At 38.7% G+C, this 288,358-nt stretch overlaps 3 protein-coding genes across 5 annotated transcripts; 1 reads left to right on the forward strand and 2 right to left on the reverse strand.

The window, feature by feature from the left end:
• Positions 1-43,938: 43,938 nt before the first annotated feature.
• Positions 43,939-47,323, reverse strand: LOC311181615 (large ribosomal subunit protein uL23-like; the record flags this gene model as incomplete). The annotated part of the gene is made up of 3 exons (XM_084250061.1): positions 43,939-44,313; positions 46,386-46,460; positions 47,255-47,323. The coding sequence occupies 3 exons, from the start codon at positions 47,321-47,323 to the stop codon at positions 43,939-43,941; spliced, it is 519 nt and encodes a 172-aa protein (XP_084106187.1).
• A 41,638-nt stretch (positions 47,324-88,961) lies between these two features.
• RALGPS2 (Ral GEF with PH domain and SH3 binding motif 2) lies at positions 88,962-197,048 on the reverse strand (the record flags this gene model as incomplete). 3 transcript variants are annotated; one of them, XM_084249107.1, is made up of 19 exons in its annotated part: positions 88,962-88,991; positions 91,271-91,362; positions 93,310-93,415; positions 102,790-102,882; positions 106,329-106,434; positions 108,005-108,082; positions 110,553-110,607; positions 114,396-114,547; positions 115,322-115,457; positions 116,757-116,824; positions 120,830-120,920; positions 122,043-122,180; positions 155,600-155,726; positions 164,890-164,982; positions 170,470-170,559; positions 175,583-175,666; positions 190,303-190,353; positions 191,847-191,951; positions 196,992-197,048. In XM_084249107.1, 19 exons carry the CDS (start codon positions 197,046-197,048, stop codon positions 88,962-88,964), a joined length of 1,752 nt encoding a protein of 583 aa, XP_084105233.1. The 3 variants fall into 3 exon arrangements, with proteins under 3 accessions (XP_084105233.1, XP_084105235.1, XP_084105234.1); XM_084249109.1 differs by lacking the exon at positions 191,847-191,951; XM_084249108.1 differs by lacking the exon at positions 108,005-108,082.
• On the forward strand, positions 131,539-145,738 carry ANGPTL1 (angiopoietin like 1; the record flags this gene model as incomplete). The annotated part of the gene is made up of 4 exons (XM_084248753.1): positions 131,539-132,382; positions 142,971-143,164; positions 144,405-144,675; positions 145,551-145,738. The coding sequence occupies exons 1-4, from the start codon at positions 131,560-131,562 to the stop codon at positions 145,736-145,738; spliced, it is 1,476 nt and encodes a 491-aa protein (XP_084104879.1). The 5' UTR covers positions 131,539-131,559.
• Positions 197,049-288,358: the final 91,310 nt, after the last annotated feature.

Below are 288,358 nucleotides of genomic sequence, written 5' to 3' on the forward strand. Positions count from 1 at the left end.
CTACTGTGGAAGGTATCTGCACCTGTGGCCAGGTGAGCATTGGACTTTGGGTGATGGGGGAGGGGTGCAGTATTTGGTAAAAAAAAAAAAACTGCATCCTCTGGACAGCAGGACTTACTCACCCGGCTGGCTCCTGTAACTGCAGCTCTGCCTTGAGCCATAGTTCCCCCTCTTCCTCTACCCTGTTAATTACAATATACATTTTGTTATCTCTTGCTGCACCAATGGCACTTTTGTTTGCATTTCTGACTGTGAGTGGCCAGACTCAACTAGTGAGAGAGGTTGTAACCTGGGGATAGGTCCGTCCTTCCTTCCTTCCTTCCTTCCTGCCTCCCTCCCTCTTTCCTTCCCTCCCTCCCATGAATGTCTACCAAATGGGAGACACTGAACTATACCCAGACCATCAAAGACAAAGACAGCCTGATCCCCATCCTTGAGAAGTTTACAGTCTGGCATTAAGAAGTAGAATTGGTCTGAGAGCCCCCATTGGTCTGAGCACTTTATCAAGACTTCCGTGATGCTTCTTTTATAACCCTTGTGATATATTGTGACTCCAGGTATCTATCTAATCTCTGCCTTTGCCTCTCTCCTGTCTCTGAACAGCAAGGCGTGTAAACACAGTCTGACTTGACTGGATCTTCATCTCCACTTGCAGAGTGCCTCCTGCGGAGAATCTATTTTGCACTGCTGTGCTGAAGTGCACCAGAGGTGAAACCAGAGCAAGAATGTGGCCATCCCCTTCAGCCAAGGGGCAGTGCACCTACCTCTTGTTAGAGGAATCCTGGTTAGTAGCCCTAGTGCAGCGCCCTCCTGTGGTTTCTCCTTGGCCCCCAGAATTCATTAACAACTCCCCTGCTTGGCATTTTCCCAGTCTACCTTCCCAAGCCACTTTCTGCTAATTCTTTACCCTCTCCCTTAAGGGGCTCACTTGTTCTCTGAAGCTAGCCCCTCATCCCACCCCCACTGCTGTGACTATGCCAATTCTCCCTCCGGAGTCCCATCTCACCCCACCCCGACCTCCACTGGTAAAAGTGTTATATATCTGTCAAATGCCTTCACGAAGCCTTCCTAACCTTGCCACCTGTGCGTGTTATAAGGGCTTCTGATACCCATTGCTTTGTCCCTCTCTTGTGGTATGGCTTGTAGAAATGTGTCTTTGGTGACATGTCTGGCCTCTTCCCCTGGATTGTAAACCCTGGAGTGGTAACACCTTCAACGGCCCATGGCAGACACACAACGCTTGAAAGAGAAGGTTTAGGAGAACAGGTCCTACAGAGGTGGGAAGTCAGCTCTGGAGGCCTCTTTCTAGGCCCCTTCATCTTGGTAAGCATTTTCTTTAGACTTTCAGAATTTCCAAGTCTGCCAATTTATCGAGCCCCAGGACTCAAATAACAGTCCAGCAATCCGGAGGTATAAGGGGAGTATTGTCTCAACGTGCCTACATATGTGAATACAAAACACACAAACACACACACAAACATACATTCCTTCTTTTTAGCCCACTTAATGCACACACTGTGATGGAGCCTGCTGAAACCAATTAACTTAATGCTACACCGAGAAAGTGGAAGGGAGCTACAGGAAAGCTCATGCTGTTCCAAGAAATCAGGAGCCTGGGGAGAGGGTGAGTGAAGGAGCGAATGTCCCTGCCAGGAGCTGGTGCGCTGCCTCTCAGCTTCCCAGACAGGTTTGTTCTCAGGCTGGGGCTCTCTGTGGACCACTGTGGCTGCATTTCTTTCTCAATTGAGCAAAGCCCTTTCTTTCATTCTTCTACCAGCTCTTTAGAGCTATTGCTTGCCCAACCCTTGCATAAGCACTAGCACTGCCCACTTAACCCTTCATGGGACCACTGTTGATGCAGTCTGAGTGAACCAGTCAAGTCTGAGTCACAGCGTTGTAAGGCAAACACCTTCTCTGCTAAGAATTAAGGATGCATATTTTGAAAGTAATGGCAATCTTTCGGTTATTCCTTCTCACTGTAGTACTTTTTTTTTTTAAGATGTATTTATACAAACAAGAACTGGGGTATTGACCAGAGGCATGGGAGGGTGAGAGGATTCACCAGAGACAGAGCGGGGAGCAGAACAGGCAGACGGACCAAAATACACTGCTGAGGGGAGCAGAGGGCGAGACAGGAGAGTTCTGCCGTACCATGTGGGTATCTCCCTGGCCAGCCAGGAATCGAACCCACACTACAGAGGCTGTGGACAGCTTCACAATGCTGCCCTCAACCCGTTGCACCACCTGGGAGGCCCCCCACTGTAGTACTTTTTTAAGAGCAGCTTTCAAGAGTTGGAAATAACCTAAGTGCCCATCAACATATGAATGGACACAGAAGATGTGTAGATATACACAATGGAATACTACTCACCTATATAAAAAATGAAATCTGTCATTTTCAACAACATGGATGGACTAGGGAGTATTACGTTAAGAGAAATAAGTCAGAGGGAGCAAGGTAAATACCATATGCTGGGCCTCCCAGTGGCGCAGTGTTTGAGTGCTGGGTTGCGAAGCTGCCTGTAGCCTCTGCAGCATCAGTTGATTCCTTGGCTGCCGGGCGAGGGTCCCACATGGAGCGCGCAGATCTCCCCTGCCGCGCCCGCTGCTCCCCTCAGCAGTGTACTTCGTAAGTCTGCCTGTTCTGTTCCCTGCTCTGGCTCTGGTGAATTCTCTCACTCTCCCACGCTTCAGACTGTACCCAGTGCTTGTATAAATAAATAAAATAAATCTTTAAAAAAATACCATATGCTTTTACTCGTATGATACAAAAGGAAACCAAACAAAGGAACTAAATAAAAATATACATGGCAAGACCAAATGAGTGGTTACTAAAGGGAAGGGGTTGGTGGGTTAAGTTGGGTGAAAGGGGTCAATTATGTGGTGAAGGATGGAATTGAACTTTTATTGGTGACTTAAATGTTCTATTTACCGCTGTTGATTTATAATGCCTGCACACCTGAAACTTATGTTATAATGCAATGTTTCATCAATAAACCATTAAAAAATTAAAAGGCAGCTTTATTGAGATATAACTTACACACCATAAAGTTCATCTGTTTAAAGTGTGTAAATCAGTGGTCTTTAGTCTATTTACAGAGTTGAGTTGCTATCCCTATAATCTGATTTTGGAACATTTTCATCATCCCCCAAACTAATATGGGTGATTTTTTCCTTTCATTCTGAAAATATATTTATCTGTTTATTTTTTTTTTTTCCTGTTCATTAAAAGCAAAAGGAAAAATACATTAGGGAGAAGTGAAACTCCTAGAGATACTCAGCATGCAAAGGAATTATAGCTCTCAAAGCTGTGTTTCACTTAACTGCCATGTCTAGCTGCAGTCATTTAATTAACTGTTCCAAAATGCATGCTTTGTTGTTGTGTATGCTCTTGAGTAAATGTGCAGGGCCACATCCTCAAAAAATTTTCTAGTTTGTTGTGTCTTTCTCTCATGCCAAAGGGCTCTTCAGTGGGTTTGGCAGAGACAATATTGCAAATTCCAGATTGTTAATTCCCACAAGGCAGTCATTTTGTAATATGCTTTGGATGGTACCACATGCACATGGGCATTTAATACACTTTTTCTTTTTACTATGATGGAAGCACTTTGATTTTTATTTACTCAGTTTAATGCATGAAGTAATTGCATTAATTACTGCATGAGGTAACTGCGGCCACATGGGAGTTCCAGGTTCCTCAAACTTCTCTCCAGAAGTTTCCTGCTCAGAGTGCCAGGAAGCTCCCATCACCCACAGGTAATGTGTTAAGGAGGTAAGCCGAAGGATCTTTGAACCTCTCTCCTGACTAACCCAGAGGGGTCCTAAAGTGGCAGTCCTTAACCTGACTGCAAAGTAACTTTTAAAAATATCCTATGCCTGCCCCCAGCCTCAAAGATTCAAATATAATTGTCTTAGGGGTGAGGACCTAGCAAGGGAATTTTAAAAAAAAATCAAAAAACGACTCAACAATCTAATTTGCAACCCAGGCTGAGAAACACTGTTCTATTAGTCAGTAAGCCAGAATTGTATTAGAAATTGCCTTCTTTTTAAGGCAAAACCAGTTGGATATTGGCAATTTCATAGCAATCGACTTAATATATAGGCAACTGATTTTTTCTTTTTGAGGGAGAGGAAAACTTAGTCTTTGAGAAAATCTTCTACAGGAAATCAGTCCTTTCTCTCCAAACCCTGGAGAAAAATTGATAGGGAGGCAAAAGACCTGGGCAGTGAGGATATTCCCCATTAGTGGACTGGACTCCCTGCCTCTGACCTCCCAGTGAAGCTTAAACATTCACAAGCCCGTGACTGCCAGCCATGAGGGAAGTAACCATCTGGCAAGCCAAGGATGAGACAATCAGAGTGTCAAGGGACTATGACAGAGCCTAGTCCCTTTTTCAAAGGCATTTACATTAAGAATATTGTGTATATATATTACATATATGTTAAATATATAAACTACAGGGCAGACCAAATAAACCACATGTATAAGTGAAATCTAGTGCTCACGGCTGTAGTCTGTGACCTTGTTCTTAAAAGGTAGACGTGCATGAAACAGGGAGGCGGCTCAGAATATAGGAAGATAAGATACTCAATACAGTGGGACTTAGAACCCAGGGAGAAAAACCCAATGCCTGGTGTACCTTGGGGAGTCCTGTGGGTGAAATGGGGAGACAGGGCAGTCCCTCAGAGGAGGGAGTATAGGGTACCCTGAAGGGAGTAAGGATTTTCAGAGAGGTTACCAAATTCCTGGCAGAAATGGTAATGCCAGAATAGTATTTCCCCCATAGCAAGGTATATCAAAATAGGGGAGGAGATAATTAAAACAGTAAGACAATGGCCAAGTCACCTTCGAATCTGTCTTTGGGTTTCTAATTCTCATTGAATATGACCACCACTCACCAGAAAAGCCAGTCTAGACTCATCTTCCTCACCCTTTCCTCCTGTTAATACCATGTCCTTCCATCTCCAGCTCATTCCCTCAGGCTACCACCGCTGCTCACATACACATTCCCTTTTCTCGCCCCTGAATTATACCAATGGTCTCTTTTCTGGCCTCTCTGCCTTCCCACCTTAACGTCATGCATTCTAGAAAATCGATGTAGACAACTACATCTGGAAAGATTCTTCTAAAAGAAATCCTGAACCGTATTAGTGATCTGCTTCTCACCCTTCAGTGACCCGGGGAGTAAGGCCAAGATTCTCGGGAGAGCATGTGAAACCTTTAGAATGTGCCCCACCTGCCCCCACAGCCTCCTCTGCTTCTCTTTCCACACACTTTTTATTCTGGAAGTACTGAACTGTTTGGAATCTTCCTGCATACCCATGCTAGCTCATGCCTATATGCTTTGGTTCAAGTTGAAGTTGTTCTTTCTGAAATTCCCTTCCCACCTTCTTCCAGCCTTAACCTTTAAAATGTCATTTTTACTAAAAGGCACAGTACCCCACTTCCCACACCTCTCTCTATCTTACACTGATTTAACATCTTCTTTTTAAAAAATATGCATTTACTATAAATTTTCCTCTAAGCACTACTTTAACTAGTTGCATCCTAGTTAACATGTTTTGGTATCCTGTGTTTTGTTTTCATTTCATTTCCTAATTTCCATTAGTACAGATTTATAATCATTACTTTTCCTCATCCTTATAGCTAAATCATTTGTTTCTCATGCCAACTGAAAGCTCTTTAAGAGGATGGATTATGTCTTATTTATATTTGTACACAGAATATTCTATGTGGTATATTTGTATGCACAGAATCTGCTCCACAGTAGTTTCTCAATAAATATTTGTTGAGTGAGAAGAAAATGGATTGAACACTGCAGAGGCCAGCAGAGGCCAAAAGACTTTACCAGATCACTGACTAAGGATGCATAGGTGGCTGAACTAAATTTACATCATCTTTGTGACAACTCTATGCTTAGTACACCTTCATCTTTAGCGAAGTTAGTCAGTTGTGGGTAAATGAGTGATTCTCGGCCAAATCCATTTCTTCGTAAGTTCTAGGGCAGTGTTGGCGATATCAAAAACATTCTTTTACTCTGGTAAAAAAAATAAAAACAAAAAAAGGGTGGGAATTTTACGGGGACAATAACGAAGATGAAAATGCAAGCATTGTACAAAAATGAAAAATGATATAAAATATATAAAATAAAAATTAAAAAACCCTAGATTTATATCTAGTTGATGTAAATGTGATGTTTAGTGGGATGGGTAGTGGAGGATGGGTTAGGTCTAGTAGGGAGAGAGAGATAGAGAGAGGGAGGATATGGATGATTGTCAGGAGGCCAGAGAGTAGGCATGAGAACTGAGCTCTGATAAAGTGCTTACAGAAGGAAGCAAACCAACCTCAAAAACACCAAAAGGAAAACTTTTAATAATAACAGTTGGACCAAATTATCTGATATCAGCAACAAAAGCATTTCCATGACCTCCTTTCAAGGGCCTCAGAGTCATGGAGTCTCGTGCAAGGATGTACTGACTTTGAACTTGATCCAGTCTCCCCATGTTACTGATGTGGAAATAAACTCAGAGTTGGGTAACTTGCCCATAGTAACACAGCTGGTTAGAGAAGAATCAGAACTGGATCCTGGATGCCAACCCTCAGTCCTCTCTCCTCGATGTGGCTCTCTGACAGCCCAGAACTATCTTCTCATCTCAACCCCCTGTCAGAAAGAGGCCTGTCTCTGCACCTGGCTCGTGATTAACTTCCGGTAGCATTCACAGCTCTTATTATTATATGGGGTAGATGCTGTTGGCTTCCCACCTGACAGTCATTTCTTCATCCTTCCCTCCTTCAGCCTCTGGTAGGGGTCAGATATTTTTTACATCATTTTTCATTTTTGCACAATGTATGCATTTTCATCTTGGTTATAGTCCCCACACAATTCCCACCCCCTTTATTTTGACCATAATTCTTCCTACCCGCCCCCCATCCATAGTGTGTCTCTGGTTTATAGTTGCTTGATTTTGATTTTTACTTTATTATAATTAGTCTTTTCCCCTGTTCCTTATTTAGGTTTTCTAAATTCCTACTATGAGTGAGACCATACAATTTTTTTTTTTTCAGCCTCTCAAAATGCTAGAACATGGACCTCTGAGTGATTCAAGTTGATGGGCCTGGAGGAGAAATCGCCTGAAGGGCTTCTGGGAGACCTTTTCCTTCTTATTAAAAGGTGAAAGACGAGGGGGAAATGCCCACATTCCTGCTTTCAGAAAACTCTGTCAAGAGGTTCAATGTGTAGTTTGGCAGCACATTACAACCATGAAGGAAAAGTGTAAGGATGAGGCCAACCCTCTGAAAAAGGCAGAAAGGAAAACTAGAACTATTAGACACTTTTCTTTTTTTGCATTTTTGAACTTCTGAAGTGTAATACTGTTGTGACAGGAACTTTGTTGCCACCTCGCAGCAGGAACGTGATGAGAAACACAACAGTTGTGGAGCAGGTTTGCAAGGCAAGACTCTGCTACTTGAGCAGAAGTTCTTGTGCCATTTAGTGAAATCATACAGGCTAGTAAAAAGTGATGCTGTGACAATGGTATGAGGAATAAAGTCTGGAGGGTAGGATGGAATGGAGGATAATGTTTTATGAAGAACAGAGAAGGGGGCATTGTGACCATAACTCAAGAGACATTTGTGTATGTACTGATGTTATCACAGGCAGAGTTATCCTGAGACCACCATGGAGATCGTCACATAACAGGCCAACCTCAGCCTAGGTGTCCCTGGGCCTGCCTCGTGATATGGGCTATTCTCCTTGGGTAGTCAAGGAATGCTCTGTTGTGATTTGCAGACAGCAAATAAGTCACAGTTGCCCATGAGTGCTCATAGGAACCCACATAATACCTATATAGAAATTTATTAAGCACATAGACCTTTCATAAATTGAATAACCCATGTTACTAGCCTCTTCTAATCACTACTTATCCCTAGTGGCAGACACTATCCTGGCACCTAACATCGTAGACAACTTTTGCCTGATTTTATACCTTTACATAGATGGAATCTGATTGGACCCTGAAGGTCAGGGTTCTGAATACATAGAACTCTTCTATGTCTGCGTCTTTCATTTCCTTTATGTCTGTGGGATTCATTCATGTTGGGAGTAGAGGTAGGCAATTCATTTTCATGGTTGCATAGAATTCCATTGGGAGAATATGTTGTGATTTATTCACTTACTCTTGGTGGACATGTGAATAGTTTTCAGATTTGGAGTGACACCACTAGTGCTGCCGTGGGCATTCTTCTGCCATGAAGACTGGGTTGCCTGGTAGTACACTGCTGAGTCACTGGGTTATGTTCAGCACTGGTAGGTAGTGCTCATTTTCCAAAGGAGTTGGAATTTCCACTCACTCCAGCAGGCTACTACAGCAGTAGAGCTACCTGGATGCTTTCTGAATCTTTGAATTAACGAAACCTGGAAATGTCTACTTCCAAAGTGTGTGTGAGGAAGGGCAAATCAGAGGATCTGTTACATGCAGACCAAAGTACTCCAACTAAGGCACTCTACAAGCATAGATCAAGTTGCTCTGCTCTGAAAGACACCTTTCCTTTAAAGGTCAACACTCCTGGGCCTCCCTGGTGGCACAAGGGGTTGAGCGTCAGCACTGTGAAGCAATCTGCAGCTACTGCAGTCTGAGTTCGATCCCCGGCCAGGGAGATGACCCACATGGCGAAGCAGACCTCTCCTGTCTTTTCTGCTGCTCCCCTCAGCAGTGTATTTCAATCTGCCTTTTCTGCTCCCCACTCTTGTCTCTGGTGCATCCTCTCACCCCCTGCACCTCTGGCCTGTACCTCAGTTCTTATATGCATAAATAAATATATCTTTAGGGCCTTCCCTGGTGGCGCAGTGGTTGAGTGCTGGGCTGCGAAGCTGCCCACAGCCTCTGCAGCGCCGGTTCACTCCCCGGCCACTGGTGAGGGTCCCACATAGCGAGCAGACCTCTCCTGCCGCGCCCATTGCTCCCCTCAGCAGTGTATTTCGTCAGTCTGTCTGTTCTGTTCCCTGCTCTGGCTCTGGTGAATTCTCTCACCCTCCCGCGCTTCTGACTGTACCCAGTGCTTGTATAAATAAATAAATAAATCTTAAAAAATATATATTTATCTTTTAAAAAAATGAAGGTCAACACTTCTGACCTGCTAGGCCACAGTATGCCCATCAAAATGTCCAGGAACATTTTCCTGCATAGATCAGGCCCTCTCTCGTTTCCAGTGACTGCTGTGTAGCTGTCCTGGTCCATTGGACATCATATAACCTAGGAAGGCAACTTTCAGCATCTCCGGTTGTATAATTCACCAAATAAGGCCACTATTACACAGAAGTAAATATAGCATGTTCCATGAAAGGTAAGTTCTGGAGAAACATGCAAGGGAAATGAAAATAATTTTGGCCTCTGTCTTTACCCTCCTCATTACACAAATACAGACTGGCAATTCACAAATCAACGCAAGGTTTTCATCATGCAAAAGTTTGGAGTAAGGAGGAAAAAAAGTCATAAGTAAAATACTTTATACAGTGCCTTTCCTTGTCCTTTTTAAAATCAAAAGAGGTTCAAGCAACAACATTCTCCTGAGTTGAAACCAGCAGGGGCTGGGGCAGCTCAGGACAGTGCTCCTTTTATGCTCTGGCAGTGAAGACTGGGCTTATTCATAGAACTTTCTGGGCTGTTAGACCACACCCTTTCTGGGCTGCTGTGGGTGAACCATGGCTTAGTCTGGGCCTTGGTGGGGTTGCTGACCTCCAAGGAGAATCTGGGGTCCACTTCTGAAGCCGCCTTCCTGTGTGCAAGCATGCTGACTGGCAGCTTTAATGTCAAGTATGAGCCATTGCTCTTGAAGCTTTCATCCCATATTTCCTAAGCTGCTGCCACGAGCAGGGCTGGGAAGGATACAGGGCATCAGCTTGCTGGAGACACAGACACATACTCAGAATCACAAGACAGTGATTTCTCTTTTTTCTTTTTCTTTTCTCTTTTTCTTCTCAAGGTTTAATATTAAAAACAATTTTTTTGCCCTAACATTGTATTTTAAGATTATAGAAGCTTCAGGTGTACATCACTGTAAATCAGCATGTGTACACACTACATGAAGTTCACCACAAGTCCAATTCTATCCTTCACTGTACACAAGACAGTCTTTTCATGCCACTTGCTCGTATGGCAAACACCTACCTGCCAGCTATTTTTCCCAGTGCTACAATTTCCATAGAGTTGGAGTGTAGGGGAGGCTGGGTAGGTGGCCAGGGAACTAGATGGGACTTTTTTTTCTTAGATTGTACACTGCACACTAATAAATACAGTAAAGTTTTCCAAAGATGCCTTTATTCATGTACTCACATGGAGAAAAATGTCAGTTTTCCATATCACGTATTTCACATTTAAAATGTGTTTCTGGTTTTCTTACCAGAGGTAGGGGAGGCAATGATGGAGAGGGTGGGAGGCTGCTAAAGCCAGTTCTTCTCAAGTCACCCGCCACCCCCAGCTGTCTCTAGCCAGCCCTCTTTAGGCAGAAATGGTGGCATCCAATGTTGGGGAGCAGGGAGTCATTTTCGTGTGACCAAAAGATGCAAGACAGGCTAATGAGTGCTGCTCCTTAGTCTGCTTTCTGGAACATTCTTTCACTGTGTAGTGAACACCTACTGAAGCCAGCTGCAGTATGGGGTCCTGAGGGTCTGAGAATCCTCATTCTCTTAACTCACAGGGTGGGGAGTCTCTAGGATTAGTGTTGCCTGATAAAATACAGATACCCAGTTAAATGTGAGTTTCAGATGAAAAAAAATACACTTTTTAAATACAAGAAGGACTGTGTGATATTTTGATTTGCTGAGTCTGGCAGCCCTCCCTGGGAGAGGCCATATAGAAAGCCAAGTGCTCAGGAAGTTGAGGGAAAAGGACTTCCTGCTTTAGTGCTTAAGTGACCTTTCCCTCAAGGACACCACAACCTTGCCAGCACTCTCTAGCCTGCAGCTGCATTACTCTGAAATGGCAGTGTGCACATGTGTGCTTAGCATTAGTCTCACCCAGGAGGCAGGAAACTGCTCCAGGGCAGGGTCCTTATCCATCTGACTTACTGTCCTGATCTGTAGGGACTATTGTTGAATCCATGAGTGTCTCTGTGGAGACGGGAAAGGACATTGCAGTCAGAGGAGGCTTCACAGAGGAGGTGGCATGGAGAAAGATCTTAAAGAAAATTAGAATAGGTGGACATAAGGGTGGAAAGTGTACTCCAGGCAGAGGGACCAGTGTGAGCAGAAATGGGGACCAGAAGAGCAGATGGCTAAGTTTTGTTTTGTTTTGTTTTTTAAGATTTATTTATTTATTTATACAAGCACTGGGTACAGTCAGAAGTGTGGGAGGGTGAGAGAATTCACCAGAGCCAGAGCGGGGAGCAGAACAGAAGCACTGAAGTACACTGCTGAGGGGGGCAGTGGGCGTGGCAGGAGAGGTCTGCGCGCCATGTGGGACCCTCGCCGGTGGTCGGATTTCGAACCAGCACTGCAGAGGCTGCGGGCAGCTTTGCAGTCCAGCACTCAACCGCTGTGCCACCAGGAGAGGCCCCAGATGGCTAAGTTTTATAGGTGTGTAGGGATGTATTTGGCAAAGAGGTGGGGAGTGGGAAGAATAGCAAGGGGTTAACTTCCAGAGGTTCTCCTGCACCTTCCCCACTGAGGGAGAGCCAGAGAAGGTCTTAAGGGGAAGAAGAATTAGAGGACTATGAGGTCAGCACAGAGAGGGTAGCCTGGGGGGCTATCTCAGCCTGGTGCAGACCCACGTATGAGAGGATGAGAACTGAACATCAGTGTAGATGGTATGGCTGGAGAAAGGGGAACATTTATGGGTAGTTAAAAGGAAAATCAACAGGACTTGAGGCACAAAGTGCTAGATTTCTGCCTCAATTGAGGGATAGGTAGTGATACTGCAGCAGGGTCCTGAAGACTCCAGGGGTACAGGGGCAAGGACTTGGGTAGGGAGGAAGGACTTTTAAGCAGAGCAAGCAGTGTGGGTACTTGCATGGAGGAAAAACAGACGTGACCTTGTAGGGAGTAGTGGGCATTCTGCATGTCCAGGGCTAACTGATCATGAAGACCCCATCCTGCAGTTCTCACTATGCAGATAAATACAGCTCATTCCCTGGCTCCATTGCCTGGGAGAAGTCCTGGGTTATGGGTAAGTTGGAGTTAGTGGACATTAAGTTTTCCTCTGGGCCCCCAAAGGGACTCTGCATTGCTATGACCTCAGACTCCTGGGGAGAGTCATGGGGGTGGCTCAGTTTAATGGCAGTAATAGTGTTTCATTGAACAGTGGTTGTTCCAAAACCACATCAACAGTAGGATAAGAAATTATGCTCATGAATATCAGGACCTGTCCTAGTCCTTGAAGACAATCTGCCCTTCCTACTTGAGCTCAAGGAGTGAAGTTCAGGTTCATGAGGAAAGAGTAGATTTTTTTCCTACTTGATTAACAAAATATTGCACACAGTAACATTCCTTTTTTTTTGTATATAGTATATGCATTTTTACACACACACACAGATTGTTGTAACCACCATCCCAAGCAGCATACAGAACAATACCCAAAAGCTTCTCTTCTGCTGTTCCTTTTTATTCAGACTTTTCTGAACAGATTCAGATCTATCCTTGGTTCCTATATTTTTGTCTTTTCCAGAATATCATACAAATGGACTCATATAGTATTCATGTAGCATGTAACCTTATGAGACTAGCATAATATGTTTGAGATGTATCCATGTTGTTGCAAATATCAGTAGCCCATTCCTTTTCCTTGCCAAGTAGCGTTCCATTGTCTAGGTGGAACAGTTTATTCATTCATCATTGAAAGACATTGGGGCAAATGCAAGTTTCCAGTTCTGGGCAGTTGCTAAAGAAAGCTGATGTAAACATTCATGTACAAGTTCGGTGTGAAATACTTTTCATTTCTCTAGGAAGTATACCTAAAACTGCTAGTTGGGTTATGTGGTAAGTGGCAGTTTAACTTTTTAAGAAATAGTGTTTTCCAGAATGACTGCACCTGTTTACATTTGAGAAGGAGGAGTTTTATTGATGTTTCTGTCATTCATCCTTTCCTTCCTTCTTCCCCAACTCCTTTGTTGGAGAAACAACACCCTTCTATCACCCTAGATTAGCTTGGCTTGTTTTAAAGAACAGCATGTGAGCAGGATGGCACAGTATGGAATATCGTGTCTGCCACCTCTTCACTCAACCTGATGAGAGGTGCATCCAGGCTTTGCTGTGCATCTTGGTCTTTTTTGCATTGCTGAGTCAAGCTGCACTGTGTGAATATGTCTCAAGATATTTATTCACTCTCCTGTGCTGGACATTTGGGTTGGATCTAGATTGGCTACAAGGAATAAAATTTTGCTCCAAATATTGTTGTCTGGATGTTTCTATTTGTCTTTGGTGGACACTAGCATTCATTTCACTTGGGTCTATCTCCAGGAGAAGAATTACTGGAAGTGGTCAGGACTGGTAGATACAGCTGGTTTTATATTGGTGGACCAAGTCACAGTCATGGCAGCAGGGCGTATGGTCGCCCTGTGTCCTGCCCTTAGCATTGTCAGGCCTTCTCCGGTTAACCACCCTGGTGGCAGATGAGTGTATCTCCCAGTGGTTTTCAATTCTCATTTCCCTGATGACTCATGATATGAAACATCTTTTCATGCTTGTTGATCATTTGGATATGCTCTTACATGAGGTGCTGTTTCATCTACTTTTATTTTTTGCTTTTTTATGTGTGTGTGTGTGTAGAAAAACTGGGGTACAGACCAGCAGTAAGGGGAGGTGAGATGATTCACCAGAGACAGAGTGGGGAGCAGAATAGGCGGATCTACTGAAATAAACTGCTGTAGGGAGCAGCAGGTAAGACAGGCGAGGTCTGCTGCGCCATATGTGGGTTAGCTCCCTGGCCGGGGATTGAACTCAGGCCGTAGTGGTAGCACTGAGGCTTAATCCCTAAGCCACCAGGAAGGTCTCTCATCTACTTTTAAATTTGGTTATCTCTGTTGACCTTTCTTTGCAGGAGAATGGAGGCCATAGGAAGTATTGAATCGTAGGCAGTGATCACGGGGAAAATTGACACTGTTTAAGGGGGTAAAAGGTTCTTTTTTGGGGTGTTAGTAGGAGTGAGGCTATGGGGCGCTGTCCTCTCAAACCTTGTGTGGGCAGACCGGTTCTGTGTTGTTGGGATCCACCTCAGAGAACCCAAGCACTCCTCTCCCACTCCCTGCCTTTCTCACAAGTCCCTTTAGTAGTTACTGGGAGACCCAAATCTTAGGAAGGACCAGCTTTCCTCCTGCATCCCAGTTCTGACTGTTCCTCACAGCCAGCTGGCCCTATGTTGAGTGGGGACCTTCTGGCAGGCAGAGGGAAAGGCAGGGATGTGGTTGTTCCTTTAAGGCAGTGAGCCACCCCAACAGAGTTGTGACATCTAGATCCGCCAGCAGCATGTCTGAGGGGGTGATGGGACAGCCCCTGAGCCTGTGATCATATCTGATTGTGTAAGACATCACTTGCCTTTCAGGGACTGTATTCTAACCTTTAACAATTTTTTTTTTGAAGTGAAGTATAAAGTTTAAAACCCATAAGCTTATGGATAGTAAATGACCACAAAGTGAGCACACCTATGTAACAAGCACCCGAGTCAAGAAATAGGACATTCCCAGCATCCCAGGAGTCCCCACATGCCCACTCCTCATCCCTACCTCCTATCTTTCTCGGAAGTTACTGCTATCTTGACTTTTAACCATGGAGATGAGATTTGTGCACATTTGAACTTTATTTAAAGGGATAGGCACGCGGCATGGTGTAGTTGTGTTTTTCTTCTGACTTTTCCACCAACATTATGTTCTCAAGTCACCCATGTGTGGTAGACCCTGCATTGAGTAGAGCCTGCCTTGAGTGAAGGCATCACAGGGCTGTTATCCGTGCTAGTGTTGCTGGGCATGTGGGTTATTTAGTTATAATACAGTGCCTCTCTGAACCTTTTTATGCATGTCTTTTGATGACCATATGCACACACTTCACTCAATATATACCTAGGCATGGAGTTGCTGGCTCACAAGGTGTGCCTGTGCTGACCTTCGGTGAATACTGCCAAAGAGTGTTCAAAATGGCTGCAGTAATTTACACTCTCAGCAGTGCATGAGGGTTCCTGTTGCTTTGCTTGCTACTGTCAATTTTCTGATATTAGCCATTCTGGTGGGAATCGTGGCTTTTAAACATTTCAATGGTGACGATTATTGAGGGGGGGAGACCAGGACTCCAACCCAGTTCTACCTCTGTACCTGAAGGTGGGAGTGGGGCTCAGAAGAAGGTAGCTGGAGCTCTTTCAAAAGCCACCCTCCCAGCACCCATCTACTTGGACCTCTTCTTTCTGCCTTGCAGAGGCTGTGAGATGTTTGAGCTCACTTATGTTAAGCATTACCTAGCAATTCAACTGATCCATGAACTACAACCTTGCAATTGCAATTTAATTTATGAATTAAGCACAAGGATAAGTAATATGGCTAACGAGGGTGGATGGAGGACTTGGCAAACTCTCTTGAACCTTTTAAAGTAAGGTTGACTTTTCCCAAAGATGATACATAATTCATATTTAAATGGACTCTACACAGTAACTTGGACATCATAGATGCTAGTGCTAGTTTCCATTAATAAAAATAGTGCCATAGATTATTCTAGAAGGGATAGAAGAGTTGTTTCAAATGACTGTAGCACTGGCCGTGCATGTGTCCCTTAAGTAGAGCTGTCCACGGACATGCCCATCAGACAGTGCCTTCCTCTTTTCCCAGTTCAGGAACAAGAGTTAGTAAGGCTGTGCAGGCCATGGGTTCTGGGTGCAAGATTCAAGGAGCAAGTGTACCTTTGTGTGTGTGTGTACCTGTGCTTCTATAAACACACAGATATAATACACACATACATGCACATCCATATCCACATACAATACAACCACATACGTGGTTTAGGATGGAGGGGAACCAGGTCACCTCTATCGCTCACTCCTCCACAAAGCTTTTCTTTCACCACTTCAGCTTTGTACATTATCCTTGATGAGACAATTTCCCTTTTCTATTTCTGGGAAGTGTGGCAGATTGGTAAAATGTATAAATGCTGCCTCCAGGCTGCTCAGGATCAAATCCTAGCTCTTTCAAATCACTGCCACCTGAACCTGTAATAACAAGTTATTAGCCTCTTGACTAGCCTCTCTTTCTATATCTGTGAAGTGATCTGACGCTAGTGACTATTCCCAGGATTGCTGAGAGGACTAAGACAGTTGTGCATGTGAAGAAGTCCCCCAGTTCTGGGCACATAGGATGCCCATTGTCCATGGTAGCCATTGTCATGGTGGAGATTGTGATAGTGCTTTGCAGGGATCAGTTGTTGGATAGTGAGGAGGTAGATGCTGGAATAAGCATTGCTCTTCTGGAGATGCATATCTTAGTGCATACTGTCTCAGAAAGTTCTGGGCATGTTCATTTGTTTAACAATAGTATAGCATTCTCCCCTTTGGAATATAAGCTGTGTGAGGTCAAGACTTCTATCCTTTTTTTTTTTTTTAAATAATAAATTTTATTTTTATATTCCCCATACAATTGCAGCCCCCCCATTCTGACCCCAATCCCTCCCCTCCCGCCCCCGCCCCCCTAAAAGTGTCTCTGGTTCATAGTTTTTTGTTGATTTTGATTTTCACTTTCTTATAGTTATTCATTTTCCTGGTCCCTTATTTAAGTTTTCTAGATTCCTGCTATGAGTGAGACCATCCGGTATTTTTCTTTTTCTTTTTGGCTTATTTCGCTGAGCATGATCCCTTCCAGTGCCATCCATGTTGCTGCAAATTGCATGTGTTTATCTTTTTTAAATGCTGAGTAATATTCCATGGTATATATGTACCACATCTTCTTGATCCAGTCATCTATTTTTGGGCATTTGGGTTGTTTCCAAAGCTTAGCTATTGTAAACAGTGCTGCTATAAACATAGGGGTGCAGGTGTTCTTTGGAATTGATGTTTCTGTAAGACTTCTATCTTTTTTACTGCTACATTCACAATGCCTCAAACAGTGCTTGACACATATTAGGGGCTCAATAAAGGTTTATTAAGTGAATGAACATTGTTTAAAGGTCTCTAGTGAGACATCACTAAAAAAAAATCTGAAGTCAGAAGACCTGGATGTACAGTGGAAGGAGCATGACTGGAGCTAGATGAGCCAGCAGTGGATAAATCCAGAGAAGAATGGGAGGGAAAAAGGACTTGTGAGCTCTGGAGGGAGTGGGAAGAGAGAACAGAACTGGCGAAGCTGAACTTGTGTCCACACCTGATAGGTTGTAGACAGGTGGGTCTCCGAGATGAAGTTTATCATCTTAATCCATTCCTTTTCTACCCTAGGGCCTCCTGCTTCTGCTAAAACCCCATTTTTTGCTAACGTCAGCCCTATGCGCCTAAAATCAGGCTCAAACTCATTTAGAGGCAGACTGTAGATGAGATTAAACTTCTTAATGATAGGTGCGGAGGGTCATTTCTCTAAGACTTGGATCTGGCAGGCAGAAGGAAAAATACAAAATCCCATTAGCGGTGAGGACTTGGAGGCTACCAGATGTGAACTGAGGCTGACGTCGTGCCGAAATCAATCAAGCAAGAATTTCCCTTATTACTAAAACTTCAATTTCTGTAAAATTTGACAGAACAAGGGAGTTATTAAATGCTATATAAACACAGTAACCCAGATAATAACAACAATATGGAACATGAACAAGCTCAATTAATCACTCTAGCTCGGGGACAGAGCAAAAGTCACCACTCTTCTAAGTGTATTCATTTCATTCATTGATTTTTCAAACTTTATATCCTATATAAAGTTTATCCTCAAAATGTTATAGTCACCTAAAGCATCAGCAACAAAGTAAAAAAATAAATAAATAGGAACTATTTTATACTAAAAAAAAAAAGTTTCTGCAAAAGAAACAGCCCACAAAGTAAAACAACATCACACAGAAAATGTATTTGCAGTCATTTATCTGATAAGGGGTTAATGTTCAAAAATATATAAATAACTAATACAACTCAAAGTTGAAAAATGGATGAAAGACCTGAATAGACAATTTTTCCAAAGGAGATATTTAAAAGACCAACAGGCGCATAAAAAGATGCTCAACATCACTAGTCATTAGGAGAATGCAAATTAAAATCAAAATGAGATGGAACTCATGAGAATGACCGTAATCAAAAAGACCAGAGATAAGAAATGTTGGCAGAGAGAAGTATAAAAGGGAAATGCTGTGCGCTATTGGTGGGAATGTAATTGATGCAGCCACAGTGGGAGACAAATTGGAGGATCCTCAAAAAATTAAAAATAGAACTACCATTAATTCTATTTTTCGGAATATATCCAAAGGAAATGAAGCACTAACTCAAAAATACATTTTCACCCCCCATGTTGAAAGTTGTGTTATTTGTAAAAGCCAAGATATGAAATGAGGAAGTTGTGACTTAGACACACACACACACAGAGACAGAAAATGGAATATTATTCAGCCACAAAAAGAGGAAATCCTACTATTTGTGTCAACATGGAGAGGTCCTAGAGACATTATGCTAAGTGAAATAAGTCAGAGAAAGTCAAATGTTATATAATCTTGTATGTGGAATCTAAAAAAAAAAAAGAAAAACACCAAACTCCTAACAAAGAGATTAGATTTCTGTTAACAAAGTGGTTACCAGAAGTGGAAGGTGAAGTGGGAAGGGGAATTAAAGGAAGGTGGTCAAAAGTTACAAACTTTCAGTTATAAGACAAAGAACTGCTGGGGTGTAGTGTACAATATGATGATGATAACTGACACTTCTATATGATATGTAAGAAAGTTGAGAGTGTAATTTCTAAGAGTTCTAATCACAAAATTTTCTCTTTTCTTTCTTTTTATTGTATCTACACGAGAAGAAGGATATTAGCTGAACCTATAGGAATCATGTCACAACATATGTAAATCAAGCTGTCATGCTGTGGACCTTCAACTTACACAGTGATGTATCATAATTATTTCTCAATAAAACGGAAAAAAAATATAATTTAGTGGCAGCTGACCAACTTCTATACATGAGCTCATACGTGAAGTAAATTTTGCCACTCTGTCAAAAATGTGTCATTAAAAAAACTCTATTGCTTTTCATATTATCAGTATTAGGAATCTTGAGCTGGCCATGATGCATCCTAGTTCCCCCAAGTTCTGTGTCTCCTCGCTTTTAAACCCACGTGCCTTTTGTGAATCTGCTTTAGGTTCAGCCTCTGATCCTGCCTCTTAGGATAATGAGTCCTGGAAGTTTACTCTGTTTGGGAGGCACTGAATGAATCCCTCCTTTACTTTATCCAAGTTTATCTCACACCCACATTAAGGGGCTCCTTTAGTCAACAATCTCCATGTGGGAACTCATTAATTTTCCTTCAAAGCTTGCTCTCCCCACTGCACTTCTCATGCCTTTGAATGGTACCTCCTCACCCCATTGTTCAAGCCAATGGGGTGCTGCCCCCCTCCTGCTCTCCACTGCTCACAGCATCTCTGGGGACGTGGAGTGCCAGTGGTTCATCAGCTGCAATTGTGTTCAGGAATCTACAAAATCAACTCTTTAACTTCTGACCCTAACTTACTCTTTTAGCCCACCTGGGATGAGTCCAGATAGCTCTCCATTCCAGCCACTGCCCCATTATCTCCTTTCTTTTTAGGCTCCCTGCACAAGACAACCCCCTCTCTTCTCCAATAGACATTCCACCTCTTTCCTTTGGCCAACAAACACAAATTTCCATTCATATAAACTCATGCAAGCGGTTATTTTGGAGAAGTAGGACTTAGCAGCTGGGAAAAGAGACGGGGAAGAGGGAAGAGGAAGAGGGAAAAGTTTCACTGATATTCAGACGCTGAACTAGTATTTGGTGATCGGATGAATGAATCCGTACTATGCACTTTCCAGTGAATTTCATTCCCCTTCTCCCTTCTATGGAAGTGGTCAGGAGTCTGAATTTGTATTCTTCTTCATCACTTAAATTGATTCTGCCAAGTGCCGTTAAATAATTTTTGTGAGACAGTGACCTTCATAGAGGACGCTAGGAGTCAACATGATCCAGCTCTACTTAAGACAGAACAATCTGCATTGTTTGCTTCTTTTCTGTCAACTGATACAAGCTTGCAGTATTCTCACCCAATCATCCAAGAAAACTAAGTTGAGAATGGACTCCATGCCAACTAGTGTGCTACAGTCCAGTGTACAAGTGCAAACAAGATGTGGCACAATCTCAGTTCTTTTTTTTTTTAAACTGAGATAACATTGTTTTGCAGCATGGTGTATTATTTACAGGTAGAGGACCACCCCTGTCAGGTGTTGTGGCCACATCACAACCACCAGGACACCCATAGTCCTCACCATAGTCCACCAGCCCTTAAAAAAATGTGCAATTCACAAAGCAGTGGAATAAGGCTAGAAACTTCCAAACATACAAAGACTGAGAAGCTAGTACCATAAACTGCCACATGTCCATTGCCCAGCTTAATAGTCAGCCATTCTTATTTCGTCCACCTCCTGCCCCCACTTTCCTTTCATCAGTATTTAAAAATAAATCCCAGGTATAATTTCAGATTTCTCTTTGCAGCTCCAATAGATGAAACATGTTCTAGCCAGTTTTAAACAGGGCAGGGAAGCTTCCAGGAGGCTGTGGTATCAAAACAGAGGCCTAAAGAAACAGTAGGATTAGTGGCAGGGTAAAAGAGTGGGGGAAGGAGGGAAGAGGAAGAGAGAATCGTTTCAGAGCAAAGGAAAACTGTACGCAGAGGTCAAAGGGGAGAGGGATATGTGTTGAGCACCTTGTCACACACCTGTGGTCCATGGACCAGCAGAACTGGCATCCCCTGCCATGAGATAGCGCCTGGCACCTGACCTCAGGGTAGTGAACCAGAACCTGGATCTTGTCAGAATCCCCCAGTGATCTGCTTGCACAATCATGTCTAAGCTGAGGGGGCTGCCTGAGGTTGGGGCAGCAGAAGGAAGTAGTCCGAGTAAGGGGTAAGGTTAGGAAGTCCCACTTGGCTGAGAGAAATGCTCCTGCTTTACCGCGACACCAGAGCGCTGCCAGCAGATGTGAGCAGGGGGCGATGCCTTCAGATTTGCCTGCTAGAGGCAGCTCTGCTGCACTGGGGAGAGTGGATTGAGGTGGGGTGGGGGGGTGGGGGAGGGAAGATAGGAGCCTGGAAAACTGGTTAAGCTTTATTCCTTTACAAGCTGCAGGGTGCAGAGGGCTGGGAAGGTTTGGCCTCTGGAAGACAAAGGCCTGGCCTGTGTTGTATTTTCACTGTATCATTCAACCCTGACTTTGCCTGGAGACACAGTTATGTGACTTTCCTGAGTGTTTCTTTCCTGAGCACGGCCCTTTTGTTATATGGGATCTTTTATCCACGAAGAATGAATGTCTAGAAATAGAAGCTGATTTTGATATAGTCATGGTTTAAAGTGGAATTCAAAATGCTGTCACCACCTCAGTATGCACCCTCACTCCCCCAGCCCTCAGGCCCTTTGCCCTCCAAATAATTGCACGGACACAAAGAGATCAGAATTGGGGCTATGGACTCAGCTTCTAGAGAATTCAATTCGGCATTCCATCTACCTGGAAACTTTGCTGAGAGCTAGTTTCACCTGTCAGCCTGCCATGCACAGTCCTACCTGCCTGCCTGAGTTCAGACCTGTCCCTCACCTGGATTGCAGCTGACTTTACTCTATTTATTCCTCCTTGTTAACATGCCCTGATGATGCTTTCAACATTGTGCTCTGGGGGCCGAGGATGAGCGAGAAATAGACCCTCTCCTCCCCTCATTTTACCAAAGCCCTTCCTGTTCTTTGAGCTAGCTCATGTCACCCCTCCATGGCACCTATTGTTCCATGTCACACACTCGGAACTCAGATGATGGCTGCTGAAACTGTAAGGGAGTTGAGAGTGACTGATGGGGATATGTCGCCACAGGAGAACAGTCAGCAGGCCCTAACATGGCCAGGTCCCTTGCCAGGGGTCCTCTGCTGAGTAAAGACAGAGGGGCAAGTCAGGGATGACCTGAAGGAGTCATTTGGCTGATGTCGAAGGAACAAGGTGCCATAGGGTGCCCTAGATCCACCTTCCATTCTCTCCTACACCTCCATGTATGGCCACAAGGGGTCAGTGTCCTTTCATGCTTGGGTAGGCACTGCTGGGCTGGGAGGCCAGGAACCAGCAGCTCAGCCTGCAGACTTTCAGCAGAGTTCCAGCTAGTTGTGAAAAAGCCTCCTGGAATCTGGGAGCAACGTGGCCCATGAGACCGGAGGGGCTGGTGCGTGGTTGGAGTGAGGAAGAGCTGATTATTCCCACTGAGAGCTGCCTGGGGTTGCTGCCCAGGTGCCCTGCACACCTTGCACTCTCCTGTGTAAACAGAGACTGCTCATTTGTGCCGATGTAGAGTGAGCAGGGAGAGCTGCTGGAATAGGGAAGAAATGTGAATTGTGCAGGTGTAGGAAGAGGTGGTATCATGCCCCCAGGAGCATCTGGGGCTTCCAGACAGCAGCAGACCATCTCTGTGGGTCCCGCTTTAAATAACTACAGGAGACTCAGTCTCAGGTAGTGCTGGTGGGAGGGGCCTCAGGCCAGGGGGCTCTCTGGATGCCAGGAAGGAGGCACATACTGACTCTGACAGGCAGAGGTTTGCTAGGGGAGAGCCCTTAAAAGGCTAACTCAGGCAATGCTGGTCTTCTTGGCTCCTATGCGCTTCTGCTGCCCAGAAAGATGAGGGGTTTCTCAGCCTCAATTTGCTGGTGGCTCTAGGCCTAAGGGGTGAAGGCTGGGAGGGGGGCTTCAGAGGAGGAGTGGGCTTGGGGCCCAAGGGCACTAGGAGGACCAGAATGAGGGCTGGCTTCAGTTCAGTCCTGGCCCCCAAACCTGGGTCCAGTCCCAGATCTAGGCTTTGAGGGGCCTGAAATATATACAATGTGGAAATCTCTTTAAGACAAATAATATAAAAATACAAACACAAAACTGGGCATAGAAGTAAACATGTGGAGTGAGAAAATAGATCACACCAAACTACAAATTATTTAAAACTGACAAACAGGTGCCTCCCTGGTGGCGCAAGGGGTTAAGACGCAGCACTATGAAGCTATCGGCAGCCACTGCAGCACGAGTTCGATCCCCAGTCAGGGAGCTGACCCCCTGGCGCAGCAGACCTCTCCTGACTCGCCTGCTGCTCCTGTCAGCAGTGTATTTCAGTCAATCCACCTGTTCTGTTCCCCACTCTGTCTCTGGTGAATCCTCTCACTCTCCCCCCACACCTCTGGCCTGTACCCCAGTTCTTGTATGAATAAATAAATCTTTAAAAAAATAAAACTGACAAACACCCCACTTATGACAAAATGTAGGAAAATAACATTTTTATTAACTACCTGACAGAGCTCTAGAAAAATTTCCTGGGTGTTTTGGCTGCATACTCTTTAATGACCACTTCATATGCCAACACTTTTGTAAAATCATTTTATGTAGGAAGAATAGAAAGATTAATTCAGTCTTTCCTCTAGTGGTTGATCAAAATTTTGTGTAATATGGCCACAGTTTTATGTTTACAAACTCAGAAATTCGATACATTCTGTTAATGAAAAAAATGTATGTTATGCTTATAATTGCATATGCTGCATTATCAAGTGTATTCCTGACAAGAGAGAGCCTCTTGGCAGAAGAGAACTTTGGCAAGACATCAGTGAAAGCAGAACTCTGCCTTTTACATTTAAGATGAGCAAGAGAATTTTCCACAAATTAGTTTCTGACTATATTTTGAACCTTGTTTCTCTTATATGTCTCACCACTGCCAGTGCCACAGGTCATACTTATTTTGCAGTATAACCTTTGGGCATGAAGGACTTCAGGAAAGAAATGGACCAGGGATCTTGGGAAGAGAGAAGAGTACAGTAGTCAGAAGGGATATTCCTAAGAGCTATTCCTACACCCAGAAAAGGGTGGTAGGAAATTTTTAACTATGCTAAGAAGTGACTGCATAGTTTTTTTTTAAATTTATTTTTATTTATTTATGCATGCAAGAACTGGAGTGCAGGCCAAAGGTACAGGAGGTGAGAGGATTCACGAGAGACAGAGTGGGGAGCAGAACAGGTAGATCTACTGAATACACTGCTGAGGGGAGCAGCGGGCAAGACAGGAGAGGTCTGCTGTGCCATGTGGTAGCTCCCTGGCCAGGGATTGAACTCATGCTGCAGTGGCCAGTGATAGTTTGATAGTGGTGAGACAACCTCTCGCCACCAGGGAGACCCCACAATTGACAGCCTATTGCACATAGAAAAGTCCTCTCAACTCACTTTCTCCTTAACCATATACTAAAATTAGCCAAGCCATTCCAAACCACTCCCCAGCATGAAAGGAAGGGATGTTAGGTGAGAAAAGATTGTATGTAGACTTACTTATAGTTAGTACATCCCACTTTTCCAAATTTTCTAAATTTTCAGCAGTTGGTAGGGCATTCTAGCAACTTGGAAAGGGTCCTTGCAAGTGAGGGGTTATGGCACTGTAGCTTCATTAGCTTCATGTAAAGGTCACACATGCCTGGACCCATTTCTCCTGCTCCTTCCTCCCTCCTCTCTCTTCCCTCCTCCCTCCTCGAGAATTGGCTTGTCTTCACCGCTTTTCATGGCCCAACTTGTGTTGCTTCTGGTAGGGGAAATTCTCCCCCTTCTCTATGGAAGGCAGAGTAGTTCTTTGTCCCCAGCCTCCTTAGGATCTTGCCATTCCTTCAAGCAAAAATATAACCCTTCTAAACTTTCCACCTACTTGATAGCTTGCGGTGCTAAAATGGGGGAACAAAACAGATTCTTCTAGCACTCTTTACTTTCTTTTTACTGGGGTATCCCAGAGAGACAGAGGCATACCTTGTGCATCTTTCAATGTGCCCAGAAAGCAGAATGAATGACCACATTTCAAATATTTGGGTTCTCCTGGAGTTGGGGTTGAAGTTCTGGGTTGACAAGCTTCAGAAGTCAGGCAAAGCCCAACTGCAACCTAGTGTTTTTAAGCAGAAATTTCTCCCAGGCAGTTTTTTTGAATTAATGTGTCTTTCCAAAGCTTGAATCCTGAGAAAAATCAATGGGGAAAATAGGGAAGAAGTGTAATTTTCCTCTGAGGATCAAAGCTCAGCAATCGACATAGACGTGACTGGTTTGAAGGATTCCACTGATGATGTCAAGTGAAATCAAGAGTACAAAGTGCTGACAACTCTGAGTTGAAAGTTAAGGTTGACATTTTTGGAAACAGACAATAACACATAGGAGAGACATGGCCACCATATGATCAACCTTGTTTATAGGTGTTACAGTATTACGTATATTTGTGGGCCTGTCTAGGGCTGACTTACTTTTGCAAATAAAATATTAATAGGTTTATATATTTAGTATACTTTTTTCAAGTCCCATGAGTGGTGTTCTAAGAAATAACAAGTTTTGAAAGCAAAAGTAAGTCCCTCAGTTGGCAATTTCAACACATGGTTCTGTGTAGTGCTGTTGGTTTTGCTAGAAACTCTGAACTTTACGTCATTCAAATACTGCCCAACAGCCTTTGCTGGTGTTTTCCAGTGTTTGAATATTCTCTACAGGCAACAGTTCTTTGTAAATTCCACTGAACTTAATATTTTTTATTCATTAAACACAGATTTTAAGATATACACAATAACGAGTACAGAATATGAAAGATGTTGGAAGTGTTTCTTAAAAATAACTTAGGACTGGGGGAATGTCTGAGACTTTCCAAAATGTTTGAATTCTTTCTTGTTCCTAAATCTTGAAGATAAATATCCATCAAGAATTTGGGAAAAACTACTCCAGCTGCAGTGAAGATCCAATTTTGAGTTAGGGGATTGGGCATGATGGGGCTCATGCCCCAAAGTGCCAAGACATGACACTTTAAAATTGACTCTTTTGAATTAAAGTTACTTGAGAGACAGCTGGTGCAAAAGGACTCAGTGACCCTCCTCTATCCCTGTGAAAGCATGAAACAAATCTCCAATGTGAAAAGAGCCCTTCCTTTACCAGGAGGTAGAAAGACCTCCTTATGACCAGGGACACGGTACTTAGGACCAAGCAGGCTGTGTGAAACTTCTACTTCTCAATTAGAGAAGTACCCAAGCCCAAGTTTCTTTGTCTTATCAATTCTTCAAGAATTTATTTTTTCCCTGATAAGAAAATATTGAAATTCTGCTTTGGTTACTTTTCTGAGTCTCTTATCTCGTGGCCCCTTTTTCTGCCTGATGTCAATTTAATTCTGAGATCAGCCAATTTTTCCCTCCCCTACAAGTGAATAAATTTTATGGGGGTAAGATACTGGTTAGGGTAGTTGCCAGGCTAATATCTTTGTCTCTGATAGAAACTTCACCCCCCAGGGGTAACATTCTTTGTGGTCGAGTCAGCGGGCTGCAGGGAATTAAGGAGCATTGGTTGAGCACTCATTACTGATGGTCACACAGCTGGTTTCCTTAACCAGGACCCCTCAGGTTTTCTGCTGCCCCACCTCTGCAGACAAGAGAACTCACAGTCTCTTGGAAAAGAGTTCTGCCCAGGTTAATGTTGTGGGACGCAATAGAGAGCCTCTAACCTCTCCAGTGGAAAGAGCTCTGGGTCTGATTCCAAAACCCAGATTTGAGTCCCACATCTATCAGTTATGAGCCTGATCACACTGGCCTCTAACTGGTCTGTCACATGAGTATTTCACCAGGCTGTGAGGTCTGGGCAGGCACTGAAAAAATTAATCATTAAAAAAAAGAAAAAGATCAGCTAATAAATGAGCAGCTGGAAAGGCTCTTGGGAAGAGGCCTCTAGTCCTCACAAAAGAAAAATGAGAGATCTGGGTTAGGCAAGATGGATTGAAATCTGTTTCTTTCTCCACCCTCCCCAAATGTCATTTAGGAAATTATATTAAGAAATACAAAAATGTAAACTCCCAAGGGCAAAGATAAGAGATGTAAACAAGCATTAAGAAGATGAGGGTGGAGCCTGCTTGTCAGGGACTAGGAGGTTGTGCAGGCCCCGGTTTCCTTAGAAGGTAGGGGAGGAGATGGGACAGTGGCCACCCACTTCTGCTTCCCTTCCCTCACTCTTGTAGGAGACAGGAAGTCCATTATTTGGAGAAAGGGATCCAAATCCCAGGTCACAACAGATGGGAGAAGGGTGTACCCTGAAGTCAAGGCAGTGGTCCCAGCCTGCATCCTGAGTCCCTAGGAGCCTCTTCCACATGGCCTAGCTGCTACCTTCAGCTGGGAGACTGGAAGATTCTTCTTTCTGGAAAAATTGGCCAGCCCAAGTGAAAAGACCTAAAGCTACCAAAATGTGGGTCCTCCCAAGAAAATGAGTGAGGCTCAGCCTGGTCACCCTGGAGGCCCCATGCTTGGAGAGGCCTGTCCCCAGGTTCGGAGAGGCCCCCCACTCAACTAGCCACAAACAACCTAGGGTCACATGAGTGGGAGGAAATCACTAGTATGCAAGTCCAAACTTTGCCTTATATTCAGATTTTAGGGAAAATGCTTAGAAAACACATTATTTAGAACAACCTCTGCTTTCCATAAGAGAGCAAGTAGAGTCATTCTGATTAGCTAGGAGTTTGCAATGAGTTTTGAAAAATCATGCTTTTTATGAATAAAGGCTGGCACTAAGTTCGATTTGTTATTATTACTTACATAGCTATAGATTTCTGATTAATGTGATTAGCTAACTAAGATACAAACCTGGTAGCTAATTTAAGATATAGGGGTTAAAAACATTTTAACCCATTTTATTAAAACAAGTTTTATTAAAAACAAGTTTTAATGGGGGCCTCCCTGCTGGCGCAGTGGTTGAGCGCTGGGTTGCGAAGCTGCCTGCAGCCTCTGCAGCGCCGGTTTGATCCCCGGCTGCTCCCCGGCCACCTGAGGGAGGGTCCCACATGGCGCACAGACCTCTCCTGCCGCCCGCTGCTCCCCTCAGCAGTGTACCTTGGTCCTTCTGCCTGCTCTGCTCCCCGCTCTGGCTCTGGTGAATCCTCTCACCCTCCCGCGCTTCTGACTGTACCCAGTGCTTGTATAAATAAATAAATAAATCTTTAAAAAAAAAAAAAAAAAAAAAAAACAAGTTTTAATGAGAAAGAAGTTTCTTTGTATTCCTTGGGTGTCAGGAGTTTTTAAGAACAGAAAATATAGTGTATAGAAAAATGTAATTTGATTTGGGATTTTAAATTTTATACCAGGAAAGCATTTTATTTATTTATTTTAGCAAAGCATTTTATTGAAGGGAAAAAATCCCTGAATTTTTTTTCCTGAATAAGGCAGCTTATGTATAGTTTAAATTATATTTTGTTTCTAAAGGGAGGCTTATTTATACATTTTTTGACTTATGTCTTTTTATCTATTTCAGCTAATTCCCAATGTTAAAGATGCAGATCAAAGGGTCTCCCTGGTGGCCTGGGAATTAAGTCTCAGCACTAAAACCAAGAAAACTCACCACAGCGAGCTAACCCATATGGCACAGCAGACCCCCCTGTATTGACCGCTGCTCCCCTCAGCAGTGTATTTCAGTCAATCTGCCTCTTCTGCTCCTCACTCTGTCTCTGGTGAATCCTCTCACCCTCTGCACCTCTGGCCTGCACCCAGGTTCTTCTACGCAAAAATAATTTTTTTTTTAAAAAAGAAGATGAAGCTCAAGGTGAGTCAACAAAGATAGAGGGAAAAAAAAGACATTCAGGGACAAAGATAACGAAGGATGCAAAATAAAACTTAAAAATTATAGTGATCTTCAGAAAGATCATAATCTATCAAAAATAGTATATCTATTACATATAGTATATATAATTATATATGTAATATATAAAATTATAATATATTTAATATATAATTACATATGTAATTATGTGTATATAGTATATATAATGTGTATCTAATACACATACCCAGAGAACAAGAAATTTCTCTTGGAAACTTAAAATATATTTAAATATATTTTAATTGTATAAATATATGATAGTCAAAATAAATTCAGTAGGAGGGACAGGATATAAACTCTTTGAAATCCTTTCAGGAATAGAGCAAAAAAAAAAAAAAAACTGGTGAGATGGAAAGTAAGATCAAATATCACACTAAAGAAGTTTTCAGAAGGAGACAACTGAGAAAATTGAAAAGACATTATCAATAGATGGATACAAGAAGCATTTTCTGCACTGAGCCCATAAATCTAGCTTGCAAGGAGCTACAAAGCACCAGCAAGATGACTGAATGTAAATCCACACCAAGGTACTTCATCTTGAACTGTCAGAACATCAATTATAAAGAAAGGATCTTCTCAGCTTGTGGAGTAGAGGAATGACAGTCACATCCAATCATCAGTTATGAGAAGGAATGTGCTTTCTCCCAGCAGCACTGGGAACTAGAAGACAAGGAAGGAATACCTTAAAAACAGTGAGAGAGGGGCCTCCCTGGTGGCACAAGGGGTTAAGACACAACCTATGGGGCCTCCCCTGGTGGCGCAGCGGTTGAGCACTGGGCTGCCAAGCTGCCCGCAGCCTCTGCAACGCTGGTTTGATCCCCCACCGCCAGGTGAGGGTCCCACATGGCACGCAGACCTCTGCTGCCACCCGCTGCTCCCCTCAGCAGTGTACTTAGTCAGTCTGCCTGTTCTACTCTTCACTCTGGCTCTGGTGAATTCTCTCACCCTCCCGCGCTTCTGACTGTACCCAGTGCTTGTATAAATAAATAAATAAGTCTTAAAAAAATAGTCATCTCTTGTGTTGGTAGGAATGCAGTAAAATGTGATTAAAAAAAAAAAGGACACAACCTATGAAGCTATCCTCAGCCAGTGCAGCGCGAGTTCAATCCCTGGCCAGGGAGGTGACCCACATGATGCAGCAGACTTCTCCTGATTCGCCCACTGCTCCCCTCAACAGTATATTTGTCAGTCTGCCTGTTCTGGTCCCCACCCTGTCTCTGGTGAATCCTCTCACCATCCCCCACACCTCTGGTCTGTACCCCAGTTCTTGTATGCGTAAATAAATAAATCTTTAAAAAAGGAAACAAACCAAAAAAAAAAAAAAAAAAACAACAGTGAGAGAAATGCCTTCCCATCTCCAATTCTGTCCAGACAAGCTCTTAATCTTGGGAGAACAGACCTGTAGGACTTTAAATTAATGACTGATCTCCCACACCTCCTTTTCTCAGAAAATTACTGGAGCAGGAGCGCCACCAAAATGAGGGAGTGAACAGAGAAAGAGAAAAATAGGGACAAGTCTCTAGAGATGGTTCTGAGTGCTCTCAGGCCCAGGTAAGGGCAGAGAGGCTGGAAACTAAGAGTGACCCATTACCTGGGCATCAGAGTACACAGAGGGGTGCTTTGAGAACAGTCAATGGTAGGTATGTGGAAAATAAACAAAAGCAAAATACAGGCATTTTTTTTTTAAGATTTATTTTTTATTTATACAATAGCTGGGGTACAGGCCAGAGGTGTGGGAGGGTGAGAGGATTCACCAGAGACAGAGTGGGGAGCAGAACAGACGGACCGAAGACACTGCTGAGGGGAGCAGCGGGCGAGACAGGAGAGGTCTGGTGCGCCATGTGGGAATCTCCCTGGCCGGCCGGGAATCCAATCGGTGCTGCAGAGGCTGTGGACAGCTTCACAGCGCCGCGCTCAACCCGCTGCACCATCAGGGAGGCCCAATAAAGGCAGCTCTTAATGTGGGGGTCAGACAGAGGTGAGGAAGGTGCACAGGAAAGGAAATACAGTCTGGAACCATGGACTCAGGTGGGAACAACATTCACCAGCTAATAATACAAATACTGAATATTTGTATTATTTGTGTTGTTTAAATCTCGCTGTACAATTCACTCACTAATAAGTGTGTGCATGTGTGTAGGAGAGATGTGTATAAGAGAGATATGGCCTCATTTTTCATGGTAAAAGTTAATATAAAAAGTTAATATAAGTTATACCTTTTTTACCATTTTTCATGGTAAAAGTTAATATAAAAAGTTAATATAAGTTATATTTCATTAATAGAATATAATGAAAACCAAATGAAGAAATAGTCTTTTAAACATGGAGGTGATTAAAAATAAAATTCAGGTGCTAAAGGAAATGAGTAATGACCCCTGTGCTTGGGGCTAGAGGGGGAGGGGAACAGCAGAGGCCCCTTGTCTTGTTAGAAGCCTTGAAGTGCTGTCTATCTTTGAAAGCAATGTATCCCATGTTATTATGCTAAAAACAAAAATCAGTAGCATTTCTCCCCAAACTCTGTCTCCTTCAATTTGCTACTGCACCCCCACCAGGGCCTTTCACCCAGAAACTAGTTCCCTGTGCATCCAAGGAAGGCTCCAACAAGACAGATTCTAGATGAGACTAAACTAATGAAAGGTGGGAGGGTCATTTCTCTAAGGTGCCCTGAAGCCCACTAGTGTCCCCACACAGAAGAGGTTCCCTGTTCTTCACAAGAGGCTGAGACACAGCCGAGGGCGCTCCTGCCAAAGGCGAACTGGCCTCATTCCCCCACCTTCCTCTCTCGCTGCTGGGCTCCTGCCAAGACCCAGCTCTTTAGTAAATCAAAGCAGTGAACCCTAAATCTCCTGCCCCACCCCCACACCAGTTCAGCCAAAAGGACTTTGCTAGAGAACTTATTAAACTGGAGGTACCTACACACACACACACACACACACACACATCCTCCAACCACAAGCATCTTCCATCTCGATGGCCCTCTGGAGAAAGCAGACTGGATGGGCGGCCCAGGAATCTTGCAGAAGGGAAACACATTACAGATGTGGGTTTCAGAGGAAGAGGACACTTGGAGACCTGTACTTGTCAGGAGTTGGGGGGTATTCATGTGTTGCCTGGAAACCAGAGACCAAATAGGAAACAGGAAGCCCCAGGAGAGAGAGGCTGAAATATTTCAGCATCGTTTCCAGAGGTGAAGGCTGCCTGCCAAGGCCTGGGGGCCGCTCCACTCCCTATTACTCCTCAGCCTCGGAGTCTCAGAAGTGCCTCAACTCCATCCCCCAATCTCACTCCACATCCCTCAGAGGTAGAAGGTGGCTTCTTTGAGGGCTTGAAGGGCACAGGACTGTGAAGCATTTCCTGGCACTGATTTCTGATGCAGTTGACAGTTTAATAGAAATGTTGCTTTGCACCTCTAAGTTTCCTGCAGCTGCACAGGCCACTGACTTACCATTGGTGTGATCCTGGGTGAGGTTGAGTCCACCCAGAATTCGTAGCTGGAGCCAAGTGTGGCCAGGCTCGGAGAGTTCCTGGGACACAAGGGAGCCCAGAGCCAAACATGAATGGCCCCCAATTGAGCACACCAGTGGTGTTTTATTCTGCTGCAGACATAGGCTTGGCCAGAGGGACCCCCCTCAATATGCCTTGCTGGAGCCCTGCCCTTTCTGTCACTGCCAGCTCATGTGAATCCCCTCTCCACTCTCCACCAAAAGACCTCTTTGGGGGTGGTCGTGCTGTGTTCACCCCCTTCCACATGCCCTAGCTCTTTGCCTGCAGTTCTAATTCAGCTTTAGCATCTATATGACTGTTTGAGGAGTCATCTATATGACTGTCTGGTGTGGATTTCAGGGTCGGTCAGACCTTGCTTGCCATCACCAGTCAGGTTTGGGGTAACCTAAACGCTTTTAGCCCCAGCTAATTCATCTATATAAATCACGGTCAAACCTTTCAGTGATACTGTAGGAATCGGGGGGAGAGGCATGAAATATCTCAGTCTCGAATAGACATTTCTCCAAAGAAGACATACAAATGGTCAATAAGCCCATGAAAAGATGCTCAATATCATTCATCAATAGGGAGGTGAAAATGAAAGGCAAGATGAAGTCCCACTCCACATGCCCGAGAATGGCTATAGTAGTCAAAAAGAAAAATGAAAACTAACAAGTGTTGATGGGACTGCAGAGAAATTGGAACTGTCCTACATTGCAGGTGAGACTATAAAATACTGCAGCTGCTGGGGAACAGTCTGGTGGTTCATCAAAAAGTCACACCTGGAATAACCATCTGACCCAGCAATTCCACTCTCAGATAAATACCCCAAAGAATCAAAAACAGATACTAAAATAAAACCTTGTGTGTGAATGTTCATGACAGCATTATTCACAACAGTCCCAGGTGGAAACAACCCAGATATCCATCAACAAATGAAGAAAAAATGTGGCCAGTGCTTAATATTCAGCCATATTCGGCCACAAGAAGGAATTTCATCATGATACCACATGATGAAAATATGCCACTTGCAACAAAATGTCCTATGTTATAGGGGCTTCATACACCTGATTCCATTTATATGGAATACCCAGATTAGGTCACTCCACAGAAACAGAAAGCAGATTAGTGCTTTCCAGGGGTTCTGGGGGAAGTGAAACTGCTTAATGAGCACAAGGTTTCCTTTTGAGGTGATGAAAATATTTTGGAGCTAGATAGAGGTGATGGTTGCACAACTTCATGAGTGGACCAGATGCCACAGCAGTGTACGCTTTAAAATGGTTGATTTTATGTTACATGATTTTATGTTACATGAGTTTTTTGATTGAAAAGTAATCACCATTGTGGGCCTGTTTAATGACAGACAAAGATCTTTAGTGCTAAGATTTGCTGCACTACTGGAGCTGCCACTGGCCTGTTCCTCTATCTTCAAAGCCAGTAACGTTGGGCATTGAGATTCTCATGCTCCCAAAGCTCTGGTTATTCCTTTCTGCCTCCTGATTTCTCTTCCAAGGACCCTGTGATTCCCTTGGGCCCACCAGGCTAGTCTTGGATAATCTCCCTATTTTTTTTAATACCTTTCTTTTTTATTATTTATTTTTATAGCATTGTTCATTTTATTTTTTTTTTTTTTGCTCATGATGTGCTTTTGATTTATTGAACTGATTCTGTATCCAGATGTAAAACAGATTTTTTCTTTTTTATTTTTTTTTATTTTTATTTTTTTAAATAAATTTTATTGTTATATTCCCCATACAATTGCAGCCCCCCCATTCTGACCCCTATCCCTCCCCTCCCGCCCCCCTAAAAGTGTCTCTGGTTCATAGTTTTTTGTTGATTTTGATTTTCACTATCTTATAGTTATTCATTTTCCTGGTCCCTTATTTAAGTTTTCTAGATTCCTGCTATGAGTGAGACCATCCGGTATTTTTCTTTTTCTTTTTGGCTTATTTCGCTGAGCATTATCCCTTCCAGCGCCATCCATGTTGCTGCAAATTGCATGTGTTTATCTTTTTTGAATGCTGAGTAATATTCCATGGTATATATGTACCACATCTTCTTGATCCAGTCATCTATTTTTGGGCATTTGGGTTGTTTCCAAAGCTTAGCTATTGTAAACAGTGCTGCTATAAACATAGGGGTGCAGGTGTTCTTTGGAATTGATGTTTCTGTGTCCTTTGGGTAAATACCTAGGAGTGGAATTGCTGGGTCATATGGAAGCTCTATGTTTAGTAGGTCCAGAAATCTCCACACAGCTTTCCACAGTGGTTGGACCAGTTTGCACTCCCACCAACAGTGCAGAAGAGTTCCTTTTTCTCCACACCCTCGCCAACATTTGTTGTTGCTAGTTTTTTTAATATGTGCCATTCTCACTGGTGTAAGATGGTATCTCATGGTAGTTTTGATTTGCATTTCCCTGATGACAAGTGATGTTGAACATTTTTTCATATGCCTGTTGGCCATTTGCATTTCCTCTTCAGAGAAGTTTCTTTTAAGCTCTTCTGCCCATTTTTTGACTGGATTATTTTCTTTGTTGTTGTTGAGTCTCATCAGCTCTTTGCAGATTTTTGTGATCAGTCCTTTATCATTAGTGTTGGGTGCAAAAATGTTCTCCCAGTTGGTGGGGTTTCTCTTTGTTTTTGTTATTGTCTCTTTTGCTGTGCAAAAGCTCTTTAATTTGATGTAGTCCCAGCTGTTGATCTTTGCCTTCACTATCACTGCTTTGGGTGATGTGTCTGTAAAGATGTCTTTGATGTGCAAATCACGTAGTGTTTCGCCTATATTTCCTTCTATATATTTTATGGTTTCAGGTCTTATGTCTAGTTCTTTAATCCATTTTGAGTTGATTTTTGTGTATGGTGTGAGGTGGTGGTCAAGCTTCATTCTTTTGCATGTAGCGACCCAGTTTTCCCAGCACCATTTATTGAACAAACTTTCTTTGCTCCAATGCATATTCTTTGCTCCTTTGTCAAAGATTAGTTGACCATAAATCTGTGGGTTTACTTCTGGATTTTCTATTCGATTCCATTGGTCTGTATGTCTGTTCTTGTTCCAATACCATGCAGTTTTGATGATTATGGCTTTGTAGTATAGTTTGAAGTCTGGGAGTCTGATGCCTCCATTCCCTTCTTTTTTTTTCAGGAGAGCTTTGGCTATTCGGGGTTTTTTGTGATTCCATATGAATTTCATCAATAATTGTTCTATTTCTTTGAAGAATGACATTGAAATTTTGATTGGAATAGCATTGAATCTGTATATTGCTTTTGGAAGGATGGCCATTTTAATAATGTTTATTCTTCCAATCCATGAGCAGGGGATGTCTCTCCATTTCTTTGTGTCTTCTTCTATTTCTTTTAACAGTGTTTTATAGTTTTCTTTGTATAGGTCCTTTACCTCTTTTGTTAGATTTATTCCCAAATATTTGATTTTTTTTGTTTCAATAACAAAAGGGATGGTCTTTTTGATTTCTTCTTCTTCAGATTTATTGTTTGTGTATAGGAAGGCTACTGACTTTTGCGTGTTGATTTTGTATCCTGCCACTTTACTGAACTGATTGATGAGTTGAATTAGCTTTTCTGTGGAGTTTTTGGGGTTCTCTATATATAATATCATATCGTCTGCAAATAGTGATAGTTTGACTTCTTCTTTTCCTATTTGGATTCCTTGGATGTCTTTCTCTTGTCTTATTGCCCTGGCTAGGACTTCCAGTATTATATTGAAAAGGAGTGGTGAGAGTGGACATCCTTGTCTTGTTCCAGATCTTAATGGAATTGCTTTCAGCTTTTCACCATTGAGAATGATACTGGCTGTTGGCTTGTCATAGATGGCCTTTATGATGTTGAGGTATGTTCCTTGTATCCCAAGAATTTCAAGGGCTTTTATCATGAATGGGTGTTGCACTTTGTCGAAAGCTTTCTCAGCATCTATTGATATTATCATATGGTTTTTATATTTCTTTTTGTTGATGTGTTGGATAACGTTGATTGATTTTCGGATGTTAAACCATCCTTGTGCCCCTGGAATGAATCCAACTTGGTCGTGGTGAATTATCTTATGGATACATTGTTGGATTCTGATAGCTAAAATTTTATTGAGGATTTTTGCATCAGTGTTCATTAGGGAGATTGGCCTGTAGTTTTCCTTTTTTGTGTTGTCCTTGTTCGGTTTTGGTATTAGTGTAATGTTGGCTTCATAAAACGTGTTTGGTATTGTCCCTTCCTTCTCAATTTTTTGGAAGAGTTTGTGAAGGATAGGCACTAATTCGTCTCTGAATGTTTGGTAGAATTCATTTGTAAATCCATCAGGTCCTGGGCTTTTGTTTTTGGGGAGGTTTTTTATTACCATTTCAATTTCGCTAATTGTAATTGGTCTGTTTAGGTGTTCTATTTCTTCTTTATCTAGCTTTGGGTGATTGTAGAGTTGTAGGAATTTGTCCATCTCCTCTAGATTGTTGAACTTGTTTCCATATAACTGTTCATAGTAGTTACTGATTATTCTTTTGATTTCTGCTGTGTCCGTTGTGATTTCTCCTCTTTCATTGATGATCCTGTTTATTTGTGCTTTCTCCCTTTTTTCCTTTGTGAGCCTGGCTAGGGGTTTGTCTATTTTATTGATTTTTTCAAAGAACCAGCTCTTGGTTTCATTGATCTTTTGGATTGTTTTTTTAGTTTCAATTTCATTTATTTCTGCTTTGGTTTTTATTATTTCTTTTCTTCTACTGGTTTTGGGGTTTTTTTGTTGTTCTTTTTCTAGATCTTTGAGCTTCGAGATTAGGTTGTTTCTTTGCGTTCTTTCTTGTTTCTTGATGTGAGCTTCTATTGCTATATATTTTCCTCTTATTACTGCTTTTGCTGCATCCCATACATTTAGGATATTGGTGTCCTCCTTGTCGTTCAATTCAAAAAATTTTTTAATTTCTTCTTTGATCTCCTCATTAGTCCAATGGTCTTCCAGTAGTGTGTTTTTTAATCTCCATGAGGTAGGAAAGTTCCTTGCCTTCTTTTTATGGTTTATTTCTAGTTTGATGCCTTCATGGTCAGAAAAGATGGTTGATATGATTTCAATCTTGGTGTATCTGTTGATGTTTGTCTTGTGCCCCAGTATGTGATCGATCCTGGAGAATGATCCGTGTGCGCTTGAGAAAAATGTGTACTCCGTTTTTTTGGGGTTTAGTGTTCTATAGATGTCTGTTAAGCCCAATTGCTCTAGGTCCTTATTTAGAGCTTTAGTTTCTTTACTTATTTTTTGTCTTGTTGATCTATCCATTGTTGATAGTGGTGTGTTGAAGTCTCCCACTACGTATGTGTTTTCTCTGATGTCTGTTTTCAGAGAGGACAACAGTTGTCTGATATATTTTGGTGCTCCTTCGTTTGGTGAGTATATGTTAATGAGTGTTATTTCTTCTTGAAGTATTGTCCCCTTGATCATAATGTAGTGGCCCTTGGGGTCTCTTTTTATCTTTTTGAGTTTGAAATCTGTTTTATCTGATATAAGTATAGCTGTTCCTGCTTTCTTTTTTGGTCCATTTGCTTGTAGGATTGTTTTCCATCCTTTAACTTTGAGCCTATTTTTATCTTTTGTAGCTAAATGTGTTTCCTGGAGACAGCAAAAGGTTGGGTTTTGTTTCTTAATCCAGGCTGCAACTCTGTGTCTTTTTATTGAAGAGTTTAGTCCATTTACATTCAGAGTTATTATTGATATGTTAACATCTGTATTTGCCATTGTGTTTGTCTTTCCTTTGATTTTATTTATTTATTCTTTTAATAACTTTTTTTTTTGGCCTTCTTTCATTGTTATTCGTCCCTCTGAGGTTCTGGCTTTAGGACTCCTTGTAGTATTTTTTGGAGTGGGGGTTTAGTTGCAATGAAATTCCGGAGTTTCTGTTTGTCTGGGAAGGTCCATATTCTTTCTTCAAAGAGGAAGGAGAGCTTTGCGGGATAGAGTATTCTTGGTTGGCATCTGTTTTCTTGGAGTCTGTTGACTATGTCCCTCCACTCTCTCCTTGCCCGTAGTGTTTCTTCGGAGAAGTCTGATGTCAGCCTGATTGGTTTTCCTTTGAATGTTATCTGTTTCTTCCCTCTTGCCAGCTTCATTATTTTTTCCTTGTCCTGGATTCTTGGGAGCTTTACTATTATGTGTCTTGCTGTATTTTTCCTTTCGTCGTGGAAGTTTGGTGTTCTTCTTGCTTCTTGTATATCAATTTTCAGCTCCTTCTTCACATTTGGGAAGTTCTCTTCAATTATCTCTTTGAATATTTTCTCTGTTCCTACATCTCTCTCCTCTCCTTCTGGTATTCCTATAACTCTTATATTTCCTTTCCTCATGGAGTCAGATAGTTCCCGAAGTCTTTCTTCGTTCTTTTTCCTTCGTACTTCTCTTTCCTTTTCTGTTTTGGTTCTTTTTATTTCTATGTCTTCAAGATTACTTATTCGTTCTTCCATTTCATCTATTCTGCTTTCATTGCTTTTCCCAGAATTCTTTAGTTCTTCCATTAATTCTTTGATCTCCTGCATTTCTTTTACTTCCCTCTTTAGGGACTCAATTTCTTTCTTCTGACCATTGTTTTCCCTCTCTAGGGACTCAATTGCATTCTTCTGATCGTTGATTATTTTTCCCTTATCATTGTTTTCCTTTATGACTTCTGTTAGTTTTTTAATCACGGCAATTTTAAATTCTCTTTCTGGAAGGCTCAGAAATTCTTCCAAGTTATTGTCTTTGCAATCTGGGGGCTGGCTTTCTTTTTGTGTTGTGCTTTTTCTCTGGAGAGTTGCTAGGTTGCGTGTGGTTCTTCTCTTCCCTACTGTCTGTTTTCTAATTTGCCGTATGCGTTGGGACACTGTGTAGTTGGGACTGGCCGGCATCTTGGGTGGGCTTCTCTGTTCCCCTCTGGTTCTTCCAGGAGTCATCTGTCAGTTTCAAGCAGTCTTTACTGGAGAAAGGTCCCTGTTCTAAAATGCCGATGTAGGGACACACTCCCCTGTGCGCCTGGTCTGCCCCGGCGGTGGGTTCCTGCTCCCCTCTGGGCTTGGACTGCAGGCCAGAGGGGGTCTGGCGTGGGCGAACTTCCCCCGCTCACCTCTGGCTCCTGAGGAAGCCTTCTGCAGGTAGTCTTTACTGAAGAAATGTCCCTGTTCTAAAATGGTGATGTGGGACACACTCCCTGCGTGTCTGGTCTCAGGCACACTCTTCTGCGCACCTGGTCTGCCCCGGCTGTGGGTGCTCGCTCTCCCTGTGGGCTCAGACTACTTGTTCGGAGGGGGCCCGGTGTGGGCAAACTCCCCAGCTGGCCACTAGCTCCTTCAGGAGCCTCTGCTGGCTTCAAGTCGCTAGGTGGTGCCAGAGATCTCTCCTAGAGCCCTTGGGGAGCTGATTTTCCACCCCGTGGGACAGGGAGCAGAGCGGGGATGGTAGGGTACACCTCAACGGCTTTGGGGTGCTGTGTCTGCCTTGTGCCCCACCGTCGTGGGGAACCCACGCCCCTAATTTCGTGCCCCGGGTCTCTGTTCCAAAGCCCTCAGTTCCAGGACGCGGGCTGTAGCCCAGATCAGTGGGGCGGGAATGGCGCCTTTTGAATCCTGCTCCCCTGCCTGGGCGCCTTGTTCCTGCTCACTCAGGATGGGCCTCCGCCGTCTCCCCCTAATTTCGTGCCCGGGTCTCAGTTCCAAAGCCCTCAGTTCCAGGATGCGGGCTGTAGCCCAGATCAGTGGCGCGGGAATGGCGCCTTTTGAGTCCAGCTCCCTTGCCTGGGCGCCTTGTTCCTGCTCACTCAGGGAGGGCCTCCGCAGTCTTCCCCTAATTTCGTGCCCCGGGTCTCAGTTCCAAAGCCCTCAGTTCCAGGACGCAGGCTGTAGCCCAGATCAGTGGCGCGGGAATGGCGCCTTTTGAATCCAGCTCCCTTGCCTGGGCGCCTTGTTCCTGCTCACTCAGGGAGGGCCTCCGCAGTCTCCCCCTAATTTCGTGCCCCGGGTCTCAGTTCCAAAGCCCTCAGTTCCAGGACGCGGGCTGTAGCCCAGATCAGTGGCGCGGGAATGGCGCCTTTTGAATCCCGCTCCCCTGCCTGGGCGCCTTGTTCCTGCTCACTCAGGGAGGGCCTCCGCCGTCTCCCCCTAATTTTGTGCCCCGGGTCTCAGTTCCAAAGCCCTCAGTTCCAGGACGCAGGCTGTAGCCCAGATCAGTGGCGCGGGAATGGCGCCTTTTGAATCCAGCTCCCTTGCCTGGGCGCCTTGTTCCTGCTCACTCAGGGAGGGCCTCCGCCGTCTCCCCGCAAGCCTAGGTCGCAGGCGTGGGGACCTGGGCAGCTGCGATCCGGTCCGGATCCGCGCCGCTTTCCGCACGCAACCTTACCGGGCGGCCAGGGCTGTGTGCTGGTGCTGGTCTCCTCCTGGGGGGCGTGGCTCTCTTTAATGGCGCCTGGAGCTCACCTCCGTGGTGGATCCTGCAGGGTTCGCCTCTCCCGTTCACGGGGTGTGGTGGCTGCAATAGTTCCTTTCCACTCACAGTCCCACTTGCTGCGTCCGTTTTTCTTGTTGGCCGTTTTGGTTTGTTGTTTCCCTCCTTTCTGCCGGTCGGAGAGTGCCGACTTTGTGGGCGGGGGAGGGGAGCAGGGTTCTGCGCTTCCCTCCCTTCTCGTCCTCTTTTATGGCAACTTTCTTCTTAGGGCAGTTTGCTGGAGTCGTCCGTTTATCTTCCGTGTCCCAGTTCTCACTGGGACCTGCCGCTTTTCCTCCCTATTAACTTTTTTTTAATGGGAGATCTTACTCGCAGCGTCTCCTCGCCGCCATGTTGCTCCGCCCCCCCCGCATTGTTCATTTTAAAACAATATTTGCTTCCCCCACCCCCTCAGGTGTAGTCCCCATAGAGTTTCCTTCACCAGTGCACCCCTGCACCATCACCTCAGTCCCCTGTGCTCCTCCAATTTCCCTATTTTAAGGACAGCTGATACGCAACCTCAGTTCTAGCTATAACCTACCTTACATTCCTTAATGGCATGAAACATAACATATTCACAGATTCTTGGGACTGGGATATGGATATCTTTGGATGGGGGTTACCCTGTCGATCACATTTTTTTAAAAAAACTTTTGTTTGGAAAGGTAAAAAAAAACATTAAAGCTAGCAAGTTGACCATAGAACTGAAGCAAACAGCAAATGAGGGGGAGCGAGGGGGGCAAAACAGAGGAGGGACGAACATAAGGAAATATGGTGATGATTCATGGGTGATAGGGTGGCAAGAGAAATATGGGAACTACAGCGATGTAAGAAAAATAAATTTAATTTAAGAAAAAAAAATTTTGTTGGGAAGATTGAAAGAAAGAAAAATGTTGTTGGGAAGATTGAAAGGCAAGTGGGGTAGACCCACTGTCTAGTGAAGGTGGCAGGCGTTAGTGGGTGTCAGTGCCCACTCTGATGCTATCTGCTCCTTAAAGGGGAAAATAAACAATTTCAAGAGGAAATTGCAACCTGCCACAGGAAAGGTGTAGTGTGGCAGCTGAGAATCTGGGTTCACGAAGTTAAATGAACAAGAGAGGTCACATTTCTCTATTTCCTTCAAAATTGACTTTAACCTAGGACCTCCCCGGTGGTGCAGCGGTTGAGCGCTGGGTTGCGAAGCTGCCCGCAGCCTCTGCAGCGCCGGTTTGATCCCCGGCTGCTCCCCGGCCACCAGAGGAGGGTCCCACATGGCGCGCAGACCTCTCCTGCCGCCTGCTGCTCCCCTCAGCAGTGTACTTCATCAGTCTGCCTGTTCTGCTCCCCGCTCTGGCTCTGGTGAATTCTCTCACCCTCCCGCTCTTCTGACTGTACCCAGTGCTTGTATAAATAAATAAATAAATCTTTGAAAAAAAAAATTGACTTTAACCTAACTACAAGTTCCTAGTCTTGGCAGGAAACCCAATTTATGTTATTACAAAGTTCCTCCTTCCCACAGAATCAGGGGCAGTCCTCTGGACAGCCAGTCATCAGTATCATCACCACGCTAGTACATAGCACTGAGCTAAGTACTTATAGGTACAAACACATTTAATCCTCACAATTGGAGTTCTTGTCTTGAGACAAGTAGCACTAACACCCCCATTTTACAATGAAGATATTGAGGCCCAGAGAGGTTCAGTAAACTGCTCAAGGTCACACAGCTTCAGGCCTTGATGGTTGTGACTGAGGTCCTCCTTGTCAGAACTCAGAGGGGTCACTTGAAGGTTTTTTCTGTTTCAATGCCACATATGGGGTATGGACATTGTTGCTGAGACAGGGCACCCTGGTGCTTGTGTCCTAGACTCTCTTGGGACACCACACAGCCACCAGCCCAGGCCTTACCGCTACCTCAGTGCAGCCCTGTCCCCTATCCTATTCTCTCCCTGTTGTTTTTTAATCTCAATGAATTCTGTCTCTTACTCTTTTTAGTTACCATTTCAAATATTTACCATAATCTCTTCAACCAATGGCAGGAACACACAGCCAAGAGGATACTTTTATCTTTATCCTCATTGTACAAAACTCTCCCATGTAGGTAACACATAAGAACCCAGCTACTTTTGCCCATCTTGGTACCAGAATATTTAAGGGAGAACAACACCCCTATTACACTCTCAAGAAATTATCCTGTCATGCAAGGAAGTGTGTGCCTGACAGATACATACATTGCATGGAGAGAACCTGCAAAGACTATCCCCAAACTCTGCTTGATCCTCTGAGGAGACTTTTAGGAGGTAAGAGAACAGGCAGATTTTGAACCAATTTTTTAAAAATGGAAAAAGAGGCAGATTCCAAAACCGACAGACCTGAACCTTGGCAAAATTTTCTGAAAAGGTTATTAAACAAACAATTTGTACGCTTTTAGCAGAGGAAATAGCCTCATTTCCTTCACTAATAGGGTCACCAGACTGGAGGATCCGCAGAACATTATACTGTGGATTGAAACATGGAGCTTAATGAGGACTCTCATTACATCCTCAAGCTCAAGGTGGAGAAATGGCAGCCACATGACATGGTAACCCAGTTAGGTGGTGTTATAGACGGAATGTTTGTGTCCTCCCAAAATTACGTTGAAGCCCTAAACCCTTTGACAGTGATTAGGTTTAGGTGAAGTCATGAGGGGGGCTGTCATGATGGATTAGGAAGGGGAAGACACACCAGAACTTCCTCTCTCTCTACCATGAGGGGACAGTGGGAAGGCAAGCCAGGAAGACAGTTCTCACAAGAACCCAATCCTGTTGGCACCCTGATTTGGGACTTCTAGTCTCTTGAACCATGAGAATTTAAAATTTCTGTTGTCATAACCACCTGGTCTATGACATATATATATATATATATATAGTTTCAGATATACAGTATCTCACTTCAATAAGTGTATGGTCTGTGGTATTTTGTAATAGCAGCCTGAGTTACTACAGATGGATTTGTAACTGGTTCAACAGAAAGTTCTGGAAAAGAGTTTATAAGCAAAATTCCTACCAGGGAGCTGGAAGGGGTCAGGCTTGACCTATTGATATATACAGGGTATCTCTGGCCTGGCCCTAGCCAGTTCAAAATTTATTCCCAGTTTTATTGAGATATACACACACTGTAGAAGTTTAAGGCAACCAGCGTAATGACCTGGCTTATGTATATTATGACCATTCAACATTTTTTTATAGTGAAAAAATTTATATTTAGAATTCGTGAGCTGTACTCAGTTTAGATGATCCCAGTTTTGTTGGCAACACCCAAAGCATCATCATAGTCACAAGCCAATGGAACATACGCCTTCTTCTCGCCACCAGGTCTGATCAGGGTGTTGACCTTGGCCACATCAATGTCATAGAACATCTTCACAGCCTGTGTCATCTGGTGCTTGCTGGCCTTGACATCCACCATGAACACAGGTGTGTTGTCTTCTCTTTTCCTCATGGCTGACTTGGTGGGCAGGGGCAAGTTGGTGATGGCACAGTGGTCGTTTGTTTCTTCTTCAATACCTGTTTGGGTTGCCTTCAGAGCCAGTGTTTTGGGACAGAGGAAGGTGGGTGATGTGTGGATCTTTTTTGTTTTGTTCTTTTTGGTATCTATGGGTGCCTTTCAGCACCCAGACATAGATATGTGGATTTTATTTTATTTATTTTTTTTGGTGTCTATGGGTGACTTTCTTGGTCTTCAAGGCTGCTGCTGAGGCTCCGACTTTGGGAGGGGCAGGACCTTTCTTCTTTGCTTTTGTTGCCATCTTTCTAAAAAGGGTGCACTCAACATTCAATTACTTGTTTGCAGGATGATGCAGAAGGCAACTGATGCAAATAAAGCTTGCCTGGAGCCAGTGGTGCGAGGCTGCTTCCAGGTCAGGTAACTGAATCCCAGCACAGTGCCTGGCTCCTGCGTGGTCCACATGCAGACCCATCATAACGACTTAGTGTCATGCCTTGTGACTTTTGCCTTTGAACTCATTACTTCTGCCTAGAATGACCAGTTCCTTTGTCTATTTGAGAAACACCTACTCATTCTTTCATCTTTCATTCACATGTCATCCTTACTGGTCTGCATTCTGGTTGAACTGGAGAGTTGTTGAGTTTTGTATTTCTCACAATTGCTTTTACATGTGTTTACAAATGGTCTCTCCTGCCATCCGCTAGGCTCCCGAGGGGCAGAGACTGCCTTGGTCATATTTATAGCAGCACCTAGCACAGTGCCTGGCACACCATAGGTGCTTAATGTACACTTTTAGAAGGGATAGAGAGAAGGAGGAATAACAAATCAGGTTCACTATTGACTATCTCTTGCCATATGAGATGTTTTAACAATCTAGTGCTGCTACCTGGTGATGGGCATACCTGCAATCATTATTTCCTCATGCACATGCAGTCTCTGGCTCTGAAACAAGGCAGGAATGTGTGTGCAGAAACAGGGAAGGGGCAGACAATTTGCTAACTCGTGGAGTCGGTAATGGGTCACCTGCTTGACTCCAGGTCTGCTTAACATCTCAGGATGTTTTAAGTGGTTTGGCTGCTGGTAAAATTCTCCAAAATGTGCTTTTTTAGAGAAAAACACCCAATCATCCAACAACAAAACAAATCAACCTCCACCCCTGCCCTTTAATTTTTAAATCCATGTGTATTCTTTGGGAAAATTCAATCCATATGTTTCTCAACCTTTTATATGTTGAAATGTTTCCTAGGGAGTATTTTACTTCCCAGAACCTCAGAATCTTCCCCCACATTCCTCTCCCCACCTCTGCATCCCCCATACCCTGCGCCCCAGCCACCCAACACTCTAGAAACAGGAATTCACATTCCAGCAAGAGCAAACTTGGGGGGAACGCTAAGGCTATATCCTGAGAAGTCTGAATGGCTCTAAGTCACTGAGATGCCTTGGGGGGAGGGGGGTGTCCCTTCAGGCCTCCAAGTCTGTCACCTCTGAGCTTCATGCCACGTCAGACAGACTGGACACCCTCATGTGTGTGCATGTGTGCACCACTCTTGAGCGCTGCTTTTGGAGCAGTGGACACGGCTTGTGTGAGTTAATGTCTCTTTATGCACTTGGTACCGCCCTCTAGGCAGCACAAAGGCTTTTATGAAACCATATGGGATTCATATTTTGTTGGGAGCCTGGGGCATGGCAATGTGGGTCTCAAGCCAGCACTGCCTGCTCCTGAGGGGGGCTGTCCGAGGAGGCCACTTAGGGACAGGCGAGTGGAGAGGGGGCACGTGCAGAGCCACAGGCAGAAGAGCAGGCTGCACGGGGACCTCTAGCCAGGGGCTCTGTGGTGGAAGTGATAATAATTATTAGTGCCTGACATTTGTGTTGCCGCTTTGCTTGGAGCCCAAACACTTGGATTTGGAGTCTTTGTCCTAGCTGTGTAACCTTGGTCAAATCACCTAACCTCTCTGAGCCTCAATTTATTCATTTGTGAAACGGGGCAATAACACCCCCTGCTCACGGGCCAGCAGTGAGTCTGATGAGATGCCAGCGGACACTCATGGACCATGGCTGTGAAGCGGTAACAGCTGTTGGCTGTTGGGAAGTTGCTGGCTCATCTCACTTGATGCTCGGGTCTTAGGCTCAAGAGCCTTCCCCTGCCCAAGGGTGACAAACCAATGTTCGTCTTTCCATATTTTTCTTCTATAAAGGAAAGTGGGTGTTGTCGTCCTCTGGCTTACCCTACTGACTTTGCTGCTCTCCGTTGCCAGCAGTAGCTCAGGATTCAGGATGCCTGGGGTCTCCTGGGACTTGTCCTAAGGGAAGAAAAGGAAAGGGGTGCCTTTGAGTGCTTCTGGGGAGTCTTGGCAGCAAGGTCAATAGACAGGGAAGGAGTCACCTCCCCGAGTGCTGTAAGACCTAAGACAGGCCCACTGGGTTCACCATCCACAGTGGTCCCGAGTCCCTTCCTGCTCTGGAGAGCACTCAGCAGCAGAAACCTTTATGGGGAGTGGGAGACAGGCACAGCAGTTGTGGGGGGCCCACACTGAGGTTACACCGTGGCCACCCAGGATATGGTGGTTTGAAGCAGGAGTCCCACCATGCCAGTGGAGGTGGAGCAAGCACTGCTCCTTCTGTGACCTTCATATCATTTGACCTTGTTATTTTAAGGCTCCCATGAGCCTTGATACTGAGGCTCTTGTGCAATGAAAGTGTGAGTCACCAGGATGGGCCAGCTCCTCAGCATGGTGACGAGGCATGACGAGGCCTGCCAGACCTCCTGCACTATCCTCATCCTGCCCTTTACAGCCTGACCTCTGCCCCTCTGTCCTCATGTTCTCCACCTACTTTTCTCCCCACCCTACCCGCCCCCACCCAGTGCCCTTGTCTCCTGACCACCACTACACCAATGAATCTTTCTCCTCAAGGCCAGCTGAATGTTGTTGGATAGCATGTATAAAAAAATGAACATATAGAGGAGAGGGTACAAGACTCATACAGGATTCCCCAAAACTCAAACTGACACCCAAAACCAAGAATCCAGCACCAATTGCATTCTGTTCTTCTCTTTCTTGGGTTTCTGTGGGAGGGATGATGGCTACACACACACCCTCACAAAGCCTGTGTCCACAGCACACTCATCTTGGCAGGGGTGCACAGGGCAGAAGTTGCCCGGCATGCATCTGTGGCTAGGGCCTGTCTACCCATCTTGGAAGCCTCAGTTTCACAAGCTGCACTGAGCAGCGCTGGCCACACCAGGTTATGGTTCCCCGCGCTTCTGAGGTGCCTCTTTTTTGAGCAGAACGAACATCTGACAAAGCTGAGGGCCGTGCAAGCCTCCTGTGGAGATGTCTGCGGGTGCCAGGGGCTTTGTTGCACATTAGGAACACTTGGGCAGCTTTGATGACTAAAGCCCTGACCGCACCCTGCAGCAGCTGTGTTGGAATGCTGGGGAGGGGAGGCACCCCAGCATCAGTAGTCCTTAAAATGCTCCAGGTGGCTCCAACGTGCGACCAAGTTTGAAAAAGTTGATCCCAGAAAAAAGATAAAACTTGCAAGTTCACCACAGATCTGAGGCATCCGGTGGGGGGTGGGGGTGGGAGAGAGGTCAGAACAGGGAGGGAAGAGCACAGGGGACTGTGGTGATGGTTCATGGGTGCCGTAGTGGTGGGAGAACTGTGGGGACTACACCTGAGGGGAGAAATCAAATACTGTCCAAAAATTAACAATGATGTAAGAAAATAAATATAAATGTTAAAAAAAGAAATAAGTGATCCAGGGAACTTTCAAGATGTTCCCATACCCCAGCCTTAACCCAGGCTGAGGAAATGACACTCTCTGGGGGTGTCTGGGCAGCTTTTCACTGTTTGATTTTGAGCTTTGTCTTGGTTTGATTTCCAGGTGACCCCAACGTGCATCAGGAGTGAGAATCTCTGCTGGAGCCCAAAGTTCTCCACCCATGAGGAATGTGCAGCCCAGAGAAGCCATGGTGCCTGCCTGAGGACACATACCACATGCCGGGACCAGGCCGCAAATCCAGCTCCAGGGTCCTGAATCTTAGGCCAACACTCCCATACCACACAGGGCAGATGGAGCACATGGAGATTCCCCTAGTCTCTCACTTCACAGTTTGGGTGTAGGGTTGGCACATTTTTTGGTAAAGATTTATTTATTTATGCATACAAGAACTGGGGTATAGGCCAGAGTTGTGGGGGGTGAGAGGATTCACCAGAGACAGAGTGGGGAACAGAACAGGCAGATTGACTGAAATACACTGCTGAGGGAGCAGCGGGTGAGTCAGGAGAGGTCTGCTGTGCCATGTGGGTAGCTCCCTGGCCGGCAATTGAACTTGTGCTGCAGAGGCTGTGGACAGCTTCATAGGTTGTGTCTTAACCCGTTGCGCCACCAGGGAGGCCTTGTTGGCACATTTGGTGAAGAGAGGTTGCAAGGTCACCCTTGACTTTGACCAGAGAAATTACACAGGCTAACCACTCTCCTCCCCTGAACTTCACCAAACCCAAGGGCAAAGTTCTTCAGGGAGACATCACCCAAGTCCTTGGAAATTGACTTTGAGTGTTTATGCTACTGATCTGGGTACTGATGGTGATGATAAGACATGAACTCATGCGGAATAAAAATCCAGAAGACCATCCACAGAGGGATTTTCTGGATTGCCTCCTTACTGTACTGGCCTTCTTGAACTTGCTTGGGATTCTGTGCTTTTTCCTGAGTGACAGACTCTGTCTTCCCATCATGTGGGTCAATGAGAGCATCATGGAGACATTGACCTGTGTTCTCTGAAGTGTTTACTGAGTCCCTGCCATGTGCAGGCACTGTGCTTTTATAAAATCTTTGTCCTCTCCTTACTTGGAAGAACTCAGGGATCATGAATGCCCAGTTTACAGATGACAAAACTAAGGCTTGGTTAACAGCTGGCCTCAGATCACCTGGGAAGTAAGCGATGGAGCTGCGATCTAGCTTCAGTCATCTGTCATCAGTCTGTAGGCATTTGGGTTGGTCCCATGACTTGGCAATTGTGGATAATGCTGCTGTGAACATTGGAGTATATAGATCTTTTCATCCCAGTGTTTTTTAAATATCTTTGGGTAAATACCTAGCAGTGGTATTGCTGTATCATGCGGCATTTCCATTTTTAAAAAAAGAATTTTATATTTCCATTTATTTTTAAAAGAATCCCCATTCTGAAAGGGAATAGGGGAGGAGGAAGGATAAGGGAGGGGAGAGGAAAAGGAAGGGGTTAGAACATCACACTGGGCTAAAAATACATGACTGGATCAAGAAGATTTGGTACATATACACAATGGAATATTACTCAGCCTTCAAAAAAGATAAACATGCAATTTGCAGCAACATGGATGGAGCTGAAAGGGATCATGCTCAGCGAAATAAGCCAGAAAGAAAAAGAAAAATACCAGATGGTCTCACTCATAGTAGGAATCTAGAAAACCTAAATAAGGGACCAGGAAAAAGAATAACTATAAGAAAGAAAAAATCAAAACCAACAAACAACTATGAGCCAGAGACACACTATGGAGGGGTGAGGGGGAGAGGAAGGATTGTGGTCAAAATAAGGGGGTTGCAATTGTATGGGGAATATAAAAATAAAAAAAAAAGAACATCACACTGGGCTTAGGTGGAGGGTGAGTGAAGCAGGTGCACCTATGGAGGTGTGAAAAGGTACTCCTAAAATTTTATAGTTACGTAAATGGATGACAAATTAATTTAAAAAATTAAAAACCAATAAAATTTAAAACTAAATAAACTCAGGCTAGAAAGCCCATGCTTGTTTATTCACCCCAGTACACCCATCCCAGCATGGGTAACTTGGACTATTCATCTGTCAAAATCCTTGTCTTTTAAGACCTCAACACTTGCTTCCTATCTCCTCCATGGTGTCATTTCTAATTTGCCCCTTGACACCTGGGTACCAGCCATGGGAGGAGCCCAGAAACTGTCACGGTTCTGTTGAAGCCAGGACCCCAAATCTCTAGCTCCGTGGGACACACCAGCTGTGGGGGCAGCAGAGACCTTGGTTCTCTGCCTTGCCCATCACCTCCCCTTCTGGAGCCTCCTCTTCAATCCAAGAGAGCTGCTTTCTGAGAGATTCTATCAGATCCAAACACATACTGGGGGAAGGCAAGCACAAGTTCTGGTCAGGTAGGCATGAATTGACTTTAAATGAGACAGTGGATGGGCACTTTAAATTTAATATGACATTTTTATTATTAACATAACTTTACAATATTCCAGGAATTCAAAAACATTCCAAAACATAATCCTACCTACTCCTCTTACACAATTTTCATTTGTGCCTCTTTCCAATTTTCAGCCAGAGAAATACATGTTTTCTACTTAGTTCTAATCACAGTGTTTATAAACACTGCGTGCTACTCAGTTTGCTTGGAACTAATTTATAAACATGTTTCCATACCCTTCATACTGATGCGGTCTAAGGTCTAGAGGCTTCCGTCATAACTTTCATACCATGGTTAAATCATTTCCCCAATAGTTGAAAGGTGGAATTCATTTTATAAATAATGAACATCTTTGTTCTGAGTTATTGCTTCAGGTATGTTTTGGAGATGTAGAGCGGCCAGGACAGTTGTGTGTGGTGATGGGATTGGAAGGGGTAGGTGGGGCAGGAAAAGGAAAAGTGGTAGAAGAAGAACTTGGGCCTTGGTTCTGTCTGTGTTGGCCCAGACCACTGAGCAGCTTCCCAGCCCCCACCTGCCAGCAGGGGAGGCCTGGGTGTCAACTGGACCCTGCACTATCTCTAGCTCTGAAAGCCTTGGCCCTTATCCCAGCCTATGTTTGCAAAACTCGACCCTGAGGGAAAGACCTTACCTCAGAATTCTAAGGTTGATGGATGCAGAAGGGTCATATATCTACGTGTGCCTGGAGAGAAGAGGACACAAACCTGTTCCAATTTTCTGTGAGGGTCTGGATGCAGGTAAATGTACTTGACACCACAATGCTGGTACTTTCTGGGCTCCTCCTAGGGTGCCTAGTCCATAGGTGCCATGTGCCACATGCTGATGCTCCATGTTGATGATCTCATTATGTTCTCATTCACAATGAGGTGAATGTTCACAAAGAGGAGGGCCCAGGACTCAGGAAGGATGTGGCCGCTCTCTAGGTGCCAACCAAAAGTGTCTAATCCATGCATGTCAGATTCACATCACCCCCAAATCCTAGTGATAAAGGAAGTCTCAGTAACTTCATGTAAAAGTGATCACTTCCCAAAAACTTCAGGAAGCAAGTGGAACTATGGAGCCAACTGTAGTCTATACCCAACCCAGGCTGGAAGGGCAGCTGGCTGGCAGGGGGGTGGTCTGGTGATAATGAGATGATGAGAAAAAGCAAAGAGGAAGGCCAAGGGTTAAATCTACTTGGGTTCTCATCTAAACACGGAGGAGGAATTTCTTCCCAATCCCAATGTAATTGTCATTTTAATGTCCATGTTGTGCTTCCATCTCTGCAAGAAGCTTTTGGAAGGCAGGGTGTGGGTCACACTCTATTTTAGTCTCAGGATTTGATGGGTTCCCACACCTGCTGACTGGAAGCAGTGGAGGCTGAGTTCAGTTTCAAAGGTTGCGTGAGATCCAAACTGGTACCGAGAAATGGGAAGTGCACCCCAGGTGAGAAGATGGTAGGAGCTCAGGCTGGGTGCTGGGAGTGCTCAGGGTGTGTGGGGGGAGGTGGAACTTACTAGGTTGGTTTGTGTTGGGAAGAGGTGAGAAATCAGGCTAGTAATAGAGCCCCTGGACTACCTGTTAACTTGGAGAGTGACCCTTTTCCAGGTCTGACTTTCTCTGGCTCATAGTGAGAACAGTGATGGGGGGTGAGGGAAATGGATTACATTTGGCACTTTCTTGTAATCAAGAAAGGGGAAAAATACACCCAACAGTAGATTAGGTAAACAACCAAAATCCATTGGCTTGTCCAGACCCTGAGTGGAAACAGGCTGCGTAAGCCTGTCTCCATTCAAACAACACTCCCGGATGAACACAGTTCAGCCTATCGTCCGGGGGAAAGGCAGCAGGGGTTTCTCTGAGTGTGGATCCCAGCCACTGCCTTGCCAATGCTGAAACCTGGGGACAGTGACACTTAGATCACATTCTCCCCACAGCACCACCAGGATAGCTGCTTAGGTGGAGGGAGAGGGTCCTTTCTCTGCAAAGGACCTGTATTCCTCAAAACTGTGGTCCCTGCAGGGGCTACAGAATCTACCAGGAAAATTTGGGGAGGTAGAAGCCATCCTCTAGAATGGCCAGGGCTTGCTACAGAAGCCTCTGTCACCTTGGTTCCTTGTCTCCGCCACCCTACCTTGTGCTGTAAGGTTGGCAATGGGGAGAGGGATCAAATCCCTCTTTGCATCCCAGACTTTTGGGTTATTTGCTAATTTTGGTTGGCACTTTGGTGTTAAGTAAAAACATCAGGGATTCCTGGCAAGGACTCAGACAAAATGAGAATTAGAAAAATAGACGAGTCTCCAAGTCTCCACAAGGAGTGTAAGTAAACAACCCAAGCTGTTGACAGCCCTGGAGGACACCCCATGGTCATAGAGAGCCCCAGATCACCTGTCTTTAGCCCAAGAGGCTATCTCTGCCTGTGGCTCCTGTGAGAAACTGGTCCGTACATTTATCCGACTGTTGGAACTACAAACTTCCCTCAGGCTTCTCATAGGTCTACATTTCCACTCTGTTCTCACTCAGCAACTGGTACTACCATCCACTTAAAAGCCTGGAATGGACTCATGGGAAACACCCTTGTCTTTTATCCAGATGCCAAATGATCTTCAAATCCCATTGCTTCCTTGCTTCAAGGCTCACTCTTGTTCTGAATGGTTGCAACGAACTTGTCAAGGATCTTCCTATCTCTTCTGTCTATTTGAAAAACCATCCTTAGCCTGGGGAACCCATTCAAAATGCATGGTGGATCATGCGCCCACCTCCATTCCTTTGGAAAGCACAATGGAGAAAAAAGCTCCAAGTCACTGCGTCCTACTCAGGGTGAAGTGGTGGCACATTTTCTGTGAGGGAGGAAATAAATCTCCGCCTAACTCCTTTCTCCTTGCAGAAACAGGTCGGGTGAATGGGTGAGAGCTGAGTTGATGGCTTATTGTTTCATTCACACGGAGAAAGATGTAGCAGTCACTGAGGGTTCAGACGGGGTGGGGGTGGGGGGAAAGTTGATGGAAGCTACACAGCACATTGCTATTCAGTTGGAGAGGGCTGTATAAATGCGTTATTTTAAAAATAAATACTTTTCTGTCTCTGTTACCATATGGCACCTTCCTCCATGCTCACACACAGCCCACGACCCTAGACTGTGGTCTAAATATCACTCTCCACTAACAGGAATGAGGATTTCATGCAGGACCGCTGATTCTATGTCTTGAGGCAGGAAAAAAATCAGGATGGGTCTGGAACATCTTGTTGTTGCCAGAAAGCAAGAATGCTTTCAAGAACGTCAAGGTCAGCCAAAGCAAAGGAGCCAAACCAAAGGGCTACTGGGCCAAGCCGTGACAATCTGGGCATTAATTAAAACAGGTTGAGCTGGAAAAAAGACTGTGGATTCATGACAATCCTCAAAAAACTTTCTAGTCTCCTGAGAAGTGGTTGGAGATCAAAAGGAGAGTGAATATAGTGGGCTGTGTTAATATCGACTTTAGTAAGCAGGGCGATTCCTACAAACAGGTCCTTTGTTTCTTCTATTCATTCTGTAACTATTTACACAGGACACATGTTGCTGATTTCTATCTGTGAATGCAGGAAAGAATAAATATAGGGTACTCTGAGTCAGTCACCTTAGGGAAAGACAGGCACTGCTCCAGGGCAGGGCTTCCCAGCACTGGGATCACCTGTGACAACCACGTAAAAGGGGAGAGGGTTCCTCTGCTCCTAGTGGTTCTAGAGAGGAGTAGAAATTGTACGGATTTGGTGCCTCCTGCCTTAGGGGCTGAAACTTCATGATGGCCCCTACTGGTTATAATACCACACTGGCAAGGAGCTGCAATTTTTAAATAATGTTAACCGAGCAGCTCAATAAATCAGGATGAGACATCAGTGGGCTCCTCAACGCTGGCCAAGTGAGGTGTGAATTCATCTCATCGAGGGGAAAATTCAACACTGCAAAGCCCACAACCTTCCTGAAAGGGACCGACTTAAAAAACTCTTATTGAAGGAACAAAGTTTAATGATGAGAAGGAAGCTTCCTCCATCTGGTTTCCTCTCCTTGGACTTTGCAACCCAGTTTCCCATCCTGACCCAGAATCAATAATTCACCCACTCACACTTTGCAACCCCAGTGGTTTGAGGTGGCTCATTTTCTGCTTTTGGTCTGGTAAGATTGTTAAAAACCCTAGCAAGGTAAAAATAGTAGTTGGTTAAGTCACTGAAATCCTAGGAAGGTGTCAAAGTTGGCACCACACCCAAGAAGGTGTGGAATTTAGGGTAAGAAACAAAGTGAAATCCACAGTCTTAGCACTTTTATAACAGGTTTTGATGTAAGGGTATTAAACAGCTTTGCCATCATGGTATTTTGTGTCCTTAGTATATTTAGAATTTTAAGAGGATCTGCTGTATTAAATTTGTGAATTTAATTAAGTGCCTGGAGGTGTTTAAGTTTGCAATCAATGTTAAATGTTTATGAAAATCCAATTTGCTAAATTCATGAATTGTTAAAAATAGACTAGTTTTAGAACAGTTTTAGGTTCACAACAAAATTGAGTGGAAAGTAAAGAGTTCCCACATACCCTCTGTCCCCACAAACATGCATAGCCTCCCTCTTTACCCCATCATCAACATCCTGAACCAGAGTGGCACATTTGCTACAATCAGTGAACCCAAAGCTGACACATCATTATCACCAGAAGTTCACAGCTGACATTAGGGTTTACTCTTATGGTGCACATGGTGTGCGTTTTAACAAATGTAGAATGACAGGTAGCCACCATTACAGTATCACACAGAGTATTTTTACTGCCCTAAAAATCCTCTGTGGTCCATCTATGCATCCTTCCTTCCCTACCTGGCCCCTGGCAACCACTGAGTGACCATTGATTAATATGCATTTATGTTTTCTCCAAGTCTTTTCATGGCAGGATAGAACATTTGTTTTTAGCGCTGAGTCCTATTCCATTGGCTGGATGTACCACAGTATATTTATCTATTTACCTGCTGAAGGACACCCTGGTTCCTTCCAAATTTTGACAATCAAGAATAAAGTTGCTTCAAAACCAAACCAATAACTAACCCTAGAAGTTTGATTATAGATGTGAGGCTACCAGAATGGAGAGGGGCTCTATGTCTGTGGTAGAGGACTACGGGTGCCTGGGTGGTGGGTATGGTGTGGTGACATCTAAAGGTGTGTAACCCTAGATCTTTGAATTACATACAGTGTTGTAAACCAAGGTTACCTCAACAACACAAAGGAAAAATAATAAAGTTGCTATAAATACCTGTCTGCAGTTCTTTGTGGAAATAAGTTTTCAGTTCATTTGGGTAAAGGAAGCACAGTTGCTGAATCCGAGGATAAGAGTATGTTTAGTTTTGTAAGAAACTGTTCAAACGGCCTTCCAAAGTGCTGTGTCATGTTGCATTCCCACCAGCAATGAATGGGAGTTTCTGCTGCCCGCATCATCACCACCATTAGGCGCTGTCAGTGTTCTGGGTGTGGGCTATTCTGATAGATGTGTGTTAGTGTCTCATTGTTACTTACAATGGATTTTCGATATATTAGCTATGTTATTAGTGTGTGATTATTTAAAGAAATGTTGATAGTTTAAGGAATGATGATTGTTATACATTCCTAAGATTAATAAAAGGACATTAAACCAGGTATAAATAGTCATCAGTATTCCCTCCAGACCCAGAGGCCCTCATACTCGAAATAATCATCAGTGGCTCTGAATATGCCCACATGGTGCCTGCCTGGGTGTGGGCTGACTAGAAAGGGTCAAACCACTTTCTGTGACAGAAGGATTTAGAGGGCGTGTCCAGGCTGGAGAGGAGGGGACAAAGAGATATAGCAGGGGATCGGAGCCCAGCATGGTAGAAATGGCTAAGGAAAAAATGATGAAATGAAGCAATATATCGTTTCATGCAGTTAGCCTTGCTGTGATGTGAGCTTTCTCCATTTCCACAATGGAGTTGTGAGTAGCTACACGATGTGTTGGCTACACTGTGTGAGTGCATGCAAGTGGTTTTTGTGGAACGCCAAGAAAAATGACTGGTCTCCATGTTTGTGTGCATGACATAGAGCCCAGCTATGGGGGAGTGGGGGAGGGGAGAGAGTGAGAGCCTCAGGGCCGCAGCCTGAAGCCACTTCATTAATGTGACACCCTCCCCAGTGCTACTTAGGAATGGGGTATGTGTGTTTGTGTGTGTTTGGTGATGTGTGATACATATTATGTTGGAGCTGGCCTTTATCAGCTCTCAAGCTGATTGTTAAATTTCCAGGAATTTCTGTAAATTGGTTATTAAACCACTGGCACCAGGAATTGGCACAAGCCTTACAAATCAGCTGCTCCCAGACCTTGGCCAGAGCTACCAGTTCACCACTGCTTATGAGGCCACTTCTGTTCTGACTCCCGGTCTCTCTCCAGGCTCAATTCCTCTCCTTTCCTGCTTGTCACAAACCAGGAATGCCAATGGATTCACAAGTCCTGTCCGGTGGCCTCCTGCAACTGCTGCCTTCCTTCCCCTGACTCCTAGCTATTTCCAAGATTCAGCTCATTGTCACCTCTGGGGCAGACTTGACTCCAGGACAGATAACGTGAATCCATGAGGAAAAAGTATCTCTACCTATGAGGTTCTCCCATGGGCTTCCCTCCCATCCTTGGTGCTGCAGCCCCTGGCCCTTAAGATGGGCCTGTGGGTTCACTCATTTCTGTGTCAGGAGAGCCTGGCAGGGGCAGGCTGGTCTCCCAGGGGCAGCTTAGTGCTTTAAGCAGCTATGGGGGAACTGAGTGGAAGGTGGTGCTGACTTTGATGTTAGAGGGAAGCTCCAGGATTTCCCGCATGAGGTGAGGTGAGGACAAGCAGGAACAGGGCCTGCTGACCACAGGGAGTGAGGGAGACCTTTCCTTGGAGCCGAGACTGTCATTTGTGTGACAGCAGCTCTGGCCTTCGGTCTGGCTGGTCAGGGAGGGAGGAAGAAGTCCCCCAGAGTGAACTGATCCCAGGTCTCTGGGATGGCTCCAGTGTGTCAACTCACAAGGTCAAGGCTCTGTCGCCTGCTGTCTGGGCTGCTTCTCCCAGGCAGAACCACTTTCTGACCCTTTGGACTTGTCAGCAGGATTGAAAATAGTGACTTGCATGAAAAGTTTAAACTGTAGGGAAAATCTGGGCTGCAGAGAAGAGCCACTCTTGGGCTTTATAAGAGTCTCTATTCCCCCAATGACACTCTCTCAGGAAAATCTGGGCTGCAGAGAAGAGCCACTCTTGGGCTTTATAAGAGTCTCTATTCCCCCAATGACACTCTCTCAGGGTGTTCAATACTCACCCTACCTTCAGCTCCATCAGTTCTCATTGTAGGTAAGGGGAACAGAAGGTGAACATAACAGGGAAGATGCCTGCTGAGCCGGCCTCAGAGTCTGCTTGAGATAGATTGCCCCTGATGGCTCTGCCTGCCCTTGGTTCAGAGCACACACTCGAGACTAAGGACACAGCCCAAGAGGGAAGAGCCAGCGGGAGAGCCAGGTGGGTGGGCAGAGAATGTTCCCGACACTAATTCTTACGCTGTCAAAGCGGACCCCATGCCAAGTACTATTTACCTTAGATTTATAAGTGTTGGGTCTCCCTGGTGGTGCAAGGGGTTAAGCGCAGCACTATGAAGCTATCCACAGCCACTGCAGCCAATGCTGCCCCTCACCTCATGATGGAATTAAGATACAAAACAGTCAAGGGTTCGATCCCCAGCCAGGGAACAACCCACATGGTGCAGCAGACCTCTCCTGTCTCACCTGCTGCTCCCCTCAGCAGTGTATTTCAGTAGATCTGCCTGTTCTGCTCCCCACTCTGTCTCCCCCCCCCAACACCTCTGGCCTGTACCCCAGTGCTTACATGCATGCATAAATAAATCTTTTAAAAAAAGAATTCTGAGCATTCAAAAAATGTTTGGACAATTATTTTAAAATGAATAAGCCAGTCTTCTTGATGGTCCCTGTGGCCAACAGGAGACTATTTCGAATGAGGTGGAAGGCTGGGAACCAAGAGAGGTGAGTCAGAAGCTCTGATCTCAACTCCAACCTGTGTGGGGTTTCCTGTACCAACACGTAAAGCTCCCATACCCCCTGGTGGTCCTACAATTCCACTTGATTCTGATACATACTATGGACCTAGAGAGAGTCAGGTTAAGGGCTCAGTCCCACAAGACGACCCCACCCCAACTTCAGACCCCAGTTCCAGGGACTATCTAGACTAGAGACTCCAAAGACTCCCTCCTCCTGGGGTTGGATTCAATGTAGAGTAGCTCACAGATCTCAGGAACATTTTGACTTATTAGATGAACTTTTAATTGAATTGAATAATTATTAAAATTTTATTTTTTATTGTAAGAGGGAACAACTCAGGAACAGGCAGATTGAAGGGATTTATAGGGTGGCTATGGGGGAAGGGCAGGAGCTCCCACACCCACTCTGGCACCTCTGGTGTTCACCAACTCGGAGTCCTCCGAACTCCATCCTTCTGGGTTTTTATGGGGCTTTAATACATAGGCATGATTAATTATATCTTACAGTCCATCTCCGGCTCCACCCAGTCAGAGGGTGGAACTGAAATTTCAAACCCTCTCATCACAGTCAGCACCTTTTCAGAGTTGCTCATGAGCATAACAAAGCATAAAGGGCATCTTTCCTCACTCTCCCCGACCTTGCCCCCCTTAGGAAATTCTAAGGGCTTTAGGAGCTCCGTGTCAAAACTGGGGTCAAAGACCAAACATATGGTTATTCTAAATCACAATATCACAGTGAGCCACCCCACCTGGGTGAAGCCCCCAGGTCCCCTCCCCACCCTGGGTCCTCGGCCTGGATGTGCAGTTGAGCTGACCGCTCTAGTTTTAGTTTGTCCTCAGAGGGGCCAAGATTTCTTTTCCTGGAAAGCTGAGAGTGTTTTTTTCGGAACCTCTGGTGCCCAAGCAAGTCTGCCTTCACCCGTATCACCGCTGCTCTCCCGGGAACCCTTCCAGGGTAGTTGACTTAGCAGCTCCCAGAAACCTTTTTGCTCAAAAGAATCCATCTCTGAGCCAGGTGTGCCTGCCAGGAGAGACCTGGGAGTGGGAAATTCCTCAGCAGGTTCGCACTGAGAGCTAAAAGTAAGAACGTGGGTTTACAGGGTCATGTCTAGCACTTGAGGTTTTGGCCTGAGAATCTCAAGCATCACATATTTCTTTGTCTTCTCCCCTCTACTTACTACTAGAGTATTTGTTAAAATAGGTCTCAGTCCTGTCCCCCAAACAATGGGGTTTCCCTCTGACTCATGGATAGGGTGTCACCCTTCAGTGCTTATTACTCTTCTTGCCATAGGTCACAACCCTAAGAACAGCCACTGGACATTCCTGTGGCCAGCTCTTGCACAATACAGCGTGGAGGCCCACTTCACAGAATCGACTCCACAGTCTAGAGATGGAGGGAAGTACTAATGTTATCACCATTTTCTAGGGGAGAAAAATGAGGTTCAGAAAGTTCCAGAGCTTGCCACACAACTCAGAAGTGGTAGAGCCAGCTTTTGAACTTAGACTTTTCAGAATTAGGGTGCACTATTGCCTTTCAGTGATTTGTAAATTCAATCCCCTCATAATAAACATTGCAACTGAAAATCATTCACTAGCTTAACTCTTCCATCTCCTCCATCCCTAACCAAGTCCTGCTTTCCAAATATGACCCTTGTAGGGTAAGTGAAAAAGATATCAGGCTTTTCTGCCCTCCTGCCATTAGGATAGATGATGGACCCTGTGGTCCTGAATACATGCCTGACGGCGGGCACCTGGAGTGGGGTGTGGGCATGCGTAAGTGGGTATACCTGGGCTAAGACTGGGCTTATAAGGGCGGCATCATGGGGATGCCAGAAGAACCATGAGAGCAGAAGGAGAACCACAAAAAGAGAGAAGCAGAGAGAACACGAGAGAACGCTGGAGAGCCCAAAAAGTGAAGACTTGGTGAGCGCCGGGAGGCCTGCCAGCCTCCTGGCCCCCAGCACCCCTACCTGCCATGTACCCGGTAAACCCCAATAAAAGCTTGTAAAAGCCACCAAGGGCTCCAGGACTCTCTCTCCTCCTTTACCCCGTCTGCTCAGTCCATTGAAATCCTGCTCCGTGTCCATTCCTGCCCTTACAACCCTCACTTCAAAGCTCAGTTTAGAGAATGCCACTTCTTTCAAGAAGATTTTGCTGAACTCCCATCTGGAAATCATCTTTCCAAACACCCATAACACCTTATTTGTCACCATTTGAAAAAACTATCATTTTGTTATTGCGATAACATTGGCTCACAACACTGTCAGAGGGCCTCTCTGGGTCAGACAGGTGCAGATGGCTCTGGATGTCCAGATATAGGTCCCCCTTACTGTTCTACATCAGCGAAATGTCTCCCAAATTTGGTTTGATTGGCAGAGCCCTGAGGCACGACATTAGTCATTGTCTTGTGTACAGTCTCGGGATGTGGTCTGCTGGCCTGAGTTGGAGGCAGGTGACTCTGCACTTTCTCCCACTGATTGCATTCTGGAAAGACTCCCTGGCAGTCCTTACCTCCCAGGCCTGGTTAAAGTGGAAGGGATTAGTGAATCTGAACTTCCTCTGGAGAAATGAAATTCACACATTCAGAATCTGCTTTCTCTCTAGAAGTTGCTGATTGTAGAAGACAGCCTCCCTCGAGCAGCTCATCATACACTCAGCAGGGCTGCAACCTCCATATCTGCTGGCTTCCCTCACCTTCCCCTTTGAAAGTAAAACTGGGAAATGTGTAGCCCAATCCCCTTAATTTTACAAAAAAGAAAACAAACAAACAAAATAACAACCTAAAACACTCAAAAACTCCTGTAGACTGGAAATTAGGAATAAATGGAGCTAAACTCTATCTTTTGTTCTCTCTTCCCTCTACCTCATGATTAAGCATTAACTGGCTCCACCTGCATTCCTGGGACCTTGGAAAATTGTGTTACATCCAGAGCAAAATTCTCTGTGTCCCTCTGCGATTGATCGTGGCATCAAAAACAAACATCTGCTGATCTCTGAGGAAACCTCCTATTGGGAAGTCACACACCTTCACTCCTGCCCACTAGGCTTCCCCATCACCTCCTGGAACCTGGAGATGTGAAATCCTGACTTCCCTCACTTTCCTTCTTCCCTTATATAATCCTAGTCCTCCTGCCACTGGGGAGCTGGTTATTTGGGGTGCCTATCCTGAGGACTCCCTTGATGGCTATCTTGAATAAACTCTTTCATGTAAAGTCAATTCTCATGATTCAGAGTTTGGCTTCCTGGCTGGAAGCAGAAGACCTGGTTTGGCTATTTACAAGAGGAGGAGGCAAAGTTTCAAGCTGCTGACAATCTCCATTTTTTTGTGGGTGACTGCCATGAGGAGACTCTCATTCAGATCCTGGAGACAAAGTGGAGGATAAAAATTCCTCTTAATTCTTTTACTCAGACATAGTCAACTAACATATTGGTGAATGAATGTTCTTCCAAACATATTCTCGATGCATATGCGATTAAAAAAAAAAAACCTGATTAGGAACGAAGTCTAATATTGCTATTAGAACTTTTTATGCCCAGCTACATCTTAGATCAATGCAATCAGAATCACTGGGGGTTGAAGGCCATCTGTGTTGTTCAAAGCTTCCAGTTGATTCTAATGTGCAGCCAGGTTTGAGAACCAGAGCCCTGAAGTTAAGATAGTACAAGACCGTCAAGCACACAGGCTGCCTCCCGTTGATCCCATGCTGTTTCCTTCCTTCCTTCCTTCCTTCCTTCCTTCCTTCCTTCCTTCCTTCCTTCCTTCCTTCCTTCCTTCCTTCCTTCCTTCCTTCCTTCCTTCTTTCCTTCCTAGATTTATTTGTTTTTACACAAGAGCTGGGGTACAGGCCAGAGGAGCAAGAGGGTGAGAGGATCCACCAGAGACAGAGCAGGGAACAGAACAGGCAGACTGACGAAATACACTGCTGAGGGGAGCAGCGGGTGCAACAGGAGAGGTCTGCTCACCATGTGGGATTCTCGTCAACTGGCGGGGATCGAACTGGCACTTCAGAGGCTCCGGACAGCTTCACAGCGTGGCACCAAACCCGCTGTGCCACCGGGGAGGTCCCCATGCTGTTTCTAAGGGTCCCAGAATGAACTCCAAGTTTGTGTAATAAGAATCAATGACCAAAAGGCATTTAAGACTTAGACATAATGGAATGAGACCAAATCATGATAGAGAGAACTGAAGAAAAGACAAAAAGAAAAAGAAAAAAAAAGCATTTCTAGATATTTTGCTCAGACCAAATGGAAGCTTCGCCCTGGGTGATGGAGCCTGGGATCCATCTCAGTGGTTCCAGCAATAAATTACCTCCAGACCTGGTCACTGGTGCTGCCGGTGCTGTTAGTTTGGTCATGGAGCAAGGTTAAGTTAAGGTTGGGCCCTAGCAAGAAAAGGATTTTAAACTCTTGAAATAGGCAGCACCTTCTTAAAGAAAGGAAAGAAGGTGAGGAGGGAAGAGAGTGCCTCCAGTTCATATTAGAACGTTGAGTCCAAGAACTGTAAACATACAGAGGCTGCCAAATCCCACTCTAAATATATCCCAGTGATCTCATGTTTTCATATGTGGAATAAAAGGAGGCACTTTTATTCATCTTGGATGACAGCATCCTGAGATTTTATGGGAACATCATAGAAGTATTAGCTTAACCAAGAGATGCCATATTTCAACTTTTCAAAGTCACCAGAACAGGCACATTAAATACACCGCATGATAATAGTCTATCTTTTTGCAAGTTGGACCCTCAAATGAATTCCTAAATATCAGCAGCAACTCCCCCTCCACCCCTCTACCCTATGGGGAAAAGTCTCCAATCAAAGAGCCTCTTTGAAGAGCCAAGAGAGGATTTGGAGAAAGCAGCACATATTTTGAGGTGATTAACATTCCGGTTTTGGCCTCTTCATCCGAATGGGCTTCATCTGTTACTCGTTTTCTCTTTGGCCAAGGAGACCACATCTAAATGTCCCGGAGGAGATGTCTGGAAATTTTTCTGAAAGCCCTTTTAGGTGAAGCCCAGTGAGAGGGCACATGAAGCTTCATTCCTTTTCCTTTTAAGGTGGAGGTGGGGAGAGAACAGAGAGAGAGAGAGAGAAGTGAGGGGGAGGGAAGTAAGAGCGAGTGAGAGAGCTCTAGCTCCTCGCTCTTCCCTTGAATTCTGGAGAGCCAGTGAGTGTTTCTCAGTCCAGAGCTGAACAGAGTAGATCCTCAAACCAGACACCCTTTCAGTGACCCCTGGGAGACAGGGCCATCCAGCACCCCCATCCCCACTGCACCTGGCTCCCAGAGTTTGCCTTCACCCACTCGGAGTCTGTGCTCCTGGCCTGTCTGCATAAATCAAGCAGCAGGGTAGCTTGGAAACATGACGAATACCTTGGCTGGATCCTACTTGAAAAGACAGGGGGAGGAAAGGGAATCTAAGGCTCTGGCTGGAAGTGCAGCCAGAATTTAGTGTTCCTGGAGCCAGCCCCAGCTGCTCAGACAGGAGCTGCCAGGGGAGACTTCCCTGGGGGCAGTCCTAGCCCTCCACACTGGAGGAGAGAGTTTTGGTGTCTGTCAAGAGCATTATTCAGAGATTCTTGGATGCTTCTGAGCCCTCACTGTGAGCAGAGATAAGGGGCTTGGGGGGAGCTTTGTCTCCATTTAGATGGTTCTTGTAACAGCCCCAGATCTGAATGCCGTTGTTTTCATAGGGAGTTTCCCCAGAGGTGGAGTACAATGTTCTTGTGTGTGTGCACATGCACACTCAGTGCTTTTGTGTACAAGTGTGTGTGTGCATGTTGTGGCTGGTGAGGCAAGAAGGCTCACCAACCTCTTCTGAGGTCACAGTTCAAGGGTGTCTTCCAGCCCTCATGTTTGAGGGCCTGCTCCATGCTGGAGTTGCTCCCTGTTTCCTAGTTTAACTGATTTAAGGAGCTCCCTGTGTTTAAGTCCCTTCAGTTCTTTTTCAATGACCCGGGCCCCTGCTGCAATGACCAGCAGAGCCTGCTCTACCATTCCCAACTGGGATGGCCCAGTAGGCCAAAAAGCTTGGGGAGGGGGCGGTGTCCTGGTGTCCCTGCCCTGCCTTTTCAGTCTTTCAGCATGTGCCTGAAGCGGGGCCCTCTGCAGGCAGCTCCTGAGTGTCCAAGCTCTTCTCTCAGAGGCCACAGAATCATGCCTGCACAGGACACTATTCAGGCTTCAGGGAGTTTGAGTCTGAGATTTTTTTTTGTTGTTGTTATTGTTCTTGAGCAGTGAAGAGCCTGCATGCTCTGCCACAGAGCAGGTAGCCCAGGGACCTGCACACAGTGTCAGGGCGCAGAAGAGCTGCTTTTGAGAAGAGCTGCGGTAGGAATGGGGCCTCCGCTGAGACAGGCTCTGAAGCACGTGGATCAGAGAACTGCCTCCTAAAACTATCACCATGTGAAAAAATTAGCTCTTCTCTCTGAATTGCCGTAAGACTTCAAAGGGTTTTTTACTGACATTTTTTTAAAGGGAAGCAGCATGGTGAGCCCCTCACTATAGGATGACAGATTGTTGTCAGGGTCCTCCCCTGTATCCCCAAAGTCCCTCTGACTGCAGGGTGTCCCCTCTGGGCAGCTGGTAGAGTAATTAGCTTTCCTCAGGGCAAGGGAAGATCACACAGGCAGGTGTCTGTCCAGGGGTTTCCTGTCACTGAAGCCACGCGAATGCAAATCCATTTTTCATTAGGAGAAATAAAACTCACAAATGACATCAACTAAAAAATGTTCTTTGAGAGCAAGTTATTTCCATTTAGAGTTAAGCACATGACAGCTGCTGACTTTTAATGGAAAGTAAAATTTGCTGGGCTGAATAATATCAAACCAGTGGAGAATTTGTGTTTTTAATTTTCCTTTTTGGAGAAAGGCAGCCCTTTGGAGTCCAGGAGGGCAGAGGAGGAATGGCAGGTCTGGTCTCATCTCTAATTGTGGCCTTAAAAGACCCTAGACAATCCTTGGCAAAATCACCTTCCAATACCTGGATATATTGATTTCTCTTACCTTTCACTCAAGGCTCGTTTAATAATAAACTGGTTAGAAAACAAACCTGTCAGTCCCACTGTTCTGAGGTCTGGGCTCCACACACAACAGCTGCACATGTGCTGAAGCTGCTCTGGCCTTTCCCCATTTAATAGAAGATATTTGGTAGGAAAGAACCTAGTGGGTATTTGCTGGGGATGGATTGTTAGTGACCCCTCCCCCTTCAAATTCATAGTTTGAAACCTGAACTCCCGATGTGATGAGGGCTGGAGGAGCAGCCACTGGGAGATAATGAAATTTAGATTGGGTCATGAGGATGGTGCCTGTAGGGCAGGAATGACACAGTGCAGGTTTTCTGATCCAGCAGACCGGGCAAAGGAGGAGTCAGAATCCTCAGTGGCTTTGCAGGTTTTTATTGGGGTTTACCCGGTACACAGCAGGCAGGGGTGCTGGGGGGCCGGGAGGTTGGCAGGCCTCTCAGCTCCCAGCAAGTCTTCACTCTATCTGGGCTCTCCGGCCTTCTCTGCGTCTCTCTCAGCTTCTGCTGCTTCTCTCGGCTTCTCTTTCAGCTTCTACTGGCGTCCCTGTGACGCATCCCTTAAAAGCCCAGTCTCAGCCCAGGTGAATCCCATTTACCTCTGCCCACACCCTACTCCAGGTGCCCGCCATCAGGCATGCATTCAGGACCGCAGGGTTCCATCACCTATCCTGATGGCGGGAGGGCAGAAAAGCCTCACATTTTTCTTTACCCTACAGTGCCCTTATGCTGGAATTAGTGCCCTTCTAAGAAGAGGAAGAGACCAGAGCTCCAAATTGCTACCATATGAAAATACAGCAAGAAGTCCATCATCTGTAAGTCAGAAAGAATGCCCTCACCAGGACAGAATCTGCTGGTATTTTGATCTTGGACTTCCCAACCTCTAGAACTGTAAGAAGTAACTGTTGTCTAAGTCAGTCAGTCTCTGGTATTGTGTTATGGCTAAGCAGATTAGACAATGTTCAGGGAAGCTGGGAGGGACTGTCACCATGAGCTCCAGAATGAGCTATCTGAACACCTGAACTGCTTCAGAGGAGTGATGAGACCAGCCTCCCTGTGCAGTCGAATCAATATAAATTCAATTCCTCTTTCCCTCTAGAATCTCCTAGCATTTTCACACTTCATAACACATTTGTTGTCTGTGTAGGTAATAAAGAACACCTCTAAAGGGGGGCATGGTCAGAAGGTGTCAGGTGTTGAAGGACAAACTAATTGCTAATTGAATCCTCTCAGCATAATGGAGATCAACCATTTGCAGATGCAGCCCGCCCTAGGGGAGATTTGGCAACTGCAATGCTGAGGATTTCATGGGTTGTTACATCAAGATTAGGTAACTCATTTTATTGGAAGACTGAGTTACACAAAGCAGTGACTTAGTAATTTGTGAGTTGACTTATCAGAAGAAAATTAAAATGAATAGGTGTGAAAGATCCTGAACAGAGTTTGGAAATGAGCTCCCATGTCGGTTACTATTTCTATTCGTTACCACTGTTCTCACCCTATTTTTGTCTTCCAAGCTTTTTCTCACTTTTGTGGCTTAACAGCATTTTATGATTCCATTTTCTCTCCTTAGCATATCAGTTGTAACTCTGTAATTTTATTTTAGTGTTTGCCCTAGTGTTTGCAATAAACATTGACAACTCATATGCCCACTTTCAAATAACTTTCACTACGATGCCACTTCACAGTAAGTGTACCTTATAATAACAAAATAATCCTAATTCCTTCCTCCTGCCCCTTTGATGCAGGGCGATAGCAAGGCTATATCCATCCAAGAACAGTGCCCAGCAGAGGGCACGTCACTGTGGCTTCTTCACCCACGCACAATTGCAAGACCACTCTTGCTCAGGGAACAGCAACAATGGCGTTCATTTAACAAACGGGAAGCAAGGAGTTCTCACAGACATAAGTCGCTGGCGATCTTGCCTCAGACAGTGCCCACAGTGTCCAAAATTCCTAAACAAAAGCCATTCACCCAAGATGACGTTGCCCCATCATTGAGAACGTGGAGCTCATGGCAGCCCATAAGCAGTGGGTCAGGGTCCCACTCACCACAGCTGGAGGCGTTCACAGGCAGGTCCCGAGAGGTGACCCTGCAACAGCCTGTGGCAACCGTGTGAAGGTCAGGATGGTCAGCACCAGAAGCTGGACCAGACAGCAATGAAGGCAGCTGCACCGGGAGATCCTGCCAATCCACCACTCTCAGAGGTGATCCAGACTCAGAGTGCCTGTCACCCGTCAACAGGGCTGGACAGCGCTGGTCGTGAACAAGAGTCCAAGTCCAAGAGAGTCCAGTGAGTCCCAAGTGAGTCCAAGCGAGTCCCGTCCGGACAACGAGTGAGGGACGCAGTGCAGGAGTGCCAGAGACCGGGCCGTTCAGGCTGGGCAAGTCTGAGAGTGCAGGAGCACAAGCTCCTACCCCAGCTGGCTTCTGCCCTGCCTTAGTTCTTTCCAGGTCCCCCCACCTACCAGTCTGATGGGATCAGTTTCAATGCTATGGCTGATTGGACCATTTACGGGTAAGCTCATAGCTCACACCTTGTGGATCCATTTCATGATCCAGGCACCAGAATCAGGGGACTTTCCCCTGCCCGCAGCTGGAGGGATCCATCGTGTTGGACTGGCCCTGTTTGGCCCCAGGGGCTGCAAGCCTGGTGGGGTGGGTGTGGTGGCGGCGCTAGAGGAACCAATGCTGCCCCTCACCACTCTGGCCCCTGCCAGGAGTGGTGATGGGCAGTAAAATACCCACCACCGGCTGCTGCTTGCACTGTCGACAAGTAGTGTTCTGGGGCCAAGCACAGGATCCCTGATTAGGGGGTGAGGGGGTGTGTCTCCGGCTCACATTGTATTACTGCTGCCATTCATTTCACTTCTATATAAGGGTACATGGCGACTGGGGGGGGGTGAAGAGAGAGAGAGAGAGAGAGAGAAAGATACACATTGTTTCTGTTATAATTATTTTTTTTTTAAAAAGATTTATTTATTTATTTATACAAGCACTGGGTACAGTCAGAAGCGCCGGAGGGTGAGAGAATTCATCAGAGCCAGAGCGGGGAGCAGAGCAGGCAGAAGGACCGAAGTACACTGCTGAGGGGAGCAGCGGGCGGCAGGAGAGGTCTGTGCGCCATGTGGGACCCTCCTCCGGTGGCAGGGGAGCAGCCGGGGATCGAACCGGCGCTGCAGAGGCTGCGGGCAGCTTCACAACCCAGCGCCCAACCGCTGCGCTACCGGGGAGGCCCCTGTTTCTGTTATAATTTTGTTATCTCTTAGATCAATTAAGAATAAGAAAAATAAGTTTTTAACCTTCATTTATTCCTTCTTTGATGCTCCTAAATTTCATTATGCAGATGTGACTTTCTAAGGTGTTTTTTCCTCTTCTTTCTAAATTTTTTTTTTAAGATTTATTTATTTATACAAGAACCGGGATACAGGCCAGATGTGAGGGAGGCTGAGAGGATTCACCAGAGACACAGCGGGGAACAGAGCAGGCAGACTGATGAAATGCACTGCTGAGGGGAGCAGTGGGAGCGACAGGAGAGGTCTGCCGTGCCACGTGGGATTCTCGCCAGCCGGCTGGGTTCGAACCCCAGCTGCAGAGGCTGTGGACAGCTTCACAGTGTGGAGCTCAGCCACCTGCGCCACTAGGGAGGCCAAAAACTTCTTTTAACTTTTATTGCAATGCAAGTCCCCTGGCAAAAAATTTCCTCATTTTTTGTTGTCTGAGAAAGTCTATTTCCCCTTCATTTTTGAAGGGTAATTTTGTAAAGAATCCTAAGTTGATGGAGTTTTTTTTGTCTCAAAAACATTTAATATTTCACTCCACTCTTTAGCTTGCATGGTTTCTGTAGAGGAGCTAGATGTAATCTTTTCTTTATTCCTTTTTAAGTAAGGCATTTTCCCCCAATCTCATTTTAGTATTTTTGTTTCCTAGAATTTGAAAATGATATGCTTAGGTGTAGTACTTTGGTTCGTATCTGCTTGGTTTTCCCTGAGCTTCCTGGATCTGTGGCATGGTGCTACCATTAGTTTGGTGAAACTGTTGTTATTTAAAATATTTCTTCTTTTTATACCCTCTTTCCTCTTATTCTGATATTCCCATGCAAAACTATACACCTTACAGTTGTCCCATAGACCTTCAATATTCTCCCCCTCTCCCCTAATCTTTGTCCTCTTGGCTTTTCAAAAGTTTTGGAGATTTCTACTGAGATACTAAAGCACAGCGATTTTTCCCTCAGCTGCGTCCTATTTACTAGTAAGTCCATCAAAAGCATTTTTTATTTCTGTGTTTTCATCTGTCACTTCTTTTTGATCCTTTCTTAGGATTTCCATCCTTTGCTCTCATTTCCCAGCTGTTTTTGCATGCTATTTTATCCGTTAGAGACTTCAGCATATTAATCACTGTTGTTTTAAATTCCTGGCCTCATAATTCCAATATCCCTGCCATGTTGATGTTTGCTCTGTCTCTTCAAATTGTGTCCGTTGAAATCTGGTGTGCCTCGTGATTTTTTTTCTTGATAGCTGGACATGAAGAACAGGGCAAAAGGAATTTCCCTAAATAGTCCTTTAGTAACACGGTGGTGAGGTGCACAGGAGGGGAGCATTCTATAGACTTATGACTCAGTCTCAGTCTTCTCGTGAGTCTCTGGACTGTGTTATCAGTATTTTCTACCTTCCTTCACTGGGAAAGGATAGCTAGAGTGCGGTGGAATTGGGTATTCCCCTTCTCCCAGGTCAGTTAGAATCTGTTAATACTGGGCCTCCCTGGTGGCACAAGGGGTTAAGACTATGAAGCTGTCCGCAGCCACTGCAGAGTTCAGTCCCCAGAAGACCAGGATGCTGACCCACATGGCACAGCAGACCTCTCCTGTCTCGCCTGCTGCTCCCCTCAGCAGTGTTTTTCAGCTGCTCCCCACTTTGTCTCTGGCGAATCCTCTCACATCTCTGGCCTGCACCCCAGCTCTTGTATAAATAAATAAATCTTAAAAAAAAAAATAAACTGTTAATACCCCAGCTGGTTAGGCTCTGGTTAACTAGTTTCTCCTGAGAACTAGTTTCTCCTCGTTAAGAACAGAGTGCTCTGGCACATTTAGGTTCTTTTCCCTTTCTTCTGCAGTAAACATGAGGGAATTTTTCTCCAGTATTTACTGTGAGAACCTGACTGAGCTTCTGGAGCTCTTAAGAGTATGGTAGGGCCCTTCTGTTCTGCGACCATCACAGGCTGGGTAGGTTCATCATCGGTTCAGGCAGCTTGAAAGAGCCCTTGGCGTCACCCCCACAGGTGAGGGGAAACAAGCCAGCAGGGAGACAGCAACTTGGGCCCCCCGAGAATCCCTATGTGGGCTTTCCTCTTCCTCTCATAGCCATTCCCCAGCTGTCCCCATCGCTCTCCACTGTACTCTGCTGCACGGGCCTCTGTGGCCCTTACATGCTCAGTCTCTGGCTTGGGTGTGCCCATCCCGCATGTCCATACCACACTCCAGGTGCTGCCATCAGGCACGCGTGTAAGACCACAGGTGCCGAACATTGATGCTAATGGTGGGAGAGTGGACAAACCTGATAACTTCCAGCTGCCCTACAGGTACACAGGACAAAGGCACACCCTGGAGAGTACCTGGAAAGGTATGTCCCCATTCTAATTTCAATGGATAGTCTTATTTTTACTTCAGTCTATTGTGAGTTTGGTTGGCAGGAGTCTATCCCTTTGGGGCCTGATCAGCCTTGTGTGGACTGATTAGATGAGGTTTCTGAAATCAACGTTACGGGACAGATCTAGAGCAGGCCTACACTAAGACTTGTGTCTTTCGAGGTAGCCAGCCGTTCCTGGCACATCACAACCCTACAATTTCATGCCTATTGTGCTATTGCGGTTTCCAGTTGCTGATAAGTTACTCCATATACATTTTGTCTCTCTTATATAACTCCTTCCTTCCTACTTCAGATTTTCTATAGCAGGGACAGCATCCCTCTTGCTTTAATCATTAAAAGTGTAATGTCTTAGCATAGGGACACTCAATAAATCGACTGTTTAAAATCAAAGCTATTTGAAAAGTTGAGAAATGAAAATATAATAATTTAACTTCTTTGGAATCCAACAGTAAAAAGCATAATTACAGCAGAAACAAACAAGTCCTGTTGTTTGATCTCCAGGGTCTGAAGAGATCCTCCAGCCCATCCTTTCTTCAGTGACAAGCAAGAAATCCCATTTACCACATCTTTTCACACTCTGTCCTATGATCTTTGACTTCATTCAACCTGTCATCTACTTGTCATAAAATAAGATGTATTTTAGGGCTGATTAGAGCTTGCAGTGTTTACGTTATGGAACTACAAACCTCTTAAGCATCCTATAACAAAAATATCACTTTATTTGGAAGTCATATTAACAGCAGTAGCGGGCTCTCTGTGAGGGCTGAACAATGATGGGGAGAAGAGCTCATGCAGGGAAGAAGGGGCTCCAGTCAGATGCACAAGGGGCAGGATTTCAGCTGCAACACTAGTTAGAGTCATGGGAATCTGGAAGATCCTTCAACCAAGACTCCATCTTCTAGTTTATAGCAACATGGACAACAATTCCTACCTTCCAGGACCGCGATGAAGATGGTATAATACAACCACTGTCAAAAGCACACAGCTGTCTGGTACCTACAGTGATGGAAAAAAATGTTAGTTCTTCTTGCTCATCTTCTCTACCCAGGTCATCTCAGGATAGAAGTGTGACGTCTGTTGAAGGGCCCTTCCAGTATTTCAGGACTTTATATATATATATATATATATTTTTTTTTTACACAAGTTTTCATTTTTGCACAATGTATGTGTTTTCATCTTGGTTATAGTCCCCATACAATTCCCACTCCCCTTGTTTTGATCCTACTCCTTTCTCCCCACTGCCTGTAGTGTGTCTCTGGTTTATAGCTGCTTGTTGACTTTGATTTTCACTTTATTATAATTAGCCTTGATTTCTGAATTCCTATCCAGAGGTTCTGTTAAAGCCTGGCTTTAGAATGTAAACACAAAAGGAGAAATTTGTACGAACAATAGTATAAAGTAAGGAGCTAGGAACTCACACTTCACTGTCAGAATGGAACACTATCTTGTTAGAAAGTTGTTTGTGGGCTTCCCTGGTAGTGCAGTGAGTTAAGATGCAGTGGTATGAAGCTATCTGCAGCCACTGCAACATGAGTTTGATCCCCGGTCAGGGAGAAACCCACATGGCACAGTTGACCTCTCCTGTCTGCCCACTGCTCCCCTCAGCAGTGTATTTTAGTCAACCTGTCTGTTTTGCTCCCCACTCTGTCTCTGGTAGATCCTCTCACCCCCTGCACCTCTGGCCTGCACCCCCATTCTTGTATGAATAAGTAAAAATAAATCTTAAAAAAAAAAAGTTGTTTGTATCCAACTTATGGAAGCCCTGGAGAAGGAGCAAACTTTACACTGGCTTGACTGCACCTTCGGCTGTTCCCAGAGCTGAATGTTCCCAGAGAAAGAGCAAAACAGGCACTTTCTACAGTGCATGCAGTCTTCACGAGGCACGCTCTTCTGTCTCTAGGGCAGCATTAGTTCCAGCTCACCCAGGGAGCAGGACTATCATCCGCTGGTTCACATCTGCTGAGCTTTCCGGGGTTGGCCTCATGTTTTGCATTTTCTGTGTCTTATCTCCTACAACCTCATGATAAGCTTAGGTAGATGGAACTGTTTCATGCTGATTTTGGAGAAGAACGTAGGCTTGGAACATTATGTATGGTTGACAGGAGATAATAAATGTGAAATGGACAGTAAAATGTGGAGGTCTCGCTTTTTCTCCAGAAGGGACATCAAGATCTCAGCCAGGGCAAAGGTAGCAGAAAACAGATCAGTTAATGTTCATCACCAGATATTCTGTTCAGCTGCATATAGGGCACATGGGCACATGGGACGAAGGCGCATTCAAAATGCATCTCAGCCTCTTCCTCCCCGTGCTCCCGTTTCGGGACAGACCCCCATTCTCTCTCGGAGTGTGACTACTTTCTGCCTGTCCTCCCTGCTTCTACTCTCCAACTCAACCTGGAAGTTAAAGTTCTGAGCAAGGGACTGACTTCCTGGTGGTGCAAGGGGTTAAGACAGCACTATGAAGCTACCCGCAGCCACTGCAGCATGAGTTCGATTCCCAGCCAGGGAGGTGACCCACATGGCGCAGCAGACCTCTCCTGTCTCACCCGCTGCTGCCCTCAGCAGTGCATTTCAGTCAACCTGCCTGTTCTGTTTGTGACTCTCTCTGGTGAATCCTCTCCCCCACCCCCACACCTCTGGCCTGTACCCCAGTTCTTGTATGCATAAATAAATCTTTAAAAAAAAAAAAAAAGTCCTGAGCAGTTTGGCTCCAACCTACGTTTCCAACTGTATGTCCTGCCTCTTGTCAATTGCACATCTTCCAGTTCTTGCCTTCAATTCTCCTCTGGCCCCACGTCCTGTCACACATAAGTCTCACCTGTTTTACCAACCTCTGCTCATCGCCCCACACCCTGTTCCAACTTGTAAGCCACAGTTACTGCTTCTCTTTCTGAATATGCCAAACTTTCCAGGTGACATTTAAGCAAATATTTTACATTTGCAGTGGGTCATTAAACTTCAGGATGCAAGGCCCAGTCACTGAAAAAAGATTTACATTGCATGTAGACAGCACACACATTTCTTCAGCTAGAAATTGTCATTAGCAAGGATACTTGAAATAGGAAGCTGTGGGGTGGTTCTTTAAGTCACATGATAAATCACAACTTTGTTGAGGTTTTATGCTGCTAGCCCTAGGCACCGACATTGGTAGTTACAGCTGTAAGAGCCAGGGTCCATCAGCATGAGAGCCAGACCCAGAGAAGTTGAATCCTGGCTCCACCCTTTGGGTGACTTGGCAAAATCTTTAACCTCTCTGACTTTTCCTGTCGTAATTTTAGAAGAATTACCCCAACCACATAGGCGTTACAAGGAAAAATGGAGACACTGATTAAAATAGTATCAGTAATTGTGTTATCAAATTGCTATATTTTTGTGGACTCTACTGGGAACGTAGAATGGTGTTTGGAGAGATGTAGTGAGGAGACACAGGGCAGGACTAGAGGGAGAAGGGTTTGGGCTCCAGGGACTGGGTCACAGGGAGGCAGTGCTGGGAGGAGACAGTGCATCCTTGTATGACCTCAACTGTGGAGGCACACCCTCCTCAACAGGTGTTCAGTCACCATTCGGGCTTCTTGGTGCTTTCCAGGCCTGTGTTCCCACCTTTCAAGTGAGAGTCCTGGGGCAGAGCCTGCCTCCCGGACCCCAAATCTGGCAGAGAGCAGGAGCTCAGCACACACTGGTTTTGATTGGAATCCCCAAGAACATTCTTTCCAAGAAGAGAAGAAGACCTCTTCCTAGATCAATTTGCTAACCACCAAATGAATAATTAAGATGTTGGAAGGAAGTCCCGGGCAAAGCTTCAAACCATTGCTTTTCTTAAACTCCACACGGAGCAGCAGTGGCTGACAGCAGAGACATAGCTCGGGGCAGATGGAAGAACAACAAGTACGAAAGCGAACTGGATTTGAGCGAGGCTTCTCGCTTTGTTTGGCAGCTGTTTACTGGATGCCATAGTAGCACGCCTTGCCCTGGTGTGGTGAGAGAGATGTCTTGTTAGCCAGTAATGGAGAATGGAAATATCTGAGAGTAAAAAGTCTAATTATTTAAGACACATAAAACAAAAACAAAGGGAAACAATCTGACTTTATAAACAGTGGGCGAGCTCGGCGTCTCTGGAAAAGCTGGCGCTGCTAACAGAAGAGACAGCAGGGCCCCAAGGGGGCAGGGGTCTTGCTGCGGACAATGAAGCACCCACAAGACCCAGTGAGGCGTGTCGGCCTGCTGGTTGACTCGAGACCCAGCAGGGGCCTGTGCTCACTTTACTCAAGCAAAGGAAAGTTCTCTTTTGAGCAGAGCTGCCTGTGGTGGGGGTTACGGGTGGAACTTGGCCAGGGCTCCATGGCCTCGCCGGCGCTACTCCGTCTCCTGACTGGGGGTCCGTGAGGCGGTGTTTCCTTTAATAAAACACACACAAGGCATAGGTGTTTCTCTCCCTTGTTTTGAGACTGTTAATCAATACCACCTGTTTTACTTTTCAAATTAATGAATTGGGGGCACAAGCAAAATCTTGAGAGATTCCTATTAGTTTATGCACCTACATCATCTCTCCAGTGCACACAGAAGACTTTAAGGTGGCTTGTTATTTTCCTTCTTCTTCCTCATTTTTTCTTTTATCCCCTTTTCCCTACTTCCATCCCTCTCTCCTTTCTGCTTCCTTTTTTTTCTAATTTTTTCCCCACTTTATGGGCCTCCCCAGTGGCGCAGCAGGTTGAGTGCAGCGCTGTGAAGCTGTCTGCAGCCTCTGCAGCGTGGGTTCGATTCTTAGCCGGCCAGGGAGATGCCCACGTGGTGCGGGCAGACCTTTCCTGTCTCGCCCGCTGCTCCCCTCAGCAGTGTTTTCGGTCTGTCTGCCTGTTCTGCTCCCTGTTCTGTCTCTAATGAATCCTCTCACCTTCCCACGCCTCTGGCCTGTATCCCAGTTCTTGTGTAAAAATAAGTAAATCTTTTTTTTTAAAAAAGGGGGGGTTCACATGAGCCATCCAGAAGTAAGGCTCCTCTAGTGTTGGGTTAATTCTGTAGCACAAGGAAATCATTAAGGACCTTGGTTCTTTCCATCCTTCCCTTCTACTCTTTAAGGACAGCTGTGCTTTCAGGCCAGCCTCCCTCTCAGTCACAAATGGGGGCCTCAGTTTCAAGCATCACTTTCCAATACCTGCACAGGTAACGAGTGAAGATTAATCAAAAGACTATAGGAAATGGTGGGGGCAGTAGTGACCTGCTGAGACAGCACTGTTTGAGGTATTCAAATAGAAAACAAATTTTTTCCTATTGTTTGAAAATATTTTCCTGTGAGAGGTAGGGAAATTATGGATTTATTACAGTTGTTTCACGAGTAAATGTAAGCAGCAGAAATACATTCTCGATTCAAATTGAAGTCCACACTGAACTGCAGGGCACATGCGTGACCTGCCTGAAGTCAACCAGAAGCGAGGCTGCCCAGCCCAGCCTCCCCTCCCCTTTGCTGCCTAGCATGAGGTTAGCCTCTGCAAGACCCTTGGGGTGATGCTTTCTTTCTGGGCACTCCCAACATTAGAACATGTGATCACACTCCTGATGGACCCACATCACATTCACAGGGATGAAGATGCACACTTGATGTAAAAGGTGCGCTGAGGATGGATCCTCCAAGGGCTTTCTTTTTAATCCAATTTCCAGTGGTTCTTCTCAAAGTGTGACCTTAAACCAGCAGCACTGGCATCACCTGGGAGCTTACTAGAATTGTGAATTTTTGTGTTTTCAACTTGGCCCTCTCTTTTGGCCTCCATAATGTCCAGTTCTTAAATATTTCTAACCAGGATTCATTAATTTTTGCAAGATTTCTCAAGGTGTTTTTTTTTTCCTCCTCCACCATCCCTTAAACACTTTAGCCCTTTCTTATTGCCTCCACCATCCTACCTGCCACCCCCAACAATATTTAATATTTTGCTTTGTCAGTACATGGGATTTGTTTCCTAGTGTTACTCATATATGTGAACTAGTCCCATATTAGTCTTTCTCATTTGCTTCACTTTGTACGATCCTTTTGAGTTCCTTCCATTTTGCTATAAATGGTTAACATTTCATCCTTCCTTAGAACGTGAATAGAATTTCATTATGTGTATAAATCCCCTTTTCTTGATCTAATCCTCTATCAGTGGGTACTTAGGCTGCTTCAAAACCCTAGCTATTATAAATAATGCTGCAATAAACACTGTGGAGAAGAGTACATTACGTTTTTGTTGATGATTCCATGTTCTTTGGCCAAAAGTGGGATTTGCTGGATCATATGGTATTTCCATTTTTAGTTGAAGTCAAGGCTGCACTGATTTACATTCCCACCAATGTATAGGCAGGTTCTTCTTTCTCCACATCCTCTCCAGCACTTGTTGGAAGTCTTTCTCATGTATGGCATTCTCACAAATGTGAGATGACATCTCATTGTGGTTGTGATTTGCATCCCTTATTAAAAATATTTTTTCATATATTGGCTTCCTATAAATTCTCTTTACAATATTGTTCAGCTTGGCGATCCATTTTTTAAATTTTTGTTGTTGAGTTGGATAAGTTTTTTGTATACCTTGGATATTAACTTTGTGGGTGGTGTTATGTGCGAATGTCATCTCCCATTTAGTAGGATGTCCTTTGAACCTGTTAAATTCTTTCTGTGGAAACTCTTTTTAATTTGAGGCAGCCCCAGTTGCATGTTTTTGTTTTGATTTCTCTTGCTGTAGGAGCTCCCCCCACCCAAAGCTCTATAATTGATGATCAAAACGAGTCACCAATGCTTTCTTCTATGTATTTTATTACTGCCAGTCTTCCATCTATCAGGTCTTTAATCCATTTTGAATTTATTTTTGTGTGTAGAATTAGAGAGTATTCCATCTTTTTTCTTTTACATGAGTCCATTGAGTTTTCCCAGGCCCTTTGTAGAGGGAGTCTCCTTTTTCCAGAGTATGATCATGGTTCCTTTGCCATGAGTCAGATATTGGTATATGCATCCATTTATTACCAGGCTTTCAGTTCTGTTTCATTGACTTGGGTGTCTTTTTATTCCCATACCATATTATTTTAGTGTTGCTTTATAATATGGTTTAAAATCAGGTATCATGATGCCTCCACTATTTTTTTGTTTCCTTCTCAGAATCGCTTTAGTTATTTGGGGCTTTTTATGGGTCTATAGATATTTTAGTTCCCCCCCCCCCTTGAACAACTCAGGAATTTTAATGAATAACACATTAATCTATCTATACATCACTTTGGTAAAATATTTAACTATTAATTCTACTCATCCATGAATGTGGAATATCTTTCCATCTCTCCATGCTCTTCATCTTTCCATAGTGCCATAGTCTTCATTGTATAAATCCTTCACTTCCATAGCTAGTTCCTTGGCATTTAATTACTTTGGATGTGATTATAAAGATTGTTGTTTCACTTTTTCTTCTTACTCATTATTTGTACATAAAAATCCAACATATTTTTGTATGCTATTTTTACAACCCACCCCTTCACTGTATTCATTTTGTTCTAGTAGCTTTTTGGAGAAGTCTTTCCAGTTTTCTCTATATAATAGCATGCCATTTGGAAGTAATGATAGTTTCAGCTCTTTTCCAATCTGAATTTAATTCTTGTTGCTGTCTAATTGCTCTAGTTTAAATCTAGTACTAGATTAAACAAGGAAGTGGAGTCAGTGGGCAACTTTGCCTTTGGCCTGATTTTTAAGGGAAAGTTTTCAGTTTTTCACTGTCAAGTATAATATTGGCTATAGGTTTGTGATGTGACTGTTATTACATTGAAGTAAGTTCTTTCTATCCCATCTTGTTATTTTTTTAATCCTAAATTCTTTGCTCTCTCTTGTAAAATGCTTTTTCTGCATTTATTGATATTATATGGTTTTATTTTTTTTAAAATATATTAAACATTTATTATTGCAAACCCTTAAATATTTAACTTCTTTATATTTATATTTCAGTCCTATGTGGGAAAAAGATAAGATACAGCTATCAGCAAGTTATTATAAAGTTTCATTCCTTATTACCAAAATCAAAATATCTTTATTTCAAGTATAATTATGCCTCACAGATAAATTTTCAACAACTATATGGATTATCATTTTTCCTCAGATTTTAATAATTTGTCAGCTGTTCACATACGGTATAATTGGGAGGTATATTTTCACAATTTCATATATACACATACCTCGCTCATCCTTGACCAAAACAACTCTCCCCTATTCCTATACCCTTGCTTCCCCATTCCCTCTGACTACCTTTTCCTTATTCACACTGATAACCAGATATTTTCACCTGAATTATCTCTGCTTCCTAGATCTCCCACCTTATTTCTACGTGTATACTTCTGTGCCAGAATTCAGTGCCACTGAAAAAAATAATAACAGCTGCTGTTTTATTACCAGTGACTCAATGGAAAATTAGCTAAAAAATTTTTCTATCATCTATAGGAAAATTGCCATATTTTTCATAATATACACACCTCAAGTTAAAGAGCAGCCTTTCCTTGCTATGATTCCAGTGCCACCACTGTCAAACCTCCTGCAGTCTTTATGTCCTCCATTTTATTTATTTATTTATTTTTTTAGAGACAAGAAAAGGAGATTTATTGAAAATGCAGCTTTAGGTTTTCTTTTTTTTTTTTAGTTATTAGCTTTATTTTTTTTAATTTAAATTTTATCTTTATATTCCCCATACAATTACAACCCCCTTATTTTGACCCCAAGCCCTCCTTTCCCCGCCTCCCCATCCCCCATAGAGTGTCTCTGGTTCATAGTTGTTGATTTTGATATTTTCTTTCTTATAGTTATTCTTTTTCCTGGTCCCTTATTTAAGTTTTCTAGATTCCTGATTATATGGTTTTAAATTCTTTTGTTGATGTATTACATTGATTGTTTATGTTAAACCCTTGCCATCCCTGGATTAAACCCTGGTTGTTTGCTTGGTTGCATATGACCCTTGGTGATGTATTGTTGAATTCAATTTACTAGCATTTTGGGGAGATTTTTTTACTTGGCTTCCATAATTGCGATTGGTGTATTCACATTTTCTGCTTCTCTTTGGTTCAGTTTTGGAAGACTGTATTGTTTGAAAAATGTATCTATTTCTTCAAGATTATCGACTCTAATTTCCCCAGTTATTTCTAATTCTATTACAGTTTTCTTCCTGTTTGCCTAGCTAAAGGTTTATCAATTTTTTAAATTTTCTCAATGCACCGACTCTTAGCTCAAGAAAGGTAGTGTTAGGCCCTACCCTAGACCTGCTGAATCAGAAACTCTGGGGGTGGAAACCAGTAATCAAAGTTTTCACATGCCCTTCAGAGGAAGCGGTTGCCATTCTGTGGTCAGAAACCTCTGTCCTAAACTTAAGTATACGCAATTGTTGATTTAGAGGCCAACAATCTAAACATTGGTTTTCAACCTTGGGCACACATTTACATCACCTGTGAAATGTTTAAAAAAAAAAAAATCAACACCTGGATCCGTCTTCTACGCTTCCCTCCACCTCCCCTGTATAATTGGTCTAGTGTGCAGTCTGGGTGTTTGGATTTTCCAAAGTTCCCCTGGAGCATCCTCAATTGTAGCCAAGCTTGGGAACCACTGATTTAAGTAAATATGGAGACAATTATATTGTAACTGAAGGATTGAGTAAAAATCCAAAAATTAGAGACACACTGACAAAGAATCAAAAAAGGCTAGTGTCAGTGATTAAACTGTAAAAATAGAAGTATAAGGGAAGAGACCATTTAGGGTAAACACTCTCACAATTTATATTGGACTGGAAAGGGCATTATCTCCTTTGGGAACAAACATATATTGATGGTTTCTAAATCGCTGTGGGTTAGCGTTCTTTGAAAAGTATTGCTTCAAAACACAGTTCACTAAGTTACAAAACACTTGTAATCTGATGTACATTTTATTGTCCTTTTCTGTGATTCGGGTAAGAGGGAGTAAGCAAAATAAGCCTGAGTTGTAAGAGAGAGCCTGAAGTAAGGGACACATAAAGCTTTTACTCAAGTGCAATAAGCTATCTTGATTTGGACTGAGAAATATAAAACCAAGTTAGGCAAGAACCAAATTCTCAATTTAAATTGCACTAGGCCATTCTCTGGACTTTCTTTTAAAGGTAGACTACCCCAAAGATTCGGAGAGGTATAGTAACACTCAAAAATGTACTTATCTTTCAAAGGAGACTTTCTAACCCACTATTTGTGTGGTTGTTAAAACATAATTTAGGTTATGAAGTCCTATCCTGCACCTTCGGTAGAGGTTCACTGCTTGTACCTACCTATTGTTAATTGCTCATATGTAAGAAACTCATGATAAATCACCCGGGCTTTCTTCGACACCTAACAGAATAGGGTCCTGTTTTTACTATGAAACTTCTGAATAGTTTCTGGTAAGAAAAACAGTTTAATCGAGATGCTAATAGTTGTGGAACTAAACTATATGGAAATAGTAAATTCAGGAACTGTTACTTCTAGTTGAGCTTGGGCTGTGGGTAAATCAGCTCAAATTAAATTCAAATTTTATTGGCACCAGGCACTATCCCCAGATTCTGATATGGCCAACCAGGGGTGGTGTTCAGAAGTCATAGATTTAAACAAGCACCCCAAGCGATTCTGACCCAGGTGGATGATACTGGTTTCAAAAATAAATGGGTTTCTTTTACGTGTGGTTTTGCTTCATATTTTTCTCTACTTGCATTTGTCTATGACTCTACCAGGCTTATTTCTTTATTTGGCTTATAGGAAAATGTTTCTCAGTTCACTATGACTTAATAGCTAACTACAAAGACCTCTTTCTTATTCTATTTAAAATTTCCCCTTAATTTCTCATTCCCTTCCCAACCCTGACTCCAAGTGTAGAAATGGTAGGCTACAGAGTGTCAACAATGACACTAACTCCCTAATACTGATGGCACTTCCTACATGCGAGTCCTGCTCTACAGGTGTGAGATACAGAAGCTGAGTTTAGTTTTCACAGAGCTGAGTTAGGTTCTGTACACATTTTATACATGGAAATTGAGAAACAAGGTTAAATCACTTGCTCAAGGTCATGTAATTGGTATGTGACAGGACTGGATCTGAACCTAATTTCTATAAACTGTCTATTCATGTCCTTCAGCATATTTTTCTATTGAATATATTTTCCTAGTGATTTCCAAAAATTTCTGGTATATTCTTAATATCCCTTTGTTTTATAAATTCCAAATGTATTTTCTCAATTTGCCTACCCTATTTGTAGCTATTTGTAGCTAATCTGCTCCCAATCAAATCACACTGGACAAATCACTAGAACCAGATAAGGGAACAGAAAGATACATATAACCAATAGTATCTTACCCACAAGTAGTAACCAAGGAGGAAATGCAACAGAAAAAAGGTCACACTCATAGTAGAAATAAAAACTAGTTAACCCAGGAATAAACTGATACGAGATGTCTGAGACCAGTAGAAAGAGGAGCATTGTAATTAATGAAGGACATTAAAAACCCTAAATAAATGGAGAGGCATTGCATAGAAAAGAGACGTAAACTTTTAAAATCTGTTAATTCTCAAGCTAATCGACACACACACTTGTCTTAGACACACTCATCCTAGAATTCAGAGGGAAGACAAAAGCCTCAAGAACAGCAAAAGTAAATTTGAAGAACAATGTAATTACCTCAACAGAGATCAAGATTAGATAGCTATGTAGTAATGAAGACCACATGGTACTGGCTCCGGGACAAACAGTTGAGACAGAAAAGGATCCCAGACACTTATCATGCACACATGGAAAACTGATGTAAGCCAGAGGTGTCACTGTGTGAGTTGAAGACAAGTTGAGCCCATCAGAGAATTCATTTTTTTTTTTTTTTTTACTTCAGTGCAAGGACACTGAAGACGTGACAAAATTGTTGAAAAATGAATTACAGATTGCCAAAACACTGGGCATTCAGTCCTTTAGGGGGGTTCCAAAGGAACCCTACAGGCAACAAACTCATTTGGAATTCTTAGGGCATAACTCACACCTTTACCAGACTTACAGGAGCATGGACACAGCTACTTCTGTATTTCTTCCAATTTAGGGCTCCATAGGCTGGCAGCTGGGTTGTGTTTTCAGAAATGTAAACTGTGAAAATGTCATGTCTTAGTATCTATGAAATGCACGACTAGCAAAGGCGGCCTCTTTGGGGACTGCTTATATGAGATCACATACTTGGAGTGCGGAGATGGAGTTGGAAATACACCCTTGCCTGTCCTTTCCCCAAGATCTCATCATTTGTCCACAGGCCAGGGCGTATCCTTCCTTGATCTGGGATAGAGAAGAGCAGCTGAGAAGCCTCCCTGGGCCAACAAAGACCCGTGTCGACTATTTTAGAAAGAGGAAAAAATAAAGTTAGAGAGTTCGTTTTTTAAAAGTTAATGAGAAAATGCATGTTAAAAGTTAACAATAAAAACATAAATAAGCTAACAAATTATCCTCACACAACCTATATTTTAAGTAATTTATTTCAATAGAAATATTTCAGAAAACTTAAATTCATTTTAAGTTAGCTTATGCAAACACACTGAAGATCTCACACTCACATTTGTATATTAAACAGAAATAAAAAGTGAGAGAGGGACCAAGCTGCACATCACTCAAGGAGGTCATAGTGCAACCGAGTGCTTCATCATCAGAGTACCGCAAGTTAGCTGGGATAAAGCAGAATAAAAAATGGCTTGTGTTTTCCGGTTTATTTCCATCATTGTGATGTTTATCCCCACAGATGCTCCTCTTTCAGATTCCATTATGAACCAGTTTGCCACTCCTAAGCCCCACCCCCAACCCCACCACTTTGGTCGACTGTAAAACAATGAATTTTGTCAATAATCAAGGTGTACAAACTCTTGAGTCTGGTGACTCAACTCCTCTGTCATGCCTAGTCAGTAACTGCTAGATTGTATTTGTGAGGGGTCTGACAGGTGATATCTTTAAGGGGAACTTAGTATTTGTTGCCTGGTATCTGAAGCACGAAGCACAGCTGATATTTATTAAAATTTCTGCTTGTGGCTCAAAAAAAAAAAAAAAAAAAAAAGCCCAAAGCATTCCTTTAATCCCATTATCACTTTGCAGTCCAAATGACTAGATCCAAAATTCGAGTTCAGCTAATGACCTTCAAGGACCAGTTTACCCTTCATTTGGCTTTAAAGACTACTCGCCTACTCTGGAACATATTAACCCTTAAAAAAATGGGAAAATATCATTTTCACTCAGTAAACAAAGAAGCTCCAGATCTTACAATAATCTCAGGGAGCAGAATATTTCAAGCTGTGCTTTTGCTGAGAAAGCTAGTTTAGTCTCTTCCCTTTAATTTATATATTGGTGTTTTCACTTTCCTGCCATAATATTTCCAAGGAAACAATAACTGGTATTTGTAAGTGACTGCTTGTTTGTTCTGAGTCTTATTTAAGTATAATAAACCAAACTAAATCTCATTTCTGGCCAAAGGGACTGTCTTTATAAGATTTCAGTAGCTTAAATAAACCAAAACCCAAACAAAACTTTCCCACTGCATCAAAGTCTTTTAGGGATTTTCTACGAGGCTTTATAATTAAATCCTGTGCTTAAAACAACGAAATAAAAATGACTCAGTTGGGTTCTTGATGATCATTCCTAAGAGCGCTCATCTGAAAGTTTTGGGTGGGCTTATTTTTAATCTCCAACCCTGGAAGGGGTGGTACAGGAGGGAGCTTGTCTAAAAAGACTCAAAACCAGTGAGGACTGCACCATTGCCTGTAACTTTCTTAGACTCACTGCAAGAAAGAGTAAGGTGGTGGAGAGGCATAGCACACACTCCTGAAATGAGAGGAGTAAAGAGGGCAAATGATTATTGTCCTACTTGATGCCCTAAAATTGGTCTTCAAATTGATAAGGCACTGACCAAATTTTCCCCACACTACAACTTGAAATCCTGGTACAGTGAAATTGCTTCATAAACTTAAAAGTTTGCGTGCATACATCAATTTCATTAGAATCCTCTAAATAGTAGAAAAAGAGTCACTTTAGACACAAGCCATTTTTAGGGGAGCAAAATCAAAACCACTTAAATCATCCTGAAAAAGCTAACTTTACATAGAAAAGAATTATTAATGTAATTAAATAACAATGTATCTCAAAGTTTAGAAAAAACAATACCACTGTGGCTGTAAAATCATAAATTTACTATGTTTGAAAAGAATGCAAATGAACAGAGAAAACAGAAGCAAACCCTAAAAGACCACTGAAGTCAGATAATCCTCATCACTTGCATTACATTATATCATCTATTCACACGACAGCAGTTCTACTGTTCCAATGGGACAAGTTAAATTCATCTTCATTTTCAAAAAGGCATCCAATTATTACAAAAGCTTTTGAAGCAGAGGATTTCTTTTTCTAAAGATTAAGCAATACTGTTAAGCAATACTGGGACTTTTTTTTTTCTCTGAAGAAGGTGTTACAATGGTTTAAAAACTAGTTGTAAAGGAATGTACCTCAAAAAAAGGAAAAAAAAAAAAACAAAACAGGAAGGAAATTGAATAGTGGACATGTTCTATTAAAAAGTTGATGGATTAAATCTGTTAATTTTCAATTAATATGATGCCCTTTGTCTGGTTTTCAGTAATAAAGGCCTAAAGACCTCCGATCATGTCATTTGGTCAGGTAAATTCTAACATCCCAAGAGACCCATAGGCTACTCTTAGAGGGCACAGTTTTAATGGATGTCTAGAGTGTACACCAGAGACTTAAACACCTTTTCCTTCCATAACAATAGCTTCTTGGGCTCCTTTATACAGCTTTTGGAAGAGGAATTAATTTACAAAAACCTTGTAGCTCTAGATTTACAGAAAAACCCAATACCAAGATAGCCCGCACAGAAGGTAGTGCAATAGTCATTATGGCATTTTCCACACAGGAAAACAATTTGTCATGGAAGCAAATGCCTAGGGAGAAAACAAACCTCTCAAACTCAAATTGTTTGGATTCCTTTTTGGATTGTTTACACAAATAACATTTACACAGGGAAGAAAATGAATAATAAGATGTGTTTGATCAGTTCTCTTTCAATTCTTACATTTTTGGAGTCTACAATAAAATAATACCTCAAAAAAGTAAGCAGAGCCTAAACACAAAGGGGGCATGAAACCAAAGACAGTGCTCAGGAAGGTTACTACATGGTCATTTTGTAGTTATGTGTAAAAAAGTGAAATTAAAAAAAAGCTCCCACATTCAAAGAATAAGTTAAATGAGATTTGCCTTGAATTGTATTTTGGCTAGTATTGTATACTATGAAGCTGAGCCTATAACAAGCCAATCATGCTTATCGTGAAGTAGTTTAAATTTAAATAATGGAGTTCTTGGGTAGGAAAGAAACAAATTATTGAATATTGATGAAAATTTCAAGCTTTTGAATTTATAAGGGCAGGTCTAATAAGAGGGAAATATCTTTGCATTAATAAGTTCTCTAGATATTTATGTTTTGGTGACATATTTTCTTTGCCTGAATTCTTAGATATCATTTGATCAATAATTGATCAAAAACTCACCTATTGATATTTTAAGTAACATCTCTAACTAGTTTCCATTTGCTTCAAGTGCTAAAATAACTTAAGCAACGATGACTAATCTTTTGAATGAACAAATCTGAAGACAGAAAACAGTGGTGACTTCTGCTCAGTTATGTTAAGCGTTTCAGTCAGCCAGAGGTCACAATTCTATACAGAGACAAGTCACCAAATCTGAACACTATTCTTAATCCGTGCAAGCATCCATTAGTATTTGGAGCTGAAAATATCAAATACATCTTCTAGCTTAGCTTTCTCTTTGGCAAAACTGTGTGATATCAAGCTCTGACTGGCAGTTGCATATCCCACAGATACGGTTAACCTACAATATAGCTTATTCATGACAAAGTAATAACAAAAATCCACAGGGTTCTCATCCACAATATATTTTTTAAAAACCACACTGTTAAAAATGCTTGTTTCTGAAGAGAAATGAACAAATTAAGAAATTTTAAAAAATGTAAAACAAAAGTAATATGTGCAAGGTCTACATAGTAATACTGCTGGTTATGCAGATAGGATTGTACCCAACATGGGTTAAGTTTGGGAGGTCATTCATTGAAAGATCATTCAGCACAGGCAACATTTTGCCCTTTCTAACTCTTGTTACTTTCCACAAAACCAGAAATAACATTTCTGACTTGCCATATGAGAAAAGTATATGAACTCTTGACGTCCTTTTCAAATAGAAAACTACAAAACTTAACACTCAGAGGAAGCTCTTCTGCTTTTCTTTAGATAGATTTTTAGCTAATTATTGTGTGGACAATATTTTCTATTTAAGGGTAAAATGCTTATAAGGAAAAATATAAATTTATAAAAGAATACAAATGTCAGATATTTTGTGTGAGGTCCAAAGTAACAGAAGTCTATGAGAAGACATAAGTCAAAAAGCATTTCTTACCATGGGCCACTGCTAAGGTTCTAACATCCAATAGTCTTTGTTCAAGTGCCATTTTTTGATAAAATTCTAAGGCAACTGATCTTCAAACTTTTTCTTTCTTTCTGTAATTCAACATTTATTTTCGAAATTAAATGCACCATCGCATAGGAAGGCTCTCTCATAACTGACAAAATATGCTTTCACGGTAGAGGGCTCTATTAAGTTGACAGAAAAATGTTAAAAAGGAATGCTGTCTAAGGGAAGTTTTGATACTTAAAATTCCCAGAATCTCAAGCTTTCGCCCTTTCTCTCTTTTAAAATGACTTTGTACGCTTTATATATGCACACATACATACATATATGGAATCTCTCAAAACAAATGTGCTCCTGAATCTCATATTGAACAAAAATAAGGAAAACAAAGAATTAAAACACTGGCATTGTGCACATTTAAACACTGTAAAAGAAAAATATCCTGATAAAATGCGAATATTATCACCCTGATGATAAAAATCACCTGTGACCAGTAGAAGGATAATACAAGTAACTTGGGAAAAATGTAATTAATTATTCTAAAAGTTTTTGCAGACAAATTTAAGTGGGGACAGTTTTCGACTAAGCAGATGGGTGGCCTAACAATGAGTTCATATAGAAGGCTAACTTTAAACCTAGTTAAACACAACCATGTTTTCTGGAGCCCATTTGAAAAAAAAAATAATCTGGCATATGAACACTCTAAACCTTCTGCAGGAAATGAAGATCCCCATACAGTATTAAATTTCAGAATTTTAGTGTTTCAAAAAATCCCCCCTCATTCAAAACAAAACAAAGTCCTCCCAAATCCCAAACAAACCTCAACAACTCACATTATTAACTTTTCTAATTCTTACATTCTCGTGAGAATCGGGCGAGGCTGCAGACTGATGGAGGCTACACACTTCTTTCAGGTTGGCTGTGGGGAGAATCTTACTAAGCATCTTTATACCTCAGTTCAAAAGCAGCTCCCAATGTAACCCAAAAGAAGTATGTTTTTCCTTTTCAAAGTGTATCTAAAAATAGGCAATTCCCCCTCCAAAATTAGTACAAAGTTAAAAGAAATGCAAATTAGCTATGATCTATTCCAAGCACAGCACCGCCAGAAGATTCACACACACTATTTGGTGTTTCATGTTGGTTTTCCGTTCATTCTTTTAAGGCAGTGGTTTCCACAGGTCAGTTCAGAGATAAGAAAGCATGGTCCATGGCAGTTTGTTTTGCAACTCCAAATGGTTCTCTGGGAATATATCACTTCATTCCCTGAAGTGAGTGCTTTTTTGGTTCAGAACTCCAGAGGCAAAGTCGGAACTTCTGGGCTCTCCCTGGCACAGGACTGGTTTATAGCTGGCGCTCTTTTGTCAGGTCCTCGCTCTCACTTAGGAGAAATAGTTCACTTTTCTTCTTTCTTAGGTTTTTTACTCAAAAGTCATCAAGTTTGTAGGTACCTAAAAAATATAAGCATTACAAGCTGTTAGTATATAGACGTTGTTTCTCATAGTAGTATTTACTTGAATTGAGGTAACACTGATTTACAACACTATATGATTCAGAGACACAGGATCACCACCCTTCAGAAGTATGTTACCATAGCGCACCCACTACAAGGGATCCATAGCCCTTGCCTACAGTCCACTGGGCCCCCCTCTATACCCTCTTGTAGCCTGGATTCTAAAGTCAGACTTCTAATTATAAGTCAGTCCGAATTTTTGTTTTCTCTATATCCTCTAAGAACCAACCAGAGTTTGTCTTTTAGTTATATCCCCTCTAGTTCCATCTATGCTGAACAGTATTCCACAGTGTATATGTACCATACCGTCTTTATCCACTCATCTGTACTCAGGCCCTTAGGTTGTTTCTAGAACTTGCCTACTGCAAAGAATACTGCAATGAACACAGGAGTGCATATAATCCTTCAAATTAGTGTTTTTGTATTCTTTGTGTAGATACCTCCGAGTGGAATTGCTGGTTTATGACATCTATTTTTAGCATTTTGATAAACCTCCATACTGTTTTTCAAAGCGGTATTTCTTAACTTTCCTCATTATACTAAGTTCAAATATTAAAATCTTTCTGATGTAAATATCTTTTTTAAAAAGGAATTTAATAGAAGGCACTGTAATCATTTATGAATAATGACTATAATACACTGGAACTTTTTGAGAGAAAAATCACAGATGAATTAATACCCTCCAGTAAATTGAAACTAAAGTAGGAGAAGGGGTAGAGGCAGTACCTTGCTTGCCTAAAATAGGGGGGCAACAGATGTTCACTGAGAGAACAAATGATGAGAAAAGAATTAAGTATGGTTTTAATATAGTGAGATTCCAGACAAACATGCTTGTCATTTTATTTTCTCACTGTATGCATTACTATGAATTCCTACATGCAAATTTTAAAATCTGGCACAGATAATTTTGTAATAAACACTACTAAGAATTTCTTTGTAAAATGATCATGAAAATAAATATGAAAGGATAAAATTACTAGATAAATTCTTATTGACACTTTGTTACTAAAAAAATCCGTAGGTTATATAATAGCTTGCCACTTACAAATTGATCAAATTTAAATTGATTTCTTACAAGTCTGAGGTTCAACAATAAGTCTTTGAAATATAATTTGTTTTTTAAAATTAGTTGATGAGTCCTCTAGTCAAGGACTAAAAAGGGTTTCATCAGGCTAAAAGAGAACACTCAGCCTTTACTACCAGTCTTCCAAATTTGTGTTCCTAGAGATACCATATGTAGTGATCTTTTCCTATGCTTTAAAACAGTTTAACAGTCTCTACACTTTAGCAAGTTTTTTTCAAAAACTGAGGATACTGAAGGAAAAAAAAAACAAGGAAAAAAAGAATCTCTTACATGGATCAGCTTCTGAATGAAAAATTATTTGCCAATGTAATCATAATAACTAAATTATAAACCATATATAACATAAATGTTCAGGTGCTTAAATTAAAGTATAAATTCTCAGGTCTGGCTATAAAAACCATCATGAAGTAAAGTAAAAGTTATTATTTCCTTCTCAGTGTGGTTTAAGGTGTAATATGTGAGTCAATTAGTCTTCTAAAAAACTTTCAAATTTCAGTTTCTATTTATAAATCTGCCACTACTCTGATTCTTGCAAGTATAGAAAAAACAAACAAAAATCCACTTATATACATCGAGTGGACTTGGTGTACAGGAAAGTCAACTAATACAATAAAAGAAACAGAACTTACATGCTAAGAATATATACATTGTCTGAATTAGTCTTGAAATCTGAGCTTTAAGAAAAATGACAATTAAATATTCAGGTGCATTTATAGAAAATGTATAGGATATAGTTGAGTCCTGAAAGGTGTAGTCTTGGCAAGAGAAGGTCTGTTTCTTTCATTCCGTACCAGATACTAATTTGACATCGGCAAGAAAATAATTTTTGCTCTATGGCATTTCACATTCTTTATGATAGTTGCTAAAAATGGTATCAAAATATAGCTATTAATCTTTTACACATATCTGAAATAAAAAGTATGAGAAAAGAAAGCCCATCCTAACAATATTTAAAAAGATAGACTTAAAGGATGAAGATAGTTTGTCTCCACCAGTTTTCACTTGTTTGACTATGTAGATCATGTAGGATCTCCCAGTTAATTCAGAAAGTTGGTTCACTTAATACTCTTTAGAATTCTTTAAAATATATACAAAAATGATGGACTATTCTGAGAATTAAGAGAAATGCTCACCTGTTGTTTGTTACTTTGGCAGGCTGCACTCAAATGCTTAAACCACAGCATTGCATTCATCCGATTGCCAGCTTGAAACTTGTATGAATTTCCTAAATTTTTAAAAAATAAAGGTAAGAGAAACAAAAACTTAAGGACTAAGACAACAGTAACTCTGCCAGATATTAAAGAGCAAAATAAAACATGACTAGAGTTCTTAGTTTCAGAAATCTAGTCCTACAGGAAGAATTCTCTATGCTATTTTCATATGTAATTATTTATTCAGAAAGCTAGCTCTTCGCCGTTTAGGGATTAATAACATAAACTAATTTTACTTGTTTCCTTAAATGTACTTTAAAGTATATGAAATAATTGTTTACTGCTTTCATATTTCTTTATGTGGATGAGAGTGATGAATACTGGTTCTTAATACTACTTTAGATGACCTTAATATTAGATGTTAACATTGTTTTCAAATGCCAAAATGCTTTAACATGTTTCATACTTAAACATTAACTATTTAATGTAATTAAAGATTAATCAGATACTCTCAATATCAGCTATGCTTTTAGTCTTTAGTTACAAGATGTTTGTAAAATTATTATAGCTCTCCGTCCTCCTGAGGAATTTCTTGGAAAAATCTAAGGAGGTACCTCTACTCTTTCAGAAAATTAGAAATTCATTTGTGGTGTTATTTAGTAGACTTGTGCTTGTTCAGGGAGCTTACTTGGGGCCTTTGCTGCTGTCAGTGGGGCTTCTACTGGGTGTGGTTCAAAGTGTAATTTTATTTGAAATCAGAAAATTGAGTAAGGAGTACCTATGCTATAAATCAATTTAATCTCAAAATAAGACACTTAGCTATTACTTTTTTTCTGTGTCCAACATATTTGCTTGTTTAAAGTTTTATTTACAATACATAATATCCTAAAAGCAGAGTATCTGTTAATACAAAATATATCTGAATAAACCAAGGTGAAAATATAATGAAAATCAATAAAATGTAATAATATATCATTTTAGCTGTGAGTTGTTGGAACAGGAGATTCTGGGCAGATATAAAATTTCCTTTCTGGGTGCCTTAGAGTTGTTAGCAACAGCTGGCAGCTGTTTTGAAGGGAGAGCAGCAATCACATAAAACTGTTCTGAAGGACTGTCTGAAGTGTCCACTACTGGACAAGCAGGGTTAGGAGGTATGATCTGAATTCTACACAGCCTACCCTTCGACTTCTCTCATCTACTGTAAAACCCCTATGGTCAAGAGTCAATAATATTGTTCTTAAATTTCTCTATATACTACAAGTAAGATATTAAAATGAAAATGATACTTATCCGTAAAGTGATGTGAGTCAAATCACCAAATAATCTAACTGAAACTTCCTGGTGGTGCAGGCAGTTGAGCGCAGTGCTGTGAAGCTGTCTGCAGCCCCTGCAGCATGGGTTCAATCCCGGCTGGCCGAGGAGATACCCCTGTGGTGCGGCAGACCTCTCCTGTCTCACTCGCTGCTCCCCTCAGCAGTGTATTTCAGTCAGTCTGCCTGTTCTGTTCCCCGCTCTGTCTCTGGCGAATCCCTCACCCTCCCGCACATCTGACCTGTACCCTGGTTCTTGTATGCATAAATAAATAAATCTTTAAAAAAAACCAAACAACTAAAACTAATGGAATAAAAGCAATTTAAAAGAAAACCTCTGTCATGGTGAGAAGTTAAGAATAACTATTTTAGGGTATAAATGGAGGGTAATGCAGTTATGGCAAATTTCTATGATTTTAAAAGTAAGAGTGGCCTATAGATTTTCAAATTCCTTCCTTCCTCTCATTCCTGCTTAGCTCTCTAGGGATTACTTGGGCTTTTAATTTCACGCTTATGCCCATCTAGCAAGGAAATAAGCTCTAAAAATATCAATACCATTACTATACATTATGAGACAGAAGTATTTCCCAAGAGCTAGAAAGTATATATACATTCCCTCTATGGAGAATTCCTGTTAAACTAGGTTTTGGCTTACTGAAAGTTATGCATACAAAGTATCTTGAACCCTAATAACTATAATTAATGGTTCACCTTTTTCAGAGTCAGTCAGCAAGAAGAGATCTGGATGCTCTGGGTCATCGGCCATCATCACCATCCACCCAACCACAGACACGTTCTTATTTGATGTTGATTTGAACTGAAAAAAAAAAAAAGATAGTTGATGAAAATACAAAACTTACAGTGCAAATGCTCCTGACCAGCAAGTGAATCTTTTCTTACTCTCCAGAAGTCAATGTTGGGGTGTACATGCCTAGCCCTTTCTCTATGTATTTATATGAGAAGCCTCTTTCACTGTTAGTTTTTATATACTACTGGGAGTATATTTATACTCCGATTTGTGGTTTTCACCTTAAGAATTTCCTACGTATTCTGGGTGTTTGCAGAATTTGCCATTTTAAAGAACATTCTTCTATAAGACATAGTCACACACTTGTCCAAGTATATCCATGGGAGAGATTCTCAGATAAGGAATCACTGGTATAAAAATAAACATGGACAAAGACTATTTGTCACTAAAACAATAAATAATAATTTAAATTCCTGCTAAATGGACAACATGGCAGAACAGAGAGGTTCACATCACCCTCTCCCCTAAGCACAACTATAAACAAAAATTAAAAGATTAAGAAATTCCACAACAGAGTTCCAGGATTTTTCCACAGAGGCTGTCCACTGAGATTGGTGGCTTGTTGGAGGGAAGAAGAGGGAGGAGGCGAGGAGAGCACAGCCAGGAAAGCAGATACCCAGCCCCTCAGAGCAATCTGGCAACAGCCACCTGTGACCTCATAGAGCACAGTCATTTTCACCAGAGGGACTTTTCAAAAAGGGAATGCAGGCACATGAGACAGGACTGGCCTAGGTCATGGAGAGTTACACAGCCAGTATGGACAAGGAGAGCTCCCCCTGCAGACAGGCCTTTACTTCCTCCTCCTGGGTGAACTGAAATAACTGAAGCACTGAATGCAGCTTGCTATGGAGAGAGAAGAGGAGGGAGATCTGATTTACCAGCCTGGAGTCACCCTCACTCCTCAATAAGACTGAAACTAAGTATAAGTCTCAGCCCCTATCTTCTGCTAAGGTAAAGAAAGAAGAGAAACAAATAAAACTAGACCTGCAGCGGCCCAACCACAAACAAATAAGGCAACACACAAGCTTAGGAAGGAACACCTGACATAAAGGTGGAAAAGTCCAGAGACATGTATGAAGAATACAGAAATTCAGGATCCAAGAGACAAAGAGCTTAAAACAACAATATAAAAAATACTAAATGAGGTACTGGAAGGTCAAACACATGTAGGTACAAGGTAGTAGAATGAAGATGCAGGAACGAAAAGAATTCTTCACCAAAGAGACTGAAGATATTAAAAGAACACAAAAAAGAGATTCTAAATGAAACGGACTCGGTAAAAGACAGAATAAATTGGTAGAAGACAGAATTTTGGAAATTAAAAACTCAAATGTACAAACCACCCAAATAGGAAACATGAAGAAACTCTCTGAGAATTATCAGATTGAATTAGAAGAGGAAATACAGGATAATGCTTAGTCCAGATGATGAAGCGAGAGAAGAAAGCTGAGACCCCATTCAAACAAATAATAATAGCTAAGAATTTCCTGAACCTAAGGAATGAAATATACATGGATGTACAAGAAGCAGAAATAACATCTGAATACAAAATAAACTACCCCAAGATACATCACTGTTAAATCATCAAAAAAAATCAAAGATAAAAAATAATACAGGAGGCCAGGAAAAAAAAAACAAAAAACTAAGGTAATTTATAAAAGCATTCAAATTAGGCTTTCATTGTATTTTGCTCTAGTCACCCTCTAGAGGCAAGAAGAGAGTAGAATGAATTGTTCACAATTCTAAAAGTTAAGAACTGTCAAACAAGAATACTCTATTTTGTAAAATTATCGTTCAAATGGTAAGGTAAAATAAAGGCTTTCCTTGCAAATCAAAACCACAATGACATGCCATCTTAACACCAGTGAGAATGGCACATATCCAAAAAAATAGCAACAACAAATGTTGCCGAGGATGTGGAAAAAAAGGAACTCTCCTATATTGCTACTGCTGGTGGGAATGTAAACTGGTCCAACTACTATGGAAAGCTCTGTAGAGATTCCTCAAACTGCTAAAAATGGAGCCTCCATATGATCAAGCAATTCTACTCTTAGGTATCTACCCAAAGGACACAAAAACATTAATTCAAAAGAACGCCTGCACCCCTATGTTTACTGTAGCACTATTTACAATAAGTAAGCTATGGAAACAACCCAAATGCCCAAAAATAGATGACTGGTATATATACACAATGGAATATTACTCAAGAATCAAAAAGATAAACTCATGCCATTTGCAGCAAAATGGATGAAGTTGGAAGGGATCATGCTCAGTGAAATATGCCAGAAAGAAAAAGAAAAATACCTGATTATTTCACTTATAGGATGAATGTAGAGGATCCAAATAAGTGATAAGGGAAAAAAAGTTATTGTAATAAAGTGAAAATCAAAATCAACAAGCAACTATAAATGAGAGACATTTTGCAGAGAGGGGAGCAGGGAGTAGGATCAAACAGGTGGGAAGAGCACAGGGGACTGTGGTGATGGTGCATGGGTGAACTGGTGGTGAGAATTTCACGGGGACTATAACCGAGATGAGAAAGCATACATTATTTAAAAAAATGAAGAACGATGTAAAAAAATATATAAAATAAAGTAAATAAAAAAAATAAAGGCTTCCCCAAATAAACAGAAAGTAATGGAATATACCACCAAGAGACAAGCCCTATAAAAAATGTTCAAAGGAGTTCTACAAGAAAAGAAAAAATGAAAAACAAAACACAAAATGACAACAGAACTACAAAATCAGAAGCAAGAAAAAGAATATCATGAGCCAACAACAACACTAAAGGGGAGAATCTGTACAGTTAAATGTCAGAGTCAATTTCAGCTATAAAGAACTTTTTTTAGACAAAGTAAGTTTGTTATAACCCCTAACCCAAGGGTTAACCACTAACTAAAAAATCTGTATTAGAGGTGCATAGAAGAAGAAATAAAGTGAGAGAATCATTAGGGAAAGTCATCCAAATGTAGGAACAGAGAGAAACATATGGAAAAAGAAACAACAGAAAGACAATTAAAAAAAAAAAGAATGACAGTAAATGGCCACCATATATGAATAATCACTAAATGTAAATAGCCTGAACATACCAATTAAAAGAAACAGAATGACAAATTGGGTTAAAGAAGTTCCAGCATCTCTGTTTACAATCAACACACTTAAAACTGAAAACAAGTAAAAAGTTAGAGCAAGGTACTTCAAGCCAATAACTCAGAAAGAAAAGCAGGAACTGATACTCTCAGATCTGATAAGCTAGACTTCAGCCAAAAAAGTTAATCAGAGTCAAGGATAGACACTACATAATGATCAAGGCAACAATTCATCAATAAGATGTAACTGACATTAATATTTATACACCTAACACATTAATATATTATGCAGTTAGTAATTATATAAAGCAACTATTAAAAGACCTAAAATAACATATTCACAAAAATACAATCACTGTCCGAGTGTCAACATATCATTGACATGAAGGGATAGATCATCCACACAGAAAACCAACAAGGAAATAAAGCCTTAAATGAAGTGATGGACAAGATGGGTTAATAGACATTTACAGAGCTTTCCATTCCAAAAGAAATTAATATACATTCCTATCAAGTGCACACAGGCCATGCCCAAGAATAAATCATATAAGCTGGGATACAAAATATGTTTCAGAAAATAAATGAAAATAGTAATTATATTAAGCATCTTCTAGGATTGCAATGATATACAGCTAGAAATTAACCACAAGAAGAAACCCGGAATAAACCAAAACACGTAGAGACTAAATAAAATGCTTTTTAACAACTCCTGGGTCAATGTAGAAATCAAAAAGTATCTAGAGCCTAACAAAAATGGAGAGATAAGCTTCCAGATTTTATGGGACGCTCTAAAAGCAGCACTATGAAGGAAGTTTATATGAATACAGGCCCACATTTAAAAAAAAAAGAAAAAGAGAAAAATCTCAATCTAACTCTAAGCTGAAGGAACTAGAAAAAGAATGAACAAATATGAAAATCAGTAGAAGAAAGGAAAAAATAAAAATCAGAACAACAACAACAAAAATGAAATAGAAAACAAAAAGACAGTCCAGTAGATCCTGAAACTAAGATCTGGTTCTTTTAAAAACATTAATGAAATTGGTAAATCCTTAGCTAGACTCATTAAGAGAGACAACCCAAATAAATAGAATCAAAAATGAAATAGGTGAAATCACAACAGATGCTGCAGAAAAACAAAGGATCCTAAGAACCTATGAACATCTCTATGCAAGTAAAATGGACAACCTAGAAGAAATGAACACATTTTTAGATACATACAACCTTTTAAGACTGAACCAGGATGAACCAGACATCAACAGTCTAATCTCAGAAAATAAAAGGGAATTAAAAAGGTCTCCTAAGAACAAAAGACCAGAGGGCCTCCCTGGTGGCGCAGGTGGTTGAGTGCAGCGCTGTGAAGTGGTCAGCAGCCTCTGTAGTGCTGGTTCGATCCCCGCTGGCCTCGGAGCAACCCACATGATGAGCAGACCTCTCCTGTCTCCGCCGGACGCTGCTCCCCCCAGCAGTGTATTTTGTTAGTCTGCCCATTTTGTTCCCTGCTGTGTTTCTGGTGAATCCTTTCACTCTCCAGCACACGCATCTGCCTATACCCGGCTCTTGTATAAATAAAATAAATCTTGGGCCTCCCCAGGTGGTGCAGCGGTTTAGCGCTGGGCTGTGAAGCTGCCCGCAGCCTCTGCAGCGCTGGTTTGATCCCCGGCCACCAGTGAGGGTCCCACATAGCGCGGCAGACCTCTTCTGCTGGGCCTGCTGCTTCCCTCAGCAGTGTGTTTCATTGGTCTGACAGTTCGGTTCCTGACTCTGGTGAATTCTCTCACACTCCCGCACTTCTGACTGTACCCAATGCTTGTATAAATAAATAAATAAATCTTTAAAAAAAAAACAATAAAATAAATCTTAAAAAAACCCGAAAGACCAGAACCTTCAAAGAGGAACTAATACCAATCCTATGCATACTCTTTAAAAAATATGAAGAGGGAACAAAGTTCCCTAACACATAATGAGGCCAATAATTACCCTGCTCCCAAAACCAAACAAGAACACAAGAATGAAAACTATAGGTTGATATCCCTGATGAGCAAGATGCAAAAATCCTCAACAAAATCCTGGCAAACTGAATACAGTAAAATATTAAGAGAATCATCCACCATGATCAAATAGGTTAAAGTCCAGGGATGCCAGCCTGATTCAATTTATGTAAATCAATGTCATTCACCAGATAAACAAAAAGCAAAAAAAAATCCCATGATCATTTCAATAGACACCAAAAAAAAAAAAAAAAAAAAAGCACTCAACAAGGTTCAACATCCATTTATGATAAAAACTCTCGATAAAATAGGAATAAATGGAACTTACCTAAACATAATAAAATTCACATGAGTGCTAACATTGCAATCAATGGTGAAAAGCTAAAAGCATTTCTGCTACGATCAGAATAAGGATGTTCACTGTCACCTCACTGATCAATACAGTATTAGAAGTCATAGAGCAATTAGGGGAGAAAAAGATATAAAAGGAATCCATACTGAAAAAGAGCAAAAGTATTGGTATTCACAGATGACATGATAATACAGAGAGAACCAAAAGACTACCAAAACTGCTAGAAATAATCAGTGAATACAGTGAAGTGGCAGGATACAGAATCAATTGCATTTTTATATACAATGAATTAGAAGAGAAATTAAAAAAACAATCCCATTTCTTTCATACCTGAAAGAATGAAATATCAGGGAGTAAACTTAATGAAGGAAGTGAAGGACATATACACTGAAAACTTTAGGACTTTGTTAAAGGAAAAGAAGACATGAAGAACTGGAAAGTTATCCCATACTCATGGACTAGAAAAATCACCAGCATTAAAATGGCCATATCACCAAAAGCAATTCATAGATTCAATACAACACCTATCAAAATTTCAATGACATTTTTCAAGGAAGTACAATTATAAAATTTGGATGTAACCACAAAAGTCTCTGAACAGCCCAGCAATCCCAAATGAAAAGTGGAGATATCCCACTCTTTGACTTCAAACTATACCAACAGAGGTAATCAAAACAGTACGAAATTGGAACAAAAACAGAACCAGACCAATGAAATATGATAGAAAGTCCAGAAATAAAACCACACAAATACAGAGTTAAAGGTCAAAGGAGTCATGACCGTACAATGGAGAAAGGAAAGCTAATTAATAGTGCTGGGAAACATGGAGAGTCACATACAAAAAATGAAACTACATCCATATTTAAGTACATGCACAAAAATTAATTCAAAATGGATTCTAGATTTTGATATAAGAAATGAAACCATAAAATACTTAAAATATAGGACATACACAACAGGACATCTACTTCAAAGACATATTTGAAGATGCAATTCCAATGGCAGGAAAATAAAAGCAAAAATAAACAATCTCATTAGATTAAATGAGAAAGATTCTTGTACTTCAAAAGAAAGCATCATAAAAACAAAAAGGTAATCTAGAGACTGGGAGAAGATATTTACATACCACATATCTGACAAGGGGCTAATTTCCAAAATAAACAAGCACTTACACAACCAACCCAAAAAAGACAACCCAATCAAAATATGGGCAAAAGTCCTAAATAGACATTTTTCTAAAGATGACATTCAGATGGCATACAAGCACATGAAAAATTGTTCAACATCACTATTTGTACAGGCAAATGCAAACCAAACCATAAAATAGCACTGTATTCCTGTAAAAATGGCCTATATCAGAAAGAATGGAAACAACAAATGTTGGTAAGGACATGGAGAGAAAGGAACTCTCATTTACTGTTGGTGGAAATGCAATTTGGTGCAACCTCTACGAAAATGGTACGGAGATTTCCCAGAAAAATAAAAATGGAAATCTCATATAATCCAGCAATACCTCTGCTAGATATTTGCACAAAGAATATGAAGGAACTAACACAAAAAGACGTATGTATGACTATGTTCACAGCAGCACTGTCCACAACTGCCATGTCACGGACCTAAATTAAGCACTTAGCAGATGATTGGATAAAGAAATCGTGGAATACATACTCAATGAAACACTAATCAGCTATTAAAAAATATAAAATAGTGCCTTTTGGGACAAAATGGATGGACTCTGAGGTGATTATACTAAGTGAAATAAGTTAGAAATGAAAAGACAGACAAAAGATGGTTTCACTTCTATGGGATACAAATAACCAAAAAACATACTGGCAAAACACAGCAAAAACAATTCTTAGACTTCGTGAAAAATATACCAGCCACCAGAGGGAAGAGGGGAGAGGGAGAAAAGAGGAGAGGAAAGGGATAGGGATTAGCATGGGAGGTTTGGGAGAGGGTGGGTTAAGTATGTGCATAGTAAGTTACTGACTGTAACGACTGACAAAAAAATATTTCTGCTAATTGTGGATGACAGTCTGTTTTTTAATACCAAGGTTAATGTTATATTTTCACCTTTGATATCCTCCTTCTGCATTTATATACATATATGAGCAGGTATATTTTCATTACTGAGATAATTTTCTCCTCGAACTTTTAATTTGGAAAAAATTCAAACTACACAGAAGTTTAAAGAATGCTAACATGATAAGTCACTATATCCTCAATCTATACTGCATTGCTTGATTACCCTGAATATTTAAACCTAAGCTGCAGAGAGCATAACATGGAATACTAAATATTTCAAATGTGTATATATTCCTATATATCTATAATGTATCACAGCTAAGAAATGTAACAGCTATAATCATAATAAAGTCCGTGTTAAAATTTCTTCAATGTTCCCAATTATGATCTCTATAGCTGTTTAAAGAAACTAACTTCCAAGATTCAACCAAGGTATTCATTTAGTTGTCAAGGTTCTTTAATCTGTTTTTAATCTAAAACAGTTTTTCTGTCCCCCTTTCTCATTCCAGCAGCCAAACTTTAGTCTTAAGAATATAAGCCATTGTAGAATGTCCCACAATCTGGATTTGATTGTTTCCTCATGATTAGATTCAAGTAAAACTTTTGGTAAGAACACTCACATAGGTGGCGCTATGTTTATATAACAGATTTAATCAATTATTTGTTGTTTACACAGTATTTTCTTTAATTTCATATGTATTTTAACTTTCTCTGAAAATGATTTTTTTCCTCCATTGCTTTTCACTTCTATGCCTTATCTCTTCTATTGTAAAAGTGATACTAAACATAATCATGGATTTATTGCTATTCCCTGTATCCTTGTTCTTAAAATTCTTTCTTTAGTCTTAATAATTTTACCTAGAAAAGGAAGAATACAGTCTATTTCCTTGGAACTCAATTTGATTTCCTCACAACCCACTGTGCTCTAATTTCTAAACATTTCATAAATGTTATTTGTCAAAAAAAATCATAGCATCAAAACTCTAAATTATCATAACATATTCTCTAAGAATAAACAGCAAGGCCAAAACGCAAAAAGATTTTTAACACAAGTGTTAAATGACAACTTCAGTTATCCCATCAATTTTATCTAATTTGTCTATTTAGGAAAAAAATTTTTAGTTTGAATAGCTATGTCTTTGTAATAGCCTACTAAGTGGAATCCAAAGTGGCTATGTGAGAAGAACTTCGCTGAATTATGCAAAATCATTTGGCTAATTTATTGAGTAGAAAAAGAACTTTTTCTTACTGGCTCAATCTTTCTTAGTATGGTAAACCACTTAATTTCCCCCAAAGTAGATGATTTATAAATAAAATTCCTCTCAAAGGAATTTTATTAAAGCAACATGGAAAATTATTCTTTTTAAAGACTGTGTCACTGGCATATAATAACAAAACAGCATGTAAAAAAAAAACAACAACAACAAAAAACCCCAAAACTTTACAGGAAGATTTGGAAAAAAAATTGCATTGAGAGACTTAAGTTATATGAAACATAAGAAAGTGGAGCACAGTAACTATTGTTTTTCTTCACTGCTTGGAAAAATCACTCAAATCCGATTGATGTAGAAAAGACTCTAGAGTCTGTTCACATTTCTTTCTCATATTACAGATTAAGAATGGAGACTCCAATGCAAAAGTTTTTTACTATTTTCTAAACAAGAAACTCAGTTTTGGGAAGGCTTTGATGCTAAGACAGAATTCAAAAAAGACACTTCCATATAGAAGTTATTCTAAGATCTTCTGTGGAATGGTCTTACTAGCTAAATTAATCCATTACCATACTCATATACAAAAAGTAGTGTAGAACTTCTGGATTAGAATATGGGGGAAAAAAATCAAACACTTAGTTCCCATTAAGACTACTGTTCTCTTTACAACCATAAAGAGGCTGTGAAACTGTTAACAATTCAGAGGAAGAATACTTACATGTTTTCTTTCTGTAGCCTTTAGAGATTTGGCAGCATAATAAAAAAGTTGTGTCCCACATAAAGCTGCCCAATATTTTGTCCAAGATGCTACCTGGAAAGAACACATGAATATATGAGAGTGTTATCACTTCTGAAATCTTTACCTCAAATATTCCTATCACTTCCATTTAATACAGTATAATACTTTCTTTTAGATAATTCATGATCTCATCAAGAATCCTACCACTTTTTAATATTATCTAGTATTGCCATGCCCTTCCCAATCTGCATCCTCTCTCTCCCTGCTTCATATTTAGCTTATACTATCTGGTCTAGCACATGTACATTCCTTTTCAAATACTTTAATATCTCACTGTTTTCTCTTTCTTGATAAAAACCTAACTCTAGTTAAATCTAACCATCCAATTACTTGGTACAACATCAGAGCTGCTGAATATTGCTGGAGAAATCACCCAACTATATCAACTGATAAGGATTATGACCATCATAATCTTTGTTTTCACTCAGTGAAGTCTTTATACACTCTCTGGAGTGAACTACTTCACACTTGCTCTTTAAAATCTTAATATTCTACCCCCTAACAATATCATTGCATACATCCTAGAGGAAAATGGACGGAAATCTTTTGAGGATGGCCACATCTTCTCAGACCACTTCATTTAATTATCTGTGTACAGATTCACATACTCAGTCTTTCTTCCTGCTCTAACACAACAGTTAACTCTACTTCTATCAAAGAAGAAACTACCCTGCTTTTATGCCCTAGATAAGTACTATTTCTCACTTTCTCCAGGAATGCGCTTTTGCAACCTATTCCTCTCTCCAGTGCATCTCAATTTCTTTCTCTATCACCATGATACAGATGTGGGTTAACAACACTATCATCTTTAAAAGTCCCCCTTTAACACATCAGACACCACCAATTTCTCTGCTCCTTTTCACAGGTTACTCTTCCAAGATTGTCTATAATTCCTGATTCCACTTTTGCCCATTTTCTTCTCAACTTACTTCTTTGTGGCTGCTGATGTTATGGTCACTTATCACTAACATTTTATTCAAAGCCCCTGTTCCTATTGTAGTCAGAATTCTTAGCATCTAATATGGCTGGCTACTCGTTTCTTCTTGAAATACTTCAACTGCTAGGTTCCCATGATAATAGTTTATTTTCCTTTCCACACATTTTATAACAGACGTTTATATGCTACAAAGTTCTAGCCCCAATCCTGTTTTCTCAGCCACACTTTCTTCAAGTAATAACTGTCTATCAATGACTCCCAAATCTCCACCTCTGACCACCACCTCTGTGCCAAACTTCTAAACGACTTTTCAAAGAGCCAAACTGACATCTCTATTGAAGTCTCTTAAGAATATTAAACTGAAGTTGGCCAAGACTTATCTGCCTCCTCAAAAAATTTCCCTACTTCAATAAATGCCCCCAACAGTCACCTGGCTCAGGCCAAAACCTAGAAGTTGTCTTCGCTCCACTCTTCCTCTTATTCACCACATCTGCTACATCATCAAGCAACCCCTCCCTTTCGCTCTAACTTCACCTCCTTCACTGGCAGGGCTTCAACTATTCAGGTCTTCTGATCTCCAGAACTCCAGCTCTTTACAAGGCCAACCGACCTTCCTTGTTCAAATGCCTCACTTCACCCTGTGATCCTCCACCTTATTTGAAGGGCTTATTTTCTATTTTTCCTTGGAACACTGTTGCCTGTCGCAGACACTGTGTCTCATCTTGTTCGTTGCCGTATCCCTAGCATCTGGCACACAAAGGTGTGGTAATGTCTCAGTGACATGCCATCTGTAGTTCACCAGCAGCCTAGTAATGGTTTTTTGATTTTGTGTGCCTAAGGTTTACTGTCATGTAGTCAACAAAATCACATTACTTACATGCAAACCATTTTATATTGAAGAAGCTCTCATAACTTCAAAAGTTCTAAGTGTGGATATATGTAAATGTATACCGAAATATTATTCCAAATTAGATAAAAATTATATTATTATTTGAGAAAAGAAAAAAATCTGTGAAGCTATTGTGCTGCTATTATGGAAGAACAAATGTGTGTGTGTGTTTAAATAAAATTATGGTTTGAAGTACACTCAATATTTGGGTTCTATTTTATATAGAGAAACAAAACTGCATTACAGATTTAAATAAGCAATTTAGGATTCACAAACCAAAACTGACTGAATTCCATTTTGAGGGAGTTATATTGGTGAAAGACTTCTTAGCAGTACACCCATTCAGGGTTCTCTAAGAAATGGTTTTGCATAAGAAGTATGGGGGGCGGGGGGCTCCCCTGGTGGTGCGGGCGGTTGAGCGCAGCACTGTGAAGCTGTCTACAGCCTCTGCAACGCCGGTTTGATCCCAGCCGGCGGGTGAGGGTCCCACATGGCGCGGCAGACCTCTCCTGTCTCGCCCACTGCTCCCCTCAGCAGTGTATTTCGGTCGGTCTGCCTGTTCTGTTCCCCGCTCTGTCTCTGGTGAATCCTCTCACCCTCCCGCGACTCTGGCTTATACACGGGTTCTTGTGTGAATAAATAAATAAATCTTAAAAAAAAAAGAAGTACACTGGGGGCAAAGATCAGTACAGGTTTACCTTGGTTTAAACACCTTTTTTTTTTTAATTACACCTACAAAGATATTTATTATGTAGTTAAAATCATACTTGAGCATCTAGACAAGATACAGTCAGGGAAAATTATCATAAAATCTAAAAGTATCATCATATTTAGAACCTTTGTTGACTTTATCTTTTTAATAGTAAAAACCTCATGTTACTAGTCTCTTCCAAGCTGAGTAACCATCTTTGTGTGTCCTACACACGTCTTCTTGATGTAACTTTCTAATTTAAAATGCACTGTACTTTAGGGGGAAAAATAACACTCTAATTTTAAAATTCATCAACAATAGAATGGTCTTACTACACATTTACTTGAATAATGAGCCAATGATACAAAATGGGCAGCGGTTTTGTAATCAAGATATTCTTCTGAGTATAAAATTAGATAAAATATCTTCTAAGTTGCTCTCTCACAACATATTAGCTTCTCATTATTTTCCCATTTGTCCATATAACTTGTAAGAACTGAGTATTAAAACTGTGCAATGAAATTTATCAAGAAAATACTAAGAATTTGGTTAAAGATGGCAAGTTTAGCCCACCCTTATCTTCTTCCCCTTCAAGACTTCATAAAAATCAAGATCCTAAATGATCTGAGAACAAACACACCAAAGCAGAACAGTGTTTACCAGGGAAATGCTCCCAGATGAAAACAGCAGGTTCACAATTCCCTATTGCCCATTACATAGATGAAGTCAAGTTTAAACACTTTTAATGTATGACTTCACTAAATCTATATAGCAGGTATAACAACACTTTAAGAAACATAATTAAGCAAATGTGCATTTTAAATTATTTCAACTTTACTACAGATCTATTTCAATTGTCTAAAAAATATCTTTAATATTTTTTTAGGAGCCTATGAATTTGCATCTTTTTAGAGGTATGTTAAAATATAACAAAATCTTACTGTAGGTTTTTTGCCTTCTTTTAACAAAGTTTTTCTCCTGAGAACACCTTGAATAGTAACAGCTCCTGGATATAAATGTACTGCCAAGTCTTCTGATTCTGCAGAACTGTAATAGTAAAATGAAGAAAATATAAGCGCTTAGTCTATAGTAGTTATCAAGCAGGTATTTACATAAAACAAAATATAATTATTCTTAATTTTAAAATTTATTACTTTATTCAGAATGAGAAGACAATGACAATTAAAAAGGTTTATTGGTCTGATATTTATAAGTTGTCACAAAAGTTAATCAGGAAGTTATTAAAATCAGTAGATGGTTAAAAAACACATTTTAATACATATTTGAGCAAGTATAATTTAGAAAGAATACAGTAATTCACTTTAGCAAATATTAAATTAGGAATTTAAGACTTCTTAACATGTAACACTGTATCACTGCTGTAATCTTTTTTCCCCATTAGAAACTGTAAGTCCTGGTAGGATAGATGAGGATTCTACTTGTTAAAAGTATTTAAACATAAAAAAAACTAAAGCTAAAAATAATTAGTAGAAGTTCAGAAAAGGAAAACAAAAACCTGTACTTAATTCTAAAATAGGTGAAAGAATTAAAGCAACAACATTTAAAAAACTGGCTTGTGCCAGAAATTTAAATGACATTTAAATACTGTCAAAGTGTGTTTGATTATAGCCAAACAGTTCTCCAAGAAAGAAATAATTCTAAAATGCAAGATTTCATTTTCATTTATCTTAAGAAAAACATCACACACAAAAAACATATTTAAATATTTTTCTCCAGTGATTTAAGATTCTGTATTTAAAACAAGAATGACTTCCACAAAACTCAAAACATTCACATTGATAAAACTGTCATCCTCTGGTGATTTGACATGAGCTGTAGAATTCCTTCAAAAGCAAAGAAGTGGTGTTTGCCAGTTTATCCCTTTATGATTATTTAGGTGTCTTCAAAGTGACTTAAAAACCTAAAAAACCACTAGAAATTTCATGATAGAGACATTTATATTCAGGGAGGTATACATGAGAAGGTCAGACACCATCCAATTGACATAAAGTTTCCTTCTAAAGGTTCTGTTTTGTTGTATTATGAATTGGCTGATTACCTGTTACTACTGACCTCCAGCCTCTAATCAATCTACTATGTGAATTTTCTTCTGCAGCCAGTAAGTGCAGAAAGAGATCCAGTTCAACTAGATGAACAACTGAATGAACATTAGTTGAAATACACAAGTATTATTTAATGAAATAACTTTTCTAAATTCAGGACCTGCAACTGATCTGAAAAATCATATAAAAAGACAAATCAAATGTAGACTTATTAATAAAGTAAAATGCTTTGATTGCAGTCTTTGAATAAGAAACAGATTTTTTGGTACCGCTCACAGCATTAGAAAGAGCGATGTAGTTAAAAAAGCTACCAACTTGAAATTACTTTTAAATGTGACATGAAGATGCAGACTTTAACAATTAGCTCTGTGGATCAGAAACAATAGTTCAAATTTATCTCTAGATTAAATCTTGGAAAGTTTTCCTGGGCATTTTGTGTAGTTTTAAATTGATTAGTTGAGAAAGAACAGAAGTAATGTGAGACCACACCCATGTAAGCCAATCACCAACACCAGAGGGGAGTTCTGTGACCCCTGAATACAGGGGGATTGTACCTGCTGGCCTTCATGTGGCTTCGATAGCCATTTCGTGCCACTCTTGTCACCGGGCCGAGAGAATGGTATAATCTGTTCCTGTTGAATTCCATTATAAATTGTATATATTACATATACTTTTAATCACCAAATCATAATCAATACCTAGAACAGTATAATAATGTCTGTGTAATCTTACAAAAGGTGAGATTGTGATTGTTCCTCTCTCTTTTTCAAAGCATGCAGCATAGACATAAATTATTTTTCCTTCAACTATTGAGTCTAGAAATACTTACAGGTACTTAGTACATACCACATATTTATATATACACATTCACTTTCACCAATCTGCTAAAATAACTAAGGAGCTATTTATAACCAAATAACATCAAAAGCTGAAAAATACTTCAAAAATTCTTTTGTTATAATTCTAGTTCTTAGATTCCAGTTTGAATATAATACCTGGATTTATATAAATAATTTTCTCTATATGTCCCTATGAAGACACCTAAAAGAAATATGGCATGTAAATTTAATGTGGCCTAACCATTTTATTTTCCTCTCTATCCTTTATATTAAAGCAAGTAAAACTGTGTTTGCTTCAGCAGCACATATACTAAAGCAAGTAAAATTAATAGATGAACTGAGTAATAAATGTAGTATTTCCACAACTACCAAAGTGAATAAATGATAAAATCAATAAATGATAAAGCCGATACATGATAAAAATGATATGAATTAATATTTGCCCAAAGTGGCATATAATACTTAACAAGGGAAATACACACAACCACATACATAGATAGGCAGACAGACAGACAGACAGATACACACACACACACACACACGCGCACGTGCAGAGATACTGCTAACTTCTTTGCCTGGGAAAAGTCAAAAGTAGCATGGTTGATAAATGGTATTTAAAAGAAAAAGCATTATTTTAGCAACTTAGGGAACAACATAGTTGGTGTCTGGAAAAAGAACAGAAAATGGTATTGTTTAACATTCAGGGTAACTATTTTCAAGTTCACTATCCACAAGTAGTGTTTTAAATCCTAATTTCTTTGTTACTCTTTATATCTGAATCTAGCTGAGCATCACTGATTTGCTCTCAAAATTTTCCCTGATTTTAACTTGGCACAAGTACAGTAGATTCTTTTAGCTGCAAATGTCTGCAAAGCAAAACATTTGTCATAAAAGAAATATCGTTTTGAGATAAGAAGGCAACACAATTAAATACTGTCTTCAACCTGCTGGAATGAGAACAGATTATTTTACACAACCATTCTGGTTACTCACTTATAACACATGCAAACTGTGAACAATTTCGGTCATTAAAATTTTTTATCTAAAGATAATAATACACTCTATAATCAACATCTGATGCTACTACGTTCTTTCTAGAGGGAAAGAACTAAACACAATTTGTACAAATTCAGACAGACAGCCAGAGGCAACTCTTGAGTTTTTCTTGTTTCAGGCAAACCCAAATAAAGAAATTGAAAGTGAAAGTTGTAAGAAAAATAATATGTAAAAACAAGAATTCCCTAAAACAAAGAGAACAAAACTTGATACCACTGACAATCACAGTAGGAAGAATAAAAGATACTTTGAAATACTGGGTTTACAAGTGAAAAATCTTAATCACATAATGACTAGAAATCTTTATGAAATTTCATCAAGAATAAGGTTCTAATTTTTCAATGAAACTAGCTAATTCAAATATGATTTCAAATGTATACTTCTAATTGTTTTCTAATTAAAAAGGTATTCATAGGGAGTTATGTAACTAACTATCTTCAACTCCATCAGTTTTAATATGACATTTAAAATTCATTCCAAATGAAACTTAGGCTGCTTAGTTTAAATACAAAGGGCAGGAAAATACTTTGGTCCAAAGTCTTGTATGTATGAAAATGGAAGAATAAAAATAGTTTTAAAAAATGTCCTAGTGGACATTTAGTAAATCACCATTATTTGCACTACTTGACTACATTTTTATGGAGATATTATATTGGAAAATCAAAATAGCACATTTGCTGTAAACAAATAACGGTTTTTACAGTTTAAAGCAACAAGGAAAGGGGAAAGAAGGAACCCGAACTTATAGTATTTTAGTATAGATCTGTGTATTCTGTGCAAGCTTTGAGTTAATGAAAATTTAAATTCAAATTTCATGATGCTTTATAGTTTAATTTGAAATTTACAAAGTCATTCTGGCCTTGACAAAGCAGCAGAAAATGAGGTTGATTTTACTAAATGCCTTAAAATTACTGAAATGAACCAGAATTTAAGACAATAATTTTACTTTTGAATACATAAGTTGACTATGACTTATTCTTTTTAAATTACAATTTTAAATATACTAAAATTCAAATGCATGTGTCAAGCCACCAAATAAGCAAATATTTGTTAATTAGGTAAAACTAAATTCCGGAATCAAACAATCAACTTCTAATTTCTGCCACCAGCAGGAAGCTTAAAGTCCCTTAGAGATAAGTAATATTATCTCTTAAAATTCATATATTTTAAGATGAACAAAGCAATTAAAACAAACAATTTTTCTTACCTTTCAAAAGCAGGCCATGAGGTCTCTTCACTTAGTTCAGAACCATCACTGCTACCTAAAACCAAAAGTGATTCTATTTTTAAACATCAGAATTAAAGTTCAGATTTTATATTTCAAAAATAAATGCTATTCTCAAAAAATTACAACCATGTCATTTGTGGGTAAACATTCACATATTAATTCTTCACTCTAATATTACTGCTGTTAGATTTATTCTGCAACATTTTGGGATATAATTGATAAAATTATCTAAATTAATAAAATAGCAAAACACATTTTTGCATGTCTACTTATAACTCAAACTGATTATCAATATCAAATTGATAATTTTTATACCATCAGAGCATGGTATAAAAAGGTGTTTCATAATTTAAGGCCAATATAATTGTGAAATTCTTAGAGGATCATGATATACTTCTTTCCCTTTTGTATTCTTTTAAAAATCCATTACTAACTTATGAATAAAAAGGTTAATGGAATTTAATTTTTGTCTGTAGAGACAAGGTAGAAAAGAATGAAATCGCTACGTTTAAAAAATGTTACTATAGTAATGTAAAGTATTTCTTTGGCCAGAATATCAGTTAAAATAGAAAGTTTTAAATTAGTTGACCAAAAAATTGAGGGGAATGAGGGGAACGGAGAGGTCAAAACAGCTTAGACTGACTTAAAAGTTATAGCGGTAATTCTAGCTCTCAACAAAATTGAGATGATTAATGTGTTCCTTATGTATCGAGCTGAGTTATCTATCAGACTTTCAAAACCAGGGTTCATGAAAGATGCATACTTTTAATGCTAAACAGCACCCATTATACTTGACGGATTAAAACCTCTTGTATGGACTTAGAATGGCTCTACTTAGGTCCCATCCTTCGAAAAACTGAATACCAATCACAGAAGTAATTTTATGTGGCTATGTTGCTGAGAAAATGGTGGTAATCTATTGTTGGTATTGGGACTTATAGGTTATCTTTTAAATTGTAGCATTATGTGGTAAAGACTAGAAATTTAAACATGATTAATATGAATTATTTATAGATAAGATTTTCCAGCAGCTTGGGGTTCGAATAGATATGCCTTCCTTTGCCAGGTTATCTGGGACATATATATTGTATTAGAAAATGTTAGAGGCCAATGTCCTACACAATGATTAGTTTCTCTAGGCCTCCACAGTACAGTAGGCTGATATTGTATATAAAAGTTATAGTAAAGGGAAAAAACCTTTTGTGATTTAAAAAAATTATATACATTTTACTATTTTAAATTAAAAAAATCTTTTAAATATATATATTTGAACATTATGATTTAACTGGTCTAATTACTTTAATATTTTTCAAAAAGAACATTTATAATTAATACTCCAATTTGGATTAAATGAGTCTCTACTCATCTGTTTTCTGAAATGTTTTCCAAACAGGAAAACACTCATTGTGCTCAACGATGAACACTTTAGTTGTTATCATTTTGCAGCAGATGATATTTATATGTGGCTTGGAGGTGATCTTAGATATAGTGCACATATGATTAATGGCATTTACTATGCCATGAACTGGAAGTATCTGTAAGCTATGACCCAGGAATCTCTGCTGAATCCTGAACTTTAGTTTCCATTTCTTGGGCCCATGGAGGATAGCAGACAGACCCAAAAAATTACTTTGGTGAGTGTTAATAAACTTTTCAATTTTAGCTAGAAATAGTTCTTCATCAATAAAAGTACAACTCCTTAAGAGATGAGCCAACAATATTGGTGGTTGTCCATTTTACTTTTTCTTTTTACCACTTTCAGTCACCTGTCTTTGGATCAACCAACTTCTAACAGTGCCACAATCTGACCAGCAGATCCTTGGAGTCACTTTAGCTGTTCCCAAGCTTCCAGAACACCTATTAGCAAGAAGTGTCAATGATAGAGCTGAGGTCCAGCAACACTTTTGTGATTTTGGTGGTGGATGTGGTTTAGTAACAACACTTGAAGGGGGAGATCCTAAACCTCTAAAACACAAACAAACAAAAGATGTGTACATATTAACACCTACCATTTATAGTTATAGACTTACTCTCTTTTCAGAATATTAAAGTTTTAAAAAATCAAACCCTGGAAGGTAATGTCTCTAGATAATGTTCTTAATCTACAAAGATGAAACAATCCTTACTATTTACCTACTTAATGGCCCTACATAATTGAAAAATAAACACAAAGGCAGAAAATTAAAATACTCTTAAAGATCTCCAAATTGAGATACTAAGTGAAAAAACTAGGTAACTATCTGTGGGAATCAGACGAACAATTATAGAAACTAGAAGTTGCAAATAAACTAGACAATACAATCATCATTATAAAGCTTACAATGGGATAAAGTCAAATACTATATATTTGACAACTATAATTTTTAACAAATATTTTTTCTTTAGGTGGCATTATTTTGTGCATTATTTTCAGATTGCGGTTGATATTTGCATATTAGGCAACTCAACACTAATAATCATTTTATGTGGCCCACTCTTCTATTTTGTAAATCATTTAATCATTTTCTGTTATAAAAATGGGACCATCAGAGTGAAAAACTGCTGAATGATGCTGGAAAGCTCTTGAAGCAATTTCCTTTTCAGGGTTTAGAACTCAAGGGTTAAGGAAGTCAATATGCTCAATAAAATGAATTTCTGCAATTTGAAAGGATTGTTCATCCCTAATGACAAACTAATAGTAATAGATTTAGCCTGCGAAAAACCTGGGACTTAGTCAAAAAGACGACATTTTCCTTCCATATTTTTTTTGAAAAAAAAAAAAAAAAAAAAGCACCGCACAGATTTTCTGTTTCTCAAAGAAATAATACACATCTCGAAAATTCAGAAAATGCAAGTTTAAAAAATAAAAACAAATTCCTCTCTTAATCTTGCATTCTTTTCCAGTATGGCCTTGATTTTCTGCTTCTCTTCATAGTAGCTATCTCTATTTCCTCACCTCTCATTCTCTAACCCACTCCCTTCAGGGATTTGCCTACATTACTCTAGGAAGCAATTCTTGTCAAGGTCTCAAATGACTTTTATCTCACTAAATCCACTGACCAATTCCCCAATCTCAGGCTACTTCTCTTTTTTGAATTTCATATTGGCACATTCAACACTTTCCTCCTCCTGAGACACAGGGCTTTCTGATACCAAAACCTCCCCTCGCTCCTTGACTGGTCCCTCTGCTTGGTAGTTTCCTTTGATAGCCCATCCTTTAAAATGAAATAGAAGCCTAAATGTTAGAATGTCTTATTTATTTTACACACTCTCCCTAGGGGACCTCAACCAGTGCCACGGCTTGAAATATTATAAATAATTTAACTTCTATCTTTATATCAATAGACCTGACCTTACCCCACTGAGCTCGATATTCAAACATTCATTTACCTATCTGACAACTCTGTGTGAACCAAACATATCCAAAACAGAACTCTCAGTTTCTAAGCTAGTCTTCCTTCATAAATACCTTGCAACCCAACAAATGATTGCTCTTCCAGTCTTCTCCACCTCAATAATAGCACAACCACCTAACTTAAGTGTCCTTTTCCTCATCCCCACATTCAAACTGCATGCAGTAATTAATTAAATCAGTCCACATTCTTTTTCCACCATTCTCTGAATGCCTCCCCTTTTGGAATTAAAAAAAAAGGAAGTAATTTTTAAACCATCATGAATTATTAACTTCAGTAGCTACTAGTGAGATGCTCTATATCTAACTGCTACCTTGCTTTTGTCAAATTTTCTTTATTTGTAGTAGGGTTAATAACTTTTTCCACTGGAGTTATAGTAAAAGTTTCATTTTTATGTAAGTTGTAACCCTCACAGAGAAGTATTTCTCACCTATTGATATTCCACTAGAAAGAGTAGAACTTTCAGCATGACCTCGCGATGGCGCATGGGGCTCCATGACGCTATCATCTAACAGATGTCTTGGCCCTGCATTTGGGAATGTTGCACTCTTAAACTCTGCTGTATTCATTTTATGAATGAAACTGAAAATAAAGAGAAATATTTTTACATTTTTTATTACTGTTATTAATTCAGGATATAAAAGATAGTCTTATATAAAGATTCAGGTCATAAAACATTTATCTGCTATACTGAACAATTTCTGAACTCTCATACTAATAATGAACGCACAGGTTTTATCATAATGACCTAAAACAGGTTTAGGGAAAATTTTTTTGGAGACCAGACCATATCTATCTATAAAATGGAGAATACATAAATATATCTTTAGTCTCAGTTGCACTAAGTTTTTTCATGTTAACTTTTGGAAACTAGTTATTAAATTTTCACACAAATCAGGTGAACCATAGGTTCCATTTTGAGAAAACAATCTTGTAAAGTTAATGAAGTTAAACAACAACTAGTTTCCTTTCCTTTGCATTTAGAATAAAAATAAAATTTTATAGGCCTTAACTTATGGTGATTAAGACAAGCACTGACTGTCTTGACACTAAAGATAAAAGTTAAAAGGAAATGGTATTATTGTTTTCCTGATTTTATTTATAATAACACTGTAATGTTCACTTTATCTCCCCCAAATGTGGAGGCACTGTTGGGAAACTCATTTCCAAATTAAGATACAGGAAGAAATAAATGCTTTTAGGCAAACCTTTATACTGAATTAGAAAAAGCCTATTGTCATACAAATCAAACTATGCAAAGACAGTATTTTCTACTTAGCTAATCAAACAAATAGAAAACAAGTCCATTTAGAAAAAAAACTTAAAAATCTGAAAGACAAAATTAAAAATGCTGACTTATAACCCAAGCTGTGGCACTTCCTATGTCCATGTGGAATAAGGTTTCGAGGGGATGGCGGTGTTTGTGGTAGCAAGGTTCCTTCAGCTGCCACACTTTTTCTTGCACTTTGTGGAGATGCTCCAACTTCAGGACCTAAGAGTTACGTGGAGGCAGAGGGAGAGAGAGTAGAGGGAAGGGAAGAAGAGGAGAGACAGATATTGATTCCAGTAGACCAAGAATTGTTTCATTTTTCATCCTGATATAAAATGTTGTTTGTATTTTAAGATATTAGTTTAGTTCTATTTCATTCACTGAACAGGACAAATATTTATTTTCTAAGACTTAAAACACAAAACCCCAAAACATGAAATTCATTGATTTCTATCTACCATACTTGTACTAAAGAGGCAGTATAACTATTTTCCTCATTTACAGAGGTCAAAATAGAATTAGAAGAGATAAACTCAGCATCTCATATAACAGATCAAGCCTGGATTAATCACCCAGGTCTTCGGAACCCTAGTTTGGTGCTCTTTTAATTTTTCACATTGATCCCTTAACTCTTAGTTTTAGCTTCCTCTTAGATAAGGAACTTTAGGAGAGATCAAGCATTTGAGTTAGAATTTAGCTCTATATTGACATTGTTCAAAATTATGGAAATAAGAAAAAACTCAAAGTGAATTTGTAAGCTATCACTTTAAGAATAAAGGAGAAGCAAATTTAAGAAATTCAGCCTGAAATGTTTTTCTCTGCTTGGAATATTCTTCCCTCTGGGTATTGACAAGGCTTATTTCTTAACTTCCTTCATACCTTATTAGATGGGCCTTTAAATATTTTTACAATATATAGTAACATGAAGTTTAGTGCCAAGGTCTGCATTTGAAATTTTTTAAAAGACATTTATCAATGATTTCTTAAACAATAAATAATTCTCTTAAATGTCATACTTTTGATAGTGTGTCAGATACTTAATTCTCATTAAGTGCAACACATAAATTAAGGAGCTATTTTTAATACTCTTAGTACTTGGTGCAGAGTGAAACTAAAAAAAAATCAAATCATTAACAATGACTTCTATTAAATATAAAAATCAGTAGACTTTGCCCCTCATAACACAGAATTTTCTAATGTTACCAATCCTCATTGTCTAGGATGGTGTATTCTTAATTAAAAAGAACAGCTATTCATAAATACCTCATATTTTCTATTTGTTGTTCTATTTTCATTCACTAGTTGGCTATTTGAACATTACTGACACTGTAGTAAGTAAAACTGTTTAATTAAAAAAAAATACCAAACAGAAAAACAATGATAGATGTTAATACCAAAAATAAATTTTTGAATGAAGTATAAAATGTGCTTAAGTATTTATTTACTTCACTTTGGAGTACATGCTTTCTTTGTCTGTTATCTGATTTATCATTTGGTAATGAGCGAAGACTATGCACTAACCTACTAAATCTTCCCTGGAAGCAGCAGAACGTGGTGTGCTTGTACCTGGTTCTATCTTTAAGGAAAGTCTGAATTTTAAAAAGAAACAAAACACAAAGTAATTAATATTTGACAAAATAATATTAAACATTTAAAAATATTATTTATATTGATAAATATGTAACATTTAAAAAAATATTAAAAGTGTATTTTCTCACACAAAACTTAATTTTTATAATTTCAGTATATTTTTTTAAGAGCAATTTTTAAGTTAAGACTATTTCTTTCATACAAAGCCGATCTTAAAGTTTATTGCTGGGAATATTAGGGAGAGGGAAAAACATTAAAAGTCATTTAAAAATAGAAACCCTCCCCTACCCCCCAAGATGACGCTAACATATCTAAACAATTCAATACCTTTAAAGATACTTGGTGAGTGACTAACAGGTGATCTAACTCAAGGTTATAGTGATAACCTGACACAAATTCAGGAAATTTCACATGTTAATAAAAATATTATGCAAATTTTTTCTAGAATCTTAAATAGGTGTGCTAATGGCTTCTGTAGCACTGAAAATTTTAAAAAAATCTTACCTAAAACTAGCCATTTAAAAATTCAACCAACTTAACTCATCAAAATAAAGATCTGTATAAATAAAAAGGGTGTTTGCAAAATTCCTGGTAAATCTCAGGAATGTGGTAATATGATAAATTATATATACAAATATATACATATTTGTGCATATATACCTATTTGTGCATACAAAGTATTATAAATTATACCATAAATCATATACATTTTTCATAAATTATGTCATAAATTATCACATACAATGATATTATAAATCATACATCATATATGATAAATTTATCTTAATATATCCAGTTTTGAGAAGTTCCACAGCAAAAAATTAGGATTCCTATCAGTGGAAACTATTTTAGGAAATAGGAAACTTTGGTACAGTCCAGAAAGCCTATCATCATGAAGCCTTTGTCTGAAAATCATGACAATTTATAGAATGCTACCATACACCATACTAAATGGAATTTTATATAAAACTGAACAATACAAGTAACATTCCTAGTGATAGATCTATTGTAGGTTCTTAGCTTATTATTTCTTTGATAACCTAAGAGGAATTATATATGATTATATTCTGATTATTTGATAGCATAAAATGCATATGTTAAACTGATAGATGATTAATCAGAACTCTGCTCTTTTTCCTCTGACAGAGCAGTTTGTTTATTTTAGTTACAAACTATATTGAGTTAATTCATTTGATAAATAGGCTTTGTGCTGGCATCTAGGGTCAGCACTGCAATATTAACAAACTGAGGCAGATTTGATGTTCCTGGCCTTCTGAAGCTCACAATCCAGTAGGTGAAAGACAAAGGAATAAACAAAATAAACACTATTTCCTAAAACAGAATCCAAATAGAAGGGAATAGAAAGGAAACTATGGGTGAATCACTCTGCTATCAGTAGCAGCTGGTAACTGACAGCAGTGTGAAAAGCAGAAGCATATTAAAAAGTAAAGCAGTAAAGGGTAGTCAGAGCGTCAAGCTCCACATCATCAAAGCACCATATAGTAAGTGAGGCTGACTCAGTGAGAAAAGATATTATATTCAGTATGAAAATGAAATAACTTATGAAAGGGCTTCCCTGGTGGAGAAAGGTTTTCATCCTGATTAAAAATTTGTAATATTGATATCAACTGCCTATATAGATGATGTCTTTGAATAAATTAGTGTAATTTTTATATAAATCTGTCCATCTTTCCTCATAAAAACTACTTTCTACCTGATAATCTTATGGTTCTTATCTTAAAATACGCTGATTTTCACCACATTTAATTAGCTGGCTCAGGTAACACAACCGCATCTTTAGAAAAACTATCTTCTCCAGAGCCTCATATGAAGCCCCAACATCAGATTACTTGTACTTCCCCAAGGGAATATAAGTGTTTCTCACACTATTTCTTTGATCATTATCCCAAAGAATCTTTTCCTTATCCTTCATGTGGAGTTAATTCCCACATAGCCCCAAAGTTTTAGCCTCAGATGACACTGACTCCTGAAGCCGATCATATTTCTTTTGCAACATGATCGTAATTCAAAATTCTTTATTCCTTAGGAAGTATGGTGGATGGTAAGCAGATAGAAATAGATAGCTATTTGTTGGATTAAAGAACTAGACATAAGACCTGAAACCATAAAATATATAGAAGGAAATATAGGCGAAACACTACGTGATCTGCACATCAAAGACATCTTTACAGACACATCACCCAAAGCAGTGATAGTGAAGGCAAAGATAAACAGCTGGGACTACATCAAATTAAAGAGCTTCTGCACAGCAAAAGAGACAATAACAAAAACAAAGAGAAACCCCACCAACTGGGAGAACATTTAGGCACCCAACACTAATGATAAAGGACTGATCACAAAAATCTGCAAAGAGCTGATGAGACTCAACAACAACAAAGAAAAGAATCCAGTCAAAAAATGGGCAGAAGAGCTAAAAAGAAACTTCTCTGAAGAGGAAATGCAAATGGCCAACAGGCATATGAAAAAATGTTCCACATCACTTGCCATCAGGGAAATGCAAATCAAAACTACCATGAGATACCATCTCACACCAGTGAGAATGGCACATATTAAAAAAACTAGCAACAACAAATGCTGGCGAGGGTGTGGAGAAAAAGGAACTCTTCTGCACTGTTGGTGGGAGTGCAAACTGGTCCAACCACTGTGGAAAGCTGTGTGGAGATTTCTGGACCTACTAAACATAGAGCTTCCATATGATCCAGCAATTCCACTCCTAGGTATTTACCCAAAGGACACAGAAACATCAATTCCAAAGAACACCTGCACCCCTATGTTTATAGCAGCACTGTTTACAATAGCTAAGCTTTGGAAACAACCCAAATGCCCAAAAATAGATGACTGGATCAAGAAGATGTGGTACATATACACCATGGAATATTACTCAGCATTCAAAAAAGATAAACACATGCAATTTGCAGCAACATGGATGGCGCTGGAAGGGATCATGCTCAGCGAAATAAGCCAAAAAGAAAAAGAAAAATACCGGATGGTCTCACTCATAGCAGGAATCTAGAAAACTTAAATAAGGGACCAGGAAAATGAATAACTATAAGAAAGTGAAAATCAAAATCAACAAAAAACTATGAACCAGAGACACTTTTAGGGGGGCGGGGGCGGGAGGGGAGGGATTGGGGTCAGAATGGGGGGGCTGCAATTGTATGGGGAATATAACAATAAAATTTATTATAAAAAAAAAAGAAATAGATAGCTATTTGGAAAGTCATTTTTAAATCCTTAATAAAGAACTTTCTATGACAAAAAAATGTATAAGTATGGTGCTACATTGGACAAACACAAGTATGTTTTTGCCAAAGACATGAGGTTGAATATTTCCTCAATCCACAAAAACAGTTGAAAACAAGCCCAAAGATGTATAAAAAATTACCATAAAAGGAATAATTATTCTATTTTTAGACTTTCATAAATTTTTCACTGTATTAAAAAATAAATTTCCATAAAGATCCAATGCTTGACTATAGAAGGAAAGGAAGAAGTTTAGAACTATCAAATATCAGGTCTTTAACAGGTTGAGAAAGATGAAATATATATATTTTTTAAATTTTGTGTAGAAGAACTGAGGTATAGGCAGAGGTGTAGAGGGTTGAGAGGATTCACCAGAGACAGACTGGGGAGCAGAATAGACAGATTTACTTAAATACAATGCCATTGGGAGCAACAAGTAAGACAGGAGAGGTCTGCTGCACCATGTGTCTGCTGCTCTCTGGCCTCTCTGGCTGGGGGTAGCTCTGAGACTTAACCCCCAGGCCATCAGGGAGGTCCAGATGAAATACTTTGTAATAAAACAACAGGTTCCATCATAACAAGTGACTATAAAGAAATACCTTAATACCTTTATCATTGTAAATGTACAGCTGGATTAGGCACTTGTATAATAAAATGGCGGCTTTAGATATTTAAATACAAGATAAAAGGATGGAGGACAGGACAAAGTTATACAAACCACTTTTGAAGATCCAACCTACTTGTAATTATCATCTTCAACAAACTTTTGTAGTTCTTCTATATACTGAACAGAGTTCAGATATTTTTGGACATGAGGCAACATGGGTATATCTAGGCAAAATATGATAATTAATTAATTATATAATAATAAATACCTGGAATTTTAAAAGTTAAATTGACAAAATATATTTGGAGGTAAACTAAGGCCACATGGCACCAAAATTTAAACTAATTCTAGAAGGAAATCTGTTTAATGCAAAACCAAAAAAAAAAAAAAAAAAACTTAGAAAATTACAATTGCAGGCTGTGTGCAAAGATTTAGAAGTAAATAAAGTTTATTAATAAGGTCCTACATAGCTGAGAAATTTCTTTTAAAAAAAAACAAAAGCCTGAGACTTCATTGTGATTCATATTGAAACCTCATTTAATTGCAAGATGTAAGGGCAGTTTTGTTTCTTTTTCTAAACTTCTTTTTAAAAGAAGCCTGGCTCCATTTGTTAACATGGTTTTTCTTCCCCTATTTAGAAATCTCTTTTAATATTAATTTAACATTACAATTTGGTGTTAAGTTAAAAAAAAGGGAAAAATAAATGAATACATGAAGCCTATGTATGTAAAATTGGCTTTAGGACAAATTTATTTAAAATTTATTAAATAATGTAAATTCACCTTTTTAATACCATAAACATGATATAGCAAGTCTATTTTTATTCCCCCATCAAAATGAAAGCATTCAAACATTTAAAAACATTAAAACAAGCTGTGTTCTAATCATATGAACTTGCTAAAGCTCTTTCTGCATACGCTTCCATAAAATAAATATTGGACAAAAACTGGTTATTTTCTCTATAACAGACTCAAAAAAGTTAGCCAACTGTTGCTATAATCAAGGACCTCAACTCCTTTCCTAACCAAAAAATTTAAGATTTATTTACTAGATCAGAGTGATCAAGTGAGATGAAGATACTAGAAAACAATGTTGCAAATTATGTTAGTATAGTTACTACAAAATAGCAGAAGAGCAAAAGATAAAACTTAAAAATTTAAATTTTAAATACTCTAATTCCTTAAAGGCAGGCCCTGAAAAAAGATGTTAAATACTAGACAGGAAATAAAGCTACTATTATTTTCCTTTATGCTAGGATGGATATAAGACACTGATGTTTCCTGTATGTGCAAGTGTCCACGAACATCAACAGAACCATAGCATGGTAATAGCTGTGCAGTACTCACCATATTCACAGGATTGCTGTAAATCAGAAATTATTCGAAGGATATTATTCATTAAATTTGATCTTTGCTCATTTTCTAGAATGCTGCCAGTTGATGGATATGCTGAATCGATGTATGTTAAATCTGACAAATAGATACCTGAAACAAAGGGAGATAAATGAGTGTTTTCCTGCTTATAGCCTGAAGAGTATGACAAAAGGGGAAGGGGCAATGAATTTATAGCTTAAGTCCAATATTTCACTATATGCTGTATTTAGAATATACTGTTATTACTTTGCAATCTTGTTAAAACATGAAGCTTAGATGTCATTGAGGTGGGATCAGACATGTAAATATTTTTTTTTTCGGTAAATGTCTTTTTGTGATACCATTTTAAAGCATAGCTTGAGACTGGAGTTAGAAACTCCAGCACTCCTGAGCCCTAATAGAAAAAGCCAAGTTCCTGAACTGGCTTTGCCTCCAACTATTGATAATTGTGTATAATGCAGGAAATTCTTTAAATTCCGAAATGCAGTTTTGATAATTACTATCACCTGAGTCGTAATGGCTTTGAAAATTGTCTCTGGTAGAAACACCCTGATTTAAAGATTAAAAACCAACTTTCTGAAATAGTTCATGTGGCTACAAATTGAACTTAACCCACCTCCCTCATTTCTCTGTACCAACAAAAAGAATATATCCCCACACCCACTGCCAAAATAATTTAGTTGGAGTTCTACTGGGTATGCAAGGTCCTTTATCTTACAGTATTTCCTGAATTTACCATGTGCATGTAAAGCATATACAACAACTATAGTTGGGAAGAAAAATACACTTTCCTACTTTAGCTCATTACATCATTGTCCATGAAGTCTCAGTGAAAATGATGTACTCGCTGCTTTCCAGATAAGTCCTGTTTTTTCTCATGCTATTTCTTCCCTCCTGAATGTTGTAGACTCATTCTGCTTACCTGAATACATTTTATATCTAGTTTAATGTCAAGTTTTCAGTGATTCCAAGAAATTATGAAATTGTCTAGTCTAACCCCTTTTTATAGATGAAAAATCTGAGGTCCACAGATGTTAATGGACACATCTTCATGCTGTGTTACCTGTTAGTGAGACCTGAACCTCAGGTTTTACATGTGCCTCAGTTTTTTTATTACACTGTTATTAACTCAGACAAACAGTTCATTTGTTAATTTTTATGACTTTATATTATCTTGATTTGTTTACATTTTCTCATATTTTATCTGTTCAATAATACACATTCATTTAAAGCAGTTGCTCTATCTTGTACCCTAAGAAAATGAAAATCCTGTGTAGTTTTGACAATAGGTGTTTAATACCATGTAAAAGCTGGCATGGTGATCCTTTTAGTTATCTTAGTATTATTCCTTTTCCATTCAGTAAGCCTTTATATTATTCCTTCAGCCTTTATAGATTCTTATCATAAGTACTTATTTTCTTCAGAAATTCTCGACTTCTTTTTTTAAATGATTCCAACTCCAAATGAAACTATAGCCTTAGCTTCATTCCTTTTCCTTTAATCGCAGAGAAAGAAGAATCCCCTTCTTTCCAAACCTAATCTGAGTGTAATTGCTATTGCTTCCTTCAAAATACCCAGAGTTGTGTCCAGCTTCACTCATCCTCCATTGGTTTCTCTCCCAAAGGCAATGCACACACTTAAATTTACCCTACTGAAGAGAGCAGATAGTATGACAGAAAGTAGGAGCCCAAAAAGTTTTATACAGAAGCAGCAATTATCAGCGGTATAATTAGTAATTATATAATCCACTGAACAATAATGTGACATGCTTTGGAGTTAGATTTAAATTCTACTTATTCCTTATTACTGATGAGCTAAACCTAATTACTCAAGATGTCTATTTGTGTCTCCTCAGTATTTTAGTTAATCAATCAATAATTCTTAATTTATTAAAATAATAGCATAGTTGGTAATCAACAGTTACTAATTTCTTTTTTGGCACCCTAATTTCACAATTAGTGAAGTATTAGTAGTATTTAAAGTAACTGATCTCAGCTTTCAGAACCAGTGCGGAATAGGTACTTTCTTTCTCTCCCCTATTCTGTCCAGGGTTATGTTAGCTTTTAAATTACAACATATCATGGAATAGAATTGAAAGCTCGGAAATAAACCTGCACTTATATGGACAGTTAATCTATGATAAAGAAACCAAAAATATACAATGAAGAAAGGAAAGTCTCTTCAAAAAATGATGTTGGGAAAGCCGGACAGCTACATGCCAAGAAACAAAAATACAAACAAAAACAAAAAATACGAAGATTAACTCAAAATAGATTAAAGATCTAGATGTAAGGAAACGAGATTAAACATTGAGATGTAAGACCTGAAACCATAAAATACACAGAAGAAAACACAGGAAAATCACTCCATGACACAGGGCTCAGTATTGACTTTGGGGACTGGACTGAGATAGCAAGGGAAACAAAAGTAAAATAAACAAATGGGACTACATCAAACGAAAAAGCTTCTGCATAGTGAAAGAAACTATCATTATAATGAAAAGATGTCCGACCAAATGGGAGAAAATATTTGCATATCAAATATCTGACAAGGGGCTAATATCCAAAATCTATAAAGAACTCATACCAACTAAACAAAAACAAATAACCCAAAATAATTCTGTCAAAAAATGGGCAGAAGAGCTAAAAAGAAACTTCTCTGAAGAGGAAATGCAAATGGTCAACAGGCATATGAAAAAATGTTCAACATCACTTGTAATCAGGGAAATGCAAATCAAAACTACCATGAGATACCATCTCACACCAGTGAGAATGGCACATATTAAAAAAACTAGCAACAACAAATGTTGGCGAGGGTGTGGAGAAAAAGGAACTCTCCTGCACTGTTGGTGGGAGTGCAAACTGGTCCAACCACTATGGAGAGCTGTGTGGAGATTTCTGGACCTACTAAACATAGAGCTTCCATATGATCCAGCAATTCCACTCTTAGGTATTTACCCAAAGGACACAGAAACATCAACTCCAAAGAGCACCTGCACCCCTATGTTTATAGCAGCACTATTTACAATAGCTAAGCTTTGGAAACAACCCAAATGTCCAAAAATAGATGACTGGATCAAGAAGATGTGGTACATATACACCATGGAATATTACTCAGCATTCAAAAAAGATAAACACATGCAATTTGCAGCAATATGGATGGCGCTGGAAGGGATCATGCTCAGCGAAGTAAGCCAGAAAGAAAAAGAAAAATACTGGATGGTCTCACTCATAGCAGGAATCTAGAAAACTTAAATAAGGGACCAGGAAAATGAATAACTGTAAGAAAGTAAAAATCACAATCAACAAACAACTATGAACCAGAGACACTCTATGAGGGATGGAGGGCGGGGAGGGGAGGGATTGGGGTCAAAATAAGGGGGTTGCAATTGTATAGGGAATATAAAAATAAAATAAAAAAAAATGGTCAGAAAAGATAAATAGGCACTTCTCCAAAGAAGACATATAGATGGACAACAGGCTTATGAAAAAATGTTTAACATCACTTATCATCAGGGAAATGCAAAATCATCAAAACCATAATGAGATACTATCTCATACCTGTGAGAATGACCTATATCAAAAAGTTAGAAACAACAAATGTTGGTGAAGGCGTAGAGAAAAATGAAACTTGCACAATTTTGGTGGCCTATAAACTAGTTCAGTTCCTATGGAAAAGAATATGGAGGTTCCTCAAAATATTAAAAACATCTACCATGTGATCCAGCATTTCCACTCCTTGGTATTTATTCAAAGAATGCAAGCACACAAAGGTGTGTACTTCTAGGTTACTGCAACACTATTCACAGGTTATGGAAACAACCTCAATGCCCAATAACAGGTGAGTGGGTTAAGAAGATGTGGTATATATAGAGTAGAATACTCTCAGCTATTAAAAAAAAAGAGAGAGAGATTAACTCTTGCCATTTGCAACAACATGGATGGAACTGGAGATTATGCTAAAGGAAATAAATCAGAAGGAGAAAGGCTCATACCTGAGATCTCACTCACATGTGGACTACAAAGAAATAAAACAAAGTAATAGACAAAACTAAACCCAAACAAACCCTAGAAGTCTGAATGGAGAAGTGAGCCTACTAGAGGGGGAAGGTGGGAGGTGAGAAGCAAAATGTGAGGGAATCCAATTTCTACAGTGGACCATTATGGGGTATACCTTGGTGGCTGGGATGGTGTGACAACATACATCTGCAGCAGGGTGAAATTATTCCCCTAAACACTGTAAATCAATGTTACCTAAATTTAAAAAAAGTTCCAAAAAAGTCAGTGTCTGTACTATTATTAATAATAGTTCACTTTATACATTCTAATCAATATGTATACCTCAATAAATTAAAAACTATAGTCTCATAAAAAAATTACAGACATCAACTAACAAGAATGACCTTATTCAAACAAGAATGGGTCATGTTATAGGAGGTGTTCTGTAACACCAGTGAAGTTTAAAAAGTATTAAACCCCTGGAAGAATTTTATACACAGATTTCCACTTATTTTTGATAATTATATATAAGCACAGTTTTAAGAAACTACACAGTAAGATAAAGCATATCACAGCACCAAAACCTTCTGAAAGGGAAACTTAGTAAAATGTTTAAAAATTCTAAGAGTATTATACTGTTTAAGTGGTTGCTTCTTGACAAAGAGCAGCTCTTGCTCTATCTAACAAAAATCAAACTCATCAGCCTGCAACTCCTTCTAAGTGCAAGTAAGTAGTAATCTTTCAGTCTTTAACTTAAAAGCTCTGGCCAGCAGAGTCAATGTTTGTTTTATAATTGCTTGCTGAACTATGATAGTTTGTTTCCAGATGGTGCCCTTCCTTCAACCTGCACACAGTCTCTCCTTGTTCCCAGCTAGTCAGCCTCCTGCTGCTCCCACCACCCCCGCCCCTATTTCATGCCACTGAGAGGAAATCCTAAGGAGGAGATTTCCCCCCACTCCAGTCTCCAGCAGTTTTTTTGGTGACGTAATATGTGGGCTGAACTTGAGTCTACTGAGAGAGGGAATCACTATTTAGGGCCCTGTGTATACAATCTGGTCAGCTGCAGCTGGTTACCCAGCGTCTCCATGTGGCAGACAGAGCAAAGCCACAATGCTTTCTCTGCTGGATTAAAGACAACCCACAGAGCAGACCGTCCACTCTGCTACTTAAAATTACATAGGTGGCTTGTCAAATTCAATTGATTAGTACCCTAAGAAGAAAAAGAACTTCCTTAACACAGCTTGGATTCTACCATCCAAAACAAAAATGCAATTGCCATTCAAGTCACAGATGAACAAATGTCTACACTGATTTTTGAAAGCAAGAATAAGAGCAACAAGTTTCTGGGTTTCCTTTATCAACAGATTAAAAAAAGGTATTTTAATATTTCTTTTATCTTTATTTACAACTTCTATGTATGTTGAAATGCATAATTATTTTACATCTGTAGCAATTTCAAAATCTCTTGTTAAACAATTTTAGAATATACTATAACTTATTTCATCTGAAAGAGGTTTTGTTTTATATCTTTTTATGAAGGCTGTTCATTACATACTTTCAATTTTAGCATTATATGAAGTCCAATTTAATGATATTTAGTGCATATGTTTACAGATTGATCTATAGTACCGGGTTTCAGAATACAATGCTTTAGTGAAACTATTAACATGTAATAGATTAAATGTATAAGATTTATAGTGCAGTGGTTAAAAACAGAAACTAAAGAAAATGGCAAACGTGCTTAATTTCTCTTCTTGTAGCTATAGTGTAAGATTTACATATATTGTTATATACCTTATATCATAGCTACAAAGCAGGGCTAAGAAGATAAAAAAATAACTAAAAGGCTTTGCAACAATACCTCAATTATAGTAGTAAACATACTTAAGATAAATCTGTGGTATTTTTTCTTGCAATTCAACTTTTAAATATTCAGGTTTACATGTAAATCTGAAAAACTTACTGGGTGATAGAAATTAAAACTGCTACAGCTGGAATTACTTGGAAAAGCAAAGTTACTGATACATTAAAAAAAGAACTAAAAACCTTACAGATTAGTACTGTAGAGGAAAAGTAAAATGCGATAGAAGTATTATATGAGTAGACAGTTTTAACAATAGAAAATAAGAACCTAGAGGAGATAATTAAAAACATGATTAGAAGATCAAAAATTTATAATAATTTAGGCAGAAATAATTGGAGTAATTATACACAAGAGGTTTCTTTATTCTATCTGAAGGCTTTGTTTTATTATGATTGAAGTGTTAAAAATAAAATTATTTGTTACCAAAAATAAGCTTTAACATCAAAGACATTTAAGTTTGTTAAGATTTAGGGATCCTCTGTCCTTTTAAAAACTAAAGACATCAATGGCAAAAGTCTTCAATATGCAAGTAATAGTAATGCAAAATTCTTAGTCCTGGCCTCTCTGTTAAACACAAATTTTAAAAGAAATTTTAATAAAATTTCTAAGCAACACTGGATTTGATCTATTGTCATCTCTCTGTGGTGTTTGCTGTGATAAGTTCAGATCCTCATTAAGCCTCAGTTTTCACTAAAGTAGCAAGCATTCAATCTGAAACCTAAATCATACAGACTATTTATTCCTTTCTTAAATATCTCCAGGAGATGAGATTATTCTCAAGTCTCTTACCAGAAGGAATTCACAATCTAGAAGTTCTGTACCTAAGGTAATCATCAATGCTTCATAAATTTAGGTTCATTGCCTCTATGTGTTTACTACCTAAAAGGAAGTAAATCCTGACCTTTATTTCTTCTCTCTCCTAGCTGGCAATGTAGCAACTCTGAAGAGAAATAATACCAATAAAATTAACCCAAAGTATGGAAGACTTTTTTTCCTTCTAAAACCAACCAATCAAAGACACAGATTCAAACTTAAGTATGCTGTAACTAATTTATAACATTCTCTTGAGACCTAGGAAAGTCTTAACATATACAGAAAGATTTTATGAGGTAACACAGATTTATGGATCTTTCACTTTTAAAACTGAACATATGTGGGAAAATATTAAATAAGAGAATGTTTTCAGAAAATGTAACAGTAAATGTATTTTTAAAACCAGTTCTTTACTCATGACGTATCCAGTCTACTACTTAAGAAATGTGGCTCCTTATTCTCCTTTAGGTGATAGTGACGTCAACTTTTGTAAGAAGAAAATAGTATTTATTTAAAAAAAAAACCACACAATTATCTCCTTTAAATACTAACCTAGATTCTCTTATGGCAGAGAGTGATTTAATCTTATCATTTAATTATACAGGAGCTCAGAAAGAGCCAAGGCAGAACACACCAAAAGAAAACTATTGCTAATTTAGATTAGTATTTTGACATTTTTGTTTTTCCATGACAACACTGATGCAAAGCCAGGATAACAGCCTTGGATTGTATGCTCTTTGTTGTTTTAGAAATATCTGTGTTTGGTAGGGATACATGCTATTCAATCAGAATATTGTTCATAAAATTTTATTTGTTCTGAAATTTCATGACACTTTATTTTCCTTGTTTTGGCAGCTTATTTCATAGTAAATATTTAAATAAAATAATCTTAAGGTATAAAAGTCTCTATTTTACTATTCAAGTGAAATTAGTAGAACTTAGAACTAGTTAACTATTTAGGAGAAGTGCTGTACATTTACTAGGTGGTTGATAGCTATTTTACTGCCTTCAGTTTTTAAAATAAACCATATCTAAATGTCATACATTAAAAAATATCAAAAGGAGATATTATTAGAAAGTAGTAATGATAGTCCACAGAACACTGACATAATCTTTGTTTTGGGGAGGAGGGTTCAGAGTCACAACTTTGACAAATAACTATCAACTGACAGAATACATATGCAGGGAAAGGAAATACAGCAGAAATGTTTGGAGTGTAAAAATGATGGAAATGGATCCTAACAAAAATGATCCACATATACTTTTACATAATTAAGTAAATGGTTCAATGCAAAGAGGCATGAACGAGGAAAATCCTATGAAAGACAAAGTCAAGACTGCTCTGTAGTTCTGACATCTTTAGGATAAAAATCACAGGTTGAGGAAAGTTACAAGTAGATTTGAATTCCATTTGAATGTTTTAACTTTTCTAGGACTTTATTCCTTTGCAAAATGGTATAGCTAGCACTACATACCCAGAAGTGGATGCCAGTTTCTTCCTCTGAACATGGTGCTAGCAATAATCTGCCCTCAGAGGGCTGTGTGAGAAATAAAAGTGGTTTAATGCACATAAGACACTTAAAACAGTGCCTGGCACTTAACAGTAAGTATGACCTATTATTATTGTACTGCTATTATTAACAGTAGGCATAATTATCTTGGGGCCTGGCTTCTCCAATCAAAAACAAGTACTTGGGTAGAAAATAGGACAATAAAGTTCTGAGTTAGTGTGTCCTGCTATCATTCAAGAACAACATCTCAGAGAGGAATCAAGTTTAGAAGAGTGGGAAGGTGGGTTTGCTGATGAACTTGATGGAGTGGTACTCTGTCTTACCCATTTACTAACACTTTTTTCGGGGCTAACAAAAGAGAAAGGAAGATGCTTTGCCTCTTGGAACTATTGTTTCTGTGGTTGTCTTTATAGAAATTTCACAATAAAGCACAACTATTTCTCATCTGTCACAGCAAAAATCAAACATTTTCAGCACACATTTTAGACTATGTGTCAGTCATTGCTGTAAACACTGCAGAGCCAGGAAAAATGAACTTCAAACCTGGCTCTATTATTACCTACATGTATGGCCTTGGTCCTCAACATGCTCATAGGTTCAAAGAGGTTTTCAATGAGATGGTCTCTAAGACACTTTCCAACCCTTAACAGTCTCATTAAGCTACAGAGTTTCTTTCCTTGGTAATGGTTATAGAAAGTTATTAACATTTTACTAAAATACAGTTCAGTAGAAAACCTGGTAGAAGAATGAACTGCTGAATCACATGTGAATTTAGACCTTACATAGGGTCATGGGTTACCAAACAAAATTACCCAAGATAATTTGTCCCAATCCCTAGGACATACCACAAGACGAAAAAAACATATGCTAAAACTTTCTGGTTTTACATTTGTCTACCACTGGGTACCATTTTCAGAGTCAAACTACTAAGCAAGCTTTTTAAAAGTAAGAAAAGTCTTAGCAGGGTCTCAAAAAAACCCCAAACCAATAAACTGTCTGCCTTTGCATGTAGTGAGAAGTCACCAAAACTGGCTTAATGAACTTGATAGCAAAAAACATTACTACCAGGTGGTAATTGGGCAAACTATTCTCTAAAATTTAATTTTAAAGAAAGCTGAGAGACTATAACATTGAATTTAAGAAATTCACAATGTTAATTCTGATCCAATTTATTAATCCAGTATATTCAGCTTTTCCCTTAGATACTATTCTTTGTTACTGACTTTAAGAGTGATTTGCATTCTTTTTACTTTTTCCCTTCATTGGTTCATGTTTTAAAAGACATCATTCATCCTCATTTCAAAATGAAGGTTTTTATCTGGACCCTAACTGTGCTGTTCTTCCTACTCATGGACACTGGATGTTGCAAAGGCGGCCAGATCAAAATAAAAAAAATAGCCCAGAGAAGATACCCTCGTGGCACAGATGGTAAAGAGGAAGCAAAGAAATGTTCTTATACATTCTTGGTACCTGAACAAAAAATAACAGGGCCAATTTGTGTCAACACTAAAGGGCAGGATGCTGGTGCCATTAAAGACATGATCACCAGGATGGATCTTGAAAACCTGAAGGATGTGCTCTCCAGGCAAAAGAGGGAGATAGATGTCCTGCAACTGGTGGTGGATGTAGATGGGAACATTGTAAATGAGGTGAAGCTGCTGAGAAAAGAAAGCCGTAACATGAATTCTCGTGTTACTCAACTCTATATGCAACTATTACATGAGATTATCCGTAAGAGGGATAATTCACTTGAACTTTCCCAGTTGGAAAATAAAATCCTTAATGTCACCACAGAAATGTTGAAGATGGCAACAAAATATAGAGAACTAGAGGTGAAATATGCTTCGTTGACAGATCTTGTCAATAACCAGTCTGTGATGATCACTGTGTTAGAAGAACAGTGCTTGAGGATATTCTCCCGGCAAGACCCCCATGTGTCTCCTCCTCTCGTTCAGGTAGTGCCACAACATATTCCTAGCAGTAATCAGTATACACCTGGTCTGCTGGGAGGTAATGAGATACAGAGGGATCCAAGTTATCCCAGAGATTTAATGCCACCGCCTGATCTGGCAACTTCTTCCACCAAAAGCCCTTTCAAGATACCACCAGTAACTTTCATCAATGAAGGTGAGTTACCTATTCTGCTAAAAAAAGGGAAGTATAGGGGGAACTATATTTTATGGTTTATGAAACAATGCTCATAATAAATGCTTTAGTCTCCATTTCGGTGATGTAATTATACATGAACATTTCTATTTTTTGTTTTTTTTAATTAATCATGTACTAAACTTCAATATATCTCCCAGTTTTAAGTCTCAAAATTTGTAAAAATAGTGTATTCTGTGAAAAAAGTCTTCCACACAAATGCTTACAAACTAAGTTACTAGCACAGAGACAGGAATGAGTTCACACTCTACTCCTGACCTCGAGAGTACTGTTCTATAACCCACAGGCCTCCAGCTAGGTCTTCACTTCTACCCAACAATTCTTTTATATACCTTGCTACCATCATTTCCAAAAGGGATTTAAAAAATCTGCTTTCACTCTGCATAAGCCCGTTACATACCTCCATCTTACTTTCACTCTCAGCATATGTATCATCCACTGCTATTTTGTCATTAAGTCTACACTCAGGTCCTAGGTTCCTCCATCTCGAAAACATTTGTACAAAACCATTATCATTTTGTCCTCAGTCTCAGCCTTATCTTCAAGGCTAAACAAACTTTTTGTACCTTATAACCGCAGAAGCATAAATACATTTGCACTACAATTAAAAAGCAAAACAACAAAAACTCACATTGATACTAATATCCCTATGTTGGTTTCTTAATTGTAGTCCTTCCTCCCTCTATTCATTCCATATCAGTCACTGATTGAGAATACAAAGATGACATCTTTATTTCAATTTAGTAATAAGCTCACTGCTAACTTTATGAGTATTTTTACATTTATTTACATCTGTATCCATTTTCTTGTAAGTCATTCTCCTCCTGAAAGCTTTACAAGTTAGTTTCTTTAAGAGTGATGAGGAAAACTCAAATGTCCCCCTCCCTCCCCAAAAAATAGTAAATAAAGCGTAATTCATTCACCGAGTGAAAAGAAAGGCAGGCTATAAAACTGCACTTGACTATGAACAGAACACAAAGACAGATTAGAAAGAAACACATCATGAAGTGCTCGCATCTCTCAGGGGCACCCAGGACACTACTGGCAATCCACACTTCTGCCCTCCTGGGATTCCATATTTTAATTTGAAATATAAAGACTCTTCAACTTCTCTAGGTCCTTCACTCCTTTTCCTATGGTCTAAAAAAGCTTTCTTCAAAATATTCTATTCTGAAGTCTCACATACCTTCAAGGTACAGATGATTCCTGTGGGGAACTCTCCCTCTTGATTTTGACCAAAGCTAGGTGTATGCATCTGGATATTCTACACTTTACATGCTGCTGCTTCCTCTATTGAAATCAAGGCATCACTCAAGTAGTATTTTAAATATCATCCCAGATTTGCACAAATATACCTAAATGGCTCTTTCCCCAAATTGCTGACAATTCCTTGAACAAGTTTTATATATATATATATATATATATATATATATATATATATATATATATATAAAACATCACATCAAAGTTGATTATGTCGGACTCCTTGGTAGACCGAATGCTCCTGGAAGAAAATGGCTTTTCATTTTTCTCTCTCAAACATCTAGCCAGTACCAAGTTTGGCATGTTGCACTAAGAATACTATAGGTATTATAATACATACTTGAAAAATGAATGAATGAATTAGTAACTAGCCTAAAATAATCTTTTCACCAAACTAGCATTCTCCTTTTAGAAACAAGTAAACCACTATTATAAAAGCAATACATATTTACTAAAGAAAACCCAGGAAATACCAGTGAACTTTGTAAAAAGCTTTACCAAACATTGAAATACTCAGAAATATAGGTAACACTTTGGTGATAACCCTCAAAACTCCCCCTCCTCCTTCCATAAACATGGTAATGAATACTCTTGTACATTTACAAAATACAACTTTGCTCTTCTTTTCTTTTTTCTATGAATATATCCTTAGCATAAATTTCTGCAAGTAAAATTGATGGGTCAACTGATTTTGATTTCTCTGTATTTTGACTTATATTGCCACCGTTTCTGAATTCATTCAGCTCAGCTTCACTTCCTTCTACCATACACACACACACACACACACACACACACACACACACAGTCAACTGAGTTCTATTCATATCCCTCATTTCTATTCAGAGCCCTAATACTCAGGTCCAATCATAGCAGTAGTTAAGAGGACAGAGACTTCCTGGGTTACTAGCTTGGGGTGAGGGGTCTCAGTTTGTTCATCTGCACAATAGGGATAATAATAGTACTTACTTTATAAACACTTGAGCGTTTAGAGCAGTGCCTGGCTCTCAAATGTTAATTCTTACTAAGAATTGCTAAATATTTTGCCAGTTGGCTTTCCAAACTTCATTGTCTTTCTCTATCAAGCTATGTTTTACATTGCCAACAGATCCATTCTAAATCTACCACTTCTATCACATCACAATTCTGCTCAGCATTTCCCCATTTTAAACATAAAAAGTGCAATTTGCTGAGCTTGCATAAGAATATTCTCCTCAAAACAACTAAGCTTACTGTTTAGCTTTCCTTCTAATTGTTTCCTTCACAAGAACCATCTGCTTCAATGAAATGAATCCACTCATTGTCTCCTGAATATTTTGTGCTTTCTGCCTATTAAAATTATAAGCCTCAAACTGGAAGATGTATTTAAATAAAATTAAAAAAAGATAAAATAAAAATTAACTCCCCCTTAAATCCTTATTGACTTCCATAGGCTTGAAGTGACTGCTCCACTCCATGAATGTCTTTACTTGCTGTAACATACATACGTTATTTTTTATATTCCCTCCTGAAATTATCAGATATCTTTTATGTCTACACATAGTACTTACAGACACATTTAAATAAAATGCCTTGCTAGTAGATATTGTGTCTCATTTGCACATGCTAAGTATTGGTTCACTTGATATATATATTTTTTTAAAGATTTATTTTATTTATACAAGAGCCAGGGTACAGGCCAGAGGCACGGGAGGGTGAGAGGATTCACCAGAGACAGAGCGGTACAGAGTGGTGAACAGAACAGGCAGACTGATGAAATACACTGCTGAGGGGAGCAGCAGGCGAGACAGGAGAGGTCTGCTTGCCATGTGGGTTGCTCTGAGGTTGGCGGGGATCGAACTGGCACTGTAGAGGCTGCGGACAGCTTCACAGCACAGTGTTCAACTGCCTGCACCACCAGGGAGGCCCTGGTTCACTTGATATTTTTGTAGTTTCTTAAAGTTGTTATTCCAAACACCTTAATGAAAATATTTAATAAATTAGATTGCTATGACTCTTTCATTTTATACTATACTAACTCTAAGGAGCAATAGGTTAATGTACCGCTAAATTAGGTAAGATTGATTATTGTTATCATTAATATCTGCACACCTTTTGATTTCCAAAGGTAAGATGAATGTATACAAATGACCTACTGGGTCTAGAAAAAAATTTTTTTATGTCCTTTTAAAAGATGTATATTTTGTGTAAGCTTTGTATCTGTTTAAACTACCTGTTCATCTTATGTCTATTTTTCTATTTTTTTATATAGGAGCTCTCTTTTTTAAAATCAAAGTAACATTGGTTTACAACGTTGTTTTTTTTAGAGGTATAGGGGCACATCCTTCAGGTAGATGTTAGTATAGCACACCCACCACCAAAGCACCCAGATCCACCATCACAGTCCACTGGTTTCTCCGCTCCTTTCTGGTAGCCTCAGTTCTACATTCAGATTTTTAAGTTTTGTTATTAGTTTATAAGCTTTAAATCAGTATATATAATTTATAAATATAATGGAAGTGGAATTTTTCTTTAACTTATGATGTGCACAATTAAGCAAGTTTAGAATGACTGTCATGGAGTTATTTTCTGTGGACGCTGAATCTTAAGTGGATGGTATCACTAATTCTAGAAGAAATGATTATTCACATATTAATTCACTGGCACACTAAAAAATACTTACTGAAAATACAAAATGAGCTATGTTAGCTCCAGGTTTTACTATGCATTGAGATGCAGGGCAAGAAAAATTTATTAGTACCATTAAACACTTTTGCTTTAATGAAACAACACTGTATATACATAACCCTAATAAACCAATCCTTAATATAAAAACTAAGGAAAGGTGGAAAGGTATAATTGTTCTGCTATTATTCATTTGTTGCTATAAGTAAACATTAACTTTTTACTTGTTCTATAAATGTTGGTCTCTGAAATTCAAGGGCATAATTAGCTACACCATAAGAATGCCATGGATATGCTAATAAGGGAAAGTATGCAAAGGTAAGGAAAACTTGTTTCTATTACTGCTGTTATTGACCGTGGGAAAGCCTTTTTGCCTGTCTCTGTTTTCTCATTGTACAATGGGAGTTCTGGATGGTCTGTGGGTTCCAATATCCCTTTCAGTTTTAATATTCTGTGAACCGTATCAAATATAAATTATAAGAAAACACAGACTTGCTATTTTCTTTATAATATGCTAAAATATTTGTTCACATTATTTTTATGTCAGACTAGAAAATGTCTAAGCTGCTTGGGTAACTGTACAAAGAGGCAAAGATGGTTATTATTGTTCTTACAATGCTTGTGGTACCAAGAAGTTCATATGACTGTATTCTACATATAAGTACATGGTTATCCTATCTAAGGTTTCTAAATATAGAATGTGTATATATTAAAAAGATGTTCAAGCCAGTCACAAAAGGTCAAAAATTTTATGATTACACTTACATGAAGTACCTAGAGCAGTCAAATTCACTGAGACTGAAAGTATGGCTGTCAGTGGCTGAAGTGAGGGGAGAAAGAGGATATAGTATTTAATTGGTACAGTATCAGTTTTGCAAGACAGAGTTCTAGGGAATGGATGCACAATAATGTCAATGTTCTAATGCCATCAAACTGTACACTTAGTTACAGTGGTAAATTTTATATTATGTGTACCTTACCATCATTTTTCAAAGGTGTTGTAATGGGCAATTATATATATTTATATTTTAAAATGGCAATAAAAAAATGAACCTCAAAAGAACATGGCAAAGAACGGAGTAATTTTGTTAGTTTTTGTTAGTTTAAAATAAGTATGTCCAGAAAAATTACCTTCCCTCTACTTTGAAAAATACAATATCTGAGAATGTAACTTCCTACTCCAGAAATGCTGCTGAATATATTTATCTTATATCTAACTCGCCACCCAAATAAAGTTTACCTCTCAAAAGATTTAATTGCTCACCAATTACTTAAAAGCTCTAGTTTGGTTATCTTCCTTGTATAGTTTCTTCTATTACTAAGACTACCGGGTTGGAACAAAGAAAAAATGAGAAATTCAACAAGAAAAAGGGAAGAGTACCTTTTTAACTTAAATAATAAAAAAGTTTTATTTCTAGAAAAAGGACAGGTTTGTTAAAGATGGTTTCCAGAAGAGCTGCTACTCAAAACATGGGATTCTTTTTTTCTCTTTTAACGCACTATTCTGTTCAAATCATGGGTTCTAGATGAAAACTACATCTTGGGATATAAAGTGGCATGATTGGTCAATATTTCTGTCTATGAACCAAATCTATTAAGTCAAGTTTGCTAGCTCTACAAAAACTTTAGACATCAAAACTGAACGAGAGATGGGCCCTTCAAATTCAATATAAGAGAATTCCAGTTTCCAGCCTATTGAAGAACTAGACGAATCCAATTTCTGCTATGAAAGAAGACTATTTCAAAACTACTCAATACAATAAAAGGGTCAATAAAATTCCTATTTTAAAAGAAAGGTACTTTCCAGTCTATACCTATGAACCATATGAACAAATTCCTGAATCATATGCCAATTCATTTATCTCTTGTAATATACAAACCAGCAAGTTAAATCTGACTTCTCAAAAATAAAGTTGGTAATTTTCAACTATTCATTTAAAAAAAATTCATTTAAAAATTCATTAAGGCGTTTTTAATGGTACACAGAAAGTAGTTAAATATTTAATGTATGAACAATTTGTAATCTAATTCTAGAACAGATAGTAAGAGATGCAAGTAATAATGAGAAAATATTTCTACCAAGATCAACAACATTTAATAGGCTAAGACAAGTTAAAGGTTTGTTTATTTATAAAGTAAATACTAAATTCTGATAGTTACTACCTTTGTTGAGGAGGAAAAAGTAATTGAAACACTTCTCATATTACCCTCATATTCTGGAAAAGAATTTCAACTAAATTTTTATCAACTAAGTCTTTATCAGCTGAGTCCAACAGGCATTCAAACTACAAACATGGGCCCACCAAAAGAAAAACTGGGTTGAAAATTAAAGTCTAAGATAATTTTAAATTCACATAAATTGAAGTCTTATCAAATCAAAGTTGAATTTGAACTCCCAATTTGCTAACATCCAAGAGCCTATTAATGATAAGGAACAAATGGCATTTTACAAATATTCCGTCAACATTCAATAACCTTGATGTTTTGAAATATTTTACAGCAATTCAAATAACCTAGTGAAAGTCAAACTTGTAATATATACTTAAATATAAAATGTAAACTATCAAAGCCATACTCACATAAGTGTGGAGCAAACATTTACCAAGGTGACATACATAGAATAAACAATACAAAGATGATATACATAAACACATTTCTGAAATGAGAGAAATGTATATAAACAACAAAACCACTTCATGGTACTTTAATACATTAGTTAATACACCAAGACTAACAGGTTTAAAACAAGATCAATGTTCCTCAGATATCTTTGATTATTCTGAAAATGACAACATAGAAAAAAATATATGGCTAACTTTGGAAATAGCCATAATGACTGCATTTTTCAAGTGAAGAAATCAGTTTCAGCTCTACCACCCTAGTCATTTAAATTTCAGACACTCTAAATGTGTAATTGTAACACCAAGCTCTCTTCTACTGCATGCCATGGTACTCACTACTCTTACATGGTCTGGGTCATACTCCCCCCTCAACTCAATCTTCAAAACTCAGCTCAGATATAGGTAGACTTTGATTGGTTCACTGTAAATCCTGGTTAACTACTTTTTACTCACTGTTTTCAATGTGCCCAGTTTAACTTCATCCAAGTACATCACGCTGAAGTGGAGTTATCTTTTATTTGCCACTTCCCCTACTTCCTTCTTTCCTCTAAAGTTGTTTCTCTATCCCTTGAGCCTAACATAGTTTCTGGTTGATGGATATATTCAGAAAAGACAGTTCTTGAAAAATAAGGTAGAACTAAGGAAATTCTGTTAACCTCTGTGGCTACTGGGAATCACTTAGTTCAACGAATATTTGAGCGCATAAGTGGGTTTAAATTGTGGATATGAAACCAAAGGTTATAATCCTTGCCTACAGAGAGGCTCTCAGTAAGTAAATGAATATTATACTATGAATTTCACAAAATAATCTAAGAGTGAACCCGGATATCATGCTTCACTTTTCCTTGCACCTCTTTCCCCACATGAAATTTAAATTCTATAAATTTCATCCTCTATGAAATAAAGCCTTTCCACCCTTTTCTGACTTGACTATAATGCAATTTTCTGTAATATGAAGCCCATTTGTGACTTATAAAAAAGGGAGAATATAAGTAAAACAAAAAGGTCATATTGGTTCATATGGAATTTTTTTTCTAAGCATATTTATGTTTTGTGCAACAAGTAATTGCAATTAAAGTATGCTGCCAGGTAATATCAGTTGTTATTTTTAGGGAATGATTTTGCACAATTTGAGGATTTTCTGGACTATATTATTTTTCTACCATAGAAATGGCTACATTTACTCAACTTTGATTAGCCATATTAAATTTATTAATAAGTATATATTTATAAAATAAGTTACTTAAAATTATTAGGTTATGATTTATTTATGATTCAAGATCAGAAACAAAGGAGAAAAGGAAACGTTAAGTTACCAAAGACCATTTGTTAAATATTGTGTCAAAGGCTCTGAATACTTTTATACTTTAAATCCAGTAACTGAGAAAGTTGATCATATAGTTCACAGTGAATTTAAATGAAATGTGCTCTAGCTTATTGCCAGTCCTATAAGTTCAAAACATTATTTTTATTGTAGTTGTCCTGAGTTCAAGAACCTACTTATGAGTTTGGACAGATTAACCAATAGCCTTGTGACTATAAAATAAATTGGTAACAAAATTTTAGCACATAAAATCCAGCAATATGTAAAAATTATAGTACCTCATGACCAATTTGAGGTTAGCCCAGGAATGCATTAGTTTAACATAAAAAATACAGTCAATAGCATTCACCATATGAACAAATAAAAGAAGAAAAACCTTATCATCTCAGTAGTTTTAGCTTATGACAAAACTCAAAATCCACTTATGATAAAATTCTGTTAATTAGAAAACAAAGGAACAAGGATTTTAAAGTCATTATTACAGCTTAAAGAAAAATGTGTTCACAGAGAATGTAAGAGGAAATCTTGGAAGAAAAATTAAAACTATAAAAAGGAATCAAATTAAGTCTCTAAGAACTAAAAAATCCAATACCTAAAGTGACTATAATCCAAGAAAAAGAGCATTAAGTCTTTCTAGTTTCTTAAATTTCAGTCTCAAATTTTTAACAAGCAGTATATACGGTGCTTATGGTTATTATATCAATAGTACAATTAAAAAATCTGAAACAGATATCAAACAGAAATCTGAACTAGAAAAATTGATAATCTCTTGATTTTTACTTGTGATTTTCAATTTCAATTTGAGAAGGCAAGTTAATTTACTAAACAAAAATTATTAACAGCCTACATGATACTTAAAAGACACTGATACATGAAGTCAGAAAAAAACTAAAAATTGTTTGATCTTCATGTAGCAATCTAGAAAGAGGACTTCATAATCTTTAAGAGCTTTTTCTAGTGATACAGTTGTGTAACTATTTCATCAGATTAATTCTACTCTAAAAAGGCCAAAAAGGGACCTTAAATATACTTGGCACAGTAAAGATAACACACTTCTTAAAATTTCAAGAATACTATGATCATCATGGTACAGATTTTTCATATGAGCTTTATGTCACTAAACTCTATTATCACATACTTTCTAAAAATTTTATGGGTCAGAAATGAGAAATTTCAGATCCTTAGGGTAATATTTCTGAATCACTTAAAATTTATTCATGCTTATTGAAAACAAAGGGTCAAACACTAGAGAAGTGTCAAAGAATGTTCAGTAAAACTATAAATTATCTTTAGATCCAAAAGTGTGGAGAGAATTCATAAAACTATGAAATAACATGGGGCGTAAATGCAACATAGTAGTTGATGGCATGGACTCTGGGATTAGAAACAAATGGGTTTAAATGTAGGGATTATTACCTTCTGCAGTGCATGATCTTAGACTAGTTAACTTTCGTCTATAACATCTGTAAATGATCACAGGGTCTTTGTGTAAAGTAAGAAGATATTATTAGTCATATACACTGACACAACTCTTCAGAAAGGCATTTTGCCAACATTCCTAAACTATATTCTTAATGAGTCCTGTTAATAAAAGATTCTATAAGTTTGTTAAACTATTTCAGTGCTTCTCAATCTTTAGTATATGAAATAGACTGAGTTTTGAAAAAGGAAACTTAGTATTTAGCAATTCTAAAACTTATTTGACCATGATACCTATCTTTCACTAAGCATCTCAGAGATTAGTGTGTTCTACTGGAATCAAATTGCATAAACTGTAAATAGGCTGCAGAAAGAGCTGTAGAAGTGTTCATAACCCTTGATCCTACAGACCAATCCCTTGGCATTCTTGTAAGTAAATAGGAAAAAAAAACCAAAGTCAATAAAAATGAAGACACTTTGTGCAGCATTTACAACAAAAATCAGATGTAGCCTCAATGCCCAGTGATGGAGGAAGATACCATTCAAAGATACATCAATATCAAAGACTGCTAGAATTGAGACTAGTCTCATGCAAATATTTGCTAAAATGAAAAGACAGATTCCAATGTTCAATATAAAAATGTATGTATATGGGCAAAGGCTTACAAGAACAGTGAAAATGAAACAATTTAATGTTCAAGAGAATAGGACTGGGGTAACTTTTACTTTCTCTTTTATAGCATTGCATATACAATAAATAAAAAGTGGTAGTGGGGAGGACAAGTGACACATGCACATAAAGTATGAAAATGTATCCTAGGGGCCTCCCTGGTGTCGCAGGTGGTTGAGCGCTGCGCTGTGAAGCTGTCTGCAGCCTCTGCAGTGCTGGTTTGCTTGCCCGCTGGCCTTGGAGCAACCCACATGGCGAGCAGACCTCTCCTGTCTCGCCTGCTTCCCTCAGCAGTGTATTTCTTCAGTCTGCCTGTTCTGTTCCCCACTCTGTCTCTGGTGAATCCTCTCACCCTCCCATGCATCTGGCCTGTAACCCCGTTCTTGTATAAATAAAATAAATCTTAAAAAAAAAAAAAGAAAATGTATCCTAAATTTCTACAGGCATATAAACAAATGACAATAAAATCTGAGGAAAAAAATAGCATCAGTAAGAAAGACAAAAAAGGTAAAGATTCTCAGTTAAAAACTATTTTAGAATGGTTATTTTTCATATTAAGTTTCCTGATGATAAATGATCTCTTAATTACAGGACCATTCAAAGACTGTCAGCATGCAAAAGATGCTGGACATTCAGTCAGTGGAATTTATATGATTAAACCTGAAAACAGCAATGGACCAATGCAATTATGGTGTGAGAACAGTTTGGATCCTGGGGGTTGGACTGTTATTCAGAAGAGAACAGACGGCTCTGTCAACTTCTTCAGAAACTGGGAAAATTATAAGGTAAATCAGTGATTCAGATGTTCAGTAGTTGGTACAAAGACACTCTTGAAAGAGTAGCCATTCTATGCAATAAGTAATATGGCAGTTTAAAAAAAAACTATCCATATGTTTTTCATTATCTACATTTTATCAAAAAGATTCTCATTTTTGGCTTTAAAGTCAAAATTTAAGGTACCTTAAAATGTCCCCTTTCGGTCAGGATAATTTATACATATATTTGATATTTTACAAAAATTAGCTCATTTCATTTTCTAAGATGGTAAATTTTTTTATGGTCACATTTGTACCCACAATCAAGTGTATTTAAACAACATTAAAAAAAATGACCCATTTGGGGGGCTAATTACCTCTGATAATTATGCTACCAGGTCTTAAGTTGATGACACTAGAAACTGGTTCTGTTGGGAAATAGTGTACATCTAGATTTTCACACAGGACCAGAATCATTGAATACCAGTTTTGAAAAGGGAAACAACTAGTCTTTGTTTATACTTCTAAATTTTATCATGCTAATTTTATAAATGGTATAAATTTTCAATTTTACAATGCTAGGTGGCGAGATTTTATTTTCTAAATGATTACTCATTCAAAATTTATGCGGTAACATGGGATTATTCCCTTAGTTGACACTGTACTGGACAGTGAAAGTGAGACATTAATATATATTTATATCTATATAGATGTATGCCAGAAGTTTGGTAAATTTTTAAGTAACTAAGGAAATAAAAATCCTGCAACACAACCTCCTAGAAAAGGTGGGAGAGGGACCAAAGGATTATGGTAAAGGATTATGGGTATAATAACTTTGAAGATTACTATTTCATTTTATTTACTAATTTTGCTTAGAACTAAAGAATATTTGTTCTAGAACAGATATTATGATGTTAATTAAATGATCACAATACCAGATAGTCTTTTTGCTTGATTATGTTGGGGACAGTATCTAGACACTATAAGGGGAAAAAAATCTGGCTCTTTGTGTATGTATGAGGGAGATCAGGAACCCTTTCCAAGGAACTGAGTAGTTCACTGATTAGAGTTTGAAGCTAGCTATACAAATAAATACTGATAAATTAAGAAAAAGCTAATAAAGTGACTAAGTGGGGTTTTTAAAGATCAGGTGACTTATGGAAATTGAAGTTCACATTACCACTTTATGCTATATGATGTGTAAAACTTATCTATAAAAGAGTTTATCATCTCTACCCTTATTTATACACTCAATGTTCTTTGTTAACAGAAAGGGTTTGGAAACATTGATGGCGAATACTGGCTCGGTCTGGAAAATATCTATAGGCTTAGCAATCAAGACAACTATAAGTTGTTGATTGAGTTAGAAGATTGGAGTGATAAAAAAGTCTACGCAGAATATAGCAGCTTTCGTCTGGAACCTGAAAGTGAATTTTATAGACTGCGCTTGGGAACTTACCAGGGAAATGCAGGGGATTCTATGATGTGGCATAATGGTAAACAGTTCACCACATTGGACAGAGATAAAGATATGTATGCAGGTGAGTAAAAAAAAAAACTGATGGCTATCCTTTGCAGAATCCACACATTCCACATATTAAGTAGAATGCTGTTATTAAAGTATATGCCACTAAAAACCTTGCCAGAAAGGTCATTATGGATTCAGTCAAAAGAATATAACCTCCTGAAAGGAACAGCTTTTAGGACCTTCTCTATAAGTCAAACTCATGTGTGAAGGTTCTGTTGTTCCAACTGTGGTTGGGGGTAAGAAACACCACAAAAATTAATTCATTTGGAAACAAAACTCTCAACTGCCTAAATTCTGTAACTAACACGCCCTGCATAACCACTGCCTACCAGGCACTGTTGTAGGTGCCCATGGCACAGCAGTGAACAAAGTTACTATCCTTACTCTATAGGAGACAAAAATATCTGTCAGGAAGAGACAAGAATACTAAGAAAACTAAAACTGAGTAAGGAAATAGAAATGATGGGGAGTAGTGGGTGAAAGTAATATTTTATTTTACACTATCCTTTGCTACTTTGGGAATTCTATTCCCAACTGAATTTAACTTGGTTTTGCAACTCTGTACCTTTTCTTTCCAATCTCTTTCATTCCGTATCACACACAAAAATTGCTTGTATTTTATTTACCTTGCTCTTTAGAAAAGCAAATCACTTTTTAAAAGGAATGTTAAGCAGATAAAGGGCAAGATAAAAAAAAAAGGCAATTCAAGTGATCTTTCAAGTAATTGAAATCTAAACAACAACAAATGAAGAAATAAAACTAGTAAGATAAGGGTGACTGAAATCAGAAAAACTCAAAATGTTGCAAAGGTTGACTATGTTTTTGATGGTTTATATAGTACCACACTTAGAATAAGCATTTATTTTGATATCTATTTTTTCCTCAAAGGAAACTGTGCCCACTTTCACAAAGGAGGCTGGTGGTACAATGCCTGTGCGCATTCCAACCTAAATGGAGTGTGGTACAGAGGAGGCCATTACAGAAGCAAGTACCAGGATGGAATTTTTTGGGCTGAATACAGAGGCGGGTCATATTCTTTGAAAGCAGTTCAGATGATGATCAAGCCTATTGACTGAAAAGGGACAGTCTCCAATTTAAATGACACAGAACTCTTCATTTTTCAGTTTCTAAATATGTAAATGTCACATGTATATTACTTTACACAATTTATTTCTACAGATAGTCTTTACAATGAATTTTACCAAAACTACAAAAGGGGATTTATGAATGCCATTTCATGTTTCCTTAATATACTACAGATGATTATTTGTATCCATAATCTTAGTTAGTGTACAAATCGTACTGAAGAAATTCAGCAGTTTGTTTCTAAAATGTAAATACTTGACACAATGTAAAACAAATCTTAGCTTTATTTTAAATCAGAATTGAATATTTGTTCAAGATCCTTAAAAACTTATTTAAAAAACTTTGAGACCACTCTAACTCCCAATGGAAAAATAATTTTAAGATTTTAGCCAAGTAAGCATTCTATTTATAAAAACATTGACAAGAAATTAGAGAAAACTCTAGTTTTGCCAATAGAAAATATATCTTGCATTGAATAAAAGTTATTTCAAATTGAATGTGTGCATTTTACATGAATGATTAAATTTGAGTTCTTCAAATGAATTTCTCAATATTATCTTCATATAATTTGCTGAACACTAAAATCTGTATTAATATAAGTTATGTCAACAAAATGCTGATATTACAAAAATGCAGACTATTTAGTGAGCCAATGGTTTTACAAATTTGAATCATAATTCTAGGCTCATTTATTAATACTTACCCTCCTAATGTATTGATCCTTACTACTTGGGGAAAAAAATACCTGCCTTTCAAGTCAGAAAGCTTGCAGCTTTACAAGCATTACTGTATACTTATGAGTTGGGACTAAAACAACTTGACATTCCACTGGATGTTTCTTTTTTTCTTTTTAAGATTTATTAATTTATGCATACAAGAGCTGGGGTACAGGGCAGAGATGCGGGGTGGTGAGAGGATTCACCAGAGACAGAGTGGGGAACAGAAAAGGCAGACTGACTGAAATAGCTGAAGGGAGCAGTGGGCGAGACAGGAGAGGTGTGCTTCGCCATATGGGTTGCTCCCTGGCGGGCCGGGGATTGAACTCGTGCTGCAGAGGCTGTGGATTGTTTCATAGTGCAGTACTTAACCTCTTGTGCCACCAGGGAGGCCCTGGTTGTTTTCTTAATACTGAGATTCAAATGCTTCAGGGCAGAATCCACAGGGGTTTGGGTAGTCCAAATTGCTAATTCCATTTTAGCAAGCAGCAAAAGTGTATGTGTCCTTTATTCATTTTTTGCAACTAACAACTGTATTACTAACCTTCTGGAACAATTCCTCTCCAGAAACATGTTTTCTGCTTAGGCCTGACCTAATTCATTTGTGAAACTAAAATTTTAGAGAAATCTCATGAGATGTTTGCTTGTACAAAAAGAAAATTCAAGCAGAACTAAAAAGGTGTGAGGCAAATGATCTGTAAGAATTGCTCAATTTGAAGAGAATTGTTTAAACCTCAAGTCCAGCAAGATGACCAATATTTTCCCTCTATCACATTTCAAAATACAATTTTGTATGAAAGAAAGTAAGAGAGTATCAAAATCTTACTGTGCTATTGTTTTTTGTTTTATGTATGATCATCTCAAAATGGTTTAGAAGTCCTTCCCCATCACCCTAGAACCAAAAGACTTCAATTGTAAGATTTCTGGGATGAATTAGGCTTGTCATTGTTATATCACATTCTAACTGAATACAACTTTAAGGCATTCCACTTAAAGACAGAACTAAAGCATTTTACTTAGACATCTAAAACCTATAGAAGACAAGTATGATAGAATTTTCACAGAAGAATAATAATATTAAAACCAGAATAATATGGGGCCTCCCTGGTGGCACAAGGGGTTGAGACGCAACCTATGAAGCTGTCCGCAGCCACTGTGGCACTAGTTCGATCCCTGGTTGGCCAGGGAGACATGACACAGCAGACCTCTCCTGTCTCGCCTGCTGCTCCCCTCAGCAGTGTACTTCAGTCAATTTGCCTGTTCTGTTCCCCACTCTGTCTCTGGTGAATCCTCTCACCCCCCAGACCTGTACCCCAGTTCTTGTATGCATAGATAAATAAATCTTAAAAAAAAAAAACAACAAACCCAGAATATTATGAAAGTAAACAAATACACTAGCAAAGGCTAAATGCTAAACGACCTTGGCCATCACCATTCTGCTTTCCTTTAAGGAGTTGATATTCTAGCTCTGGGATCCTGGGAAGCCTAATAGTAGCAAGCAACTGTGTTCCCAGTGAGCAGGGAGAAGGTAACAGATGGCGTTAAATGATGGCTGAGGGTAACTTTTTTTTTTTAAGATTTATTTATGCATATAAGAACTGGGATGTAGGCAAGAGGTGTGGGCGATGGGTGGGAGGAAAGGATTCACCAGAGACAGAGTGGGGAGCAGAACAGGCAGTTCGACTGAAATACACTGCTGAGGGGAGCAGTGGGCGAGACAGGAGAGGTCTTCTGCGCCATGTGGGTCAGCTCCCTGGCCAGGGATCCAACTCATGCTGGAGTGGCTGGGATAGCTTAATAGCACTGAGACTTAACCCCTTGCACCACCAGGGAGGCCACTGAGGGTAACTTCTAAAATCAGAGGCGAGCTCGCTGGGGTTTGTGGCCCAACCATCAGCTTAGATAATTTATATACTCCTGCCTCGGTTTTCTTATCTATAAAATGAGGATAACAGCACCTCATTCATGTGGCTAATGTGAAAATAAAAAAAAGGGAGTGCATACAGTAAAACATAAAGAATAATGCTTGACATCAGGAAGGATTTGGTAGACTTTAGCTACCTGATTACTACTATTCATCTATGTATTTTCTGCATTACCTATTATTGTGCCTTGCATAGAGTAGGTGATCAATACATGTGTTAAAAGAAATAATATCCACATCTTCAGGCATAAACTCATATTGATTCATCATCTTCATTGGCAAATCTAATAGAGCTACTTGGGCTATTATGGCAGGTATTTATGAGATAGGACCATAAGAAAAGAAAAAGAAAAATTAAGGCAAGGACAGCATTCATGAGCATTTCATAAAGAACTTGTGTGTGATTAGATATGTCACTTCTGTGTCAGATAAGGCCAAAAGTTAGGTACTTTGCAGGTTACCTAGGCATAAGGACAAGGTTGTTTTACCTTCATTGAGACCGAGTTATAATCTAGGAACTGGTTTACAGAAGTATTATGTTGCTATTTTTTTTTAATGAAATCAAGCTTCTTAAAAATATTATTAGTATAGGGCCTCCCCGGTGGCGCTGCGGTTGAGCGCTGGGTTGCAAAGCTGCCCGCAGCCTCTGCATGGCCGGTTCGATCCCCGGATGCTCCCTGGCCACCTGAGGAGGGTCCCACATGGTGTACAGACCTCTCCTGCCGCCCGCTGCTCCCCTCAGCAGTGTACTTCGGTCCTTCTGCCTGTTCTGTTCCCCGCTCTGGCTCTGGTGAATTCTCTCACTCTCCCGCACTTCTGACTGTACCCAGTGCTTGTATAAATAAATAAATAAATAAATAAATCTAAAAAAAAAAAGTATTAAAAAAATATTCTTAGTATAGCAAGTATAGAAGCTTTCTATTCTGTACTCAATGGGAAGCCAACAATACTAGGAAACTTGGCATGCACTTTAAAAATTCTGAGATTTTATGGCCTGTACCCTGGTTCTTGAATAAATAAATAAATTCATGAATGCATGAAAAAAAAATTCTGACATTTTAGGTGATGCCAACAGTAGACAACACCTTGAAATTAAGTATCTCCAAGTAAATATAGTTATCTTCAGGGTCCAAGCCAGGTAGAGTAGAAAGATCAGATTTTCAGTCAAATGTTCACTTACTTGATGAGTCATGATATGAGAGCGGTAATTCTTCTAGTATTCTACTTTTAGAACTCCTACTGGTAGTAATATAACAAGCTTGTAAAAACATGCAATTATGAAATTGTTTTAAATTACTTGCAAGTCTGCACTAATACAATGTGATTTTTATATATTTATATTGATCTGGTAACTTAAAGATTATTACACCCTAGCAAGTTGTTAGGGTGTTACTTCTATGAAAGATAACCAGTTAAGATAGGAATGATTTTACTTAAAATGCCAATGACCATCCCCTCAAGAAGTCATCTAATGTAAGTTCAGTTTTTAGTTTTATTAGCTATTATGTTGTATTTCCATAGATAATTATAGGAAAGTTTGAAAAATAAACCGAGAATTTTAATCTAAATAGTCCTAAAATGTGATATATTAACATAATATTAATTATATACATTATAATAATTATATAATAACTACATACCAATCACATATTCTAAATTAATATGTGATCCTTTCCTTGAACTATAAATGAAAGTTACGATGCATATCTTCATAACCTAGCAAGGTTATCTTCATAACCTTATCTCAATTTCTTTATTTGTAAAACATGAATATATAATTCTACCACTTACCTGATAAAATATTAATAGTTAGATAACTTATGTAAAGCATACAGGGTAGGGAATATAGAATTAAATGCTAAATACACAATGATCATTAAAATTTTTAGTATTATCTTCCTGTTAAGTTTTGCTTAAAAATTACAAAACAAATTACTGAAATATGAGCAATTGGGAACACCACTGGCAAAACTGTTAGACCTGGGGGAATCTGGTCTGTATAGCTGCCAAACATTATTGTTATTAACTTTTAAGATACAGGTTCTTAAAGAAAAACTAGGAACATGGGAAAGAAATGAATGCACATGTTCAGTTCTTTTATACCATAAGTCTTTATGTAGTCTAAAATAAACTTCAGAAATAAACCATTAAAGAATGTTTGAGAATTTTAAATATATAAAAAGAATGAAGGTTAAAAAAAGATATAAATGAGGTAATGGAAAATGGGAATGTAACTTTGGCTACAGAAAAAGCCAGGGCTAACTGCCATTTGGTTAGAGCACATTCTCAGTATCCAAAAGAAAATGAGTGAACATGCTATGTTGTTGTTTTAAAAATCATATAATCAAATCAGAAGAATAAGGTAAAGCAATGCATCATGTTGTATACTTTCTACAAAGCAAACTAAAGTAAGAAAAATGGACTAAAACTCATAAATATTAAAAGACAATCACATTTTTTGACCATTAGGAATTTTTGAGATCAGTGCCCGAGCTTTTTTAATATACTTAATCAACTAAAATTCTGCCAAAGGAGAAGGAAAGTGTCTCATTAATTCTCGCGGAGCTGCAGAAAACCTTAGACCTTGTTTAAATTACAGGACTAGAATGTGAATAGAGTTATTAATTTTTGAATATCTTTGTACATAGGTTCTAGAAATTTCTAAAACTAATGTAAAACTAAATAAAGAAACACATACTACTGAGTGATCAGAATTCAACACTTTAATGTAGGTAAAACTGCTGAAAAATAAGAAAGGATCAACTAGATCTGAAGATCCTTCTAAATTTAAGCATGCATTACTCATTTCATTAGCTGTAATGAGGATAACACTAATGAGGTTTGGCAATGACAGGTACCTATTCCAAGACACAGGAGAGGAGAGAGATTATTCACAAGATAATGATACCAACCTGAATATGTGGTATTAAAGAAAGAGATGCTAAGTTTCAGGAAGGGAGGAACAAGTTCATCTCATTCCCTGCTACATTTTAGCACCAAGCACAGTAAGAAACAAACTGGCTAGCAAGTTGATGTAATAAAAAGAAAATTGGGGGTGAGTAGGGAGTTGGTATATACAAAAGTGCCACACAAATACATTCATTGCATGTAAACAAAAATTTTTTAAAAAGTTAATGGAACAATGGGAACAGCCAGAAAAGGGATCATTTAATTAAATCAACCAGTAAATATTACTAAATGCCTAATTTTTGTTCTGGATATTACCAATAAAACCTTAAGCAAATATGAGCTTACATGCTGCTGAAGGAGCGGGGGAAGGGGAAGATTAATGAAAACATCATGAACATGAAACAAGGATTTTCAGAGAATGGCGAATGGGGGTATATAGGGACAGCTTTCTCTTCACAAAAAGAAAAAAAAAATTAAGTGGGGTTAGTGGGAACTCTCCAAGAGTAAGGAATGGTATCTGAATACATCAAAAACAGTTTACTTATGTCCTACAAAAATTCAGAAGAGTTTACAAAAACTCTGTAACATTGTGCTTCTACTTAACAGAAAGCAGTATACAGAACTGCAACAATTTACTTATTTCATAGTTTCAAAAATATGCTCTTTCCCAGAAAACACCTTAAGCCTAAGCAGGTAGTTACCGCATCTTCCAGAGCTAGAAATGCACATGAAAGAATACTTATGTTTCATACAACTAAACTATTTTTGCACAATGTTCTATTTTTCTCTCCCCAGCAAAGCAAAACTTTCTATACCAAATTCTTCAATAACCCCCTTAAGATTGTTCTTAAAAGACAAGAATAAATGAGTGCTGTTAATGATTTTCAGACTTAAGGCAATAATTCTTATATAAATTTTATTTTCCTTGAGACTTGCCAAACTATTCCTTCCTCTCCAGAAAAACCGTATCCTTATTCTAAAAATGTTTTACTAAATTGCCCATGCTGACTAATTTTTACCTTGAAAGCAAACCAACAGGAGATAATTTTTCAAGGGCTGATGAGTGGAAAGTCAAGAAAAATTTTCCGTTTTTTTATAATTTAACCCACATTGAGTTATATTTGTTTCGCATAAATGAAGAGTTTTTTTGTCACCATAAACCCTTACCCTCTTTAAAGCTTCACAAAGAATAGTTGGTTTTGATTATAATTTTTAGGGACAAAAATATTAGATTGGAACACATCTCTCTTTAAAAGACAGAGGATTAGCATTTACCTTTTCTCTATGCACAACAGAGATTTTTTTGTTGATAAAATCTTTAAGAACCTTTACAGACATAATGATAAAGTGTAGCGTTATACAAATTCTGTATACTTGAAGAGGGATAACTAGAAGCCACCAATATGCATAATGTGTATATCTTTCAAATATCTTCAGGTTAAGTTCAGTCCTATCAAACAGCATATTGTAAATGTTGACATTTTTAGCCACTGCACTAGGCTTAATTTCATGAGTGGGAAAGAAATGTGATATTAAACAAATTAAATTTAAAAACCATGACCCTATATCATATGAAACTGAAACAATATATGAAAAATCATAATTAATAAGATATGAACTATTGTTAAAACTGTTAACTATTAAAACTGTTGTTAACTATTTTAGCAACATTTCAGGACTGAAAGAGTGAAAAAAATGAACCAGTTGTCAATGATGTCAGTAAATGAAGCAGTCAAAAGGTTGTATAAGTCAAAAATGCTTCACATTTGTTTTGATAGATGGAATACATTTAATTTCAAGGTTTGCTATAAAACAAAACTGTCAATGCCTTAAAAGGATGATTTTCATGCTGGAAAATAACTGAGTCATAATTACCTAACAAATGTTTTATTTCCTTTTCTAGTTCTACCAAATGTTTATGCTAAATGGTCCTCAGTCATTTCCCAACCTCAGTTGTTTCTTAACAAACTATGTAAGGATGGATAATTAGAGAAAGACTTCCTTATATAAAATTATATAGATGTTAAAGTGTGTTCTCTATTTTAACTTTTTAAGTTCTGTGCCATTTTTCCCCTTTCTGTTTTGAACTCTTGAATATATAATCTTTAGAAACAAGTATCGAATTTTACTAGATAATATGAGTAGAAGAAAAAGGAGAGATCGAGTGAAAACCCCAAACCCAAGTTTCTAGCGTGTTGGGGAGTATAGCGAATTTCACTGATGTGATCAAGGTAGGCTGAGATAGGTCAGGTTTGGAGGGAGGGAGAAGATGAATTTACTTTGAGACATGTTGAATTAGTCACCTATTGATATCTCAATCGGTATGAGTACCTAAAATTTACTAGGTCCAGGAATTAAGCAGACAGCTAGTCTGTCTACATTTGTGAATTTTTATTAGAGGATATGTAGGGGAAAAAAAATGAATGAGACCATTCACGAGACATGAGGCCAAAATCCAAATGAGTGTAGATAAAGTTGTGGACTGAGAGAGACCTTTAGAAGAATACACTTAAGAGAACGGCAGAGAAAGAAGACAACTGTCGGAAATACAGAGAAAGAAAATAATCATACAATCACTAAATTTTAGAATGAGAGTTCAGCAGGCGTAAATGGAAAGATGGTAGATCAAGACTTGAGATTGTAGATCTGCTAGTAACTAGATCTCAGGACTATGAGCTAGGTCTTCCATGCTTCTGGATCTTGATTTTCTCAACTATTCACTTAAGTAAGTGAATTAAAAAGAGATCATGTGGTCCCAGTCAGCCTTAAGAAGAACATGATTCTTGGTTGTGTGCTATTTCTAGATAAAGAAAATAAGGTTTAAAGAACTCAATAACTTGAAAATCCAGTAGAGAGTCATTTTGGAATTTAACATTGTTGATTCTCAATATTGTATTATTCATACTATAAAATGTTTATGTTCATGGAATAAAGATATTGGTTATTAAAGAAATAAAATCTTCTATTCCTCCTCTCCCCCCAAAATATTCTCAAGAAGGGGCATAGCCAAGGCTGTGGTAAAAGGAGGAGCTGATGCAGAATGTCTCTCCCAATATCCAATTCAGAACCTCTCTGAAGAAGTATACTTATTTAAGCCCAGAACTCTAGTCAAAGAAACAGGACACAAATGTTCTGGCATGCAGTGACCATCATCTATACTGCGCTTAGGGTTACCTGTGCCCTCAACACAGGGTGCACGATATTCCCTATTCCTACTGGGATCTTAGGAATTCCTGCAATGTTCTAAGTTCAACTATTTGTGGACAAATATGGGTGACACTATAGCAGATGAATGGTGGTATATCATGTATCAACTGCTTTCATTCCCACTTTTTCATCTTCTAGTCACTGGTATCAGGAAGACTTCAAAGATGACACTGCAGCATCTTCTAAGTAAATAATAGGCTTTTCTGTTACTCTCAAAAAAAGCTATTACGAAATCCGGTATGAATAGTTACATGAAAGTCAGAGTGGAGATAGGGGAGAAAAAAAGGTATTAGAAATAAACAAATGTTAAAGATTTGATTACTCTATAAGGATCAAACCATTTTACTATGTGCTAGGTTTATATAACATGGAATATTTCTGTATTTAAATTGAAATACACATTTTAAAGGGGACAGTTTGAGAAGTATTTTCATTCAAGTGCCTAAACAAAGCATTAGTCATATTTTGTTGAAAATAACATGTCATTGTTTAAATACTTCTTGGAATTTGTAAACTCTGTAAAATTTACAGTAAAGAGAGAAATTCCTACTTAAATAATACTTAAAATACAGAATTGTTTTTCTCTACACTGAATTTCCACAGCTTAATAACTCATTTCATTTGGAAAACAGTAACACCAACATTCTTTGAGACTACTTTCATAACTAAAATATCTACCAATTATATAAAATAAGAACTCATGATGTTGAGATTTTAATACATCTTTTGATAAATTTCTTTAGTTAATATTTAAGTATTTTCATAGTATAAAACTTCATTACAAACTAACATTTCACTCTTTAAATGCACTACTAAGACAGCCAAAATGTATTATTTTACCGTATTGTTATCTCCAAGAAAAAAAAGAGTCTATGAAAAACTTTAAGGGCAAAGGGCTAATTTAATATGAAAATACATTCAGCTAATAAGGTAACATTCCTTCAGTCATTTTTTTTTTTTTTTCAACTTAACAATCTTGGAGTTAATTTCTATCAAGGATACATATACTTTGAAAATATCTTGAATTTTTTATAAATTACCGATTAAGGCAGAGCAACAACTAGGTATAATGAACACAGAGTGACATAACTCACCTAAATAGGGAATGCAAGGTGTCATCTTTAAGCTACTTATATAGTCTCTGAGTCTTTTGTAGTTATCTTCTTTACTCATTACATATTCTAATTTTTCAAAGGTAGTTTTGTCTTTTCGACTTAATAACTAAAAAACAAACAGAAAAGCCTAAGTTATTTCCAACTCCCATTTTATTATAGCAAAGACTTGAATAGTTACTGTAAATTTTAATTTCAATATTACACATTTTTTATATTTTGGTAGTTTACAAAAAATTCAGACATATCTGTTAAGATAATAACCCAAATCAATTATTTATAAATATCCTTTCTATATACATGAAAAATTTTAACTTAATAAGTCATAAATTATGCTGCATTTTTCATCTTTGCTAATTTAAATGGTTAAACAATTGTGATCATTTTCCTAATTTACAAATTATGTATTAATATTCAGCCTAAATGCCCAAGTATACTAAATACTGTTTCCTGCCTCAACAATAAAGACTACTTTCCATAATCATTAAGCAATAAATATTGAATTTTGTGATTTAAGAATTTTTTTCAACAAATTTAACCATGGTAAGGGCTACCAATGACTATAAAACTATGATTCCCTACATTTTTCACAAGACACTTTACTTAGATCCCTTTGATCAGTGCTATCTGTACAGCTGAATAATCCTGCACTGATTTAAGAGGCTTGAGGAGTTAATGTGTAGCGGGTACTCTAAAAATTAACTGGAAGGTTCAGAAAATATTTTCTGAAGCACGTCAAAAACTCTGGGGAAAAATTTTTTTTTTCTTTAAACACATTACTATTGGGCCTCCCCTGGTGGCGCAGCAGTTGAGCGCTGGGCTGCGAGGTTGCCTGCAGCCTCTGCAGCGCTGATTCGTTCCCCGGCCACCGGCGAGGGTCCCACAAAAAAAAAAAAAAAAAAAATTACTAATTCATGATGTTATAATAAATTTTCACTTTGCCATACAATATCAGTGTTATTTACAATAACATGCAAAACACTTTTGCCTATAAAATTCACATCTAATTCGCCTATGAAATTAACACAAAAGTCTGAGGATTAATTTAAAGGGACTGAGATTCAAGGTGATCACAGGGAAATCAAGAAACAGAACATACTAACACTATTAGTCATCTGCTCACAAAGTTGCAGGTCTGTTTTTCAGGGTTTCTTGTCCTGGAGATAAAGAATTTTCCTTGACAACTAATTCACTACATTTTTCTAGTATTGAAAGAGGAATAGTTGGGATTGATGTTGGAACCTATAGGTTCAATGATTTGGATCGTCTTCAGAAAAATCTCTATTAAGTAAATTTCTGACCATTATTCCTTCCTCTTTAAAACACAAAATTCTAATAAGTCTTTGGCTTTAGTGTTTTAGACAAGATAGTCCATGGTCTATGACAGTGGTTTCAAAATCTTTTCCCCTGGTATATTTTCAACACATTTTATTAGCACTTTCAAGATTAGGTGTAGGTCTCTGCAGCTACCTGCACATCCAATCAGCTCTGTCTCCCCACATAACAAAATACTTGGATGTATAAAATACAGTGATGTGACACAGCAGGGGTAACAGGAAACCTATTTTTCCCCCTAAGGCAACCATTCAAAACTTTGGTGAGTTATCAGGAAAAACAAATTACTTGTAACTTATTACTGATTTTGCCAAATCTAGAACATAAAACTGGTGAACGACATGGTCTAATATATATGTAAATAATACATTTTGGAATTTCATAATTAATAACTAGATTAAAAGGATTCGATCTGGGATGGGGGTAGCAGAGACTAATTCCAGAAAACTAATCAGAGGAAGAATATAGATAAAAGAATTAGATGTTCAGACAGGATTTTCCTAGTGATAGGTCAGAAATTTATCCAAAGCCCACATGACAAATATATAACTAAACAGTCTATATTTCCTTTTCTTCCTTTGCAAATCTATTTCTTAAGTTCCTACAATATTATTTCTACGTCACTTCACTATTCTAACCCCACATGTTCTGGTTCCACAGTTCTTCTGATCAAGAGATGACAATTTGGGGCCTCCCCGGTGGCGCAGCGGTTGAGCGCTGGGTTGCGAGGCTGCCTGCAGCCTCTGCAGCACCAGTTCGATCCCCGGCCACCGGCAAGGGTCCCACCAAAAAAAAAAAAAAAAAAAAAAAGATGACAATTTGGTGGACAAACCTCGTCACAATTTCACTTGTGCATGAATGTGAGAACCCCACATTCCTGGGCCAGATCTCTACAACACCTTACCAGGATAATGTGTTTTGGGAAAATCTGGATGACACCTCATTCATTTTAGTCACCACAAGAAAAACAAGATTCCCAGATTACGCTCATCACCTTGAATTATATCCTCACAACAATAGGTGTAAGTGGTACATTAGTATAAATAACTTATTTATCTTGGACATGAGGTGCAGATTAAGTTTGTTCATCAAACAAACATCATTAGTTTCTGATGTATTTTGTTAAATTAATGTATAAATTATATAATGAATACCACTAAGCACACCCTTCCTACCTAAGAACTATATGCCATTACTTCCATGCTTCTTCCATATCCAATTCTGCTGGATGTCTTTAAGAAGTAATCAGTAACCATTATCCTGGATTTGTGTTTATCGTTCTCTTATTTATTTTTTGACTAAAGAATAGCATACTGCTTATAGCTCTTGGCACAGGCTTTACTCACTCAAATTCTGGCATTAAAGTTTTACCCACTGTGTCACATGTAGCTCTAGTTCACACCTCTTCATTTTTCCATGTGCACTCTCTGAAGTTCTATCAGGATGCCCACTTTTCTGTTTTTCTTATTTTTTTCTTTTTGTCTTATAAGAGTTCTTTATATATCTGAATATAAGTTCTTTACCAATTGCAACTGGAGTACCTATCTTTTCCTACTTTCAGGCTTCTTTTCAATTTTCTTTCAGATGTCTTTTGATGAACGGAAATTCTTACTTTAATATGCAAAACTTATCCATCTCTTCTTTCACTGTTTTGAGTTTTTCATGTCTTCAACAAAATTCTTCACTATTCCAAGCCAGAAAAGTCTATTAATGTTATGCCAGAAAGATATTCAACTACTTTTTTCTTCTAAAAAGGTTTCAAAAGGCTTCCCCCCCCACCCCGCCCAGGTTTATATCCTTAAATTCATCTGATAATGCCTTTGTGAATGGTGTAAGACCTAATTTATTTTTTTTCCGAACGTGATAACCAACTTTTCAGTTCCAATGAATAAATTTCTTCAATGATTTATACTGCCACCATAATATATCTGAATCACATATAAAAGTAAGGTCCTATTTTGGGGTTTTTTATTCTGTTCCATTATTTGAGATATATAAAATTACACTACTTCTACATGTCTTAAATAATACAATATATCTTAGTAACTGTTGGAGTACATGCTCAAGTCCCCACCGCCATGTTCTTCAGGAATGTCTTAGCTCTTCTTGAATCTCTGCATTTCCTGACAATAAATGCTATAAACAATTAGTTTGGTTCCCCACACTGGGATTTTGAATTAAAAGAAACTAAGACTTTGAATTAAAAGAAAAACTGAATTCCTCAGACATTTGGGAAGAACCGGCATGTTTAAATTTTCCTATCCACAAACAAGGGGTAATGCTCCATTTACTTTGTTCACCTTCAATGACTTCTGTAAAGTTTTATTATTTTCTGAACATAGGTGATATTTTCAAATACAACTGATTTTGTATATTTATCTGTATTTCCAATCACCTTAAATAAACCCTACTGTTTTTAACTGGTAAAATATACATAGTATTTACCATCTTAACCATTTTTAAGTATACAATTCTTAAGCACATTCCCATTATTGGGAAAACATCACCACTATTCTTCACCACAACTCCTTCCATCTTCCCAAAGTGAAATGCCATATCCATTAAGGAATTATTTCCTATTCCTCCCTTCTCCTGGGTCCTGGCAACCACCTACATTTGTCTTTGTAAGTAAAACTACTTTCAGTACCTCATATAAATGGGCTCATATATTATTTCTCCCTTTGTGTCTGGCTTGTTTCATTAGCATAATGTCTTCAAAATCCATCCATGGTGTAGCATCTGTCAGAATCCATTCTTTTATAAGGTTGAAAAATATTTCCATTGTTTGTTTATACCACATTTTGCTCATCCATTTACCTGTTGATGGACTTTTGGATTGTTTACAACTTTGGCTACCGTGAATCACAAAGCGATGAATATTATACAAAAGATGAGTCTCTGCTTTCAATTCTTTCAACAATGGAACTGTTGGATTTAATGGTAATGCTATATTTAATTTTCTGAGGATGAATTTTATTGTTTTCAATAATTTTTTGACTGCACTGGTTAAGATCTCTATGATAAAGCAGTGAAAAATAGGCATCGGGCCTCTCTGGTGGTGCAAGGGGTTAAGCACCGCACCATGAAGCAATTCGCAGCCTCTGCAGCATGAGGAGTTCCATCCCCGACTGGCCAGGGAGCAACCCACATGGCGCAGCAGACCTCTCCTGTCTTGCCCGCTGCTCCCCTCAGCAGTGTATTTCAGTCAGTCTGCCTGTTCTGATCCCCACTCTGTCTCTGGTGAATCCTCTTACCCTCCTTGTATCTCTGACCTGTACCCTGGCTCTTGTATGCATAAATAAATAAATTTTAAAAGAAAGAAAGAAAATAGGTATCCTTTTTCCTTGATGCTTAAAGAGAATGCTCCCAATATTTCTTCCATTTACAAAGTTGTAAATTTTGTGCACATTACCTTCATCAGTTAAAAGAAAAAACTCTCAATTCTGCACTCATTAAAAACCTTTAAACCAAATGGGCAAAAAGTCCATTTGACTTTTACTATCTCTAACTTGATCCAATACCCTACTTCTCCCAATTCTTTTCCTTTGGGACTCATGTTTCATCTTCTCCAAGTCTTCACCTTTTCTCTAAGCATTCTCCTTTTCTTATAAATCTTGTAACATCACCAATTTAGGTACAATTGTTGTACAATTGTTGCTCTGCACAACTACTTCTAGCTTACTATCTATCTCACCATCCTCCCTAAAATCCCCAGCTTCTATAAAGTTCAAGTCCTAGATCAATTCTGTCCACTCAAATTTGGTGCAATGATGGAAATGTCCTGTCTGTGCTGTTCAATATGACAGCCACTGCCACTGCCACATGTAATCACTGAGTGCTCATATGTGGTTAGTATGGCTAAGGAAATAAATTTTAAGTTTGATTTAAATGATTTAAATTTAACAGCCAATGTGGCCAGTGGCTACCATATTGGACAAGAGAACACTAGACTGTAATTCTTACGTTACTGTTATTTATATAGCTGTAAGTCACCATTTTGTTCTATCTTGATTGGAGTAATCAGAAAAAGTATCAAATGAATACTACTCTTAGATCTTGGTGATTGCAACCTTCACACAGACTCCACTTCCAATACCGTGACTTTTCTGTTTCTTGTCTTTTTTGATGATCGTATTTTCTACCTGCTCTCTGCATGAGGATTTCCAATACAGTGACCACACTACCTTATCACAGTTCATTGTTTCTCTCCTTTTAATTGGGTTAGAGTCTTCATCTGCTAGTAAAATAACTTTTACATTTACCTCTTGTGTAATCCTTAACCACTTTTGTGGTACAAGCAAACCTAAAAAAGTCCAATTCTGGTTGACTTTCCTCCTGTGTTCTTTCTTCAAATCTTTGTTCTTTTCCAACACTTCTCCCCTGTACTCTTAACTTATGATCTTGCTTCTTATGTCTTCAGAAACAAAACAATCAGAAGAACTACAAAATCCCAAATCTACCAACTTTCTTGCTGTTATTACCAAATGTATCCCCTCCTCTCCTGTTAAAAATGGGTAAACTATTCCTGTTCCCCTAGAGTACTGGGGCTAATTCCTTTGTACCCAATCACTGGAGTCACCCCTTGTTCTTACCACTTTTCTCATTCTAGATGATTGTCACCACCACACAAATATATTGCCACTGACATCATTTCCAAAACCAAAACAAAACACTACAAATCTTTGGTCTCACACTCCCCTCCAGCGACTGCCACATTTCTCTGTAGAACTTCATCTCAGCCATACACAACAAAATTCCTCAAATGCATTTTCTACACTGGCTGTCCCATTTTTTCTCCACCATTCTCTCAAATGCAATCATCCTTTTACCTCACAGCCATACTGATTTTACTATGATCCTTGCCAAGATCACCAATTCTTTTCCAAGTACCAGATTTAATGGTCATCTCAAAGTTCTCAGCTCATTTGACTTATGAAGAGCATTTGACATAGGTGATAGCTCTTTCTTGAAACACTTTCTTTGCCTGACTGTGCAAAACCTCCACATGTGATTTCCTTTGTCGATTCCTCCTCATTTTATCATCTCTAAATCTTGGAGAGTTCCAGAGATTTTCATCTGTGCTCATGCCTTAGGTGATCCCATCTAACCTCATGTTTTATTTTTTTAATAATTTATTTATTTACATATATTTTACATAACTGCTTACTCTTCCCCCCCCAACGTTTGTTTTCTTTTCTTAATCTCATGCTTTAAATACTATAATTATGTTAATGATCATAAAAATATATCTCTACACCTAACTGCTCCTTAAATTTGTATACCTAATTCTGATCTTATAGTTTCCACATGGATATTTGTGGGCCAATTCAAACATGCTATGTATAAAACATAATCCCACCACACGTATTCATTTTCTATACTTCTTTACTATCAACAAGAAGCATCTCCATTATCTGATTCAATGTCATCTACTTGAAATTACCTCCTACCTTAGCTGATCCCACTCTGTCAACACTTAGCAACCTGCTAGCCTTTGAAGTTATCAGTCTCTGCAGCGACTCTGAAGGGGAATCCACTTCTCCCAGATACCCACATAAATGGTTCTCTCAAATCATCTTGGTCTCTACCCAACTGTCAAGTATGAGGGATTCTTTTTCCACATATTATATAAAATATTTCCTTCTTTTCCATTTTATTTACTTTATTTTCTTCAGAACATTCATCACTATTTATGATGTTATTTACTTATTTACAGTTTACCTCTTCCTGCTAGATATCATCTATAAAGAAAGGGACTTTGTCTATATTATTTAGCTATTAAATGTCACGCAGTTAGACAGTGCCTGGCATAGTATGAAATACTAATAATAATAATGGAGCTGCTACTAAATTAAAAAAATTCTTTTTTTTTTTCATAGAGGCATGTTTTATTTATTTATTTGTTTGTTTGTTTTGTTTATACATGCACTGGGTACAGTCAGAAGCGCAGGAGGGTGAGAGAATTCACCAGAGCCAGAGCGGGGAGCAGAGCAGGCAGAAGGACCGAAGTACACTGCTGAGGGGAGCAACGGGAGGCAGGGGAGGTAGGAGAGGTCTGCGTGCCATGTGGGACCCTCCTCCGGTGGCCGGGGAGCAGCTGGGGATCGAACCGGCACCGCAGAGGCCGCGGGCAGCTTCGCAACCCAGCGCTCAACCGCTGCACCACCGGGGAGGCCCTTAAAAAAATTCTTTTTCAAGCAAACTCATACGAGAAACAATGAAAACATCTTCAAGGAAAATAAAAATTAATATGAGGGAGGGCCTCCCCTGGTGGCACAGCGGTTGAGTGCCGGGCTGCAAGGCTGCCCACAGCCTCTGCAGCGCAGGTTCGTTCCCTGGCCACCTGCGAGGGTCCCACACACACACACACACACACACACACACAAATTTAATATGAGGGAAATGTATCTCATTTCAAAACCACAATATAAATCAGAGTATAATTCTTTTCCCTAAAAACGTCAAAGATAAAATTCCTAACTATATTAATAATCATTTCCATCCCCCCACGAAACTCAAATTTTAAGTGAATATGGCCATCATTACTTCAAGGAATTTTTAAGGGGAAAATCCTTCATCCAGGTGTTTATATAATACAAATAAAATATTACAAGGATTGTAAGCACTTCTACACTAATGATTTTCATGAAAAACATCTGTTTCTTCAGATACTTTGAAAATGGAAAGCAACACAAGGCTAATTAAAGGTAAAGCCATAGTTTAGTAAATTAGGAAAAAAAAAAAGAGGCTTTTTACAGCACTATTTACAATAGCTAAGCTTTGGAAACAACCCAAATGCCCAAAAATAGATGACTGGATCAAGAAGATGTGGTACATATACACCATGGAATATTATTCAGCATTCAAAAAAGATAAATACATGCAATTTGCAGCAACATGGATGGAGCTGGAAGGGATCATGCGCAGAGAAGTAAGCCAGAAAGAAAAAGAAAAATACCGGATGGTCTTACTCATAGCAGGAATCTAGAAAACTTAAATAAGGGACCAGGAAAAAGAATAACTATAAGAAAGAAAATATCAAAATCAACAAACAACTATGAACCAGAGACACTCTATGGGGGGGGAGGGGCGGGGAAAGGAGAGCTTGGGGTCAAAATAAGGGGGTTGTAATTGTATGGGGAATATAAAAATAAAATTTAAATAAAAAAAAAAGAGGCTTTTTAAATCCAGCCAGTCATGTCTTTATCACGGGGCCCTAAGAACATACTTATCTTTGTACAAAATGTGCAAAACAAAAACATTTCTCCTTTACATTAAAGAACAGTATTAAATATGACCAAATCGAATGGAATCTAAAATATTATTAAAAAACTCAATAAAAAAATACTTTAGGCAGCTTGAGACTGTATCACATCATTCAAGTAAGAAAACTGACAAATTTGCATTAGTCAAAATCAACACTGCAAGTAATGGCTAAATATGATCAACAGAACATCAGAATGTTGCATATTTGCATGTTAACTACCACATTTTCCATTATTACCAAGGACAAAAACCTAAGGGTTTAGGTACTAACAACAGAAATAAAAATTAGTAATTTTTTGAAGCTTACAATTTAGATCTTCATCAAACTTCCCAAGAGCATAATCTTTACATGATTCAATATAATTTACAGATATCATCTCATTAGTGAATATGGAAAACTATATTGTCAAAGATGCTTAAAGAAGGTCTATAAAAATTATTTCCTAAAGAGCAGGAACCAGGACCAAGCTGTAACATATCCTCAAATTACCTGACAAACCTGGTGAACACCTCAGAAGAGAAAAACATAGGTTTCAAAGAACAAAGTACAAAGTACAAATCCTGATCTATTATTATAGTATTAACCTTACCAAGAACTACAAAAGAAATTAATATTTCTTTACTTCCAATGGGAAGTCTAACCTTTTATTAAACTATGGAAGATTACTCACCGCCCATGTTTTAGTTAACCTGAAAATTGGGGCACTCTGTAAGCCAGAAACCACTGCCATGAGTGCATGGAGGTTATTCAGCTCGTATAATTTCTGAAAATTAAAGGAAAAGGGGGAGAAGGAGAGGTGAAAAATAAATCGTATGAATACAAAAAAAAAATTTTAATTAACAAGCACAATTTAGGCAACTGGTATTTATACTCCCTTTGTTGAGATCTGTCCTTAGAGAAACTATGACTATCTGAATGGCAAGTTAATGTTGGCCCACAACACAGTTTCTATGTGCTAACTTGGCATTGTCCCCAAGCTCTGGGAATAATCTACGTCTAGCTAATATATCAAGCTTTCCAAAAACAGTTAAGCTCAGTATCAATTTCACCTGGTATGATCATACACCCTGGTTTCTAGTAAGCAGTCTCTTTTTTATACTAGAAAATTACTAAGCCCTCTGCTTTATGATTCATGTTTCAAGAAAGGGTCTGTGCCCAGGAACCTGCTCTGGTATCCAACTCAGTACCCCACCATTCCAAGGCTAGAGTTCAAACCTGCTTGTCACCATCTTCCTCAATTTCCTACTTCTTTCCTTCTTTTTTTTTTTTTTAAAGATTTATTTATTTATTTATACAAGCACTGGGTACAGTCAGAAGCGTGAGAGGGTGAGAGAATTCACCGAGCCAGAGCGGGGCGAAGAGCTGGCAGAAGAACCGAAGTACACTGCTGAGGGGAGCAGCGGGCGGCAGGAGAGGTCTGTGTGCCATGTGGGACCCTCCTCCGGTGGCCGGGGAGCATCCGGGGATCGAAACAGCTTGCAACCCAGCGCTCAACCGCTGCGCCACCGGAGAGGCCCAATTTCTTCTTCTTTCTGCCTGAATGCCCAGACTTTGTTTCTCATTCATATTGGGACATCTACCTGCTTTCCAATATTAGACTTTGCTTTTTATTGTCTCCTTGCAGAAAACTACTATCTAACACTAGGTTCCATTAGTTTGTTAATGGCATTTATTGCTAACTTCCCAGATTTCTTCATGCTACCAGATGTTTACATGCCAACATCATGTAACATCAATCATTTAGAAATGTTCTCACCCACCATCAAAAACCCGCAATGCAGAAATGCCTGTTTTGAATATCAGAACTAAGGGTGCTTATGCAAGTTTTTAGCACAAAAAAATGCCACTTTATTATCGTAAAAACAAACACACACAACAAAAACCTCAACTAGACTTAAAACTTCTAGTTAAGATGTAGAACCATTTGAGGAAACACTATTCTAGTTATAACACAACCAAATACATAACTTAGAAAAAACATGTTGTGCACATATTGGAGAGTTGTAGACATGAAATTGCAGAGTAAGATGAACAGAATTTATCAGCAGCTCCCTCCCCTGCCCCCCTGCCGTACATATATCAAGTGTCTACAAGGGCAGGCAAATGATTAGGTGGGCAATAAATGGAGATATTTTGCTGTAGTAACGAGAAACCAGTGGAGTTTTATAGCTTGTGGCTAGCATAACTGACTAGAATCCATAGGATCTCAAACCTAGAGTTTTCATTGCCCATGTAACAGTGGATCAGTGTAGCAGCTGGGGCCTGGGCTGGGACTTAGATCTAGAGTCTAGCAAGGGATAGGAACTCATAATATACATAAGACAGATTTTACCCTAAGATATATTTACTAAGATAAATTAACTAGATTTAATTTGAAAATAACTAGTTGCTCTTCAGCCCTACCTATTTCAATTCCTAACTGGATCATAATAATCAGTTCCTCATCCTTGCTGCCTAAAGGATTGGGCTTACTCCAAATTCTACAGTTCTTTTAAATACAATGTTTAAAGGTAGTAAGCTAGAAAGGCAGAAGTCTTTATTTGCAGATGACATGTGCCTGCATTTGTAGCACCAACTGGAAAATGAGATAAAAAAAAGTTACAGAAACATCAAAAACATGTTATCTAGGAATAAAAAATAGGCAGGATAGTTTCACTGAGAATGATAGAGTACTACTAAGAGAAATTAAGGAAAACTTAAGTGGACACCGGTATACTACATACGTGGATTGGAAGCCTTAATATTGTTAAAGATGTCAATTCCTTCTGAAACAATTTATAATTCAATAAAACTTCAGTCAAAACCCAAGTCAGCCATTTTATAGAAATTGACTAGCTAATTCCAAAATTTCTATAGATATTCAAAAGAGATAAAACTAGCCAAGACAATCTTGATGAAGAAAAACAAAGTTTGAACACTTATCAGATTTCAGGACTTCCTATAAAGCTATTAAGACAGTAAGATGTTGGAACAAGAATAGTCAGATCAATAGCTACACATGTTCAATCAAATAATATTCAACCAAGATACCACAGCAGTTTAAGACAAAGGAGTGGGGTTAGAACAACCAGATAAAATGAATCTTGACTCCTTCACTTCAAACCATAAACAAAAATCAACTCAAGATGGATCAGTCAAAACTGAAAAACTTCTATTCCTTTCCTTTCAAAGGAAAATGTCTTCCTGATGGTAGAGTAGGCAGAGAGTTCTTAAATGGGACAGAAAAAAAGCAGTAATCTTAATGATAAATAAACAAATTAGATGATCAAAATCAAAATCTTCTCATTCATCAAAACATAGCATTATACAAAAAAGCAAGAATATAGACTAATAAAATAGTCACAATATATTTCTTTATAAAAAGGGTTTTATAGATTGGTAAGAAAAAGACAAGCAACCCAATTTTTTTCCCTTTTTTCATATTTTTCCCCAATATTTATACATATATATTTTTACATCATTGTTCATTTTTGTACAATGTTTGATTTTTCCTCTCAGGTGTAGTCTCTGTAGAATTCCCACCACCAAGTTACCCTATGAACCAGCACCTTAGTCTCTTGTGCTCCTCCCACTCCAGCCCACTTTAATCCCTCTCCCTCTCTCCCCTCCCCTACTGAATGTCTCAGATTTATAGTTTCCTGCTAGTTTTTTTTCTCTCTCTTTTTTCATAAGATTATTAAAAGATAATGAACATCATTCATCATAATGGCTGAGAATTTTCCCAAATTACTGCAAGACATTAGCTTCTAGGCCAGTAAGCTCAAGGAATACCAAGCAGAGTAAATGAAAAAATAAACAAAAAACAACCCAAAACTGGCAGTCTAGAATATCATTTTTCAAGGAGAGTGACATTAAGATACTTCCAGATATGTGTAAAAATTTGTTCAAGATCATAATGTACCAAAACTGAAGCTATAAAAAATGTTAAAGGATAATATAAGAGAATGTCTCTAATATTCAAAAAGATTAGAGTAAGATTTCTAAAATGAGATAGTCTTCAATAAACCAATAAAAATTAGAGATCAGTAAGTCTGACTACTAAATTTAAAAACATCTATATCAAGTTAGAAGGTAATCCACAAATAGGAAGATACATATAAAAGATGTAACAGAAACTAGCATCTAGAACTATCATTTAAAAACTATTATAGGAAATAGTAAAAAGCCAACCCTATAATAGGAAATTGTTCAAAGATTTTGAACAGATATTTTAGAGGACAAAAATCTAAATGGCCAAAACACACACAAAAATTCATTCTCATTATATTCAATAAAAGTTATTTGTGTAATTGTCATTTTCTTGATTATAATTTGTCTTTTCTAGATATATATTTTTAGAATGGCTTCCACCCTCAAATGAGACCCAATAGACTCACACAAGAGTGCTTTATAGTAGCTATGCTAGTTAGTAACAGCAAAAACTGGAAACTATCCAAGGTGTAATATACTGAATAATCTTTGGCATATGTGAACAGAATACTCTACAAAAGAGATACATTCAAAGCCATTCAGTAACACTGAATGGTTAAGTAAAAAAGGAAGTTATTAAAGTATAAACGTAATTATGGAAAAATTTAATTTAAGCAAAAATCCAAAAACAGAAATATATCATTCAAGAACACATCGATGGTAAAACTATCAAAGAAATGCAAACATGAAGTTCAGAGTAGGGAATAGTGATTCCTTTTGTAGTGGGAGGGTCAGAGACTGCATATAAAGAGGCACATGGGAATTCAAAGTAGGTAGTGGATATGTAGGTATCCACTTCATCATTCTTTTGGTAGGCTACATAGATTTTATAAAAATTCTTTTGTAGTAGGCTCTAATATCCAGTGATTTGATTAAAATATCAGTAAAGATATTTTGTAGATTTGGCTGAAATCCATAACTAGTTGATTTTAATTCAAAGAGATTATACTCGCTAATATGGTGGGTTGCCATCTATCAGTTGAAAGGCCTTACGATAGATTTCCCAGAGAAGAAGAAATTCTGTCCCATGACTGCAGGCTCAATGACTGACTGCCAGACAGATGACAGAACTCCCAGATCCACCTCTCCACCCTCCCTCAATCACATGGGCCAATTTTTAAATCTCTAACTGAACGCAGAGGACAGAGATTTAAAAGACAGTGATGAGGGGGAAAAGTTACAAATTTTGGGTTTGGAATGAAAGCCAGCACTACCAAAAATAATTTGATGTCTAGAGGTCTAAACTGGAATTAAATGATTATTTGACGAGGAGGACAATAGCAAATGGGCAAGTTGGTGGTCTTCAGTTTAACAATAAGTACATTAAAACAAAAACAAAAACAAAAAAACCTAACAGAAACACCAGGAAATAATAATGCAATGGAGAAAATGAATTTCTATCAGCTAAAATCCATATTTATCTACTATCTCACAGGGAATGTTTTAAACTTTTTATGATTCTGAAAACTATCAATGTTTTAGAAGACTTGCTCTGCCACCTAGTGTCATAGAATATTAGAATATAACTGTTTCCATGTGATCAAGGAAAATATGGCAACAATTTTGTAATAATGATAATAAATTTACAATTTTAAAATGGTATCCTTTTATTCCATCTTTCTTCATTCATAGGTGAGACAAATTATGTATTTCTTAAGAGAACAATGAAGAATGTGGCTATAATTTCAATACTTTTTGATGAGCTTAAGATAGTTTTAGAATTATTACAGGTTTTAATAAAATCTTCATATCACCTTGTATAATATTTTGTTCCATTCTCCTCTCTAAATTCTTACTATTCTTGAAATCAACTTTCATTTCTTTTGCTTCATTTATTATCTATGCCCCACAGTGACTAATCAATAAACATATTTGGTTAACATTCTCATTTTTCTTTTAAAAATGAAGTCATCATTCTGCACTTGGTTTTCAAAGTAAACTATTTCAAAGTAAGTAAGTGATAGGTATTCTCCTACTTAATGCAAGGCTCCATCACCTGCAAAACAGTCCAACATTTTACAAATATCATATACTTCATCATAATCTGACCTCTATCTGCATTATCCGAATAAACCATATAATTCAGCTACTTTGAGGAGGTGGAAGGAGGAAAGGTTAAAAATGAAAGGGGAAGAAGACAGAAGAAAGAAAACAGGCATCTTATTTAGAGTTGACTTACATTATTTCCAGTGTCATTAAATAGTATATAATGTCACAAACATTCACTCACAAACATTTCTGAATGCTCAAACTCAAAAATAAAAGCATACATTTTTCTTACCTTAGCAGTTTTAATATAGTGGCTCAGAACTTCTGCTCTAATTTTTAATGTTTGTGCATGAAGAATCTCTCTAACAACCCAAAAGCTTACCTGTAAATAAAAATTAAAAATAGTTGAATGGCAAGATTCTTTACTCACTGGGATCAAATGAATGACAACAGCCACCTGATGAACTATTTCTAGTTCAAAATACCATACTTTCCTCTTTCCCTTGACTCACCACCATATACCCAATCTTCAAACAATGCATACCCTTCATATTACAGAGATGGTCATGAAGAACATCGACATACTTTTTAATTTCCAGAGTGATGCAACATGAATACTATACAAATGCAAGTGTTTTTTTTTCCTTTTTACTATATTTTGAAATATGACAGAATGCAGTAATTTTAAGATCACATGGTAAAACATGCTCTTAAAGCATGTTTTTCTGTGGATGAGCAATCTCTAATTGTCATTTATTTCCACTGAGCAGAACCCTGTGAAGAATCCCAAGAAAAATAAATGTTATGAGAGAATATCTATGCTATTCTAAAATTAAGACTACAGTTTAAACATTATGTAATACTTTCTAATTCAACAAAAACAACATCATGATTTCTTTTAGAAAACACTGAAAATCATCTACCAGAAGGCAGGTATTGCAGGTATATACACACATACATATGCAGATAATTGATATTACTAAAATGCTATACTTCGGTGAAAAGTTTACTTACATAATGTAATGTGTACTTAACACATTTTAATTTACATACCATGAAACTAAAGATCAAAGTAGTATCAGTTGGCTCAAACTTACTCAAATCTAAATTTAAACAAGATACTCCTGTAGTTTATGAGAAATATTTTGGATTTGCAACTCTCATCTATAAACAATCAAAATGTATATGTATTTTACAAATGTACATGTAAATGTAAAATTTCTATACTTACAAAATAATCTTTGTAGTAGTTACTACATATGAACTACTAATGGTAGTAATTACTCCTTACTCTAATAAATTTATTTCTAAAATATATCAAAAATTATACTTCAGATATTTTAACAATAACCTTAGCAAACATAACTTTAAATGTCAACTAGGAGTTCAATCTAAACTACATGATCATGACTTAATTAAAGTTAATGTCAGACAAATTTTAAGGAAAATACTACAGCAATTTTAAAACACAGCTGTAAGTTATTTGTCATTCCTCTCATCAAAAGTTGGGCTATATGTCACCTCTCATTGCTTGTGACTGGATGAATCAAATAGTAACAAAATTGATGCTGACTTTCTGAATGAGGTAATGGTCCCAGAGTAACTGACACCAATGTATAATTAAATAAAATAACTGAACTGAAAACAATTTTTGGCCATCATGACAATGAAAAAATTATTTTTAAGGAAAGCAAAATTTAGTTATCAACAGACTTTTCAATAACAACATCATGCCAGAAAAAATGTAAAATGAATGAGGGAGAATATGAGGAAGGATTTTAATCAAGTAAAACTGACTTCCACTTTAAAGAGCACAAACTTATCAATATGTAAGAACTTAAGAATTAACATTCCAGAGAGCTCTTTCTGAATAATACACTAGAGAATGAACTTAAAAAATCAAAATGGGGCCTCCCCTGGTGGCGCAGTGGTTGAGCGCTGGGCTGCGAGGCTGCCTGCAGCCTCTGCAGCCTCTGCAGCGCTGGTTCGTTCCCAGGCCGCCGGTGAGGGTCCCACAAAAAAAGAAAAAAAAAAAATCAGAATATCTAGAGAAACATCAACATAATGACACTAGTATACCTTAAATATCAACTTACTCATAGAATTCAGACTAAATGATGGTTAAAAGGAAAAGAGTATACAATTCCTTATATGCTCACACACATACTATACAATTATAAAGGAGAAAACATCTGCAAAATATGTATTTGTTTACAGTAATATTATTCTGGTCAAAGATGAGAATATCCTTCATATCCGTCGTGCCTACAGAAATGAACCTCTGCATAAAAAATACCAGATGAGGGAAAAATGCTTATAAAAAAAATTCAAAAAAGTAAAAATGAAAAGAAAACCCATCTTTTAACAAACTCGATTAATGGATCTCATTACAACTACTAACATTATGACAAAGACAATCAGGTATTATGTGCCTCCTTTAGCAAGCATACACTCCCAACGTTCTTGCTAAAGGCACTGAACTTGATTGAAACTTTGAAACCAAGAACTAATTTTTAGAAAATACAGAACATATTAAACTGCACTAAATGATCTAGACTATAGGTGACTTTATGGGTCAAAATGTCTGGGTTACTTCACAGGTAAATGGATGAAGGGAGAAATTGTAAATTAAAGTCTTAAAACATTTCACAATTTTAAAAATTAGCAAGGCTAAAATAAACTATAGGTGTCTAGAGATCCACATGTAAGTGATAAAACTATAGAAAGAAGCACAAAAAAGTGAGTACAGTTAAGTCCTCATGAAACATTATTGATAGGTTATTGGAAACTGACTTGAAGCAAAACTATTACCACAGGCTAATTAATATGCATCAGCAAAGTTTACTGAGGCTTATTGCTGGTCATAAAACATCACCAATCTTCTAATGAATCAAAAATATTTCTAATATTAAATGGCCACTTCCATGCATGCATGCAATTTTCCAACTCACTTATTCCAGTTGAGGGTCACAGGGACCAGAGCCTATCCTGGCAGTTCAGGGTGCAAGCTAGGTAGGACCACTACTAAACAGGACACACTTCCTGCAGAGCACATTCACATACACCCTCACTCACTCTGACTGGGACAATTGAGATATGTCAGTGCACATCTTTGGGGTGTGTTAGGAAACCAGAGCACCAGGAGAAACCCATGCAGACATGAGAAGAACGTGCTAACGCCACAGAGGCCCTCACCAAGAAATCAATTTTCCCCCCTTATAAACAAAGAAACAACATTGAACAAAACAACATTATTCAAGGACCTATATAAAAGTCAGGAAAATGGTCACCCTTGGAAGAATAAAGGTGCTGATTGGAATGAGGCACAGGAGAGATTTTCTAGGTTAGCTGGTAAAATTTCATTTTTTAATTAAGCTGAGTGATGATTACAAGGATATTTGCTTGAGAATAAGTCATTAAATCATCCGCTATTTTTACGGGTTTTATTGTATCCATGCTTCACCAATAAATAGTTTCAAATGAGAAGTGAGAGAGTAAGAAAAATGACCAGGTAGATTTGAAATGACAAAACTTCTAAAAACGGAGAGGGGGGTGGGGCGAAGAAATTAAAATTAGGAAGTGCTAAAATGTGAAGGTCCATGAAGGTAGTGTTTTTTCTTATTCCCTAATAAATCCCAAACATCAAGAATAGTGTCCAGAACATAGGAACTTAGTATTTCTTCAATGAAAATGAAAGCTTAAGTCATTTTATACCATAACATAACTTCATTGACAGGTTCTTGGAAGTAGTAACTTTATCAAAACAGTATGAAAAGCAGGTCCTCAAAAACTTTTATTCAGAGTGGACTGTAATTTTCTATCCTCATCAATTTTCTTTTTTTTTTTTTATTAAATGACACTAAACATTTTTTGTTTGCTTCTGCCATTACCAAGGGCTATCACAGATTTAGTACTATTTTTATGTTAAATGTTTGGTTGGGGAATATCCATAGTTCTCTCTTGCAAAGTTGCTTTTTTTTTTAAGATTTATTTATTTTTGTGTAGAAGAACTGTGGTAGGCCAGAGGGTTGGGGGGGGGGGGTGGTGAGAAGATTCACCAGAGACAGAGTGGGGAGAACAGGCAGATCCACTGAGACACACTGCTGAGGGGAGCAGTGGGCGAGACAGGAGAGGTCTGCTGCCCCATGTGGGTTAGTTTGCAGCCAGGAATGGAACTCATGCTGCAACGGCTGGCAATAGCTTGATAGCTGAGACTTACATACCCTCACCACTAGGGAGGGCCCTGTGTTGCAAACTTATGTGAGGACTTAGTGTATCCTCAATCTAGGCAGCAGCAAAAATTCCCACAAAGTTTAAACAGATATGAGCTTCAATCCAAAATTACAAGAACCACAGAAATACAACATGAGTAAAGATCAGCAAAAATAACAGAATTAGTGCCCCAAGCACTTCAGGTAATAAAATAGAATGTTAAAAATTACTTAAGATGTTAAAAAATGTGAAAAATTTAAAATAAAATTTAAAATTAAGGAAAAAGCACACAGATTTGAAACAGCTATGTCACATCTGAAGAGAATTAGTGAACTAAAATAAAGATATGAGGAAATCATGCAATGTAAAACAAAGGAATGACTATAGAATATGAAAGTGTAAGAGGCAATAGTAAAGAATTTCCAGTTCCAACAAATTTCCAATAGATATTACAGAGAGAAAAAAATAGAGGTCATGCAGCAAGTCAATCTGAAGAGATAATGGCTAAAATGTTACAGAATAAATATAAAAAGAGTATTTTTTTTTTAAACAACACGGTAACATTTTTTTTTAAATATTTATTTACTTATTTATACAAGCACTGGGTACAGTCAGAAGCGTGGGAGGGTGAGAGAATTCACCAGAGCCAGAGCGGGGAGCAGAGCAGACAGAAGGACCAAAGTACACTGCTGAGGGGAGAAGAGAGTGGCAGGAGAGGTCTGCGCGCCATGTGGGACCCTCCTCCAGCGGCTGGGGAGCAGCCGGGGATCGAACCGGTACTGCAGAGGCTGCGAGCAGCTTCTCAACCCAGCGCTCAACCACTGCACCACCAGGGAGGCCCAGTATTTCTTTTTTTTTAAAGATTTATTTTATTTATTTATGCATACAAGAGCTGGGATATAGGCCAAAGGTGCAGGGGGTGAGAGGATTCACCATAGACAGAGTGGGGAACAGAACAGGCAGACTGACCGAAGTACACTGCTGAGGGGAGCAGTAGAGGAGACAGGAGAGGTCTGCTGTGCCATGTGGGTCAGCTCCCTGCTGAGTTGCTGCCAAGAGCTTCATAGCGCTGAGACTTAACCCCCTGCACCACCAGCGAGGACCCCCCAAAAGTTTAAGAGTATTTCTTAGTGAAAAATTATATACCGAGGAACTGAATTTCAGAGCCAATCAAAATTTTATATACAACTCACATGATTAAATCTTCTTGTGAAGGCAACTGCATTTGGTGCAGAACTATATTTTTCTTTTTTATTCCATCCACAACTTGAAAGTTCCTGGAAAATTAAGGTGAAAAATAAATATAAATTCAATAAATAGCTAAGTTTTCTTGTTATATTAAGGGTTTCAAAACATTAAAAAATGACAGTTGTGTCCTTTCCCAGAACTGTTTTAAAAGGAATAGATTTAGTATTATAATAATTCAGCTAAGCCACAAAAGCAAATTTTATTAGTGGAATATAAGAAAGCAAAATTATCTACAGATAACTAGACATATTCCATAGGCAGACTGAAAATTCTTCTCTGAAGAGATTGGAACCCAGAGATTTACAGGTAATGAAAGTTGAGCACCGCACAACAGGTAGTGAAGCCTACTAGTTGCCACATCATTCAATCCCTCAGTTACCAATCAAAATTTCCAGAACCTCACTCTGTGCTCTGACAGTTCAACCACCCTGGACAGATGGACCAATAGCTACAGTGTCTGAACATATTGAGAAGATACACTCATTACAATCCTTTGGCAGAAAAAAAATTAGTGATAAGTGCAGACAAAGCTAAAGCTAAAGTAAGTTATTTCATGAAAAATTAAATAATCATGGCACAACTGTAAAGAAAAGCTGATCCAGGGCCTCCTTGGTGGAGCAGGGGTTAAAGACAGCACTATCCACATGGCACAGCAGACCTCTCCTTTCTTGCCAGATGCTCCCCTCAGCAGTGTATTTCAGTAGATCTGCCTGTTTTGTTCCTTACTCTCCCTGGTGAATCCTCTCACCCCCTGCACCTCTGGCCTACACCCCAGTTCTTGTATGCATAAATATCTAAATCTTTAAAAAAAAAAAAAAAAAGAAAAGAAAAGTTGATCCATGCTTACTCACTCATGTCAAAACCATATGGGGAAAATAGGAAGAAGTGATTGTGCAAATGTGAGGGGAAGAAAAAATGAAAATGAAATTATCTTTTATGGCAGAGTCAATAAACCATATTCAAAACTGAAAGTCATAAAGTTGGGATGAGTGTGAGGTTCTAGGGTGAAGGCTAGAAGGGTAGGATCAAATGGGCTAGGGTATTAAGCTATTGTTTGTGCTTTTATAGAGCTATTGACATTTATGCATGACATATGCATATTTCCAACCAATTTTAAAATATAATAGAAACAAACAAAAGGAATGAGTCAGAGATAGTGATACTACAATACTTCAAGAAAAAGGTAATATTCCTTGACAAGAATGGTGTCAACAGATAATGAAAAAAGTGATAGATTCAGCAGGACATATTGGAGGTAGGAAGGACATGGTCAACTATTAGATTCACAGTGCAAGCTAAGAATGAGGTATTCAAAAGTACTCAGATTCCCAAGTTTCTGGTTTGAGCAACTGAGATGGGGATTACTGAGGGAAGAGATGACCATTATGTCAACAGGAGGTAATTTGTGAGTGCTCTGAAGACCTGAATTATTCACTTTTTTTAACCTAAAATTAGATTACAACTTTCAAATTTGAAACTAGGAAAGAAAAATAAAACCACAAAAAAATTGCTTGGTACTCAATTAGCACCTTTCTCTTTTTCTCTCTTTCTATACACACACACAGATGACATAACTATATTAAAAACATAAAACTGCTATAAACTACCCCCCCAAATCATAGCATGATTACATACCTATATAAAAGTTATATATTATTTAGTTATACAGTTATTTCAGGACAAAAGTCCTAGAATTAAACCAATAAATACTAAATTTGTTTTTAATCAACTAATATAATTTGAAAATTTATATCTATGATCAAAGTGTCTCTGTCAAATTACTGCTATATTTTTCAAACCACTCAATGTAGTCATTTCACATCAAATTCAAATTACAATACTTTACACATGAGGCAGATTCCATTTTCCTGTAAGAAAGGCAAAATTATAAATAATGAGTATTCCTGTACCTCTTCTGACACTTATCATTTTCTAAAAATGCTGTCCTACAAGTAAAATTATGTCTAGGAATATAAACCTTTTTGAGACTTTGATATTTGTCAAATTGCCCTCTTGAAATACTGAATCATTAATACTACTACTGCTACTGTCAGGTTTGACAAGTCTTATCAAAACTGGGTCTTTAACTCCTTTTCTATTATTATTTTAATTTCCATAACTTCAAAAATAACTGCTAAACAGAGAGAAATTGGGGGTGGAGGGGTATGGTTTACTTATATACCCACCAGTGGAGAAATCTATGTAAACATTTCTCCTCAAGATTCTTTATATGCATTATGTGATTTCAATTGGGCCTGTTTTTGTTTAAAGTAGCCAATGCACCAGGTCTTTTCCATGTGGTTTAATCTACTGATTTTATGCTTAAAAAGTCCTTCTTATCCTGAGAATGTTGTCTTAATAACAGCAGCAATAAAAATAATTAGCACTATCAGAGATTACTATGTGCCAGGCACTATTCTGAATGCTTCATTTATGCCAACTCTTTTGATCTTATTTTCATAATTTATTATGATAAATACCAGATAAAGGTATTAGTGAGTTGTAACTGTATTGTTTACATTAAAAAAAAAGGTTAATGCCTTTCTGATTCTTCAATAAGATATGCCAAAAGGTTTTAAAATAGTCACCCAATTCTTGGAGTACTTGAACAGCACTGATTTAATGTAAAAATGCTCTGCTATTTTAAGAAAACTGTCGGAAGCAGACTGAAAAGGCAGGGGCAGGGAAGAGAGGAGGGAGAGGATGAAGTAATCTGTAGTCATATTACTTGGGAGCAAATGAGTTAAAATTGGAATCCTCATTCTAAAGAAGTTTGTAATTGGAAAACATGAAGGAACAAGCAGGGCTTCGTTTTGTCTTTAACCTCTTAAGATAGTAGTATTTGCTTCAGAAAATATTTACTCTTGAGACAACAAACAGAACTATAAATGAGAACAGATTATTGGTTGCCAGGAGTGGGATGGGAGTGACGATAAATGGGAGAGACCTTGGTGGTAATGGAATAGTTCTGTATCTGACCAAGATGCTTGGAAAAATCAACATATGATAAATGTCACAAAACTACACAACACATACACATTTCCTGACTTTGATAATGTATTGTGCTCATGTAAGATGTAACTTCTAGGTAGAACTGGGTGAGGTAAATGGGACTCTCTCTACACAGTTTTAGCAACTTTTTATCTATAATTATTCATATACTACTTTTCTTTTTTAAATTCCTGTGAATCTGTGACACAAAATGAAAGGTTAAAAACAGTAACAACAAAAACCCATTCAATAGATTATGAAACTGAAATTGCATTAGGTCTCCAGGTACTCATCCATTACTTTCTTCCTAAGTGTTGTGATGGATCTATGGTTAGCTGGCCTTAAAGCAATTTTGCCCTGTCCCACATCTCGACCTCTCAACAGCCACTAAAATTTCTCGCGAAATAAAACTGTTTCTCCCTTTGTCTTTATCTTTTTTTTTGGTCATAGTCTCTAGGATCTGCCTTCAAGGGACACTAGAGTATAATCTAAGAAATAAATATTGCCACTCTTGTATACTGACAGCTTATCAATCTGGTCAAGAGTTACTTTACACTAGGGCCTCCCCAGTGGCGCAGCGGTTGAGTGCTGGGTTGCGAAGCTGCCCGCAGCCTCTGTAGCGCCGGTTCGATTCCTGGCTGCTCCCCGGCCACTGGAGGAGGGTCCCGCATGGCGTGCAGACCTCTCCTGCCTCCTGCTGCTCCCCTCAGCAGTGTACTTTGGTCCTTCTGCCTGCTCTGCTCCCTGCTCTGGCAAATTTTCTCACCCTCCCGCGCTTCTGACTGTACCCAGTGCTTGTATAAATAAATAAATAAATCTTTAAAAAAAAAAAAGTTACTTTACACTAAAGCATCTTGCAAGCACACCAAAAGGCTGAAGTAATCTTAATGATTAGGAAAAAACCACGTTTTTAAAGACCTGACTTAAGAAGAGGACTGATTTAAGTGGGATAAACTATTCAAAAAGCCTCGATTTTAGCAATGGAGAAATAAAACCTAACAGCCTTGATGCCTCTTAACATGCTACAGCTAAATAAGACAGTGAAAAGAAATCATTGACTAGTAACTCATATATATAAAGACAATTCTTTAATAGTGACTAAATGTGTATTTGAAAGAGTATTCATGGACATATTTTTATTTACTTAAATATATTTTATCATTGTTCATTTTTGTACAATGTATGCTTTCTCCTCTCAGGTGTAGTCCCAGTAAAATTCCCACCACCAATTCACCCATGCACCATCACAACAGTCCCTTGTGCTCTTCGCGTTCCAGTTTTGATCTCTCTCCCTCTCCCTCCCCTGCAGAATGTTTCTGATTTATAGTTGCCTGTAATTTTTAAAAATTTTTATAATAATTATTTTCCTGATCCCTTATTTGGTTCCCCTATATTCCTCTTATAAGTGAAACCATCCGGTATTTTTCTTTTTCCTTCTGGCTTATTTCACTGATCATAGTCTCTTCCAGTTCCATCCATGTTGCTGCATATGACATGAGTTTATCTTTTTTGACTGCTGAGTAGTATTTCACTGTGTACATACCACATCCTCTTGATTCAGTCATCTATTTTTGGGCATTTGGGTTGTTTCCATATCTCACCTATTGTAAACAGTGTTGTAATAAACGTCAGGGTACAGGTATCCTTTTGAATTAATGTTTTTGTGTTCTTTGGGTAGATTTCTAGGAGTGGAACTAGTGGGTCATATGGTAGCTCCATTTTTATTTAAAAGGGTCATTCTAAATTGAAAGCAATTTACAGATTCAACGCAACCCTGATAAATATCTCAATGACATTCTTCAAAGAAACAGAACAAATATTGATGAAATTCATATGGCGCCTCATGGACATAAGTTGAACCATGAAACTGTTAAGCCCAACTTGCAACTGAGTTAATTTTGAAAACACACAGGAAGGTAAGCACCACAACTGATGATCACCTACCCTATGAAAGAATTAATGGATTTCATAGGACTCACAGCTTCTCTTATGTCTTACAGGTTTGCTCTATAAAGTCAAATTCTTGATCTAAATTTCATCTTGTAGGTACCAACACTCTAAAAGGACTGCTCTAAGGGTGATGTTGTAAGGAGACCTATAGAGAGAAGAAGAGAAAAGGCCAATATAGACCAGCATGCAGAGATTGAGGAAGGAAAAGAAAAAGCAACTGTAAAAGACTGTGTGTGGGGGTTGGGGCATGGGGTGAGGGGGGGAAATCCTTACAAAAAGATAATTATTGTTGAGGTAGTCTTATGCTCAAAAGTGAGGAGCTTTTAAAGGATACAGTATATCCATCCATACTCAGTCTATATCTACTCAGAAAGAAGTCTCAACAACAGATGAAGTGCTCATTATGATTCGTCCATTTTAAATCAACAGAATAAGCTTTGAAACTATACAACTCCAACTTAATAGGCTGCATCACATTTTTACTTCTCTTCTAATGTAGTCACATTTTCTCCTCTCCCTTGCCAATGTTAAAGCTGCCTCGATGATGAGATCAGAGATAAAGGGAAGAGCTATTTTCTGCTACACCAAATGCTAATATAGTGACACTCCCAAGTAACACTTTTTTCTTTGCTTCTCTAGTTCCAATCTAACCCTGGCCTTACCATATAGTAAGTTAGTTCAGGGTGATGAGCAGTAATAATATGAACTGACAAAACAGCTGCATCCGAAGTTAGTTTATTCCAGTCTACAAGAAAAATTTCAGGGGCTGCCCTGTTGGCGCAGCAGGTTGAGAGCAGCGCTGTAAAGCTGTCTGTAGCCTCTGCAGCGCCAGTTTGATTCCCGGCCAGCCAGGGAGATTCCCACATGACATGGCAGACCTCTCCTGTCTCGCCCACTGCTCCCCTCCGCAGCGTACTTCGGTCCTTCTGCCTGCTCCCTGCTCTGTATTTGGTGAGCAAATACACCTCCTGCACCTCTGGCCTGTACCCCAGTGCTTGTATAAATAAATAAATCTTCAAAAAAAATTATGAAAAAAAAAAAAAGAGAAAAATTTCAAAGCCACAATGTTTGCTTTCTTCAAACCTCTCATTATGTTCACGGGTTTTTAATTCTAATGCAAATAATAATTTTCATTAAAACAAGGATAGAATTGCAAAATCACTGGTGTTGGAGCTTTGGATGTTGCTAATATGATAGTCTGCATATACAAGAAAGCTTACATAGAGAAAGTTCATCATACATACTGTCAGAAATATCTCAATTGTAACTTTTTCAGAAATATTTTATTAAGATTCATAATTACCTACATTCATAAGTTCCCTCATTAAACCAGCATTCTTCTCCAACCTCTAGTGTATCCTAGTTTCACAGAAGGTCCTTACCTAGCCTTTGAATTTAATGTCTGCTTATTGTTAAAATCTAAATGGACTTGTTGTATTGAGCTACTAGAATAAATAAAATGTAACTTTCCTCTGAGTGTAATGTATCTCAGGACTTTCAATCAGAGTTTGTCACTTTATAAACACTTGAGAACCTAGTAACAGGCAAACTTCCAATATAAGAACTATAGCGCAGTACAAGCACAGTTCACCCCTCATTTTAAAACTTATTGAAAACACCAGAGAACTGCTACTGAAGAGAAAATCTGACTGCAGGCAAGCTCTCTGCCATAACTCTTTCTATGTTGAGTGACATAATGTGCATGCTGACAAAGAGGTATAATGGATGTGGTAACTCCTTCAGAAGAAATACAAGTTTTATAAAGCATCAGAGAATTCCTAATAGACAAAAAACAAAATCAAAAGACCTATGCATACAACAAACATGGAAAAACCCTGAGAATACAGTCATTGCTTCATCAACCTGGAAAAACTCACATAGAGGGAAGCTCTATAAATGTATAAGAGTTTTCTAAAAGAGAACAGACCTTTACCATCAAAAGAAGTCATACTGGGGAAATTTATGTACATAAGAAATTTGGCAAAACTTGAACAGGAACTGCATTTGACTGAATACCAGAAAATTCATAGTAGAAACTAATGAATGTACAGAGGCTAAACTCCTGCTCTTACTAAGTATTGGAGAATTCATACTAGGGGAAAATTTTGTGTGGAAGTGTTTCCATAGAAAAAGTGTTAATTTATAAGTCACATCTTTGAACTGTGTAAAAAACTTTTACAGAAATGACTATACATGGTTCTTGAGCCTGAAGCAGTTCTCAGCTCAAACCAGTCATTTATAAACTGATGATCCCTTGCCTCTGTGACCTGAAACTTTGGACTGATATTCCCTTAACTGGTGCTATGGAAATCCTATTGAATCTTCACTTTGCCCACTGGCCTAAGAAGCCTGGTAAAATTTGTGAACCTGACATGCTAAACAATGGGAGCCAATATGCCTATAGGTTATACAGTATAACGCTTTTAGAATAGTCATTTATCAAACTCAAATACCAAATAAGTTTAACACTAGGCATTAGAGAGATCTCAATGAACAGAGCAGACAAAAGTGCCCTGTGGAATTTATGTTCCAGTGAGAGACTAACAGACCTCCCAATCGATAGGAGGTTGACTCATGACCACTGTACCAGTGCCTCTGACCTCGTAAGATTCCTGATGCTTTGATCAAAATTCTTATTTATAACTGATAACTACATTTAACTTCAGCTCTTACTCTGAAGTCACCATTAAAAATTACCATACTGACAGGTATTTCGTGAAGAACTAGGAAGTATTTTAAAGATCCAGTAGTCCAAAACCTCTGTTTCACAGATTTAATAACTTTTTTCAAAAGGCCAAAGATATGAGCTAGATTTGTACTGGTGGTACAGTATCTTTTGAAATTCAAATGGCTTTAAAATAAATTTTAGTAAGGGCAATTAAATAAGTATGATTTTTTTTCAGCACCCATTCAGAGAGCTGTGAATGTTGGACACTGATTTAAAAAAAAAAATAAAATGCAGCAAAATGCACCTCAACTTGTTCCTCTTCCCCTCAAAACCAGTCTTAACCAAAGGGGATAAAAGGAAGGGTGAGCAAGCTTGGAAGCACATGTTGTACGGTCATAAGAGCAGTGGCTGAATGTACATAATGGAATAACTGGCTTCTTTCCTTTTTTGTTATCACTGTAATTACAATTTCAGCAACCATATTATTATGTTTCTTTCCCATCACTGAGAGATGGCTACTTACTGGGAGGGGAGAAAAAGAAAAAGCTGGTTTTGGTGAGAATTACTATGCATGGAAGCTTCCGAATTTGACCATTCTCCTTGGGTCAGTGGGTAAATGAAGAGTGTTAGAATTTCTGTAGCACTATCTATGAGAACACCAGGGCTAAATGTTCAGATCACAGATGGGAGAGAGATCTGTTGGTATGGAGGTGGCTGATCTGTGCTCAGGTCTACCTCACATCCAAAAACCACACTAAGGAATATTTATATTTCTAAAGCCAATGAGCTTGCAGCATTGCAAAAACATTGTATATCCTTAATAAATATTCTTCAGAGGGCCTCTCTGGTGGCAGCAAGGGGTTAAGGTGCAACACTATGAAGCTATCTGCAGCCACTGCAGCACGAGTTCTATCCCGGCCAGGGAGGTGACCCACATGGTGCAGCAGACCTCTCCTGTCTCGCCCACTGTTTCCCTCAGCAGTGTATTTCAGTCAATCTGCCTGTTCTGTTCCTGACTCTGTCTCTGGTGAATCCTCTCACCTCCCACATCTCTGGCCGGTACCCCAGTTCTTGTATGCATAAATAAATACATCTTAAAAAAATAAATAAAAAATAAATATTTCTTCAGAGCTGATGGAGAAAGGGAAAAAAGTTATTTATGAGATAAGGATCAGCTGGAGACTAGGGGAAAGAGAATGAAGAGAGAAGGGAAAAGAAAAGAGTCCAAGATCTCTGACTAACATCAACAATGGGCAGGTGGTACACATCACTCAGACAGGGAACCTTAAAAAAATGAAACCAGAGCATACAATTTTTTATTTGTAACTACAGTCTTAACTAAGTAGTTTTTGAAATTACCGGTGAACTTTCATTCCGTGTTAATTTTTTCCCCATCCTTACCTATCATAAAACAAAAAACTAAGAAATGAAGTACCAAAGTCTCTTCTTTTATCTCCTTTCAATCTGAGGTAATTTCATATGAGACACAAGCTTGGAGAAAAAACAGACTTAGCATTATATATGATTCAGATTTGCTCTTACAGATGTGATTCTATTTGTTTTTTAGGATAGTTTCTATATCATAAATAATGATTTTTGACATCTCAATGATAAGGCAGTTAGTTTCTATAGTGAAACAAGAGGCTTGGAATTTTTCATTTTTCCCTAAGCAATTTTGAGATTTATAGCCTAACAGATACTGAAGCTAAATAGCTTTATTCTGGAAAAAAAAAAAAAAAAGCTGCATTTCTTTAAGTTATCCCTTTCTCCCATAGGTCAAGATCAAGCTTAGGTAGAACAAGTTAAACTGTGTGCTATGAAGGCTTGGGAATTCACAATTCACAAACTAATAGGAATCACAGGGTCCTACTTAGGGAAGTGAATTAGCACTAGGAGATACATATTTTAACAACTTCCAGGCAACTCAGAAATTGTCTCTATTATAGAAAATTGAGTGAGACTTCTATGGTTTTAATCACTAGCTTGCAATTACAATCACAAAACCACATAGTAGGAGTCAGAATTTAAACTCTTCAAAGTTCAACTTATTTTTAGAAAATCAATTAATCAATCATCACCTGAAATACAGTTACATACGATATAGAACTTAATGAGTTTTGATTTACTACTTTTGGTGTGACTTAACTAGCCATCTTTCAGTTTTGTGAAGTATATATAATCTAAAAATTTTATATACAGCTAGATATTTTATATTTATAATATAGCTACACATAGTGTATATACATTCAAATAACGTTATTCAAAATTATACAAAGACTAAGTTATATACAGACTCTTGAACATTTATTTTCATGGACAGGAACAAAAAAATAAATTTACTAGAGTCAAAAGCAAAAGCAGGTAGTGTGTCAGAGGCAGGTTAGCAATGTTAGCACTCTCAGAGATGCTGAGCATAAAGCCAACAGCAAACAGCTCTTTTAGGGACACCTAGCACAGTGTCCAGAGTGTCATTCAGCAGGTGACAGTGGAGGCCAAGTCTGAGGTCAGGTCTGTGAGGGGTTGGTGCCAGCACAGCAAAGGTCTTCTCATGAGAGACTCTAGACAAATCAGAATGCCTCTCCAACTCTCTTTCCAGCTATTTAGAGCCTAGCTTATATACTCTCCAAGGTGCCCACCTTTCAAACCTGATTGGTCCTTTTACTTGATTGGCAACCATGAGCACTCCATTCAGACTGGTCCATTTATAGTCTCAAGCTATCTGCATAACTGAACACTAGAAACCAAATGGGGGTGTGAAGGGAAAGCACCAGCTGGGTTTTTATAACTGACCATCTGGGCTTTGTAACTAAACACTGGGATGGGGGATGGGGAGGGTAGGAGAAGCGCTCCAATTCCAGCTGTTTGAATAGTGCTGGTCAAGCTCCAATCAAATGGTCCATTTTTAATATCCTGGAGACTGATAGAAACAGGAAAAGCTGGGCCCCTGTCCAGCCTGGCAATCGACTGAGGTCAGGGCAGGCTCCTGAGCTGGAGGGTTCCAAGGAACCCTCCTGAGTTAGCCCCGGTAGGGTAGGAGGCAAATTGCACCTGATGCCCTTCACTGGGGCTGGGTTTAATAATCAAGGGGCCCTGCTTCCCTTCTACCTCCACCCTGATCCAAGACACCATCTTTCACCTGTCTCCTTAATTCAGTCCTTGGTACCACCTTTCTTTCCCTCCATGCTGCCTTTCCCACATACCCTAGTCGGCAGTCAGAAAGAGCTAATTAAAACCTAAGTCAGAAAATATCACTCCTCTGCCTGAAACCCTCCAATAACTAGCCACCTTTTTCAAATTGATGGTTCTTAAGGCTCCACACCATCTAGCCCTCTTTCTATTTCTCACCTCTCCTATTCTCCCTTGTTACTCACTGTAGCTCCCTGGCCTTTGCCTTGGTTGTTCTCTGCCTGAACATTCGTCTTTCAAACATTCACATGCCTGCTCCTTATTCTCCTCTAATCTTTACCTTTTCGTTAAAGTCTCCCCCATCTAAAACCACAGCTCCCACCACTGTTCTCTCTCCCTAGCTTCTTCTGGCTGCTTTATGTTTTTCATGACACGCTGTATTTCACTTTACTCAAACGCAAGGTTTACAGGTGGAGGAAGTTTAGTCCTTTTGTTTACTGCTTATCTCCAGCAACTGAACCGTGGTTAGTATACAAGACACTTGGTAAATAATTGTTGAATCACACGTAAATGTAAAACTGCAACTGACAATAAAGACGTGAGAGTGCTGGGAGAGACAAGAAAAGCTTACCTGAGAAAGTCAAATTTGATCTGAGAACTGAAGTATGAGTACTTAAGAGTTAAATAGGATGCACAGCAGCTTAATGATGGGAGAGACTAAAAGGCCAGAAATCTATCCAGACCAGGAAGAGGTGAAAGGGTTTAAGATGAGATTGGAGAAAGGAGGAAAAGACAAAACTATGATGAGAACTGTAGACCATATTAGCATAGGTTATCTTTACCCTCTTTGAGCCACAGGAAGTCACTTAAGTATTCTAAGCAGAGGGATCATATGAACAGATTAACATTTTGGAAAGATTACCATGGTTACTGGGTAGAGAAGAGTTTAAAAGGGTCAGAGTAGATGCAGGATATGAGGGTACTTCAGTTCAGTTGAGATAAGATGGTTTCTTGGATTGCGTTGTTGAGAGTACAAAAAGAATAAGATACTTAAGAGATTAAAAAAATCAAGGGGATTGGTGTGAATTAGATAAAAAGAAAACTTTTTTATTTAAATATTTTATTTTATATAATTCTTACATCATTTTTCATCTTTGCACACTTTTTTCATCTTTTACATCACTTTTCATCTTTTGGTTATATTCCCCATACAATTGCACCTCCCCCCCCCTATTTTGACTCTAATCCTTCCTTTCCCCACCTCTCTCTTTCCCCCCCTGCCTCCAGTAGTGTGTCTCTGGTTTATAGTTGCTTGTTGATTTTGATTTTTACTTTGTATTGATTAGTCTTTTTCCTGGTCTCTTATTTAGGTTTTCTAGATTCCTGCTATGAGTGAGACCATCCGGTATTTTTCTTTTTCTTTCTGACTTATTTCGCTGAGCATGATCCCTTCTAGCGCCATCCATGTTTCTGCAAACTGCATGTGTTTATCTTAGATAAAAAGGAAACTTTAAGGCTCACTTTGAAATTTCATATTCACTTGAAATCTGTCTTCAAGAAATCATTATCCATATCTTCAATGTCTAAGCCCCTGTCCCCTGAGCTGCAAATGATTACTGAGCATTCGTACTGTGGCTACCTCAAATAAAAATATACTATAATTGTAAAATAGATACAGGATTTTAAAGGCTTAGTACAGAACAAAAGAACATAACACATGCAAATAAATTTTACACTGACTACAAATTGAAGAATTTTGGACGTCATAGATTGAGTAAAATCATCAAAATTAAACTATTTCTTTGTACTTTGTAATGTGGCCACTAAAAAATGTAAACTTACATGAGCACCTCACATTATATTTCTATTGGATAGCCCTAATCTCACGTGAAACAGAAATACTGTCACTGCAGTTTATTCAAAAGGAATAAGGAAAAAAACATCTACGGAGGAAAAAATCAGATTTCCGTTTGTCTTATTTATAGAAAAGATTGCTCCTCATTTCCTATGGCTAATCTATTCAGAGAGCTCTCCATGTTATGGGGGAAAAGTCAGAAAAATACAGAACTATAGAAATAACAAGGACTCAGAGATCATTTAGGCCCACGCCTTCATTTTATAAGTAACAAACCTGAGCTACTAAGTGATTAAGTTACTTACTTAAGAAATCACAGGACTACTATTGTCTATACACTATGTGTGAGATATCACAATGCATACATTGGTCACTGCCCCCAGTTCCTGGCAGAGTCCCTGAAACCTTTGTAATTTCTTGGGAGATAAGAATACTAGGAGTGCATTATTTGTTCTAACACTTGGTCTTTGACCCAGGTTCCAGACACAAACCTCCTTAAACCCTGGTAATTTCCTGGGTGATAGGAATATCTTTTGTTCTAATGAGGCAACTCATGGCTGGTCACTGGAAAGACCAAAGCCATAATTCGAGGCTTGGAAGTTTTAGTCCCATCTCCCATTCACTTAAGAAGGGAGTGGGCTGAACATAAAATGAACAACTGATGGTGCCTACAAAGCAAAGCCTCCATAGAGATCCCAGTAGCATGGGGTTCAGAGCGGTTCCAGGTGGGTGACACATTCACACTGGAAGGGTGATGCACCCAACTCCACGAAGACCCTCTCAGATCTCAACCTATGTATCTCTCTTCATCTGCTCATCTGTATCCTTTAATAAAATGGCAAAACCTAAGTCTTTCCCTGAGCTCTGGGAGCCACTCCAGCAAATTAACATAACCTGAGAAGGGGGTTGTGGCATCCTCTGACTTGAGGATCAAATAAGATGATGAAATAAGATTAAATAAGATGCTGTGGGTAACCTAAGAACATACCATGTATGGCTGGCATCTGAAATGGGATGGGGACAGTCTTGTGAAATTGAGTTCTTAACCTGTGAGATCTGATGCTAGCTCAGGATAGTGTCAAAATTCAGTTAGGTTGAGGGTTAACAGGTTACTGTTGCAGAGAATTGCTTGGCGTGGAAAGAAACATCCACACTCTTGATGACCTGGAAGTGAAATGTTTTGTGTGCATAGTAAAGGAAGCTCGGCTCACAGGAGAGAAACACGGAGTAAGGAAGAGCTGTATTTTTCTCTATACAGAAAGAAAAACTGAGTTTTTCTTTTACACCATGAAAACAGATGTTTTCTCTGCTTTTCAGTCCATTATAGGTTCCATGTCATTGTAGATTTGTAAATATCACAACAAATACACTATATTTTGTTCCCCAAATAGCTTAAACATTTCAGTATCATGAATGGTGTAGTGTGGGGGCACAAAATCATATTTACATTCTTACTTCATAAGAGTGGGAAAAGCATCTGCTTTTCGAACTTCAAAACTTAGCTATCATTGTCATTCTGTTTCCTCAGATACTACCATATGCAGGTTGTGATAATTATAAGCACACCACACAAGCAGGTATACACACACACACACACACACACACACAAAGGTAGTATAATAAATGATTTAAATGTTAGTTTCCTTCCTTTTAATAAAAATAAAAAATGACATTCCTAACATTCTTTTCCCCGAAATGTCAAAATACATTTACAAAGTCTCAAAGTAAAGGTATAAGGGAAAAGATAACTGGAGTGAGTTGGCAAACCCAGTTTCTTATTTCCATTCCTCTATTAAAACTCTACAAAGTCTTAAGTAAATCATTCAATTTCTTTAAGTCTATTTTTCCCTTCAATAAAGTAATAATCAAATCATCCCAAATGATTCAAATAGTTCTATCTATGACTGACTGGATAGCTAGCTATGAATGCTACGTGAGTTTCTGAGGCCTGAACAATACATAGGTAAGTTACATCAAAAGTTTTAAACATTTAAAAATATGAAGTATAATTTAACATTCTAAACTATAACTGACCACTTGATATATTTAAAAGGAAAGTTATTAAAACTACTCACATCTGGTTGAATGGCTTTAAATACTGGAACATCCATTAGCGTTATCTGACCCTGAAATAAAAAGTAACAAAATGATAATTCCTTCTTTTGGATTCCATGAGACATACATTCTAAATTAAAACTATATTCTGAACTGAAAGTCAAAACTTTATCAGAGAAAAGTATCAATTTTATAAGGGCTTACAGAAAATAAATATTTAGTCCTGTAGTAATGTAATTATTTCTAATTATCATAAGCCATTGGTATTTTCTTGTGAGATAAATTTGGTATTTTCTTGTGAGATAAATGAGGTAAAGAAAAATAAAAAAAATTAAAAAATTTGGACAAAGCCACAGAATAAATCAAAAGCAAAAATCTGATCTACGGGAACATGGAGCAGTGTTCTTAATGTGACTATTAAATCTTATCTACTTAATCAGTAAAATAAAACATGATATTAATAAAAATATTTTCTTTTTGATTTATAAGAAGTAATGAAACTAAACCCACAGTAACTCATATCTAAGAACAGGAGGAAAACAACATACCAAAGAATATATGTTATGACCATGCACAGTTTATTCTTAGAATGCAAGAGAGGTTTACTATCAGGAAATCAATATACTCTTAAATTAAGGGAGAAAGTACATAAATGGACACATATCAATTAAGAAATAAGTTTTTCTTGTTCATTTTGACATTGTGCAAAAATGAAAAATTATGTAAAAAATATATAAAATTTTAAAAATTAAAAAAATAAAGTTTATTAAAAATTAAAAAAATGTTTTTCTAAGTATCTTTCATGATATTGCAATAATGTCTTCAAATTTCATTTAAAATTTTTTTTAATATACTTTATCTGCTTAAGTTCTGAAAGTACTTTTTTTCTGATTGCGGTTAACACTTGCTTGCATTGTTTTTGGTATTGTGGAAGTACGGAATTCCCTCCTGACCCCCAATTATTGCCACCCCAGCACACCTGCCACTGAATCACCCAGTCCATTTGTGCTCTGTTCTCCCTGTTCTCATCCCCTTCCTACAGCCCTTTCCCCTCTGGATACTTCAGAGGTACATTTAGCTTTCAAGGGTCAGTTAGTAAGCCTGTTTTTATCTGATCCAGTATTTATCTTTCTTCTTCTGACTTATTAGCATTAACCATTTTAGTTCCATCCATGTTGCCACAAATGGTAAGATACTGCCTTTTTTGATGACTGAGTAATATTCTATTCGTACACATATCACATCTTAATTTTTGAACTTATAAAAAAGTAAAAATATTTCTTACATATGTTCAAAAAAGTATAGTTGGCTTGGGGAGATGGTAGAGATGAAAGCAATTACCATAAAGGTACATATTATTACTTACACCAAGTTAAAAGTATAACTTATGAAGCTGCCCGAGAAGTATCTATTGCTCTTCTCAATTTTCCCACGTCATCCCTCTGCTTGCTCCTTCATCTAGATCTAGCTTTTTTTTAAACCCATCTTCTTTGCTATGCCCACATTTTCTAACTCAATGTAAATTATGAGCTAAAACTGGAGAAAGCAGAGGTGGGAGGCTCACCGCATATTCTTCTGGTGTAACCTTCAAAACATCAAATACCACAGCATCAAAGCTTTTCTTCAATTCAGAACCTTTGTCACTTAGTGATTCAGAACTGCTACTTTTCTGTTAAAATGAAAGAAAATGCAGTCATTTTAACACTGTTTCACAGTTAATGTTATAGAAACTAGACTGACTAAAAACTGAGGAAAGAATAAATACTATAGAAAAGTCAGGAAGAACATGCTGCTTAGTTGGAAGAGTACTAAATAAAAGGGTCAGGCAACTTGAAAACTAACCTTGACCTTAGATGTATAGGTTCCTGAGTAAGTAATTTTCTTGTCTGTCAGTTTTCTCATCCTTATTATTTGTGATAGAAATAGGATTTTAAAAATTCAAAGATTTTCAAATTGGACAAAGGGAAGACAGGAAAGTAAAATACATCGATTTATAGTTTTTAAAACTATTTTTATTAAGGAAAAGAACTTATTTTTATAATATTAACCATGAGAAAACATTCAGAACTCCATCAATTAAATAATCCAGTCTTGTTAAGTGATGTCTGTCTGTGAATGTACAATTGATGTTGTTCTTCCTATTACATTACAAATTTAAGTGTTTTCTGTTTGACTTTGTTGTTACTATATATAGAAAAAAGGGTGGCTTCTGGCTCTGAAAATCTTATTATTTTTTTCAATTTCCACTTCATCTGTACTGTGAGATAAAAACATATTCATAGCTGAAATTAGACCATCGTAACTATAAAAACTGATTTAACTTTTATCCCCTTTTAAAGTTACACTATTTTGGTTTCAGGTGTAATATTTCTCACCTCAGCAACTTGTATGTATCATACCACACCCATCGCTAAATGTCCAGTCAAAATCTACTACCAATCAGTCCCTTCCAACTATTCCCTCCTTGCTCCTTCCCTTCTGGTAATTGTCATTCTGTTGTCAGAGTCTAATTCCAGAAGTGAATGAAATAATACAGTATTTGATTTTCTCCTTCTGCAGTATATGTCCTTTTGTGACTGGCTTATTCTACTTAGTATAATGTCTTCAAGGTTCATCTACGTCATACCACAGAATTTCCTTCTCTGTTTTTTTAGATCATGCTCTACTAAATGGTGACAAAGTTATGAGGTTATATTTAATAGCACAAAAAAATGATCAAAATTTCAAAGATCGAGGTATAAAATGTCAACCTAGCAGCTGTTGTATGTCAGTTTCAATGCCTCATTTTTATTTCCCCCCACTTTAGTAACAGCTAAATATCAAAGTCATTAGAGAGGAAGATATCTGTGATTAATTTTGGAAAATCCCCAACTACTATATAACTTCAAATATTTCTTCTTTCTCTTCTCCTTCTGATTATGAGTATGTTAGAACTTCTATTGTTGACCCACAGTTCCAGTTCTTAGATACTGTGTTTTAATTTTTTTTCATTCTCTTTTCTCTCTGCATTTCAGTTTGTGATGTTTCTATTGACATATCTTCAGGCCGAATGATTCTTTTCTTTATTGTCTACAAGAAGCATATCTGTGAGTTGATCAAAGTCATTCTTCATTTCTGTCAGAATGTTTCTGTTTTCTAGCATTTCCTTTTGAGTCTCGGAGTCTCAATATCCCAGCTTTCATGTATCCATCAGTTCTTACATCTTGCCCACTTTTTCCATTAGAGACATTAGCACTATTAATCATGGTTATTTTAATTCCCAGCCTGGTAATTCTAACATTTCTGCATACCTGAGTCCAGTTCTGTTGCTTGCTTTGTCTCTTCACACTCTGTTTTTTCTCACTTTTGTGCATGCCCTGTAATTAGCTGAAAGCCAGACATGATGTACCGTGTAACAGTAACTGAGGTCAACAGGCCTTTAGTATAAGAAGAATTTCTATGTTTATCTAGGTAGGATTTATGCAGTGTTGACTGTTTGTGGTTGCTAGAGGTGTATGAGTCTTCAATTTCCTCCAGTGTCCTTCCTTTTGTCTTTCCTATTGTCTTTGGGTTTTCCTAGAAACTCCTCTTTTGACAAGAGTTTGAGTTTCACAGTTCTTTTACAATTGCAATCCTTTATTATACAGGAGTCCTGCTGATATGGTGGAAAGGTGGAGAGAAGGAGAGCAAATACCCTATAATCTTACCAGAGCTCAATCTTTCAGTGAGCAAAGTTATAACAGAAGTATGAAAAGCTAAGGGTTTATACGAACATAGCCATATGTAGTATTCCTTCATTAGGATCTAAGTTTCAAGTGGAAGATTAGTAACAAATCCACTAGCAAGAAAATGTGGGCCATTGTGAGCAGTCTTGAATGTAAGGCTGAGGGTCATTTATATTTAATTAGTAAGACAATGAGGAACAACATAGTTTAGTAACACTATAAAGTTTAATAGCTGTATTTTAAGAGTATTAAAACTGAACATCAATCAAACAGATGAAAAATACCAGAAAACAGAAGTGCAAACCCAACTAAAAGACCACTGTTGCAATAATCTAGACAAGAAACAATGACCTAATTAAGATGGTAACAGCAGAAATTAAGAACTGGTTCTTTGAAATGTGTGCTGGACGGGTCCTAAGACACCTGCCAAGCACCTCCACAATGTGGTAGTTAGTCACTTGCTTGCATTACCCTTTCCACCTGAAGTTGGGTAAAATCTGTGACCTGTTTCTAACCAACAGAATATGGCAAAGATGAGGGGACTTCATTTCTATGACCACATTACAGACTACTATAATTTCAGTTCTGCTAGCAGACTCTGCCTGAGAAAATGATTGTGGTAGGCAGAGAGGTAAGTTAAAGACAAATTCAAAGATTTAAACTCAGATGACTAGGGAGATGGTGAGGCTCTTAACAGAAATCAGAGGAAGGGGTTGGCCTATTTTCTTAGGTTGTGGCACAGAATAGTAATTAAGTAGCTTGCTTTTGTTCATATTGTAAGTGAAACATCTGATCCATCAGAAATATTTAATAAAGCACAGTTAATCTTTTATTTTTTATTTATGCATACAAGAGCTGGGGTGTAGGCCGGGGGGTGGGGAGGGGTTGAGAGGATTCACCAGAGACACAGTGGGGAAGAGAACAGGTGGACTGACTAAAATACACTGCTGAGGGGAGCAGCTGGAGAGAAAGGAGAGGTCTCTCTTCAATGCTGGGGACTGAACTAGTGCTGCAGTGGCTGCCAATAGTGTCATAGTGCTGGAAACGTGGCGAACCATGTTCCATACACAAAAACTAATTCAAAATGGATTAAAGAATGGGATATAAGACTTGAAACCATAAAATGCTTACAAGAAATCATAGGTGATACACTACCAGATATCAAATGGCAAAGATGTATTTGGGGATATAACTATTCAGGGAAGCACCTCCAACAGTAAGGGGAATAAAAGAAAAAAAAAAGGGACTACATCAAACTAAAAAGAGTTAATACTTCAAAAAGTACCCCAAAAAAGTGCCATCTACAGACTAGGAGAAGATATCAGCACGACAAACATCTGAGAAAGAGTTAATTTCCAAAATACATAAAGAACTCACACAGCTCAACAAAAACAACAAGAGATCCAATCAGAAAAATGGGCAAAAGACAAAATCGACTTCTCCAAATGGCCTACAGGCACATAAAATAAAATGCACAACATCACTTATTACTAGGTAAATAAGTCAAAATTGCAATAAGGTATCACCTGACTCTGATGAGAATGACCTGTCAAAAAGACATGAAATAACAAATGTCGGTGAGGGTGTGGAAAAAAGGAACTCTCATCCACATTGGTGGGAAATGGTGGAGATTGCTTACAAAAATAAAAATGGAAATACTCTATCATCCAACAATACCACTGCTGTATATTTATCCAAAAAATATGAAAACAATAACACTAAAAAATGTATGCACCCCTATGTTCAGAGCAGCATTATTCGTAATAACCACGTCGTGGCACCAGCCTGACTGCCCAACAACAGATGACTACTTAAAGCAATTGTGGAATTTATACTCAATGGAACACTGCTCAGCTATTAAAAATGATGAAATGATGCTTTTTGGGACAAAAATGGCCAGATCTTGAGGTGATTGTGCTAAGTGAAATAAGCCATAAAATGAAAGTAGCTGCCAGATGGTTTTACCCATTTGTGGAATTTAAATAACTAAAGAAAACTGACAAAGCGCGCAAGAATAATTGGAGGGGACTGAGGAACAAAGGCGAGGATAGGGAAGGGAAGTGATAGGGCACACACTGTACTTTTGGTGGAGGGTGAGTGACGTTTGTGCACATATGAAGGTGATGAAGTTATACTCTCTAAATTACAGTTACGTAAATGACTGACAAAATGTTTTTTAAAAGAAATGCTTAACAAAATTTTTAAGGGAAGCCAGAGTTAGAAAAAATATATAAAAATCATATACAGAAGAAAAATAAAACCATAGACTTAGAATATTTTCAATGATATCAAAGCCTGAACAACTGGCTGGGGCAAAATGAAGTGAATTTATGAAGGAAGGTTGAGGCCAAAGTGCTAAAGGGACATAAACATTATTCTAATTCTTTATAGTAGGCAACAAAATAAGAGGAAATACAGGTATTAGATGCTAAAGTTATTAAGGAAAGGAGTAAGTACCCTAGATTTATAAACAAAGCAAAAAAAAGAAAGAAGGCAAGGTAAAAAATGAAATCACAATAGATTAACTAGAGAGATGAACAACTAGTTCAGTGTTTAATCTTAACACTCTAGCTGCAAACCAGAGCAGCTCTTCCAACATGCCAGTGTGGTTCTTTGCTCTCCTCCAAGAGGCTAGAATAAAAGAATCTAGATGGTATCTAAAATTTAGTGGTTCTAAATAAAAGTATCTTTCTTTGCCCCACTTGTCCTGGTACCTTCAAGGTTAATGTAATATAAACATATTCTGAAAAGAAATTCTATGTATTCTTTAAAACTAAACAAATTTTTAGGAAATCATTGTCAAGGATCTTAAATGGATAAGGATTAACTACTTTTATGATATACAGTGAACATATGAATGATAAAATCTAAAAATTTTTTTTAAAAATAAAAAATCTGTAGCCCTTTTTCTCAAGATCTGACTTAAATCTATGAACAGCCATAATCCTTGAAGAATCAGAATGCCTGGCAAGAAACTTTACAACTAAGTTCTTGAACGCCCTTACCTCCGAAGCAGGAGCAGCAATATTAACATTGCTAGCCTGCCCGTTCATGAGGTCCATGCTTCCCACAACATCAGTCCCTGTGCCGATGTCAACAGTAACAGAAGACTGGCAGCCTCATGTCCAAGATCGCAAATACATTATTATTCCTGTAACAAGAAACAGAAAATTTTAAATTTATCTTTTTGGAAGTTTAAGAAAATAAATCCACGCCGCTATCATGACAAGAAGTATTTCCATTTTAAATGAACTCTACTTTTTATTTCAGTTAAAGCACTAAATCCAGTTTGAAGATAATTCTACATGTGTTTTTTCAATGATTTTTATTCAAATAATCAGAAATAATAAATGGACAGTACCCATTATATGTTACTATTATGTTCATCAGCAAAGATCATGTTTTCACTTGTGAAGAAAATTCAAAAACTTTTTTAGTTTTAAGTAAATAAAATATAAAAAAAATGGAAAGTTAACACATGGCATAAAGCAATCAATTCTTAGAGACTTAAGTAACCCCTAAATAAATAATACTGAAGTTTACCTTTGCTGGCAATGTAATTTACAGAGGTATTACATTTCATTAAAAATAAAAGAACATGTCATAAAATACAATATGTGGTATGGTCAATCTATTATCTCACTGATCTTCACAAATATTAGACTGATTAAGGAAGAGAGTGATATACTCAGATAATAAAGACACAGAGCCTCTGAAAAATGCTGGTGAACTGAGAATCAAGAATAAAATTCAAGCTACCTAAAAGTCTAGTCAAATATTCTTTCCACAAAGCCATGCTTCTTTCTGCTTTACTAGGAGACAAAACATTTATTGGAGGCTCTAAGCCCTTTCCATAGATATCTTGGTGTTACCTGACTAAGTAACTTCAACCGTTTGGTTGGCATTTCGTCTCTATAAAATGACAGGAGTAAATGAATTTTAAGGTTCTTTTCCAACTTCAAATTTCTATGATGTTTTATAAGACAAACAAGTATCTATATAAATTAGGTAATTTAAACTATACTCACTTCAACAACTGATTTTGAAAGGTCAATAATAATTTTCTTAATGATAAATTTCTTTTCTCTGAAGAGCAATACACGACAGTGATTTAAAAGAACAAATTCTAAAACAAGACTGCCCAAGTTTGATTTGTGAATGCAGTTTAAATTATCTGTACTTAGTTTCCTTGTCAATAAAATAAATAAGCTACTTCATAAAGGTGTGGTCAAGAGAAATAAACTAATACATGCAAGCAACCTATACCAGTGCTGACACATGATGTGTGCCACTATGATGATGGTGGAAGCTTACAGTAGAAAGATTTAGGATGGAAGGTCTCACAAGGACAAAAATCAGAGGTAGGATAATTAAAGCTAGTCATTAAACCAGCTACAGAAGTTTCCAGGAATCTTAAGTGGGGGCAGAAGAATTATCATTTCCAAAAAAACAACCTAACTTGACCCCAAAGCCACAAAATTCCACAAAGGAATGAACTCCCCAAAGAACACTATATAAGAACCGCCCTTGCTCTGGCAAAATGCATATCTTGTCCCAAGACTACCCACCTGCATCTTTGCAGATGTCTCTTTTCCTTAATAAACCTGTCCCTTTCAAATGCAGCCTTCTGGCCCTCTATGTCTGTGCAGGCACCTCTTTTATTCTAACAAGGCGGCTCTTTTAAAACACAGCCTTTGCCTATTTGTGTCTATGCAAATGTCTTTTTTCTTTATAAACTGGCTGTGTGTTGCGGAACAGGAAACTATGCTGAAAACTTTCTCAGAGGATCCGGAGTACCCTACTCACCAAACCCCAATATCGATGCAAATTTTGTCAGCTACCTAAAAAGTTTAAATTTAATAGAGTCTTCTAATTAAAAAAGAAAAGACAAGAACCTTAGAAATACACCTCTGGCAAAATACATTTTGGTGGGCATCACCAAAATCCTAACTGTAACCACTTAGATGTAGAAAATTTGTTGTTTTCAAATACCTAAAATGCCATTACTAATGATAGCGGTCTTCAGCCTTTATCTTTATTTCTTCAGATACATCCCGCCTGCTAAGAGCAAAACATTGTACTAGAATTTTTAAATGATAAAATAATAGAAATAAATGGATTTTAACACCATTTAGAACCCATTTTTAAAAGCCAATGTGAAAACGAATACAGAAATATTTTAATTTCCTCCCATCTGTTTCATTTTATGAGTTTAATATCCTGATGACACTATATTAATAATCAACGTATACTGACACTGCTATAAAAAAAAAATGAGCTTGATCCAAATTCTCTTTGAAAGCAATATTCAGTTTACAATGAAGAGTTTTCAAATGATTTCATTTTACTCTAATCCTAGAGATTAATTTAGGTATGAATTCACAGATCAGGAGTGCCCCCTAGTGTTAAGAAAAATATTTTAATTGTTAAAAGACATGTATCCAATCTACTTTATACACCAAACATTTTATTACTATTTACTGAAAAAAGAGAAAATACAGACCAGAAATAAACATTAGCATATTCATAATCTATAACAGTAAAGAACCAAGTTTTCTCTGCCTACTTTTAATTGAAATATCAGTGAAACAGTCCATGAAAATTAAGGTCGTATTAAAATTCATTAAGTGTAAACAAAAAAAAGTACACAAAGTATACATTAAGAGCACCTTTTCTTTATAAGATAACTACTTGCAAATACACCACATGTCAAAAGAACTTAATACTGCTGACATAACATAAAGCCTCATATAATACCAAAAAAATACCACAAGTTCTAAAGACAGAGACATGGGTTTATACTTGAATTGGTAACTCAGGAACTTTTTGTGCTTTACACACAGCAAAATTTAAATTAACAAATTAAATATATGCTTTAATATTATTTGCTTTCCTGGTGCTCTGAAGGGCACATTACTCATAATGATTACCAACATCACAATATCTCTTCTTTAAATTCATTATTTCCTACTTATTCTCTTCTGAAACTTTCAAAGACACTTAACTAATTTTGTTTAAGGAATGAACAAGGGGGTTAAATGACAACTTCCCATCTCATTTCCTAACAGTGGTTACATACTCTTTTCTAATATAATTTTTGTCATCATTACAAATATGCAAAAACAATCATTTTACAAAACATTCTAGAAGAGTCAAGTAACAATAAGAAAAATGGTAGTGAAATGCAAATAATACATTTTCTTTGAAAACATTCAGACAATACAGAGTTGATGTGCTCATATACTCTGGCTTAAAATCTCAGTCTTGGGGCCTCCTTGGTGGCGCAAGGGATTAAGACGCAACCTATGAAGCTATCCACAACCACTGCAGCACAAGTTCGATCCCCAGCCAGGGAGATACCCACATGGTGCAGCAGATCTCTCCTGACTCTCCTGCTGCTCCCCTCAGCAATATTTTTCAGCTGCTCCCCACTCTGTCTCTGGTGAATCCTCTCATCCCCCCGCCACACACCTCTGGCCTATACCCCAGTTCTTGTATGCATAAATAAATAAATCTTTAAAAAAAAATCTCAGCCGTGGAAATTCACGTTTACCAAAACTCTGGTGAAAAAGAAAACACTACATTGATCAAGTTAATCAAGCACAATTTACAACAATAAAAACCAGAAGATACTTGAATGCCAATCGCATAAAAAAAATTCACACGGACAACCATAAGAAACATTAAATAGAAGTGACAGGTTCAAGAGAAACTAAATTTTCTTGTTATAATATTCATATTATTATTATGAGTTTCACGAGGAAAAAAGGGGTATGAGTAAAATACTGTTATTGCAATTCAATATTTAAGTTATTAGTTTTCCTTCTTTTAATTTTTCAAATAAATATTGAAGACACATAATATATGACACTCATGAAAGGCCTGTATTTCATAACATTAACATGAACAGCTGATATACAAGGCTAAAGTGTGCTCACTTCTCTAATTTAAGAAAATAAGTGATTACTCCCAAATTCCCCAGTAATGTTTCAATAATGATGATGAGTAAGAAGATTTTGTTTTCCACAGAATTGATATTGAGCTATATTCTGACAAAAGTTTAATTCAAAATGTGGTTTGCCTTTTAAAACCACTTCTGGTAGAACATGAAGCAAGATTATTTTTCCGATTTATTTGCCATCCTTATAAAGTTCAAGCTATCACAAATTAAAAGAAAGGGGTTCTGATGTACACAGTCAGGGTTATGAAGAGTTGCCCAATGCCTTCCAGAGAGGTCATTGCTCTCCTGCTTTTGTACTTCTACTGCTCTTATCTCAAAATTGGATTGCTGTATTTTCACAGTGATTTATGTATCTCTCCTTAGTGAACTCTAAGTTCCTTGATGCTAAAGAGCCTCACTCAAAACAAAGCACAACAGAAAAGAACCTTATTTCTCATCTCTGCATTCAGGCACATATAGAACATAATACTTGACCTCAATTACCTACTTTAAAAGTATCTGTTTAAAGAATGAGTAAACAATTGAACAAAATGATTGTTCACAGTATCACATAAATATCCACACAAATATCCACTAAAAGTGTAGGAAAATGGCAATCAATTAATACACACAATACTATGAATTTTCTTTGATGTAACACTGGTTTACCACTGTATGTGACCCAAAGGTATAGGATCACATTTCCTGAAATGCATGTCACCACACCACACCCACCCCCACCAAGAAACCCAAAGCCCGCCACTACGCATTTTTAAAGAATATGATAGGATTTCTATCTCCACAACATGGCTAACGAAGTAATATAAAAATCTTTGTACTACCAAAGATATTTGAAAATGGGGGTTTGAATTCTGGTATCAGTTGAAAAGACATGCCCACCAAGACATGAGAACGGGACTGAAACACACACTCTCCTCCCCATCTCACCCTTTACCTAGAAAAAAGCCAGAGATATTAACAGTCTACATACCATTAATAAGAAGATGGTCTATTTAAAAAAATACATATGTATATGTATGTATATATATGTGTATATACCTATATCTTGGAACAGGAAGATAAGAAAATTTATCTGTCTTGCCCTAGGATTTACAGTGAGACTGGAGAAGGGTATCTACAAATTAATCTACAAAATGACCATCTGTATTCCTAGTCATATTCTTCCCCTCCCACCCAAATATAAAATTTAAAATTATATACTATCAGCATGGTCCAAGACCCTCAAATCAAGAAATTCTCATAAAATATGTTCATAAGTCATTGAGAATCCTAGAACCCAAAGCAGATAGGGGAATGAAAATTTGGGGAGAAACATTCCTTCAACACAGATGTGAGACTGTGACAAAAAGTCCTGCCAGCAAGTGCAGAATAAAAATTTATCGACTCTATACATAAACAACCCACTGCAAGTAAAAGCAGAGAACAACAACTACTAAGAGGACCTCTCCAGAACTTAAAAGGAAAATTTATCCGATACAGCTATGAAACAGTAGAGGCTAAAATCAGAACAAACTGAAAACACAACATGTTATGAAAGAGCAAGACAAATTTGTAAGCGAACCAAATAAAATGTTTTTAAGAAAATAAGTATATAGTCATTGTTGAATTAAACATCAGATTAAACACAGAGAACTTGTGAAGTTGGAGAGAAAAGAAATTACGCAAAAATTCAATACGAAGAGTAAATGATATAGAAAAGTGAAGGAAGAGCAGCACAGCTTAGGAGGAGTTCCAGAAGAAGAAAAGGAACAGAAGGCTAAATTACAGAGACAAACTTATGTTCCCAGAATACGTTAAAGACATGTATTTTCATATTCAGAAATCACCAGACTTGATCAGGATAGCCATATTCTACATAATCACTTTAAACTGGAAAATATCTGCTTAAAGAGCAAGTAGAATAAGGAACTTTTTTAGTTAAATGGGAGCAAAATTTAACTGAAAGCTTCTCACCAATACCAAGACACAGGAGAAAATGGAACATCTTCAAAGTGCTAAGAGAAAATAGCTGTCAATTATACCTAGCTAAATCTTCGTTCAAGAGAAGGCAAAATGCTTTTTAGACAAAAATTACCACAACATTAGTCCATATGACATGTCCATGAAAAACTAGTTTATCTCAAAGTGGAAAAATCTATCCTGGTTTCTGTTTAACTTTGCAGTAGCTGAAAGTAAAGCTAGGAGCAGAATTATCTTAACCATGACTGCTAAAATGATAAACGTTTTTTGATGATTGTCGGTGTTCAAAAAACTCTAATTTATAGTTACTTTTAAAAATAATAATCTACTTGTACATGAAAGAAAATAACTCTCCTTTAATAGAAAATCCTATCATTTGTTTTATATATCAAAATACACAAAACAGACCAAAGAGCTGAGACTTATGGATGCTGATTATCTAGAAGGCTCTGCTCTAAGTGCCTTTCCATCAAAGGTCATGCAATCATCAAAACAACCCTACAGTGTAACAGGGCTATTTTCCCATTTTCAGAGATGAGCAGTCACATAATTTGCCCAAGTTACACACTGGGCAGGCAGCTGGAAGGGAGAGAAAGGGGGGAAAAGATGGAGCAGAAAAGCAAAACACAGGAAAGATAAGGGACAGAGGAAGGGACAGAAACAGCAGGACAGAAGGAAGGGGTGGGGAAGGGAGAAGGGGAGAGGTAAGAGGAAGGTAAAATGAGGGAAGGAGGGGAACAGGAAAGGGAACCTGAAAGGTTCTGCTGGGCAAGTTTATAATATGGCTATAGGGCGGGAAGGCATAGAAAATGAAAGAATCCGAGACTACCACCACTTTGTTAAACTATGATTTTTTTCAGCTTCAAGAGTCACATGATTTCTACAGGCAGAAATTATGCCTAGGTTTATAAAGGAAGACAAATTGAAGCGCAGAAAGGAAGCATTGTAGAAGTAAAAACACAATCAACAAAAGTGCAAATTTAGATGTAAACTTGGCCCAGAGATGAGACTGATATGGAGCTGTGTCCTGCTTGCTGGGAGAACCTTTCTGATGAGATCTGGATTGGTTCAAAGAAGTGATAAGGCCAGACTGTAGAGGACTCTCAAATGTCAAGGGCAGGAATTTATATGAGAAGGGACAGGTCTTAGGAATCATTAAAGGTTTCTGGGTGGGAAAATGATCTTAGGAAACTAAAACCAGTACTGTTACAGGGCAGGAAGAGGGGCAGCCCAAACCCCACAAACCTGCCTATTTTATATAGGGTTCTGCCATCTGCCACATAACACAAAACATGAGATTTTAATGGGAAGGAACTTTTATACAATTAGGAAACAATACAGAAAAGGCAAAGAATCTAGTTTCTAAATCAAGCACCCAAAGTTACCTGTCCCCTCGTGGGTAAAACTCCATCCAAATGGGATTGGCCCAGAGCAAGGCCCCGAAGCCTGCCACAAGTCCAAAGCATCTTCCAGTGGGGACCCACAGAAAAGGGTCCCAAACAACCAGACAAGCCCGGAAGGAAAAGAGCAAAATCAAAATCAAGATAAAAGCTGCCACTGTTACCTCCCCACGGGTCTCACCCACATCTGTGTCACCCAGTCCACGACCAAAAGACAAGCGCAGTTTCTTCACGTGTCTCTAGGCTCCATGTGCCTCCTCCTGGTCTCCTTCTGGCTTCATCCTGCTTCCTTCCTCAGTTTCTTTTTCAGCTTTTCCTCTTCCTGCTCAGCTCCACCCTCCCTTGGGTGGGGCAGGGAACCTCCCCCTTTCCTGGGGACCACCCTGTTACAATCCCCCCTTTTAATTTTTATTCCACCATATCTATGGTGGCACAGATTTCCTGGGGACCACCCTGTTACAGTACTGCAAAGTTTAAGATGCAAAAGAGGTCTGCCATTGAACTTTAGGGGAAGGTGAGGAGTGAACAACTATGCTCCCATCTTTTGCCAAAAACTTCAAAATATCTCCAGGACCCTCTCCTAGACATCTTGTGGTACAAGGTCACATTCTATTCCCATGGTCAGAGTCTATCCCCTTAATTTCAATCAATTTCATCCTACCATCCCCCAGTTTCTAATTCAGTATCTCTGATGATATTTGAAAGAAAAATATTAATGGAGTTCACATTAATTCATGAACAACTCTTACCATCCCTGCCAGGGGGCAGCAGAGGAAGCAGCAGTTCAGTGAGGTAAGCATGTGATGTAGAATACCAACTCTAGCATCTTAAATAATGTGCCAAGCATAACTCATCTGGTTAATCTCTGTACTTTTATTTCTCCATTTATAAATAAGAGATGACAATATGTACCTCAGAGATTGTGTAAGAATTAAATGAAATCATACAGAAAAAAACTAAATGCACCTTTAAATAGTATATTATAATGGAAAGAACACAAATTTTTGAGTCTGAAAATTCTGGGTTCAAGTCCAAGCAAAGAAACTACCAGTCAATTCTAAGGCCTTAGCAAGAACCTTACTGATATTTAAATGAGGCTCAAAGTCTATCTATCAGTAATGTGGCTTAAAAAAAGGGGGAAAGGAGAGAAGGAGGCAGACACCTAAGAGCCCTTTTTCTACTTCTAAATTTCAGTTGATTTAGCAGCATGTTGTGAATATTTTCCTGTGTGTGAAAATGCATATTTATATGTCATGCAAACATATGTCTTCAGAAGCACACAACTTGAAATTATTACAATTATTCTTTAGAACAGAATAAATCATTAGAAAATTCTTAATTGTTTAATTCGTATTCAAAGTATAGCAAGCAGTTCTCAGACAACAGCAATTCACATGGATAAGAACACACCCTGGAACTGTAAGAAAAAAAGGGCAGGTTCTGGAGAAACTTCAATCACTTAAGCCAACCATAATGACGTGTTTAGCAATTTCATACACCACCCAGGTTGCAAAAGAAAAAAAAAATTGGTAATGTCTAAATTAATCTACACATTAATAAGCACAAAGGACTGAGGAGTTTTTATAAACTAAAGGAAACTCAAGGATCCTAAGAACAAAGGATCCTAAAGGGCAGTAAATGCTATAAAAAATATTAGGACAATTCACAAAATTGGAATACAGACTGAAGATCAAAATATTGCATCAGTTTCCTAAATTTGATTACTGTGGTTACATAAAAGAGAAATTTTGTTCTTAAACACAACTGAAGTATTAAAAAGTAAAGGGGTATCTAATCAAATATTTCTGAAAACAGTATGTTTATGTGTATATGAGATAAATAAGTGAATGATAAAAAAATGAAGCAAAAAGTTAAAATCTGGTCAATTTGTTTACTACTCTTTAAACTTTCCTGTTAGTTTAAAATTATTTCAAAGTAGTGCTCGCTTCGGCAGCACATATACTAAAATTATTTCAAAGTAAAAAGTATGGGTGGGGAAAACCCCACAAATTCTCCTGAATTATACAGGAATCTCCTCAACCTAAAAACTTCCAACTAGCAAAATTTCACAGAAATTAAGAGAGATTAAGAGAGTTACAAACCCAATAAAGCATACAACACTTTCTACCAACAGATGGCATTAGTGGTCACTGTTTAGTGTCACTGGACTTCACAGCCAAACTGGTCTCCAGAGAGCCTCTTGGAACTAGGCTACATATACACACAGATGTTTTTGCTCATGCTAATACAGAGGATAACACAGACAAATATTATTTAAGAGGTGGAAGGTATCTGGAGATCTCAACTTGGGTTACATTTCAAGTCCTCAAGTCTTCCCTTATTTTAATATTTGCCACCTTGTCCCAGGGCATGGTGTCCCCTACACCTTATGGAGAATAGGGCTGTAAGTAACATACTGTAAAGCAATGTAAAAGTGTTGTATTCTTCAAACATGCAAGAATGAAAGAAGAGAAGAACAATAAAAGCAAAGAAAAAGAGAAAAAAGTAAGTTTGCCTAACTTACTGCTTTATTCCAATCCCTTGATTTTACAGAAGACAACAATCCAGGCCTCCCTAGTGGTGCAAGGGGTTAAGACACAACCTATCCACAACCACTGCAGCACGATTTCAATCCCCAGCTGGTCAGGGAGCTACCCACATGGGGCAGCAGACTCACCCGCTACTCCCCTCAGCAGTGTATTTCAGCCAATCTGCCTATTCTGTTCCCCACTCTGTCTCTGGTGAATCCTCTCACGCCCCACACCTCTGGCCTATACCCTAGTTCTTGTATGCATAAATAAATAAATCTTAAAAAAAAAAAAAAAGAAGACAATAATCCAACAGAGTTCATGTGCTGCTCAGTTAATGGCAGGGGAGGTCTTAAATGCAAGTCTGTTTGTTAGCCCTTGGCACTTTCTACAAAGGCAAATTACCCTCTCCAGAGGAACCCTTAATTGAATGTTTAAATACTGTGGAATTGTGGGGATGCCAGGGAGGGGGTCAGATAGCTAATTTCTCTCCCTCTCCGCTTCTAACAGTTCATTAGGTGAACAAAATGATGAAGGAAATACAGCCTGTACAAAGGCTAGGAGCAGGGAAATCCTTTGTTATTAGCATTGTGGGAATAGCCAATAGTTGTGTAGAGTATAGTTAAAGGGCAAAATGTAGGAGAGAGATGGGAAGCATAAGGAAGAGTCTGGACAACCAGGTATAAAAGCAAATGTTTGTAACAGTTAAAAAAAAAAAAAAAAAAAAAAAAAAGCCAATCTTTATCTTGAGGAAATGAAAAGGCAGTGTCCTTAAGGATGGACTATTAAATGATCTTACAAATTTCATTCAGAAAGAGAATCTCTCTCACACACATACACACATACACCCTTGCCTGAATTATTCATTCCTATTGAATTCATGAGTCTGATGACTTTAAATACAACAGATACTTGATGTTTACACAAGATTTGTTCCAAAATATCTTGAAAAATCCCCCACATTTGAGAATACGATGACATATAACATATGAAAGTGTATTTTTTACTCCTACAGACCTTTAAATGATTCAAAAATACAGGAATCATTTACTTATCTATCTTACCATACAAATTGAAAAAGACTTGTTTATATCATGAAATTAAACAACAGAACCATACATTTTACTCCTTAATTTATCCAAAATTCCTTTTGCTAGACCAACTATATTTTGTTTTTCATTGATCACCAGCACTAGGAGTTGGCTCCAGCAGCATAAATAGTGCTAGCAAAAGTTGCCATCCAAAAAATACCCTGATGTATAGTGAAACAGGATCAAACCTTGCTCAGCAAAATTACAAATTATCATGTCATACACCCTCTGAGTCATTCCTGGAATAGTGAAGACCACACTGTTAATTTGTGAAAGACAGAAATCTATATATCACAACCAACTAGCCAAAAAAAGCACCCTGTACTCCAGTTGTAAACTATCCAGTGGCTTTTTTAAAGGTGGCAACACTTCTAACAACATAAATATGTGCATAGTGATTTGGTAAAAGATTTTCAAGAAACATTCTTGTTTTAGTAACCAGTTTTCCACTAGAACATTTTGAGTACTGGGGCTCTGAAGCTGTTTACATATGGTCCTCAGGCAACCCAATGGCCCGAAGAAGATGAATTTCCCATATAAACATTGAGGTGTGTGGAGAACACTGTTCTTCATTTAACAGCACTCTAAAATAAATATTATATTCCACTTAGAAACTGAGGTGCAGAGAGATGAAGAAGAGGTCTATCTCCTAAGAGCAAATAAATCTTTCCTAGAGGTGCTCTCCTTCCATCTCCTTCCCCATCCCATTCCCTCCATGCTTCATCTGCTGCAATTCCTTTACATTTATTTATGCCTGCACCATAAAGGAAATGTCAGGAAAATCTTCAGATAAGAATTTGGTATTTGGGATGAATATTAACCAGTAAAAATTGGGAAGATAGAGAGAAAACGGTAACGACATTCCTGGCCCGAGGAAATGATAACTGCAAGTATAAAAGAGTGGAAGAAACTGGCACAACAGGAGAAGGTTCATTAATTCTTTGTAGAAAATGTGTGTGAGTCTGAGAACATGGATGATAAATTGCAAAAAGAATGTAGCCAGATCATGATGTATTTACAAAATCAAGGAAAGAAACAAACTTTTATTCTCTAAATCAACAATTCTTAATTAAGAGACCATGAATGAAAGAAACCCTTAAAGCATGAATTGCCCAACTTCCCAAATGTATGAAAATATGTAATGAACACACACAAAATTCATTTTCACACCTATCAAAAAATTTTCAAAGGGATGCAAGAATAAAAAGCAGTTAAGAACCATTAATCTGGATGACTAAATTACTGTGTAATTAATTACAGGAAGGATGTGTGCCACAGTATTTTTATTTTACATAGGTAACTGGCAACATTTATGGAGCTAAATGGATTTAGAGAGAATCTTAAAAGTAGAGAGAACAATAAGGAAGTTACTACCCTACTCCAATTAATAGAACACAAGCATATTAAAAAAAAAAATAATGGGGGCCTGCAGACCTCTCCTGCCACCCACTGCTCCCCTCAGCAGTGTACTTCAGTCCTTCTGCCTGTTCTGCTCCCCACTCTGGCTCTGGTGAATTCTCTCACCCTCCCGTGCTTCTGACTGCACCCCAGTGCTTGTATAAATAAATTAAATAAATAAATAAAAATAAAAAATAAATCTTTAAAAAAAAAAAAAAGGGCCTCCCTGGTGGCACAAGGGGTTAATTTAAGGTTCAGCACTATCAAGCTATCTGCAGCCACTGCAGCACAAGTTCGATCCCCAGCCAGGGAGCAACCCACAAGGCACAGCAGACCTCTCCTGTCTTGCCCGCTGCTCCCCTCAGCAGTGTATTTCAGTGCATCTGCCTGTTCTGCTCCCCACTCTGTTCTGGTGAATCCTCTTACCCTGTCCCCACACCTATGGCCTACACCCCAGCTCTTGTATGCATAAATAAATCAATCCTTAAAAAAAATTGTAGAGCTTTTTCAAAGGTAAAAGTAAACTTCCTAGAATATGCTGACCATCTCCTAGAATATGCTGACCATCTACATATGGGTTATAAGCAAGAAAGGAAGTAAGGTTGTGTTATTAAGTCTACTTCTCTTTTAGTTGCCATTCAAATGTACACCACACCATCACCAATAAAAGTCATTCAATACAACAGAGCAGTTGCTAGTGAAAGGGTACCACTGTTTTCCATTTGAAACCACCCATCAATGAGAAACTAACCACAAAATGCCTAATGTTTCCCCCAAAAGAGGAAATGCTGAAGGTCCACAAGCTGAATCCAGAGCTATTTTTGTAAATTAAGTTTTAATGGACTGCAGTCATGTTCATCCAGTTATGTATTGTTTATAGTTGCTTTCACACAGACCTGAATACATGCAACAGAGACTGTATGGACTGTGAAAAAGAGTCTAAAATATTTACTACTTGGACCCTCCCTGAAAAATTCCCAACCACTGGTATAGAAGAAAAATAGGAACAGAGTCGTTAGTGCAATAGATGGAAGAATAAGCAGAGGAAGGCTATTACATGGACTAAATTCAGCCATGTAACATCAGTCTTCTGGGAGTAGTTGGAGAAATGCTTGCAGCAGCAGCAAACTGCTCCTAAACAAATAGAATATAGAAAACTCCAAGTATTACTCTATTTGGAAACAACATATACTAAAGGTTAAATTGCTCCAAACTTTGTCCTTTTCCCCACATTCTTACACTCAAATCTACCTTCTCTCTCCTCATTCTCTTTTTTTTTTTTTGAAGATTTATTTATTTATACAAGAACTGGGGTACAGTCAGAGGTGCAGGAGGGTGAGAGAATTCACCAGAGACAGAGCGGGGAACAGAACAGGCAGACAGACCTAAGACACTGCTGAGGGGAGCAGTGGGTGAGACAGGAGAGGTCTATGGGAGATGTGGGTATCTCCCTGGCCAGCTGAGAACCGAACCTGTGCTGCAGAAGCTGTGGACAGCTTCACAGCGGAGCACTCAACCCACTGTGCCACTGGGGAGGCCCTCCTCGTTCTCTTTTAAGACAGAAAAAGAACTAAGATCTGATTGCCACCATGTAAACCTGCTGAGGTGTCTGATGTGAGAATCAGGGCCTATTTGTGGAACACTGGCAAAAAGTAAGCAAGGGAGTATCTTAAATTAAGAGATCCCTAATGTAGGGCCACCCCTGGTGACGCAGCAGTTGAGCACTGGGCTGCAAAGCTGCCCGCAGCCTCTGCAGCGCCGGTTAGATCCCCGGCTGCTGGTGAGGGTCGCACATGGAGCACAGACCTCTCCTGCTGCGCCTGCTGCTCCCCTCTGCAGTGTACTTTGTTAGTCTGCCTGTTCTGCTCCCCACTCTGTCTCTGGTGAATTCTCTCGCCCTCCCACGCTTCTGACTGTACCCAGTGCTTTTATAAATAAATAAATAAATCAAAAAAAAAAAAAAAGAGAGAGATCTCTAATGTAAAGATCAGATTTCAAAGTCACTAATTATTTCAAAAATTAAAATTTAGTCCAACAATTAAAATTAAACTCTACTGGTGACTTCTATTAGACTAGATTGGGAAACTATGTATATGGTAGTGCTGGCGTTTTAACATTTTTTCAAATGATATGAAAATATTACAACACATCCAAATTGACCAATTCCAAGTGTCTCTAAGAATAATTATTTAAAAAATAAGTCTCATAAACATATCAGCTACACATTCCCAAAAGTGTAAGACACAATTTTCTCAGTGTATTATTAGCAATTTGTTTGACCAACAGTATGTTCAAAGCAGAAGATATAAAAACACAAAATTAAAATAATAAGCAGCAATAAAAGTGATTTTAGATAATATAAATCAGGGTTTCTCAACCTTGGCATTAGTGACACTTGGGACTAAATAATTTTTTGGTGAAGGGGACTTTGCTGTGCATTATATATAGCCTGCTTTGTAAGTTTCCTGTGGCCTCTATCCACCAGATGCTATTAACATTTTGACAATCAAATGTCTACAGACCCTGCCAAATGTCCCCTGGGAGGCAAAATTGCCCTAGTCGAGAACCAATGCTCCAAATGAATTAAAGTTTTTTGATGATTTCTAAGAAAAAGATTTCAATCAACTTTCTGCATTGTATATAAATTACGCAAAAAGCATAGTAATGATGCATGTTATTAATAAGCAGTTTTAGTAAATATTTTATCAATTCATACATCACTTGAAAAAACCTTACATATAAACGGCATGCAATAAACTGCACATGCTCAAGCTATGTAGGTTATTTTATCAATGAGAAAAAAAAACACTCCACCATCAAATAATGAATATATCTGGTAATTCCCTATGTGCCCACTTTCTTTTTTTTTTTTTAAGATTTATTTGTTTATTTATACAAGCACTGGGGTACAGTCAGAAGTACGGGAGGGTGAAAGAATTCATCAGAGCCAGAGCAGGGAGCAGAACAGGCAGACTGACGAAATACACTGCTGAGGGGAGCAGGGGGCGCGGCAGGAGAGGTCTGTTGCAGCACGTGGCACCCTCACCAGCGGCGCTGGCAGCCCAGCACTCAACCACTGCACCACCAGGGGAGGCCCCTGTGCCCACTTTCTTTGAGTGTAACTCGGCAGATTTTTTTGTTTGTTTATTGTTTTTGTTTTTGTTTTTGTGGGACCCTCGCCAGGGGCCAGGGAACAAACTGGCACTGCAGAGGGTGTGGGCAGCCTCGAAGCCCAGCGTTCAACCACTGCGCCACCAGGGGAGGCCCCTGTGCCTACTTCCTTTGAGTGTAACTCGGCAGATTTTTGAGATTCATCCGTGCTGCTGTCTGAACAGCTCACACCTTTTTATTGCTAAGTAGTATAGATATATCATAAAATTTGTTTCTTCATTCATCTATTAATGGGCCTTTGGGTTTGAGAGGTTATTATAAACAAAGCTGCTATAAAAATAAATACATAAGTTTTCTTTTCTCGTGACTTCACTTAGCCTTCCAATGTTCAGTTAGGAGGTATTCCCTGCTCCACAATTACCTAAAAGTGTTTGCATAGAACGGGTATTATTTATTCCTTACATATTTATTTATTTTATTTTATTTTTATTTTTTTTAAGATTTATTTATTTATTTGTTTGTTTGTTTGTTTGTTTGTTTATACAAGAACCCGGGTATAGGCCAGATGTGCGGGAGGGTGAGAGAATTCACCAGAGACAGAGCAGGGAACAGAACAGGCAGACTGACGAAATACACTGCTGAAGGGAGCAGCGGGCGAGACAGGAGAGGTCTGCTGTGTCATGTGGGACCCTCGCCGACGGCAGGCTAGGTTTGAACCGGCACTGCAGAGGCTGTGGACAGCTTCACAGCACTGCGCTCAACTCCCTGCGCCACCAGGAAAGGCCCTCCTTACGTATTTATATAGTAGAATCCACTTGAGAAGTAATCTGGGCCCAGAATTTGTGTGTGTGAGTAATTTAATCACAAATTAAATTCCTTTAAAAGATACAAGATTACTCAGGTTATTTCTTCTGGAGTAAAGATTGGTAGTATATTGTCTTTAGAAGACTTTGTGTACTTCATCTGTTATAAAAATTATAGGCACAGTTATTCATAATATTCCCTTATTATCCTTTTATAATCTATAGAATAAATGGTGATGTCACCTGTCATTTCTGAAACTAATCAGCCTATTTAGAGTTTATCAATTTTATTGATCTCCCCTAATAACCAGTTTTACATTTCAAAGTGATTTAGTCTACTGTTTTTTTTTATTTTCTATACATTAATTTCCACATTGATCTTTATCACTTTCTTTTTTTTAATACAATTTGTTCTTTCTCTAACTTCTTAAGGCAGACAGGGAAGTCACTAATTTAAGAAATTAATAAAGGAATTCTGTGCTATAAATCCTCCCTAAATACTGCCTTAAGTTACATTTCACAAATTTTGATATTTTGTATTTTTATTTTTATTCAGGATAAAATACCATCTAGTATCCTTCTGGTCTCTTATTTGACATATAGGTGAGAATTGTGCTCATATCCAAATATTAGTAAAATGTTCAGTTTCCCACTAAATATCTAATTTAATTCCACTGTGACTAGGGAACACAGAATCTCAAATCATTTAAATGACTGAGGCCTGTTTTATGGTCCAAAACACAGTCCATCATGGAAAATATTGTGTGTGTGTTTAAGAACAATTGAGAAGAATATTCTGCTATTGTTAGGTGTTCTATAAATGTTTTTATTAGGTCAAACAGATTAAAAGTACTGTTTAAAAGGCACAAGAACAAGAAGGAGCTCATGTAAATAATTTCATCTCTCGCCTTAAGGAACAAGAAAAAGAATTAACAAAATCAAATGTCTGCAGGGGAAAGTAAATAGTAAAAAAATTAAAGTAGAAATAAATAAAAAAGATAGTCAAAAAAATTAATGAAGTCAAAAGCTGGATCTTTGAAATAATAAGCAAAATAGACAACTCTGTAGCTAGACTCAAAAAGGAAAAAAAAATAGGAATAGAAATGAAAGTTACAACAGACATCTCAGAAATTAAGAGGCTTATAAGTGATTAATATGAGATTACTATGCAAGTAAATTCAATAACCTAGAAGAGATGGATAAATTCTTAGAAATATATAATCATCCAAGACTGAAAAAGGAAGAAATAGAAAACCTGAACAGACCAATTTCGGGCATGGAAACAGAAACACAATAAACAGCCTCCCAAGAAAAACAAAAGTCCAGGACCAGATGGCTTCACAAATTCTACCAAATATTCAAAGATGAGCTAAGACTTATCTTGCTCAAACTATTTAAAATCACTGAGAAAGAGATACTCCCAAATACATTGCATGTGGTCAACATTACTCCAATACCAACACCAGAAAATGACAACACAAAAATAGAAAACTGAAGACCAATTTCTGCAAAAACACCAATGTAAAAATCCTCAACAAAATCTTGGCAAACCAAATTCAACAATGCATTAAAAAGATAATATACCATGACCAAGTAGGATTTGTGCCAAGGATACAAGGGTGGCTTCAATCAAGGTATTTCACCACATCAGTAATAGGAAAGATAAAAACAGATGCTGAAAAAGCATCTGATAAGGGAATATCTGTGAGCACCTGTTAAGATTCAACATCCATTTATGATGAAAACCCTTGAAAAACTGGATAAATGGAACACACCTCATCATGCCAAAGGCCATATATGACAAACCCACAACTAATATCATTCTCAATAGTGAAAAATTGAAAGCTTGTCCACCAAGATCTGGTACAATACAACAGTGTCCACTTTCACCACTACTGTTCAACATAAGTATTGGAAGTCCTAGCTAGAACACATGACTTTCTTCAAAGAAATAGAGCAAACATTACTGAAATTCATATGGAACCACAAAAGACCTCAAATAGCTAAAGCTATTGTGACAAAGAAGAAGAATGGCAGCATCACATTTCCAGACTTGGAATTATTCTTGACCATTATTAAGCTACAATAATCAAAATAGAATGGTACTGGAACAAAACACGGAGACCAATGGAATGGAATTGAGAAAAAAATAAACCCACACTTATATGGAAAATTTATTTATGACAAAGGAGCCAAGAATATACAATGCAGCAAAGCAAGACTCTTCAATAAATGGTGTTTGGAAAGCTGGAGATTAACATGGAAAAGAATGAAACTAGATCACTATTTCACACTATACACAAATAGAAAAAAATCAATTCAGGGCCTCCCTGGTGGTGCAGGGGTTAAAGTCTCAGTGCTATCAAGCTATAACCAGCCATTGCAGTATGAGTTTGATCCCGGCCAGGGAGCTAACCTACATGGCGCAGCAGACCTCTCCTCTGTGATCTGCTGTTTCCCTCAGCAGTGTATTTCAATAGATATACCTGTTCTGCTCCCTACTCTGTCTTTGGTGAATCCTCTCACCCCCCACACGTCAGGCCTATACCCCAGTTCTTGTATACATAAATAAAAATAAATCTTAAAAAAATTCAATTCAAAATGGATAAAAGACTTGAAGACCTAAAACTATAAAATACATAAAAGAAAACATAGGCAAAACACTTCTTGACACAGGCTTCAGAAATGCTTCATGGATTCATCTCCAGCAAGGAAGAACAAGAGAATATAAACAACTGGGACTACATCAAACTAAAAAGCTTTTGTACAACAAAACAGTCACTAAAACAAAATGACACCCTACTGAATGAGAGAAAATATTTGTGCACCACACATCTGACTAGGGGCTAATATCAAAGATCTACAAAGAATTCATGCAACTCAACAACAACAACAAAAAAAAACCAAAAATAATCAAAAAATAGGCAGAGAGCAAAGCAGGCACTTCTTCAAAGAAGACAGATGACCAACCAGCACATAAAAAAAAAAAATGTCCATCATCACTTACCATCAGGGAAATGTAAATCAAAACCACAACAAGATACCACCTCACACCAGTGAGAATGGCTCTTATTAAAAAGACCAGAAACAAGTGCTGGTGAGGATGAGGAGAAAAAAGAACCCTTTTACACTGTTGGTGGGAATGCACTCTGGCGCAGCCCCTATGGAAAACAGTATGGAGGTTTCTCAAAAGATTAAAAATGGACCTACCCTATGACCCAACAATTCCATTTCTAGGTCTCTACCCAAAGAATACAAAAACACTATGTACAAAATACAAAAACAAACCCTTCCACATTCATTGCAGCAAAATAATAGCCGAACTCTGGAAACAACCTAAATGCCCAAAAACAGATGAGGGGAAGAGAAAGGTGATATACATACACAACAGAATGCCACCTACCTATCAAAAGGAGAAACTCTTGCCATCACAGCATCATGGATGGATCTGGAGGGGATTATACTATGCAAATTAAGTCAGAAGGAGATGATGCCACTTACATGTGGGAAACAGAAAACCACGCCCTTGAAAGCTGACTACAGAATTGAGGCTACCACAGGGGCGTGGAAGGGGTGAGAACAAAGTGGGCAGGGAGCACAATGGACCATGATGGTGAACAATGGGTGTTTTGGTGGTTGGTGCAGTGTGGTCACTAACTACACCTGGGAGGGGAGAGCCTGTACTTTTAAAACACAAACCATGTTGTCAATGTGACCTCAAAAAAAAAAAAAAAAGTAGTTTAAGTCCACCAAATCTTTGTGATTTTTCATACTCAGGAAAATGTGCATAAATCTCCAAATAAAAAGGAGAATTACTTTAATTAAGAGTCCTATTAGTTTTTTATTTCATATATTTTGAAATGCTGTTATTAAGAACATAAATGTTTAAATCTGCCATGTCTTCTGCTTACCTGACCAATATATCAGTATGTAATGACAATCTTTATCCTTGGCGACATTCTTTGGTTTAGTCTACTTTGTCTAATGTTAATTAATAGTTACTCCATCTTTCTTTTGACTATTCTAAGTATGGTACATCTTTTTTCATTCGTAACTTTCAACACATTTGTGTATTTAAAGTATGCTTCATATGAAAAAGGATGTATTTTTAAAATCCAAATTGACAATTTCTGCCTTTTAACTGGTATGTTTAAACCATTTGTATTTGATGTGACTACTGCTATGGTTATGTTTAAGTCTACTGCCTTGTTATTTGTTTTATATTTCTCCCATATTCTTTTTTCCCTCTTTTCATACCTTCCTTTGAATAAAATTAATATATTTTCTTCTTCCAATTGCACCCTTTGTTGGATTACATGCAACGTTTTAAGAAAATAGGGTTGCATTAGGATTTATAGCACACACCTTTTAACTTACCCTGGCCTACTGTCAAGTGACATACTACTTTATGCACAGTATAAAAATCTTGCAAAAGCACAGTAGGGGGCCTCCCTGATGGTGCAAGGGGTTAAGATGCAACCTGTGAAGCTGTTCGCAGCCACTGCAACACGAGTTCGATCCCTGGCCAGCAAGCTACCCACATGGCACAGCAGACCTCTCCTGTCTTGCCCACTGCTCCCCTCAGCAGTGTACTTCAGTCAATCCCCCTGTTCTGTTTCCCATTCTGTCTCTGGTGAATCCTCTCACCCCCTGCACCTCTGGCCTGTACCCCAGTTCTTGTATGCATAAATAAATCAATCTTTAAAAAACAAAAAACAAAAGCATAGTTGTATCATTACTCCCACCTAAGTTTCTGTACCTGAGATATGCTACCTCTTTGTTAAAATGGGAATAAGCATTAGGAAAGTGTAAAAGACACAGTAGCAACAAACAGAGCATTCTCTTTGTTATAAAGGCAAATAAAAACAGAAAAGGAAATAGGTATTTAAGAATTAAAACTCCACAACAATATAACTTGGGTTCAAATCCTACATCTCCCACTTACATAACTTATCACCTTAGGCAAGACAGTCTTCGTGTTTCTCAGTTTCTACAACAGAACCTGCTTCTCCAGATGATCATGAAGATCTAACAAATTTATAAAGGTAATATGCTTAGAACACCACCAAGTAGTTATTAAGTGCTCAATGTATAAGTTCCAAGAGGTATTATTCACAATGAATAAGGACAGTATTTTTTTCTAAGAATTTATTTTTTTTAATTTTTTTTAAAGATCTATTTATTTGTTTGTTTGTTTGTTTGTTTATACAAGCACTGGGTACAGCCAGAAGCGCAGGAGGGTGAGAGAATTCACCAGAGCCAGAGAGGGGAACAGAACAGGCAGACAGATGAAATACACTGCTGAGGGGAGCAGTGGACGCATCAGGAGAGGTCTGTGCACCATGTGGGACCCTTGCCGGCGGCTGGGGATCGAACTGGCGCTGCAGAGGCTGCAGGCAGTTTCGCAGCCCAGCGCTCAACCACTGTGCCACCAGGAGAGGCCCCAAGGACAGTATTTTTTAATGTCCCACATACTACCTAAAATTCTTTACTCAGTCCACATACTGGGTTTCCCTGTTCTAAGTAAATCTGCAGGCAAATTAACTCATTCAACTCAAAAACAAAAACGAAAACACTTCAGATTACACCAAATAGCATCACATGTATGATTTTACCTATTGAATATTTGTTATGTATGTACCACTATTCTGAAAGATTTGCATGTACCATCTCATTCACTGCTTAGGTCAAACTCTGTGAGGAAAGGTGTTATTATTATGATTCTCATTTCACAGATGAGAGATGAGACAGAAGTTAAACAACCTGCACAAGGTCACACAGTTAGTAAAAGACAGAGCCAGAATTCTACTATCAAAAGCCTGACATCAAAGACGATATACTCTTTTCTGGGAAAAAAACAAGATGTGGTCTCAAGAAGGACAGGAGGTACAGAAGTAATAAAGTAATGGGAGAAGACTTATCTATGGAGCCAGAAACTTCTATCTCAAGCTGTGCTTCCCTGCCTCTGTCACAGACCATATACTTTTTGCTCTTAGAATTCTGTGCTTCTTTCTTGTCTAGTTACCAACTGATTTACTCATCTCCTTATCATTTCTGTAATTCACAGCTTCTTACTGTTACACTTATTTTTTTGTTCTCTTAAACTTTAGTTTCTAGGACTCTACACCATTGCATTCTTCCATTAATTGGTTTATAGAGTAGCAACCCTTAGATCAAAAGCCCACTCCTGAACCAATTAGTTGCAATATAATTTTACACAGCAGAAAACATAGCTACTGAGATCTGTTCCTTTGCAATGTAGTGTGGAAAGGGTAGATTTCCTTCAAACGAACTCTGGGCAGGCCAGAATCAGTCATGTAAATCACCACTAAAGTGGGGCTCAGAGGTCTTGCCAGTATTTCGAATCTGTTTAGTCATAGTAATCAGCAGTTATAAGTACAAATTTTGGTTATTATTATGGAAATCATAATTTACAGTGTCACACAAGTAAGACATGGATCATAGGTCCAACCATTGTTGAGTAAAGGGTTGTCACACTGTTATCAACAGCACTAAGACTGGGGGAAGGAAAGGCCACTGTGATCCATCATTTCCAGTCCTGCTCAGAGATACAAGTAGTAAACATCAATAACACCATCCACTGCTACAGCTTTATCTGTTGGGCCACACTGGACTAGAGCAGATGAACATGCTAGATGTGCTAACATTATTTAGAGCCAACACACAGCTGCTCACACCTTTTAGATAAACAAACGTGGCAGAGAGGCTTCAACTTCAATAGTACTGCTAGTTAAGTTCAAACCTCTGAAGTGATATCTTTAAAAATCTTTTTGCAGGAAAGGTTCTACCTTACATCTTTTGGCTTTCTTAATGGCAGAGGAAGGTTTGAATTTAAAACTTTCTGCAATGTCATTAGGTAAGACCAAGTAATAGGAACAGATAAGAAAAAGCCAATAAAACTTATTATGCTACTTTCCAATTGGTGTTGATTTAAGCCTTTCTATTGCAAAGATTACTAAATATGCATATAACTAAGAAGGCTTGTTTTGGTTTGCTTAGAAGACAAGTTCTCAACAGTTTGGATTTTTCCTCCAATCTTCATTTACTAACTTTCCATCTACACCTCAAGAAGTAAACAGAGAAACTAAAAGTGAGTGAGTGACAGACAGTATGTAGTATCATTGAAATTCTAATCTACTTTATTTCTAAGGACTGAATAATCTGGTCCCACCTTATCAAATGTAACTCTACTACCCAGCCCATACCCCCCCAAAATCCCTTCAATCCAAGGCATGCCAAAAAAACTAATACTAGTTTCTGATTCTTCAGTCATGCTATTCCCCATAACTTACATGTTCTTTCCATCTTATTAAAACATATTTCTTAAGGCCCATTCCCACCCTCACTGAGCCTCCTCTCCTGTGAACAGCTCTTCAACTGATACATAACTAAAAATGGCCTTATGTTACTTACTGTGATTTCACAAAATAGATTTTCTCCCTCACCAAAAGATGAGTAGAAAGACTAAGTCTAGGACTTACATTTCTATGTTAACATTCACAAATACTCTGTTCACAGAAACATTCAAAAATACTGACCAAGAGAAGCTAGTCAAAGGCAGAGTTTCTTAGCCATAAAATATGCTCAAAATGTTTATCTTTTAGTCTTTTAAACTTATTCCTGTCCCCCTAGTCTTAGGAGATAGGATCTAAACCACCACAAAGCACAATTCAAAACTATAAAAGAAAAGCAGCAGAGGTTATGCTGGCAACAACTTATAGAATAAAAGCTATGTCGATCAAATCTAAAATACACTCTAATCCCACCAACAAAGCCCTAAAATCGATAAAGATTTCAGCATATTCACAGAAGAGCAGTTTAAGAGCAGCAACAGAAACATACAAATTTGTCACGTAAATTAATTCCAGAAGGTCAGGAAAATTCTCATCAAATCCTAGGAATCTAAATCAGGGTTGGAAGACATCTAACTCATACTTTACTCCAGTAGCCTCGGAGATTTAGATTAACCCCGGACACAAGAGAAGTAAGGCTGTGATTACACTTGATCTTCCTGGTCCTGAAAGAGGAAGAATGAAGAAGTAATTCAGCTAAGCACTAAGACACTTCATCATTTACTCCCTGGAATGATCCTACCACAAGACACTAGTATGCCCCTTCAGAATGGGAAACTGAATGCTAAAGAAATTAACTTGTCAAGATTAGCAAAATCTTTAGGCACAGGGTTAAAACCACTGTATTTGTCCCCCAAAATATTATTTTAATTTTGACTTAGTAAATTGATTAGAAATTTAAAGCAACATGAAATCACAGTTTTGCCATTTGCACTCCTTTCAGGGCAAATTAAATGATAAATTAAGATACACATTTCATAAAAAAATGCAACTGATAATTTTCAGACTAGACCCAGTCAAAGTCTATAGCCACATTAATGTTTATCAGGCAAGCACATTTGAATCATCATTCCTTGTTCAAAAAACCATTAGTGGCATTTATTTTATGACAAATGGCCAACCATTTGAATAAAAAGACAAAAATAAGATCTTACTCTAAAATAAATAGGCTGAATTAAAAACGAGGGGAAAAAAAAAACACTTAAGCCCCAAAAATACTAGAAGTAAACATAGGTGCATTTTTTTTTTTCTCTTATCTTGGCACAGGAAAGTCTTTCTAGGACTAACAGAAACAAAAACAATGGAAGAGAGTAATAAATCTGACTAGAGGAAATGTAAGACACACACAGTAAGACACGTATTTCATCATTTCTAAGATGAGTATTTTCTTACCTTTTAACATCTCTGAATTTGGGACGCATCTTAAAGTCAATTGTGTCATGGTTTAACTGATAGCATATTTTTATTCCTAGTTATACTTAAAATAATGTATCTTATAATGGATGCCACATTAGAGTCAATAAAATACTCTAACTTCGATGACAGATAAAATAGGGAAATGATCTAAAACATGTGACAAAGATTATTCTTTTTTTTTTTGACAAAGACTAAATACTTGAAGAGTTCTTACACGTCATTAATGTTGATGTTTTAATTCAGTTTCATTTCTTAAGTTAGGGGTTAACTATTATTCTTTATATACTTTTTTGTATATGATTTATTTTATTTACAAGCTTAGCAATAAGAAAATAGGTAAAAGATAAGAAAAGGAAACTGAACAAAGTAGCACAAGTGTCCAAAAGTATGAAAATATAAATTTCATTGAAAATGTTTAAAAATACAAATTGAAACAGGGAGCATTTATTACATTACAGATGACTATATCTTTTTAAAGCTAATAACAAATTCACAAAGAGTACAAATATTTACAATCTGTAGGTAAGTATGCAAAAGTACCTAACATCCCAAAAAGCAATTCTTCTTTTAAGAATTCATCAAAAGTAAATGAGAGGGCCTCCCGGGTGGCACAGCGGTTGAGCGCTGGGTTGCGAAGCTGCCCGCGGCCTCTGCAGCACCGGTTCAATCCCGGCTGCTCCCCGGCCACGGGAGGAGGGTCCCACATGGCGCGCAGACCTCTCCTGCTGCCCACTGCTCCCCTCAGCAGTGTGCTTCGGGCCTTCTGCCTGCTCTGCTCCCCGCTCTGGCTCTGGTGAATTCTCTCACCCTCCCGTGCTTCTGACTGTACCCAGTGCTTGTATAAACAAACAAACAAACAAACAAACAAACAAATAAATAAAACATGCCTCTATTAAAAAAAAAAAAGTAAATGAGAGAAAAAAAAAGGTAAATGAGCAAAAAGTACAGGAACATCTTTAAAAAAAGCTAAGTCTATCACTCTTTATAATATATGAAAGTTAGAAACAACCTCAACATCCATCAGGAGACTGTCTAAATTATGATACATCTACACATATGATACAATGCAACCATTAAAATATGATGGTAGAGAGATACTGTCTTTGAAAGAGATGTGTAAATATCCTTGGAGGTAGAAAGACTTTTATATGAGCACCAAAATGATATTTTCTCCTGCCATTTCTCTTGAAATAAACAGAAGCTAAGTTTATATGTACATATTATTATGAATGAAAATATTTCTAAAATTAAAAACCCTACCTAACACATAAAAAACCCTTATATCAAATCTTACTATTGAAATTTTAGAAGTATTCCTAGTAAAGTCATAAACATGAAATTCAGTACCTCAAGTGAGCCCTTAATGCTGCCTAACAATCACGCTATGTTTCCCTAATCTTTTCTATTCTGCTCCATTTACTTTCTCACTCTCTGACAGGTGATGTCATAGTTCCCCCTCTTTTCAAATGTCCAATACGCACGCCCATTCTTCCTTTCTCAGCTAAAGATCTTTCCTCCCCACATTCTAAGCTAAAGAGAAACACTCAGATGAGAACTTCCTCACGCCACCACCATGATGTCTGTCCATAAGTTCTGTCTTCTCTCCCTTTTCTAAACCCCTCCCTACTCCTAATATAGCAAAGGCTAATCCTTTCACTGCGTATAGATCAAGGGTCAGCACACCGCCACCCACACTGTCTGTGGTGGTTGTTTTCATGCTATGGAAGCAAATCTGAATAGTCCTAAGGGACTGTATTGCCCACAAACCAAAAAATACTTACTGTCCAGCCTTTCAAAAAAGATGTGCTGATCCCTACACTAGAACATCTCTCCTCTCTGCTTCAAAGGGCCCAAAAAAATCCCAAACATAAGGTATGTAGAGAGATCCATACAGGACACACACAACAGGAACTTATCAGCTACACTGAAGGCGAAGAAAATATCTTAACACGAACAGGTCACACATAAAGGACAAAGGATGACAACTGAAATTTAGGAATAAGACCTTTCAAGAACCACTTGAAACTAGAAAAGTAAAGCCAATCCTTTAAATTCTGAAGAAAAATAATTTTCATCTGAGGTCTATATCCAAACCAAACTATCAAACAGGTGTCAGGGGAGAAGATATTTTCAGCAACACAAATATCTCAAAAATGTCACCTTCTCATTTACTCTTTCTTGAAAGTTACTGAGGGATGCATTTCACTAAAACAAAGGCATAAATTGAGAAAGAGGAAGGCATGAATCCAGAGACCACAGGCCCCAACACAGGAAAAAGGCAGAGAAGTCTCAGAATTGTGGTGAAAGGAAGTCACAAGCTAAAGCTGTGCAGAAAGAAGAGCCACAATGCAGATGTGAGCAAGAAGTTATGAGAGCCCAAGGATTTTTCCAATTTTTTTTTTAAAAATCAAAAGATTTATTACCTGATAAGTTTTAAAATTGGAGACAAATGGGAAGCTAAGTAAAAATCAAAAAAGAAAAAAATTTAACTCCAAGAAATACAATAGCATACTGCAAAGTTTGATGATAAACATATTTACAGTCATAATCGTACAATGACTTTAACCAAAAGCATAATATAACCACATGGGAGGATAAAAGGAAAGGAAGTTCAAGACGACATAAGAACCCTAAAGCATAGATTCATCTACATTAGGAAATCTAAAGATAACATCTAAAATTGAAAAATATTACTTTGAGGGATGGAACTAAATATAAGAAACAGCTTAAAGTATCAAAAAATGTATCTGTTCCTATAGGAACAGAACTGAGAGGGGAAAAGTTATTACAAAGATGAAGCAGGGGACTGGTGATTTCATCGTAAGTCTTACACTGCAATTTTCTTTTGAATGCACAGTTGTATTAATCAAAAATTAGCCTTTAAAAACAAATGAAACTATAGTGGTTTTCACATAATTTATTACCTTTAATTCACCAATTCCACAAATATTATCTGGGTTCCAACTATGTGTCAGGTTTTTTTCTAGGTGCTAGGAATATACAGTGAAAAAAATTCGGTTCTTGCCTTCGTGAAGTTATATCCAGAGAGAATAGACAACTAATTAATGTATGCTATGTCAGATAAATTAATGTTGGGAAGAAAAATAAAGTGAAAGCAGAATATGATGGGAATTTTATTTAGGTAGGGTTTTCAGAAAATGGCTAAGGATCAGGAAGAAAGAAATAACCTAAAAAGGAATATTTCTTTAGAGATAAAGGACATGTAAATAATTAACAAAAATTAAGTTCAACATGAGAGATGCATTTTAAGCCTCTCATACTCTAAAGCAATGTATCATTCAAGAACCAATACCAAAAGTTGCCTGTCAGGCATTATTTTTCCGATAACCCTAACAGCCATTTCTTACTAAAGTGATTGGGTATTTTTATACTCAAAATTTTTTCCTTCTATAGACTAGGTAGATGTCACACATTTCAAATTCCATCATATAGCCAAATGTTTTTTTCTAAACGAAAAGCCCAAGACATTAAGATTCCAAATTACTAAAATTTATCACACTTGATCCTCATCCTTGCCCTAAAAGAGGAACCCAAAACCAATTGGAATAAGACATTTAAAGAAACAACTTACAGTGTAATGCAAAAGACAGAACCTGAGACTATTTGAATTATCTTTGCATTGAGAACTGAGTATCTAAAAGAGACCATAGATTGAAGAAACAATTTTATTCCAAATATGGCTGTTACAGAATAAAATCCTCAAAAGTTGGTACTGATTTTAAGTCATATTGTCAAAGTACTGTACCACTGAAAGTAAACCCAAACTGTTTTTTACATAACGAAAAAAAAAATCAATACTCTTAGAGAAAGTTTTATAGTTTAACTCACCGAAAGAAAAATTCAATTAATTAAATTTCAATTAACAGTTGGGTTTAAAGTTTAAAAATTTAGAAAATTCTGGAAAAGCAGTAAAATAGCTGCTATGCTAAGCTGTTGCGGCAGATGTTAGGGTGTCCCCCACCCAGCTCTGTACTCCCTAACAGAGCACCAAGTCATAGTGAGAGCCACAACTTGGATTTGGGTTGGCTTACAGCTTATTTGTGGTGTGTTTAACAGATCCAATATGAGAAAAAAAAAGCTACATGCAGTAATGGTTAATTATTGACAACTCCTATCAGTGGGAAGTACCAGAAATTTTAAGTATCAATGATACATTTTTTTAAAGTTGTAATCTGCACAACTACACTGATATTTGTCATTTTAACAAAAAAGAAAATTATCACTTTTTAAAAATTTTTTATTGAAGTACTATTGATTTATATCATTGTTAGTATTTTGGAAGTAGAGGATCTCCCCTCCCCTTCAGGTATAGTCACTGTACCATTGCATACCCACCACCCAAGGTCCTCCACCATACATACCATTGTGCTTTCTCCCCACCCTGTGCTTGCAAAACTATCACTTTCAGTCAAGTTTCTGATTTTAACAATAATGATTATCAGTCTATAACAGGACATAGGTCACTCACACAGAGTCAGAAAGAAAAAAGGTGATTTTTTTTTTTAAAAGTAGATTGAGGGGGCCGCCCTGATGGAGTAAGGGGTTAAGATGCAGCAGTATGAAGCTATCCACAGCCACTGCAGTATAAGTTCGGTCCCCCAGCCAGGGAGCTGACCCACATGGTGCAGCAGACCTTTCCTGTCTCACCTGCTGCTCCCCTCAGCAGTGTATTTCAGTCAATCCTCCCGTTCTGTTCCCCACTCTGTCTCTGGTGAATCCTCTCACCCCCACCCCTGGGCTGTACCCCAGTTCTTGTATGGATAAATAAATAAATCTTAAAGAAAAAAGAAAGAAAAAATAGATTGGAAAAAAAATACACTCCCTAATGAGCAAGTGGCAAGAAAGAGTATTTTTAGCAACCATTTCATTAAACTATATAAACCTAAAGAACAAAGCTGTTTAACCACAGGTAAACTGTGTATCATCTGTCCTCAGGTAAGAACGTTTATTTTTGGTAGACTTGGGAACCAGATACCCAATGTACATAAACATCAGCACATTTTTAAAACAATGGTCTTAATGCTTTTTGTTCACTCAGTAATAATTCCCACCATCTTAGGAGGTAAAATACAAGCAATGTCCTAAACCAAAAAAAACTCATCAGAGGAGTTTTTACTACTTAAACTTTTGAACTAACACTAAACAGTGTTATGTGACAGTGAAAGTAGGAGACAGGCTATTCGCCCATTTACTCTTTAAGCTCCAACAGGACACAGACTTGCCTATCTTTTTCCTTGTTGTATCCCCAACACCCTGGCAACTAATACTCAATAAATATGGTTAGAATGAATGAATGAATGAATGAATGAATGAATGAGTGCACTAACTAAAGAACAGGACCACTGGACAAAAGTTTAAGTGTTTCAAGTTGCAACAGAACAAATTAACCAATGCTATATATCCATCAATCACTCAAATAACTAGTGTCTCAACTGTAATGACAACATAAGCTGAAAAAGACAGGTACTGCCTATTTAAACACAGCACCGATACATTACTTACATATGTAATGAAAGTATGCAAAATAAAGATGCACAAGGTCAGTTTTTTAGTTATTATTTTCCACACACACAGTCAAAAGGAAAAGAGGTGAACACAAGGAAGAATATATGTCAGAAAACTATGTTGCAATCTTTGTATCACACCACCAAGATAGTTTTCTTGCAATCTGGAATAATTTACGAAAAGTAAAAAATATTTCCAGAATCCCACCCAGAGTATTTTGAAAAGTCAAATTCCTCATCCTCAATGCAATGAAACATGGACTAAAATGGGAAAAAGGTAGATCTTACACCGTTTCGAATTATTCTTATTTTTTAAAAATTAAGTTTAAAATGAACCAATTACGCTGAAATGGTTGGCTTAAAAAGGCATCAAATGTTCTTACATTTGATCTTTAGCTCTACCTAATAAGACAAAGTACCTTCCAAATCTTTGAAGCTAGATGACAAAATTTATGCCCACGAAACTTGTGTTAGAGGTTATTTTTACTAGATCTTCTTCATAACTCTAAAGTCTGCAGCAAAATATTCAGCAGTAACAGTAACATACATTATACTTACAATTTACAGGACTCGTATAAGTATAATTATCTGGGTGGGTCAAGCGTCCAAACTATGACCTATGACTGTAATACCATGCATGCACAGCTCGAGAAGTTCCCCAAAATTCTAGTGGTCAACTTCAAAGAGACATGAACAAGAGCCGATTTGATGAACAGGAAAACACCAAAATCAACCCAAACACTGATGGAAAAACAAAGCTCTCTATAGCAACTCCAGCGTTGAAATAAAAAATCCAGAGCACACAAAAGAGAAGCTCAACTAATTACTGCCTGTGTGTTTCCTGCCTTGTGGTCTTTACACCGGGTATTAGAATTATTATTATTTTTTTTGCTCCTTTCTTAAACAGAAATTTAGTGTTCCAATAGCCCTCCCTCCTCCACAGCTAACATCAGTGCCCTTTCTTCCTCCTCCCTCACCCCTCCCAGTTCAAACAAATTAACATTTGTACTAAGGTGCCTCCTATCAGCTCGCAGCTTCTCCCCAAACACGCCCACGTACACTGAAACTGGCCTGCGTCTACACAACACACAGCTTCAGGAAAAAAAGCCTCGAGGGGGGCAGATGGGGGGGCAATGTAGCTCCGCACAGGTTTGTGGCTATTTTCCAGATATTAGCGCCTTGCTGGTGGCTCGGGTTTCTCCCGAATCACCTCAAAACCTGGTATTTAGGAGCCTACCCAGTCCGATACTGCACAGGAATTCCGGATATTTGCAGACAGATAGCCCCGCTTTGCAAGTGTTTTATCTGATCGGTCCAGAATCTCTCCTTTTTGCAACGCGCCCGCTCCCGGCGGTCCAACCCGCCCTCCAGTGGCCGCGCGGCCGGCTCCCCGCCCGCAGGACCAGCTCCTCCGGGGCCGCGGCTGGCAGGCGACTCGGGCTGCGGGGCGCTCCGCAACAGGTCACCCCGACCGCGAGCGCGCGGGGCCACGGGCGGCCAACTCGGTGGCCTGGCTCCGGGGCGCCGGCGGGGCCGGGGCCGGGGCCGGGGCCAGGGCCAGGGGAGGGGGTGTGGCCCGGGCGCGGACCCGGCTCCCGCTCACCTGGAGGGAGGCTGCGGCGCCCGCAGGGCAGCGCAGCGCAGGGCAGGGCAGGGCAGGGCAGGGCAGGGCAGGGCGGGCGCGGGCCAGGGTCTCCCTCCACTGGGGAGGGAGGGCGAGGCGAGGTGGCTCCCGGGGTCGCCGCGCCCCTGGCCTCGGGACCTGGCCCCGGAGCGGGGACTTCACTGCAGTCGCCACACTTGGAGAGCGAGTCGCCGGAGGAGGCGCGGCCCGGGGCCCCCGGCGCGCTCCACACTCAGCCCGGGGCCCGCAGCCCCCTCCCCACGCCGCGGGCGAGCAGCCCCGGGGCCCGCGGCCGGGAGATCCGCGCACCGCAGCGCCGGGGCCGCCGCCATTCCCCGCGCCGCCGGCGCCGCGGCTCCTAGACGCCCGGGGGGCGCCGCGCACCCACCTTCCCTCCCCAGCAGCGCCCACCCAGCGCCGCACCGGGCCCGCCGCCGGAGCACCGACCTGAGCAGCCGCGGCGGTGCCTCCGATGGGGAAGAGCCGACGCGGGCCTCTGGCTCCGCCGCCCCGCTGCCGCCGCCGCCTAAGCCAGCGCGGGGCGACCCGGGCGCTCGGCGTCTCTCATTCAGCGGCCGCCGCTCGGGGGAGGGGAGCGCGCCGGATCCACCCCGTGCGCGCCGGGGCTGGGGGAGGAGAGCGGGCCCGGCGGGGGCGCGCGCCGAGCGGGCGGGGCGGAGTCGCGCCCGCGCATCAACCGAGCGCGCTCGCGCGAGCCCGAGCGCAGAGGCCGGCGGGGTCCTCCCCGCGCGCGCCCGGCCCACGGCTCCGCGGCCCCGCAGAGGCCAACTGCCGCCGGGGGTCCGTGCCCGCCGCGCGCGCCGCCGGCCGCTGCAGCCCCGCCGCGCGCTCGCCCGAGGGAGGGGCCGCTGCCGGCCCGGCCAGGGGGCGGGCGGGCGGGGGGGGAGGCAGACAGGTGGCGCGCCCGCCGCGCCTCCCCGCGCCCGGCCCGCCCCGGCGAGATTCACCGTGGGGTCTGTCGCCTTTGGCGCCCGCCCCTCACCTTTCAAGCCAGAGAACAAAGTCTGGAAAGACTTGGCCCCCAGATCAAATATCCTACCCGCGCCAGAGGTGTTGTTAGAAAGGGTGGAGGACCGCTCAGGGGGCTCCCAAAGTAAAGAGCCATCCCTCATTGAGGACCTTAAATTGTAGAGATCTGTAGTCCCACAAAATACTAACATTAAGATTGGGGAACTGTTCGAAGTAGGACTTTGCAAGTGGTGTGCAGTCTTGCCCGTGGCATCAAGAGCAAATGATAAAAACGTGGCATCCCCTGAGTTCCAGAACAATTTTCATGTCAAGCCCCAACCAGATTATGGAATTATTAAATATTTCCTGTGAATGCAAAAGAAATGGCATGAATTTGGTATAAAGGATGGAAGGGTGTTGTGTCAGGGAGTGCGCTATATGGGGTGACCTACTTAAAATTAGCACCGTTTGATGCAGTGTGAGTGGCAGTGGAAGGTTATGCTGCCGTTAGATCATTTGGAAATAGACGATTATTTGATTACCTGCAGCTCTTTCTCTAGGCAAGGTGCAGTAGAATGTGGAAGGAATAGTGTGTATTAGCATTGGATATAAAACCAGAAAGGACCAAAATTGTTTCCATTTGGTTTCTTTCCTCCCTTTTATAACCACCAAATAAAACTGATTCTTCCTGAATATTGAAGAATGCTAATTATTTCCTCCTTTGATGGCCTTCCTGTCCTACCATTTTAGTGCAGAAAGCTAGAGAATGCTTCCAACCCCTTCTCTCAAATAGTAACGTCTTTAAATGTCCCCTAACAAAGGTAAGTTAACACAAAACAAAGGAGCATAGGTGAAGTTCATGGTTTTTCATTTTTATTCTATTTTATTTCAAAGAAAGTCTTGAATCATCATGATAAAATCTCTGAGAGAAATGAAAACAAGAAAAACAATGTTCAAATGAGAATAGACTAAAAAAGAGAAAGGAAAACAGACTTGGTAAATGGGGGAGAAATGTATTACAAATACAGGAAGTTTTCCCATAGATGTTAATTGCTTCAAGTCCCATAGAAACAACAGGCAGACTGAATTAGTGCTTGGAGGAAAATCCTTTAGTTATCAAGTTGAGTAAATGTTTAGTTTCTTTTTTTTTTTTTAAGTGTTAGTAAGAGTAAGGAAACAATATTGGCTGTGTGCCAACAATAACACCTACAACATACATCCTCCATGATCACGGCTCTTTAGAGATGAGAAACTGAGGAACAACAGGGAATTCCTTTTTGTAGAAATGTCTTGCAATTACTTTAAACTTGAATTAGTTTCATAAAAACAAATGAGTCTGAGTTCTTACATCTGCCAATAATTTTCACAGTTTACTGTAAGCAATATAGTTTTCATTTGGACTTTGAGGAGAGAAAGTCATGTGACTCATGAAGCTGAGCCATGGATACACAAAAATTGAATTTCTGACTTTAAATTATTACCCAAAATCTCTTTTTCCTGTTTATAACCTGGAAAATAATACTTTCATTACCTTTAAAGTTGTGTTAAATTCAGATTTCTCAACTTGGTAAGATTAAGAATTTGTGTATAAAAATACAGAAACAAATTCATTCTTGATGTCTTTTGTTGTTGTTTTAATAGCTTGGAAATTACTTTAGAATGTTTATTATCTCATTCATTGAGATGCAAATAAAAACAATGTTTTTTTTTTTTTTTTACACTTAAGATGACTAGCAGTGTGTTTTCTTTACCAGAGCATCTTTTATCACTGTTAAATTTTGTAATTTGCTTTATGTATTCCTTTTGTTTTTGCCAAATGACAAGAAATATGCAGTCTTAGTATAACAGAAAGTACTAATGCATAAAATAGAAATGCCATTGTACAAAACAGAAATCAATAAGAATTCAATGTGCTTAAAAGTCATTTCAGAGGGAACACCGTATGAAACGTTTTTATTACTATCCATCAAAATTATTTCCAAGGGTTAAATTAAGCCAGGGAACTGATTTAGATATAGAACAAGCAGTTTCAAAGGCAAGAGACCTCCACTGCAAAAAACAAATCATCTCATTACAGCTGTAAAAACAAACTGGCATGGTAAGGAAGCTATTATTTCAGTAACAACTAATTCTATTACAACCAACAGAATTTTAGTAATAATATATACCTATATTATTTCTCTAATCTTTAATCTTTTTTTCAAGAATATATAGTAGATGGATATTTGGGAGAACATTACAGTTATGTTTGCATGATCTGATTTAAAATATAGGCAAAGCAACATAACCAAAATTCACTTTGAGGGGAAGGGTACAAACTGAAGAGTTAGGCATTCTCCAGGAAACTGACACCAAAGTGCCAGGAGAGTCTGTCATGCCTCCCAATCAAGAGACATAACAGTTATTAAGATGCCAAGCACAAAGATAACCACTAGTCCATTCAAACAGGAGCACCAACTTTCCAAGGACATAAGGCCTTAACTTACAGTTAAGCTCTTCTCACAAGGGCAATGCTAAGCAGGCTGTGGATCAGCAGGGATTTATTAATGATGATTAATGTTTCCCTAAAACCTCACTTGGGGAGACCAGTTGGTGTGTAAATGTTTACATGAACCAATAATTTTCAATATTAACTTTAAAGACACTTTCAGTAACACCTCATTTATCTGACAGGATCAGGAAAGGGGGCCATCAGGGAATGGATATAACTAGCTATCCTAGAAAACTGAAGCTTTCATCTTGAAGCACCAGAAACAGTTTAATTTAAACCACTCGTATTGCTTTTTTTCCTCTGAAATATCAATAATTGCTGTGCCTTCAACTAATAAAACGCAGAGTAACATAACCTACCCTAATGACCCAGAGGTTATCTTAATAAAAACAAAATCAAGATGTCCCCAGGAGCTCAGGAGTATTTAGTACTCATCACCCTATAATAAATGATGTTTCTGCTTTCCTTTGACTCTCATTGATATGGATGGGCCTCACTATTATCTTTTGACTTTCACTTGTGGAACTTTCACTTGTATCTCTACTTGCATACACATATTCACACTCCTTTTGAATTGTCTTACTATGTTACCGTGGAAAGCCAACTGACCAGTATTTCCAGATACATGCATAAAATAAGAGAACCTCAGAAAATGTTAAGACAACTCTGATATTTTGGGGTATTTACTTAGTAGAAAGGCCTTTTGCTTATTTTTGGATTTTCGTCTATATCTTAGAAATTAAACTGATCAGAAAAGTGAGATATTGCATTTTACTATATAAAAATTTTAGCCACTTCCCTTAACACTAAATAATAGGTGAAGATCTTTGTCAATAATGTTCATCACCATAAATTTCCTTATATATCCTGCATTTATTTGCATTCTTAAACATTAAAAACAGGTCAACCATATGATCCATCAATTCCCTCCTAGATATTCATGCAAGGAATACAAAAACATTAAGTGAAAGGGATATATTTATTCACTCTTATGTTCATTGCAGTACTATTTACAATAGCCAAGTTATGGAATCAATCTAGGAAATCAGTAACAGATGAGTGGATAAATGTGGATATATGCAGTCTTAGTATAACAGACTAGGGTGTATATATGGTTGAGGAGAAACAAAACAAACAAAAGATATATAAATAAATATATAGAGAGAAAACGAAAGTAATAAAACAAGTAGGTAAAAGGTTAACAATAAGTAACCCTGGGTAAAAGACATTTGGGTGCTCTTTGTAACTTTTCTATAAATATGAAATTATTTCCAAATAAAAAGCTTTCTTTAATCTTATTTCAGAAAAAAGCAGCAGCAGAAATAAATAATCCATAGACTATACCATCATAATTATTTTAAATCCCACATTTTTTCTAAAATTGTGGATTACTCCCATGGAATTGTTTCATCTTAGTTAAAACGAAAGAAATAACGTATCTTATAGATGAAGACTCATCCAACCTCTCATTTGATAGACAAGGAAACTGAGGCTCAGAGACTCATGATTTACTCAAAATCCCTTCACCAGTCAGCAAGACAGCACAATCTTAATTCTACTTCAGTCTCTGCAGATGATAAGCTATTATTGCTCAGTTTCTATCACTTTCCCTTTTCCTCTTTCCTAATTCCAAGTTGCTTAAGAGCCTTCAGTCTCTTCTTCCAGTGGTTACAGGGGACTGGCATGGCCTTGCTGTTTCAGCTGTCACTGCCCCATGGGTTGTTCTCACCATGTGTGACTTTTGTACCCCACATCAAATTGCCTCCATGACATCTGCAAGAGAACTTTCCATCATCAGTTCCATCTCTGCAGTTCAAAACTTAAGGAACCACTGCAGAAAAAATTTAAATGGCTAATAATACCTATGAAAGAATATTCATCCTTACTGATAAAAGCATAGTAAAAGAAGATATATTTCGCCTAATAGGTTGGCCAGTTAATAAGATTTATAATATTTAGATTTAACCATGGCTTGGGCAACAGACTTTCATGCACTGGTAGTAGGAGTATAAATGAGCATATCTCTGTGGTGGACAATTTGCCAAAAGCAGGGAAAAAAATTGAAGTGTTTATGACCTTTAACCCAGAAGTTTCACACACAGATACTTATCCTACAGAAATACTATGACTATGTTCAAAGAGATACACAGGACTGTCAATTAAGTATCGCTTATAAGAGTAAATATTAGAATGCTAGAGTATGGGAGTAAGAAAATACAGTTTAATATTTCCTGACAAGCCGATTATAGCTCTATATGAACCAATACGGAAAAAAGTCCAACAAGTTGAAGAGAACTCCGTGTACAAGCGCTCCATTTCCTTTTCTTTTAAGTTGGTACGTTGATAGGAATCAGCCTGGAAAGCTATGCAAACAGACTATCACAGCAGTTAGTCTAAGAGAATGGAATCAGGGTGGAGAACAGGACTTTTACCTTTCTACTTTATATATTCCCATTGTTTGCTTTTGCTGTTGCTGCATTTTACTGGAAGTGTTTCTTTTGTAAAAAGCAATGACAACAGCAAGAAGGTGTCGCTTTCTTTTTAACCTGAAAACATTCAGTTCCTTAATCAGCAACTCCTCCAACATCATTGTTCTCATAATTTCTTCCTCTCTCCCAGGTTTCCAAATCACAGTTAACTTTTTTCTTTTCTGTTTTTTTTTTTTCTTTTCTCTTTAGCTGATCCTTTCCATATTTTTTTTAGTTCTTTTTTGCATTTTTTAAAAAAAGATACATTTATTTTTGCATACAAGAGCTGGGGTGTTGGCCAGAGGTGCAGGGGGTGTGAGAGGATTCACCAGGGACAGAGTGGGGAGCAGAACAGACAGAACTGACTGAAATACACTGCTGAGGGGAGCAGTGGGCAAGGCAGGAGAGAGGTCTGCTGTGCCATGTGGGTTACCTCCCTGGCCAGGGATCAAACTAGTGATGCAGTGGCTGCAGATAGCTTCATAGTACTGAGACTTACCCCTTGCACCACCAGGGAGGCTCCCAGTTCCTTTTTGCATTTAACTTAAATTGTGTGTCTAGAATGGTGCTCCTAAGCTGATCTCTTGATTTAGCTACTCTTGATACCTTTTATGTAAACACATCTTTTCCTACTCCACTACTTTCATTGTGCCACACATCTTCCCCACCCCACTCACCTACCAGTGTAAACATCCCTAGCTCTTCCTTGTGGTTTACCAAGGTGGCACAGGAACTTCAGTAACCTCAGTCATACCTCATCGCTATTCTATACACCAGAAGCCATTCTTTTACTTACTCAGTAACAAACATTTATTTCTCTTGATAGTTACCAAATATGCACTTAATCCTATTATTTCACTCCAGCATGCCTCTTCCCTTCTTGTCAGTCTGCTCTAAGATTTACTTTAGGGTTTAACTTAAGACCTACCTCTGCTCCTTTTACGAGGACATAGTGGTTGGTACATCCATTTCACATTCACATCTCCCTACTTCAAACCCTTATCATTCTCATATTGACAATTTACAGTTTTACCAATGGGTGTATTGTATGCATTCCTTATATACTCAGATAGTTTGTAAAGCTTTTGAAAAGGACAGACTCTCTCTCTCTCTCTCTCTCTCTCTCTCTCTCTCTCTCTCTCTCTTTCTCTCTCTCTGTCCACTTTCCATGCATTTTGACTATCCACAATACAAAAACAACTTATTAAATGCCTAGCTTATGTCACCACATTTTGTTCTCAAAACAATCTTGAAAGCTAGATATTTTTACTGGAATTTGAAAATGAGGCTTAGCAAAGTTCATTGACTTGTCCAAGGTCATGTTAGGAAAAGACAAAGCTGGGAACCAAAGCCAGGCAGTCTAACTCACAGTGTCAATGCTTGATTGTCTCCATATGAAACTGCATCTTACAGATTTTTGTTATTTAACAGGACAATGTCATGTATATCACCGAAGCTTGGAAAGTACCTATTTTATATAAGAATACACTTTAAGATAACAATGAACAACTCAGCATGTTGTACCCAGTACATGTTTACTTGAAAACAGTATTTTCTACACTTTAGTTTGGTTATGGAAGTGTATGCAAGAGTTTCAGAGTAGGGCCTCCCCGGTGGCGCAGTGGTTGAGCCCTGGTTGCAAAGCTGCCTGCAGTCTCTGCAACTCCGGTTCGATTCCCTGGCCTCCGGGCGAGGGTCCCACATGGCGCGCAGACCTCTCCTGCCGCCTGCTGCTCCCTTCAGCAGTGTACTTCGTCCGTCTGCCCGTTCTGTTCCCCGCTCTGGCTCTGGTGAATTCTCTCACCCTCCCGCACTTCTGACTGTATCCAGTGCTTGTATAAATAAATAAATAAATAAATAAATATTTAAAAAAAAAAAAAAGTTCCAGAGTAAAACTGTTTTTGAAAATATAAATACTTTAATAATGGGAAATTTTAAAAGGAAAAAAATGGCCTTAGGTCTAATTCTTCATTTTGTTCATGCTGATAGGGGTGAAGATGTCCAGTATGTTAAAAAAATATATGTAAGGCAAGTTTCTACCATAGTAGTGCAGTAATAAAGTTGGTTATCACATTACAGATGGAAAAAGCTTACTGCATAACCACTGAGTCCATTTCCCTGGAGAGATGCAATTCTATCTGTGGTTTCACATTCCAGAAAGAAATATTCTTACTCCTCCCGGAAATAAGTAAGATAAGCATTTTAAAATGCTTCTTTATATCCACCAATAATTTTATGTAATTTTTACTGTATTTGAGACTTCACTTAGCAAGAGAGCGTTTCTAATTATCATTTAAAATTGCATACATAGAAACTCATAGTCAATTACTTGCAATTATATTTGTCTGAAAGGCCATGATAGCTATAGCAGTAGTCATTATTTAAGAGTATTTGACTTGAGAAAATGATGTTAAAATTAGTTACAGACTGAATTTTAAACTTTGGATCCAGTTACAAAACATGAATTCAGGAATAAAAACAGCTTGATATGTTAGTCCCTTTAAAAAAAATTGTTGATATGCACTGAATATAAACATTACCGGCATACACACTGAACCTAAAATAAAACCAGTTTAAAACTAATGGGAGTCGGGACTGAGATATCTAAACATAAATACTTAAATTACTTATGTTTCAGTACTTTTCTTCACTGTAAATATTAATTCTGAATTGTAACTACAAAGAGGCAGGACTTCTGACAGATTAAAAATAAAGGCATTTACCACCTTCTAAACTTGGTTAATTAAATTGATATGTTTATATTTGCTATCTCCCAAAATTGCCCTAAAATTACAGTAACAGACAAAGGGAAGAGGAGAGGACAGGACAACAAAGGAGAAATTCTGGAAGATTAACCAAAAAGAGGGTGACTAGATTTAACTAAGCAGAAAAAAAATGAAAATAACTGCTTATAAAGGAGAAGTGCAAAAAAGAAGGCTGCTGATTTGCACAGCAGAACTATGGAAAGCTTAGGAATTGGAGACACCAGGTATTGAGGAAAGCGGGAATAATAAAAGCCTCCAAAAATAGAAATGGATTAAAATCAGCATAAGGAAAATTTGGATAACCAGCCCTGTCCCACATAAAGCTACCACCCCACCCCATCCCAAAGATGGAATGACCTTTTGTTCTATAGAGAATTAAACCAAACGTTTGAGGAAAAATATTTGACTTTTAAATATGAACAATCAAAGACCACCAAATAGTTAAGAAAAGTCTTTAACAGGAAAGATATAATTTTGTTCCGAAACTCCCTCCTTCCCCCCACCCCCCAAATGCAAGAAGCAAGGGGAAATTTTTAAAATTTATTTTCTGTACAAAGACACAGTATTGTTTTCATTAAATAAGACTAGGAAGATATGAAAAAGTTACAAAGAACAGAGAAAAGATTTATAAATAGTGTTTTAGCCAATATAAAGATATCAACAGCTGGTTACAAGATAAAACTGAGGAAATTTCCCAGAAAGCAAAAGACTCTAGACCTAATGATATTGTAACTCTACACTGACTTAAAAGTGTGGACAAACCAGTGCTATTATAAATTGTTGATTGGAAAGAAGTAGGTAAAATTTCTACTGAGGACCATAGGCAATTTCTTTTAAAAATAAACTTTCCTATAATACAGAAATTCCATTTCGAGGATTTTTATCCTACATAGAAGGATAGTAACAGCAGAAGACTGGAAATGTACTAAATGTCATCAATTTGGAACTTGTCAAAAAAATTACATTATGTCCATATAGTATACCACTGCACAGCCATTAAAAAATGATGAGGTCATTCTAGCTGTATTCAGACAGAAAGATCTCTAAACGACAATGAAAAGAGCAAAATGGTGAAACTCTGCTTCCACAGAGAGAGCATAGGATACAACAGAAATGATCATGGGATTACTTTCAGTCAGGAAGTCTGGCAGTTGGGAATATTGGTGAAAGGGAGACTAATTTTTTGTTGATTACTTTTTTTAAAAAATGTATAGCTTTTTTAAAAAATTACTTTTAACCTACTGCATTAATTCCTTCACTTATCTTTATTAAAAAGGTCTGAATTTCCAATCCAAAATAAATTTTATAACTCTTCTCTGAATCATTCCTAAATCCATTCATAGTTTTTTTAGTTCCAGTGTACCAAATGTACCAATTAGATCTGTAATGTCATAATGCCCTTGAATATGACATTTTATTACAATCAATGACCAGGTATAATCTCCTCTTTTACAATTTTAATTATAGCACTCTATTGACAGTATATGATTTTTTAAATAATCACTGTTTGTATGTGTCTTTATCTACAGCCCTCGCTAAAATACTGAGTCTAACTGACTGAGGACCAGTAAACATTTCTCCCCTTGACCACCAGGGTCAGGAGACCCAGACCCAGCTAAACAATTCTGCTTCTGTTTCAGAAGTTGGAATAGGGTCACTGATGATAGTCAGTTGACCTTGGACACCAAAGGAGAGGCTGTAGGAGACTCAGCGTATGACAGAAAAAAACTTGCCAGCAGGGAAAGAAAACCAGTCTCCAGAGAGGAGTACAAGAGTAGTGAGGACAGAGAGAGCGCCACATGAAAGATGTTTTCTGATTTCCCAATTCCAGGCCCATTGACCTGGCTTGCTTTTATGTCTTAGTGGTTGTCGGCCATATCTGTTCTTAAACTACTTTGAGTAGTTTTCTAAAGATATTTTTCTATTTCCTTGCGCCCATCCATTTCCTGGCTAGAATATGAGCTATCACATGTAGACTATTTTCAACTCTCCTTACTAACAACTGACCTTTTATTTATTAATACTTCTCAATATTCAGCCTTTAATAACTAATGTGGCATGAGTCCATGGTGACCTGCAAGTTAGTTACCTTTCTCCATTGAACCACAATAAACCACTTTCTTTCAATGTCTTTCTTTATTCTGAAGATTAAATAATATTAGACAGGCAAAAATAACTTTGAAAATGATTTTTAAATGTCAAGTATTCCAGGTAGTATTATTTGATATGTGTTATAATGTTGATTTCTGAGCACTCCTATAATTAAAATCATTGAAGCTAATCGAAATGTTTGTGCTAGCCCTAATTGGTAAGACATGCACTGTTGTAGTGTCTCCATTTTCTTTTGTGTTTCCATGTTGGTGCCCAGGAACCTCAGATCAACGCTCAGCTTGGCCTATATTTTTTTTGTTCCGTATTTGTGCCTTTCAATCTCTACTTCACCAACCTCTGGTTGGTCCCACCCCACCCCTGTCTAGAAAAAGCTCCTGGAAGCTGAATTGAACCCATCTTGTCTGGGAAGAGAATTTAGAACAACTTACCAAACATCATTTAATCAATACACCTGTTCTTTCCAGAATTGTTTGTATGATAAGCCCATGTTTGGCTTGAAACTCATCTTATAAAAAAAAAAGCTCATCTCCTGCTACATCTCTGTTTTATCACAGAGAGGCAGTCACTTTGGTAGTATCCTAAAAATTGATCATCTTTTAACCTCCATTCCTTTTAAGGAAGGACAAAGCTTTACCCTGTCCTTTCAACAATCACAAGCTCCTTCCTAACTTCTTTCCTTTTATGTTTATTTTAACTTGGTGTTACCATATATACCTACCTGCCACAGTTAAATGGGTGCTTAGCTACAAATGAATTAGATTTCAAATGAAATATGTACTTCATTCATTTAACCATAGAAAATGTGTTGTAAAATCAGCAAAGAATATTCATTACCTAGCACAAGAAATGGAGACAAAATTCCAGGAATAAGATAACATTTTCAGGTCAAGAATTAATTCTACTATTATATTAGTATTTGTTTTAGCAGAAAGTCTTCCAAGAAAACCTACCTTCTAATGGGATTCCGGACATACTGATAAGAAACTAAGTTTCCTCCCTGAAAGGCATCAGGAATAAACAAAAAAGGTAGTCAACATAAAGTGAGTTTGGAAAGCAAAGTATGCTAAAAATCTATTTTAATGAAAAAGAATCTGTTCTTACAGAAAAAAATATAAAGAGAGGGTCCTAGAAAATTGTCCAGACACAGATGTATTCACATAGTTAAAACAAATATTCTTAGAATAGAAAATTTCACACTAATTAATCTCTTGATCTACAATTTATTCTTAAAATGAATCTACCCAGAATGGTGGAAGGGTGGAGGAGGTGGAGGGAGAAGAATTAGGGTCTGTTAGATGATCAGTCCTGTTGACTATCTAGGTAATTTAATAAATCTCATTTCATTCATCTCTTGACTATTTAGTGGGGTCTGCTCAGCTGCTAGACAGCTGATTAAATTTCTTATCCTATAAAGCTCAGGAAGGACCAGTCCTGATATCTATTGTACTCCTGGAGGCCCTTCTGAAAAGAAAGAGATCTCCCTCATGTTAATTATTGCATTTGCTATCTGGGTTCCTTTGTGCACCAAAGACTAAACCATTTTTTTATGTGCTTCATAGAATTTCTGGAAACCATTGTGTTGCCAACCGGTGATGCCTTTTTTGTGGCTCTTTCTACTCTGCATTTTGTTAACATATAATTTCTTACAACAGACCATGAACTCTTTGAGGGTAAGAAATCCTTCAATTTGTACTCCTCCATGACAATTATCCCAGTGTCTTACACAAAGTTATCATTAAATATATAATGAATCAACATTAACAATAATGATAATGAATGATTTGTTTTTCCGGAGTTCTTGAATTAAATATTTTGTAGTGGTAAACCATGAACTCCTTCAAAATTCAGAATTTTTCCCTCAGTTCTTAATTACTAAATTTTTATTATGATACAGCAGTGCATACCTTGACTCAAGATGTTTTTATGTTGTGCCTGTTCCTAAGGCATAGAAGCAGCTACTTTCTCTTTCCACCAAGTTTCTAAGTTCCTGGAAAGTGGAGACCATGCCTTCAATTTCATCACACCATCCATACACATAGCTCAGTCCACAGCACTGACATATATTGACCAAATGTTTTCCTTGTACCAGGTCCTAAGTACTTCATGTTATTTAATCATTGACCATCATGGCAACCCTACAGGATAGGTACTAAACATAAGTAACTTAAGGTCACACACCAAAGAAGTGTCAGCCCAGGATTTGGTCTGAGGAATTCTTGCTCCAGGTGTATTTCTTAATCACTTGACTGGCTCCTAAATAGAAAATATCAAACTATATCTACTTTGGGGACCCAGTGGAGCAGTGGGTTAGTGTGCAGTATTTATAAAATGTATCTACTTTAACACCTCCGAGATAGAAAACAGTGGTTTCCGAACAATCAGTTTAACCTACGATGTTTTTTAAAGGCATTATTTTATTTTTTTAATATATATTTTTATTTATTTATTTATACAAGCACTGGGTACAGTCAGAAGCGCAGGAGGGTGAGAGAATTCACCAGAGCCAGAGTGGGGAGCAGAGCAGCCAGAAGGACTGAAGTACACTGCTGAGGGGAGCAGCGGACATGTGGGACCCTCCTCCAGTGGCCAGGAAGCAGCCGGGAATCGAACCAGTGCTGCAGAGGCTGCAGGCAGCCTTGCAACCCAGCGCTCAACCGCTGCGCCACCGGGGAGGCCTGGCATTATTTTTTTTTAATGTAGTCAGATAAAGGAGATTTTCTCCTCCATTTGTTGTATTATTTATATTATGAAAACATTTCCCTTACTATTTTAATATAATTCTGTTTTTCCTGGAAATCTCACACCATTGAGTTATCTATAACACAACTTCTTTATTTGTCAATTCTGACACAAGTGGACCTCTGAAAATGCCAAACCCAATCCGGAGTTGGCTGCTTCATAGGACAGTGACATCAGACTTACCTGAAAGTGAGTCTCAACTCTGTTCTTCAGCGACTGTGGGACATTGGGCAAGGGTCATTGAAATTCTCTCATTTTTAGCTCTTCATCAGAAAAACGGGGATAATCCAATCTCCTAGTTGAGTTACAATGAGGTTCAGAAATGATGTAAGTTGACTCACACAGCATCTGGCATGTAGAAGATGCTTAATTAATTGTAGATCTATTATTCTCTTAACAATTCACATCATTACCAGGCACAAGAAAGTTGCCACAAAGGTATTCTTAAAGATCAGCCCTCTTGTTGAGTCTATTGTGTTGTTATTTTCTTACTGTATCATTGTTACAAGTGATCAGATTAAAAATATCATTGATGCTTGTGCCTCATGAATCAGCAAATGGAGATAGTTCCCAGATAGACTCACATATCATTGCTCTAGCTTTCAGTCCCAGCAGAGAGGGTGGCTAATCATTTCATCTCTCTTGTTAGCCTCATAGCTGGCAAGTAGAGATAAAAAAGACATCATTAATCTTGGGCTATTATTGCCAGCAAAGACTAAATAAAAATTTCCTTTCACTCTCCAAATACAAAGTTGTTTATAACTTTATAGGTGCTAACTACTGCTGAAAATTCAGAACAGATTACACAAATTGACCTTTATACTGAGGAATGATGATAATCCAGGTTGCTGAAGTGCCTAGAACAAAAAAGAAAATAAGTGATCGATGCTTTCTCTAGTCTTGTCTAAAATCAGACAGTATAGTATAATAGAATCTTGGATTTGGAGGACTCTTGAGAATCTCTCCACTCTTCTTCCATCATCTCTCTCCTCCAACCTAATATGAGCATTCCTCCAAGAATGGCAGAATACAGCCTCGGCTGGAAGTGTAAAGACCTAGGATGTTGGACTAGGTGTGTCACTAGTCCAGACAACTCACCCACTGCACTTTCAGTGTCCTGTGCTGTGAAACACTGACACTCTTTCTCCGACCTGGCTAGCAGCAACCTCCCACCCCAGCAGATGGGCAGACTCCAATTTACAAATGGATCCTGTTCCAAAAAGTCCTTGAAGCCTGTTATTTGGAATTCAGCAAATACTTCCTGTTGAAACATTATAAGTGATGGTTGGGACCTCACGTTTGTCTACAGCACTCGATTTCATTCATAATGTTAAATTATGATACTAGTTCAAAAGTAAGAGGGAGGAAAAAATGTCTTTCCCTTTTTCTGGACACAAGTCAACACTAGACAGAGCCTTGAAAAGTGTGCTATTTACTTTGGCACACTCTCATTTTCTTTCCTTTTTCTCTTTTCCATCTTCAGATGTCCCTGACTCTAGGTTCAAAGACTCCCATTTAGCATCCTATCCATCTACTGCACTCTGCAGAGTGCTTAACTTATCTTTTCTATTCTTACCCACCCTCTCCCTACTCCTCCCCTTCATCATGCAGTATATCCAACTCCTCTGGTTTTCATGCTCACTCCTCCTTAACTTGTCCACTGATTAAACTTCTACTCCCTCAGTGAGACAATTTTTAGCTAGATTAGGCAGAAGGAAATCAGATTTATTATGTGTGAACACCTATGCATAATGACACTTATATAGTGATTTCCTGTGTGCCCATGCTAATCTAAGCAAGCATCAACTCTTTGTGTCTGCAACAATCCTGGGAGGGAGGCACTATTCTTATTTGCATTTCGCAAATGAGGAAACTGAGACACAGAGAAGTTGAGATAACTTACCCAGGGACACTAAGCTGTAGCTCTATAGTCTGTGATGGAGTTGGGATTTGAATCCAGGCAAGCTGATGTTGACATCTGTGCTTTTACACTAACCCGTCTAGTGTGATTTGTATCTTTAGGATGGATGCTTCTTAACACAAAACAATCTCCATGTTTCAGGTAGCATAACAAACAAGTGAAAACACTAAATCAGTGTTGCAGAAGATACTCTAGCATGTAAGGCCATCAAGTCAGATGTCTACTACCCAAGTAGATAATGAAGGTGAATGAACTGGTGGCTTCACAAGAATGCCTCAGATTGTATTCTTCCCCCAAGGTGTAACCTGTTGAAACCTTCTTCCTCTCTACTGAGAAAAAGACTTGCTTCTGTTTTTCTTGGTTCTGTTCTACCTTTCTCTTTGCAGTGTTGCTATGGATATAGATACAAGACATGGTTGACATTTCTCATAACACTCCTAAGAAAGATAGTAGTGTCCATGTGATGGTAAATGGCAGTCAGCCCTGGTCCATGATATATGAAACCCTCTCCATGGCAACTGGAGACCATGTGTCCATTATAGAGAAGCAGCCCTTTTCAGCCTTAGGTGAAGGCAAGCAGACAGTTTGATTCAGGAGCATAGAATCAACTGCTTTGTCTTACTGCCTGGTCCAAGTGACACCTGAACCACATTGTTAATGTACTTGATTGTAACATATCCATTTTCATGGTTTATGGTTGCAGCTCTGAATGAATTAGAAAGATGTCTGTACTTACCAGGGCACCTACAGTTGTGAATGATATAAACCCAGCTTGAATCATCTTTAAAATACACTCACATACGTGGAAATGAGAGGAAACAATGTTAATCTGAACTGAAGCAAGCAATATAATTGGGCCCTCTCTTTCCATTCCTTACATCTTCTTCTACAGATGAGAAGGGAGCATACCAGATGCACATTCTTTCAGGCCCTTAGATCTAGAGAAGAAAGTAGCTTTGCTCCAGTTCTAGCTGCAAAGTCCCAGGAAGGCTTTGATTGGTTCATTTTAGGTTGTGTGTCTACACTTCAACCAATCATTTTACCAGGAGAGTTGGACTGTGACTAATTAGACTTAATTTATGTACTTGTCATGATGGTGGGGAAGAATGGGTGGCAGAGCACTGTGATTGGCAGCTCCACCCTTCCCCCAAGCTCTAAAAAAGTGGATGGGAAATCCTTCCTAATAAAGAGAGAATGACTCTGGGCAATTGAAAACTACAGTTGTCCACTGTAATATTTAGTGTTATTTCTAACTTGAACATTGGGGAAATTAAAGAAAAAAATGCTTAGAATGTGCAACTCAAAACATCAGAACAAACTTTAGGACACTTTGTTTACTTAGTACATGTCTTCATGATTATGACAACTGTCTAAATAAAAAGTGGAAATATGATATATAAAATACATATTATAACTAGCTATATAAGCTATAAGTAATTTGATGATAGTTAATGCCTATCTATAAAATATGTACTAACACAATCTTATAGACATTTCCACATTTTTAATTATTTTGGTATCTTTTGAAAAGTATGGATAATTGATCAACTGCCTTATTTTTTATCTGGATGTTTTAATGCCATATATATATATATATATATATAAAATTCAGCTAGTGCCATTTACAATCTGGAACACATAATCCTGAACCATAATTTTAAAAATCATATTTTAACAAGTGATTTAGTGTCTTCCCATGACGTGTTTACTCTCGTTAGAGTAAAATCATAGAATTAATATAAGATAAAATGGAGAAATTATATTGCCATTACATTTCTATAACATTTGAACAAAGAACTAAAGTCAAATGTGATCTGTTTTAAAATGAGAAAATCATTTAAGTCTTTGTATATCTTGGCTATCCTTTCCCACTATGTTCAATTGGTATTTCATACAATGAAATACGAAGATGTCAAGGGAATTTTCTCTTCAAAGTTAATGCCTTGTCTGTTTCTCTTTCAGCATATTCATATCAGAACAGTCTATTAAATCCCTAAATTCCCTGTTGTAATATGGTGTGTGAAAGTAAAATAGGCATTTAATTTTGCATTGCTCAAGCAGATTTCCTTGCTTGCTAAATAAAACATATTATGAAGTCATGCCATGAACGCATGCCCTGTGCTTAGCACTGTGCACATGTAGCTCATTTAATCCTCATACCCACCCTGTGAGAAAGAGCCCGTTTCATGGGTGAGGAAAGTAGAATCTATATCCAACCTTCCAAACAACCATCTGAGATGGATAACACTTTAATCTTCTAGTATATAGGAGGAAACTTAGGCCTAGATATGTTTTGAAAATTATCCAATTCACCGAGCTAATTAGGAGTAAAACCAGAATTTGAAACCAGGCCCTCTAGCTCTTGTGCTAGAGCTTGTGTTCTTGATTACGATTCTATTCCTCCCTTAACTGCTTCATGGTTGGTATATTACCTCGTGTACAACATAAAACTTAACACCTAACTATGAAAAATGTTAAAACTTGTTCTAGGACACCCTTCGTCAAATTCTTCTCTACCCGTCTAAAGTTACTATGATGCTTTCCCTGTGTTTTTTTCTTTTTAGAAGATGTGGAAATAACTAAGGGTAACTCTAACTTATTTTTAAGTAAAATATACCTGTGTACACATATCTCAAAAAGATAAATTACACAATATTGCAATAATAGAATATGAAATACACACATGATGTAATGCTAAAAAAAATCTGTCCCAACGTGTGCCAGCTTCCTTTCATGCTACAGCTAAAGGACAGAGGAGGGCCTGCCATATGAACCTCCCTCCAGATGGATAGCAGTGTTATGATTGGACCTCTCTATTGCCAATCATTTTGTCCCAAGATAAAAATCCTCTTTCCCATTCCCTTTGAAGGAGATGACAGTTTGTGGGCAAAATGTCATATGTCTGTATAAATTCCTTTCTAAAAGTAATGTGCTACATTCAGGTCTGTTTCCATAATGAAGTGAGTGGGATGGAGGAGAGAGTGAGAATCTCACATGCAGAAGCTGAAATTATTGTGACATTTTACATTTTGTTTAAACCTCTTGTGTGATTGCTTGCACCACCTAGAATATCAGTTGGCTTCAGAGAAGCCTCTTTAAGATTGATCAAAGACCTAGGTCTTCCTGCCTTTTGTTGTTTTACTTATACATACATATATTCTGTATTTCTGTTAAGGGTGAAATTCAAAGTTAGAAACAATGTTGATCTCAGGCCTACCCGGTGGCGCAGCGGATTGAGCGCAGTGCTGTGAAGCTGTCTGCAGCCTCTGCAGCACCGGTTCGATTACCAGCCAGGGAGAAACCCAGATGGCGCGGCAGACCTCTCCTGCCTCGCCCGCTGCTCCCTTCAGCAGTGTCTTCGGTCTCTCTGCCTGTTCTGTTCCCCGCTCTGTCTCTGGTGAATCCTCTCACGCTCCTGCGCACCTGGTCTGTACCCCAGTTCTTGTATTAAAAAAAAAAAAAAGATCATAACAAGTGCACACTTTTGGTGCACTTAAAAAAAAAAAAAAAGAAACAATGTTGATCTCACATAGGGATAGTCTACATTCAGAATATTTGAAGCAACTCAGGTAATCCTTATTCTTTCCAGTGAAACTAATGCTGGAAGTATAAAATTTCAAAACAATAAAACTGGTGGGTAAAAGATATGTTTTTTTAAAGTTTGTTGCTGCATTCAATAAGCACATAAATGTATTTTGAATAGTATACAGTTATACCCAAATATATATCAAATATGACATATTCAAGGTAACCATGAAATGTATTCCAATTTTAGTCAGTCTTCATCATAGTTTGGTTTTTAAAATATATAATATATTCTCTTCCTTATTAGCAAGAAATCATCTCCTTTTACCTTATGATGAAAATTGTATATGTCCTCTACATTCCTCCTATAAGTGAAACCATCTGGTATTTTTCTTTTTCTCTCTGGCTTATTTCACTGAGAATGAGTTTATCTTTTTTGACTGCTGAGTAATATTCCATTGTGTATATATACCACATCTTCTGATCCATTCATCTATTTTTGGGTATTTGGGAATGAAGAATGATGTAAAAAATATATAAAAGAAAATTGAAAGAAAAGAAAATTGTATATATCAACTTAAATATGTGAAAGGGAATTCTCCAATTTCTTCTATAATGTGCACAGCTATAAGGTTTGAAGATCACTGCTTTATAGAATAAAATTCTGACTTCTTAAATTTTTCATAATCTGATACCAAATATTTCTCCAATTTAAATCTTTGGCTATATCTTGTTGTGAGTTTTTAAGACTCCAAAGCAAGATAAATAAATTTAAAGAAAAATTATATACACATGATTAGACCTATCATGTGACTACAGAATAGCAAAGTAAAAGGGGAACAAAACTTGAAAGACAATGAAGAGGAAAAAAAAGTATTGTCTTCAAAGGAAAAAAGGATAAAAGGCTAGATTTAACCTTAAGAGTGAAGTTAAAGTGACAAAAGTTTCAGAGAAAATAACCCAAATTTGTATAGCCAGCAAAAAAACCAAAAACCAAAAACAACCTTTTACGCAGTGAGAGTTTGTCAATTTGGGGAAGGAAATCCTAAAGAATATAATTCCTAATGGAAAGTATGAGAGGTAAGAAGAACTGAAGAGCAGGAGGGAGAAAAGGTAAATAAGTGAATAAGCATAAATCTAATCTAAACAATAATGATACCTTGCAAGATTAAAAATCAATATAAAATAAGAGTACCTCTACAACAGCTTAAAAGTGAAGGGGGTGATTAGAAATAGAATATTGAAAGGTGCTTGTGTTATTTGAAAGTAAAGGCAGTGATAATTGTCAGATTCTGACAGGTTACATGTCCAAGCTAAAATTGAGCCTTGTCTCAGAGGCCAGGCTGGCCTGTCCCAGGAGATGCACATAACTCATCAAAACACTTCCAAATGACCATGCTGCTGACTCAAAATAACATTCAAATTGGGTGAACATTATAAATTAACTGGATCTCTTACAGGTAGAATAAAAATGGTGGGGAGGCGGGTTGTCCTTTTCTCATTGTCATTCTATATTTAAAAATTAATGTTATTCTCATAACTTTAAAGTTCCCAGTGCAGACTAAGAAAATATTTTTTTGCAGTTATGAGACCAGCAGTCCTTAAATCTTATAGGACAAAGATAGAAAGGAACAGAAACCCCTTAGCAGGAACTTTAAAACTGCCTGGGGACTTTTGGGGGATTGCTTTGGAATGGTGATCAGATTCTTAAAGTTTCAGGTGTTTGGGAGTGGGGGGAAGAGGAAGGAGAGGAATGACATTTACCATTTAACAATTGACCACTTTCTTATGGAATTATCAGGGCCAGTGGCTGCTGGGAGATCATTGTGTCTTTTCCCCTCATTTTACAGATGAGAAAACCAATGCCAAGAACAAAACACTCGCACAAGGTGACTTAGCTAGTGATGGATGCAGGGACTTCAGAATGGGTTTAAGAGCTTACTTTTAGACCTAAGAAATTCAGAACTGAGTGTCACAGAGACTGTAAAGGATGATATAGAGTGAGCCAGCCGTTGTCCCAGATTGTTTGCTGAAGGGGAGTCTAATCCCCGCCACCTAAGCCAATTTAACAGCTGGTAACAGTTGGAGGCAACTGTCAGTTCTTAGAATTTTGAGCTTGTAAGAATCTTGCAATTAATGATATCAGGGAATGTCTGCTCCTCCTGGTCCCATCCATCATTCATCAGAAGGTGACTGGGACCAACACCTGTCACTGACAACTTATTCCTAGCTAGAGCAGAAGCTAGAGCAGAAACTGGAGCTGGAAATAGGATGAAACCAGGATAAATCCACAGCAAATTGGCATTTGGAAGAAGGTCCCCAGGGGAGGTCAACCTTATTTCCTTTAAGCAGAGAGCCCAAAAAAAAGGAACCTTGACAAAACAAGACAAAAAATTTCAAACTCAAAACTCCAAGGGAGAAAGGGGTAATGTGACAGTGAAAAAGATGATAATAGGATATCTCTGGAAGGATAAATAAAGAACTGATAATTGCCTCCCGGATGGGAACCAAGTGTTGGGGTTTATGCGTAGGAGAGACTTTTCACTGTTATAACATTTTGTACATTTAGGCTTTGGAATCATGTAAATTTTTTAATCTACTTAAAAAAATAACAAAGGAATCATCCTTAAAATGATAACACTTTTAAACAATCCTTGTTGACCAGGGATCTGATTGACTTAATAAAACCAAGCCCTAACCTGGGCCTTCAGTAAGAGATCCAGACATGGTGGCCACAGGTGTTCTGCCTCCAACTTTGTTTAACAGCAGCTGGTCTTTCTAACATAAGGCGAACGTACATCCCGCCTTTTCTAATATTCTATGCTTAACTCCTAAGAGCCTCCCTGAAACAAAATATTTCCTTTTTTGGAGAAGACTTAAGTACAGGCAGAATCCTACTTTCACAGCTATTATCATGCTGTCTTGTTCAATACAGTGAAGTTCCTGCTTGCCTAACAGCCCATAGAGCATGGTTTTGCTTAGATTTGTTGGTATGTATAGAGATAAGCATAAGCCTTTACACACACGTGTGTGCACACATGCATATATGTATATTAATATTTGTCTTTAAAAATTTTATATATATATACTTATTTAGGAAAAACATTGCAGAGACACAGCACTACACTTGATCTTAGCCAAAAGGCCTAGAAGTGATGAGACACAGACACTATAGATGAGACACTATAAGAAACCACATCAATATCAGGTAGGATATGAAGTAATTGATGTAGCATGTAGGACATAGCAACAGGGATGGGTGTGCAACATAGAACAACAGCAAGCATTCCAGCAGCAGTAGAGCATAGCAATTCAAAGCATGGACTCTGGAGTCAGGCAACCCATGAATCCAGCTTCACCACATAATTGACAATGCAACTTGAGCAAGTCATTTATTTCCCCTTTGTGACTCAGTGTCACTATCTATAAAATAGGGCTAATGATAACATAAATCTCAGAAGATCCTCATAAAGATTAAAATAGTTATTAGCTTCTGGAGTGGCGATCGACCACATGCTAAGTACTCTCACCTTAAAGATACTGAAGCTTTGGTTCCAGACCACTGTAATATAGTGAACACTGAAATAAAGTAAATCATATATTTTTTGACTTCTCAGTGCATATGAAAGTTATATTTACACTATAGTCTGTCAAATGTACAATAGCATTATATCTAAAAAACTAATACATTAATACGTTACAGAGACATGAAAGGAGCATATGCTATAGGAAAATTGGCACCAACAGGCTTGCTCAACACAGGGTTGGCACCAACCTTCAACTTGTAAGAAGAGAATTATCTGCAAAGTGAGTGCAATACAGCAAAGCGTAGCAAAATGAAGTATGTCTATATTTAAGCATTAGCTATTGTGATTCTGCAAAGTAAAATTTGACGATGTAGGCCCATGCCACAGTCCTCCTGGCACCTACATATAGATATTATGACCCACATATCTTGTGTGAAATAGTCTTTGACACAATCTACTTCTGCTACCATGTTTCCCAGCCATTGTCTTATTACTCTGGATTTCCAGGTATCTGTTCCTAGAAAGGAGGTGTGAATGAGACACAAGTTATCTGTTTCCTGCCCCAAAGGGTCATCTCCATTAGAAATTAATGCATTGGCATTCTGGAGATACATTCCGAAAGTCTAGTACGTGGACCCACTCAACTGAAGTCCAAAATCTGGCCCTTTATGAAATGTCACCCCTGAGGCCTCCTAGGGACCTGCCAAATGGTTTTCTTTTTTTTTTTTTCTCAAAGATTTATTTATGCATACAAGAACTGGGATACAGGCCAGAGGTATGGGGGGTGAGAGGATTCACCAGAGACAGAGTGGGGAATAGAATAGGCAGATTGACTGAGATACACTGCTGAAGGAGTAGCGGGTGCGTCAGGAGCAGTCTGCTGCACCATGTGGGTAGCTCCCTGGCCAGGGATCGAACTCGTGCTACAGTGGCTGTGGATAGTTTCATATATTGCATCTTAGCTCCTTGGGCCAATAGGGAGGCCCCCAGATGGTTTTCTTCTCCACATGAGCACCCTTACACTCCTATCTCATTGCAGGTAACAATTTTGCAACACGGTTGCAAAACATTATGGTCACATTTTCCTTGGCAAAATAGTATTTTTTACACAACAGCTATGTATAGTAATTGTATTTGAAAACCTGTAGTTGGTTAAATATATATGACAAAATTGAACTAAGAAAAAAGTTAGTAATTCTATTTTAAAAGCTAAAGTAGAAACAAAAGGGATGGAGCCTTTCTGTAGGAAAGGAACAAAGCAGAAAATATATTCTAAAATATCCTTTTCATTTTCCTCCCATGAGGCCCTAGGTATCTAGGGTTTGGATAATACTTTGGTAAATGATTTGAGAGAATAGGTAGTTTGGGATACAGTCACTGGGATTGGGATATTCAAAATTCTAAGATAAGGCAGCCTCAGTTTCAGGCTTCAGCACGCTGTATTCTATCCAGGCTCCTGTGACCTGCACTGGCCAGTCTCCTTCTAGAATAGTAGGTTTTATTCTGGGAACCTGGAAAGAGGGTCATTGACAAGCTGGAATTTGTCCAAAGGAAGGGAACCACAGGAAAGAGTCATCTCACACATCATTCAGGGTATTTTTGGTTGCAAGTTACAAAATATTAGAATCAAACTGGGCTGAGCAAAAAAGAGAATTTATTGACTCACATAATTGAACTTACATAATTCTGAAACACACTGGCCTTCACATAAGACTTTTCTGGAGGTTCACATGATGCAACCAGGACTGAGGTTTTCTTCCCATCTCTCCACCTGCACTTTGGATAATGGCACCATTTTCAGGTAGGCTCTTTCCTTCATGGTCCAAGAGAGATGTCAATAATTCCCAAGGTATCATGCTTCCTCATCCCTATCCAATACCTCAGAACCAATGCTTCATCTAAAGTTCTGAGATTTACTCTGATTGGACTGGTTTAAGTCCAGTTCCCACCCTAATGCCATCACTTTGGCTTTGTTAACCCTGCCATGTGCTCCACCTGGGGTGGAGTCAGCTTCTCCAGAATCACATGGCAACCTCACTCGAAAACAGAATTATTGGGAAAAGGGAAGAAGAAATAGATGCTGCAGAGACAGCCTATGAAGGAACATAAGTGATCATATGAAAAATATGTTATATAGTAGTGGTCCTTAGCTTGAAGAACAGACAACAAAGGACAAGGTATCTTTGAAGATTTGAAAGGGAGGAAACATTAGACTTATTTTGTGTAATTCTAGAACTGATTATTGAAGCTCATGGAGAGCAGATTTTGACTAAATTTAAGCAATTCGTCACAAGGGGGAAAAGAATAGTTGTAACAGAAACATAAAATCCTCCCTCCTTCTTCTCCTTTCTTTCCCTGTCACCTCCCTTCACTTCTACTCTCCAGAGAGAATCTCAACGAACTGTTCAATGAAAACCTTTCTTAAATCTAGAGCTACTCATAGGATGTGACTATGTCTTGAAAGAATTGATCTTTCCATCTCTCCAAGCAGGAGTTCTACTTACTGTGGCACATGGACTAGCTAACTGTAAGATTCATGGGCTCAGCTCCACTTTAAGGTGGAAGGCTAGAATGGAATCGTTGAGGGTACTTATACAAGAGTGATAAGAATTCGAGGCATTCATGAATTAAGTGTTCTTTGTTGAAGGATCGAAAGAACTGTAAAGTCCCTTTCCTTAAAACCAGAGCAATGATGGCAGATGGAGTAAGGAGGAGAGATGGAATTTACAGTGGAAATTTACAGCCAGAGAATGCCTTGAACCAGAATACAGATGGAGGAGTAAACGGAACACAGAGGGTGGCAACAATATTTACATGGATGGTCAAGGTCCCTTTGACCTGTAAAAGTGTTGGTTTGACTTGACTGACTGTTATTTGTGTCTTCCATTTACACCTGAATAAATAAACTTACCCCTCTGTCCTATAGTAGAAAGAGCCGAAAAACAGCTAAACTTCTTAAATAATTGTGTACCTGTGGATAGTATATATATACACACACACATATATATATAGGTAGTGTATATATACACACACACACACATACATATATATACTATATAGAGAGAGAAAGAGAGAGAGAGAGAGATGATGTACTAATGAAATAGTAGCTATCATTTATCTAATATTTTTAGTGTGGTCAAAATCACTAGTAAACAAAACATACTAAATTTCTTCTTTCACAGAATAAAAGAGTAGTAAAAATGAGATTGTGTCTTTTCCAGGCCTCATAACATACTGAATCTTAAAAACAAATCACCGTTTATTTAGGGCCTCTACTCTGTTTTACACACTGCTTAGCAGTAAACACATATCTCACGTAATGAAAATTTCAGAACAACTCTGTGACTTTGCTTTTATCACTAGCAAATGAAAGTGAAGTCTGGAGAGATTAAGGAATTTGCTCAAAATCACAGTTAAAAAGTAGTAGAACCAGAATTATGACCTGGTTCTATCTGACTAAACACATGCATTTCCTGTCACCGTGTATGTAAGTGTATGTAATTGTGTGTGTGTGTGTGTGTGTGTGTGTCTAGAGAGAGAGAGAGAGCACACAGATATTCACAACTGTGTGGTTAAATATATAGTGCATGTGTACAGAGCAAACTGGAAAAAGAAATTTAAATTTCCTTTACGTATTTGCTACTCATGCAAATTCATTCTGGTGAAAAAATCATTGTAATGAAATAAATTTGGTGCTTAAATATGCCTATGGCAAAACAACCTCCCCCCTACCTTTTGTTGTCAATTTGTTTTTCAACTAGTTGTATAGCAATGACACATTTGATTGTTATTTCTTAGGTTGTTTTGAAATGTGTATGGAAGCCCTGTGAACTCTGCAGTTCCTATGGTCACACATTATTTTCTTAATGACTGCTAACTGATACTTTTTTCCTAAAACTCATAAGAAAACATGACCTCCTTTAAAAAGGAGGCCTCAATTTTCAAAAAATGTCCTTCATTCTTACATTGAGTTAAACATATTTCCTAGCTTTCCTTTCGGTTTAGTAAATTTTCTTGAGCTTAGACTCTATGCTGAGGCTGGTCAGGAATCAAAAGGAGGATATAGGTTGGGTAATTGTTCTATTATCAGCTTTTCAGAGAGGCCAGCCTTCCCCACCCTCAGCAGGGCCTACCTTCATTTTCCTTTGTGGTGGCAACCTCCTCATTTCCTGTTACAATTTGTTTACACAATAGGTTGTCATCTATTTCTTTACTGACTGTCCTGTCCTTGGGATATTAGTACCTGGAGGCCTATCTTCCTCCTCTGGTATGTCCTCAGCAGTTTAGCAAGGTGTGTGGGGCATAAGATACCTGAATAAACATTTGTTGAATGAATAAATGGCTCTCTCCAGAATCTAGCAGAACCCAAGTGCTCTATGAATAAAGATTGCTGATGAGTGATGGTGGCCAGAAGTGGTTAAGGAAGGAAGCAGGATTTGATATGGCTTCAGAGCAGCACCTTCGACACAGTTGGTCTGTTCAGAATATTTTTATTTGGAAAATGTTCCTGAAAACTACATGGGGGTGGGGGGGGGGTTCTAATCATAAAGTGTTTGAGAGGAAAGGTGCTGAACCACGGTCTTCCTTTCTCCCAGGCACACTGGGGCTCCCAACCAGATCTGTCAGTGACTCTTTCCCAATATTTTTCAAACTTGAACTGGAGATACTCCTTTTTCCTCTGACCAGTCAGCTACAAGGATGTGTACAAGGCAGCTCTGTCTTTTACCCTCCTCCTTCTCCCTCACCCCCATGCACCCTTCCCCCCTCTCCCCCTAAGCTGGTCTGTGAGGAGGAAGCCAAAAGGCAGGGATTCAAAGGCAGCACACGGGGAGGGAGCCAGCCCTGATGGCCAGGGTCCAGGTGACAAGTCCTTTCCAAAGCTTAACTGTTGAGCTTCAAATCCGTGAGCCAACCCTGTGTTCTCTTGTAAATAACCTCCCTAAAAAACAAAACACTTGAGCAGTGAGGTGGAGTTCAAGAATCCTAAATAGTGCAAGTGTGCGTAGGTAGACAGGAGTAGGGAGGGGCTCTGGACAAAACCACAGAGATTAGATTATGATTTTTTTTTTAAAGATTTATTTATTTAGGCATATAAGAACTGGGGTACAGGCCAGAGGTACAGGAGGTGAGAGGATTTACCAGAGACAGAGTGGGGAGCAGAACAGGCAGACTAAAGGAAATACACTGCTGAGGGGAGCAGCGGGCTAGACAGGAGAGGTCTACTGGGCCATATGGGTAGCTCCCTGGCCAGGGATCGTACTCATGCTGCAGCTGCTGTGGATAGCTTCATAGTGCAGCGTTATTAACCCACTGCGCCACCAGGGAGGCCCTAGATTATGACATTTTTTTTTAGGAAAGCCTATAACTAAACACTTAAATGACTTTCAGCCAATGCATGTTACTGCTCTGTGTAGTATGATCCTCATTTATAATTAGTTTTTGCCATTTAAATAGGAAGTGAAATGTGATAAGATGAGGAGATAATGTTCCATGGAAAAAGATGGGTATGAATAATTACAGAGCAAGAGTACAACTATAGAGCTGAATGATGCTGTGAAGTTGCACAAACTTTAGTCACACAGTCAATCAGAGATACTATCTCTCAGCGTTGTTGAGAGTAAATAAAAAAGTATGTAAAGTGCCTAGCACAGTGCTGGCATTTAACAAATGATATGCTTCCTTCTTTATGTTAAACATAAAACTCATTGCATTAAAAATTCAAAGACAGTAGAACAAACAGATCTAAATGTTAATAGTACTTGTGTTGGTATTTATTGATTCATCTAACAAATAGTTACTGAATACCCACAATATACAGGGACTAGGGTTCGAACTGTGCACAAAATGGAAAAAGTCCTTGACCACATAGCTCAAACTCCTCTGAATACACAACACACAATAAATTAAAGAAATTCAATACACAATAAATTAAATAGTGGTGTTATAGAGCAACCCCGATATTAAACGGGTTCCTGGCTGTGGGTCCTCACCCGCGCGCTTTAAAGGGACTTATGAATACTCTACTACAGACACGCAAAAGGGTTAATAAAAGGTTTATTTACAAGAGAAAAAGAAATAAGGAAAATATACAACTCAGGGAGAAAATAGGGAAATAAAGTCTTTAATGCGTCCTACCCGATCCGACGACCTGGAAACCCAAAGTCACTCCCGGAGCTGGCCGGACGCTGTGTGCTGGCGGAGAGCCAAAATGGAGAGAGCCCCCAAAGCCCACGTGTCTGCCTTTTGTATCCACCTGGCTGCTTAACCCCACCCTCAGGTCCCAGCCACCTTCCCTTTGGTGGTGATGGGATTTGGAGTTCCCAGTGTCTTTGGCTTTGACCTGGGGTGGGGGTGGAGTCCACAAAGCCTATATGGAATTTGCTTTGGGACATCCTTTTCCCCCTAACAGTGGGTTATATGTCCTGAAGAGCTATGGTTAGGGAGTGTCTGGTATTTATCTGTGTGGAGGTAATGGAACCATTTTTTTACTCCAAATCCTGAAAAGCCTTACTAAGAAAGTGATATTTGAATAAAGCCTTGAAAGACAAGAAGCTAGAAGGACTATGGAGGATTTTTTTTTCCCTTTTCATATTTACTTTCTTGATTTTTAAAAATGACTATTTGGAATCTGGTTTTTAAATGAAAAAATTTAAATTCAAACTAAAATTGGAATCTTGCTAGAAGCATTTATTATAGCCAACTTATATGATTTTTTAGGAAAACTCACAACAAAACACTTAAATGAGAGAGACTTATGACCTCTAGCCAACTACCTTATCAGTGGTGTTTTAGGTTTAAAAAAGTTTTTTCCTTATCACTTTTTCTCAAATATTGTTAACTCTGCTAGAAGGCAAGTAATATTTTATCCGTTTTATAAATTGAAAATGAACTTCCTCAAGGTCATACATTTCATGTTAGAATGGATTCTTAAAATTCAGGTTTTCATGCTCCAGATGCTGTGTTCTCTGTTAAATTTATATTTCTTACAACCCATATATACATGATCATTTATCTTCTCCCAAAATTTATATATTTATCTATACCTTCAGAAACACTGATCAATAATTTCTAACAACTCAGCAGTTATTTATTGTGGTTACTAGAGTAAAAATTGCAACAATAGAACAGTCCCTATGCACTGGGAGTGTATATCAGTGTTTTAGTGGAATTGTATTATCGAATAAACCATACAGCAGTGACCTATGTGTGTTATTTAGTATGATGATTTAAAAACATTACCCTTATTTTAAATTTTTTCTAAATTTGTTTTGCTGAATTTGACAGTGATGTACTGCTAACATCAATCACGGTTATATTCTGGAATAATTTGCATGTAGCCATTGTAATCATTGACATTTTTAAACAAAAATGATGGTTGGAAAAGTGCCCCTTTAGCTTGTTCGGAGTGAGTAGAATATTCCACTTTTCTAAAGCCTGATCCCCAGTCTACAGTCCTCATTCTGACTTCCTTTGCAAACTTTCTGCCCACTTCGATGACAATTTTAGCTCAAACGCAGCATTTTTATTGCAACTCAGAATCAAAACATACAATTAAACTAAAAACAGTAGTGACATTCTAACTAAAATGCATAAAACATAATTACTAAAAATATTGGCTTAGACTTTGATATAATTAACCTTATAATCTATCAACAAAAGCATAGGTTTTCTGTTAAGAGTCCTGAAAAATATGCTTGAGGCTTAGAAATGGTAGTTTTAAAATGAAATGAGAATGACCTCTTGTTCCTATAGTCCAAAAAAGGAGTAAAGAGTGACAAAATTACTTAGCTGATAGTGAAATAATTTGCCTCAAAAGTACTTTGATAGGGCCTCCCCTGGTGGCACAGGTGGTTGAGCGCTGTGTTGTGAAGCTGCCTGCAGCCTTTGCAGTGCTGGTTCGATCCCCGCCGGCTGGCAAGATTCCCACATGGCGCAGCAGACCTCTCCTGTCTTGCCCGCTGCTCCCCTCAGCAGTGTATTTCATCAATCTGCCTGTTCTGCTCCCCACTCTGTCTCTGGTGAATCCTCTCACCCTTCTGCATGTCTGGCTTGTATCCCTGTTCTTGTGTAAATGATAAATAAATCTTTTTAAAAAAAGGTACTTTGATAATCTAATATGTGTAGCAAGATGTAGATATGGCTGTAAGTTACATGAGACAAAATGTGAAACCTATCAAGTATTAGCACAAAGTAGGTGTCCAATATCTGCTAGTTGCCTCTTCATCTGAATCTGCATTTGTTTGGACAGCAGAATAGATGGAATGATGGCACTTACCATTTCTACCTTTCACAAAATCTCTTTTGTTACCATTTCCTCAACTTATATTAGCTTGCTGACTTTGGTGTTAAACTAAATAGAATTTTTTAAAAAAAATGAGCCCCCAATATATCCCTAGCATGATACCTATATTTGAAACCTTATTTTAATTGGCATCCCTTTAAGTCTCTTTTCCTCCCGAACTTCAGAAAGGACTCAGAGTTGAGTGGAGGCTTTTCCAGGTCACAACCTGCTCATAAAGGCAATGGTATATTTAAACTTGTGTCATTGTCAAAACTTGTAAGAAAGCGTTCAAATATTTAAAAAGAAAAATAGACAATTTGAAGGGCAAAGAAAAATAGCTTTGATCCATAATAATTTTACCAGGAGCCATTTGCAAGTTCTGTTTTGCAGTCTGCACATGTACCTGCAGATCATAAAGCATTTTGTGAAACTAACGCAGAAAACTCCCCAGCGTGGGCGATGAATGCAGTCTCATCCTTCCCTGCTCATTTTATCTTGCAGAACTTCCCTAAGCTGTAATACTTGCTTCTGTGATTCTTAGATTTCATCTCTGGCAAGAATGAACTCTTCGCTACTGGGGAGGAGGATCTGACAACATAAGCAGCAAATGCAATGTTATCCAAGAGGGCAGTTCCTAGGTTCCCTATTTGTCATAGTATTCAAGCACTCAGCTCACGATGGTTAACCCGCCATGCTGGCAGAAAATACAAATTAATGCTGTTTCCCTGCCTTTCCCTATGAGAAATACAGAAAACAAAACTATCATAGATTTTAGAGTTTGGGATTCTGCTCTTCAAATCTCCAGTGAGAGCAGTAAGGAAGCATGTTGGGAAAGATTATAATCAAAAGGGGCTGCTATTCTTCCATCTCCCCACACTCTCTCCTTGAAAAACTAAAAACTTAAGCAAAACTTGGCCAAGAAGCTTTCAAACTGCTGATCCTCCATCAATTTTTGAAGTGAGACACTGGCGTCAGCTGATTCTTTAGCAGCACAACTCCACTGAGATCATGTCAAATACAGCAGCAATCCTGGACTGTCCATGTCAGATTTTTTTTTTAAAGATTTATTTGTTTAAACAAGAACTAGGGTACAGGCCAGAGGAGCGGGAGGGTGAGAGAATTCACAGGAGACAGAGAAGGGAACAGAACAGGCAGATGGACCGAAAACACTGCTGAGGGGAGTAGCGGGTGAGACAGGAGAGGTCTGCCGCACCATGTGGGATTCTCCTTGGCCAGCCGGGAATTGAACCTGCGCTGCAGAAGCTGTGGACAGCTTCACAGCCCTGTGCTCAACCTGCTGTGCCACAGGGGAGACTCACACGTCAGATGGTTTTTTAAAAAACATTTTAAAGTAGCAAAATATACGTAACACATAATTTTTTTTTTTTAGCCAGTTTTAGGTGTACAAGTCAGTGGCATTAATTACATTCATGAACAAAGTACGTTCATGCATTCACTCATTCAACCAATCTAAAACGATGCATACTAGGGGTCAGGCATCATGACCTGTGAGCAAAATAAAGCTCCCTGGCTTCTTGGGGTTTTCTTCATTCTAGCAGAGCAAGGCAGAAAATGAACAGTTAACATAATAAGTAAATAGGCTGGGTGACCTGTGAGCCTGTTGTGGTGCTCCCAGGGTCTGCAGGTTTCTGTGTTCTTCAAATACCTCAGAGACCTTTGCTCTTCTATCTCTTCCCTTTCAAAGGCCCACCTCTGATGACAGCTAGTGATTTTGGAGAGTTCATTGGTAACCTGATTGTGTAATTAATAAAGGAGTTGTGCTCATTTGAACTGATCTTTTACTAAATATACAACAAACTCTGATGGCAGTTGGGCTGTCAATAAAAATGGGTTAAAGTTCCCAGTTCCACACCAGTAGCATGCTATTCACAACAAAAGTCTTCACTTTGAGAATAAGTGTCAAGACACAGAATTCAAACAGAAAGACATGTTTTCTTTACCATTAATGTGATGATTTTTATAAAAAAAAGGGGGGGGTTGTAGGGCCTCCCTGGTGGTGCAAGGGGTTAAGTCTTAGCACTACGAAGCTATCAGCAGCCTCTGCAGCAATGAGTTGGATCCCCAGCCCGGGAGCTAACCCACATGGCGCAGCAGACCTCTCCTGTCTCTCCTGCTGCTCCCCTCAGCAGTGTATTCCAGTAGATCAGCCTGTTTTGCTCCTCACTCTTTCTCTGGTGAATCCTCTCATCCCCTGCATGTTTGACCTATAGCCCAGCTCTTGTATGCATAAATAAATCATTCTTTTTTTAAAAAGGGGGGTTGTATAAAAAATTTGTATTTTGAATATCCTATCTCCTTTAAAATTTAAAGTGGTCAAGGAGGGAGAGGAGGGGATGGTTTATTGTGCCCTGCACTGATAATGGAAAAGGGATTCAGAAATACTCTTGTCAATTGCAAGGGTGTTGGCAGATGCTTCCTATAAAATAATTAGGCTCTGTGGGTTGTAAGGAGCACTTGTATACTGTAATAGGAGTTTATTTTAAGAATATCCTAGGAGGACAATCGTAAGTACATAATTGTAATACTGGACCACACCTTGATCATGATCAAAATTAACACTCTAATATGGGACAAATGGACACATGTTTCTAACTGCAATATTCTAAAAGGATGTAACATCACTACTTTAGTAATGTATTATTCCAGCCAGAAATCCATAAACTTGGGAAAACACTAGTAAAATTAATTTGAGGGACGGTCCATGAAATAACTGATTAAAAAAATACTAATATTATAAAAGACAAGAATAGGCTGTAAAACTTGCAAATCAAAGAGTGGGGGTGGCCAACTGTCCTGTTTGCCTGGTACTGAGTGGTTTCCCAGAATGCAGGACTTTCAGAAAATTTAAACAGATGAGTTGGTCATCCTCATAAGGAGACAGAATGATGAAATGCTGTATGTGAAATGTGTGATCTGGATTGGAGTGAGAAATACTGCAAAAAAACATTATCAAGATAATTTGCAGAAATTGAAAGTGGGCTTTAAAAATATTATAGAATATATTATAGAATATACAACAAAATTTCCCATTTTAACCAATTTTTGGATGTACAGTTCACTGATACTGAGGACATCCACAATGCTGTGCAACCATCATCATCATCCATTTCCAGAAAATCCTCATCATTCCAAAGAGAAACTAAAACACATTAAATAATAGATTTACCTCTTCACCAGCCTTGGTAACCACCATGATACTTTCTGCCTATTCTGGGTACCTCATATAACTGGAATCATAAAACATTTGTCCTTTTGTGTCTAGCTTATTTTACTTAGCATAATATTTTCAAAGTTCTTTCATGCTGTAGCATTAATAAGAATCTCATTCCTTTCTAAGGCTGGATAGTATTCCATTGTTTGTAGACAGTGCATTTTCTTTGTCCATTCATCTATTGATGGACATTTGGGTTGTTTCCACCTTTTGCCTTCTGCAAACAATGCTGCTATCAACATTGGTATAAAATCACAGACTTTTAAAGTATTACATCAATGTAAAATTTCCCGAATTTGATGCCTTTATTGTGTTGCATAAGAAAACATGCTTGCTCTAAGGAAATACATACTGAAATACTAAGAAGTGGTGTGAAGTATGCCTCCTATTCTCAAATACTTCAGAAAAAAATAAGAGCAAGACAAAGGAAATGGGGCAAAAAAGTTAAAATTGATGAATCTGAGTAAAAAATAGATGAGTTATCTGTATTACCCCTGCAGCTTTTCCACAACTTAAAAAATTAAAACTATGTGGGCAAGAAAGAAGAGAAAAAAAATTCATTTATGATAATCAGACTTGCGGATAGAGAGGATTTGGTGAAAAGCCAGTCCATACAGAGCCTGGAACGTAATAGGGGACTGGAAAGAACTCAGGAGTCATCACAGTTTAATCAGAAGCTGGCTGGCTGACTACTCCACCCATTTCTGCAACTCTGCTGTTATGGTTTCTCAACTATTCTCTGCTTCTTCCTCAGCTGCTCCTGCTCCTACCAACAAATTTCTCCATTCTGTCCTCTCTTCCTCCTGTCTTCAGCTTGTGCATAGCTTCTGCTTCCTTGTGGTTTCTGCTTCCCCTTCTGTGTGTGTGTGTGTGTGTGTGTGTTGGCTGCTGCCAACATCTTCCTTCTGCACGACAGCTGTGGTGTGATCACATGGTACAGGGTTTGATAACCTTTGCCTAGAAGGAGCTGCAGCCATGACATGTAAGTGCATTTCTGGTCAGTCCAACTCAGCTTCAGAGACTATGCCTGGAGTACTTAGGTGTGGTTTAGGTTAGTGACTAGTTGGTGTTAAGAGTGTGTGGTGGGAAGAAAAAACAAACCACCAAAGCTCATCCCCAACATTGTGATCTATGTACTTGACTAGTCTTGGAAACATGAAAAAAATAGAAACTATGTATAGAAGTTCAAGAGGATTGGAGGAGACAAGATATCATTGTAACCTTGGGAAAAAATTAATGTTCAGTATTAGAAAAGTGATTCTCTCCCTTCTTCCCTCTATTCATCCCTCCCTCCCACAAATATTCATTAAGCGAAAGGCATATAATGAATGCTATGGGGAAACTAAATTGTGTAAAATGTGGTCTGTGCCACAGAGGCTTATAGTCTGGGACAATGTTTTCAACCCTTTAGTGATCAGTAGACTGTGAAATCAAATTAATACATCTGTCATGCATCTAAAAAATGCAGTGAAAGAGAAAATCATTAGCGTCAATCACAGGTGAATATTGTTTAGTGAATGTTTTAATGTATATGTGTGTGTACATGGGATTGTGATATAAAATGTATTTCTACTGTGTGTTAGAGACTAACTCTCTGAAAGCCATTCATCTAGTAGAAATTAACCCTATAGCTTCAGTGATCATCATGTGCTGATTCATATCTCCAGCCCACAACTTTTTCCTGAGCTCCAGACATGGCTATCCAACTGTCAGTTGCCTCAATGTCCAAAATTCCTACATCATCTTCCTCCTCAAAATGTTCTCTCTCCTCATCTTGTCTGTTGGTTAGTGACATCGACACTCACCTGGTAAATCAAGTCAGCAGCCCAGGAGTTCTCTAGTAGAGCCTCCATTTCTACTCAGCCCTCACATCCAGTTGGCCAGTCCCCTTCCCTCCATCCTGACACTCACCAACACTCCCTGGTTTCCACTCTCCATCATTTCTCACCTGGTTTCTTGCCATACGTTCCTGACTAGTTTCCCTGCCTTAAATCTTGTTTCCTGACTGTTCCTCTTTAGTTTATGTATCACATTGCTTCCCCAAAATGCTGATGTGATGTTTTTGTTCCTGGTTGAAAACCCTTCAATGCTGCCACACTGCTTTCCAATTAATATCCAACCATGAGATCTAAAGTTTTTCTGGATCTGCCTCTGCTGCCTTCTTTAGCATCAATTGCTGATCCTCTCTCAGCTATTTGGTTCTACCAACCAGCTAAGATTCCCAAACAGCTCAGGAACACTCATGTTTCTACAACTCTTACTCCTGTCTTGAATATGCTTTCTTTGTATCTATATCCTACCCCTTTCTGGATAAAGCTTTCTTGGGCCACCTGACCTGGGGACCACTTCTGACCTTCTTCCTAGGCTTCCCTAGCATGTTGGGCATGCCACACTGTTCCTACACTGATCAAATTGCATGGCCATTGCTACCTGGGCTGGCTTGCTTATGAGCTAGCTAACAGCAAGACCTCTGTTTGGTACCGATGAAACATTTATTTAAAGAACTATGATGAGATTGCTCAATAGCCTACTCCTTCATAGTAGTGATAGTACAATGGTAATGTTAAATAATTCTTGCAAAAATTGTAGTTTTTGAAAATCACTAGAACTAGAGGATTACATATTAGCCAGATATGCTTTGCCTAATCTAATTCTGATTCCATCATTCACTTTTCTACCACCCCCTTCTCTGGTTACTATAACATAATAAGAGAACATTGCCATCTGTCTGAGGGAAATATCCAGGAATTCTCCCACCAACAGGTCCGTGTGTGTGTGTGTATGTGTGTGTGTGTGTGTTTTAACAAATAGGAGAAGAAGAAGAAGGAGAAGAAAAAAGAGTAGAGGATAAATAGGAGGATGCAATATTAGAAAAGAAGGTAAGAGTCACCACGTATGATGTTTACTGCATTGTTCTTTGGCCTTAGGGAGGTAGAGCAGATCCTTTTGTTGCTTACTTTAGACCTGAACCTGCTTGAAAGTAGGGTGCCTGGCCCAGAGTGACTTAGGGAAACTTCCAGTCCTGACACTATAATACAAAGATCTAAAACCATCAGATGAATTCACTTGTTCCCATAGAACCACCTTGATGATCTCACAGTCCTTGACATTGGGGGCACAGTGACAACAAAGATGTGACCACTGTTTAGAAGAAGGGAATTTTTCATGTTCCTGTACATAGTCTTTTATTGTCCTGGACTTTCATTTTCTCATGTTTTGTGTGACGTAAGTGAGATCTAGCCACTTCTAAGTTATTCAGCCATTCTGCCTTCATGCAAAGATCTGGAGGCCAGAAATTAGGCTCCAAGAGTCCACTCCTCATCCAAATGAACCAGTTGTGGAGAGAGAATGTTCTTGAGATTTACTTCCCCTGTATGTCATTCAGATGCAATGTTACTGCCTTCGCTCACTTGTGAGGAGTCACTGAATTAAAATATGTAAGGCAGCCAGCAGAGATCCAGTGATATAACAGTTGCTAGATGTAACTCTCCTTCCTGATCATCAGAGAACAGAGGGGGCATCAAGGCCAAACTAGGAAGAGGGTGGCACAAGCTCATGTCCCCACCACCCTCGGTGCCTCCATGCTGTATGGCATGGTAGAGGGACAGTGGAAGGATTTTGTTCGTAAGTGCAATAAATGGCCCAGTTATAGATTTGCAAATAAAGTAAATGCTGAAGCATTCTTTAAAGTATAGCTTTGGTGCTACATGTTATATGCCTTTCTCATCTTTGAGGGGAGGTGGAAGTCAGGAAACTATAACAGGTTTTACCATCTAATTAGTCACTTGATCTTAATAGAAAAATGACAGGGTCCTTTGGGCCTTTCTGTACTTATCTAGGTCATTTCTCGCTTTTTCTCACAGTACATCAATTCTGCACTACTCTTACAAGTAACAACATCTGGAATAAATATGACTTCTCAAAAGGTCAGTGTGTGCATCTTTAAGCTGAGCTACAGAGCAGTACTTTAAATCATAACATTCCATTTCCAAAAGCAATGATGTTTGTAAGGCAGTTTGTTGGATAAAGTTAGAGAAGGGATTCACTTGAAATTCTATCCTGATCATTTTTGGTCATTAAAACCTAACACTTTCCCAACAACATCTCTGATGCGTTCTCAGAAAGCCCCTCATTCTCATTCCCACTGGAAGAACAGTATTTCCTGGATTCGATAGCAAAAATAATTATTCCCTGACCATTGAGCAATGTGAGATCCTCCTGGCTGGACCCATTTGCAGAGTCTGCTGTGACCTCTAAATTTCTGAGACATATCCCAAGGGCAAGGATGCTTATTCTTGGGAATTGCTCATGCCTGGAGAGGAATCTGGCTGAAGAGTCCTCTATCTTTTCCTAAGGCTTTGCCCAAGGGTTGTACTGGTACAGAACTCTCCCTTATTCTCAGTTTCAGGTACTAGATGCTGCTGCACTTGTCACTGACAGATTGTTATCTCTAAGGAGATAACAATCAATATCCTCTATGTGCTAATATCCTCTATGTACGATATTCAACTCCTGCTTTGGCTTGACCTTCTCCTACCTATTCAATCTTGTGTGTGTTTTTTTTTTCCCAGTCATCATTTGCTTTCTGCATCTATCAGGTCAGTTTCTTTTTCTTGCCCCCTAATACTGTGGTCATGTCTGGGCTTTGTGTTATCTCTTCACCTGCTAGGCATTTTATTCTTTTTTCCCCTTAGCCAAATCCTTCTAGCCCTTCAAGGCCCAAGTAGAATCTGGTGTGAGCATGCGTGCGTGCGTGCGTGCGTGAGTGCGTGTGTGGGTGTGTATTCTGGATCCTCAAGCCTCTTTATTATTAATTGTTGATATTATTCTATCATTTATTCTTGCAACAAATATTTACCAAGATCCCACTAATGGTTGGTCACTGTTTTAGAACTCAGGATTACCATGGTGAAGAAACAAAATCTTTGCCTTCTTGAAACTCATTTTCTAGTATAAAAGACAGACATTGAGCTAGTAAATAAACAAGTACTGTAGCTTCAGATTGAGTCAAGTGCTATGAGAAAATAACAAACAGGCGGGATAAGGGCAAGAGCGTGACTGTGGGAGTAGAGGCTGCTTTCCATATGGATAAAGAAGGTGTCTTTGAGGAGGAGATTTGATATTTGAGCAGACTTGAATTATAAGAAGAAATCAACCAAGAACCAACCTGAATGGTGCTCCAGGTAAAGGGAACAGGAGGTAGAACCCAGTGAGAGTTCAGGTTGGATATAAAAAAATCCAAGTACCTAAAAATGAATATCTAGGAAGAGAGTGTAGATAGAGAAGGTGTTAGGGGGAAAAGGATGTCCCAAAGCAAATTCCATATAGGCTTTGTGGACTCCACCCCCACCCCAGGTCAAAGCCAAAGACACTGGGAACTCCAAATCCCATCACCACCAAAGGGAAGGTGGCTGGGACCTGAGGGTGGGGTTAAGCAGCCAGGTGGATACAAAAGGCAGACACGTGGGCTTTGGGGGCTCTCTCCATTTTTGGGCTCTCCGCCAGCTCGCAGCGTCCGGTCAGCTCTGAGAGTGACTTTGGGTTTCCAGGTCGTCGGATCGGGTAGGACGCATTAAAGACTTTATTTCCCTATTTTCTCCCTGAGTTGTATATTTTCCTTATTTCTTTTTCTCTTGTAAATAAACCTTTTATTAACCCTTTTGCGTGTGTCTGTAGTAGAGTATTCATAAGTCCCTTTAAAGCGCGCGGGTGAGGACCCACAGCCAGGAACCCGTTTAATATCGGGGTTGCACTATAACAAAGGGACCAGATTCCTGGGGCTCAACAGCATTTAGAGGTCAAGGAAAAGCCAAAATGATTTATGGCCATTGAGGTTTCCCATATACCCAAAGATATCCATGCTGATGTGTGTTGTGCCACTGTCATGTGTAGCGGACACAATATGATAACCATGACTGCAAGCTTCTTGTGTTTGCTGGAGTCTCTCCGCAAGAATGGCAGTAAAGGCCCAAAGTGTTTGGCTGGGGCCCATCACTGTTCCAGTACTTGTTGAACATGTATTTCTTATTGTTCCAAATTTTCTCACAGAGCAGAGGGTATGCTGCCAGGCATTTGGTGGAAATGTAGCTATTTCTTTTCCCACGACTACATCTGTGAATTAGTCAACAATCCTCAGACTTATTTTACTGGCAGTAACCTGATGCACAGAGATAAACTAACTTATGGACAGCCCAAGCTGAGTCAATGGTTAGCCACAGGAAACACTGTGGGCTGAGAACTGCTACATTACAGTCACCTGGAGAGCGGGTCTAAAAAAAATTACTGACATATAAGGGTCATCTACTAAGGGTTTTACAGACAGAAATTCGATCCTTGCAGTAACTCTAGGACTTAGGCATTATTGGTCCCATTTTACAGATCTGGAGACTGAGTCATGAGGGTCATATAGTAATCAAGTGGCAGATTAGTCTGGCTCCGGAGTCCAGGCTTTTGACCAGAAAACTACACAATCTGCTGAAACAGAACACCTGAGACAGGGACAAAAGACTAATCTGTATGTACAAAATTCTCTGGGACAGTTGTACGTAAATGAAAATCGAAGGTTCATGCAATCTTATACTTGTTCTTTGAAGTTCACATGGACATCTTAATATTCGCTCTAAGTTATTTATTGTTACCACTTCTAAGTATTCATATTTAATTTATTAGCATCTCACAGACTTTTCTGAGTAGTATTTTGTTAAACATGGAAAACAACTGACTACATAGTTTATCATTTCCAGAGGAGCAAAACACATAATTGAACATTAAACCAGCTTGCATTGTTTAATATGTTGGCAGTATTTGCCTAGCAATTTAAAGCCTCACGTCACCAAAACTGACACAACCTACTCTCAATAAGTACTCTGTACTTATGATTGGACATATTTATCCACTCAGACTGTAAACAATAATGAATCAGTCACACACATGACCAACAAAATAGCATGGACTCTACGGTTGAAGAAGGTGAGAATGTGGCATATTGCAGTTCTGCACTCCTTGGGCTGATTAGGACAAAACCTCTTGATTATTTTGTCTTTTTCCTGACCCTTTGTTCCTAAGGCATACAGCTGGGGGGGAAGGATGGGGGGGTGTCAAAGCCGGGAGGGAAGAGCACAAGGGACTGTGGTGATAGATCACCTGTGCTATAGTGGTGGGAAAACTATGGAGACTACACCAGAGGGAAGAAATCAAATATGGTACAAAAATTAACAATGATGTATGAAAATTAAAAAAAAAAAACAATTAAAAAAAGAAAAAACCTCTTGAGATATGGAGTGGCCCAGAGCCCTCCAAAATCAATCTATAGAGTATTCTCTGATCACCTTCATGGATGGTCTCAGAGCTTGTGGGATAAAAGGGAAACGGAGATACAAAGGTATCCAAAAAAAAAAAAAAAAAAAAGGAAATGAATCCAGTTCTCAGGTGAAAAATGAAATGTGTTGAATATATAAGACCTTTAGATCACAGGAGATAACATGAAGTAAACTCTTTTCTGTTGATAAGGAATTGTGTTTTATTGTCACAGATCCACCCAAATTGACCCTGGGGGTTGCGTCATTTGCACAAAGAGACTGGTTTCACCTGTTTGCAACTGTTAAACTGTTAGTCATCAGTTCAGAGGTTGCTTAAGTCAGTTTCCCCAGTAGTTTATCATATACACGCTTTTTATCCCACAATAGAAAGCAACAAAGGCTACACACCTGTTGTATATTATCAAAGAAGAAAAAAACAATTTGGAATAGAAATGAGGGCATGAGACTAAAGAGAACTGAAATCTGAGTCTTGTGTTTGTAAAGAGAAAAAGGAAAACATAAAAAGGGTGGAAAGTAAAGAGAGAGGTTAGTGGTGGAAATGGGGAATTGGGATGAATATCTATGATTTACGTCTTGGCTATAGGGCTGCCAGATGAAAAAGAGAAAGAAGATAAGAAGAAGGAAAAATCCAAGATGCTAAATCGATTTGAGTTTCAGATAAATCATAGGTAAAGTTTTGGTATGTTTGTTCCGTATAATAGCTGAGATGTGCACTAAAAATTTATTTGCTCTTTAAATGAAATTCAACTTTAGCTGAGAGTCCTATATTTTATCTGGCAGCCCTACTTGAGTAGTACCCTTTAATCTCAGTTTGAAAAATCCTTTTAAAAAACAGATGTCTTCAGGAAACTGGGTCATGGATTCAACAGCATAAATACTTGCTAATTATGCTTCACAGTGTGATAGGATTATATATAAATAAATGAGCCATAGTAATGACTGAATCTTAGCTATTTTGATTTGGAAAAAATACCCCTTTTATTTATCTATTTGGTATGTGTAGGAATAAATTAAAAATGGGCACCAATTCTAAGACTTAGAGACAAGAAAACACCCAACTTCATTCATTTACTCCTTCTCTGCTTACCTTTTATCATACAAGGGCTTGCTGTTATGTTTTGTTAAACTTTTATCTTAGTGATCAAAATAATTACCATATGTGGACTCCCTGACCCAGTTGCTTAAATAATTCTACATGGTAATAATTTAAATTTAGTGAGATAAGAGACCCACTCAGGGAAAAACAAAGGTCCAAAGAAAGAGCAGACTTACCACTTCTTTGCTGCTCAAACTTACTGCATTCTGTCCAATGAATGACATTGTCCTCAAAGACCACCTGCTGAGATAGCGAGTGAAAATCTTCTGGAAGAGGATGTGGAGACAATCTGCAGCGACAAGAGCAGGAGAAGCAACCAGGGAGTCGCTGAGCCCCCGCTCCCCCACTCCCCCAGCCATGCTCCACGTTGTCTTTTCAGGAGACAGCCCATAGGGCCACTGCATGATGGGAAAGAATGGGGGTCTCTGGAGCCAGCTGGGATCAGTTCCTCTTTCTCTTCCAGGTCCCAGTTTCTCCATATGTAAAGCAAGGAGAATGACAGTGCTCCATGTAAGGCCATTGTGGAGATTGAGAGAGCACCTGTAGCCCTGTGAGCTGTGATGGGCCCATGTAAGCACACAGTGAGCGAAGCCTTCATCACTGGAGCACTCACTAAAATATCCAGGTCCTCTGGAGCTCCATTGTCCCTACTTTCCTCATGCTGCACTGGAGGCTTACAATATGCCTTAACTCTGGAGATAAACTGAGTGGGTTTCCGCTCCGTGCAACAAAAGGGGCCTTTTAACTGGAATCCTCAGGTGGATATAATAAATTAGATAATCCAGATGGAATTTCTACCACTCGTTTGAGAAGCAATATGGAATTTAATCAACAGGTACTAAGTACCTACACTTGTCCAATACGATCCTTGTTCAATACTGCTTTGTCTTGGGGACACAAGGCAAAAATTCTCTAAATGACAATGTAATATTTGCGTATCTGTTCACATCTTCAGCCAGAAGTGATGACGTTAGTCCCAGATTTACAGATTGTAGAAGAAATAAAAAAAAATTTGGGCCTCCCCTGGTGGCGCAGGGGTAGAGCGCTGGGCTGTAAAGCTGCCTGTCGGCCTCTGCAGTGCCGGTTCCATCCCCGGCCGCCAGCGAGGGTCCCACACAGCACGCAGACCTCTCCTGCCGCGTCCGCTGCTCCCCTCAGCAGTGTATTTCATCAGTCTGCCTGTTCTGTTCCCTGCTCTGGCTCTGGTGAATTCTCTCACCCTCCTGCACTTCTGACTGTACCCAGTGCTTGTATAAATAAATAAATAAATCTTTAAAAAAATTTTTTTTAATAAGAAATAGAAACAATAAAAAATATTCCATTTTTCTTTTACTGAGTGGAGTCCATATTTTGGCCAAAACTTCTATTTTGTTGTCTAAATGGGCCTCAAAGTGTAACCTTTAATTTCAAATATTTTAGGAGGAAATAGCTTTTCATAATTATGTTTTGAAAACCTCTATGGTAACCCAAGGGAGAAATATCTGCTGACTGATGGAAATTTAAACCTAGCATTCAAGAGAGAGGTTAGGGCTATAAATCTATAAATTGGGAAATCATTAGCATATGGTGATTAAAGCTGTAGAATAAATGTGACAAATAGGAAGGAGGAATTATGTAAACTGAAAAGAACACAAAGTTTACTAATTTAGGGCCTTTTCCCAAAAATCTACCATCATCAGAGTCATGTAGGAGCCATTGTTCCTAGACCTCACCTAAATTGTTGAGGCCAGGAAGACCCCAGGAACTTGCATTTTTAAAAAGCATCCCAGGTGATTCTCAAGCAAACAAGTTTGAGCCCCATGGAACTGAGAGTGTACTTGCACACCGGCAAAGAAATAGATGCCCAAAAAAGAGTCCTTAGCAAATTTCCTTCTGGTTGGTGGCTGAGTACAAATATGCCATGGTGGATTACTTGGGGGTTTTCTTGGGGACAGCATTTTCCTTGGCTTGGTTATTGCAGTGCGTTGGAGTTACAGAAGGAGAGGTGGTGGCAGACTCAGAGGCTGTGTAGAATAAAAGGAGAAGGCTCACTTAGAGTAGTAATGGTAAAATGTCTCTGAGTTACCCTATGTCCAGCCTAGCCTTGTACTGCTAGGCCCAGGCCCCCTTTGCATCCTCTGTCGTTGGGGTGAGGAAGTGGCACTGATATAGGCCAGAACCCAAGCATTGTAAGTGATTGAGGTACCAGCAAGTATAAACCCTTGACCCCAAAGTTGCCTTTCCAGAGATTTGAGAATGGGGTCACACTGGACGTTAGAATGTGTCCCCAAGTGCACTCCAGTGGGATGGTGAGGCATGTTTGGAGAGTTTATTTGAAGATGGCAGCCTGTGTACCATGTGGGAGAATCACACTCCTGCCCAGAGAGCTGCAGTTGGCCCTCCTTGTGGCAGGAGGCAAAGAGTAGAGTCAAACTATTTCTAATGGCGTAAGGTGTGCCACTTTTGGTGGTGCTTTGTAGCCAATCTTGTACAACACCTGGATTTTAATTTTTAATTTTTTAATTAATATTTTTCTTACATCATGGTAGTCCTCATAGTTTTCTGCCACATATCCCCTGTGAACCATCACCATAGTCCTGTGCTCTTCCCTCCCCTGTTTTGGCCCCTCTCTCTTCTTCCCTTCTGTATGCCTCAGATCTATGGTCACCTTGCAAGTTCTGTATTTTTCTTGACCTTTTGCTTACACCTTAATATTTGACTCATGACTATTTTGTAAGGAAATATTTCCACAATCTATAGCATTTTTTAATTCACTAGTTTCATCTTTTAGGGCAAATTTAAAGGTGTGATTCTTACAGAGCCTGATACAACCCAGGAGTGACAAGTTGCCAACCTTCAGGAGTGGGTGGAATTTCTTGTCAAGGTGCCCATTTCTGTAGACAAGTGGATTGTGGGGCAGCTGGATTTGTTATAAATGTAAAGGGGTCATTCTGGAATAAAAATGTTTATAGCTTGATCCCCAGCCTTGAATGATTGGGCTGAGAGATCCATTCATTACTGAAAGAGAATGTGAGTTTTTCCACTTTGCCTCCTGAAGGGAGCACATGTCAGTGTTAATTGAAATATACCTTACACTTTCCTTTAGGATGGAGGAGGAAGGAAGTCTGGGCAGCTTAAACACAAGCATTTATAATAGCTATTTTATGTATCGTGGGGGTTAGAGTCTTAAAATCGTTTTGTCCTCAGAGAAAAGCACCGAAGAGAGATGAAGAGGCATGAAGCAAGGAGGGTAAGCTCGTAAATGTGTGAGGCATAAATGTTTATGCTTATTTTTCCTTGTTATGCATGCTCATTATAAATATTTCTACAATCACAGAAATATAATCTCATCTTCTATAGACAAGCTGGGTTAACGGCTTAAATATTCTTGAAATTTTAGATACACACTCACATGGGTGATCAAGAAACTACTTTCTATAAAAGGATCGAGAAGACATAAAACCCTGGGAAAACACAGTCCCTGTGGGAGGGATGAGATAAATGCCTGTCATGCATTATATTAACCATACTCAGAGACAAGGAGCAAATGGTCGAAAGTGACAGCAAACTGAGGCGTGCCTGCGATGGATAGCCAGACTTCATCCTTACATGCACACCAGAAGCCCGAAGATTCACCAAGCTCCCTGATGCAGACGCATCTGTCCCTTCTTTAAATCCGATTTTCTTACCATCTGTTCTTTTACTCCGACTGTGGCTGTAAACAAAGTTTAAGCACAGCGATGCATTGTGTTGCCAGGCAGCTCTCCTAGCTCCTCTAAAACAAAGTCAGTTGTGGATTCAAAGACAGAGGGCCCCACTATTATTCATTCTCCCTAACAATATAAATGGTGAGAGCATGGAAATTAATTTTAGAAGTGAGATTTTTAACTTCCTTTGCTAGATGTGTTGTGATTTAACTATCTGGTTTTGAAAATTCTGTAAGGAAAAAAACATCTAAGTGCATTGAGAAGATTTAGCTGGCTAGAGAGGATTTCCCCTGCCCTTGAGAACAGTGAGGACATTGTGGAGGCAGCCAATGGGAAAGGGTCAAGGAGAAACCGACAAAGCAGCTGTAGGGTGAGAGAGCTCGCTGCCTTCAAGCTTGCAGCTGACATGGGGGAGGGGGTGAAGGGCAGGAGTAGGCGAAGATGACTTAAAGATGAGTATCCAGGCTGTGAGGTTGTAGCTCTGAGAATGTACTAGAAGAGCCAACCATCTGGCAGCTGTGTGGAGGCATCAGCTGACCCCTGGCCTCCAGCTCTGGTTTTTACAGCTATATAATATTTATAATGCACTCTTCCCGGGAGAAGCTTGCTCCACACATCTTTGAATGGATTCAGTTAATCCTTTTACTGTCCCATGAGTAATTAGAAAAGTAGAGAGAAACAAACAGGAAAAAAAAATCCACATTCAAAGGGGTTCACCGCCATGGCAAAGAAGAAAATAACATTCATTCTGCTAAGCAACCGCAAGAAGAACAAAACCTTGTGATTCTTCTCCACTGATTTTCAGAGTTTAGGCAGTGGCAGAAGTAGGCAGAGTTCACTCAGAGTGTTAATTTTGATCAATTGTTGATTGTGAATCACCCTGTGGCAGGGCTTGTAGTTGGGAATTTATTGAGGGTACAAGATTTTGGCAGTGTAGCAGTGGGATTGGGGTGATTGAATAAAAGTAAACACATTGAGGATTTCTTGTCATCAGAAGTGAATTACAAATATGGAAAGGAGAAAGACTAGAATAAGTTCTACGCTGTTAGATAAGGAGTGGAGGAATCAATGTGAAATCTTAGCTTTATGTAGACATGGATATAGAAATAGGTGTGTATGTAGATGTTTAGTTGTGTATGTAGATGTTTAGCTACACAGGTGTAGCTAAGACATATACACATACAAAGACGTGTGCATACATGTATAAACATATACACACATAGACAGATATACACAGAGAAATATATATATTTATATACATACATATTTATATATACCCATATATACAGACATTCATATACATACATGTATATACACATATATATATGTAGAGAGATACTCACATGTATTCACTAGTTCTACCTGCTGAGAGGCCTAGAAGCAGATATCTTGGTAGAATAAACACCAGGGCTAATAGCTTGCAGGGCTTGGATTTTAAATATTATTTTCTATTTAATAGAACCATGGTTCCTTAGAGAAATGGTTGACTCTAGGGATGGGGTAGGGAAAAATAAAAGATGATACAGGAACATCTTGTACTATAAAGTAAGGAAATGTTCAAAGAATTATGGGAACATAAGCCTTAAATGAACTTCCATTGTCCAGGTCTGGGATGATTTGAGTATCACATTAAATGATAATGATTTTAATCCTTGAATAAAAGTGGAGCCTATGAGTCCACACTAACAAAAATTAAAAGACTAAGTGGAGGAGAAAGGAAAGTTCTCTCTTGCAATGGGTGGCTTAAGGCATCTGCTCACAAAATGTTTAGGGATGACTCAGTGGAGAATCCTGTAAGACACCATTTTTATCAAACATAACAAGAAAACCAATAATGGGACAAATTGATATCATGTGTCTCCTAATACGATGCCACGAGAAGAGCAGAGTATTATTTCTGAGGTTTTCTTCTTACAAAGGCATGAATCACAAGAAAACATCAGACAAATCCAAACTTAGGACATTCCACAAAGTAACTATGTGCTTCAAAAAATGTGAAGGTCATGAAAGGAAGGAGAAACTGAAGAAATGCTCCAAAATGAAGATAAAGAGAAATGGTAGCTGGAAAGGGCCTGGAGCTGTACAGTATGTTATTGGGGCATCAGTGACATTTGAATGGAATCTGGGAATTACATGGTAACATTCAGTCAGTGTTGATTTTTTGATCTTGATGCTTATATTATGTAAGAGATGCCGCTTGTTTATAGAAAATACATACCGAAGAAGTAAGGAGTGTGTGGGCCATGTGTCTGCAATTCTTTCTCAAATGACTCAGGAAAAAAGTTAATATGTGTGTGCCTAAACACATAGAATAAGGCAGATATGATACAAGGGGAGTGATTGGTAATCTGAATGAAAGGCACAGGGGACCTTTAAGCAGTATTTTTACAACTTTTCTATATATTTACTTTTTTTAAAATAGGATCATTGTGATTGCTGAATCAAGAATAGACAGGAGGGTATACAATATATTTTTTTAAAGATTTATTTATTTATTTATACAAGCACTGGGTACAGTCAGAGAATTCTCTGAGGGTGAGAGGATTCACCAGAGCAGGGAACAGAACAGGCAGACCAACAAAATGCACTGCTGAGGGGAGCAGCGGGTGCGCAGGAGAGGTCTGTCCCACTATGTGGGACCCTCGCCCAGCATCTGGGGATCAAACCAGCGCTGCCAGAGTCTGCGGGCAGCCCCGCAGCCCAGCACTCAACCGCTGCGCCACCAGGGGAGGCCTTCTATATATTTACATTTCAAAATAAAAAATATTAAAGTAGATTTAAAAAAAAATTCTGTTATGGATCTCTATATAATGAAGACACACTGAGCAGATGAATCCAATGGACTAGCAAGGCAGGGCCCACACTCCCTACAGAGACAAAATCCCGGGGCATTTTGTTCACCAAGGGGCATCAGGATTGCAGTGAAATGGGTGGGCAGGAAAGAGAAATGGCACAATGAAACTGCCACAGGAATGCAAAGGGGCCAGAGGTGCCCATGTCCTGTTTGCACCCAATGACAGGACTAGGCTCGCTGAGAATTCTGATTCTGTTTTCTCTTAGATGGCCATGTAGGTGGGTACGTTTCTCATCTCCATCCTCCTGCTCCCACTGCTCTCCTCCTGCCTGGATGTGAGCTGTGGGTGAACTTGGAGGATCATCCCGTCCATTTCTCAAGATTTAGCTCATATCGCTTTCTTTGACTTCTCCTGACTGGCTTGTTCCCCTCCAGATGGAGCAGTCCATTTCTCTTTCATGGCACTACTGTCCTCAGGGCATGTATCTTTGTGGAACTGGTCAATTTGCCTGTTTCTCCCTGCCTGCAGTCTCCTTGTATTTTTGTCTCTTTAATATCTGGCAATAGTGAGAACTCAATACTTGTTAAATTAGGGCCTCTCCTGGTGGCGCAGCGGTTGAGCACTGGGTTGCGAAGCTGCCCGCAGCCTCTGCACCGCCAGTTCGATCCCTGGCCACCAGGTGAGGGTCCCACATGGCACGTAGACCTCTCCTGCCTCGCCCGCTGCTCCCCTCAGCAGTGTGCTTCGTCAGTCTGCCTGTTGTGTTCCCCACTCTGGCTCTGGTGAATTCTCTCACCCTCCCGCGCTTCTGACTGTACCCAGTGCTTAGATAGATAGATAAATAAATAGATAGATAAATAAATAAATAAATAAATAAATAAATAAATCTTAAAAAAAAAACTTGTTAAATTAGCTGTTACCCTAAAACTTCCCCAACTGTGCTGCTTCCCTTCATTCCAATTTTCACTCCTAGGCTAACTAGAGACTTTCTTCATTTAATGAAAACATTTCAAGAACTTTTCAATTTGCAGCAATATGAATGCAAATGTGGAGGGAAATACCTCCACATAGGGTAGGTCTTCTCTACCCTAAAACCTTCAGTGAAGGTGGAGGGAGAGATGGATCAGCATGTAAGCAATAGCAACGAGACACACCACACCACAGCAGGGCTTAAATTCTTGGTTGACTAATGATTGAGAAATATGTCAACTACTCCTTGGGGTTAGTTGAGGGGAAGCACAATAATGACCACAGCTGGTATTACGAGTCAACCAGAATTATGTTAACCACTGATGCTTGGGAGCTTCTTACATCAAAGCAGGGTGTTTATATTAAGTTGCTATCTGCTTAAGGTCAACAGGCTTTCTATCCACTGTGTGGTTATAATAGTAATTAGTAATCGTCAACATTCCTACAAGCACCCTTCATCCAGTTACCATAAACACCCAATAAATGTCACAAAGTCTGTGTACACAGGCGTCACTCAGGGCCATCAGGGAATGAGAGGCCTTGGGGCACCGAAGGCAGCTGTCCAACCCTGAGACAATCATAGGGAGCCCCAGACTCAAGTTGTTACTGAGGCTCCAGTTACAAAACCCAACACTCCCTCCCCTTCTCCGTGGTAATTGTAGTTTGAGGTTTGAACAAACTGCTTTTGTGAGCTGCTCTACAAACTGCTTTTGTAGAGCTCCTACTCTACACCACTCATGAGATTGCTGTCTTCTGCTGAAGAATGTTGAGGTATTTCTGACAGGAATACATTTCTCCTTGCTATGGCTAACACCCCAGGGCTAAAGCTTTCCTTTGTCTTCTGTCTTTACCAGTTTGAAACATTTGTTCACAACACATGTGGTTTTACCCTACAGGGAGAGAGCAGCCTCCTCACCTCAAAGGCAAGCTGGCAGCTGTTGGAAGAATTTTCAACACCAGATTATTTTAAGGCATCTGTAAAGTGGGTGAAAACTAACACTAGTGAAAAATCGTGAAAAAAAAAATAAAGAAATAAATCAGAATAACATTCAAACCCTGCAGAACAACTGTCTCTTCAAACAACTAAAATGTCACTCAGTACCCAGAAGTCTTTGCAAGAGGGTATCCTGACAACCATGCACCACCTGTGACAAAGAATAACACATCTCCTGACCTCACATGCTGTTCAGCAGAGTGACATCCAACCAAGAGCAGGACAGCAAAACAACCCTATGATAGAGTTTCTGGTTTCAGCAATGTTACACTGAAAATGGTAAAACAAAAACAGCTCAGAGGCATATGTTATATCATTTTAAAATGTGTACTTAGAAGTAAATATCAGCTTGGCTTCATAGCTTGTTGATATGGCCTTAAAGCAAATTTAAAAACACAACAGTTTTTATTCCTACATATAACAGAGCACAGGACATTTTCTGTCTTATAACACTGCTTACGATGGTGGAGTCCAACTCAACGGAGCATACAACCATTACTACTAAGCTTTCAGAGTGGTTCCCAGTCAGCCCACCCTCACAATGCCGAAGGAAGAGGGAGGTGCTGTTGCCCTCTGTTTACAGATGAGGAAATGAGGCAGAGAAGATGCACAGCAGCCAGTTCCACAGCGTGGTTCTCATGGTCCTAAATTTAGCTGCGCACTCATAACATCTCTCCTGGTTGGGGATTATGGTTTTAAAAATGATTGCTCATGCAGCAATTCATTATTATAAATAATGCTAATAATTCATGGTGAAGGAACTGGAAAACCAGGGCAACAAGTGTGTGACAGCTTGAATTTTCACCAGCTGTATTTACTGGCCCCCAGCCAGAATGCCATCTGACCTTTAAGCGGGCCAAGCACGTGGGTGTTTCTTATCAGCGCTCAGAACCAAAAAATCGCTGTGATATTTTACAGATACAGAATTCCATCAGGGAAGGGAAAGGATGAAGAAAAGAGAAATGTTTCATGTTTTGAAATGGACTTATTATTTCTTCTTGATATGACTCAGAGGGTGGGAAATATCAAGGTTATTAATCCAATATTTGTTGAGCACTTACTTCTGAGTCAAGCCCTATCTATAGATACTCTGGAGAATTTAAAAAGGTGAAGCTATCACTTTAAGGTCTGTGGTTTTCTAGTGAGGGGTGGAGAATAGGAGCACATAGGAAGCTGCCACCTGTTTTTGTGCAGACCATGAACTTGGAATGTTTTTCACATTGGTAAGTGGTTTAAAAAAAATCAGAAGTACAATATTTTGTGACATGTGGAAATTATATGAAATTCAAATGTTATCATCTGTAAATCAGGTTTTATTTAAACACAGCCCCTCTCTCCCATTCACATCCTGTCCCTGGCTGCTGTTGCGTTTCAGTGGGTGGCAGCGTGGAGCAGCTGTGACAGAGATTACAGGGGCGACAAAAGCTGGAACATTTACTCTCTGGTCCTTTACAAGGAAAAGTGTGCTGACTTCTGAGTTAGATGATACATTAATGGTGCCAAATAGGGTGGCCTGGAGCCACTTGAAAAATCAGAGGACTTCACAAAAGAGAAATGACTTTGGGTGGGAATAAAGCTTTAAGGAGAAGAGCTTTCAAGTGGAGCTTGAAGGATAAAGATGGGGGAGCTTATTATCTTAGGGCTGGGGAAAGGCCTGACAGGCTGGGGAAAGGCCTGTCACCTTGACTCCACTGCTGACAGTCATGTGACCTTAGTACATCTTTAACTTTTCTGTACCTTGTACCTCATTTTCCTCAGCTGTTCAATGGAATCAATAATACCCACCACTGGGGCCTCCCTGGTGGTGCAAGGGCTTAAGCTTCAGCACTATGAAGCTATCCGTCACTACTGCAGCACAAGTTCAATCCCCAGCCAGGGAGGTGACCCACATGGTGAAGCAGACCTCTCCTGTCTCGCCCGCTGCTCCCCTCAGCAGTGTATTTCAGTCAGTCTGCCTGTTCTGCTCCCCACTCTGATTCTGGTGAATCCTCTCCACCCTACTCCCAGCACCTCTGGCCTGTATCCCAGCTCTTGTATGCATCAATAAATAAATCTTAAAAAAAAAATACCCACCTCCAACAACTGTAAAGCTCACAGTGAGATTTCATATGCAAAGCAGTAATTATGCCTCCTGTTCCAGAACTGGTGTATCATACACGTTAGCTGTTAGTAGTAGGGTTTGTCATTAAATTCTCACACTAGACTTCTATGAATAAAAACAAGTCAACATTTTATATAAAAATTAGATGTTTCAGAGGTTTATAGTGAGTAAGATTTTACAATTTTTCTTACAAGATGAATTCGAGGAATTGAATCCTGTAATATTGTTTAAAATGGTGTCACAGAAGACTGACAGCACAGTGTATCCAATGCATTCCATGAAAATAAATTTTGTAAGTCCCGAAACTCTATTTTACCAGTACATCCAAATTTGATATTCTGTTTCAAATTCTCTGTTTTTATCTCAGAGAATCTGGAGAAAGCAATTGACCCTTCTTGACAAAGGTACATGCCACACACATGTTTTTGCATTAAGTCTTAGAGCTTAATGGCTCCCTTGAAACCCATCCTTGGTTTCCAGGTTAAGAACTCCTGCTCTAGTTTCTCACTCATACTTACAAAACCCCTAATATATCGATACACGAAACAGAATACTAAATTATTAATTTATGAAGGAGAAATAATGGCAAGTAGACTAAAATCCTTGCATTGGCCAACCAACTCATTATCTTGCTATACAGAAGCTACATGAATAGTCAAAGCACAATTAAAAGTGAGTATGGAATCATAGCAAAGGGAATTCGAGAATGGCCTAATGGTTCTTGTCGCCAAGCTACATAGTCTGGTGCATCTGTTTCCGCTGTAATGTACCCCTGCCAAGGATGCTAGAACAGCCAGTCCAGGCCCTCTCCTGTGGACAGTTCTTGATGTTTGTACTGTCTGCTTACAGACACAGTGAAGGGTAAACTCCTTTATTATCATTCTTGCAAAATAAAGGCACAGTATAAGAAGTTAGTCTCACATTTAGATATGCTAATTTCCTTCAATTAGGATACATCTTCCATATATAGATTCCAGTTTAGGGTAGATTCCAGTTTAAGATGAGTTTGTTGGGTTGATTTTTCATAATTTCCTTTTCAGAAGGAAAATTGACTTCAAATTTAGGAGGTGTCTTACTGTCTTCCACCTCTTCTCAGCCTCCCTCCATGCAATCCATGCTGACTGTAGGAGAAAGGGATCAATAATTTTCTTCTATCTTCCCTCCTTTCTCTCTCCCTTCCTTCCTTTCTACTTCCCTCCTTTCTTTCCTTCCTAAGTAAACTTTTAATTTGAAATAGGTGTCAAAAATAAATAAAAATTTTGATGTACCTTTCACCAAACTTATGCCAATGAAAATTCCTTACATAAACAGTGCAGGTCAAAATCAGGAACTTAAGATTGTGTGTGTGTGTGTGTGTGTGTATGTACCTATACATACCAACATATATATGGGTACACACACACACACACACACACACACGGTTAATTACACATAATTCACTCAGGTAAAGACCTTACTCAGATTTTTACTAGTTTTTGCATGTGTTCTCTCTGTGTGTGTGTGTGTGTGTGTTTCTGTGATAGCATATGTATAGATTGAGAAACAACACAATCAGGACACCACAAAGAAACTCCTCATACTACTCCTTACAATCAGTGCTTCTTTTTATACTCTATTTTCAGAGTTAGAAATCTTTGTCCAACAGATTTTTGCTATTTCAGGCACCTGCAGTTCTTATGCAAATGACCTCAAAGGAGACATCAGTTGTGACCTCACCAACTCCTTTCCCTGGGGGGTAAAGACATTCAGTATCACCAAGGTCTTCAATAGCAATTTTCAGATTCTAATTGTCCTGGGTTTCATTTCTGAATCTCTGAATATTTTGTGTCATTGAACATACTTTATAAATGCATATCTTTCCTATTATGTCACAATAGTAAACTTTTGGAAAAATTAAGATTCATGATCAAAATTTCTTTAATTATAGCTGCATAATAAAAATATTATTTTAAATTAAATCTGTGCAAGTGTTGGTATACACCTTCACACACCCTAAACCTGTTTTTATTCTCCTTAAATCTTTCCTTTGGCTCTGAGATTTCCTTATTTTCTGTTTCATATTGGCTTTTCACCTTAGTGAGTTTTACATGGACAAATTTCAGGTCAATATTCTCTTATGGAAAATACTATCTGATGTTACACTTTTCTGTAATCTGTTTTCAGTGAGTTCAATTTCTTGGTGAATTTTTGGAGCTGTATACTGTAGCTTGCCTCAGAGTTTGCATAAGTACTTTTGTATGAACATCCCCTGACATGGTTGAAAACTAAATGGTTATTGGAGCCAGTCCAATGAGCTAAGTGTTTCAAATAAATAAATAATGACACACACAAAGATTGAGTAGAAACATCATAAATGACTATTTAAGGTCACTAGAGAGAACAAACTATAATTCAAGCTGAGAGAGCATAGTTGAAACATTCTTAACAACCTAACTAATTCTTAGAATAAAAAAACCCTGGGAGTTGATCAAGGATGAGGGAATGCTCATTTGAAGACCTTGGGAGGAGAAGAAATTTACTTACAATTGCTGGTGGGAATGTAACATGGTAAAAGTCACTTGGAAAACAGTTTGGCATTTTATAGTTAAAAGTTAAACATGAAACTACTGGATGTTCCTTCCTTAGATATTTGCCTAAGAACTGAAAACCTTTGTCCACACAAAGGCTTGCTTGCAAATGTTCGTGGCAGTATTATTGGTAATAACCAAAACCTGGAAACCACCTAGATGATCATCCAGTAGAGAAAGGATACATACAACATGCTATATCCACAGTGGAATACTATTCAGAAATAAAAAAGGAATAGACTACTGACACATGTTACATCATGGATGAACTTCAAAGACAAGTTTAGTAAAAAAGTTAGACACAAGCACTCACATATTGTATGATTCTATTTGAGATGGGTAAATTTTCTGATATGTGAACTATACCTTGATAATTAAGAAAAAAGAGTAACCAACCCATAGTTTTCTGGCAAACAAAAGCATCAGCCATGGGCAGGTGTTCCTGGAAAACTTACCCTTGAGCAGGAGTTTTTCAGATCTCCACTTGTGCTGTGGCACATATCAGGCACTTGCTAGGCCTCAGCTATCTTATGGTATTTCTCCTTTAGGTAATCTTCTCCCCTAGTTTGGAACCAGAAAACATGTGTAGTCCTGGTTGGTACTTTAGTGGAAGAATCTTTTGTACCTTCTGCTTCCCTGAATGGGAAGGGCCAATTCCATAGACTTTTGGGGAAAAATCTTGTTGGAAGCAAGAAAAGCTTATTTGTCAGTTCAGTGTAGGTAGAGGCCTGAAGAGAGAGTGGAGAGAGTGTCCAGATGTTGGGCCTGTTGAACCTCTGTCACTATACATGCTTCTTTTCATTCATTAGTTTGCTTTTAAATGGTTTGGACTCTTAATTGGCAGCTGTGCTCCAAGAAGATAATCTCTGATGGGGAAGAATTTATCAAACTGCTGCTTAAGTCACATGTGCTGATGGGTCACTGGCCAAAGCAAATCACCTGAGTAAGCAGGGAATCTGTGTGAGAGGGATCACATGAGGACATGATTCATGAGAGACCACAGTTGTACAGTTGTCTCCTGCACTTTCTCAGCATCAATTTCTTCACCTATAAAATGGGGATGATACAGTCTTTTATTGGACCTTTGAGCAGATAATGTATTTAAGGCACATATCATAATGAATAGCACTTAGAAAACCAGTGACCACCTGATTTTGCTATTATCACTAGCAATGCTATCATCATCATCATCATTATGCGTCCCTCTCAGATTCATCGGAGAGCAGGATAGGGAGATGTGAGAATGGAATACCTAGGAGGGTTTGACCTAATCTAGAATGAGGAAAGACTTTCTTAAGAAAGCAATGTTTCAATTGAGGTCTGATAGATAAAAGTTTATTAGGGCTTAAAGGGTGGTGGGGAAGAGCATTTTAGGCATGGGAACAGTATGTGCAAGGGCTATCAGGTTGGGAAGAGTATCTGTCAATTCCTGCAGCCAAGACAACAGAAGAATATGCAGTGTTAGGGTTGCAAACCTGGGGACATTCCCAGGTATTGTGAACAGGACCATCTTTAACATTTAACATTTGCAAGAGTGCAAAGAGAGACCATAGGCGATATGTCTAAATGGCTTAAAGATTAGAAACCTAGCTGATAAACTAGCAATAAAGTATATACTATTATCTTACCTCTTAGATACATCCCTGGTTCACCACTTTGGCTTTCCAACTAGATCCATCTGGTACTGTAAGGGTCAGGTGCATGTGGCCATGGACCACCTCAGGTTGCATATCCAGCTTCTGCCCAGGAGCAGACAGCCATTACCTGGACACCCCTCGACACCCTTTGGGTGTGTCCCTCAGCTGTGTGATGCACTTACAGAATAGACCTAGGGAAGAGGGCATTCTGGAGTCCTGGGTACTCAGAGGTTGGTCCAGAATTGAGGGCATAGGTTCGGAATGAGCACATCCTCTTAGCCTATGGGGTTATTTCTCTTGTAAAGAGGAAACAGTCAAAAGGTGGGTGATGGGAAGCCCCTAAAACATAAGGCTCAAGGCAGGGCCCCTCATGCCCAGAAGAAGACTGGTTATGGGTACCCAGGAAAAATAACCGAGGCCAGGGGAGGGGAGGCAAGATCAGGGAAGGCTTCTTGGAGAAGGAATTGCCTGCATCCAATACTTTGCTCCAAAGGAAGCATCTGCTACAAGATTGAAGGACATGACTTAATATAATGTTCCTCGAAAGCAAATATGAAATGTTACACAACCAGATTGCAGATGTCCTAGCTTTGATTAAGAAAGCATTTCTCTTTTAACCCCTTTGTTTGGTAAGACTACAAGCATTCTGATCAACTGATTTCAACTGAGAAGTCTTACTCTACTAGGCTCTACCATGGTTTGGTAGAAAACAGATATGTACTCATGAACTCATCTCTAAGTTGCTCTTGTGGGAATGAAAACTTTTTTAAGGACTTAGCTATGAAAACTTTTAAATGTCTCATGTGATGAAATTTAAATGAAATCCTTTGGGGGGAAGGCTCATTTGCTAAGAGCGAGGAGAGGGACAGTATGGTCATGTGAATACAGATTGGAATGCAGAAATGTGAACCCTGGCACCATCCTTGATCTTCTAATAATATGCTGACCAAGACCAATGGGGTAACCATTTGCCATCACCCTCTCATCTCCAAAGTCAAGGTAGCTGTCCTTTATATTTAAGCACTAAAAAATCTGGACGATGGAAGGATTTGTTGTATTGTTTGTTTCATACAGAAAATGAGAATTGAGTGTTTGTGGAAGTCCAACAGGGATGAATGTAAACTATGGTGGCAAGATTCAAGGCATTAAAAGAGAACCAAGAAGCCTTGTATTTTTAAATATAACAATTTCAGTTATTTGGCCCAGGGGAAAATAGCAATGTCAGGAATGAGCCACTAATTACCAGCAACATCCCCTCAGAGATTGTCCCTGTTGGGAGGGTGTGGGGAAAAGGCATGCGACCCAACAGCTGAGTCTCCTCAGCATCCTAGTTCAAGAGTCTTTGTGGTGAAAGGGCAGTTACCAGGGAATTTCTTTCTGATTCTTCTTGCCCCATCCAAACCCCATCAAGAATGGAATTGTATAAGGGCCTCCCTGGTGGCGCAGGGGTTAAGACGCAACCTATGAAGAAATCCGTTGCCACTGCAGCACAAGTTCGATTTCCGGCTGGCCAGGGAGAAACCCACATGGTGGGACAGATCTCTCCTGTCTTGCCCGCTGCTTCCCTCAGCAGTGTACTTCGGTACGTCTGCCTGTTCTATTCCCCACTCTGTCTCTGGTGAATCCTCTCACCCCCGCCCCGTGCATCTCTGGCCTGTACCCCAATTCTTGTATAAAAATAATAAATCTTTTAAAAAAAGACTATTACATTTGAAAACATTTAAAAGAAAATAATGGAATTGTATAAAGAGAGAAGAGGCCCACATATCTGGAATGGAGAAGAGGAGAGATGAGGAAAAATGAACTCCAGATCTGCCGAGGAAGACTGTCAGGTAAAAGGTAAAACCTTACACAGATATTCAGTCTAGGGGAATTTATTATTATGACTACTGTGTTATCAATAGTGAACTTCTACTGAGTGCTTGTCCTGGTCTTGGTGGTGCTAAAGTTGACAAGCACTGGCTCTCGAGGATTATACACACGCTATGA

Source organism: Talpa europaea (assembly GCF_964194135.1).
Source record: "Talpa europaea genome assembly, chromosome: 12".
Lineage (NCBI taxonomy): Eukaryota > Metazoa > Chordata > Mammalia > Eulipotyphla > Talpidae > Talpa > Talpa europaea.